Source organism: Lissotriton helveticus, chromosome 7 (assembly GCF_964261635.1).
Source record: "Lissotriton helveticus chromosome 7, aLisHel1.1, whole genome shotgun sequence".
Taxonomy (NCBI): domain Eukaryota; kingdom Metazoa; phylum Chordata; class Amphibia; order Caudata; family Salamandridae; genus Lissotriton; species Lissotriton helveticus.
Window position 1 is genome coordinate 1863356270 of NC_136068.1, and position 243793 is coordinate 1863600062.

Below are 243793 nucleotides of genomic sequence, written 5' to 3' on the forward strand. Positions count from 1 at the left end.
AAATATGATTTTGATTCACCTAATTACTGCTATTGGTTCCTTTGGTTGGTCTCTTTCACCTTATGTTTGATTAAGGTGGCATTTGTGTCCTTCAAGTGTTTTATCAATCCACATAAATAAGACCTTCATTGCAGCCATGCTGTTCATGATTGGTGCATGATCTGTATGAGTGTACACACTTGACCAGCTGCTGGAGTACTGCACTGGGTTGATATGTTGTTGCTCGAATTGGAGTGGCATGCCTTAATAACCAAATTTCCACCATTCTAGACATTCCCACTCTGGCATAATGCCATTCCCAAGATGTTACTAAGTAGTGTTTTGGGGCCTGGCACCTTTCCTGAATTACACCAGAGCATAGCAACATGGGCTAAGTCATGGCTTTATATAATATTTATTGGGTTTCGAAGAAACAGTACCCAGGTGTTTATTGGGTGGAACATTGTCTGGCAGAACCAATGATTTTCATGGGTGCTGTGACACATTCCTATTCTTGGTGGCTTTTTGTATCTTAGTGTGATAGTATTAACACTGGTTTATTACTAGATCAGCTTTGTAGAGCACACCACTGCTGCAGAACTGGTTCAGAGCAGACCCTAACTCAACCTTCTACTTTTTTCACAATGGCATGCCTCAGTAGCCTCTATCATTGTAGCCCCTAGGACCTCTCTGGCCTCTTACCTCCCTCAATTGTACCACTGATGCTTTTACACTTCATCACATCATCTTTACCATCTGTGGCACATGATCATTACTCTTTCTTTTCAACATTTCTAAAGGCACAGTCCTTCCCTAATCTGTCTGTTTCACAAAAAGCATATTTGATTGGACACCAGTTTTCCCAATGAGGTGAGTTAGCATCTTGTATTTCTGGTACACTTGATGGATGAGCAGAAACACATTACCTCATTCCACCTCTAGGTGGTGCTTCGCATCTTGCCACCATTGCTGAACTGACAGGGTTTATTTCAGGAGATGTCTATTAGATTGCAGTCAGGTATTTTGCTTGATCACAAAGATCCAGTACCACAGCCCTTTCTAGGTGATGGTCTACTTAGCACTATTGCTGAAATTCAAGGGTGCAGTACTCACTGTTGTTACTAGGTGACTTTTTGCAGTCAGGGATCATTGTTGCATTCCAGTGATGGTAGTACAACAGGCTCATTGTGAGTTGGCATTCCACTGCCATGCACCAGATAAGGGTCACTATACAAAGCAATAATGCTTTATTGCGTAGCTAAACATGCAAGTATTGCCAAAGCTTGGTTGTTTACTGTATATTTCTTTAATATTTGCAAATGACTTTCTCTACATTGCCAGCTAAAGAAGAAATGGAACTCATTCATTATTAATAATAGTATTTAATTAGCGCTTACTACCCCTGATGAGACTTTGAAGCACTTGTCAGTGAGTAGCAAGTTACACTGGAATCAAAAGTATGCCTGGGAGCAAAATTCTGCTCCACTTGCTGAGATTGTCCTACTCAACGGACAGCATAGATTGGGTAATCCTGAAAAACTCTGTGTAGCAGAGTTTGTTTTTTTCCCCGTGGCTCTCCATCGTTAATTTGGCAAGCATGAGCAAGGTAACATTTACTCCAGAACACCTCTGGTGAGATTTCTCAACGTGGGCGGTCGTGTCTGGAAACTACTTTTCGCTTTGAGAAACCTTCTGCTCATGTTTAGGAAGATGCTGCTTGAGTAGAACGTCTACTGAAGTGTCAGAAAAAGAAGCACATCGTGCGCTGCGTGTGGTCCAGTTTGCACTAATTTTACAGCGCGGTACAAACATCCAGCACTCAAAATCAGTGCAAGCAGATCAACGTAACACAGTCTGCTGTTGGCTTAACTCCCCGTTGCGTGACAGAGGTTTTTTTGGTCACTCACCACAAACACCACCCTGGGTTATCAAAAGGTAGAGAAGTCATAGTTTAGTAGTGGGAAAATAAGTTGATAGTGGGAGTGGTGGACTGGAAATCTGGTAGTTGGATGAATAGGTTAAAGATGGGTAGAGGAGGGAAGAGTTTAGAAAGGGTTATTTGGGAGTTCATAGTAGTAATAGAGGTTTGGGATGAGTCAGAGAGCCTGCTAGTTCAATGAATAGGATAAAGGATGGATAGAGGAGAGAAGCCTTCGGAAAGGGTTGCTTTGGAGTTCATAGTAGTTAAGAGGTTTTGGATTGGTCAGAGAGCAAAGGTAGGGAATATTTTGAAAGAGGAATAGGATGTGTCATAGAGTAATGGAAATAGTCCACTTCGTAGATCAGTTTACAAACATATTTGATCACACACAGAGATCAAAATACCCATGTGGGTTGATTTAACATAAAGGAAGGAAAGACATAAAGGGGCCCCTTTAATCAAGGGATTTTACACTGCGATTCGCAAAAATAGGCCATTTGCGATCGCAAAATGGCCTTTTGCGATGCATGGAAGTTTTTGGAATGTCTAATTTCGGTAATCGCAATTTTTGCCGATTTCTCAAATTGCAATTGCATTTAAGGAATCGCAAAAACAGAAGACCCATTGGACAAGGGATGCTGATTGTCCAAAAGCCAAGGAAACTACTACTACCACCACTGCCTCTAAGGCAACTAGACCCCTTAGCTTCACTACAAGTGGTACTACAGCAACCAAGGGATTAGTAGGGTTAACCTTGGGTTTTGAGGTGGACTCTGACTAAGTCAGAACTCCTGTTCATGTTGTTTTAGTCCATGAGGGTGCCATACATCGTGCTACCTTACTTGTTAGTCCCAGTAACCTGGGCAACTCCAGGCAACAGCCTTTAATCAATGGACTAGAGGCCATTCCATACAGGGACACAGGGGCCAGTACCACAATGGAGACAGAGAAACTTGTGGATCCTGACCAGATCATGCTTGGACAAATGTACCAAGTGACCAATGCTAGCACTGGGGGTTCGTACCAAATAACAAAAATCACGTTTTTGGAAATAGACAGGTGGAGCAACGCCCCGAAAGGAGGGGGGGGAAAAAAGTGCGTGGTGATGTGAGGTATCGTGATAAGGAAGGGTTAAGGTGACAGAATAATCAATATTTTGATCCACAATAGTTATAATGGTTACATATAATGTACATAAGAGAACAAAAGAGCTTTGGATTTCGAATCACACTGTGTCATACTCCACATAGAACAACATATGAACGGTTAGGACGTGGAGTTGACATATGAAAAACCAAGTAGTTGTCGACGTTTCGACCCTCTTAAAATTGCAGGTCTTATTGTGTCCTTGCAGCGGGGCCTTCTTCAGGACAGGGGAGTAGGGGCAGACCACCTTGGAGGAAACGACTAGGAATTTGAAGGAATTGAGGAGGACATCCTGATCGATGTTCCCCGTCTGTTTGAGGAGATAATGTGTTCGGAGTCTTTATTCGATCATCAAGAATATCTGGGGCCGAATGAATCTGGCAAGGACACAATAAGACCTGCAATTTTAAGAGGGTCGAAACGTCCACGCACTTTTTCCCCCCCCTCCTTTCGGGGCGTTGCTCCACCTGTCTATTTCCAAAAACGTGATTTTTGTTATTTGGTACGAACCCCCAGTGTGATTAAAACATGGTGGCTTGATTCAATGTCTATGAGATTGTTTTCTGTAATGAGTTATATATGTGTTTTTCATCCTTATGGGACCCCTTCCTCTTAATACGTAACTAACCCAGGTCCCAGGGACTTTATTTGGGTAAAACCCCCCTATTATACCCCAATGCTAGCACTGTCAGGACTTATCATTCATTGGCAGTTGTTAATTTCAGCTGGGGAGGGGTAGCTGGACCTAAAAAGGTTGTGGTATCTTCAGACCTCCCTGTGGATTGTTTGTTGGGCAATGATTTGGAAACTTCTGCCTGGTCTGAAGTGGAGCTAAGGACTCGTGCAGACATGTTGAGCATCTCTGCAAGTGTGTTTGCTGTGACCAGGTCACAAGCAAAGCAGCTTTCCACTCAACAGGCCCTGGATCCAGGAACAATGGAGCAGGTGCCTTCCAAGAAGAGGAGCAGAAGGGACAAGGCTGGGCCGACCCGCAGGCTCAGAGTGAGGATCTTGAGGGAGATGATCTTTGGAACTGTGAAGGAACTGCCCCAATTTAACTTGAACCTGATCAGGTTGAGTTCTTGGGTGTAGGGGGCCCTTCCAGAGCAGACTTGAGTTTGGAACAGCAGTCCTGCCCCTCTATTGAACCCCTCAGACAGCAAGCTGAAGCTGAGGCTGCTGGGAATATTAGTGGATCCCATAGGATCTACTGGAATGAAAGACTTTTATACTCAGAGGATAGAGATACCAAACCTGGTGCCACCTGGAGGTTGTTTATACCCCAGAAGTTTAGATGCTTCCTACGCACCCTGGCACATGACATTCCCCTGGCAGGACACTTAGTGCAAAGTAAGACTTGGTACAGGCTTGTCCCTCACTTTCGCTGTCTGTCTGAGGACACTAAGGAGTGTTGCCGCTCCTGTACCACCTGCCAAGCCAGTGGCAAGTCAGGTGGCACCACAAAGGCCCCCTTGATTCCACTTCCAGTGGTTGGGGTTCCCTTTGAGAGAGATGAGATTGATATCATTGGTCCCATGAACCCTCCAACTGCATATAGGCACAGTTACATTCTAGTGGTGGTAGACCATGCCACTAGGTACCCAGAAGCCATACCCCTTTGGACCACTACAGCTTCTGTGGTGGCAAGGGCCCTCTTAGGAATTTTTTCCAGAGTGGAAGAAGGTCTCACCTGACAGAGGTACAAACTTCATGTCAAGTTATATTACTGCAATTTGGAAAGAGTGTGCAGTGAATTACAAAATCACCACACCCTGCCATCCTCAATGCAATGGGTTGGTTGAAAGATTCAACAAAACCCTAAAGGGCATGATCACGGGCCTCCCATAAAAGCTGAGGCGAAAATGGGACGTCCTTCTTCCTTGCCTTCTCTTTGCCTACTTAGAGGTCCCTCAGAAGGGGTTGACTACCGCCCTTTTGAATTTATATTTGGGCACCTAGCTAGGGGTCACTTGTGTATGGTGAAGGAGGGATGGGAGTTACCTCTCAAACCTCCAAAGCAGGACATAGTGGACTCTGTACTTGGTCTGTGCTCCCGTGTGGCTGAGCATATGAAGAAGGCCAGCAAAAACCTTGAGGCAAGCCAAGAACTCCATAAAGCTTGGCATGACCAAAATGCTGTTTATCATCCAGGCCAGAAGGTATAGGTGTTGGAGCCTATGGCCTCAGCAGCTCTCCAGGACAAGTAGAGTGGACCCACACCATACTTGAACAAAAGGGTGAGGTCACCTATTTGGTAGACCTTGGCACTCCCCAAAGTTCCCATAGGGTACTTTATGTGAACAGGCTAAAACCTTTTGTTGACAGGGCTGACATGGCCTTGCTCTTAACAACTGATGAGGGACAGGAGGAAGAGAGTAAACTTCTACCGATCTCCTCTCATAAAACCCTGATGATGGGTCAGTTGATGGTGTAGCCTTGGCAGGCAGCCTCACTGATCAATAGCAGATTGATTACAGAAAGGTCCTCCATAAATTTAGGCATATTTTCTCTCTGACTCCAAGTCAAACCACCTAGTGTACCCATGATGTGGACACAAGTGAGAGTCTACCTGTCAAGAATACAATTTACAGGCAGTTTAACCATGTTAGAGATTGCATCAGGACAGAGGTCCAAAATATGCAGGAGTTGGGAGTGATTGAGCCCTCGGATAGCCCTTGGGCTAGCCCAGTAGTCCTTGTACCTAAACTTTACACTAAGGGTGTACAAAGAGAGATTAGGTTTTGTGAGGACTACAGGGGACTCAATGCAGTCACTAGGACTGATGGTCATCCAATTCCTAGGGCAGATGAACTTACTCACACTTTGGCCTCAGCCAAGTTCTTAAGTACGTTTGTCGTAACTGCTGTCTATTGGCAAAACAGACTAGCTGAGGATGCCAAAGAAAAAGAAAACAGCATTTTCAACCCCTAGAGGGTATTATCAATTCATTGTGATGCCCTTTGGTTTGAAGAATGCACCTGCCACATTCCAAAGGTTGGTGAATATAGTTTGCACTATAGCCTAGAGTGCAGCATATCTAGATGATATAGCTGTCTTTAGCTCCACCTGGAAGGATTACCTGGTCCACCTGAAGAATGTTTGGAGGCTCCGAAGAAAGTAGGACTCACTATCAAGGCTACTAAGTGCCTAATAGGGCAGAGTAAGGTTCAGAGCAAAATCCAGACCATAATAGAATGGGTTGCTCCAACTACCCATACACAGGTCAGAGCTTTCTTGGGCCTGACTGGGTATTACAGAAGATTTGTCAAAGGATATGGGTCCATAGTGACTTCCCAGAACTATCTTACATCCAAGAAAATGCCCAAGAAAGTTCAGTGGACATCTAGCTGTCACAAGGCATTTGATGACCTCAAGCAGGGCATGTGCAATGCTCCCATTGTGCGGAGTCCTGACTACTCTACAATATTCATTGTCCAAACAGATGCATCTGATTTGGTGGTAGGGGCTATGTTGTAACAAGTTAATGCAGAAGGCCATGACCAACCAGTAGCTTTTATCAGCAGAAGGTTGACCCCCAGAGAGAAACGTTGGTCAGGTATAGAGAGTGAGGCCTTTGCTGTGGTACGGGCACTAAAGAAGTTGAGGCCATTCTTGTTTGGCACTCACTTCATTGTTTAGACAGACATATGCCCCTCTTATGCTTAAACAAATGAAGGGTGAAACCCCCAAACTCGTGAGGTAGTCCATTTCCCTACAGGGGATGGACTATACAATGGAACATAGACCTGGGAGTAACCATGCCAATGCAGATGGACTTTCCAGGTATTTCAACTTAGAAATAAAGCCTCAACTGGGCAAAGTTAGTGTCATCTCCTTATGTTTGGGGGGTATTTGTGAAAGTAGGATCTACTTCTTTGGTAACCCCCACTTTCTGCCTGGTGCTAAGCTGTATTTGACTACTCTGACTGGGATTCTGCTAATCAGAACCCCAGTCTCTCTGCTTTCTCCCTAAAGTGTTGCTTTCAGTACTTAGGTACACCCCAGATTGGATACTGGAGTACCTTTATAAGTCCCTACTATATGGTGCCAATGTACCCAGGGCATAGGTAACCCAGAGATCTCCCATGGGTTGAAGCATGTATTATGCCACCCATGAGAGACCATTCAAAATGGAACTACCGGTCTGCAATTGCAGCTTGTGTAAGTTGGTGTTAGCATCACTTTTTAAAGATATAGGTTTTCTATATCTATGGTCACTGCACTTAAAATCTATAAGTCACCCCTATAGCAGGCATTTGCAATCCTGAAGGTAGGGTGCTTGGTTCGAAGTGAGAGGTTGCCCCTGCATGAACAGGACACCCCTGCAGCCTACAGAGTCCATTCTCCCGGGTTGTCAGTGAAGCAGCCACATACTACGTAGAGGGGCACCATGTAATTACACGATGACCATCTCTAAAATGGCTGCAACAAATGCTATCATGTTTGAAATCATACCCTGGGCATATGATTCCAAGCTCTGGAGGAGCCCTCCGTTATGCTCTCAGTATTCCCGGTACCAGCCTTCTTGACCCGGACAGAACAACATGGTTGCTGCCAACCAAAGTCACAATTCTGCCCTCCTGCTGCTAATCCAAGCTTGAGAAGAGGAAGGTAGGACAATAGGCATCCTTATCACAGGGAGGTGTGACTACCTCCCAGGCAGGATTTAGTGTAATGGGTTTGGGTGGGTGTGCTAGTCTGGTGCCACTCAGTCTGCATGAGGGGCACATTTGGCGTCCCTGTGCATAGTCCCATTCAAACCAGTTCTGGAAGCCGCTGGCTCCCGCACTGTTGTGAAACTGGACAAAGGACATGGGAGTAACTTCCTCCCTGTCCAGACGCTCCCCTGAGAGGGTCCCCTAAATCTTCCCAACCCTTTCCCTAGGGTACTTAAGGGCTTGACCTGGGTGTAGGTCCCTAGATTCGTCATGGGATAAGATTCTGATCACACGCCACTGCACTTCAACCGTATGGGCACTTTGGACTTCAGTGGACTTCGTTTGGGCCTGACTTCCTCTCTTTTCCAGTATTGTTAGACGGGGACCTGGAGGGTCGGCCGAGCACTGTGATCGCACAGACAGGTAACTTCCCCCCCCACAGATGGACACCACACAAAGATCAGGGTAACACCTTTTATAGGCAATTCTTGTAGGAGAGTGGTACGATACAAGGCGATCAGGACACGATGGTCCTCTCAATTCTAGTCTCTAGCAGGGGAAGGGGGTAGCGGGACAGTCTTGGTACCCACGGTTACGGAGGTGTAACGGTGATGGCTCACAATCCTCGAGCTCGGTGTTCGGAGGGGTCAGACCGCGGCAGCGCCGGCAGGTCCTGACGACGTCGTAGATGGCAACGGGCCGCGGCAGCGCCAGCAGGTCCCACGAGAATGCAGGTTGCAACGGGCCGCGGCAGCGCCAGCAGGTCCCCACGAGGATGAAGGTTACAACGGGCCGCGGCAGCGCCAGCAGGTCCCACGAGGATGAAGGTTACAACGGGCCGCGGCAGCGCCAGCAGGTCCCACGAGGATGAAGGTTACAACGGGCCGCGGCAGCGCCAGCAGGTCCCACGAGGATGACGGTTACAACGGGCCGCGGCAGCGCCAGCAGGTCCCACGAGGATGAAGGTTGCAGAGGGCCGCGGCAGCGCCAGCAGGCAGGACAATAGTTCACAGGGCAGGGCTGTGGCAGCGCCAGCAGTCCGTCAAGGATGAGTTCGTCGCGGTGTCTCTCGACTCCAGGATACAACTGCCTTCCTGTCCTGGGGCTGCCTCAGTTATAGGTCTGGCGCCCTTTGATGTCCGGACCCTCGCTCTTGGAGGTCGGGAGGTCTGGGATGAGGGAGTCCAGACACCCAGCAGGGGGGTGGAGCCAGCGCCCGAGGAGGCTGGGGGTGCTCGGCACCTGGCGGGGGAGAGCCGTCGACACTTCTTACTCCCATTGACCTGCCAAGTGGTCCGTTCACCTCCTGGGTGGAGGGTGGTGCCGGGATGTCGGGGCCTGGCCAGGCCCAGGGTTGGGGTCGGCCTGAGGCCGCGCGGCCGCGTGGTGCCGTGTCCAAGATGGCGGCTGGGCCGGGCAATGGTGCTGACGGTGGCCCGGGCCCTGTCCTGCGGGGAGGGAGCGAGCCCTTCAGGTGGCCTGTCCAACATGCGTTCCCCCAGCTGAAGGCGGGGAGAGTCACCCATCTTCTTGGGGACTTTCCTCGTCAAGGCGGAAAAAGCGGGACAGGCCATCCGCGTTGGCGTGGTCTTGGCCAGGGCGATGCTCCACAGTGAAGTCCATCCCCTGCAGGGAGATGGACCATCGCAACAGTTTGGGTTTCTCCCCCCGCATCTGCATGAGCCATTGCAGGGGCCGATGATCTGTTTGTACCCGGAAATGGGTTCCGAAGAGGTACGGCCGGAGCTTCTTGAGGGCCCATACCACTGCGAAGGCCTCTCGCTCAATGGTGCTCCAGCGCTGTTCTCGGGGCAGTAGGCGTCTGCTGATGAAGGCCACAGGTTGGTCCACTCCTTCGGGGTTCAGTTGGGAGAGAACGGCCCCAATACCATGGTCGGAGGCATCGGTCTGCACGATGAACTCGCGGCTGTAGTCGGGGGCCTGGAGCACAGGAGCGGTGCACATGGCGGCCTTCAGCGTCTCGAAGGCTGCTTGACAGTCGGGCGTCCAGTTGACTCTCTTTGGGCTGTTCTTGGACGTGAGTTCCGTGAGGGGCCCCACAATGCTGCCATAGTCCCTCACAAACCGCCGGTAGTATCCGGTGAGCCCCAGGAAGGCTCGGACCTCTGTCTGTGTCTCGGGGGGTTGCCAGGACCGGATGGCAGCTACCTTGAGTTGGAGGGGGGCCACCAGACCGCTCCCCACTTGGTGTCCGAGGTAGGTCACGGACCCCTGGCCGATTTGGCACTTGCTGGCCTTTATGGTGAGGCCGGCCTGTTGGAGGGCCTGCAGGACCGCTCGGAGGTGGTGGAGGTGGTCTGCCCAGTGGCGGCTGTATACCGCGATGTCGTCTAGGTAGGCGGCGCTGAATTCTTCGAGGCCCGCCAATACCTGGTTCACCAGTCTTTGAAAGGTGGCTGGAGCGTTCTTCATGCCGAAGGGCATCACTCTGAAGTGGTAGTGTCCGTCCGGGGTGGAGAAAGCGGAACGTTCTTGGGCCCTGGGGGTGAGGCCGATCTGCCAGTAGCCCGCTGTCAGGTCAAAGATGCTTAGGTAGCGGGCTGCCCCCATGCGGTCGACTAGTTCATCTGCGCGGGGGATAGGGTGAGCGTCGGTTCGGGTGACCGCGTTCAGCCCCCGATAGTCGATGCAGAATCGGAGCTCAGGTGTGGTGCCCGGTGCCGCGGCCTTGGGGACCAGGACGACCGGGCTGGCCCAGGGACTGTCCTAAGGCTCGATGACCCCGAGGTGAGGCATCTTGGAGACTTCTTCTTGGATGCATGTACGTACCCGATCCGGTACTCGGTACGCCCGGTGTCGGACAGGAGGACTGTCCCCCGTGTCCACGTCGTGCAGGCACCAGGAGGTGACTCCGGGTGCGAGGGAGAACAGGTTTGCGAACGGCAGCAGGAGGGCCCGGCAATCTTGACGCTGCTCTGGGGTCAGGGCCTCGGAGAGTCGGACCCCGTCCACCGAGCCATCCCTTTCCCGAGTCCTCAGTAGGTCAGGGAGGGGCTCGGAGTCTCCTTCCGTACCACTGTCGGTAGCCATCAGCAGGCTGAGTTCTGAGCGCATGAAGTGGGGTTTGAGCCTGTTGGCGTGGAGGACCCGGAGGGGGTTCCGGGGGGACTCCAGGTCGATGAGATAGGTGACGGGGCTCCTGCGCTCGATCACCTTGAAGGGCCCCGTCCATTTGTCTTGCAAGGCACACGGTTCGATGGGGGACATCACCCATACCTGCTGACCCGGTTCAAACTCGATGGAGGAGGCATGTTGGTCGTACCACTTCTTCATGTCCTCTTGACTGGCCTCCAGATTGGCTTTAGCGATCTCCCTGAATTTCCGGGTCTGATTGCGGAGGGTCAGGAGGTATTTGTAGACGTCCGGAGGGGTCTTTAGGGGGGCCATCTCCCATTCCTCCTTCACTAGGCTGAGAGGCCCGCGAACGGGGTGTCCGTACAGGAGTTCGAAGGGGCTGAAGCCGAGGGACTTCTGGGGGACTTCTCGGTAGGCGAAGAGGAGGCACGGTAGTAGCACGTCCCACTGGCGGCGTAGGGGTTCTTCCAGCCCCATGATCATCCCCTTGAGGGTGCGGTTGAACCGCTCGACTAGTCCGTTCCCCTGGGGGTGATAGGGGGTGGTGAAGCGGTAAGTGACTCCGCACTGCTGCCAGAGGGATTTCATATACTTTGAAATAAAGTTCGTACCCCTGTCGCTGACGACTTCCCGGGGGAAGCCCACTCGAGAGAAGATCCCCATCAAGGCTCGACCCACTACTGGGGCTGTTATAGTACGAAGGGGAACTGCCTCAGGATAGCGGGTAGCGTGGTCCACCAGGACCAGGATGAAGCGATGCCCCTGTGCTGTTCGGGGGTCCAGGGGCCCCACAATGTCTATTCCCACCCTTTCGAACGGGGTGGTCACCACGGGGAATGGTTGTAGGGGTGCCTTGAGTTTGCGGCCGCTCTTCCCGCTGGCCTGGCAGGTCGGGCAGGACCGGCAATGGTTGGAGACGTCATTTCTCATTTTGGGCCAAAAAAAGTGAGTCACCAGGCGGTGGTAGGTCTTGTCTTGGCCCAGGTGCCCGGCCAGGGGGACATCATGGGCTAGGTTCAACAGGAGGTCTCTGAAGTGGAGGGGCACCACCAGCACTCGCCCGGCCCCCAGTTCTGCGATTTTCTGTTCGCTGTACAAGAGATCATTGTCCCAATAAACCAAGTGGGCCCCGGTGGTGTCTCCTTGGCTCTGGGCGAGCGCTTGCTGTCGCAATCCCTCGAGGGAGGGGCAGGTCTTTTGCTCCTGCCAGAATTGTTCCTGGGTGGTCCCCCCTTCTTGACGCCACTGAGCCAGGTCGGGAAGCTCGGGGGGCTGTGTGGACCCCTCTGTGGTGGGGTCCGGGTGGTCGGTCTGGAGGAAGTCTTCTTCTGGAGTGATCGAGGGCGGAGGTGCTGCCCATTCTGGTTCTTCTGGTCTGGGGACGGTGCGGGTGGCCATGGACCGGGTGGTTACGCACGCCCAGTCCGGGAGACCCAACATCCCCAGATGCTCTCTTCTTTCCACAGCGGCCCACGGGGAGCTCTCGAGATCGTTCCCCAGGAGGCAGTCTACGGGGGCATCGTCACGGACAGTTACTTTCAGCATGCCGGACACTCCTCCCCATTCGAAGGGGACGCAGGCCATCCGACACAGGCTCTCCGAGTTATCTGCCGATCGGACGGGGCAAAGTACGTTTGGTAGGATTTGTTCTGGGGTCACCAGGTGACAGCGGACGGCCGTCACACTGGCCCCAGTGTCACGCAGGGCCTCGGCCTTGCGCCCATTGATGCTCACCCATTGGCTGTACTTCCGAGTGTTGGCGGGCAGGGGAGTCCGCGGGACCATGTCTCTTCCTCCTAGGCATGCCAGGGTCATGGCGGCGGGTTCCCACTCGAACTGCTCCGACTCATAGGTCTCCGTGTCTTCGGAGACTTGTTCTTCTCCCAGGGCGGCGGCTGCCATCTGGCGGGCCCGGGGACCTGGTTCTTCGGGCAGGTCGGGTCACTGGCATAGTGGCCGACTCGCTGGCATCGATGACACGTCACGTTAGCTCGGAACCCCGGGCGCATCGGGGGGTTTCCCCGGCCTGCTGGGGCCGGGGTGGCGTTAGTGGGTGCGGCCGGGACGGCGTCTCTGCCCCGGCCCGGGCCTCCTCCTCCTCCTCGGGGACGATGATGACCTTGGTTGGTTCTGTTCAGCTCATTCGGCCCACTCCGGGCCACTCGGGTGCTCTCCCACTGGTCAGCCTCGGTGGCGAGCTGCCGGGGTTCAGTCAATTTACTGTCGAGGAGGTGCTGCCTTAGCTCGACGAAGCAGTTGTTGGAGAGGTGCTCCCACACAATGAGATTGAAGAGTTGTTCGTAAGTGGTTACGTTGTTACCCTTGATCCACCCCTCGAAGGCTCGGCTGAAATAGTTCACGTATTCCAACCACGTTGTACCTGGGATCCGGGTGCAGTTGCGGAACCTCTGGCGGTACATTTCGGGTGTAAGCCCATAACGACTGAGGAGGGCGAACTTCATGTGGTCATAGGACGTCATTTGATGGTCCGGAAGCTGCAGCAGGGCGTCACGACCCTCGTTGACGAATCTCCCCCATAGACCGGCTCCCCAGTCACTTCGAGCGACCCGGTGGGCGGTCATGGCAATCTCATAGGCCTTGAACCACTGCTGTATGTCGTCGTTCCGGTGATATTCTCGGACCACATCCTTGGGGATGTGGACCTTCTGCTCGGTAGGACCCGGGGAGTGCGGTTGCTCGGGCACCCCTAGGTTTTTGTTCAGTTTGCGTATTTCTATCTCCGCTAGTTTGCACTCGTGCTCGTATGCCAGTCTTTTTTCTTCGAGGTCTCTCTGTCTCTGTTTTTCCTCTCGCTCTTCTCTGAGCCGTAAGTGTTCCAAGTTTATTTTTTGTTCCGCCAGTTTCAATTCTCCGTCTAATCTGAGTCGTGCCAAGTCTAGCTCGTGTAATCTATTTTTTTCCCGCTCTTGGATCTCTTCACGGGAAGGGCCTGTTCTCCGTTCTTCCGTCCGGGTGGTGTTGACTTCCGGGGCTGCGGGGTCCCGGGGGGTTGCGGTATTTGTCTCTGTCCAGGCCTCTAGGGCGTTTTTGAAGTCTTCTTTTGTGCTTAGCCCGGTGGTAGCAATGCCTAAGTCCATGCAAAATTGTTTGAGCTCTCGGTGGTTGTATTCTTCCAACCTTTCCATCTGGAACTTCCCCGCCGATCCGCTCTCTTTGGTCGTCATTGTGGTTTTAGTCGTAGGGTGAGTTACTGTCTGTACGGTACGCGTCGGTTCGGATCCCGCCGCTGCCACCAATGTTAGACGGGGACCTGGAGGGTCGGCCGAGCACAGTGATCGCACAGACAGGTAACTTCCCCCCCACAGATGGACACCACACAAAGATCAGGGTAACACCTTTTATAGGCAATTCTTGTAGGAGAGTGGTACGATACAAGGCGATCAGGACACGATGGTCCTCTCAATTCTAGTCTCTAGCAGGGGAAGGGGGTAGCGGGACAGTCTTGGTACCCACGGTTACGGAGGTGTAACGGTGATGGCTCACAATCCTCGAGCTCGGTGTTCGGAGGGGTCAGACCGCGGCAGCGCCGGCAGGTCCTGACGACGTCGTAGATGGCAACGGGCCGCGGCAGCGCCAGCAGGTCCCATGAGAATGCAGGTTGCAACGGGCCGCTGCAGCGCCAGCAGGTCCCCACGAGGATGAAGGTTACAACGGGCCGCGGCAGCGCCAGCAGGTCCCACGAGGATGAAGGTTACAACGGGCCGCGGCAGCGCCAGCAGGTCCCACGAGGATGAAGGTTGCAGAGGGCCGTGGCAGCGCCAGCAGGCAGGACAATAGTTCACAGGGCAGTGCTGTGGCAGCGCCAGCAGTCCGTCAAGGATGAGTTCGTCGCGGTGTCTCTCGACTCCAGGATACAACTGCCTTCCTGTCCTGGGGCTGTCTCAGTTATAGGTCTGGCGCCCTTTGATGTCCGGACCCTCGCTCTTGGAGGTCGGGAGGTCTGGGATGAGGGAGTCCAGACACCCAGCAGGGGGGTGGAGCCAGCGCCCGAGGAGGCTGGGGGTGCTCGGCACCTGGCGGGGGAGACCCGTCGACACTTCTTACTCCCATTGACCTGCCAAGTGGTCCGTTCACCTCCTGGATGGAGGGTGGTGCCGGGATGTCGGGGCCTGGCCAGGCCCAGGGTTGGGGTCGGCCTGAGGCCGCGCGGCCGCGTGGTGCCGTGTCCAAGATGGCGGCTGGGCAATGGTGCTGACGGTGGCCCGGGCCCTGTCCTGCGGGGAGGGAGCGAGCCCTTCAGGTGGCCTGTCCAACAAGTATGCTGCATCAACTGTGCCTGTTTATCATAAAAGAATCTTCCAAGGCTTGTGAAGCATCAAATACACCTGAAGAAAGGAGTCACTTCCCTTCATTCGCAGGCTAAACAATTAAGTCGACCAGTCTTCATATCCTGAAATCCTCTGGGCTCTGATACACATGTGGTGGTTTTCCACAGATGTCAAGGCCTGCCATGCCCTCTCACCAAGTTTGAGGCCAGTATCCCTCGTGGGTGTTGCACTAACTGAACCCCTGTGCACCGCGTCCAACTTACAGTTGAAAAGGCTTGTTGGCTGCTTTGCAAGAATATTTTCGGGCTCCAAGTAGCCCCAACCTCGACAACCTCCAGTGACCAGAATCTTCAGACACACCACATTGTGGGCATCATGACTTGCATCTTTTGGTGAGCTGCTTGAGGTACTCTCGCGACTCCAGTGCCTCCAGCCTGTTGGTCCACTTGAAGGTCATACTTCTTATGTTTTGGATCCCCTGATTGCTCGGGCATGCCCTGACTCTCCTTTGGTGAGTCCCCTGGACCTTGCTGTTCCCAACATTGCTCATTCTTTGATTCCTGCATGGCTTGCCGTTGCCAAGGCTTGTTGGAGCTTCTGCCAGAAACCGACTCCATAGCACTCAATATCCTTCACGGGACAGCTCTTGCATGGTTCGTGGTCCTCCTCGGCATCACCTGGTCCTCACAGGTGCAGAGCCAATGTCATCGTCATCCATCCTGAAACAACCGACATCGGAGGGCATTCGTCTTCCAAGTCTCCTGATCACCCCTGAGTGACATAGACTCCTTCCCCTCTGCTTGCAGGTGCCTCTCATCAAGAATACATCCTTGGGTTCCACCAGACACTTCCTCCTACTTCGCCAGCAGCACTTTCCTAAAGTCCTCCATTGGGGTCAACAGCGGTTTCCTACACCACTTCGCACGTATGCACCTGACTTCCCTGGTGTGGGTAACATGGGCACTAGGGTATACACGGGTGGGGTGGCTCTCCAACCTTTTTTCTTCCACAGGGTTTCTTCAGGGTCAACTGGGAAGGGTCCTTAATTGTTAAAAATCCAACCACGACTTGAAAATAGAGTTGCACGGAGCACGCAGTAGTGCTTCCACACTGCATACGGTCGCTGTGGGGTCCCTATCTACTCAACTTGATGGTTCCTCGGGTCCCAGCACTCCTATATCCCATCAACACTGTCTTGACTCAAGTTGTGGTTCTCATACCACTTTCTTGGTATATTGTTTAGTCCCCCCTGGAGCCACTGTGTATTTTGTGCTATTTACTTGTTTATTTGCTAACGTATTGTGTGCATTGTGTTTATCTCCGTGTTAGAGATACTGGAACATACTAGAGAGTATTATATAATAAATACATATTTTCACTTAATCAATACTATATGATTGCATTCTGGTGAAACAAGCTACTCTACACTCCTTCTGGAATAAGCCTGAAGGCTGCTATCCACAGCTTACACTAATAGAGCTTTCTAAGGTTGTCTAAGACCTCTCAAATCACCATAAGGGTTGTCTGGATGGGTGCAAGGTGCAAACTTACATTAGTGGACATCATGTACCAGGCCAGCTTCTCATAGATTCTTTAAAGGTGTTTGAGTTTACTTTCTGCATATACTACTATAGCAAGTATTTTATCGATTTTCATGGCATTCACAGTCAAGTGGGATGCATTAATCACCGGGTAAAAAAATGTGCACACTTGTTTTACTTGATTGCATTCAATTTGAGCAGTACTCCAAGGTTGTAAACCTCTGGTATTTTACCACATTTAAGTTGAGCACTAACCTGGGACCGCAAAGCTGTGGTGCGCTTCTGTGGAGTAGTTATTTTTTGGTTTTAATGTTGCACATGTAATTAAATTAGAACTGCTCTCGGCAGTTGACACGTGAGCACACACCCAGGCGGGCTATAAATAGCTCTGAGCTCTTCCGCTCTTTGCTTGGCTTTTTGTTCCGGTACTGAAAGGGGATTTCCCAGCTTTTCCTCATCTGAAAAGGATTTCCCCTGCAGAGCTTTGCCAGCTGATCACCTCTCTGTCTTCGAGCCGGCTCAGACTGACTTCAAAGGACTTTCCAGGAAGTTGGGGGACTGCCTGCAGTCAAGCTAAGTGATTCGAATCACCTTAATCCACTTAGCTCTTTCCGCTTGGGTGAACATTGTTCTGAAAATCTTTTAACTTGCTTTAGAAGGCTTATGAAAAGCATTTGGACTGCACTTGGACTTAAATTGTTTGAACATTGTACTAAAAAACTTTAACTTGATTTTGGAGGCTTATGGAAAGCATTTGGGCTCTAATTACTTGTTGATTTTGACATTGCCTAATTGTGCTCCAACACTTTGGGTTCATGTTCAGTGCTGGTAATTCTTGTTACAATAGGGCAAATAATTCTTCCTGTCATTAGAGAAGCTTGTGGCATGCATTTTAGCAGCATGTATGCAATTAGGTCTGGCATTTTGTGTATTGTTTAATGCTAGATTCATGTATATTTTTTGAGTGATCACGAACACATTTGATGATTTATAACAGGCGCTTGAGGCTATTTTAGAATCGCTTCATTTTGAGTTTGAAGGACAACAAGAAAAGACTGGTTCATATTAAGGTGAGATTATTGCAAATTACAATACATTAACATTGCTAAGTGAATTTTCATCATCTAGAAAAGCTTAGTCTTATGTAAATTCTGCTTTATGTTTATAGAAATAAACCCTATTTTTTATTCGCATATTTTTATGAGACAACTTGTTTTGAAGCGTCAGAATACCAAGAAAGGTAATTTTGTGTGTTAGAATTTTAATGTGCAGTATTGCAGTTACCTTTAGGGATTTAGGGCATCCTGCACTTACATGTTTTTTTGTGTATTTTAGGAACGCATGAGTGTTTGGCCGTGTTAACTTTACAGAACCTGGCAGGTCCAGACGGCATCCTAATTTCTTGGTGAACACGCAAGGCGTAGCAGTCTCCCTTTCTTCTTGTCTGTCCCATATTCCCCTTCCCTCTTTGGACATCTGCCAAGGCTTCTGTTTTAGTCAGCAGCACTGAGAGGTGTTCAAGGGGTGTTGAGGAACAAGTATCCTTCCTGCAGACAGACTGATTTTCAGGTGAGTGGCCGGACTCACATCTTACACTAATGCAGTGCAACACATCAGGCATTTCAAAATATTCAGCATGGTTTAGTTCCTTAAAATACCTTTTAACAAATTTGAGCCAGGTAGTACATCGGAGCAGGTTAAGTTAAGGAAATCATTTAAGATCAGATGATTAAAACCAGTGTATTCACAAGCCCATATTTATACCTGACTGACTGAAATATTTATAAAGAGCCCGAATGCCGCGGCGTCTTGGCGCTATAGTGACAGAGAGAGCGGTGAACGCAGGTCTTAATGCAGAGAGAAAAGCCAAGTTTTCAATGCCTTTCTAAAGCATATTTTAGATTTTTGTGAGCGCAGTGCAGGGGGCAGAGAATTCCATAGTCTAGAAGCTTGGTACGAAAAAGATTTGCCGCCCCATCGTATTCTTCTTATTCTAGGCTGACATATTAAATCATGATTGGCTGATCTCAAGGTACGCGATGGCACATATCGGGGAAGGAGTTTGGTAAATTCGTCTGGTCTCCTACCATACAATCCACTCGGGACATTACCAGGGCACCCATCACAGTTTTTTTTAACGTTGGCGGGATGTATGGTAGAACTCTTCCAAGAACCTTGATGGTATAGAAGCAGGTGGCAGTTACCTGGTTAATTTGCGCCTTTGCAGGAGAGATCTTTATCCACCAGGAAGCCAAGATTCCTAACCTTGTCTGCAGGACTGGGACAGGAGTACGCCTCAGGAGGCCACCAGAGGTTGCTCCAGACGGACGGTTTCTGGCCGAACTCAATTATCTCGGTCTTATCCGCATTTAGTTTTAGAAAATTACAGCTCATCCAATTTTTTACACCGAGAAGGCATTTCTTAAAACGCTCTGCTGTGGCTTCGATAGACTGGGATACTGACACTACATTTTGAGTGTCGTCGGTGTACGACACTAATTGTAGGCCGTGAGATTGAATTAGGGCAGCTAAAGGAGTGACATATAGGTTAAACAAAGTGGGCGATAGCGCCGAGCCCTGAGTGACCCCACCTGGGAGGGAGAATTTGTCAGATTGAAAGCCTTCCCAGTGCACTTGTTGAATTCGGGAGTCCAAAAAAGATGTTAAAAGGGTTAGAGCGGTACCGGCAAAGCCTAGAGTTCTTAATCTGTTTAACAGGATCGAATGGTTCACGGTGTTGAACGCCGCTGTAAGATCTAATAAAATCAGGGCCGTTCTACCACCATTGTCCTTCGTATGTTTTCAGTTGCCATGATCAAGGCAGACTCTGTTGAGTGGGAGGGACAAAATCCATGTTGTGAGGGGTCTAAGAGCTTATTATGATCAACATACCTCATAATTTCTTGGTTTATGGCTTTCTCCAGAATTTTGGCTGGTAGGGGCAGGCAGGATATTGGCCGGTAGTGCTCAAGTTCAGTAGGATCCAATGTGTCCTTCTTAAGGATGGGCCGAATGCAGGCTTTCTTCCAGCTACTGGGGAAATCACCTGAGATGATAATGATGTTTAATAGGGGGGTCAGGACAGCTGCCACCGTCTGTGGAATCATGTGCAATGCACGCGGCGGGCAGGGATCTAACGGGGACCCTGACTTCATCTGTGTGAATAGATCCATCACCTGTGTCTCCTCTAATAGAGGGAAACAGGAGTAGCTGGAACCAGTCAGGGTGACAGTCTCATTATTTTCAATAAGTGAGTCTAGTGCAGAAGAGCTAAGATCATCTTAAACTGCCTGAACCTTCTGTTGAAAGAAGGTAGCAATATTTGTCACAAAGTTCTGGTCGGGGCTAAAGACAGTATCACGGGGGCTCTTTGTCAAATGAGTGACAGTTTTAAATAATTCTCTGGCAGTGTTGGAAGCTGCTTGAATATTATTTGTAAAATAGGCTGATTTAGCCTGAACTATTGCTGTCTTGTATTCATGCAGGGCTTTGGTGTATACTAATTTATTTTGAGAACTGTAATCCGAACGCCACAACCGCTCAAGTCGTCGGCATTTCAGTTTTATAAGTTTCACCTTTGCGGAATACCACTGCGCAGTCGCAGACCGCCTTCTAGGTTTTTTTTATTTCTACTGGAGCCAGCTGATCAACTGAGCTGAGCTTCATCCATTCCGCGACGTCTTTTATTACTTCCTGGAGGCTGGCTCTGGCGTTGGCGGGGATGTTGGAGAGGGAGAGGATCAGCTGGGTGTCGTCGGCGTAGGAGATGATGTTTAGATTGTGTTGGCGTGCGATGGCTGCAAGGGGGCTCATGTAGACGTTGAAGAGGGCGGGGCTGAGCGAGGATCCTTGCGGAACGCCGAAGATGACTTCGGTGGCCGCGGATCGGAACGGGGGGAGGTGGACTCTCTGGGTTCTTCCGGCGAGGAACGAGATGATCACTCCAAGGCCGTTCCTTGGATTCCGGTGTTGTTGAGGCGTTGTATCAGGGTGCGGTGACATACGGTGTCGAAGGCTGCTGAGAGGTCCAGAAGGATGAGTGCAGCTGTTTCCCCGTTGTCGAGCAGGGACCTGATGTCCTCGGTAGCTGCGATCAGAGCGGTCTCGTTGCTGTGGTTTGCTCGGAAACTGGACTGCGAGGGATCGAGGGATCCGTTTGTCTCGAGGAAGGCGGAGAGTTGTTTGTTGACGATCTTCTCGATGACTTTGGCAGGAAAGGGGAGGAGCGAGATGGGGCGGAAGTTCTTGAGGTCCGTGGGGTCTGCGGTGGGTTTCTTCAGGAGGGCGCTGAGCTCGGCATGTTTCCAGCTCTCTGAAAAGTTGGCATAGAGGTAAAAAACTGGATGAGTCTAAATCATCTCCAGCTGAATGCCACCAAATCTGAAATTATGACATTTGGGCAAGCAAGCGAACATTGGACCCATGACTGGTGGCCCCCGGAAATGGGGGAGTGCCCCGTCCCAAAAGAATCAGTTCGCAACCTAGGATTCCGGATGGATAACAAATTATCCATGAAGGACCATGTAAATCATTCCGTAGGCACCTGTTTCGGAATCATGCGGAGTCTACGTAAGGTCTTCAAATGGATACCAACAGAAGCACGTAGAACCTTGGTTCAGGGCCTTATAGTAAATAGGCTAGACTATGGTAACTCTCCCCTCCTTGCCATAAATGAATGCCATATTAGGAAACTGCAAGTTGTACAAAATACAGCTGCTCGTCTGATTCTGGGTTTACCCAGACGATCCCCTTCTTTGCCATGCCTAAAAAGCCTACACTGGCTTCCTGTTAAAAAAAGAGCCATTTTTAAAACCATGTGTTTGGTTCATAAACACATGTACGGCCCAGGACCAAAATATTGGAATCAAAAACTGACATGGTACCAGCCTGGTCGACAACTGAGATCAAGTTCCAAGTCACAGCTTACGCCGCTCAGAGTTCTAACTGCTAGAAACGGCGGACGTGCCTTTTCCTTTATGGCACCATCTCTATGGAATAAACTCCCCCTAAACATACGTACAACTACTGAACTCATGAGTTTTCGCAAAAAATTGAAAACATGGCTCTTCAGTTAAAATTTCCACTTTTAGGCTCATCCACTTTTTTCTAGGACTGTCCGCATGCGCCATGAGACACACTTGGGATGAAATATGTTACGCAATACAAATATCCAGACTAGACTAGACTAGACTAGATGTCATCAGTGATGTCACTGACCATGTCATGAATGATCTAATATGTGACATCATCAGCAGTGAATTGCGGGTGCGCGAAATATAGTTAGTACAACTAACTATATAGGAGCAATTTCAATGGTTTTGTATGAGTAAAATGTCCTGCTAACTATAACACCACTAAAACATAGTTTTTTGAGTGAATTTCAAAGGTTTTTTAAAAGCTAATTCCTAACTATATAACTCCTGAAACCTATGGTTTTTTCAGTGAATATATATATATATATTACCTACTGGCGATAGCCAGTAGGTATATATAGTTAGGATTGTTTTCCATAGGGAAATCCCAACATTCTATTGGGAATAACTTTGGCGCCGGTTGAGGAATCTTCCTGAAATTTTCCTTAACTTTGCCTCGCGGTGCTCCGGTCCTTCCCTGAAAGTTTGGGGGGGGATTCGTCAAGCGGGGGCCGAGATAAAAGGGGGTCCCAAAACGTGTTTTCCCCATGTTAATTTCTATAGGGCGGTTGGACTCACTTTTAGCCCGAACGGCTGAATGGTTTTCCACCAAACTTGGCAAAATTGTAGGGACTGGTAGCCCGATGTGCCTTTGCTATGTCTCAAGATATGTGCTCCAGTGTTTTTTACGAAAATTAACTTTGCAAAAATATATATTGGCCTACTTTGGGCTATATATATGTTAGAGCCCAAATGTAGCCCAATGTAGCCGAAAGATGGGCACCAGAGACAAAAAAAAACAAATGTAGCCCAAATATCAGCCAGATGTAGCCTAACTATAGCCCAATGACAGAATGTCCCAGAGTGTTCTAAAGAACAACTAGAGCGCTAACAGTCTTACTTATGACAAAAGTATGGCACACCTGAAGTCATCTTGATTGGAATAAAGTGTTAACACTTAAAACATTTAATTTGCAAAGGAACAAAATGAGGGGGTTCATTTTGCCATAGAAATTATGATTAGTGCTGAAGAAAGAAAAATTAGGGCACATTTTGAGTGACTTCTCAAATCCTCTTCTATTTCATTAAAAAAATTCTGATATGCAGTCTCCCAAGATGGCCACCAGAGACAAAAGAGCCTGTGCTTAAAAACTCTGTTAGCAAAGCAGGCATTTGAGATTTAAAAAACGTTTTAATATATAAAAACGTTATCCGCTAATAGAATTAGCATTTAAAAAACCTTGCAAATTCAATGAAAAAACCATAGGTTTCAGGCCTTATATAGTTAGGAATTAGCATTTAAAAAACCTTTTCGAATTCACTGAAAAAACCATAGGTTTCATGCCTTATATAGTTAGGAATTAGCATTTAAAAACCCTTTGAAATTCACTGAAAAAACCATAGGTTTCAGGCCTTATAAAGTTAGGAATTAGCATTTAAAAAATCCTTGCAAATTCACTGAAAAAACCATAGGTTTCAGGCCTTATATAGTTAGGAATTAGCATTTAAAAAACCTTTGAAATTCACTGAAAAAAACATAGGTTTCAGGCCTTATATAGTTAGGAATTCGCATTTAAAAAACCTTGCAAATTCACTGAAAAAAACATAGGTTTCAGGAGTTATATAGGTAGGAATTAGCTTTTAAAAAACCTTTGAAATTTACAAAAAAAACTATAAGTTTTAGTGGTGTTATAGTTAGCTGGACATTTTACTCATACAAAACCATTGAAATTGCTCCTATATAGTTAGTTGTACTAACTATATTTCGCGCACCCGCAATCCACTGCTGATGATGTCACATATTAGATAATTCATGACATGGTCAGTGACATCGCTGATGACATCTCAAATGACATCACTGATGACATCACTGATGACATCATCCACGTGACAATCACATACACCTTTTCATACACTATTACACTTTTTCATCACTCTTTGTAAAATACAGAGTATCATATTTAAATCCATTGTCACACCAATACAAGTATCTAAAAATCCACTCAGTGATTCATAGATGTATACACACATCTAATCACTTACCTATGGATTCACTCATACATGCTGTCAATGAACAATAGAACACTATCAAAAATACTTATACATCTATATCGACATTAAACAACAGCACGCATCCTATTCACATATGAAGTCATCCTACTCACTAATGCAAACAATGGATCATACTTATATATTTACTTAGCAAAACACTTATACAAACACCACTTCTTCTATTCATTTAGATAGTAAGTCATACTTAATGAATTATAAAATCATTATTACAAGTATACAGTTATCCATACAGTCACTCACACAATCATTGTGTCTTATGTATACTTATTTATATACAACAACTGACACATACACTGCCTTTTATTTTTCTAGTTTGTTGGACCTGTGCCATTGAGAAATATATTTGCTCATCACCACGCCCATAAAGATATTCACTCACCCAAACAACTGTTAGAACATGTAGTTGTAACTTCATATATCTACTGAATCTACTATTCACACTTCTTTGGACAGTCACACACCCCCCACCGAACCACACACACTTTCACACTCCCATACAAATACTCAGTTAACTAATCAATAACTAATATAGACTTTCACATAGCTAGTAACCAACTGTAGAATCAGTTTACACAACAACTGACAAAGTGATACAGATATTCACACAGTTTAGTCACTATCCACTATATTTAGTGAGACATTATAAATTGGTGAAGTAAACAGTCAATTACACTGCTACTAAATCCTCCATCCAAATATTTATTTATATATATCCACTTATTCTTCAATGCAAATTGCTATATATATAATGCATATTTAAATAACAAAGCAAACCACATTCACTGGATGATGTCATCAGTGATGTCATTTGAGATGTCATCAGTGATGTCACTGACCATGTCATGAATGATCTAATATGTGACATCATCAGCAGTGGATTGCGGGTGCGCAAAATATAGTTAGTACATATAACTATATAGGAGCAATTTCAATGGTTTTGTATGAGTAAAATGTCCAGCTAACTATAACACCACTAAAACTTATAGTTTTTGGAGTGAATTTCAAAGGTTTCTTAAAAGCTAATTCCTAACTATATAACTCCTGAAACCTATTGATGAAAAAGGGTTCAGGCAGAGCAGGTCGTTTTACCCCTTTTCTAGGTTTGCCCGGCGTTAGCCGCTTCTCACCCAACTCACGATTACCAAATAAAGAGGCAGGCGCTGGAGACTGGAAGGCAGGAAACATGAGTTTATTTCCGACGGAACAGAACACGTCAAATCAGACAACAGGGTATATTCTCGAGGTGCTCTAACAAGTTTCTCTACGGCTCTGTCTTTTATACACAGGTTTATGATGTACAAACATTCCTTATTGTAATAAAGACACTTTGAAGTATGAAAAGGCATGTTTGGAATCCCAGCTTCAGGCCTATTCCCATACTGGTCGCTCTGATGTTGTTTCCCCCTCCCAAATGTAACATGTGACCGTAATCTGCAGCCGGACATTCCAACCGGACAAGAGGGCAAGAGGGGTGGTCGGATCTAAGGTTGGGCAGGCGATAAGATCACGTTTCGCTATGCGGGGCCGGGGGGTACATCCCCGAGACCGAGGTTTATGACATGGGACTGGGTCGAGAGGCCAGGTGTAGCCGGGGGGGGGGGGGGGGGGAGTCATCGGAAGAGAGGAAGGGTGTTCCTGGGAGGAATGCAGGGGTGTCGGTCAGATCTAGGGGTGTGAAGGCCTTGATTAATCACCGTTCCTCTGATGTGAGGCGAGGTCCTACTGTAGGGGCAATAAACTGCATCTGTTGGACTAGGTGATGGCCTGGGATCAGGCCGGGCAATCGGGCAGGGAGGAAGAGGTTACCAAAAAGGGCCTGTTCTGTGGGTAGGATGAAAGAGCGAGGGGACAGGGGTTCAGCACGGAGACAGGGTCGTGTTTAGAGGTGCGTTTATGGCCCGAGCAGGAGAGACCGGGGGCTGTCGGGGCGTGGGGGAATACTCGCAAGGCTGGGGAGTGGGGGAGAGAGAGAGAGAGAGACGTAGGTTATTGGCAGTGGGCAGAGAGGTCATAACGCACAAAATGGCTACTATCTATGTTCGTGATGGGGCCTAAAAGGGGACAAGATGGCAGGGCCACTGTTACGTGACTTTCGCTTTACCTTCAACAGTGGCGAGGGTGAACACAAATGAACGCCGCTTATGTACATATACATTGTCATTTTCCACAGTCGCCGCTTTTTAACATAAGTTAGGTCATTTGCGTGTTTATCATAGCTGACGGGGTGTACATATAGTCGTGTGTTGTCAATGGAATAGCGTTTGTCAACACTGGTGGATTTGCATATAATCGTGCGCAGTTGATGCGACATACGAGGTGGAATACATATAAATTTACATTTGTCGTATTTAAAAAGTGACCGATGAAACATTTTACAGGCAAAAAGTGGTTGAGGGAGGAATTTAGTCCAATACAAGCAATTAGTCAAGGGGGGGTGTAGAAAGTTCCGAACCAAAGGGGAGTCTTTGTCACAGTGTCTTTTTTTTTGTTTGTTTGGTAGTGAGTCATCACTGGTAGGCTCTGGTAGTTCGTTTTCTTTCGTTGGCGCTGTTGAGCACCGGCGGTGGAGCTATAGGTCCAGCTCGGATCCTCCTTTACACGTCGTAGGGTGTGATCTGTCCTCTGCTGTTAGACCACAGTCCTGTTTCCTAACTAATCTTTTTAAGGGTGCCTCATGCTGGGCACCTGCATTTCTTTCTCCTTTCGCGGCAAACCCTATTCTACCTAAATGCTGTTCTTTTTCTCTGAGTCAAAAATCCACGTGAAAAAGGAAAAGAGAGAGGTTTTGTCGGATAATCGGGGGAAGAGAGGGCGGAGTGGGGCCATATCTTTGGGACAAACCAAGGGAGCAAAGGGTGATGCGCAGGCAGGTCCATCAATCGGGCTCAAAGGGGCGGGGACTTCTGGCACGCGTGGGTCAACAAGTAGAGGGTTTCAAAGCAGCTCTCCGTTCCTTCATTTTCTGCGTTTGAGAGTGGTGCATCGTCCCGCGTCCCGTTGCTCTGCGGCTCCATCTTAGGTCGAGGTCACACGAGCCTCATGATCTGTGGCCAGGCTGTGCGTCACGTCCAGCCCCTCTCCTCCGGTGACTGTGTATCCTTGAAAGGGTACAAAACAGGTTTTAGCGAACTGGCAAGAGAAGGCATTTATACATTTCAATTCCGTCCCAGATCTAGGTAGTTGGGGGTACGTTTCATCGGTCACGGTCAGGAGTTATCACTGTGGAGCATGTATACAGGCATGTCTACTGAGTTTGTACTAAGTCTATTTGGCGTTCATTCATGACGTATGTGGCTCTCTGACCCTAGGCCTGGCAGTCTTCTATCAACATGAGAGAGGGGGATAGTGGCTAAACATTCTTTTCTCGGGGGCGGGGCAACAGTTAATCGGGGTCATCCGTTATACTTCGTGTTATGGAGCTGGGGCCATTCGGGAGAAAACGGGGACGTTTGGACATCCGTACTTGGGTGCAGCGGGGTGGGGCAATCTGGGCATTGTTTCTAACGAGCTGAGAACAGAAAGCCACTGACATATAGTCCTCCTGTAAGGAGGCCAGATTAGGGGACTTCAGTCGTCTAACCTGTCCTTTCCTTCATAGCCAATTCAAGTTCCATCATTTTACAGAAAGGAGAGGTAGTAATATGGCAAATTACAATTGGTTTGGTTTCTGTCAATTTGCCGAACACCTTTGTGTTCGAAAACCAATTAGGCTCGTGCCGGCGGGGCACAACGTTACCACACAAAGGAAGAGGGAACAGGGGGGACCCTTGGAGGGAGAGTCGTCCGCATTTTAAATGAACTATTCGGTACACGTACAACATGAAGAGAGAGAAAAAGAGAGAGAGTGGGAGAGAAACGTGTACAATAATAGGCCATTTAATGCGCACACAACACAAAACAATAGGGTCACGTTATATAGAAACACAGACTGAGGGACAACGTAAATCCATATACTACGTACACATGAATTCAGGCGGGGCTACATTGATTATATGCAGAACTCAAGACAAAACATAGAACAGTACTTGGCCAAATATTTTCCTCCTGCATGCTGCGCATCCTTAGTATCCTATTTAATTCGTTTGGCTGTCTTTGCTGTTGGCCTCTGTTGCAAATACTTACACTTTCGTCAATTGTTCGGGAACTAACCTGGTCGAGCTAGTACTTACGGTGGGATCTTAGGATCGTTTTTAGCAAATGGGCATCCAGGCTGAGGCAACGGGGGGTGTCAGTCGGGGGAACAATGGGCAGTTTCGAGTTTCACGTCTATGAGGGTGCAAGTGGGAGGTGGTAAATCTTAGACATTTGATAATTTTCTTAGTCTTCCAGGAGGAGGGTACTTGGGTAAACCTCACCCTGAAATAGTCCTGAACCTTCCCCTATTTAGTTACCGTATGAACCTACTCGTAGGTGCACGTCATTCTTGGTTGCATTGTTCGTCGTGTATAGGTGCCATGCTCAGACCCCTTTTTCCCCATTCCAACGGTCGCTCGTTCATCACTCAAGTCGTACGAAAACATCTCTCTTATCGAGTCAACGCGTGCAACGTATATCCAGTCGAGTTATACACATCCGGTCATACACGCGTCCATTCATATCACCCAAAGTCGTCATGTCCTTAGGGGCAGTCCCCATGGATAATGTATCATTTGTCCCCGCGGAACCATGGCGTGTTGCTTGGGTCTTCTCCATTCTTTAGTCGATGTTCCGATGTGACCTGCAGAAAGAAGGGGAAAAAGAAGGGGTGGGGGCAGCGTTTTAAGGCACATCCGCGCGCATAAACCCAAAAGGCTTTTACTTACCACGTATTCGACCTATCTCCGCCGGGTGCAGTCCCTTCCATCTCGGCGTTTTAAGCCCAGAGGGACTGGTAGTGCGGGAGGCATAATCATTGATGGACTTCACATTGCATAGATTGCCCACGTGTGGTATTGCGGATCTTGTGTAGGGGGGGTGTCGAAACAAAAGGGTAGTCAGTGTAAAGTGGGGGTGAACTCGTGTTCTCCTTCGAGGAGGCGGGGTGGTCTACAGTGGTACCGGGTCTGGTTTAGGGGCATCTGAAACAATTTCCCTGAGATATGTGGCATACAAAGTAAAACAGAACATCGGGACCTTTATCGATTGCCTTACGTTGCACAAAAGTAAAAAAAAAACACACGCAACAAACTTGGACCATTCACATTTTCAATATTTCTGGGTACTTTGCTTTTTAACCTTTCAGTAATCGACTTGCTTTATTACGCCTGTATTTTACGTAGCTCGGAAACAATGGCTATGTATTCGAACTTACCAATCCAAGAGCTACGACTATTTTAGTTTTTCCCAAAATCTTTATTTAAAAAATGTTTACGTACAAATGCAGGCCTACAACCACGTGGGCCAGCCACGGAGCAGACTGGCACTTTACATGAGGGCATATTGATCTGAGGAAAACATAACTGAGTCGGTGGTCGTTTTATTTCATCAAGGTACGATAAGTGCAATAAAATCATATCGAGAATTCATTGTGGGCAAGTACCATCAGTGTCAAAAAAATTTGAACTTTCAATAATACTGTAATCAATGATGCGTCAGAACTTAATATCAATTCATTGTCCGAATGTTCAAGCAATACTCATCCCCTCCCGCCATGTGCTTCAAAAACTGCATACATATCTCATGATATCAAGTCTGAGCATCCGGAACACAACGGGGAGTTGCGAGTTTCGTTTGTACCGGTGCCATTTTGGGTGGGGTCAGGCGGGTCCAAGTATAGTCAAAATGTCTCCACCAACTCGGGGTTGGACCAGAATCTCTTTCGGCAGTCCAGAAGTTCCGTTAAGGGGCAACAGAAGGGACCGGTGACATGAACCATCAATCAAAGAAAAGGGAGGGGGCAACAATTTTTCCTACCGGTCATACTGGTGTTCCACCGGAACTGATCAAATCAGTAGTCTGCAGGATTTTTGGTCATTCAAACTGAGGCTGGCGTCAGCATGAGAGCGCCAATGTTTCGTGGCTACGTCTTGGTCGTTCTGCGGGCAATCATGGCAGCCATTTCCCATCGGGGGGCGGTCGGGGGCCCGCGGAGGTCGAGGGCCCTCCGCAGTTCTCGTAGAATCTTCAAAGCTGAGGAGAACGCATCTGGACGGGGGTCCATTTTCTGGTTGACAGGCGACCAGGCCAACTTTTCACGCCAGGCCTATACCTGCAAAGCCGACCGCCATTTTTAGGAGCTCTGCAGCTACCGGCAGTCACTGGGTCAAATGAGCAGACGGACTCCAGCCTGCCGGGCGAGGCGTCGTTGCACCGCCACAGTGGACGAGACCCTGCTGGGTGAGTGGAGCGTCGCTGTACCGCAAGAGTGGACGAACCCTTTGCCGGGTGCGTGGAGTGTCGCTGCACCGCAAGAGTGGACAAACCCTTTGCCGGGTGCGTGGAGCGTTGGGGGTGCAGCTGAGGGGCCTCCACCTGGGGAGGCGGGAGAGGCTCGTCCGTGCCGCCTCTCCCTCCCAGTGCACCCCACGGCGTCTCGCTGACATTTGTTATGGCCGGACCAGGCGATGAAGAAGGGGGGGGTCGGAGGCATAAGCAAGACATCCCCCCCCCGTGGCCTGCAAGGCGCCGGAAGAAGAAGAGAATGGGAAGACCAGTACATTCCGGGCTGGGCCATTCACCCCACGGCTTCTCCGGCTGATGGCCAGCTGAGTAATGGTCTTCCCCCCCCAGGCCGCCGCCGACGGCTTTTGTAGATTTTCTGACGCCCAAAAACCTACTAGAAAGTAGCCCAAAGTAGCCCAACATTGCTACTTTGGGGAAGGAGGGACAGGAACGGCGTCAAGCAGACGGTGAAATGCATTGTGGGTTTGTTGTTGCAGCCGTTTGCCATGTAAATAGTTGTTTAATATATTTTTGTTCAAATAAAAACGTTTTAACCTGTTACTTTGCTATAGTGTTGTATATTTCTAATATTTGCCTAGGGTTTGTCGTTAATTGGGCAGGGTGGGTGGTGGAGCCGAGATTTCTTGAAGTCATAGCGTCGAGTTCGGCTCTTCTCACTAGTTTCATATTTCCTGAGGGGTTGTTCCTAATGCTTCCATTTCAGTGAGGTCGAAAAGAGATCTCATCAGTGGCCTACTGATTTTACTCAATTCTTTTTGTTTTTCCTAACGATTTTTATGTTCTTTTATTTGCTAGCACGATACAGCGGCTAATCCGCATTTTTCTTTATACATGTCCTTTTTATTAGGGGTGTCCTCCGGTGGAGCTAGATGGTCTACCTCTAATAAATGGTCCGGGCTGAACCAACTACTGAGCAATGGGGAGGAGATAGGCATGACGGGTTACAATGGGGACAAAAGTCAGCACTACCTATCCTTCACTACTTTGCGGAGACTAGATAGAATATTTCTATTCTACAGTATTCGCAAATAGGGAATACCCAAAGAGAGAACCAATTCCAAACAGTCAAGTTCGGACAAACAATCAATCAATCAAATGAGCAATAAAATAGGCGCGACGGGTTACAACGGGGGCAAAAGCCTGCGCTACCTACCCTTCACTATCTGCAAAGAGAGAGATCTTCCTGTTCCTCTCTGTTTGTAGGCAGAGAAGATCCTTTCCGAGAACCAATTCCGAACGATCAATGTTCGGTCAAACAATCAATCAGTGGGGGATAAAAATAGGCACAACGGATTACAACGGGGGCAAAGGCCTGCGTTACCTATCCTTCACTATCTGCAAAGACTAAACAGAGTATGGCGACTCTGTGCTTGTTTGCAAATAGAGAATGATCCAAAGAGAACCAATTCCAAAACAATAAATGCTTGGATAACAATCAATCAAATGGAGAGGGAAATAGGTGCGACGGGTTACAACGGGGGCAAAAGCCTGCGCTTCCCACCCTTCACTATCTGCAAAGGGAGAATACTCCTATCCTTCCCCGTTTGTAGACAGAGAATCTCTCAGGACAAAACAATCAAAATGCGTAATACTAGTATTTTCCAATGACAATCAAACAATCAATTCGCAATTTGTCGTGTTTACACGACCTTACCCGGACCGTATGGACAGTTTCTCGTCTTCCGTTTCCAGCGCCCGATCGTCCTCTATTCTCCGTAATTGCTGTGGCACTCCTGATGGTTCCCAGTCAGGACCGTAGATCACTCGAGAGAGGTCTGTTCGGAACCAGTGAAGTTCGGATGATCGGCTGCCAGACAAGGGTCTATCGGGCAGGAGCTCTTCCCGATCGTTGCAGTCGTTCACTCTGTCGTTGGGACCTCTCTCACTGGATCCACGTGTCGCTGATGGGCCCCACGTTTGGGACGCCAATTGATGAAAAAGGGTTCAGGCAGATCAGGTCGTTTTACCCCTTTTCTAGGTTTGCCCGGCGTTAGCCGCTTCTCACCCAACTCACGATTACCAAATAAAGAGGCAGGCGCTGGAGACTGGAAGGCAGGAAACAGGAGTTTATTTCCGACGGAACAGAACACGTCAAATCAGACAACAGGGTATCTTCTCGAGGTGCTCTAACAAGTTTCTCTACGGCTCTGTCTTTTATACACAGGTTTATGATGTACAAACATTCCTTATTGTAATAAAGACACTTTGAAGTACGAAAAGGCCAACGGAACGGGTGCTTCTGTGAGCTGTTGAAACTGTATTTACTGGGGCCTGTGCACTTCGTTTTTTGGCCAGCAGGGGGAGTAAAGCTTTATTCAATCAGTATTGTTAGATTTCGAGTTAGTGAAGCCTTTACCTGCTGAAGTCCAAAGTTGTGGATTGAGCCTGTCTGTCTCCTAGGAGATTCTGAACAGGAGCAAGCAGCTGCCCAAACCCCGCCCCCAGGCCAGCAGACCATTGGCTATTCAGCTACCAGGCAAGTCTGAGCCCTCCCCTCACACCAGCCCAGGCCCCTAAGGCCTTGCTGGGTGCACCCCAAATCATTCTCCTCCATCTTGTGAGTTGCAGCCTACATGTGGCCCAGATTGCAGTGAGCAGAGTCCAGGACGTGGTAAGGAGACAGACTAGTGCTGTCTCTTCCCAAGACAAAAAAGCGGTTTAAAAAACGATTTTCACTTTCTGTGCTTACTGTCTATGCCTGTGGTTGTTACAGTTTAAAAATTGTAGTTTTAGCCTGCCTGTAATTGCATATTTTATCACCTGTGTTGTGTTTTAAATGTGTGGTTTTCCCTGCCCATGATTGCCTTCATTTAGTGTGTTGAATTGTGGGATTTGCAGTCCAACCTCTGTAGTTTGCCCCTCTAATTCCTTGGTGATAAATCAGTTTTCCCTCCAAATTTCACCTTTGCTCTGTGCTTAGGCCTGTGCGCTCAAACAGTGCACCCCCAGCCTCCATTTTGTGTTCACAAGCCAGTGAGGCCAGCCCCCCTGCCTCCGCCCTGCCCCCCTCCCAGCAACAGGGATTTTCTACATCAGAGGGTGCTTCTGTGAGCTGTTGAAACTGTATTTACTGGGGCCTGTGCACTTCGTTTTTTGGCCAGCAGGGGGAGTAAAGCTTTATTCAATCAGTATTGTTAGATTTCGAGTTAGTGAAGCCTTTACCTGCTGAAGTCCAAAGTTGTGGATTGAGCCTGTCTGTCTCCTAGGAGATTCTGAACAGGAGCAAGCAGCTGCCCAAACCCCGCCCCCAGGCCAGCAGACCATTGGCTATTCAGCTACCAGGCAAGTCTGAGCCCTCCCCTCACACCAGCCCAGGCCCCTAAGGCCTTGCTGGGTGCACCCCAAATCATTCTCCTCCATCTTGTGAGTTGCAGCCTACATGTGGCCCAGATTGCATCCAGGAAGTGGTAAGGAGACAGACTAGTGCTGTCTCTTCCCAAGACAAAAAAGCTGTTTAAAAAACGATTTTCACTTTCTGTGCTTACTGTCTATGCCTGTGGTTGTTACAGTTTAAAAATTGTAGTTTTAGCCTGCCTGTAATTGCATATTTTATCACCTGTGTTGTGTTTTAAATGTGTGGTTTTCCCTGCCCATGATTGCCTTCATTTAGTGTGTTGAATTGTGGGATTTGCAGTCCAACCTCTGTAGTTTGCCCCTCTAATTCCTTGGTGACAAATCAGTTTTCCCTCCAAATTTCTCCTTTGCTCTGTGCTTAGGCCTGTGTGCTCAAACAGTGCACCCCCAGCCTCCATTTTGTGTTCACAAGCCAGTGAGGCCAGCCCCCCTGCCTCCCCACTCCCCCCCTCCCAGCAACAGGGATTTTCTACATCAGAGGGTGCTTCTGTGAGCTGTTGAAACTGTATTTACTGGGGCCTGTGCACTTCGTTTTTTGGCCAGCAGGGGGAGTAAAGCTTTATTCAATCAGTATTGTTAGATTTCGAGTTAGTGAAGCCTTTACCTGCTGAAGTCCAAAGTTGTGGATTGAGCCTGTCTGTCTCCTAGGAGATTCTGATTGGATGCCTAGTACCCACACAAGCACCCTTGCCCCATGATGCAAAGGTGTCTGCATTGTAGGAATGATTGTTTTTGTGCAGTAAGGACACCTTCCTGCGCAAAAACAATCAATGGAAGTGTTTTCCTAATTCTATGTGAGCTACAGAATGCAGCACACTTTGAGAAAAAAACTAGGAGAAATAAAAGTATTTCCCCTTGTTGTGCCTACCTGGGGATACATAGGCTTTTAGCACATTACCAGTTTACAAGACCTTGTTTATCTAGGGAGGCGTCAACATCCATTGGTTTTGAGTTGGAACACATACCGCAATGCCAATGGAATGCTTCTTTGATGTAGAATAAGGCAACACAGCTACTTGTGCTGCTTTGCCTTACTCCATATATACGAGGCCATGAAAAACCATGTAAAGTGGTTTTGCGTGGCCTTGTTAATATGGCTCTGGGTTTTACACTGCCGTGGTCTTGTAAATATGGGTCTGCACTTTACGCCCCTGCTGAGTGAAACAAGTGGTGCAGCGGTGGCACAGGCTCGTTGTAAATATTCCCCCTATTGCTTCTAAGTGCAATTCTATAGTTTATTCTACAAAAATTCATAACTCAAGTGCTACTTATTGGATTTGGATATTTGTTGTTTTGGTCTTGTTTTATTTATTAAATTAAAAGCAATTTTTCTTAACTTGGTGTGGAATCTTTTTGTGTGATATTTCCACTGTTTTACTCTTTGAAGTGTTGCACAAATACTTTACATTTAGCATCTTAAGTTAAATCCAACTGCTCTGTGCCAAGCTACCATATGGTGAGCACACCATAATTAATTAATTTATTTTTGTTTAGTTTTATATGGCGCAAACTTGACCCGAAGATATCAGATATCAGAACGCTTTATATGAGCACCAGTTGCGTTACAGACGGACACATTTATTTTTGTTAGGCGTGCATTTTAGGGTGTGTTTGTGACTTAATCCCTGACTAGGATTGTGATTACTGTTTGACCAGGGATTCCACCCAAGTCAACTAGGAACCCACATTTTTAACAGTAACATACAGAGGGAAAGGGACCTGGAAACGTTTTTGGTAAACAGCCCTAATACGCTCAAGAATCTGGTGCTTCTTTACCAAAATAACAGTTTCCTCTTTGAGAAAACGGGGGAGAGTAGGCAGTAAACCCCTGAACGACTGCCTACTTCTCCTGAGGCTGCTAACATGATTCCCAATGAGGAAGGAGTTCCATTGACATCTCCTGTGAGGAGGTGACATCTGGTCAATGTTTTGTACCTTGAAATTGTTTGTACAAAAAATTGACACATGTCATACTGAATAGCAATTTAGAAGAAAACCTCCTTTCCTCTACATACCAAACTGTGTTTCAGTATGGATTGCAAAACTCATTTTACAAGTTGGAATAACATTTTCAGACTGGGTTTTGTACATTGAAAATAGAAATTTTGATTTTCAAACCCTGTGATTTTGCAATTGCAAAATTGCTGAATACATGTTGACCAACATTACACAGGCCATGAGCAGAAAATCAAACAAGAGGTTTTAATCAACAGGTCTTAACAACATTTTAGATAAAGATATTTTTTTCTTATATGTACATTGGTTATCAGAAATAAATCAGTAAAGTGAGGTTCACGGTGTGTAGCCATGCCTCAACAATGTGACAGATATTAAACACAGTTCACTCTTTAGCCTATACTGGGTACAAAAAAAAAAATATGATTAATCAAAATATATTGATTGTGAATACAAAACTGAAAACTTGCATAAGTTGGTGTCCCAAATTATTGATATTAATGATGAACCATGCAACATTCTCATGAGTGAGTCTCATTAATAGTCTTCAAATGTTTTGACCATAAAAAATTAAACACAGACTTTCAGGTCCCACAGTTCATGCCTTAGGTTTCCTAAGGGCTTTTTTAAACTCTGTGTTTTTCAGACTATATATAATAGGGTTACATAGTGGAGCAATAGCAATGTACACCAAAGACATGAGTTTGTCATCGTACTTTGAATATTTTGATGTTGGTCGCATGTATGTAAAACAGAGGGATCCATAGTATAAAATGACCACAGTGAGATGAGAGGCACAGGTTGAGAAAGTCTTTTGCCTTCCCTGTTTGGATTGTATTTTCAAGATGGAAGAGATGATGTTGAGGTAAGATGCAGCAATGAACATAAAAGGCACCAATGCTACTATAGCTCCAAGGGCGTAGGTAAGCATCTCAATATTTTGAGTATTTGTACACGAAAGTTTCAATAAAGCTGACAAATCACAGAAGAAGTGGTTGATTGCATGAGAACCACAGTAGTTAAGCCTAGACATGAGTATGGTGTGAGGTATTGCATTCAGAAGTCCAAATAACCATGTTCCTGCAGCCAGCAACATGCACAAAGTCCTGTTTATGATGGTTGAGTAACGTAGCGGATTGCAAATTGCCATGTAACGATCAAAAGCCATGACTGCGAGGAGGATAAGTTCTGTAGATACCAGATCAAAGAAGCCATACATTTGCAATAGACATTCTGAGTAAGAAATGTGTATGCCAACCAGAAAGACGTTGGCTAGCATTTTAGGAAAAATTATTGATGTGTAAATAATGTCTAGGCAAGACAAATTTGTGAGGAAGAAATACATTGGTGTGTGCAAGTGTATGTTAGAATGGACTATTGCTATGATTAGAAAGTTACCAACCAGAGTCACTATATAAATCAGCAACAAGCAAACAAATAGAGGAATTTGCAATTGCTGGAGATCCCTAAATCCCAGAATTAAGAACTCATTTTTCAAGGTCAGATTTTCTTCTTCCATTTCTCCGTGTTGGAGTTTGGTATCCAAGTGCAAACTGCAGACAAAGAGCCGAGTCGTGTCAGTATACACACTCTACTGTTGTGGGAGAAAATGAAGCCTGGGTGGATAAGAGGCATTAATTACAACTTTTAACTGAGGCAGCTTGTTGAATTGTGAATGGAAAATCTACAGAGAACCCCCACATGGTCATTGATAGACATTAATTGGAAAAAACAAAACACACATTAATCTAATGTGTTGGAGTATTTATCTCATTTCACATTTCATGAGCTCATTTTTACTTTCAATTTTAGGATAATCTAATCCATTTGGTGGAGACAAAACAGATATGTACAACAAATAAAAATAGGTTGAATATTACATGAAACGATTTGAAAAAGTTCTTTAAAGATCCAGTATTTACTTGACTCAGTAAGGTATTGATAATAAGTCCAAATTATTATTATTTTTTTTTAAATGGCCGGGTCCAGAGGGAGAGGGTCCCTGGGGCCAAAGGAGGGGTGCCCCCTCCTGTAATTAAATAAAAATGATCATGTGTTCTAGAGCTCAGCCTTTCATCCTTTAGGAGCAGGCAACCATGCTTCTACATCAGTTTAGCAATTTTAGACGTTATACTACTGCTTAATTTGCGCAGGGGTCTACACACAGATCGGTGAGTGTAATGATGCTATGGAGCAAGCCCACATTAACGGACAGCTCAGTATGAAGAGAGCCTGCTGCAGAGACCACGTGTTCTAGCGCTCAGCCATTCATCTTTTAGGAGCAGGCAACCATGCTGCTACATCAGTTTGGCAATTTTAGACTTTGAACTACTGCTTACTTTGCGCCAGGGTCTACCAGTGGGCACTTGGGCCTTAATCATTAGCACTTGCTCTTTGGGCGTGCTGTGTAACAGACTTCTTAGGGAATATGCTGTTTCTCTTTTATAACACACAACACACTAAACCGGCAAGTGTAATGATGCTAAGGCAGAAACCCAAATGGACGGGCAGCTCAGTATGAAGAGAGCCTGCTGCAAATACCACGTGTTCTAGCACTCAGCCTTTCATCTTTTAGGAGCAGGCAACCATGATGCTACATCAGTTTGGCTATTTTAGACTTTAAACTACTGCTTAATTTGCACCGGTTTCTTTCAGTACACACATGGGCACTTAATCATTAACACTTGCTTTTTGGGTGTGCTGTGTAACCGAGTTGTTAAGGAATAGGCTGTTTATCTTTTATAACACACAACTCACAAACCAGCAAGTGTAATGATGCTAAGGCACAAGTCGGCACGGACAGACACCTCAGTGTGAAGAGAGCCTGTTGCAGAGACCAGATGTTCTAGCACTCAGCCTTTCATGTTTTAGGAGCAGGCAACCATGCTGCTACATCAGTTTGGCAATTTTAGACTTTGAACTACTGCTTAATTTGCATCTGGGTCTACCAGTGCACACATGGGCACTCAATCACTAGCACTTGCTCTTTGGGTGTGCTGTGTAACAGACTTGTTAGGGAATATGCTGTTTCTCTTTTATAACACACAACACACAAACCAGTGAGTGTAATCATGCTAAGGTAGAAGTCCACATGGACGGACAGCTCAGTGTGAAGAGAGCCTTCTGCAGACACCACATGTTCTAGTGCTCAGCCTTTCATCTTTTAGGAGCAGGCAACCATGCTGCAACATCAGTTTGGCAATTTGAGACTTTAAACTTCTGCTTAATTTGCACCTGGGTCTACCAGTGAACACATGGCCAATTAATCATTAGCACTTGCTCTTTGAGCTTGCTGTGTAACAGACTCATTAGATAGCATGCTTTTTCTGTTTTATAACACACAACATACAAAGTGGTGAGTGTGATGATACTAAGGCTCAAGCCCACATGGACGAACAGTTCACTGTGAAGAGAGCCTGCTGCAGAGACGACGTGTTCTAGTGCTCAGCCTTTCATCTTTTAGCAGCAGGCAACCAAGCTGCTACATCAGTTTGGCAATTTTAGACTTTAAACTACTGCTTAATTTGCACCAGGGCCTATCAGTGCGCAATGGGCATTTAATCATTAGCACATGTTCTTTGGGTGTGCTGTGTAACAGACTCATTAGGGAATATGCTGTTTTTGTTTCATAACACACAACAGACAAACCGGCCAGTGTAATGATGCTAAGGTACAAGCCCACATGGACGGACAGCTCACTGTGAAGAGAGCTGTTGCAGAGACCAAGTGTTCTAGCGCTCTTACTTTCACTTTTAGGAGCAGGCAACCAAGCTGCTACATCAGTTTGGCAATTTTAGACTTTAAACTACTGCTTAATTTGCACCAGGGCCTACCAGTGCGCAATGGGCATTTAATCATCAGCACTTGTTCTTTGGGTGTGCTGTGTAACAGACTCATTAGAGAATATGCTGTTTTTGTTTTATAACACACAACAGACAAACCGGCCAGTGTAATGATGCTAAGACACAAGCCCACATGGACGAACAGCTCACTGTGAAGAGAGCATGTTGCAGAGACCACGTGTTCTAGTGCTCAGCCTTTCATGTTTTAGGAGCCGGCAACCATGCTGCTACATCAGTTTGGCAATTTTAGACTTTAAACTACTGCTTAATTTGCACCGGGATCTACCAGTGCGCACATGTGCACTGATCATTAGCAATTGCTCTTTGGGCGTGCTGTGTAAAAGACTCATTAGGGAATATGATGTATATGTTTTATAGCTCACAACACCCAAACCGGCGAGGGTAATGATGCTAAGGCACAAGCCCACATGCACCGACAGCTCAGTGTGAAGAGAGCCTGCTGCAGAGAACACATGTTCTAGTGCTCAGCCTTTCAACTTTTAGGAGCAGGCAACCATGCTGCTACATCAGTTTGGCAATTTTAGACTTTAAAGTACTGCTTAATGTGTGCTGACTGTCTCCTAGTGCACACATGGCACTTCATAATTAGCACTTGCTCTTTGGGCGTGCTCTGTAACAGACTTGTTAGGAAATATGTTGTTTTTCTTTGATAATACAAAACACACAAACCGGCGAGTGTAATGATGCTATGGCACAAGCCCACATGTACGGACAGCTCAGGTTGAAGAGAGCCTGCTACAGAGACCACATGTTCTAGCGCTCAGCCTTTCATCTTTTAGGAGCAGGACGCCATGTTGCCACATCATTTATACAATTTTAGACTTTAAGCTACTGCTTAATTTGCGCCGGCGTCTTCCAGTACGCACATGGGCACTTAATCATTAACACTTCCTCTTTGGGCATGCTTTGTAACAGACTCGTTAGGGAATATGCTGTTTCTGTTTTCTAACACAAAACACACAAACCAACGAATCTAATTTTGCTAAGGCACAAGACCACATGGATGGACAGCTGAGTGTGAAGAGAGGCTTCTGCAGAGACCATGGGTTCTAGCGCTCAGCCTTTCATCTTTTAGGAGCAGGGAACCATACTGCTACATCAGTTTGGAAATTTTAGACTTTAAACTACTGCTACAGCTCAGTGTGAAAAGAGCATGCTGCAGAGACCACATGTTCTAGCTCTCAGCCTTTTATCTTTTTGGAGCAGTAACCATGCTGCTACATCAGTTTGGCAAGAGTAGACTTTAAACTACTGCTTAATTTGCGCAGGTGTCTACCAGTGCACATGGACACTTAATCATTAGCACTTTCTCTTTAGGTGTGCTGTGTAACAGACTCATTAGGGAATATGCTGTTTCTCTTTTATAACACACCACACACAAACCGGCGAGTCTAACCTTGCTTAGGTACAAGCCCACATGGATGGACAGCTGAGTGCGAAGAGAGGCTTCTGCAGAGACCACGGGTTCTAACGCTCAGCCTTTCAGCTTTTAGGAGAAGGGAACCATACTGCTACATCAGTTTGGCAATTTTAGACTTTAAACTACTGCTTAATTTGCGGCGGGGTCTATCAGTGCGCACACGGGCACTTAATCATTAGCACTTGTTCTTTGGGGTGCTGTGTAACAGACTTGTTAGGGAATATGCTGTTTTTGTTTTATAACACATGCACTCCTCCAATCACTCAGGCACTACTCCTCCACTCATGCAATGAGTTAGGCACTACTCATGCACTGCCCCAATCAACCACGGACTACCCATATAATCTTCTAATCACCTATACACTACTTATTCACTCCTTCAATTAACCATCCAGTAGACATGCACTCCTCAAATCACCCTGGCACTAGTCATGCACTTATGCAATTACCCAGGCATTACCTATGCACTCATGCATCACTCAGGCACTACCCATGCACTCATGCAATCACCCAGTCACTATCTATACACTCATGCAATTATTCAGGTATTACCCATAAACCTGTACAATCACCCTGGCATTACCCATGCACTTATAAAATCACTCAAGCAATACCCATGCACTTACAAAAACACTCCTCCAATCAGCCAGGCACTATTTGTGCACTGATGTAAGATCGCAGGGACTACCCATATAGTGGGTCAATACTGGATAGTGGATATACTTATCAACCAGTATTAATTGAAATGGAAACAGAATACCACTTATGCTAAGCATATTATTTAATAGGCGGCTCAAATAAAACCTGCAAACAAGATCAATTAAAAGAATACGTAATAAAATAAAAAATGGGTTGATATTTAAAGTGTGGTACCTAATGTTAAAAGCGCTGCAGTTGTCTTAAGCCAATTCTATTTCTGATAATTTGGGATTTTCTAAGCCCCACAAATAAAACTAGTGATATCAGAGCAACACAATTGCGATTCTAATCATAATCAATCAATCAATCAGTCAGTCAATCAATCAGGGGACATAAGCGCGTACTCACCCGTGAGGGTCTCAAGGCACTAGGGGAGGGGGGTCCGCCGGTCCGTTTAGCCAAAGAGCCAGGTCTTGAGGGTCTTCCTGAAGGTGTTCAGGGATAGAGCGGGTCTGATGTCTGTCGGTAGCTCGTTACAGGTTTTGGCTGCCAAGTGAGAGAATGATAATCCGCCTTCTCTGGCTCTGTGGATGCGCGGGGTTTCTGCCAGTGCGAGGTTGGGAGATCGGAGGTTTCTTTTCGGTACGTGAAAGTTCATTCTGTCGTTGAGATATTTGGGTCCGTTGTTGTGTAGGCATTTGTGTACGTGGTAGAGGATTTTGAAGGTGACTTTTCTCCATGGGGAGCCAGTGGAGCTTTAACGTGTGTTGGCTGATGTGTTCATACTGGGGGATGACAAGGACGAGTCTGGCGGTGTTGTTCTGTAGAGTCTGGAGTTTGTGGAGTAGGGATTTGTTAATGCCGGCGTAGAGGGTGTTTCCATAGTCTAGTCTGCTGGTGATGAGTGCGTGGGTGACTGTATTCCTTGACTCGGGGGATCCATTTGAAGGTCTTGCGGAGTATGCAGAGGGTGTTGAAGCAGCTGGATGTGACGGCGTTGACTTGTCAGTTCATGGTGAGTGATGAGTCGAGTGTGATGCCGAGGTTCTTGGCATGGTCTGAGGGAATTGGCGGGATTCCGAGGGCAGTTGGCCACCAGGTGTTGGCCCATGTTGATGGGGTAGTTTCAAGGAAGGGGATTTTTGTCTTCTCGGCATTGAGTTTAAGGCAGCTGTTGTTCATCCAGACTGCTACATTTTGCATTCCTTTCTGGAAATTTAGTTTGGCGGTGCGGAAGTCTCGGGTGAGAGAGAGGATGAGCTGGGTGTCGTCGGCGTAGTATATGATGTTGAGGTTGTGTTGTCGGATGATGGCTGTGAGGTGGGCCATGTAGATGTTGAAGAGGGTCGGGCTCAATGATGACTCCTGTGGGACTCTGCAGGTGTTTTCCTTCGGCTGACCCAGGACCATCTCGCCTTCAGGAAACAACTCAAGACCTGGCTGTTCGAGCAGTAGCATACCCCTCCCCCAAGCGCCTTGAGACCCTCCCGGGTGAGTAGTGCGCTATACAAATGGCATGATTGATTGTCTGTTGACTGCAGAGACGCCAAGAAGACTGCAAGTAAGAGAATGCATCTTTTGAATTTTCCATGAGAATAGGCGCAGGCTCCAACATCCTGTGTTTAATGTACTAAAATTTACAACTTGAGTGAAATGCAGAATATTTCTTCTTTTTACTTATGGTCGCAAAAGAAAAATCAGCTATTTCCTGGTTCTTCTGTACCATGAACCGGCCTTTCTTTATGGTGACTAAAATATCTTGTCTTGCTTGGAGGTGACTCAAAAAGAGGGCATCAATTATCCTCCACAGAGTGGGACCTGGTTCTGTGTGTTCATTGAAAATCAAGTGATTGGGAGAAATAGTTAGTAAGGAAGGACATCACATTTTCTTTCTGAATTTTCATGCACCTCATAAAAGACCAAATGGGTTGCATCTTCAGCGGGCTTCAAGTTATAGGATTTTCTTATGAAGTAACTTAAGTCCGGACAACAATCAAAGGTGTTGATTAGGTGGTTCTCAATCTGTTGTAGCTTTTTCTTTGATAAAGAAGACAATGCCAAGTCACACTGTTTTACCTTCTTTTGATAATCCACAAATCTTTCAACTCGCAGAGTTGACCAAAAGTTGAACAGCTGTGATTTTCTTCATTATTCCTTCCAGTGTCACCGCTGGAATTTTCCAGTTGTAAGGTGTTGCTGCATCTTAAACGTAGAGTACCTCTGAACAGGACAATTATCTGGAAGACCTCTATAAAGGTATTCATTGAGATAGTCATATCAGCACTTTCCTATAAGTCATTAAGAGGTCATCAATAGTGAAGTTCAATGAGGGGGCACCAAATGTATGAACTAGATCTGTTAGAAATGAGAAATGGGAGAGGGAGGGTCAGCAGGGCATCACCAAAATCGAGGCTTGAGAATAGCATGCTGGCGCACAAGGCACAAAGTTATGCCTCAAGGCCTCAATACCGTCAAAAAAACTTGATTAAATTAAATTTTGCAATGGATGGTGAAGAGATGGTTCACAGTTTATTTGCTCCAATCCAGGTCAAAAGACTGGCTAGTCTTGCAGGCGGTCTAAGCAATAGTCTAAGTAGTTTTTGTTCCCAGTCCTATAGCATACCAATGCAGAACTGTAAAGAGAGTGAATGTAGAAGATACATTGTACAGCCTATAGAATTTATGGGTGGTTAGTTTACATTTCCCAGCAGTGTAAGTTGTTGGAATCCACATTTTTTCTGGTACCGTGGTATGGAATCAAAATTGCTGCTTTTTATGATTGGTGCTGACTCCTCAGGACCCAAAAAGTCACATAAGTACAGGCCAAAGGTTGTAAACCAGATGGAAAGACACGTTAGCTAAGCAAGACAGTGTAGACTGGGAAGCTGCCAATGGATAAAAGGATATGAATACTGTGCATTTACCATGGGTCCAGACATTTGAATGGAAGGGTAAGGCCATTAAAGCTCAATAGCAGGGGCACCGCCGAGTGAGTGGATCTGGAAGATGGTTGGTAAGTGCAAGAAAGGATGCTCCGGACTGCAAATGTAGTCTTTCCCCAGGCTGCACCTTTTTCCAGTTTTAGTAAGGCAGTCGTCTTGTGAGGCGGTACTGGAGTGGTTAGAGTTGTACAGCACGGGAGTTATCTTAATAATCGGTGTCTCGTGCAAGACAACGAATCATAGAAGTCTGCTCTGATGATGTTGTGTGGCAGGGCTGCAAAGTTGACTCTGGGGCCCTGATTTACAAAGCCCTCTTGTAGCCATTGCATCATACAAGCTGGTGCAAGGAATCAAAGAGCTTCAGTAAGATTTACAAAGCCAAGCAGAGCCAGCTTCTGAAACTCTGCATGGCTTAGTAAATCTGGAGTAATGCAAGGCAGTGCAAGCGTCTGCCTTTTTGTTATTCTGTCCTGGGGAGAGGTTCCTTGGGTGGAGCGTGGGTGTTCTCACTCATCTACCCATGGACTGTGGCACATTCCCAGATTTACAAAGAGGATTCAATCTGGGAATGAGCCAAAATGTTACGCCTTCCCAGGTGAGGCATGATGAGAAGAGATATGTTTCTTTCTCCTCATGTGTTCCTCTTTTTAAGTGTGCTGGAGGCTGCACTCAGTGTGACAACGCAGATAGAGGGTTGGAATGTGCCCTATCTTAACCAATATGATGCATTCCTGCCCTCTCCCTGGCAAGCAAAACAGTGCAGCAAGTTCCTTTGCTGTGTTGCCTGACTTGTTAGCAAATCTGCCCCAACTGTCCTCAAAACTCTAAATATTGCCATGCTCTGGAGAGCTTCACAGGGACACTGCCTTCTTTCAAGCAGCCAACCCTGCACCCAGAGCCTCTTTTGCTTTCTATTCTGTTGCTTGTGGAATGTCAGGATATAAGACTTTTCCTTGGCTGGGATGTCCAATTTCTGGCATGTTCCCCTGAGGTGCATTGCATGATACAAAGAGGAGAACTGCTATTCACCCTGATAGAAATTATTGACCTTCAAGCATAGGAAAATGCTCTACCAACAGTTCACTATGAAGGGCCAATACGTTATGTAGGATATTTACACACAGTCACTAATACCTTGTAAGTCACAGGCTAACTTTATATTGGGGGGTTTCTACTTGTTCCCAAAATAAAACAACTCCTTGCTTTGGTAATTGTGCAAAGCAGATATATAAGATAATAGATTGATATTTGATTTGAATGAATGAATCCATTTCTCCAATAAGCTAAAGTATAATGATGAATTGAGGCATGTTAGATTTGGCATCCTTAGAGTGGTCTTACCCCAGACACATTTTTCCTGCTTACCTCCTCTATTTACTGACTCTTTTTGTTAGCCTTATGACACTTATCACTCTAACACTGCTAACCTGTAATAAAGTGGTTGTGCTTCTTCCCATAACCATAGTTTATTTGATGTATCCACAACTGGCTCTTTCAATTTACCTATCAGTCCCTACAATAGTGCACTACATGTGCACACGGCCTGAAAATTAAATACTACTGGTGGACCTGCAGCACTGATTGTGCCAAATACACAAATAGCCCGTTAGACATGTGCAGGTTATGCTGCCACTTCGACTTGGCATTTAAAACCCCTTTCCAAGCCTTACACTACCCATTTATTACACATAGGTCACCCCCAGGTAGCCCTGTGTAGACCATAGGTCCGGGTGCTATGTAACTAAATGGAATGACATGTACTTTTATGGTTTGCATGTCGTGGTACTGAAAAACTCCCAAACTTGTTTTTCGCTATTGAGAGGTCAACCCATCTCATGGGTTAACATTAGGAATGTATTATTACATGAAATAAACAGTAATTCATAATTGAGAGAAGGTAAGGATGTCAGGTTTAGTACAGATGGAAAGGTATCCAAAAATCCTCTCTAATTGTGAAAGGGAATTTGTAGTTACCATTCTGAAAATGCCCCTTTTATAAAGCTGGATAATTTCCTGCTCTTATCTCATTGGTGCCTGCTGCCTGTCTCAGATCACTGGCTATGCTGGATGACACTCAGTTCACTCTGTGTATTCTCACTTGATAGTTCCATACAAAGGAAGGGCTGGGTATGACTTCATGCATCGTCCTGCGAGGAAGGAGGTGAGGGGCTCGCACCTGAATAGGTTGTGCTCTGACCACACACATAAGTCTGCAAAAACCCTTGTAGTGAGTCTGGAGCAAGGGCAGGATGAAGGTACCTGTGTGCACTTCAAAGACTCTCTTTGAAGTCACCCCTACATCAAAGGCACAACTGAGTAGGAGTAGTGAACCTCTGACCCTACCAACTCAGAAGATTTCTGTACTTGAAACCTCTCGTTGACAAGAAGAAGGGCTTCTATGCTGAAGATTGCTGTGGGCTGGACTGCTGCTCTGGAAGACTGCTGCCTAGTTATGTTCGCTGCTGCTTGCTTGCTCCCTCTGACTGCCCCAGAAAGTCTCTAGCTTACGGCCTCACTTTCTTTAAATACTCAGAGAACACCAGAGTCTTTTAACCCTGCTGCTGTGCATGGGTCATTGGAAGTGATTCCAGGCACTTGCTCTAGCAAAATTACTTCATTATCTGCTGTGGCTAGCAGAATTGACACATTGCTGGTGAAGTGGTAGCAGAATAGGCACATTGCACTTGGGGACCAGTACCACTGCATTGACAGCCTCAGTGCTGCCACCACAGAAGGAGAATAGCCACATCCCTTCAACAGGACTAGAAAAACCTGACACATTGGCTACAGACGCAGCGAAGAGACAACTGCATCAATGATACCACTGAGGACGATCAACACAATCCCTTCAACAAGTAGAGAGAAACCTGGAGTATTACCTTCGGAATCCACTCATTGTGGCTCCGAAGCTCGTCTTCAGAAAATGGTGCATCGCCATCAACACATGAAGAAAATTAACGCATCTCTTCAATTGCAGGGGTGATATCGACACATCCTGGATTTCATGATTGCGACACCAACTAATGTACTTTTGTTCAGTGGGCCCTTCGTGGGTCCTGTACCCTGCCTGTGAAGCTGGCCTGAAATATTGACTTTTTCCTGGCCCTGCGTAACTAGATGACCCCTTAAAGGGCTATTTGCTTCTAAGTGCTAGAACTCCATTTGATCTATAAAACTTTATATCTCATTTTCCACCTATTAGATTTTTGTCACTTTTGTCTTGTTTTATTCATAAAATCATATTGTATTTTCCTTAACTAGTGTGGATTATTTTTGTGGTGTTTTTCCAGTTTTACTGTTGTTATATTGCACAAATACATCACGCAGTGTTTCTTAAGTTAAGCCAGCCCGCTCTGTGCCAATCTACAAGAGGGTGAGCACAGGTTAATTTTAAGTGTGTATCATTTACACTTACTACGACTGTGGTTCCTGATTGTACAGCATGCATACCCTGCAACCAGAAACTCAATTTCTAACAAGAAAGTTTCCATAAAGCAGAACACAAAAATGTTAAAATTGTTTGTCCATAAATATATGTACATGATTTATATAAAATATTGCATTTAAAGACATTTTTCAGAAAACTTGCTTTTAGTTACAAAGTGCCCAATGTATGAAAAGAGTGGACAATAACAGTAGACCAAATTGCTAACTAACAAAATCAGACCAGGCCAGTGGCAGGACTACATCTCCCAGGCTCCCTTGCAGCTCTGTACTGACCACTTTTGCTGGGAGGCGGCTACTTAAACCCTAAACCACAATTAAGGTGCTACAAGTCCCCGCAACCCTGGACATAAAATTGGGCCTAGGGCAGGACTTCATCTCCCAGGCTTCCCTGGTGCTTTGTGCTGACCACTTCTGGTGGGAACCGGGTACTGAACCCCGAGGAGAATTAAAGCTGTCAAAAGCCCTGTTGCTGGGATTCTGCTTGGAGCAGAACTGTGCCTTGGGAGAACAGGACATGAGAATGTAGGGGCTAAGTCTCTCTATCACGAGTACATGTAGGCCCAAATCTCAGTAGGTCACATTGCCTCACCTGAGCTCCTAACCATTCCAGAGTAGCAGGTGATTTTGGTGAACCTAGAACATGAACCTCTAGTCCCCAAGGGAACCGAGGAACCAGATGATCACCTTTTATTTCTTACTCATGCATGTTCATAGTAAACAAAAGAAAGACACAAAGGAAGTTTACAATATATTTATTGTAAGTATTGTAGTATATTTTGAAGCCAGGTTGCTGCGATAAGTAGAGAAATACAGCAGAGAAATGTAATCAACATTCCGAGAAGGCTGTGAACAATGAACAACCCAACCATGGCAACAACCATATATATCTAGGTCTACCCTCCCTTTATAAGAACAAGGACATATTAGTGATCTCTGGGATTAGCGGCAGACCCCATGCCTGGTCTGTGTAGTTAGGTGGTCCGCATTATAGGTGTAAACTCAGTTTACTCAAGTCTGCTGCCTCCCTTTTAGGACTGGTCTCTCTACTGTAATTATCTGGAGGGGGCAAACATGGTTTATGTGATAAAAACTACGGTGTTAGAAACCTGTAGCTGTGCTACCATATTTATTTTAAAATGTTAGGAGATTTGCTGACTTGGCACAAGAAAACAATACACCGATTCCCAGGAGTCACTGAATAACAAATATTATGTGCAGAGCATTTTTAAAATAATAAATAAACACAGAAAAGTCTCCACCCCAATTAAATCAAAACGGTGCTAATAAAGTCACCAGAGATACATTAATCGATCTTCATATATACAATACAGTTAACACCAAAAAAAGACATAAAAGCAAAAACAAATTTCCCCACAAAGTTAATTCAACTTCACACCCAGGCATACAGCATATATTCCACATTCACACAATAACATTTGTCCTTATCCTAAAGGACCCAGTCATTCAAACAGAGATAGAAAGATTGGTAAAGGCGGCAAACCACATAATTCATAAAAACCAAAAAGTATCCTTACTGGGCAAAATTTGTGTTTGCCCATTCGGAATCTGACCTCCTTGCAAGTTTCTCCAACATATGCCAGGCCGCATGGGCAGCAGACGCATAGATGGCATTAGCAATTGGTCATTTGTTTGAGTACTACCAATAGTTGTTAATTGAGACCTGGTCGGTGACCATGGCATTAGGGCATGCCTGGCAGGATTCACACCTGTGGTTACCAGTGATAGGGTTGGTGCCCGTGATAGATCTTTGGGTAAGGTGATTTTCCCTCATGTTCTTACCTCGAACTAAATAGTTTTTGAGGTTTTTATTCCTTTTGAAGGCAAAGATGGGTTTGCCTATGTTCTCTGTCTGGGTTCCAAGATTCAACAAATGCCATCCTCCGCGGACGCTGCCGCCGGTTGAAATCCTCCATCATCGGTAAATTCGTCCGACAGTTCTTTGATCCCGTCTTGACTTTGTTCCTTGCCCCCTTTAACGACATAGTGTGTTTTTGACTCTGTGCGTATTATTACTTTTATATAGATACTGCACTGTTGAGTGAGTCGATACGAAGGACCCGCCCGGAGTTCCTGACTGTTACTCCCTCTCATGTCCGTTTGAATTTCTCTTTGGAGAGGGACGCACATTTTTAATCCCGGGTAATTATGACTTTAATCTGGCCCGTTTTCTCTACCTAACGGAACCATTCCTTCTTTTAGTAGCCTTACCCTTTTGGCCTTGTGTTTCGATTAGCGATTCATCCCTTTCCCTCGTAAGGAGCCTCCCGAGACCCGTTCTGGCTTGTGGATCGTTTATGTCCTTCCGGATCACCACACGCTGTCCGGTTACCGTTTGAATTGTCCTATGCAACGCTAGCTGAGACGCCTTTTTCTATTGAGGTGAGCCCAATGTCCGCCTTCTGGGGCACCCTTGATTACTGGTTCCCCCTCTTTTTACTAATTTGACGCCTCGCTTATTTTGTTTAGACATCCCTGCTCCATTAGACCACGTCTCTAGACTTACTGAATCCGAAATGTTATCCAGCTTATGCACCCCTAGGTAATGTCTGCTTGACTCTATTTTTGACAATAATTATCTTTTCTTTAAAGAAACTTGTTAGTGTCTATTCAGGCTGAGCTCTGACCTCCTCGACATCTCCTCTTATCTAGTCTGTGATTCTCTTTTACTTATCTCGGTCTGACCTTGGGTTTACGGTACTCATCACTTTTTTGGAATATTTTCCATGCTCTCCACGTCTCTTTGTTGTCTATTACTTGTCTATTTCGGCTATTGAGCGATTCCATTTCTCTTTTTTCTCTTTTATCACATTGGTCCTATTATTCATCCTTGTTGAACTATTACATTGGTTTATGCTTTCGTCCTCCCTCCCTAAACCTTTGGTACATTGATGGCAATGTGCCTTACCTGACTTGATGTATCTGATCATAAAAAAGATACATGTGTTTTTTAATCTATTTGTATTAATATGTATGAAATTTTCAGATCTTCCCCACCTTGTTCTCCATGAAGATTTATGCCCTGAGGAAGGTGAGACCCGTAATAGGTCTGACACCGAAATGTACGTTGGCACTGACACTACAATTGAAAGAACTCGGCGGAGTTTACCACACATTTATGCTCTTCATTATTGATTTTGTCTTGACTTATTGATGTTTCTATCTTGTTGTTTTTTGGATTTCTGTTGATAATTTGGACATTATCTAACAATTTTCTCAATTATCCTGTTTGATATGAGCTTTGGAAATTATTAATTTTTCCCAGTAAGGATACTTTGTTTTTTTATGATTTATGTGGTTTGCCGCCTTTACCAATATTTCTATCTCTGTTTGAATGACTGGATCCTTTAGGATCAGGATGAATGTTATTGGGTGAATGTGGAATATATGCTGTATGCCTGGGTGTGAAGTTGAATGAACTTTGTGGGGAAATGTATTTTTGCTATTATGTCTTTTTTTGGTGTTAACTGTATTGTATATATGAAGATCGATTAAAAAACCTATTTATTGATTTAGTCCTTATAAACATGGTCTTTTGATTGTTTTCCCTAGGGAGGGAGATTGTATCTCTGGTGAATTTATTAGCACCGTTTTGATTTAATTGGGGTGGAGACTTTTCTGTGTTTCTTTATTGTTTCATTCCCCTGCATCTCCACCTTTATCCGTTTTCAGGGGCCCCCTTGTTGTATTGGAAAACATTTCTAAAATAATATCATGTCATAAAAGCAAATGCATTATGTGTGTTTGTGCAAAACAGAGACACCCAAAGACAGCAAATCCATGCAACTAAGGTAGAACAAAATTGGGCCCAAAAGATAAATCACCACAGACCCGCAGCACATAGGGACTCGAAGGAACAGAAGGCCACCATCCCTGTGTTTTGCATTCTCACATGGGAAATGTTTTTTTTAAATCAGTCTCTGTTTAATAAAGGAACCAGTGGTGTGTTACACAAAAGATTAAATCACGTTTGAGAACACATAAGGGGGAGAAGATAATTGTTCCCTAGACAACCATCAACTTCTTCCAAGATCCCCTGATTTGATTTTCAAAGGGGGTGCTATCCAATGTTAAAAGCTTCCCATTTCTGAAACCATTCCTTCCTTGAGGAGTCGGTGAAGTTGCAATTGTTGTGACCACAATTTGACTAGCAAACCTTTGCTAAATACTATTCTGTATAAAAAAAAGAGTAGGGAACCATCTTGGTTCCAAAGGAACCAAAACATGCTGCGTACTAATTGTGATTTGGAATGGATTGGTAGCCCTTGAGAGTTGGAAATGCTGATCCTACTTCCATAATGGGCACATAGTGAAAAGCCAATTTGCAATTGCAACTCCTGTGGGTATGAGACCACAAAATGGCTTTGTACATCTGGTCCATGGAGTCTCACACCATAGCAAGGTGTGAATTCATTTCCACATTTGAAATCAGTTCAGTTCTTGTTGGAAGACAGAAAGCCTAATGTTACCTGTTTATAAACCCTGTGCCTATCACTTTAATTTGAACTATTGCTGTATTTTTACAAAGCAGGATACAAACACATAGTGTATGCTTTTGTTTAAAAGGTTTATCTGTATTTGGGGCAGTAAAGTGTGTTGAAAACAGCTCATCTTCAAGGGTGTTTCTGTGGTGGTGTATTTTGTTGAGATTCATAAGATTCTCATATTGACATTTTGAGTCAAATTGTTGCCATTAAACTAAGCTTTTTTTCTCATGTTTCAAGGAAGTAAAATTGTAATCTTTTCTTTAGCCAAATAGCAGGGCCAGGATGAGAACCCAAAGCAGCCCTGGCAATTTTGTAGGACCAGCACTCCCCTGCATCCACCCAAGGGGAGGGGAAGCAGGGGATGCAAGTTTAAAGCACTGCTGCTTTTGTTACTGGAGGACGATATAGCAGCAGCGAAACTGGCCCCCCGCCCTTCCTGACTCTCAGAAAAACGCCTGATGCCCGCTATGGCCAGGCGGCCCTGCTAAACAGCAATCTGTGCTTTCATAAGAAAAAATTGTGTTTTACATGTCACAGTATAGAGAAATATGATAATATACGTATTATTTAAACTTTGGGGCCCGATTTAGAATTTGTAGGATGGACACTGTCAAAATGTGAAGGATATCATATTCACCTTATTGTAAATGCATTAGGATCTGTGGTGGGGGTGCTGCCATCAACGCTACATCAGTGAACTTTAGGGGATGCTGAAAAATCCAAGCACCATATATAGAAAAAGTGTCCCAAATGAGCCATGCCCATTCAGCAAAAAGAGTTCTAGGAGCGCAATATGTATCTGGTGTTGCATTTGGTAGCACAAACTCACACAGATTACTAAGGCATGGAGTAGAATTGTACTGCCATTTACAAACAGCACATTTCTCAATAAAATGAGCACTAACTTTGCACAGTCATGCCATTTTACTGATATAATTGTATATAGCTTAGACGCAATAATGTGTCAAAATTTGATTTCAGCAAGTAGTCTCCTATTTTGATCCTAAAAAAAGTTCATCACACTTCAGAATTAAAAAAAAAGACGTCATTTACTTGTGCTTTCCTAACTGCTTACTTATCCATAAGGATTTGTACAGCTCATTTAAAGGTTTTTAAATTGTGCTGTGTGCTAGAAAAAACATTACCCTACAGCCTTTACTTTGACACCAGCATTCGCACAGTTTGTTTTTCCAAATTCTTACATTTTGCAGTGAGAGAAAATTAATGATCAGTCTCCATGTTAAAGAAATATGCAGCAATTTGTCAGAAGACTAGCCTCACAGTTGACCTCTGATTTTGATTGCACAGAAAAGAAATCAAAGGAAATAAAAACAACTAATCTTTAAGGCCCATTCACCTTCATAAATCCAGAATGGTTGCTGCTGCACACCCCTTGTTCCAGCACCTATGTTTAGGAGGTGATACACTTAAAATAAGATGGACAAAATATCTGTCACGTTTGTAACGGAGCACCTATCCATCAAACTATAAATAAGGGCCTTAGTTTTAACTAATATATATGCGTGATATCAGAACGTTATTAGTTCTCCAATAAAACTAAGTGTATTTGCAGTGATTTTTATAATTTTTTTTGAGGATAGGCAGAATTTACAATGTTTTTCTGCTTGGTTATTCTGATTTGAATTCATTAACACACATACATTAGGCGAAGGCTCAAATCTCCCAATTTCAGTATCCGGTAGGTTGATTCTCAGTGCCTGATGTTGCCGGTGCTGGGATTATCAGGTATAGGAATACAGGCATAGTCTTATTGGGGACAACTCAACAACAAGAATTACCTTGACACTAAAAACACTATCCATATTGATCTTGACACTTTGTACAAACCTAGAACCTCCTGGTCTTGAATATATGTGTGTCCTAGTTTATTACTATTATTATTAAGCTTGTAAAGCAATTGGTTACTCCAAAGGAGTGTCCCAGCGCTAGAACATCAGCAACCCCCAGTGACTGTCCTGAGTTACCACCCATCCTGCGCATAGGCTAACAGACCAAATAGGTCAAGGAGTATTAGTACCGGCTGCCAAAAGGGTGTCGGAAGAACCAGGTTTTTAAATTTTTACGGAACAAGGACTCCGACAAGCAGATCCTAAGATCAGCAGGCAGTTCGTTCCATGCCTTAGCTGCCAGGAAGCCGAAGAATCTCCCTACAGCTCGAGCCTTACGCACCCTGGGCACAATCACCTTGGCTGAGCCCAACGACCTCAAATCCCGTGTTGGTTGGTAAGCCGTAAGAAGGGGTAGCAGAAATCATGGCCCCATCTGGTTAAGGATCCTGTGACCAAAACACAGGGCTTTAAAAGGTAACTCTGGCCTGAATAGCGAGCCAGTTAAGTTTCTTCAGAGCGTCCCCCACCGAGACCCGCCTAAGGAGATTCAGGATCAGGCAGGCTGCAGCATTTTGAACCTTCTGCAAGAGGTTTAATTTTTGGCGGTCATCCCTAGGTACAGTATGTTGCAATAATCAAGGCGTGAAGTAACAAGAGCCTGAACAATAGTTCTTTAGGCGTCAAGGGGAGTAGGGCCATAATTTTACGGATCATTTTAAGAATGCCAAAGCAGGCTCCGGCCACAGCCGTTATGTGTGACGAAAGAGAAAGACAGAGTTACATCGAACCAAAAGCCCAGATTCTTCACCTTTGCTTTTGGTGCAGGCATAGGTCCCAATACCTCAGGCACCATCACTGTGACCAAAGGGAGGGTTGTTTACCAACAACCATCACCTCTGTCTTCCCTCCGTTAAGCTGTATGCAACTGTATTTCATCTAGTCTGCAAGCTCTCCCAGGCAAATTTTAAAATCAGATGCCATGCAGGACTCCTTTTGCTCCAGCATAACAATCAGCTGGGTGTCATCGGCATATGACACCAGCCTTACGTCATGCCTTCATACAATATCTGCTAGATGGCGCATATAAATATTAAACATGGTTAGGCTGAGAGCTGTACCCTGTGGCACCCCCTGTGACAGCGGACAGACTCTAGAAGTAAATGGAGGCTGCAGAACCTGAAAGGATCCGTTTTGCAAAACGTTTTTCATCCACTCCCAAGTGCCACCATCGACCAGGGCCTCCCAGCAGCCTCTGCAGCATAAAGCTGTATGAGACCATGTCGAACACAGCACTTAAGTCAAGAAGGAGCATATCAGTTGTCCTTCCATCATCGGCGGCAATTGTCAATGCTTCTGTTGCTAGGAGAAGGGCTGACTCCGTATCAGTTCCATAAGGATGCAATAGAATTGCATAAATTATATTACATGACACTACGACAATCCAGTGATTTTCTCATCAGTCATAATGCGCTTCACTGCCCAAGATCCATGATCGATCATATGTGAAGACTATCATTTAAGAAAACATGCAACATTAGATAGCACTAAAAGTAGAGATCGATGGTATGCTAGTGTGAAGAGTAATTGCTGTATGTAATTAGACACCATGAGTGATAGCTATTTGGAGATGTAGGCACAATGGTTCTGCATCCACGTTGGACTTCTGGATGGCTGTGAGGGCATTATTGGGATTCTGGTTGGCAGAGGTGTGTACCCTGTCTAAGCAGGCATCACAATCCTAGTCAGGGTAAGTCACATACACACCCTAAATTAACCTGTGCTCACCCTCTGGTAGCTTGGCACTGAGGAGTCAGGATAAACTTAAGAGAAAATGATTAAAGAAAATGTGCAATGCATCAAACAGTTAAATAGTAAAACCAGCACACAAAAAGACTCCACAACAAGTTAGAACAATAGCTGATAATGTAATAAATAAACAAGAACAAACTTACAAAAATCCAGAAGATAGAATTCACAATGTGAATTTTTACAGAATAAAGCGAAAATAGTGCTTAGAAGCAATGAGCGCCTATTTGGTAATCTGGTTGCACTGGACTTGAGCAAAGTCAAAGCCACAATGGAGAGTGGGCCACACACAGGACTCATGCATGGCCTCCTGAACAAAAGTACCCTGATTTTGGTTGGAATAGCAAGATGGGGGTTGCAGCCGAGCAATGCACCGGTGTTGATCCCACAGTTGAGGGAATGCATCAACGTTTCTCCACACAACGGTGGTGAGGTGCCAGTTTGGAAGACAAAGCATCAGTTTCTAGATACGCAGATGAGGGGATGTGTCGATCATCTGTCTGCAGAGGCAGCGATGCAGATTTGTTAGACTGATGCACCCGTTCTGTTCCCGCAACAGCGTCAATGCTTCAACTCTACTTTCCCAGGAGGGGATGCGTTGGTTCTGCTGGAGTAAGCACCTGGATCCACTTCCAATAAGTCAGCCACAGGAGTAGGGTGAAACAATGTGATGTCCCAGAGTCTTAAAATAGGAGACTAATCAGCTAGGCCTTGGAGTCACTCTGAGTTTGATGGTGGAGGTCCAGGCTTTACTCAGGTAGTTAGAGTGGCATGCAGAAGTCTTCAAGATCAGCAGTCCAGCAAAGTGGCAGTCCTTAAGCACAGTAGTTCTGCTTCCTGTAAGAGTGGTGTTACGGCCAGAAGTGTAATGCATTTGTAGGGTCAGAGGTGGGAGTGACTTCAAAGAAAGGTCTCTGTAGTGAACAGAGGTCCTTTCCTCCTGCTCTGACTCTAGACTTACTATAGGGGGTATGCAACCCTTTGTGTGTGGACAGGGCACAGCCTATCCAGATGGAAGTGTGAGGCTGTGCTTAGCTTCTCCATCCCATCCTTCCAGTAAAATGCATGAAGTTACCCCAGGCTTTTTTGTAGGTGGCTGTCTGGAAAGAATAAACAAAATCCATCTGTCCCTGAGCCCAGCCAGTTATCAGAGGCTGGTATCAGACACCAACAGGCTAAAAGCAGGTAAATGCCTAACTTTCTAAAGTGGCATTTTCAGCATAGAAACCACAAATCCAGAAGCAATAGGAGCTTTTGAGATTATCTGGTGATGCTGGACTCAGACAAAGACAAGAGTTCAGGCCAACCACGATAGAGTGCAGGCCAGATAATGAGACCACAAAAGGTCTGCTGAGCCAAAGTACTTTAATCCTGTTTGCAAAGGTAAGATGCGGGGAGCAGCCAAGGGATGCTTCAGTCTCAATCCACAGTCAAGGGGATGCATTGATTTACTCCTCACAATGATGGGGATGCACCGGTTCTGAAGACAGATTGCCGTTTCCGAGACGTGATAGTGCTGAACCCCATGCGCCAGGTTCCTCCACGCAGGTGAGGGGATGGGTCGATTGTCTCTATACAGTGACAGCGATCTTGTGATTTTGATGGTGATGTGCTAGTTCCAAGTGGCATTGCAGTGACTCTGCTCTCACAGCAGAGTATACACCCCTTACCCTGAGGGAAGCACCTGGGTTCACTTCCAATAGGCCAGGCAAAGGAACTGGGTAGTAGACTTTGATGTCCCTGAGTTTTAAAACAGCAGGCTAGTCAGCTAGCCCTTCAAGACACTCTGGATTTAGTGATGGAGGTCAAATCTTCACCCAGGTAGAAAGAGCAGCAGGCCACCGGGCAACACAGCAAGGCAGCAGTTTTCCAGATCAGCAGTCCTGCAAAGTGGCAGTCCTTAAGCACAGCAGTTCCTTTTCCTGGATGAGTGGTTTCAGATCCAGAAGTGTACTATGTCGGTAGGCCCTTTCTTCCTGCCCTGGCTCTGGACTTACAACCAAGAGCCCATCTCCTCCTTCCCATCCTCCCAAGAAGATGTACAAAGTCAAGCCCAGGCTTCGTTTGTGTCTGGCTGTTTGCAGTCCAGCTGTCCCCCAGCCCAGCCAGTGACCAGAAGCAGGCATCAGACACCAAATGGCTAAGAGCAGGAAAATGCCTAACTTTCTAAAAGTGGCATTTGCGGCATAGTAACCACAAATCCAACTTAACAGTTAAAGAGGATTTATCATTACTATTCAATAGGTTCTAAACACTGCAACTGTACCTTCTCTCATTTTCGAATGTGAGCTAATTAAATGTTATAAGGAAACCTCAATGTTAACTTATGAGCAAGGTAGACCTCTCAATAGTGATTAACGAGTTTGTGAGTTTTTCACTTTCAGGACACGTAAAACTTTATATCACATGTCCTACCTTTTAGATAAATAACACCCTTCCCTACAGGCTACCTAGGGCCTTCCTTAGGGGTATTTTAAATGGAATATAAATATACGTTTAAGACTTGGAAATGGGTTTTCCATTCCATTTCAACATGGCACTTTAAACTGCTTACACAGGCTCGATGGTGGCAGGCGAGGGACATGTTTAACCCCTTCAGTGCTAATGACAAGGTCAACTCGTCATGGGTTTTACCTGCCCTGTGCTTATGACGAGTTGACCTTGTCATGAACAATGGGAAAACGGAGGATTCAGCGCCCAGCGGGAAAACCCCCTAGCAGCCAAGGTGTTAAGGGCTACTTAAGTGGGTGGCACAAGCAGTGCTACAGTCCCACCAGCAACATTTCATTTACAGGCCCTGTGCAGGTGTAGTGCACTTAACTAGGCACTTGGAGGTAAATTAAATATGCCAACTGTGGATACATCAATCAGACAATATTTAGGGGAGAGAGTACATGCACATTAGCACTGGATAGCAGTAGTAAAGTATTCAGAGTCCTAAAATCAGTAAAAAGAATATGAGTCAAGCAGCTAAAATGTTTGGGGAAGACGACCCTAAGCTTGCCAGGTGGGGCACAAATTATGACACACAGATCTTGCACTTACTCAGGATATTCCCAATGATATCAATTGCCCTTCCTGACTCTATACAGATGAATGGACTGTGGAGATTTCAATCCACCATGATGCTGGATAGGGAATTAGGAGAAGAGATTAAACATGCAGTTGTAATATACTTTGATACAAATGTCGGATCAGTAAACACCTTTGCAATGCTTGGGAAGTGTTTAAAGTTGTAGTTAGGTGTTAATGTTTATCAAAGGGAAACAGTACACAACAGGTTGTGTACTGTAATCCAAAAAATGGAGAGTGGGCACATAATCCAGAGATGCTTCTAAAAATACTGGACAAAATCTTTAGGTTTTCATAGGTGGCAGACAGAGATGTGATGTTTATGGGGAAATATGTGGAGGCAAGAATTCATAGTGAGGAGGAACATCCCAGATGCACCCAAGCTGGGCTACGAGATCAGAATAGCAGTCAAGGATATTAATCAAACTGAAAAGGATGGAACTCTTCTAAACCACCCAAAAGATACATACATGGAATGCTCTATACACTACTTAGAATTGTACATCAGGGCCGTATTACATAAGGTGCCATGGGGGCCCAATGATGTTTGTGCCGGCTTTGCACGCCACGGGGCACTTTGGTATTATCGAAGTGGATGCAAACGCATTTGCATCTCCTTGTATAATACCGATAGTGCTGGAGCACTTAAAGCACCAGCGCTATCAACAGAGGGCGTACCCTCATTTCCATATGGGAGTGCCCTATGAGTCAAATGAGGTTATTCCTTTGACTCCGCACCCGTGCCATATTAGAGACACGGGCCCAGAGTCGTAGAAGCCCTCAGAAGGCGTACTGACAGTGTGCCAAAAGGTGGCGAACTATCAGTGTCAGTCCTCTCTAGAGGATAAAGGTGGTCCCATGGACCCCCCAGACGTCCCCTTGCAGTTGGTCCAGTAACTGATTGCACCTGTCTGCAAAGGGATCTTCATCTCCTCTGAAAGTGCAGGCAGGTGCTGCCTGCACTGTGAAAACACAGAGCAGCTGATCCATGTGTTTACATGAATGAGCTAACACCAGGGCAGCACTAGTTTGCAGCTGCTCCTAGGGCAGCGCATTCACAATAATAGGGGGCATTGGCATTGTTTGCACCAGCACACCTTTCTGAAGGTACGCTTGGCGCACACAATGCCAATACATAATATGGCCCCAGAACTACTACTGTTGGTCCATATGAAATAAATATGTACATTTTGAGCTGGGGCTACACTGGTCTGTGTAGATACAATGCTAAGAATAGTAGTATGTGCGCCCACAACCATGAAAGAGAACAAAACTGCTTCACAACATTTGAAGAATGAGAAAGCCCCCAGTAGTAATTTTACAAAGAGACCATTGTTAGATCTGTCAGCCCTAAGGTGGTCTTTCCACATAACTTTTGCCTTCAACCCAGCTATTTTTCTGAATTTGTATTTTGGGCCTTAGGACTATGTACACTTTAGTACTGCTAACCAGTGCTAAAGTGCTTGTGCTCACTCACTGAAACTTGGCATATTTGGCTTACACCCATTTGAGAAACGTAATTTCCCTCGTCAAGTGTTGCTTCCTGTACCCACGGTCTGTAAATTAAAGGCTACTAGTGGGCATGAAGCACTGGTTTTAAGACACCCACTTAAGTAGCCTTAAAACATGTCACAGGCAGTCTGTGTGGCCAGTTTTGAACTGCCATCTGACCTCACAATATAAACCTTTTACTACTCCTATACCTCCATTTTTAATACATATAATTCACCGTCAAGGTCGGCCGTACAGAGCCCATGGGGCAAGGAGCAGAGTATTTAAAAAGTTGGACATGCACTTTCAGCTTTATATGCCCTGGTTGAAAAAAACTCCTCAATTTGTTTTTCTCTAGTGTGAGGCCTACCTTTCTCATGGGATTGCATTGAGTTGCCTTATTACATTGAATAAGTGATAGGTTTTGATTTGTGTGCAAGTAGGAAATTCATGTTTGACATCAAAACTTGCAATTTAAACCCCTCTGTAATGGAAAATTCAGTCAGATTTAAAGTCAGAATTCTGAAAATGACACTTTTAGAAAGTTGACATTTTCTTGTCCTAACTATTCAATGCGTGCAGCCAGTTCCTGGGTCACATGACTAGTTGGTGATGGCAGTTGCCCTTTGTGTATTCCTTGCAGACAGTCATACAATAGAGGAACTAGGTGTGCCTGGATGGGATTGTTAAAAGTTAGGCTGCAAACGTCAACATTATCGGCGCCATCTTGCTCTTCTTGAACCCATTCGTGCACGTAAGCGGCAGCCATTTTGAGCACCATGGCCTCCCTGCCCCTCGCTGATAGCCAGCGCGTCTCTCTCTCTCTCTCTCAACCCCGCACGCTGACGACCCCCCCCCCCGCTCTCACATGCCTTGGGTCGTAAACCCCTCTTCGGCGCAGCTCTGCCCCGGAATCCCATCCTGTTCCCAGCGCGACACCTCCCTTCATTCCTTTCATGGCCCCAGGCCCTTCGATACAAACCCCCTTTTCCTGTGTGTCCGTTTGTCTTCCTCGTTCCCAGGCCGCCACCTGGCCCTGCGGATACTGTTTATTGCCCCCCCCCGTACAGTAGGAAGCTTCCCCCATTAAAGGACCCTCGAATTGATCAAAGCCCCTCCCTATGAGATCCGATCAACCCCGCACATCCCGTGAATCGGCGGAATGTCCAGCTGCGCGATAATCATCACCTGTTGTGACAGGGGTGGGGGCTTCAACTGTAAATGTGTGTGGGAACGGGCCTGAAGGAGAGATTCCGAGGATGTCCTTTCATACTTCAAAGCATTGCAAGAATGTGTTACCTGCAATAAAGATCATAAACCTGTGTATAAGAGGCCAGGCCTCAGAGATGCGGTTAGAGCACCTCGTGACGATACTTGCTGTCCGAACTGATGTGTTCTCCTCCGGAGAGAATAAACCCTTGTTTCCTGCCTTCCAGTCTCCAGCGCCTGCCTCTTCATTGATTAATGTTTTGTGGGTTCAAGAGGCGACACCGCCGGGCAATACTTAAGGATCTTTGTTTATTGGTTGTCCCTGACCTTTTTTTACAATTGGCGTCCCATACGTGGGGCCCATCAGTGACTCGTGGATCCAGTGGGAGAGGTCCTGACGACAGAGTGAACGACTGCAACGATCGGGAAGTGCACCTGTCCGATAGACCCTCGTCTGACAGCCGATCATCCGAACTTCACTGGTTCCGAACAGACCTCTCTCGAGTGATCTACGGTCCTGACTGGGAACCATCAGGAGTGCCGCGAGGATTACGAAGAAAAGAGGACGATCGGGCGCTGGATTCGGAAGACAAGAAACTGTCCATGCGGTCCGGGTAAGGTCGTGTAAACACGACGAATTGCGAAATGATTGTTTGATTGTTTGGAAAATACTAGTATTACTCTTTGTCGATTTGTTTGGAGATTCGCTGTCTGCAAACGGAGAAACAACAGGCTCTCTCTTTGCAAGCAGTGAAGGATAGGTAACGCAGCCGTCGTGCCTATCTTTCTCCCCCACTGATTAATTATTTGAACCTGGACTACTGTTCACGGATTGTTTTCTGGAGATTCTCTGTCTGCAAACAGGAAGGCACCCCCCCCCCCTTTACAGATAGTGAAAGGGTAGGTAACGCAGACCTTTGCGGGCCTACTTATTCTCCCCACTGAATTGTTTGATTGACCGAACATTGACTATTCGATATTGGTTCATGAGGTATTCACTGCCTGCAAACAACGTAGAATAGAAATATTCTGTCTAGTCTTTGCACGCAGTGATAAGATAGGCAGTGCTGACTTTTGTCCCCGTTGTGATCCGTCATGCCTGTCTTCTCCCCACTGATTGGTAGCCTGTTTAGCCCGGACCGCTTATTAAAGATGAACCATCCGGCTCCACTGGAAGGCACCCCTAATAAGGACATGTTCATGAAGCATGGATTGATCGCTAGAGCCTATAACAAGCTGTGGCATAAATACACGAAAAAGGATCGAGAAAGTCAGTGGCCACTGATAGGATCCTTCGATGATGACAAAATAAACGCGCTAGAAACAGCCCTTGGTAAAAACAAGACAACGCCCACTATGCTTGATAGTTTCGGCATATGGCGCAAAGAAACTGAACAACGTAAAAAGAAAACTGAGAGTAGGTTGGGAAAAGAGCTGCGAAAAGCAGCCCACCTAGCTGCTCAGAAACTAGAAGAAGAGATAAAGGAAAGAGAGAAAGCCAAACAGAAACTAGAAATGGAAACATCAAGCCAGTGTCCGGTTAGAACGTCCTCCACGCTCTACCCTGATTTACCCTCGAAACAACGAGCCAACGATGATCTGCTGTTAGGTCCTCCGATCATCTACATGCCCCCTCCATATGCCCCTTCCCAACCCTTACAGAAAAGGGGGTGGTGATGAACAGAGTGTCTGAATTAAGCAGACCACTCTTACCCAGTCCAAAGATCAGGGCTTGATCCATCACCGTTATTTATCTCACTGCCCCATCCCAGCTCAGAACCTGGCTATATGCAAATTAGTCTGTCCCTGGCCCAGTGCATCATGGGAACAGGGCAGACCAAACTACCAAGCCAATTCTTCACCAGAAAGGAGACAAGCTACCGGGGACCGGTTTCTGGCATTTCAGCCTCTTCGGCCCGGCTTGCTTGAATCCTGATGGAGCAGTGAGAAAGGGACTCATGTCTGAGTATACCCTGCCACACCTATAGTGGCCAAAAACGATACAGAAAAGGGGGTGGTGATGAACAGAGTGTCTGAATTAAGCAGACCACTCTTACCCAGTCCAAAGATCAGGGCTTGATCCATCACCGTTATTTATCTCACTGCCCCATCCCAGCTCAGAACCTGGCTATATGCAAATTAGTCTGTCCCTGGCCCAGTGCATCATGGGAACAGGGCAGACCAAACTACCAAGCCAATTCTTCACCAGAAAGGAGACAAGCTACCGGGGACCGGTTTCTGGCATTTCAGCCTCTTCGGCCCGGCTTGCTAGAATCCTGATGGAGCAGTGAGAAAGGGACTCATGTCTGAGTATACCCTGCCACACCTATAGTGGCCAAAAACGATACAGAAAAGGGGGTGGTGATGAACAGAGTGTCTGAATTAAGCAGACCACTCTTACCCAGTCCAAAGATCAGGGCTTGATCCATCACCGTTATTTATCTCACTGCCCCATCCCAGCTCAGAACCTGGCTATATGCAAATTAGTCTGTCCCTGGCCCAGTGCATCATGGGAACAGGGCAGACCAAACTACCAAGCCAATTCTTCACCAGAAAGGAGACAAGCTACCGGGGACCGGTTTCTGGCATTTCAGCCTCTTCGGCCCGGCTTGCTTGAATTCTGATGGAGCAGTGAGAAAGGGACTCATGTCTGAGTATACCCTGCCACACCTATAGTGGCCAAAAGCGATACAGAAAAGGGGGTGGTGATGAACAGAGTGTCTGAATTAAGCAGACCACTCTTACCCAGTCCAAAGATCAGGGCTTGATCCATCACCGTTATTTATCTCACTGCCCCATCCCAGCTCAAAGGATCGAGAAAGTCAGTGGCCACTGATAGGATCCTTCGATGATGACAAAATAAACGCGCTAGAAACAGCCCTTGGTAAAAACAAGACAACGCCCACTATGCTTGATAGTTTCGGCATGTGGCGCAAAGAAACTGAACAACGTAAAAAGAAAACTGAGAGTAGGTTGGGAAAAGAGCTGCGAAAAGCAGCCCACCTAGCTGCTCAGAAACTAGAAGAAGAGATAAAGGAAAGAGAGAAAGCCAAACAGAAACTAGAAATGGAAACATCAAGCCAGTGTCCGGTTAGAACGTCCTCCACGCTCTACCCTGATTTACCCTCGAAACAACGAGCCAACGATGATCTGCTGTTAGGTCCTCCGATCATCTACATGCCCCCTCCATATGCCCCTTCCCAACCCTTAGCACAGCACCCACCACCCCCAGGTACAAACGAGGGTAGCGCCACAGCTTCGGCCCCCATGGCCTCTGTGCCGGCAGACCTCCTTGTATTAAATACTACGCAAACGACAACGTTAGGCGATCCTGAGACCCGAAGGGTTGGTTCTGCAAGAACAAGCAGACTAAGCAAAGATGAGCGAGCAGGGATCGACAAGATAGCAAGGACACTGGTAGAAAGGAAGGAAGATGAAGAGTACATCACGGATATGTTTAACTCGTATACAGGGAGTCACAGGCGACATTTTACCGTACGACTGTGTTACCATGTCTTGAACGCATACGAGGATCGATATCGAGACAAAGGTCCCGAGAGCCTAACGACTCTGTACCGGAAGGTCGATATCGGGGATGAGGGTGAGTGTGATGTGACGGACCTCCTTACGCGTACGCTTGAGGTTTTCCGCCACCTCACGGAACGAGAATCAGGAGCTAAACCCACGACATCCGTAGCGGCCGAACCACAAACTGAGCAATCTAACACCATGATGCCGATACGAGAGGCTGCCCCTTACTGGGTTCCTCCACAAGGTGAAGGGACTAACGATGATGCAAACCACAAAGATGCAAAAGGAAGGGTGGTGTACAACTGGGTCTACCAGCCATGGGACCGGCAAGAGATTCTGACATTCCGGAAATCTCTGCCTGACCTACGTAAAAACCCCACTGCCTTCTATACTGAATTGGGTACAGCCCTAGGTTCAACGATTATGACCCTGGCTGACATCGACTTGTTTTTCGGGTTATGTCTACCAGCTGATGTGTGGAAGCAAATCCGGAAAGTCGACCACCTTGAGCTGTTTGGATATACCTGGTCACAACTCGATGGCATTGATAAACAACGAGGACCTGGACAAAAGCCTTTGAAACCCATTCTAGACCTTCCAGATAAAATCGTACAGAAATTAAAAACCCTGATTCCAGAAAAGAAAGTGGACTGGTCGATAGTAACGGCCTGTCGCCAGAAACCCCAGGAGGATGTATCGGACTACTTCTCCCGGTTTGAAACGGTGTTCTCCGATTACAGCGACCAGGACATGACCACTGCAACCGGACACCATCTGTTTGTCCAGAATTATGTTAAGGGTCTGTCACCAGAGGTCTCCCAGAAACTGCAGGCTAGCGAGAGTAGTTGGGCAGCCTCCAAACCTACGGCTATCCTCCAGATGGCCCAATATTATGAACATCAGAAAAATGAAAACGATAGAGCAACAGAGAAAAAGAAGAAGGACTTGAAAGAGAGGGTGATGATTGCCCAACTGCAAGGGGTGACTATAGGACGAGACCAATACCGGGGAAACTATCAGACGAACGTCCCTAAGACTGCACTTCCCAAGGACCGCACTTTGACTCCCCACGTTGGACGTACAGACATTAGAGAGGACCAATGTGCTTTCTGTAAAGGAACTGGCCATTGGAAATCCCAATGCCCAGTTCTTCTGGAAATAATCAGAAGAAAAGACCCCAAGGACATAGCAAGTGGACCGAGAAATAAGGGACAACAGCGAGGGCCCCCAAATGACGCGACTAACGACAGATCAGGCAGACCAAATACATTTGATCGACTCAGACAGAACCAATGCCAGCAATCTGACTACGATGACGCCCACAACTTTGCATAGGACCACCAAGGGCAAGGGAGGGATCCAGTCGAGCTCTATGTTGACCAGCAAGGCCCTTACGTCACTGCTAAGGTCTTGAGTACAAAGTCTCCATTTCTGGTAGACACTGGCGCAACACGTAGTGCGTTATCTAAACGACTGATTCCAAGGGCACCCTTGTCTGGCTCACTTATAACATCGACAGGTTTCGATGGAACGCCCTCCACTAACCCTTTGTCCGCCCCGATCCTCTTCGACTTAGAAAACAACACCACTGACACCACGTTTTTGCTTTCCTCCAATAGCCCTGACGCCATTATGGGACTTGACTTATTGAAACACTTCCGAGCGACAATCAGATGTTCTCAAGACGGAGTCCGAGTTTTCCTTTACGACAACCCCGTTCTGCTTAGACATTGCCCTCCCCGACGCATGTTTTCCATCACCGACGCTGACACATCTCTGCTTGACGCTCTGCCTCCGTATCTGTGGGCCAAGATGGATTCGGACGTAGGGCGCATGTTGATTGACCCAGTGCACATTACTGTCCGACCAGACGCAACACTCCCAAAACTTCCACAATATCGGATATCGCCCGAGGGCGAGAAGGCATTGGTAAAGATTATTCAGTCGCTGATAGACGCAGGAGTGGTAGAGGAAGTGGTTAGCAACGTTTGCAACAGCCCTATCTTGCCCATCATCAAGAAACAGGAAGAGGGAGATGAGAAAGCATACCGTTTTATCATTGACCTTCGAGAGATCAACAAAGTGGTGGTACCCCAGTACCCCGTGGTCTCAGACATCACCACCATCCTGACTTTGATTCCTTCTACTGCCACCACCTTCACTGTCATTGACCTCAAAAACGCATTCTTTTCCATCCCCATCCACCCAGACAGCCGATATCTCTTCGGCTTCACCCTAAAAGCCCGCTCATATAGGTTCTGCCGAGCACCCCAGGGCTACACAGAAAGCCCTAGCATCTACAGCCAGGCCCTCAAGAGACAACTGGATCAAGTCCAGTTACCCGATGGAGTGGTGTTAGTGCAATATGTCGATGACATCCTTTTGGCAGCCGACACCACTCCATTAGCAGTTACAGCCACCATTCAACTCCTGCCCTTCCTTTGCGGAAAATGGCCACAAGGTCTCCAAGAAGAAGTTGCAATTCTGCCAACCCCAGGTCACTTACCTAGGCCACCTTTTGTCCAAAGAAGGAAGGAAACTCACTCCCGACCGGATCCAAACCATTCTCGAAACTCCTGTCCCTAAGACCCAGAAACAGGTTCGCTCCCTACTAGGCCTCACCTCCTTCTGCCGACAGTGGTTGCCAAACTTTAGCCTCGTTGTGAAACCGCTGCTTTCTCTGCTAGCTAAAGACGTCCCCTTCCCACTCCCTTGGACCCCTGAGTGTCAAACCTCCTTCACGGAACTACGAAATGCCCTTTGTTCGGCCCCTGTCCTAGGTACCCCCGATTACACAAAGCCCTTCTCCCTTTACACTCACGAAAGGGAGGGGTGCGCTTTATCTGTCCTGACCCAGTCCATTGGCCCAAAGCAACGACCGTGCGCTTACTTCTCTGCCACTCTTGACCCTGTAGCCAGAGCCTTGCCTGCCTGCCTTCGAGCTGTAGCTGCTGCTGCAATCTCTATCCGACAGAGTGAGGGGATCGTGCTCTCGAATTCCCTCACGGTACTGGTACCCCATGCAGTTGACACCCTCCTGAACCAAACCAAGACGCAACACCTGACGAGTGCACGACTGACTGGATATGAACTGACTTTGCTTGCACCCCATATCACCCTGAAAAGATGCACCACACTGAACCCGGCAACTCTGTTACCCTTACCAGAGAACGATACCAATGTGCACCCTGTACATGACTGCGTGACTCTTACGGACGAACAGACTAGAAGTAGGGTTGACCTCAGAGACACGGCTTTTCCTGACCCTGACGGAGAGCTGTGGGTGGACGGTTCATGCATCAAACTCCCCGATGGCACCACTTCCGCTGCCTATGCAGTCACCACGGCTCGAACTGTAGTCGAGACAGCCCGCATCACGCAACGATCTGCCCAGGCAGCGGAACTGATTGCCCTGACACGAGCCTGCATTCTGGCAGCAGGAACCACAGCGAACATTTACACCGACAGCCAGTATGCCTTCGGGGTGGTTCACCATTTTGGGCTCCTTTGGAGGGAAAGGGGATTCCTGACCTCACACGGCACCCCCATTTTGCACGGGGATCTAGTCTCCGCCTTGATCGAAGCTGTCCTTCTCCCCACAAAGGTTGCAGTCGTCAAATGCCAGGCACACAAAAAGGTGACAGACATTATTGGGCAGGGAAATGCACTAGCCGACATCACTGCCCGAACGACAGCTGAAAATAGGACGATAACACATATGTACGTGACCAGGTCACAAGCAGAAAAATGGACTGACGCTAGGGACACTATTAGAGACATTCAAATGGCTAGCACACAGCACGAACTGACTGAATGGACACGGGTGGGATTAAAAGATGACGAAGGCTGCTGGCGGACAAGAGACACAAACAAATGGTTGCTACCTGACTCGTACCTGATTCCCATACTGACTATGGCACACTCCCCTGCCCACATAGGATCAGCCCCCATGATTGAACTTGTCTCCAGAGTTTGGCACAATGATAAAATCACAGACTCCGCCAAACGTCTGGTCCAACAATGCTTGATATGCCTGCAACACAACCCCGGGAAAGGAACTGTAGTACCCCGGGGAGGATTTGGGGTCCCAAATCACCCGTTCGAAGTCCTGCAGATGGACTACATCCAGCTAGACAATGCCAAGGCCTGAAATATGTACTTGTTGTGGTATGCGCATTTAGCAAATGGGTGGCGGCATACTCAACCCGTGACAACACTGCTATGGTCACTGCAAAAGTACTGTTAAAGGAGTTTTTCCCCCGTTACGGCCTTTGTCGTATTTTATGGAGCGATAATGGCCCCCACTTCATAGCCGAAGTCATCCAGCTCATCTTAAAGGGGTTGGGCATCAAGCAGAAGTTCCACGCAGTCTTCCACCCCCAGTCTGCTGGACTTGTTGAGCGACACAATGCCACACTAAAGCTGAAACTGGCCAAGATAGTGGCTACCACGGGTCTGAAATGGCCAGACGCCCTCCCACTGGCATTGCTATCGATGCGTTCCACCCCCACCAAACATCACTTAACACCTTATGAAGTCGTTTTCGGCCGACCCATGAGTGTCTGGTCTGCACCGAAACCAACTTCCATTCATGACGTCCCGGACGTCCTAATGTCTGATTATCTGTATAAATTGACTGAAACTCTGTCTGTCATTCATCAGCAGGTGCAGCAGGCCATCCCCGATGCTTCCAGGGGTCCGGGTCATGCCATCCAACCTGGAGATTTCGTGCTGATCCGAAACTTTCAGCGGTCGAAGAGTTTGGAACCCCGGTGGACGGGCCCCTGGCAAGTGTTAATCACCACCCGGACGGCTCTTCGTGTGGAGGGGTAACGGCACTGGCTGCACGCACACCACTGTAAGAAGGTCTCCTCGACCCTGGCCACGACAGAAAACATCGACAACCAAGAAGAGCTCCTGAACAAGGACCGACCGTCACTAACCTGCTATCCTGATACCGAAGCGCTTGAACTTTCAAAATTCTCTGATCCCACTGTGCCATCCAGAGAAGGGTATTTCCTGCGTCGAAAGGAGGGAGCTTCGGCTAAGTAGACCACGGACTAAGTTAAAATCTCAGAACGGTGACCTAAACACCACCAAGGGTCACCCGGAGAGAAGCTAAACGAAGTCTGTGGCTCTGCCCGCTACCGAGCACCTTGAAGATGATGGAAGCGCCAGATAAGAAGATGATGGAAGCGCCAAATAAGAAGATGATGGAAGCAGCAGGAAATACCCACTACAGAAACCCAAGGACAGACAGACTCCACAGCTCAAAGACAATTGCACTCTTCATCACAATCCTTTTCTGCTTTCTCCTCATGACCACACTCTGGATTATGGAAGAAAATGCACCTGCTCACGAAACATTCCTGACCACTGCTCAGCCTACCACCATGAAGGAACATTATCTGATCTCGCTCTCTCCTCAACTAAGAGAGAGACGAAAGGAGTTTTGGAATAACTCTTTCGTACAGCTACTTCACCAGCACAATCTCGCCACCAATGCCACCAACTGTTGGATCTGTGGGTTGCTACCCCACGCCACTGGACACTCGATACCATTCATCCCTTCACCCTTCTCAGTTCATGGCTCCTGCCTTGCTTGGCTGATCCTCCTGCAAGAAAGCTATAAGGACAATGCCACCTCCAGCAAAACCGTAACGCATTTCTTCCACGGGGTCTGGCGAAACAAAACAAAGACACACTTCTGCCCGCAGACCTCCAACGACTCAATCCACATGGACATCCCTGCTAAAGAGCGAATTGAAATGCAGGTGTTCAACAATCCAACCAGACCCACCTTCTCCTACCTGCGGAAACGAACGGCTGCCACCCTGACTGTAGCCCTGTCAGTCATCAACGTCACAGGCCACATGTGCATAGAAGGACTTGGGACACAGCTGGTGGGCCGCAGTGCTTGCCGTTTTACCAGAACTCTGGACTCCACGGATCCACCTTCCTTTGTGTCGTCCCCAAACATGTATTTCGTCTGTGGCACAAAGGCCTACACCTGGCTCCCCAAAGGCTGGGGGGGCACTTGTTTCATCTCCTTCATCCTTCCTCCGACTTATGTGGCCCCAGCGAATCATCATAGACAAAAACGAGCCAAGGACATTGAACAAGCCGACTCAACAGGAGCGCAGTTCCTGGATGCTATGAAGGGACTTGTTCCCCTCTGGGGCCCGATGGCAAACAGCCGTGCCATCCGACATCTGACTCAGGCAGTTGAGACAACAATGAACATCACAGCTGGTATCTTTGCTAACAACACCGCCGAACTTCAAGCGGTCCGCTTGGTGGCCCTCCAGAACCGCCTTGTCCTAGATGTGGTTCTTGCGGACCGTGGTGGAGCATGCCGCATTATTGGGTCCAGCTGCTGTACATACATACCGGACAACTCACCCTCAGTGTACAAAGCCATCGAACACCTTCACAGACTCTCTTCAGAAGTCCACCAGGATAAGGAAGAATGGTCGCTTGGTGGTTGGTTCTGGAACACCGTTAAGAACTGGGGCTGGAGACTGTTCACCATTATCCTGATTCCTGTAGTTGTGATATGCGGTCTATGCTTAGGAATTCAATGTCTGCCACCTCTGTGTTCATTATGTACAAATTGTATTTGCCCTAAGACTATGGACTTTGGGAACGAACGCATGGGAGCATTATATGATGCCGAGGTTAGGAATTTGATGAAGATTGACATTAATTAGGCAAGTTGGCTAGATATGTTGAAGAGGGAGGACTGTTAAAAGTTAGGCTGCAAACGTCAACATTATCGGCGCCATCTTGCTCTTCTTGAACCCATTCGTGCACGTAAGCGGCAGCCATTTTGAGCACCATGGCCTCCCTGCCCCTCGCTGATAGCCAGCGCGTCTCTCTCTCTCTCTCTCTCAACCCCGCACGCTGACGACCCCCCCCCCCCGCTCTCACATGCCTTGGGTCGTAAACCCCTCTTCGGCGCAGCTCTGCCCCGGAATCCCATCCTGTTCCCAGCGCGACACCTCCCTTCATTCCTTTCATGGCCCCAGGCCCTTCGATACAAACCCCCTTTTCCTGTGTGTCCGTTTGTCTTCCTCGTTCCCAGGCCGCCACCTGGCCCTGCGGATACTGTTTATTGCCCCCCCCCCCGTACAGTAGGAAGCTTCCCCCATTAAAGGACCCTCGAATTGATCAAAGCCCCTCCCTATGAGATCCGATCAACCCCACACATCCCGTGAATCGGCGGAATGTCCAGCTGCGCGATAATCATCACCTGTTGTGACCGGGGTGGGGGCTTCAACTGTAAATGTGTGTGGGAACGGGCCTGAAGGAGAGATTCCGAGGATGTCCTTTCATACTTCAAAGCATTGCAAGAATGTGTTACCTGCAATAAAGATCATAAACCTGTGTATAAGAGGCCAGGCCTCAAAGATGCGGTTAGAGCACCTCGTGACGATACTTGCTGTCCGAACTGATGTGTTCTCCTCCGGAGAGAATAAACCCTTGTTTCCTGCCTTCCAGTCTCCAGCGCCTGCCTCTTCATTGATTAATGTTTTGTGGGTTCAAGAGGCGACACCGCCGGGCAATACTTAAGGATCTTTGTTTATTGGTTGTCCCTGACCTTTTTTTACAGGATATCCCAGGCAGAATAGGGGGGACGCGTGAAGCAGTCCACAGCCCCACTAACATATCACTATGCTTGGCCCTGCTCACATACACAAATAACTTTACACTAGTCTTTTGTGTCTGTAGCCAGTCTGGAGCCAGAAGTGGGAGGCAGAACATTCCACACTCTTCTGTAAGAGGAAGCCTCCAGAGTTTTCTCAACCTTCAAACAATTCACCAGGTATAAGAACAGGACCTTGAGAGTGTGAAGTATCCTCAACGCTAGCCCACATCGCAGCCTATGCTGCTCATTGGAACTGCTGCTGCACAATGCATTTTCAATGGAGACCTCACATTGCTTCCTGGGATGCCCAGTGTGTCATGCAAGGCTCCACATCCAGGATTTAAGGTACATTTTTCAGCAGGCCTACCTTGGTCCCCTTGGCTGGCCCATACTCCACTGTGCAGAAAAGGGGGTGGTGATGAACAGAGTGTCTGAATTAAGCAGACCACTCTTACCCAGTCCAAAGATCAGGGCTTGATCCATCACCGTTATTTATCTCACTGCCCCATCCCAGCTCAGAACCTGGCTATATGCAAATTAGTCTGTCCCTGGCCCAGTGCATCATGGGAACAGGGCAGACCAAACTACCAAGCCAATTCTTCACCAGAAAGGAGACAAGCTACCGGGGACCGGTTTCTGGCATTTCAGCCTCTTCGGCCCGGCTTGCTTGAATCCTGATGGAGCAGTGAGAAAGGGACTCATGTCTGAGTATACCCTGCCACACCTATAGTGGCCAAAAACGATACAGAAAAGGGGGTGGTGATGAACAGAGTGTCTGAATTAAGCAGACCACTCTTACCCAGTCCAAAGATCAGGGCTTGATCCATCACTGTTATTTATCTCACTGCCCCATCCCAGCTCAGAACCTGGCTATATGCAAATTAGTCTGTCCCTGGCCCAGTGCATCATGGGAACAGGGCAGACCAAACTACCAAGCCAATTCTTCACCAGAAAGGAGACAAGCTACCGGGGACCGGTTTCTGGCATTTCAGCCTCTTCGGCCCGGCTTGCTTGAATCCTGATGGAGCAGTGAGAAAGGGACTCATGTCTGAGTATACCCTGCCACACCTATAGTGGCCAAAAACGATACAGAAAAGGGGGTGGTGATGAACAGAGTGTCTGAATTAAGCAGACCACTCTTACCCAGTCCAAAGATCAGGGCTTGATCCATCACCGTTATTTATCTCACTGCCCCATCCCAGCTCAGAACCTGGCTATATGCAAATTAGTCTGTCCCTGGCCCAGTGCATCATGGGAACAGGGCAGACCAAACTACCAAGCCAATTCTTCACCAGAAAGGAGACAAGCTACCGGGGACCGGTTTCTGGCATTTCAGCCTCTTCGGCCCGGCTTGCTTGAATCCTGATGGAGCAGTGAGAAAGGGACTCATGTCTGAGTATACCCTGCCACACCTATAGTGGCCAAAAACGATACAGAAAAGGGGGTGGTGATGAACAGAGTGTCTGAATTAAGCAGACCACTCTTACCCAGTCCAAAGATCAGGGCTTGATCCATCACCGTTATTTATCTCACTGCCCCATCCCAGCTCAGAACCTGGCTATATGCAAATTAGTCTGTCCCTGGCCCAGTGCATCATGGGAACAGGGCAGACCAAACTACCAAGCCAATTCTTCACCAGAAAGGAGACAAGCTACCGGGGACCGGTTTCTGGCATTTCAGCCTCTTCGGCCCGGCTTGCTTGAATCCTGATGGAGCAGTGAGAAAGGGACTCATGTCTGAGTATACCCTGCCACACCTATAGTGGCCAAAAACGATACAGAAAAGGGGGTGGTGATGAACAGAGTGTCTGAATTAAGCAGACCACTCTTACCCAGTCCAAAGATCAGGGCTTGATCCATCACCGTTATTTATCTCACTGCCCCATCCCAGCTCAGAACCTGGATATATGCAAATTAGTCTGTCCCTGGCCCAGTGCATCATGGGAACAGGGCAGACCAAACTACCAAGCCAATTCTTCACCAGAAAGGAGACAAGCTACCGGGGACCGGTTTCTGGCATTTCAGCCTCTTCGGCCCGGCTTGCTTGAATCCTGATGGAGCAGTGAGAAAGGGACTCATGTCTGAGTATACCCTGCCACACCTATAGTGGCCAAAAACGATACAGAAAAGGGGGTGGTGATGAACAGAGTGTCTGAATTAAGCAGACCACTCTTACCCAGTCCAAAGATCAGGGCTTGATCCATCACCGTTATTTATCTCACTGCCCCATCCCAGTTAAGAACCTGGCTATATGCAAATTAGTCTGTCCCTGGCCCAGTGCATCATGGGAACAGGGCAGACCAAACTACCAAGCCAATTCTTCACCAGAAAGGAGACAAGCTACCGGGGACCGGTTTCTGGCATTTCAGCCTCTTCGGCCCGGCTTGCTTGAATCCTGATGGAGCAGTGAGAAAGGGACTCATGTCTGAGTATACCCTGCCACACCTATAGTGGCCAAAAACGATACAGAAAAGGGGGTGGTGATGAACAGAGTGTCTGAATTAAGCAGACCACTCTTACCCAGTCCAAAGATCAGGGCTTGATCCATCACCGTTATTTATCTCACTGCCCCATCCCAGCTCAGAACCTGGCTATATGCAAATTAGTCTGTCCCTGGCCCAGTGCATCATGGGAACAGGGCAGACCAAACTACCAAGCCAATTCTTCACCAGAAAGGAGACAAGCTACCGGGGACCGGTTTCTGGCATTTCAGCCTCTTCGGCCCGGCTTGCTTGAATCCTGATGGAGCAGTGAGAAAGGGACTCATGTCTGAGTATACCCTGCCACACCTATAGTGGCCAAAAACGATACAGAAAAGGGGGTGGTGATGAACAGAGTGTCTGAATTAAGCAGACCACTCTTACCCAGTCCAAAGATCAGGGCTTGATCCATCACCGTTATTTATCTCACTGCCCCATCCCAGCTCAGAACCTGGCTATATGCAAATTAGTCTGTCCCTGGCCCAGTGCATCATGGGAACAGGGCAGACCAAACTACCAAGCCAATTCTTCACCAGAAAGGAGACAAGCTACCGGGGACCGGTTTCTGGCATTTCAGCCTCTTCGGCTATTTTATTGGGTAAGAGTGGTCTGCTTAATTCAGGCACTCTGTTCATCACCACCCCCTTTTCTGAATCATTTTGTCCACCATAAGCGTGGAAGGGTATACTCAGATGTGAGTCCCTTGCTCATTGCACCATCAGGATTCAAGCAAGCCGGGCCGACGACGCCTGAAATGGCAGAAACCGGTCCCCGGAAGCTTGTTTCCTTCCCAGTACAAGAATTGGCTTGGTAGTTTGGTTTGCCCTGTTCCCATCATGCACTGGGACAGGAACAGACTAATTTGCATATAGCCAAGTTCTGAGCTGGGATGGTGCAGTGAGCTAAAAAACGGTGATGGATCAAGCCCTGATCTTTGGATTGGGTAAGAGTGGTCTGCTTAATTCAGGCACTCTGTTCATCACCACCCCCTTTTCTGAATCATTTTGTCCACCATAAGCGTGGAAGGGTATACTCAGATGTGAGTCCCTTGCTCATTGCACCATCAGGATTCAAGCAAGCCGGGCAGACGACGCCTGAAATGGCAGAAACCGGTCCCCGGAAGCTTGTTTCCTTCCCAGTACAAGAATTGGCTTGGTAGTTTGGTTTGCCCTGTTCCCATCATGCACTGGGACAGGAACAGACTAATTTGCATATAGCCAAGTTCTGAGCTGGGATGGTGCAGTGAGCTAAAAAACGGTGATGGATCAAGCCCTGATCTTTGGATTGGGTAAGAGTGGTCTGCTTAATTCAGGCACTCTGTTCATCACCACCCCCTTTTCTGAATCATACTCCACTGTGAGCAGCCTCAACCTGTGACCTTGTCCCTGTCCAGAATGTCCAGATAATCACAGTTGGCGCTTTATGCTTTTACACACTATTTTTTTAATCGTTAAAACTGTACATCTCTAGTTCTACTAATTGGATTTTTTATCATTTTGGTATCATATAATTTAATAAATTCAACTCTACTTTTCCAACAGGGTGTGGGATTTTTCATGTTTTGTATTTTTACTTTATTGGTGTTTGTGTGCTACACAAATACTTTACCTATTGCCTTTAGGTTAAGCCTGGCTGCTTTTGTGCCTCGATGTGGGGGTTTGCTTGTATTTCACCCTTCCAGGGATTCAGGTTGTTGCTTGAGCAGGGTTTCACCCCACTCAAACATCAACACAATTTCCTACATGTATGGATAATATTTACCCCCTTCATGTAGCACATATATAAAGAAGCATTAATAAATGGAGAGCTGCCTTGTTTGTGTTCCATCACCACTCAAGAGCGCACCCAACTCTGCAGGAGTGAACTAGGTCCCATTCACTACCCGTGTCTTAACCACTACCGCTCATGTATATGTATAAGAGCAGCAGGGAGAGAAGGCACCGATAGAAGGTGGGAGAAAACTAACAAGAGATGGGAAGAAACAGGATGTGGACCCTCAGTGAAATGCTCTACTTCTCCACTGACTGATGTATCACTGATTAGGGACAGCAGCTCTGAGAAGCTGTGGACAAGAGAGTAAGAGAGAAATCAGGTACTGAGGAGAACAACAGTCAAACTCCATTAAGCAGCGGTTATGGCAGTGTTATTTTACTTCTTACCAGGTCTTGAAAACACCCCTTCCAAAAATGGGGTTCCCTAATTTCAGAACATAGAGTATCTTTCACAGGTCCAAAGAAGTTTATAACCACACCTTCTCAGTTGCGCGATAAAAAGCCATTCCAGCAAAAACCTGCTAAGTACAGGGGCAAAAAATAAGGGATCCCTTCTTTTCCCGGTGCGGTCCCTGTACGCTTCGTAAAAGCAACCAAGAAACCCACAACAATTGGGACTAGTTACAAAAAATCACCTAAGTTGCAGTACAAAAAGAATTAAAAAAGAGGGAAAACAAACAAACAGTCCAGTACTTCACCTGCGAGGTCCAAAAGGAGAATAGCACATCCCGAGCGCAAAGACAAGTGTCAATCCAGTACTCCAGGGAATACGTAACATGTACTACAACGCCAAGCAAGAAAGAAAGTAAACAAGGTAAGCCCCTACGCACCCTACCTATACACGGGACTGAACAGTTTGTCTGTGAGACTAATGTTTCAAAACCAGGTAATCCCATCACATTTATGTGACTCATAGGCTGTTATCACTAATGAATATTGGTAATATAATCATGGCAACCAGACTAAAACCCAACTACATAGGCTGTTATTGCTTGACCATTCTGGCTTCGTGCAATTTGAGAATACTGTTTACAGTATCATTCCAAATACATCATGATATTTAAGTGGCAGCTGTTTTCCTTGATGCAACTAAAAAGATTGCAAAGTGATGCAATGGCATCATGATTCTTAAGTCAGATTTATCAAGCCATTCAAGGCCAAAGTAGCACAAGTGTTCCTTCCTGGACAAAAACAACCCTTGCACCATGGCATAAGACTGCCTGCATTGGCCCTAGGCATGACATGTAAGAAAGTGTATCTTTCATACATGATCACACCCACGTTTCTCCCACTGGTCCTGATGCTTTTGATTGGAAGTGCACTGGGTCCCTGATAACTAGGCTCCGGTGCCTGTGCTCATTCCCCAAAAACTACACAAGTGTTCATTCTAACTCAAATGACGAGGACTTCAGCACCCTTGTAAGACCATGGCTAACAGTACCCCTGAGAACCATGGGTCCCTAAGGGCTGCAGCATTTATTATGCCACCCAAAGGGACCCACACTCAAATGTAGGCAGACTGCCATTACAGGATGAGTGAAAAAGTGCAAACCAGTATTGCCCACTCCCTTTGTGCAATACCCACAGCCCACATACATACAGGTATGATATGTAAGTCACCCCTACAGCAGGCCTTTAGAGATGTAAAGCAGAGTGCATTATATTACTTGTAAAGTGCATATCTGCATGAGCAGATATGCCCCTGTGATGATGCCAAGTTCCTTTGCTAGTCATTGCAATGTGTTCACAAAGCCATTTTGATTCATGTACTGGGCAATGGTGATTTCAAGTTACCCCGCTACCTGATGGCTTCACTGAAAGTAGTGGTGTTTGGTATCAAACAACTTGTCTTATTAAACTGTACTGATACCAGTATCAGATGTATTGAGACATGCACCCACAGGGCACCTTAGAGGTGCCCCTTCTAGCCCTACATGTCTCTTAGTGTGTTGGCATATGGTATCTTGAATCCTGTCACCACAAAAGGGTTCCTGGCTCCCTGCAAGGGAGAGCCCATGTTCTCAGAGGCTAGGAACAATGCCCTCTCGGCAGAATGTGTTCTCACCTTGTCCAGCAGGATGGCTAGCAATTTAGAATAACAAGGCAAGAGGATTCAAAGACTTTGCTGCTTTTCACGTGCAGCCGGTGTTTCCTCCCAAACCTTGGGAACCCCACCCCCTGCTCTGGAACACATGTGGCACCAGAGCAGACAGGCAATTAGTTATTCAGGAGCCGTGTCTCACCCACAGGCTACCCACACCTCTAAGATGAGCTACCTGAAGTGAACAGCCAGAGAAGGATTTCGTCATGTTCTTTTTGGTGGAATAAGTGTTTGTGGGTCAGGGTTATGCCTAATTCCCACACAAAGTGGTTATATAGGGACACAGTCACCCTAGAGGTAGGTTGCCCATTGACTACAACCATATACTTCCCTAAGCACCCCTACATTGAGTGTTTGGTATTTCCCCAACACCAGACCTGCAGATTTTACTTCCTGTGAACTGAAGTAGTACTAAGAAAAGACAGCACAGAGAGAATCAAGGACCTGCACAGAACCTTGCACCAAACCCTGCTTTGCTGTTAGCTCCATAACAATTGCAAATATCCAACCCGTCTTGCAGCTGTGCATCATCTCTAACACTTGGAGGACTATACAGCACTTTGACAACCAGCTATAATATCCCTTGGGCTGGAGAAGCCACCCTCTGCATCTGCAGGCACAGACCCAATATGTTTGGTTCACCTTGTTGTTGGCCATTAGGCCCACTGAGGGAGCACCACTTCCGGAGGAGGACTTTGTGGCTCTAGGAGGTCAGCCCCATTTGTCTGCTAAGTTTCAAGAGGTTACACCCTCCAGAAACCCTTCTGCACCCATACCCTTAGTACTGGAGCACCTGCACCAGCTATGGCTTGTTTTACATGCAACCTGCAACCTACCACCTGGAAGCCTTCTGGCAATTCGAGGGGCATCAGGACAGGTGAGATCCACAACCAGAGTGGCACTGCTGTTTTGTTTTCTCCCCATTGCAGGTACACAGGCAAACTGTGAGAGCGTCGAACTCAAGTGGCCAGCCAGCCAATACCCTCTGCACCCGAGCCCCCCAGTCCCCCAGCCTGGGTCCACAACTTCTGACTGTGTCCCTTTGGCCTAGAGGTCCCCACTATCTGAGCCCCTATCTGGGTACATCTAGACTTGCCCCAAGTCCCCCATTGCAACCTTTGTTTCAAGACGCGTTGACTGTAATGGTGTAGCTCTCGAGGCTACCATCCCAAAACAGCACCCCTGCACCCGGACACTCCCGGGCAGGTATAGTGAAACTGCTGGTAGTACTTTGGACCTCGGCCCTCTAGCACCCTAAGTCCCAAAGTGAACCTCTGATCTGCGTTTGCAAGTACCTGTTTGCTATGTGTATTTTTCTCCATATGATAACATCGAAGCCATCAAGGCTTACTGTAAAAAAAAATTATTTGAGGTATTTTTCTGTTTTCTTTTTAGAATTAACATCTATGTTTGCACTAAAGTAATTCTAAAGTTCTTGGTGTCTAAATTCTTGTAAAAATTTACTTTATTTGTTATAAATTGGTCTTGGATTTATTTTTAAGTGTGTGAACCATTTATTGACTGTGTGTGTGCAACAAATAGTTAACACTTCCCTCTGATAAGCCTAACCTGCTCGACCACACTAACAAAAAAGAGCACTTGGGAATATGAAAGTAAGTCAGTAAATCAATAAGGGTTGTGCAGACATTTTGCATGGTGTGCCCTTATATTGGCGTCACCACATAAAAAGTCAGCATCATTCACACCAGTGCAAGGAGAGAGCTAGAATGTGCCATATCTTGAGTGATCTGATGAGCCAATCACTTAAGGGAATGAACAGGTGTCTGCTTATCTGAACCAATTTTACACATGTTGCTAGGGGCAGAAATACAAGACTGCCAGGGAAGAGGTGATATGGCTCACCTGTGCTCCGGTGATGGTGACTGGCAAAGAGGCTGCAGGGCATGCAACCACATGTGTGGTGTCACACATGAGGTGTTGCAAAGTGTTTTTTTTAACAGTATTTGTCAATATTTGTTTTTGTGATTAAACACAACAGTGGAGAGGCAAAGCGTATTAGTACTTATTTATGGCTTTAAATGCCATATATATAAATCAACATAGATGACAGGAGTAATGGTTTTCCAAACGATGACGTGATTTTCAAGTGCTTTTATTGTGTCATAAAATCCACAGCCAACGCGTTTCGCCCAACACGGGCTTCTTCAGGGCTTGGTATCGTATTTCGCTGCTACAATGGCTTAAAAGCTGGATTTGTTTAATTTATGTGGTTCCAAAAAAATGGCGAATGTGTCCCACTTGCTTTTATTAAGAGGTCAGGTATTATCTCGTGATCCTTTGTATGCTTGTAAACTCCTTATTTCATAGGATGTAAGAAAGACTTCAAATTTAGCCGTGTCGCTATACCGTGCCGATTAAGGCATAGTGTACTATCTCCTGTATCGGAGCCCTTCTCCTTCGATATTCATTCCGGAAGTGTAGTTGTTTTTGTGCACATTTTTCTGTATTTATATCTTGTTATTTTGTTGTCGGTGTATAAATAAAGCTACAATGAGGATATGTCCACATGTATTCAACTGCCCAACATGTTTTAGTTATACACAGTAAAATGTTGTCATCTGGAAACATTTGTATTATAGAATAAAAGGGAATGTATATATGTTCTTGTTTATGTTAATTAGGTTTTTATCTTTTAATAACTCACTCCCCGTCAATATGCACCCCCACTGACATAGCACTTGTGCTTTATTTTATTGAGAATAGCCCAACGTAGGCCTATTTTTTGCCTTGAAAAATAGATACAGACAAGTAATTGAAAAGTGTCCCGTATGCATTTATCTGCAAAAATATAAACTTGGGAGCCCTATTGATAAAGCTCGTTAATTCATTCATTCATCAAATTTCATTTTGCTGGCACATGATTCTAATGAAAAATTGATTTTGGGCTGGTCTTAGCTGGATAGCACCCAATCAATTTGTGTATGGTAAGCGGAGACAGTCACTGGGCAGGGAAGGGAACAGGTGTTTCACACCTTTATTACCCACATCCTATGGAACACCTGGAGGTCGGTGATAAACATGCCCTTCTCTGCAACTTGGACAATACTTAAGGTCTTCCTAAACGTGAATAGGCGCACCTTAAATGTAACTGATTTATACATGGCACATATGTCGTGTCTCACCCCTGTAAATACCATGCGCTAATATTGCTGTAGTTATTAGTTTTCCATGACGGCTTTAGAAGTATGTCATACTGAGCTGCATTGCTCAGTATTCAACCCTGGGGTCCGTAGATCACTGCTGATGCCTGCGGTGAGCGTTTAACTCACTGAGTCATTTCACCTGATCATGACCTTGAGGTCAAAAGATCCAATACAGAGTCAGTCCCAGAATGATGGAGCCGGTATTGATAATGCTCTGCCTCCAAGCGTGAAACACCCACCAGCATCCTACTTTTAAAAGATCAACTTCCCCGTTTAATTACATTTGATTCTCTAGGGTGGGGAGATACAATTCACATTCCTCTGCTGGTAGAAGCCGTGCATGTATCTTGAAAGCTGCTAACTAGGGGCTTAAAGCCGGCCAGCTGCCCTCTGAGAGGAGCAGGGGACACCAGTCCTGCTGCACAAATGCCACTTAGTGGTTGGAGGCAAGTTACAGTGACTCAAAATATCACATGCCTCAAACTTGTGAGCGGAATATTTGAAAAACTGGACAACAATATAAAAATAGCAAAAACGTAACCCTGGTAATTAAACTAGCTCTTACCTCTTGGTGTACCTGAAGTCAGACAGAAACCTGGGGTTAGTAACCGGAGACAAGCAGGTGGAACCAGGACATGACCTGTAGTAACCAGAGACAAGCAGGTGGAACCAGGGCATGACCTGTAGTAACCAGAGACAAGCAGGTGGAACCAGGGCATGACCTGTAGTAACCAGAGACAAGCAGGTGGAACCAGGACTTAAGCTGTAGGAACTGGAGGGAAGCAGGAAGCACCAGGACAGGCAGGTGAGGCAGAGCAGCACAGGAGGCCTCCAGCCCCTCCAAGATGTCTCCAGCCAGCCCTGCTCTCGCCTGCTCTGCCTTTTTTATGGCTGAAGGTGCTCTCCATGTGTCCCGTGTTATCTCCGGGGGAAGGACTCTCAAGGTGTGTTATGGGCAGCCACAACTGTATAGAAAAGTCATTAAATCTTGCCTGCTCATTAATTGTCAACAAAATGTGATGCAATAAAAAACACAAGCTTTCGAGTCTTCTGGGACAGGCTGCATCAGGTGAACTGTGGAGGTGTGTGAAATGGAAAAGTTTCTTTACTTTTAACTTTTCTTGCAAGTACCGTGATTACTACATGTAGTTTGCAAAGTTTGCTGCATGTGCATGGTTGCAATGATATTGGGACGTTTGTGCTCTTTTTAAAATGTTTCGATTGTAAAAAGAGAGCCAACTTCCTGCCTGGTCTTGGGTCAGAATATGAACAACATGGAAACATATATGGTATGGAAAAATATTAACCACCAGATGTTCCCTTCACACTGCCTAACAGACTCGTGAAATCCAGGCTGCATAAAGCAGAAGCATGGACAGTGAGGAGAACAGGCCTGTGGCAGCTGGCAAGGCACAGATAATAGGGTGGGACTTCCGGGTCAGATCTTTTACTCTTCTGGGGCACAACAAGCAGAGTCAGTAATGAAAGGGCATCTCCTGAATATACTTTTTTTTTTTTTTTTTTGGCAGAGTTTTATATAGCGCGAACTAGACCCGAACCGAATCGGGTATCAGAGCGCTTTACATAGCACCAGTTATGTTACATTAGGACACACATTCATTTTTGTTAGGCACGGGGAGATTAAGTGATTTGCCCAGAATCACAGGAAGTTTGGCATCGTTACCGAGACTCGAACCCAGTTCCTCCAGGTCCGAGGTCGAGCGCCTTAGCCGTTAGGCCAACTCCTCTCCTTAGCCTGGCAACACTTAGTAAGCAGTTTATGGCTTCTCTATCCCATTGAGAATGTCTCCAATCTTGTTTCTCACCCTTATTGTTTGTTTTTCTTAGTCTTGTGTTGAAGTTCTTTGCTCCTTATATTATTTGCTTGCAGTTGTTCCTTCATCTTGTTCTTTCTGCTTAACCCGTAGAACCTGGGGGCCTGATTTACAGAAGAATTGGCGTTGGGAAGTGCTGCAAATCATCTAGCTGTGCTGCTCTGCCCTACACTAATTCGATAGGGCAGGAATGCACTGTATTTACCAGATAAGGTACATTCCTGTCCTTTCAGTCCGCACTGGTGCACCATTTGTAGCAGAGTGCCAAACCACGCACTTTTGTACAAATGTCTCTGTGTTGTTGGCATGATTGGTTATATGCAGAAAGGGGCACCTTCCTTCACAAAAACAATCATGAGAGGCATTTTCCTTGAATTAGGTGTGCTATAGAATATAGCACATGCAAAAACTGTAAAAACCAAGGAGAAATGTTTACATTAGGCCTGATTTTGGAAGGTGTATGTTTTGGCACTGCCCCCGATTTACCGTGTGTTATAAATCTGAGGCAGTTTCGAAATCCATGGGCATGTGCAGAGCAGTGTCTCGGTCTTGGCATGCCCTTACACATATGGTCTGGATATTTCTAGACAGTCTCTGAGAACACAAGTATGCCATATAAATATGTTACCAAATGTGTCAACCAGATGTTGGAATATATAGTTCACAAACTGCTGGAAGGTACCTGGGGCAGTACAGAGACTGAAGGAATAACAAGATACTTACAATGTCCATACCCGGTGTTAAGGGCTCACTTCCATTCATCACCCCTCACGAATACTTACACAGTTGTAAGCGCCTCTTAGATGGATTTTGGAGAAGATCTGTGCTGCTTTCATGTGACTGTATGAAGGGTTAAAGGATGCGGATATTGATGGAGCTACGTTTGTGCCTTCAATATATGATATTTATGGTTATATATGTTTTTTTATGAATGTCAATAGTGGGCGCCCCAGAAGGTGATGTAAAATGCCGGAGCCTCACTCATGCTTCTCTTCAAGATATTGAAGCGGGGCCCCCCCTTACTTTGTTTTTTGAGGTTAGATTTGTCAATGAGAAGTAGCTGCACTTGGAAGTACATCAAGCACAGCCACATTTACATCCTTGAAGTCTCTGAATAGGTATAGAATCTTTCTCTAATTTGTCTTTGCCGGCTGCTGTTCTTTGGGAACATTTCTGAGTACAATTGCAGAAAATGCTTCTGTTGAGAATGTGTCAATGGGACCTTGACATGAGGCTCTTGCAAATGGATGAAGGTATCATGCAATCAGGCAGCACCACTAGTACTTTACACCAAAAATAACACAAAGTTTCACTATTCCTGAAAAAAGAGCAGAGCACATCAGTGCTAGCAGGTAAGTATAATGGAGTGAATCACTCATACCCGGATGATGGTGAGGTCTAAATAGCTCCATGCTAAGACTATGTCAGATAAAGCAGGAAGTTCCTAAAACTGGAGACCTTGGCCCTCGTTTATAAGAGTCCTGCACTGTCGGGGCATCACTTTTTATGATGATCAGGTGGCGACGGCCTCGCAATTATATCTATGGCTTTGCATGGTCTCATTGATATGGAGTAAGGCAAGGAAGCCGTCAAGGAGGCATTCCATGGGAGTTGCTGCGGGTGTTCCCACTCAAAGCCCGCTCTTCACCTACTAAGTATAGTCACATCGTCGAATATGGATTGATGGTGCGGTCCTTAATACATCTAAACAGCATTTTTTGCCGTACACTGCAGATCTAAGCTCATCTCTCAAATTTAATGGTGTCTCACCATATATAGACTGCAGTTTGTTTCCCAAACTTGGCGTACTAATAAGACATCTCCATACCATATTTATGCCTTGATGAAGTCTCTGTGTGAGACGAAACGCGTGTTGGCGATTTACGTGCTGGGAGAACCTATTTTATAAAATTTGAATAAAGAAAATATTGAAGAAAGTTAACTTGGACTCTATTTGAATTCATCTTGGAACATCTGGACCCCCTTTTACCTATTGGGACGTGTGTTCTATCTGTCAGTCTATTTCAGACAATAGCTTCAATTTCTCTTGTGCTGAGGGCTTTACATGATAGCCTAAATTGATACATGTATACTTATTAGGAGTGCTGTAATTAGAATTTCAACTTTCAATTGTCGATGTGGCATGCACATCCCGTGTCTGCCTATAGTACCTTGGGGTAGTAGGTGCCTTGAATTTCTTTAGCACCCAAGTAATATTAACTGTTTTGACTGTTCCTATATATATTGTGTACTATGTGCATATACATGAATATTGTACTTTAAAGAATTGTGCGGACGTTTCCTTTGGGAACACTACTACCTAAAACTTTTGTAGAAAAGGAGATGTTGGCGGCGGTGTGGGCGATGGAGCGGTTCAGGCAATTTCTGTGAGGCGCTAAGTTTCTTCTGCGAACCGACCACAAATCCCTAGTGAAGGTCCTCACCTCGAGCGGTCATGCCCACGCGACCCCCCGCATAGCCAAAATGACATTGAGACTTCTAGACTTTGTATACGAAGTGGAGTATTTGCCAGGCCAGAAGAACAAGGTGGCCGACTACCTAAGTGGAGCTGCAAGCCAAGGAAAAGGCGGAAGACCAAAGACCCAACGAATGGGAAGAATACGCCATTGCTCTCATGGAAGACCAGGAGTCTGCCATCAGTGCCCAAGAATGGGAGACTGGGTATGCAGCGGACGACACGATCCAAGCAGTAAAAGGATACGTGATGAGTGGGGCCTTACAAGAGACTGCTGGACAGCAAGTTGAGAAGCTATTGGGAAGTAAGGGAGGAACTTTCCATAGGGGAGAACCCAAGCTTTCTACTCAGAGGGGCACGGGTAGTACCCCCCCAGGCCTTGCTGGAGCGAGTCCTAGCAATCGTACACGATAGGCATCTGGGAATTGTTAAGACCAAATGGAGGACAAAGGAAGCCTATTGGTGGCCAGGCATGGACAACCATATTGAAAGGCACGTGAGGGAGTGTGATCAATGTAGTAATGCGGATAAAATGCAGGTGTTACTCCCCCCTCCTCTGGGAAAATATGACTGTCCTGCAGTCCCGTGGGAAGAAGTGTCCATCGATATCCTGGGACCCATCCTGGATGCCCAAGGGGTGTCAAAATATGTTACGGTGTCCATAGACAGGTACTCCAAGTGGCCAGAGGTAGATGTCAACGAAACGGTGGATACGGAGACGGTACTATCATTCCTAACAGAACTGTTCTTAAGGGAAGGCATCCCCAAAGGCATCACGTGCGACAACGGACCACAATTCAAGTTGGATAAGTGGGCAGCATTTATGGAAAGAAATGGCATCATAGTGGGACATATGTTATGTTATTTGTTTTTATATAGCGCACAAATCACCTGGGGGCATCTCGGCGCTTCAACTCTAACACACCACCAAGGAGGGCAGCAGAAGGACAGAATTAAACAAAGTTTAATAGAGGGTTCAGTACAAGAATGCTTTGAAATGTTTTCTGAAAGCGAGGTAAGAGGGATTTTCTCGTAGAGAAAGTGGGAGACTGTTCCAGTTTTTGGGGGCAATATAAAAGAAAGCCAGGCCCCCAGACCGCTGGCGTCTGATACGGGGCACCAGAAGCAGTTGCTTTGTGCAGGATCTTAGGAGGCGAGTAGGGGCATATCTCTCTAATTTGTTCTGGAGGTATACTGGCCCCTGACCCTGAAGTGCACGGAAGGTGAGGCAGCAGATTTTAAAGAAGGCTCTGTGAGGGGGTGCCAGCAGGCCTATTCAGAACCAGCCTAGCTGCCGTGTTCTGAATCACCTGTAATTTTTTCAGAGCCGTGGTTCCCACCTCAGCTAACAGGACATTTCGGTAGTCCATGCGGCTCATGACTAGGGCCTGTGTTATGGTTTTACAATGTTCCGAGGGGATGAACGGCAGGATCTTCCGTAGAAGTCTTAATCTATAGTAACATGCCCCAGATGTTGCGGCTATCTGATCTTGCATAGACAGGGACTGATTTAATTTAATGCCCAAATTGTTGACACAAGGCTTCGGAATTGGAGGCAGGCCAAGATGTGATGGCCACCAATCATTTGACCAGACTGCTTCGGCCTTCCCTGGAAGCAGGACTTCTGTCTTGCTTGGATTTAACTGTAGACAGTTGTTGGTCATCCACTTGGAAATTTCAGAGATTCCCCTAGCAAAGCGGAGTCTGTCAGCTTCAGGGTTATGGCTGATGTTAAATAGCAGCTGGGTATCATCGGCGTACGATATTATTTCAAACCCCAGGGCTTCCACCACCTTAGCCAACGGATTCATATAGATATTAAAAAGTGTAGGGCTAAGGCAGAAGCCCTGGGGGACGCCCTTGTCTAGTGAAGTTCTATCGGATTGGTGGTGGCCCAGTATGATCGTTTGGGAACGATCTGCCAAGAGATTTCAAAGCCATTTAAGAGCCAGTCCCTGAATGCCGCAGGCGCTTAGCCTCTCCGCGAGCCTAGAATGGGAGATGGTATCAAAGGCCGCGGAGAGGTCCAGCAAGATCAGAACTGCTGAGCCGCCCTTATCCATTGTTATTCTCAAGGAATTCGTCACAAATAAAAGGGCCGTTTCTGTGCTGAATCCTCGGCGGAAACCGGACTGCGATGCATCAAGGATTCCATTTGATTCCAAATAGCTGTTCAATTGCCTATTAATCAGGTTTTCCAATTTTTTTCTAAGAGGGAGCAAGGAGATGGGACGGTAGTTGCCCAACTCGGACGGGTCAGCCGTGTTTTTTTTTTTAAATGGGGCGCACAAAGGCTTCCTTCCAGGGTGCTGGAATGACACCTTCCCTAATAGAGAGATTGAACATCTTTTGTACTGAGGGGGCCAGAATGTGCAATAAGAGCGACATTATTTTAGGTGGACAGAGGTCCGTTGGTGACCCTGATTTGGCGGATGTAAGTGCCATTTGGGTCTCAAGTAACGTGATAGGGTCAAAGTGTTCAAGAGAGTAGATGGTCCCTGTGATAGTCCCGTTAGAAATAGCCGTGTCTGAAAGACTAGCAAGATTGTCTGTGGGGAAATTCGCATAAATTTTTTCGATTTGTTCGTAGAAAGACCAGTGAGTCACAGAGATCCTTTGTCTCAATGGCAGGCTGTTTACACACCATGGGTTCCACAAAGTCTTTAACTACATCGAAAATGGCCTTAGCAGAGTTTTTGGAGTGCTCGATTTGATTGGCGATGAACACACACCGTGCAGCCTTAAGGTTTCGGTGGTAAGTTGCCAAGGCAGCTTTATTTAGTTGTTTAGATTGTGCAGATTTGTTGCGTCTCCATTGTCTTTCTAATTTATTACATGCAGAATTTTCCTGGCTCAATTCTGGAGTAAACGATTTTGCTGAATTACGACTGGGAGTAAGTCTGGGTTTCTGTTTCATAGGGAGAGTCGCATCCAACACTTTTTTTAGCCCCTCATTGAATTCTGTCAGCCTATTGTCAACATCCTGGTCTTCTGACGGAGTAATAGTCCAGAAGACTTCCTCGAAAACTTGGGGGGTGAGTTTGTCCCACTGCCCATATACAATGGGGCACGTGCCAACAGGCAAGCTGCCGGGGAGCTGGACCAGAGAGGGGCAGCAAACTTAATCATCCGATGGTCAGTCCAGACAAGGGGCTGTGGAAGGCAGAATTTCAGATCCTCTAAATTAGTAAAAACGAGATCAAGAGTGTGACCGCCATCGTGAGAGGGACCTTGTATTCTTTGGTGGAGGCCCAATTGTGCCATGTCTATGAGTAATGTGTTGACCTCTGGTGAGGAGCTGAGTTCCCCATGATAATTGAAGTCACCAAGTACTAATTTAGTTGCTGCCAGGGCATGCGTGGCTAACAGATCAATGAGTGTGTCTGTAAAATCATTTTTCGGTCCAGGGGGGCGATAAACTAATGCTCCCGACCAGCTCTCTGAAGCTGAGAACATTGCTTTGAAAATGCCTATTTCCAGCTCCTCGTCCATCTGAGAGAAAGACCAAGAGATGTTAATATACTGCTTACACGCAATAGCTATACCCCCCCCCCCCGCCTTTCCCGTTCTATCAAGATGTACAGATGTATAGTTTTCCGGGATGGCGATATTAATAGTCGGGTGGTTGGTAGAGTTCAGCCATGTTTCAGTCATGAAGCAAATATCCGGGGAGTGGGAGTTTAGCACATCCCATATTTCAAACATACACCCGTGTATCACCCGGCTGGTAATGGCCTCGTCAAACATTTCAACAGGGTCATCATGGGGTCAATCCAGGCTGCAATAAGCGCGGGGAAAGATTGGGAGAAAGAGCTAAAGCGCTTAGTGTGGGCGTACCGAATCACCCCGGCGAGTACAGGGTACAGCCCGTTCAGGATTCTACGAGGTCGGGAACCCTTCACAAAGGATAACCTGGCGTGGAAACAACTCACCGTGAAGAGCCAATGGTCCCCGGAGGTGGTACGAAAGAACCTAGACAAAGCCCAAGCCATATACACAGACCAATATAACAAGAGCCGAAATGTCACGGAGACCACCCTGGAGAGGGGGGAATGGGTGAGAGTCAAACAACCCATACTGAAGAGGAAAGGAGACAGCAAATATAGCCCTCCATTGCAAGTGATGGAGTCTTACACGCGCTCAGCATTGCTCAGTGATGGGAAGATTTGATCACAGGACAGAATGGCGAATTGCAATCGAGTAGTGAATTGGGACAGTTCCTGCAGACCAAATAGTCAAGCTCATAACGAGGAATCCACCCAGAGAGAGAGAGTATCAGAGGATCAAGAGGCACCGGGAGTGAGAAGCTTGAGCCAAGAGGAAGAAGTGTCGGAGAGAAGGCGTCAAGAACCCAATACATGGAGTTGTGATGGAAACGGAGGAAGTTAGGAGAGGGCGCCAGAAACCACCCAGGCTCAGAGACAGTTGTCGTATTCCCCTCAAAGCGACGCGGACCCCAAAGTCTCCAGAACACGCCGAGGCCGAGAAGTCAAGCTCCCCAAGAGGTTTGAAGATTTCGAAATGAAACACAAGTAAGACTGTTGCCATTCTATATTGTTCGGGTTCATGTGAAAGGGGGGAGATGTGGTGTCGCACTCTAGATGTTTGCTGGCTCCGTCCACCCGCTACGGAAGTGACTTAAAGGGATGGCGTCCGCCGGCAATGGTGTTGAGCGCGACAGTTTAAGAGCGTAGCTCCGCGCTCTGCAGAGAGAGTGAAAAATATAATAAAAATATAAGTTTACGACCCCAGATCGGCTTTGAGTGATTTCTACACTACGGGGGCCTTTCCACAAAAAATACTTAATTTTTCTCTCCAAAATGAATACTGCACACTCTAAATAAAAACTCCTTATTCCATGAAAACATCCATGTAAAGTGCCACAATCCAGTGTTTACAAGGATCACGTGAGTTTGTTCCTGTGTTCGCTCCGTGAAACCAAAAAAATGAAACATAAATAAAAGTGAGTTTGCATGCTGTGTCTGAATTTTTCTAAAAAAACGTCGGGCCACCGCAACTGTGCTGTTTAAAACATGCGGGTACTCACTGAAATCCTATTCTCAATGCTCGTGTTGCCCTTCAAGAAAACTACAAACAATCAGCCTCTTCAAACGCTAAACTCCTGATGACATCAAAAACTCCTCCTGAGGCATGAAGCCTCGTCGCTTACCTCAATTCCCAAATCGATGTCACCCTTGTCAAAAGATTCCTGAATTCAACTCCGTCTCCCGTTCCTTCAAAAACAATGAGTTCGAAATGAAACACCAACTTCCCTCTTCACTAGAGTCGATAACACCATTCTCATGCTCATGCCGCCGTACCTGAACTTGAAAACGCTGAACTCCCTCCTCAAAAAACACGACGTTTTAGGTGTACACCGCCTTCCCGGTCATGCTTGATGCTTGATCAAACAGGGAAAAAGGACTACGCATGGTACATCAACTGCCGCCATCTGGTATAGTAGTACCAAATGCATTGCATACTGTGCAGCTTCGATTACTTCACATTTACTACAATGGCAGGGCCAAAACGCAGATTAGACGCGTCATTGGTTCAGTCTAGTTTCGAATTCCACTGCAAAGTGCTTGCAACCACAACGGGGGCGTGACTGGCGCACCTTCCTGTGCCCCACCCTGAAGACCATGATGCATGTGCTCACTGTCACCACGCAGTGGCAGTGCGATGGCAGTGCAGTGGAGCACAACGCTGTGCGCGTGCCTTGCACAAATGTGGGCGTGCGGCACTGCGTGGCCAAGCAACCCGAAATTTCGCCTCCAGGCAGGCCCAGGTCCAGGATTTTACAGCCAAAAACGGGGACATTTCACAAAAATAGAAGAAGGACTACAATTTTACTTCAAGCGATGAGAGCGCTCCTCAGCAGAGAATTACAGAACAAGTAGCAAGAACCTAATTAAAACGCTATGTTTAAACCCAGTAGCTTGCCTGTTAATTACATTGCTTTCTTGAAACAACTGCTAACTATCCCTGCTTTGTAAAATATAGAAAACACCTCCCACCGTTTTTAGTCGACCCTCTCTAAAAACCGGGACATGAGCTAAATTTCTTGAAATCTGCTTGGACAGCTGGTTAAAAACGGGGACCGTCCTGGGAAAACGGGGACGCCTGGTCACCCTAGCCCAGGAGCATGCATATTCAACTAATAATGGCCACTGGCCCAGGCCCATGGCAATAATACAGCATGTGTGGTGCATGGCATGATGGGAGGCAATTAAAATGCGGCATGGAGACTGAGCTTCAGCCATTTCCCATGTCACCAAGTGGCACTGCTGCTGCCAATTAAAATAATTGCCCCGCCCCATCGGCCACGGTCAGCGTCGCCCCCCAACCCAGTCCTGCTCTCAGCTCAGTCTCAGAGCCAATTTGCATTTTTTGGTGAGGAGGACCCCCTCACCACGGGGGCCATTGTTAGACCATTGTGAAGATTGTTAAAGGTCATTATGGTATATACAATGTGTGGCAGGGAGTGTATTGGTATGTCTGTTCTTCGCCCTGTTTTCATTTACAAGATTTCCTGAAAGTGGCATTTATTTTGAACCTCGATTGCTTAAGAGAATAAACATAGAAAAGGAAACATCATGTGGTGGAAGCTGCTGGCAATGTGTGACCTTGGTGGCTGTAGGTAGATTGTGCTTAGGGAGGGAGCTGTATTGAAAGGATGCCTTTGTAAAAGTGATGAATCTCAACATTTAAACTTGACATGCTTTCCAGATGGTAAATATCAGAGAGAAGCCTTGAGATGTGAGAGGTGAAACAAAACATGTATTTTATATCATTCCCAGTGATAAATGTCTCTAAAGGGTGTATTTTGCAGAACCAGTTTAGATTGGCTCTCCTTTCAAATGTCTTTTCTGGGATGCCCTCCAGACACAGGCTTTCTTTAATGATGCCCACCATAGACGGGTAGTCTCTAGCCTGGAGCACAACCAACAGAGGCACAACGAGGTGTGACATGCCAATGCTTGTGGGTCATCAGCCATACTGAAAGTGTGATCAACAAAGCCTGGCCTCACCTAAATGTCCCCTTCCCCTTGCACAACAGAATCTGCAGTTCCCTCTTCCCACCTACTCTCTGGAAGTATAACTAGCAGACCCTTGCTAACAAAGTTTTCACTCCATTGAGCACTCTCACCCCAATGCCCGGGTCTCCGCCCACATGAATGCCGACAACACACTTCTTGCCTGAAGAAGCTGCACTCGTCCTCTATTTCCTAAAAGATCAAACCAGAGGAATCCTAAATGGATCACACTGTGCATTATAATTAATACTGTGAGCCACACTTGAGGGTGAACCTCAGTAGCATTTCATCAGTAGCATTTCTTCTAACACTTGCAGAATCCCCTTGCAATGTTTACCTATAGCCATTGTTCTACACTCCTGCCCCTGAGCTGAGCAGCTCTCCTTGCTGAACGTGTGGTCTAGTGGTAATCTAGCAGTGGACAAACTGTTTGCATTACTCTGGCACCTATCAAAGTAATTGATACAACACTACCTTCCTAAGAAAATAATGTTGATTCTTTAAACAGCCCTGCATCCTTCAATCGCATGCTATCTCAAAAATGTTAGTCTATGAGCCAGATGTAGAAAGCTTTTCTGCATTCTCAAAAAATCCGGTTCACAAAATAAGGTATCTTCAGACTTCAAAAATTACTGTTTTTGTCTGTAGGAAACATAATTTGCAATTTGTTAACATGTTACCATATCACAGTCAGTGTTTGTGACTACATAATAAGTCTGCATTTAGAAGGGGTTGTGTGAAGAGCATACCTTGGAAATACCACTTGAAAATGGAATTTATTAACGTTTTGCGACCTAAATCTGGTCACAAAACATTAATGCTTTACTGACTACACAAACAGAGTGGTAAGCCACTCGCAAACAAAGAGTCCCCATGGGACCCCTTTGCCTTTGAGAATATTGAAAAAATATTTGTATTAGTGGGAATGGGTCCCAAGAGCTATTGCCTACTCTTGCAAAATGTTAGAAACAATTTTGATTTTTTTTATTAAAACACATCCTGTATTCTTTTAAAGAAAACATGTATTTTTTTTAATATCCTTCATTTAAAAGCAGTCACAGACAGGGTGGCCTGCTGTGGTCTTCATGTGATAGCTGCCATACATAGTGGGTTGCAGTTTGCGACCTACCTTATTAACATTCATGAGTTGGGTCATTTGTGACCCACTATAAATTGGGTTTTTGTGACCCAACGTAGAGAGGTCGATTCACAAAAACAGAATTGATTCAGTAAGTCAGAGCACAGTTTGCAACCATGTTTATTGAATCTATTCTTAGTTCATCTGACCCTAAAAAAGAATTGGGCCTCAGGACATTTCAAGTCCCAACACTGTTCTTTAGCTTACTTCTAAGCATGAGTCATCTGAGAGTGGGAGTTGTATTGCGGCAGAGCTGTGCAGCACTTGATTTAGAGATTATTGCTGTTAGGTGAACATGTGTGAACTAGCAAGTTTTACTTTTGTTTGTTTCATTTACGTGTTTTGTTGAAACAATTCCAATTCACTTCAACTTGTAAATATGTAGTTTCCATGTGTTGTTATTTTATTTCATGGATAAGCCACGTGGTATTCTGTGGTTATTGAATTACTCCTGCATTTGTTCAGTGGGGTTTGACTTGCACTGGGTGGTAAAGAGTGTTGCTCCTTGGTTCGAAATGGAATGTGCTTGCTCAGTTCCAATAAACTGAACTTCTTCTACTCCAACTCCATTCTTCCTTCTTCTGATGCATGTTGGTGTTGTTTTTTGACTTTGTGTTGCATCGCCCACTTTTGTTAAAATTGCATGGGCTCACAAATTTGTGCCTGAGTTTTCAGTGGTGGTCCCCAGCCCCCATACCTTAGCAGAAGAGGCTGCTGTTTGCACCAGCCTGGCTGTAAGACGCCTATGACCCTAACTGATGATGTTTACAGCTACATCCTGTTTGAACCAAGGTGACCAAGTGTTCATGGAAGTCAAATATTCCACTCTGCTTGATACAGGTCCATAACGAGCTTAAATTCACTTTTTTTTTAGTTATTTTGAGAAAGAGCTGGCCTTTCCTCTTACAAAATGATGTAAAATGCAATCATTAAAATAATAATCTTATTACACCTTCACTATCTTCTGTCACACTACAAATTATTTAAATACTTATTTTTGAGTAACATACTCTAGCAAACTATCATATGGCAATTGTTTTATAAATGAAAATCTGCCCTTCAAAACATGAACTTGTGAGTGAGTATATGAAATACAATTGGAGGGTACATATTCAGAAAAACACCGGTTTTCCGTCAAGCCTGTGCCCTTTGACAAGGACAGTGTTTTCCAATGCTTCTGCAAATCTCCTTTACAAAAACATTAAACAACAGGTGTCTCTGCATGCATACCCGTGGGTTCAAAAAGACTGTCATATTTTAATGTTTTTTCAATAAAGCTTTACAACACACATACACACAAGTTGTCATTTTTGAAAGTATTTGTAAATATAGTTTAACAAAAACATTATAACATGGCCACTGATGTGTACACAAGGACAGACATTTGCAGTCCATTCCAAGACAGGCACCTATGTGTGTGCACACGCATGGGCATTCTCACACAAGGGAAGACATTTTAGAAAGGAGTAACAGGTCAGTTCACTATCAAGCATCTTTATTCGGTTTATAAAAACGAAACCATACTTTTACAATCAGAAAGCACAACATTTCATATAAGCAATACAATCAAAAACCTTTCCATAAATGCACTGCATCAGATAAAAAAGTTTGTCACATCAGATAATAACATTAGATAAAGAACGCCAGACGACCCTGAGTAAAATAAGTTGCAGCAAACAGTACGAGTTTGAAAGATATTTGCAGTTTTTTATGGAAAAGAACAGAACATTATAAAATTGCAACGTGTCCTGAGGTGAGACGCCATCACATCTACAGGGGATAAAAACAGACTAAAACATACTACCGCAAGGAATATTTAAGAAATGGCGGCTAAGATCCGGTCTGAAACGAGTCAATAATAACCAGTGGTGATTCGACATGTCTAAAGAAAGATAGAGCTCGATAAAGACAATGGTTTGCAACAGGATATCTACATTCACAGAAGCTCTTACAGTGCCACGCTTTCGCTCTCTCTTTTGTCCTTGAAGGCTTTTTTGGTCCAAACAATATCAGGTTTGGCAATTAAGTCTGGGTTGCTATATATTTCAGGCCACCCAAGTTTAGCTAGTTATAATGTAACTCAACCATGGGATGGAGGCCACTCGATCCAGACTCAGACAATCTCTTATGACAAGACAGTTAACACTTTTCTCCGGCTGAAGCCAAACAGATAACCAAATGAGAAATGGCTGTAACGGTAAAATATCCTCTAAGAACCCAAAACCAAGGGCCAGATGTAAAACCTGCAAAATAGCATCTCACAAATTACGACTCATTTGTGGCCCATTCCCAATGGGGTCGCAAATTACGAGGCTCATGAATATTAATGAGCCTCTCGCAATTTAAGAGCCGATTGGGAATGACAGGCCCTCCCAGGGATTGTGGCCTGCTGGGCTCAGCAGACCACCATGTCTGGGACTGCTTTTAAATAAAACTTTTAATGGAGCCTGTTTCCTTTAAAGAAAAGGGGATGCATAAAAAAAATGTTTTCATTTCATTTTTTGGGGGCCGGTAGTGGTCCCTGGGACCACTGCCTGCCTCAAAAATATTTTTAGAGACAGCCACAAAGTGGAAGTGGTCCCCTGGGTACCCCTTCCAAGTTGCAACTGCATTTCCACCCTCTTGAAGAGGGTGGTAATTTGCGAGTTTCTCATGACCACAATTGCAGTCACAAAACATTCATACATTGCTTTGCGGATGCTATTAGAAAGGGAAATCCTCTTCCTAATAGCAAATGGCAATTCCTAAATAGTGAGTCGCAAACAAAAATGGGAATCAGTGTTTAGGCATTGTACATAACGCTGGGCCATTTTGCTGGCACAAACGGGTTGCAAATCCATTTGTGCATGCAATTTAGGGCCGTACATCTGGCCCCAAGTTCCTTCATGAGTAATAAAACAGAAGTACTCTGGGGGCTGCATTAAAGTCTTCTATAAAATGTATTCTCAATTACTGATAAAGCAGACGTATCTGCATAGCCCCATATTTCTTTCCCAAGGGCAGCCACTGGGGCACCATAAATATCAAGCAATATCTTGATCAATTTGTGCCCCAGCCTATTTGCAAAATTAAGAACAGAAGCAATATTCCCAGTAAAAGTGATGCTTCTAGCAGACACCAGTGAGGACATTGACAAAGAAGAGTAGAATTGGACATCCACATAAGGAAAGGATGGAACACAATTAATAATATTTTCATGTATCTTACAAAGTCTTGACTTAGTGGACCAGGGCCTACCGCCATAACAAGGGTTCTAGAGAAGTTGATCTTTAAATCAAGTGTGTCCAGCAAAAGAATTAAGCAGACGATCCAGGCCCAGAGCAGTTCTAGCAATAAGGATGGCATCGTCCGCATAGAGCAACACCAGAATGGAACGGTTGCCAATCGTCAAAATGGCAGTACCACCCTCGATTAATGCCTCCTCTAGATTATTAATATAGAGGGTGAAAAGAAACAGGGCCAATATTCATAGTTGTTGACATCCCGCTCCAAATTAAAGTGATCAGAGCATTCCCCCTGTATCCCAAAGTGAACAGCAGCAGACATACTAAGATAAAGATCTCATAAAAGAGAGACCAAATTAAATTCCATCCCATGGCGCAACATAATGTCTCATAGTTTATGTCTGTTGACACTCTCGAAAGTGGTGCTCAGGTCCATGAAGCCCAGATGTAATGGGCCTTGTTGAGGCACAGTATATTTGGGAATAATCAGATACAAATTGAGAAATTGATCATCAATCTCTAAGCCTGACCAAACCCCATATTGAATGTCTGATTAAATGGAACCTTCTGTAGCCCAATTCATAAATCTGTTCAAACCTATTTAGCCAAAGATCTTAACAACAGAAGAAATCCAAGAAATTAAGTGATTCCATTCAGGGTCAGCCTGGCTACCCTTTTTAAAAACAGGGACTATTTGGCAACTGCATTAAAATAGAGAGTGATCAAGGGTGACCAAAGAGCTAAGATTGATTTAAAAACATCTAGAGGGACTCCATTCGGGCCCGGCGCCTAATTAGAATGATGCAACTCACACCTCACATGCAAGAATGCAACTGGGGCACTAGGAACAGGTGATGGAGGGAGATTACAAGATATCAATGTGGAATTTGGCCCAGCATAATAATGCTCCAAATGTTTGACCCAAAACCCAGGTACGAAAGTGCAAAATAGAGCCGGGTCAGCTGCAGGCTTAAAAATAGGTGGATTAATAATTTCTCAAAATACACATCCTACTCACAAGAAACAGTTCCTCGCATGCCTCATTCTGCAAGACTGTTTATGCTCCTTTAATACTGTTCAATATGAATGACAGGAAGCAACCCCCACGCGATCCGTGGCCAATTTAAAACACTGTGACTGCAAGCAGTGTGCCAGGAAAGCAAAACACTATACGTTGCTCAAACTCAGGGCTACTCATCACCTCTGTGGCTACACTACTCTAAACCAGCGCATCGCTTCTTGATGCCAAAACTGGCTAGCTTGACACAGCACAACGCATCTCAATGCTAGTCTTTGCAAACCCCAATGACTTCTCCAGCACTGGCTTAGCGTGGCGCATCTCAACCTTAGAGCCAATGCAGTGCAATACAAATATTCGAAAGCCCCAGAAGCTTCCACGACAATGATGCAGGACCTTGTATTGAAACTCTGATCAATTACCTCGAATTTTGCTGTACGATACACCTCGATGCAGGACCTTGCATTGCAACCTCCCATCGCGAGGTCCGAGATGCCGGCCAATGCAACTGCACATCTTGGCAGCCAGGCACAAGGTACTATTAGGAGACTGAACTCGGTCTTGTTTCCGACCCATGCTCTATTGTGGTCAGCCTGAACTTGTGACTTGGACCTGGTCTTTGTCGCTTCATTTAATCATAACCTTTAAAATTGTATATCTCTAGTTCTAATAATTGGATTTATTGGACGATGATCTACTATTCATACTACCGGTAAACAACGTGGCCTACTCTTTTCCTCTACATCCTTAACCTGCTGCAGGCGGACACTGTTCCTGTTCCAAGCAGCTGGCTTCTCTGGCATGGACTATGCTGATACAATCATTCATCCACATTCTGCTGGAACTGTTGGCAAGCTCTAATGACACAGAACTGTGCACTTAGGAGCACCAAGGGCTTCAGCGTGTTGGGGATGGCATGTAGCGACCCCTTCCTAAATCTGCTGATTCACACCACTGGTTATCTGCCCAGCAGGCATGCCTGGTGCACTGAGATGTGTGTGACTGTGTTTCTGGCTGTCTGTGTAAAAATTATACACCCTTGCTGTGATGTGTATCAAGGTAAAGCAGGAGAGCAATGTGTGCTACATTACATTACTCAAGGTGGCCCTGCATGGCTTCATAAATCTCACTTAAGGTTTTCATCATTCCAGCACCACATGGCATGATGCAAAAGTGATGCCCACAAACCCATAAATATGGCCCGAATGTGCAAATGGATGGTATGTCAAAACCCTTAATATACACTCTAGATTAACGTTTACATATGTGTGAATTCTCACCCACATTACCATTGAACTATTTCTATTTGTGCTTTTTCATGTATATGTTTAACCTCTAAGCATCTAGTAATGGAGCTGTCACAGAGAACACTGACAGGATACATAGAGTGAGAAGAAGGTGCCCTGTGGGTGAGCTGTGTCCGGAGTCAGTTGGAGATGTGGAGTTCGTCCCATTGGGCGTGGATGGGATATTCAACACCGTTGAGGGAGCTGGATCATGACTGGTTGACTCTGAGTCGTTGCAGGGAGTTGTGGGAGGGTCAGTGATGTTGTGAATTAAGCCATAGCTCCATAGGTAGGATTCCTGAAAGCAGAGATCAGAGTGGAGAGAATTAATCATCACAAAGCACATGCATCAGTCACCTGGCATTCTCAGAAATAAATATTGTTTGATGAGTTTCATAAATTTTGTACAGAGAGAGAGACACATATAAATGTGCATACCAGAACACAGGCATACAGTAAAGTTTGCTGTTTACAGTGGGCCTTTCTAATAAATAAATAGGAGGAGATGTATCATCACCATCATTTCCGATTCTCAATTAGCGATTTTTTTAGAAATCGATATTTGAGAATTGCAATTCGGGATGTATGTAGAAAATCGCTATTTTTTAGCGATTTCTTAAAATTCCTTGATTGCGATTAGCAAATTGCTAATCGCAATTAAGGAATAATTTGCCATTCATTTCTATGGACCAGGAGGCCCATAGGAAGGAATGGGAAGTTATTCTCAATTTGCGATTCGCAATTTGCTAATCGTAAATTGAGAATAATTTCAAGGGTGTCTTAAGGACACCCTGCTGCACCCCTGAAATTTACATGTGTGCACATATGGCGCACATACATGCCCAAAGGGCATGTATGAGCGCCACATGGCACCTTTACAAATGTAAAAATATACATTTGTAAAAGAATTCGCAAATTACCACCAACTACAAGTTGGTGGTAATTTGCGATTTCTTAGTGTGAAATCGCAAAACTTTATTGTTTCTTACATAGCATTTAAGGAATCGCTTTTTACGATTCCTTAAATGCTAGCACAAAATTAAGGATTCGCAATTTGCTAATCGTAAATTGAGAATAATTTCAAGGGTGTCTTAAGGACACCCTGCTGCACCCCTGAAATTTACATGTGTGCACATATGGCGCACATACATGCCCAAAGGGCATGTATGAGCGCCACATGGCACCTTTACAAATGTAAAAATATACATTTGTAAAAGAATTCGCAAATTACCACCAACTACAAGTTGGTGGTAATTTGCGATTTCTTAGTGTGAAATCGCAAAACTTTATTGTTTCTTACATAGCATTTAAGGAATCGCTTTTTACGATTCCTTAAATGCTAGCACAAAATTAAGGAATCACACATTTTGCGATTCCTTAATTTTGCAATGGGATTTTCTTCATACATCGCATTTGGCAATTTTTGGGTCACAAACGCTGCTTTTTTAGGAATCGCAGCGTTTGCGAGAAAAAAAACGGATGATACATCTGCCCCTAAATCCAGTACTTGTATAGCGCACAAATCACCCCCGAAGGGGTATCTCAGTGCTGGGGGCCTTAGGGAAGATTAAGCGAGCTATTACCCAGAGTCACATGGTGCTGGGCAGACTCCTGCCACCGGAGCCAGGGATCGAACCGAGATCCCCAGCCTCAGCCGCCCTGGCCACGGCGCCACACCTCTACCCTTCTTAGGTGAGTAGAGTTAGTTGCTGCCCTCTTTTGATGCCCCAAAGGGGCATCTGGTGAAAAATATCACAGCCAGTCTAAACCCAAGCAGACAGCATCAAACACAGGACCATTCTATAATGTCTGCTCTTGCTGATGCTGGACCAAGTGAGGAGAACTGTTTTTCTTTCTCTGCACTGGACCCCATCCTAAAATTCTCTTCACTTTTCCCAATACATTAGCATTAAGCCATGGATCCAAAGACAAGAAATGCCATGTTATTCATGGAGTACTGTCATGTTCAGTCTCTCTTCCTTTCAGACTCCTTCTATCATTCCAGGAGCATCCCATCTGACAGGCATTCTCCCAATTCTAGAGCATTGAAAGCAGCAGATCATTAAATACCAGGAATTAAACCTGTTATAAAACAAATGCACATGTAACTGGCTCAAATCAGTAGTTCTACATCAACAGTTTAATATACCATTACACAAATGCCTTTTTTTAAATTCTTTAAATTTCTTTAAATTCTTCACGTGGAAATAGAAAACAGCTTACATTCGAATGAAACACTACATTCAACTGAAGTGTTTCCTTTGTTGCCTGTTGCACCAATGCAATATTATCAGGGGTCCAGGACACGTTGTTCAAGGCACTAGGGTTTCTGCAAAAGAAAAGACAGATTGATTAAAAAGGCCTTTTAGTTTCCTATATCACTTTTTTTAAGAATACCGAAATGATGCTGAAATAAACGATCAAGAACTTTCAAACAAAGTCCCCAAGAGGGGTTCTCAGTGCCCTGAAGTCCTACAGCACTTGGTGATGTCTCCTTTCCCTGAGGCTAACAGCGCACATCAAAGGTGGACAACCCCCTCTAAAATAATGTTGAGGTGACTGAGAGGTGGGCAGAGGCGGCGCCCCTACCTCTGACGTGCTCTTTGTTACCTCAGAGGCTGCCCCCAGGGACCCCAGTCTAAAGGGTCACAGAGACAGAGGCAGGACTCGACCATGTGCTACCCCTGATGAGGTTGATGAGAAGCTACAGGAAGCAAGAGGCTGTATCGTCACTGGCGCTCAATGATGTCACTTCCGCTAACTCTGCTGATTTATAATGTGCCAAACAGCCCGGAAGTGCTGTTCTGCCATTCATGGCCTTTGGACCTGTCACACTACGTCAACCATGTTCGTTACTCACTTTATACTCTCACACGAGGTTCATTTATCTATTCACTGCCTCACCTGCTCATTTCTTTGAGTAAATCTAGTCTTGTTATGTTAATAATTCAACAATAATTTAATACTGTCATGTCAGCAAAAACGGGTGGGTCCACAAATTGCTTCAAATACTTCTTTAAGACCTTTAGATACTAACAGCAGCACAAACAATCTGGCTTCATCATACCCGTCATTAAAACCAGACAAGTGGGATATGTCACTGGAGGACACTACAGGCATCATTTACAGTCTGGTAGATTGAGCGCGTCACGACAAACCAGTTCTCTGTCCGCCAGCCTGATGGTCCACCCGCTCTAGTTAGAGTTAGACGGATCTGCAGAATTCTGCCTTTGTCTCCTCTGGTTTATACCTGACACTGATGGCCTGTCTCAGCCTGTCCACCCTATTATAGAGCAGACTCAACTTTTCTTTCTGTACCACCAGGAAAACCCTGGCAGTACCAAACAGAAAAATAGAAAAATAACATCCACATATTTAGAGAAGGCATCCAGGTTGTGAGGGTCATCATGGTTTTGTTTTTCAAAAACAAGTCCTGCTTTTGGAGTTTGATTTTGAAAGTTGGCGGAGTGGCAGAAGAAACATGGCATCCACTCAGCAAACCGTCAGCGCCTTCATAGGAGCCGCCGCGTATCGGCTCCTTGAACGGAACATGGAGCTCCACCAGGCCTGTAGAGATTTCCAAATATGGGGGGTCATTATGATGGCGGATTTTCCGCATACTCCGGGCCGGCGGAAGCCACCGCCGGCCTGGAGTATGCGGGAAATCCGCCGAGGAGGCCTGAAAGACCCACTGCCAAATCAGGATGGCTGGTGGGTCTCACAATCTGTCAGCCGCTTTTCCGCCGCGGTCGGAAGGCGACCACGGCGGAAAAGCACTAACATGGCAGGCGGTGTCTATCAGACACCGCCAGCCATATTAGGATGTAGGGAAAGTAATGCTTTTCCGCGGCGGCTTTTCCGCCGTGGAAAAGCATACGGACAATCACTTTGGGGGCCCGTTGCGGGCCCCCTGGGTGAAGGTTGCATGGGGGGTGCACATGGGGGGTACCTATGGTACCCCCCTGCCTTTGCGTGCACGAAGCGGCAGGCACCGCGCGGTGCCTGCCGCTTTGTGCATGCAAATGCACAGCATTCGTTTTTTACATTGCGGCGGGTGCTGCTTCAAGCAGCACCCGCAGCAATGTAAAACATACAGGATGTGACCGCCAGGGTGGCGGTCACATCCTAATTGCCATGGAGGGACCGCCGCTGCCCATGCGGACGGTCCCTCCTACTCAGGGGTGGCGGACGGACGCAGGTCCGTCCGCCATCCTAATCGGCCCCATGGTGTGCAGGGCCTATACTATGTCTATTGAAAAATATAAAAAAAAGACTGATTATAAAATTTACTCCAGGCAACAAGTAAGGCAATTTCTGTTGATGTGTTTGTAGTGATAGATAGATGAGACTGAAGAACAATATTTTTACCTTCATCGCCACCTGGTGGATACTCAACCTAACCAGAGATTGCTTAGCTTGCAAGTTCTCCGCAAGCACCACACTGCATCCGAAACATTTTCAGCAATTACTCCCACACGCAGGTAGAAGGTATTATCAGACTGCACAGCGGCTTTGCACTGCCTTCAGAAGCGATGGCAAGGACCCATATATTTTTTTTCTTAGAGTGTTATAAAGAGCAAACTAGATCCAAGGTATCGGGTATCAGAGTGCTTTACATGAAAACAAGTTTTGTTACAGAAGGACACATTCATTTTTTGTTAGGCACAGGCAGATTAAGTGATTTGCCCAGAATCACAGGATGTGGAGCGCCGTTGCAGAGACTGGAACCAGGATCCATAGCTTCGAGGTCAACCACTGTAGTCGTGAGGCTACAGGTGTCAACCCTACGCACTGAAATCAATTTTCTTTTGATACTCTTGTGAGCATTTGGGTGTGGATCAATTATAACAGATCACCAACATGACAGAGTGGAGGACCTAACTTAGGGCCTTTATGGGAACATAAAAGCCCTCTCCACAGAACGTACAGCTGGGAGGAAGGTGAGCAATCTGTAGTAGGAGAGAGTATCCACTAGAAAGAGCATTAGTGAAGGTAAGTCATTTTTTCTTTTGATGGATACTTCTACCTGCAGATTCCTCACTCTGTGAATAGATATGAAATCAGTACCTTACAGATGGTGAAGGATCTGAGGGATGGGCCTTTAACCAGTTCTGCAGGACTGAAGGGAAAAATACCCCTGCTCACAGACTTGAGAGTCGAGACAGGGATGGGTGAATGTGTTGATGGATGCATATGGAGAAGTCTGGCATATGTCCTCCACCGGAACACCGCTCACCGGTTCTGTAGAGGTAGACTTGGTTATTGAGGAATGGGCCAAAATACCCTCAAGAACTTAATTCTTTGCCAGAACACAACACATTTTTAGGCGCAAGTTGATTCATTTGCTGAAGGTTTGTTTCCTTTCCTAGTAGCATCAAACCCAGCGAAAGCTAATCTTGAGAAACACAATGCCCACTTTGAATCCAACTGATGAAGCCTTCAAACCTCTTTAGCAGGATGTGGAAGAGAAAAGAAGCTAGAAAGTGTGATAGACTCCCACGCGTGGAAGGGCCACACTACCGTTGGCAGAAAAGCAGCTATGCTACAAGTTGTCAGGGAAGAATGTGATATATATGGTGAGTGTACTGACAGCACCTATAGCTCACTGACATGGAACACATATGGCTTTGGGATAAGGAACACATTCATAACAGCTGTTCATAGGCTCAAAAAAAGTGCATATCAAGAAAGTGGAAACCATGTTAAGATCCTACTGTGGCATGGTTGAAGGTGCAGGAGTAAACATATAAGTGGGCCCCTTCAGGAATCATATCAGAATAGGTGACCTAAACAACAAAGCATGCCAGAGAAATGAAAAAAAACACCTAAGTGGCTTGCTATTAACATTTAGCTATGCCCACATCAAAGCCTTGTTGGGCTTTCAACAAAACAAACAACAATACATAGGAAAACGTAGCCTGAAGTGGGTCAGTTTGAAGGTCCTCTCAAGAGGCCAGACTTGTGCCAAGAGCCAAAAATAAATTGATATAGTACATGGGTTCCAAGCCACCAAATTTGTGTATACTACTTCTGAGGGCAGACCAAACTACTGCATTACTTCCATATAAGCAAGTGTAGGTTGTGGAGGTCTGAGTGTACATCACTGATTTACTGCTGAGCCACAACACCCTCTTGAAGAGGTAGATGGAGCAGAGGTTAAAGTCTGAGGCTCATCAGGTTGCAGCATCACTTTCTTGGCTAAGTACAGGGCATCCAGAATGAGGTAAGCTCTGTCCATCCTGACCTTCAGAACTTGGGAAAGAAGCAGCAGCAGTGAATGCCATTTAGGAGAAGGGAGTCCCAGAGCAGATGGAATGTGCATCCTATTGCTAGCGAGCTGTGAGGCAGAATTGCCAGTGTGTAGTAAGCAAGACACTGTGTTCTCTGCAGTAGCAAAAGGATCTATGCAAGGCATGCCCCACTGAGCAAACAAGTGCTTTGAACCACTTTTTGGGTGCAAATGTCATTAGCTCCCCACCATATAGAATCTGCTTAGCTTGTCCACCCTGACATTTAAACCAAATGATTTGTGGCCAGAGAGGTCCCTTGGCAGTCGAGCCACTGCCAGAGACTGAGCGCTTCCTGGCACAGTGCTGTAGACCCAATACCACCCTACTTGTTGCAGTACCAGTAGTGATTGTGCTGTCTGTCAGGAACAACCACTGTTTATCTTGGATAAATGGGACAAAAGTCTTCAGGGCTGAATAAATAGCTCTCAAACTGAATATTGTTTGACTCAAGTACAAACTGAAGGAAATGTCTGTGAGCTGCAGGGCGGGCACATGAAAAGATGAGTCTTGCAGTCCCCTGGATGCAGGGCAAAGAGGACTTCAGCCATCAGGGCCAAATTATTTAACATTTCATTCCAAAGGAAGGTGATCAACAACCAAAGCTCTAGAATCAGAAAGAGCCTGAGATCCTTCTCAGGCATTCTGAAGTAGTCGGAGTAATCTCCTGTGTCCTTCTCTACCTCGGGGCACAATTTGTGGCTGACTTGTCCAACATTGAACTTCTTCTGAGAGAATGCAAGTATGATCTGCAAAAATAATAAGAAGAGGAGGGGGAGAGACATGAACTGAAGGGGTGCAGCTATGCTGAACTACCAAATACACATATGCCGAGGCACAGAAAATCAGTCCATCTTGTATGAAAGGCAGTAACCTACACAGTCATCAAAGGAAGTCTGTTTAGAGTATTCCTTTCACTTTATTTTCTTATTCCTTTCTTCTCAATCTCATGTACAAAACACTAACAGCTGAGGTATAAGAAAAACGACCAGCATCTCTGAACACAATACACGGGTATATCTTCAGAATCATGTGCTAGGTCACAATATGTTGTGAATAGTAATGAGATCCCAAAAGCCGGTGGCCTGCAGTTCAAACAATGGCTAACTGCACCTGTAGGTAGTCATAGTGCACCGTAGAAATCTATCCCGATATCAACAGGGGTGAGCACTGAGTCTTCGTGCCACCCGGTAGAAAATCATATAAAACAAGGCCCTACTGTTATTTATGATACAAGCGTAATGGCAATGGACGTCTTGGAAAGAGCAAAAGTAATGCTGGCAACCAACCGTTTAATAACCTTAATAAGACTGCAGATAATGTGGACCGCAGCATGTTTAGGAGCCTGCTCGAGGTTGACATAAGTCCGAATAGTTCCTAGAATCCCACGTCCGTTTACGGACATCCAGAATCTTCCTTTGCACATTATTTACCTGTGTATTATGTTCAGAGGTGCCGGTCGTTTTTCTAATACCTCCTTGGCCTTGAAAAAGTCCATAGGACGTGTTTTGTACATTGGGAAGAAAGGAATAAGAAAATAAAGAGAAAGAGAATACTCTAAACAAACTCCTTCTGATTACAGTGTTGGTTACTGCCGTTGATACAAGATGGACTGATTTTGTGTGCCTAGGCATATGTGTATATATTTGTAACTCTACAGAGAAGTGTCACTCTGTGTGTCTCATTCTGGTTGGAAGGAGATTCGTTGCTTGGAGAGCATCACACTGCACTATACAGATGTCCATAGGACGCGCAGTTAATAGATGTGCATTAGCAAGTGGGCATTTCCACCTCTATGCGCTTGTGTGAATCATGCTGAACTACCTGCAGAACTCACTGGTCTGAAGTAATCGCAATCCAGTCGAGCAGAACAAGCATATGCTGCAGTTATTGCAGGGGTGGAGTAGGAGGAAGAATGGTGTCCCTGCTGAAGGCTAGGGCCTCTGCCACCACCATCGAGTAGAGGCGCGAAAGGGCTGTGTCGATTGTTGCTCCGGCTGCAAAGACTGCATTTGCCAATAAGCAATGTCTCCTCTGAAGTTCCAGGATTGTTTGTGGAACTGACAGTCTGGAGACAACAAGCCCAATAAATGGCATTTAATGTAAAGCTATTTTACAGGCAGGTTATAATGAAGGGTGGTCTAGTATGAGAAAATGACAAAGACCCGAAGAATGTAGGATGCCCTGCCTATGTGGCACACAATGTAGGCAGCCTGCAATGAGGAGACCACTTAGGTCCTTCTACAATAGTGCTTTAGGGGTACGAAGGCTTTTAGGACTTGAATACAAAATGATAAATTTGGACTGTTTTGTGAATGAAAATGCTCTGCATAGGTTTAGTTGCCAGAGTGGTGTTGGAAAAATCATAGCCTTGATTACAGCATTCCACAGTGGTGCTGGCAGTGCATCTTTGGGCCTATTTTTCTAAATTGGTTTGGGGTTTTTAATTTCTTTGGCTATGATATGCCAGCGTGGTGCAGGTTTGTAGCCATTCTATTTACAGGGGCTGACAACAGCTGGTGTTTTCTGGAATACTTGTCCCCTGGGACTGTCTCTAAACTAATAGAGAGGTACGGGTCCTGATTCATACATGGGTGAGCTTCCACCTTTTTACATTCATATTGGTTACCAGATTGTTTAGTATTGGCTTCAGCTGATGTGGTGAGTTCAGAGCATCAGTGCCTTAATAACATCCCCTCCAGGTCAGCTTGATTGAAGATTCACTTTTCTGTGCAGACTCAGAAGTGCTACACATAGTTGGACCCTCTAGAAGGAAGCTCATTGAGGCCCAGAAAATTTCAGGAGTGTTGACCTACTTCTGATTTCAAGTGTACATTAATGGTCTTGGCGTTTTACACCTCAATTGCTGGTTGGATGTACTTTGTGTTAATCAGATAAGTTGAGTGTGAGGATACATTCAGGGGCATATTCATAAAAAATCACGCAGCCCGGCAAGTCACTGTGCTGCGCTGCACAGTATGATAGGAAAAGGACAGGAATGCGCCTTACTTAACATTGTACGGTGCATTCCTGTCTTTTCCCTGAGCTGGCACACAATCTGGGTCTAGTGCCAACGCAGGAACCCTTGCACCATAGAGGGTAGTTATTTTGGAGGAAGGGGCACCGTCCTGCATAAAAAGAATCCTGAGAGGCATTTTCCTCTTTCTATGTGTGCTGCAGAATACAGCACATATAGAAAGAGGAAATACAGATATTTCTCCTCATTATGCCTCACATTGGAAGGCTTGGCATCTTGACGCAATCCCAGGTCTATCTGTAACGGTAAATCTGGGGAATGCAACAAACATCATGGGTGGGTGCAAGGGAACACCCACGCTCCACCCATGGAACGCCTTCCCAGGGCAGAGTAATGCAGTGCATTGTTTTTAAATACATTAATTACTCTAGATTTATCAATCCAGGCAGGGCCAGGAAAGATGACCTTGTTTGGCTTAATTACTCTAACGTAAGAATTGTTGATTGATTGATTGATAGGCTTTATTTTGAAAATATCATAAAAGCTTGTACAGCAAGTATAAAAAACAGCAATTATAACAATCACATTCTATTTACACAAAAGATTTAAGACAGAGGGAAGATATCTAAAACAGTTAAAACAGAATTAAATTGACAAAGAAAGCCTTCTTGTACGAATGAACTATGACCACTTTAAAAATTTTGACACAGCACAGACAATCAAGGTGGATGTGTCAGACATTAAAATAGGCAGTGCCCCTTTGTATTGGCGGGTGCCTAGAAGTCTGCATAAGGGTTTTAGCCAACGGCTCCTGGGTGCACGGTAATCCGGACATTCAAAAAGAATGTGGGCTACCGACTCTACTCGGGTGGGGCAACACGCGCAGAACGGGGAATTACTCTAACTTAAGAATTGTGTCACTCTAGTGCACCATTGCACGGTGCAAGAGCAACATACCTCTTTAATAAACATGCCCCTCAGTACTGGAATGTCACTTTTCCCAGATGTATGGTCAAGGGGCAAAGCTTATGGGTGGAGCCTCATGAAGGGAGGCATGCAAGGAAGATCTTATGACATCAACACCATTGCTTACTGGTAATACTCATTACTCAAAGTACATTTCTAGTTCCAATGTTGCTACTTTCCTCCCTTCTTGTTCCCTTAGGGGTGTGCTGTCCATGTTTGGTGTTAGCGGGAGTACGATGACCTTCCTAAAGGCCAGACGGATGGGTAGAGTTAAAAAAGAAAGCAATGAAAAAAATAGCTTTTCCCTAGAATTCAAAGTGAAGACTTAACTTTTTTGATTGGGGGCTAAAGCATAACCTGTCACTGAGATGGGGATACACCTAAATGAGCAACTAGCTTGACAGGAAGATTTGGACTTGACAAAAAGAGAATTAACAGTATCTCATTTATGTATGTACAGGTACAAGATGATAACATACACATACCTGGTGATATTGAACCCAAGGAATGATGAAGCAAGACTGTAATCTTGGATGCTCTCGCACAGACCAATGCTGTTCCTGGGATAGTAGTAAAGGAAAGCCATGCACATCTCTGCAGTGGTGCTAATACCACCCTAGTGGGAGACACAACAAGACAAGACTAGTTAGTCTGCTCCAACTATTACAATACATTGCCAAGTGGGTGATGTGACTGCTATCTGTGAAAGACAAGGGTAACACACAGGCTAGAAAGTGGCCACATACATCAGCGCTGCTTGTAACATGTGTCTTCTCAAAATGGGGTACCCATTGGCTCATCACTAGACCTCTCTGAGGGGAATCCAGGCTTTTCTCACCCTATACTCACAGTTCACACAATGGAAGTGGAAATTACCATTTTACAGTGTGATGGTCCCTTACTATAATCAGTTTAAAACAGTCCAAGGTATTTACAAAGCCATTTTGTTTGTGTACATGCTCTACCCAAGAGCATCTGCTGCTGCCACAAGTGCAGAGAAGCGAGCATCTTTAGGATGAGGGCGGTGGGGGCACTCAATATTGCATGATAGTGGGTAGTAAATCTGGGAGTGCATCAAAATGGTACACCTTCCCAAAAGAGGCATAGCAGGGAGAAATATAATTATTTCATTCTGCAGTGCACACAGAAAGAGGAAAAAGTCTCAAAGGATTGTTTTTGTGGAGGAAGGTATCTCTTACTGTGGATAAAAAGAATCCTGCCAGTAATGTAGGAACCCTAGTACCATGTGGCAAGGGTGCCTGCATTGGTGCTAGGCTGCACTCAGTGTGCCAGTGCATGGAGAGATACGGTACATTCCTGTTCTCTTCTCGTCATGCAATACAATGCAGCAAGTCTAGCTGCATTGCATTGCATCAAATCCTTGTTAATTTGGTCCGTTTTAATCACTCAAGACATGGGGAAACAGGTAAGTCAGTGAGGAATCATCAGGTAGATAGAGCATCCACCAGAAAGATTGCTACAGAAGGTAAGCAATTTTTTCATCTGATGAATACTTCCACACATTCCTCACTTTTTGAACAGATTACATTAGCCAATCAATACTCAATTAGGATGTGGATGCATGGCTGGCTACACTAAAAATCATGAAGGACTGAGCGTGCAAAGTGACCTTCCCTCTGCGAGTCTAACAATCAAGATTTGCGAAGGTTTTGGGGGGGGGGGGGCAAATTGCTGTTTTGAAAGTTGTGCCACTGGTATTCATCTATCTTGATCAGGGATAGGAGAGTTGGCTCTAGTGGAATGAGAACTTATGCACTCTAATGATTCCTCGTGGGTCAGGATATAGCACATCTTGATGCACAAGATCATCCAACCAAACAATATCCTCTTGTGTGTTGTCTTTCTTTTTCTATTGGTCATCCAGTTTGAACTTCATTGTTCTACCTACATAGAGGCCGATGGCTCTCTTGAGGTCTAGACTGTAACTCTTCTTTCTTCTTGGGATGTAGAGGAGGAACGAAGGCCGGCACTATGATGACTTGGCCCACTTTAGGCAGGAAAGCAGCCGTGGTTCTGAGAACCACATTATAAGGGAAGAAATAAGAGAAGAGAAGCTTTACACGCAATGCTTGCAATTTCCTCACACATCTTGCTGATTGAGAAATGAGAAACGCTGTTTTAAAAGTAAGAAGCTGCAAAGAGCAACTGTGCAATGGTTAAAATGGAGACCGCATCTAAACATGAGAACAGGCTTACGGTCACATTGCAACCTTATAAATAGTCATGGAATAAATTTGTTTGTGAGACCTTTCAAAAACCTCATATCAATGTGTGATTTGAAGAGGGCGGCTGATCAGGAAGACAAGGAAAGGCTGATAACGCTAATGAGTAACCAGTAACTGTGCCCAATTCACACCGTTGCTTAGGTAGTGATAGGGCAAAATGAAGGATATCAGATAGACTGTCCTGAAGAGGGCCTATTGAGTTGGCCACACACCACTTTTAAAAATGACTCCATCTACATGAAAATACAATTTGGTGGAGTAACTGAGAGCACATAAGATGACATCCACTATCTCAGGAGATATGGAAAAGAAATGCTCCACTCAAGCTCCAAATGCAAAACAACAGTTGATGGACAGAATGCAGAACAATGTCATCCAGTGCAGAGATCTGGGCCTAGCTCCAGGCATACATTTTGAGGCTTTGGAGGATGAGGCATCTTGCACAAATCCTGCAGTTTTCAGCTATGCATTGCTACATAGAGGAATCGATATTTCCATAGCTCTGGCAAAAGAGTTTGCAGTGTCCAGACCATACTGAATCACCTGTTTAGCCAGATCTTACCCATGCCCTAATAATTATGAAATTTGGGGCAGCAGATGATCTGGTAAATTGGCGAGAACTGTCTATTCCATGTCCCAGACAGCATGTACATAGCGTCTGTGGAGACAAGTGAGATTATCTACCCACTGGGAAGGTTTTCTCATCACATTTCTCCATCTTCTTGTTATCTCTATCTGATAGGGTGGTAGGTGCCTGAAGAAAGAAATGTTGAGTTGCAAGATGCTAGGACCACAAGGCTTTACTTTGACGAATGAGGCTATAGGAAAGCTAAGTCCCCAGGGACTGGTTTAAGGTGTCTTGAAAAAACGATGTGAAGTGAGGGGAGACGGTGGGTTTCTCACAAACCACAAGGAGGGGCTCTGTGTGGGCCTCATTAAAGGGTATGTGTTGTAAAATGCAGAACCCCTCTGAGAAAGTTGACTTTAATCTTTGAAGAATGAATGTGGAGTGCCAGAATTTCTACAGTTGTCTTTATCAGAGAGTGTTAAGTGGTGACCTCAAGTGGAAACAGCCCAGTTGGGGAATATGGTTCCCATTCAGGCAAGGTATCCACACTGGTATCTTTTAACCCCTCCAAAGTCTGTGTTCAAAATCATGGAGTCACAGTGTTTCCATCCCCAACATTCTATTCTGGCTGGTGTCTACATGAGGATCAGAGTCTCCCCAAAACATCTCCCCTCTTCCATGTGGCACTGAGTCTCCCAGCATCAACGTTGTCAAGGAAACTCTGACAGGGCTTATGTGTCTGGTCAAGCTGGGTGCAGCACCAGTGGCATGGGTGGTGGAGCTGGAGATAAGGGTTACATCACCAGTGGCATCAATTGTGGTGCTAGTAGAGTTGTTTGCAGTACCATAGAGTTAATAGGATCTGCTACTAAAGGAGAAGTGGGTAGTACCCTGGTCACCTTTGACAAGAGGAGGAAAGGGGGCAGGATGGTACAGCGGATGGTACTGCATATCTCTTGAAGCAAATCTCATTCGATCCATGGGGCTAGCTGATGCACAAGAGGGGACTATTTTACTTCAGAAGATATCAGAAATGGCACCCAAAAATGTTGCTGAATCAATCCAGGAGTGGGGTACTCCGGATAAGGCAGAGCAGACTGGGGCATTGGGATTAGTGTCAGAGGCTGTAATGTATTCTGGACTGACGCCCGGTCTGAGGGAAATGCAGGTGTCAGTTCCTTGTTGGTGTCCTTCATTAGATCTGACTCAGATGTGGATTTTTGGGAGGGGACCCAAAACTTACTCTTGGAGTTGCATGGTTCACAATTTGAATGCCTTATCTTGTTGTGCTTTTTCAACACCTTGCGAGGATTAGAGCAACTCAGTTGTTTTCAAACTTGCCCTAGATATGAGTCTTGCTTAAAGTTCATGCAGTGCTTGGGAAATAAAGTCTTGACCTCTCCTATCATTTATGTCTTTGGGATGAGCCGCACACCTTCACATCATGGTCTGACCCAAGTACCATAAGTATCTTTTCAAGGAGGTCTTCACAGTTCCTGCATGGTTTAAAACATGAATGTTTGAAGATATTAGAAGAACTACACCTGAATATCCTTTCAAGGGAAAAGAAACAACGTTGATTTTGCATCAATGGCACAGGAAAAAGGGAACTGGCATCAATACCCAAGTGGGTTAACTTTATGGCTCCAGTGACATTGTGAGGAAACCTCTTCCAGCACAGAAGTGGAGCCATTGCCCCCTACTGCTGTTAAAAGCTATTGAAAGGCTTATGGGTTCAATATAATGTCTGCAATAGTCAACATGTTAGGAATCTTTAGGTAGAAGTATCTATTAGAATCCTCCTTAGGCACACTGGATAACATTCTCAAAAAGAAGATGAGGCATTCAACTCTGTCACCAATATGGGAATGAACTACACATAAAATCACAGCGGAAAACGATATACTGATAAAATTGGTCTGTAAAGGTCAATATACTTAAAGTCCTTGGATCCAAAGAACAGCATATTCCTTTCTTAGCCTTTCAAACAAAAATCAACCTTGGCATGATAGATTACTATAAATTTCTAAATTAAAAAGTTCATTCTCTCAAAACTAGAATGTCTCACAAGACAAACTTGCTAAGTCTGGCAGTGTCATGCTGTAGCAGCATTTGTTCACCCTTCAGCCATGTAATGATTCCTCCCAGACAAGAGCGAATGGAATACGAAGAAGTGCAGTAGCTTGGTGATGGCAGGAGTAGGCAGGTCAGCATTGGATAGCTGCAGCATGGTAGAATGGTATGTGACTGCCAGCCCTCTGGTGTTGTCTTCCTTTCCTGATTTTGTTCCGATTGGAACCTTCTTGCTCTAAAACAGCACACACTGCACAGTGTCTTTGGCCTACAGCTGGTTAATGGGAGTTCCCCTAAGTAGGAGTTGTTAGACCTGTCTGCTTTTGGGTAGCCCCTCCTATTAATTATTTATTTTGTCCCCTTTTTGCCCCTCAAAACCTTTTTATTTTTTTATGTCCACTGGATTTTTGAGAAGTTGACCTGGGGAATAGATGCTCTTTGTCACATAGTCCTTCATCATGAGGCCTAGGTGCTTTTTCTGACTAAAAACCATCTAGACTCACAAAATGGTGGACAGTAACTGCCACCTTAGGAGAAAGACCCATAGGGTAGAATAGGGACATTCCAGAACCTTCTGGACCCTGCTGGACTCCTTGTGGACAGCCTATATAAGGCGGAATACAAGGCAGCCATTTTGAAGGTGACTAGTGAGTTCACAGAGTGGAACTGGTGAGGAGGGAGGCGACTCTGAGGAGGAGGATAGTGCTTACTAGGAGTAGGATTGACCTGTGGGCCAGCTGATCTCCTGTACTGACCCGTCCCCCCTTGGTGTTGACCAAACCCCGCCGTGGTGGTCCACGTCTAAAGTTCTTGAACAACCCTCGGGTATTCCAAAGGCTCTGGCGACTGTGTGTGTGGAGTCGCTATTGGAAGGGTGAGGAACCCTAACTCTGCCCAGATCATACCCAGAAACTGCGGAGCTGAACTCACCCCCACCGTGCTGTGAGGAGCTAACCGATCCCTTCTTCAAGGTCTCACTGCGCATGGAACCGGTGAGGTCGTAGGCGCCTTGGTCGGCGCTGATACCCTCTGTGTGTTGACAGGGGGCGGAGCAGCGTCAGAGGAGGCCGGACGAAGGAGGCGGAACCGCCGGCGTGTGGAGACAGCGAGGAAGAAGCCGCCTGCGTGAGAGCGCCGGGAGCAGTGCCTCCACGTCGAGTATTGCGCAGGTCCAGTGGTGCAGATCTTCGAGGAGTGCACCGGGCGGCAGTGACGGCTTCCAACTCGGAAGGAGAAAGTGCGGGGAGATTCCGGCTTCGTCAACCATTCCGTGTTGCCGGCGCCAGGTCAGAGGGCTCCTCAGTACAACAGCGCTGGGGTGAGTGGCGAAAGCGGAGCTGTGGGACCTGGGACGAGGCGAAACCCCTGGTAAGATTGCCGGGAGGTAGCGTGGCCGAGCCTGAGCGGGTGCTGCTAGTGCCTGATAGCGCTTCGTGAGGGAGAGCCTGAGTCAGCATCGGCTACCAGCGTGGAACCGAGTAAAGAGTAGAGCGCTGAGGTTGACTGTGAACAAGTCTGGGGTAAACTTTAGACAGTGATTTTAATGAAAGAGAGGAAGTGAAGTAGGGGTAAAAGTATTGCTAAATCCCTATCAGAAAAAGTGAACAACTTCAAGACAGTACCTGGGCATTTTTCTGAATCTAACTGGGTGTGCCATAAGTGGAACTGAGCAAGTATCGTACTGAGGCTATTTACATGTGAAAACTGAACTACCTCATGCTGGGTTGCTACTAAGAGAATTAATTGAATAGCCCAATCTGGATGAAGAGATATTTATGCTTGCTAGCTTCTCGAATTTATGATGCATGTTTTATCTGTTTAGGGTGCAGGAGGTGATGGAGAATTCTCTTTTCAGGGAGAAGGAATCCCAGAAAATGCCAGTAATGATTTTTCTTTTATAAAAAAAAACTGTCTAGTTGCCAATTTCTTTTATGCAAAGCTAATTTATGTGCTGTAACTAAAGACTGCTAAGTAACCACAGAGAAACAGAGAAATCTTTTCATAAAGTAAACCGTATTTTTCTAACATTGGTGTAGCGTCCTTATTTTTGAGTGGATGGACGTTATGTTACTGAAGGGTGTGACGCAAACTTAGCACATATACTTTGGGGATAGGCCTGCCCACTTAGTGCCAAGCTACCTTATGTGACTTGGAGGTCCCAGGTCCAACAGGAATCATGCCAAGATGTTGAATAGACCGTCAATACTGATGCCAGATTTCCTATGCCAATATGGTGAAACAGGAATTGTAGGATAATTTCCTGTCCAACTGTTATCAAAGGAGCAGTTTTCAGATTCATCCCGGCATTGCAAAACATTTGAAAAGCTATTTTTCATTGTTTTCCTAGACCTCGACTTCATCTGTGCTCCAGTTTCTCTTCGGACATTTTTCCTTTCCTTATTTGAGCCTCTCTTAAAGACCCATTTTCTTCAGCATTCATCTGTTCCTGTGATCCAGCAGTTGTCTTCATCACCAGCTTCTAGGTAGTTTTCATGTCCATTGTCTTTTTAGGTGAAGCCTAGACAGCGTTTGCTCTGTCTGGAAGATCTGTTGTATGTACTTTGTGGGATCTGGAGATCAGTCCTAGCACTTGTCTGCCTACCGCCTTTGCTTAGGGTCTTTTTTCTGTTCAACTGCCTCTTTTAAACTGTCTTGCTAGAAAGCGACCAGTGGAGGTCAGTAACATACCAGAATTCCTTTCTGCTTGGTCAACTGCCTCAAATTAACTGTCTTGATAGAAAACAACCAGTAGAGTTCAGGAAAATACCAGAATTGCTTTCTACTAAGGGACTTTCTTATTTATTTTTCTTGCAACTGCCTCTATTTAACTTTCTTGATAGAAAACGAAAAGCAGAGGTCATTAAAATACCGCCTTCACTTTAGCATTTCCTTGATTCCAGGCTATAGAAACTTGTATTCAATGAACACCTGTAGACAATAAAAAGAAAATTCTGATCTTTTATTTTCACTGATATGACCACTGAAGGGGCTGACTTTATGTTAGAAAGAGAGCTTTGAACAAAACAATTTCGCGCTGATAGGCAGTATTTCTCTCCATGTTTTTTCCATGCCCGGCATGTTCCGCAGTTTGGTGCTAACTTTCCCTCCATGTTAAAAAACAGAAGTTGTTTCAGCATCCAGGCTAATGTGTTGCATTGCTAAATACATTTAAGGTCCCAACTGCGCGAACAATTGCATTGCAATGGCTTGTTTCTCCCTGGGGTCATTTCTGGAGGCACCAACTGATAAGCATTCACCTTTTCAGCAGCACTGTGGCTTCTGTAAATGGATCGTCCTTACTTCTGAATGACCAGGTGACATACAACAGACCATCCAAGCATCAGAGCACATTGCTAACTTACTGATGGGTTTATAGTGCCACTATATGTACTTGGATTATCTTAGAGCAACGGTCCCAGAGACCGGTGCGACCGTGCCCAGCAGACGCCTCGGATGTTCCACTGAGAACAGTAAGGTCCGGCCTTATTACAGGCTTACCACAGGCCATTACCGCTAACTTCCCCCCGGAATCGGACCGCTTAACCCCAACACTAGGTTCCACTGAGAACACTAAGGTCCGGCCTTATTACAGGCTTACCACAGGCCATTACCGCTAACTTCCCCCCGGAATCGGACCGCTTAACCCCAGCACTAGGTTCCGACCTTCCGTGGGCCACCACCGCTCCTTACATCCTCAGTTGTCTGGGCCAAGTACATTGTAATTACGTGGTTACTACAACCTTGATCCTCACCCCAGCTGCGGTCTTCATTGCGGCCAACTGCTCTGCTAGTTCCTTCTAGGTAAGCAATCTCGCCTGCCCACCTTCATGGTTAACCCCTGGTAGCCATGCTGGCTGCTCCTTGAGCACCATCTTCCTCTCACCCCCCATAGCCCATTGATTCATGCCGCGCCGCCCACCAGGCTCTTGGTAACCCGAGGAATAAGTTCCTCGCTCCGACTCCTGCTCTCTGCATCCAGGCTTGCACTTTCAGGCATTACATTGGTTGTCCTGATGATGATCCTTCATTCTTACAGGATCGAAACGCCGTCGACAGTAGATGTAGTTTAAACACCAGTTCCCCATTGTGTGACATAATTATGTTTTTACTACATGAGAAAAGCTAGGATATTAGGTTCTATGTGTACTAGCTTCTCACAAAAGAAAAATTGCCTGATGAACCTCTTACCCCTTTTGTTTGTCTAGCCCTGTTGTATGCTGTGGATACAGGATTGTGTCCCACTTTATAATTGTTGCGTTTGATATTGCTTTGCATTGTTTTCATTGATTACATTTTAGGGTCCGGCTGGACACCTTACTAATTATAGTGCATATTGTAGCCTATAATTATTCATTAGCTTGCACATTCTCTCTTGTCAAGGACCGTTGTTCTAAGATAATACTAGTACCCTTGGTCCTTGCCTACCGAGTGGGTTCCCTTGTTTCTCAAAATAATACCATATGTACTTGGATCCTATTCACCAGAGGCACAGACAACATAGTAAACATGTACCTAAATAGAATTCACAAACAAACTTGATGCCTACTTACAACTTGTCCAACTACTTTAGTACACTTTCAATGAGTTGTTCATCAATTCTTAATGAAAATGCCCTGAAATAGAAAATAGCTTTGCCTCGTTGCTATCCTGACTGCAGCACTAAGATTTCATTTTAAAATAATAATGACATGTCTATCCCAACCATTTACATTAAATACATCTTGAATTCGCCACAATGGAAAGCATATTAACCCTTGTTTCAGATGTAACAAAGACTAAAACTGTATTTCATTGCATGGTGTACAGTAGTTTTGCTTTTGTTAGAGGCTATTTTTGTTTAACACTACTTCTCTGTAACCTGGTTTAGAGAATTTTCAAACAATTTGGTTTTCACTGCATTTAATCTCATTCATTATCAACCTTATTTCTTATATTTGTTGTACAGGCACCAGTCAACCACCTTCTTCAGGTTTCTACTCTAGAATATTGAAGACGAAAACATTAATCAGCCAAAAGTACTTATATCAATCAATATAAAATGTATTCGGCCATTTTCTGGCCATAAAAATACATATCCCATAATAGAACACATACATTTTAAATTTAAAAACTACACCATGGATATAATTAAAAGTACAATTAAAATATGTTAGTATTAAAATAAGCATATTCAGATAGGTCCATGTTATTACTGTTATCAAACCAGATTTTTCCTCTTACGAATTGCCCCTAATAAGAAACTTGCAACCCCATAACAAATGAATGGAAAAGAAAGCATTTGTAATTATATCAGTGCTGGTTTACTTGTGCAAAATAGCAATCTCTAAAAAGTGGTAGAATATATTTAGCTCACAACTCAGTATAAAAAACACAAAAAAACTTAAAGTGCAGCAGGTCTTGGTCAGAAACATTATCACAGGCCCACAGTTGCAGGGTACCTAACTTTGCAAAACCTTTAGGTACAGTTAGGGACCAGTAGATTCAATTAAATCTGAATCTAGATAAAAGAAAGCGATGATGCGATGATGCAACAAAAGACCAAAAGGGTTGATTTAAAATTCCAGGACTTATAATCATAAAATGTCTACATGTAGGTTTTTAAAATTCATTTACTCCCCTATCCAGTTGTCTCCTTGTTAAAACTTGTGTTTTTGTAGCTTCCACGTCTTCAGGGTGCAGCTTTCTTGGATGATTGAATAGCTCTAGTTGCCCGAGGGCTCAAAGCAGCTGGGAGACATATTTTAGCCAGGGAATGTCTGAAACTCTGTCTAACATGCAGTCCTCTAGAATAATTTGGTTTAGGTTTGGCTTATCTCTAGACCAAATTTCTAGCCACCATATCAGGGGGCAGCAGCAATATTGTCTGTAATGTAACCCTGCCTTAATTCCTCATGTACCTTGAACGCTGGAATGCTAGAAATAGCAGCTTGGAGTTTACGTAGGTGTTTTTTTCAACTCATTGAACTTCATTACATTCTTTGTGGCCCCAAACCACACTACCATACACGGTCATAGCGACACATTTCTCATTATAGATCTTTAGCAGTGGTGGTATGGGTTTTCTCCCTAATCGTCTAGCAAAATGCAGTGAGGCTCTAGTTGCTCTTGCCAGAATGGTTTTCTTTAGAGCACACTGTGCCATGGAGGAGCCATTTTCTATAAGTACATATTCTGAAGGTATGTACTTATAGATACTTTTTGATTTACTATTCTTAACTTCACATCTATGTACCTTAAATGTATCATTAAGGCACATGTGTAATTAATAATTATAAATATATTCCATCACAATTTCGTGGTTGTCCATGCGTTTTTGGTCGTGATATTTTGGTAGGCAAATCACAAAATACAGCTGTTTAGGTAGAAACCCTCTCTGCTGCAGAGTTCATACAGTCATGAACTCCTTTATTGCATTTTTGGGATAGCAGCTATTCTGGGAACTCTCCATCAACAAGGTAAGAACTTATATGTGCATATTCATTGCATAGTGATATTTAAAATGCAGAATTTTCAGTGACGTCACATGCATATTGCTTACTGTGTAATACTAGCCATACAATGATTGCCTCAAGGTATTTGGGTCCAGAAGTTACCAGATTTTACCACTTGGCGGTGCAGCGTCACCTTGCTGTACTTCCTGCCCTGCATCCAAGTGAAAGGGCAGGAATGCGCCGTATCTATAGCATGGGGTACATTCCTGTCCTTTCCCTCTGTGTTGGTGCACAACGGGCTGCCCAGCACCAATGCAGGCACCCTTACACCATTGTGCAAGAGTGCATTGTATGCAAGACTTTTTTGTGCAGGAAGGTACACCTTCCTGCAAAAAAAAAATCCTGGAAGGCATTTTGCTGTTTGGTGCAGAACAGCACACATGGAAAGAGAAAAAGACAAGATTGAAAAAAGGGCCAGTATCTGAACGTGGAAGAGATTTCAGATAAGTAGATGCAGTGAATTAAGTAGGACGAAGGCAAAAATCAGAGATCATCATAAAACTTTAAGCTGTTGAGTGCGGGGATCAAGAAAGGGTCCAGCAGAAGAGAGACCAAACAATACATAGGGTAGTTAATGGGTTTAGGATTCATGACTCTCTAAGACAGAAAAATACAGTTAGCATGAAAACAGAATGCCATCATTTCAATTCTTGCAGGAAAAGTGAAACTGGCCGGCAATCAAACACATTTTATTTCATGAGTGGTGCTACTTTGGCTTTATAGTCCCCATTATTTATTTCATCCTCACTCACAAATGAGAACCTTCCTCTTTTCATGGTTCATGCTCCTGTGCTCTAAAGCTGAGAATCATCTCATAGCAAACCTTTTGAAAGACTAGGTGATCACAATGACTCCTGCAACAACTTCTGAAGCGTTAGTATTGATCAAATTCAGCATTGTTTCAGCTGCCTATTACCGTAAGGGTTCATAGATGCTAGGAATGTTGAAGCCCGGAGTAAAATTACATTTTGCTTTTTAGGTCACTTATAATCTGGCATCTTCTTATGGCCATGTATATTGATGCCATAAAGCCCAGATTCTAGAGATTTATTTATTAGTGTATATGGTTAGGGAATATGTGTGGGTCTCAAGTGTTCAGCGGAACCTGAAGGACACTGTGTTTTCCTGTTGCTCAATGACAGTATCCAAAGTAATTGAGGCTCTTTTCATTTGTTCGGGTTTTTGGTTTTAAGTGAATGAATGATAACTGGGGGCATAGGGCCATGTGTACTAAAACTAGGGGTGGGCGATTTATTAACCTCCACCGACGGAACTGGTAGAATTGTGGCCACTATTCATTATGCTCGTGTTAGAAATTGTGGACTTATTTACAAACTTCTTGCACCAATGGTACATCACTTTTTCACATAATAAAATTGACACAGCAATGGTGCGAGGGTCTTGTAAATAAGCCCCTGAGATTCTGGTTCACAGAGGTATGCACCCTGTCCTAGCAGGAGCAACTATCCTCGCCAGGGTAAGTCACAACACATCCTAAATTATCCTCTTCTCCTCATTTTGTAGCTTTGAATAGAGTATGTCAGGCTTAACCATTGAGGAAATGTGCAAAGTATTTGTACAGCCCTTTAAACTTTAAAACTGTGAAAACGCCACACAAAAGATACCACACATGTGTAAAACAATAGAACCTAAGCTAATAAATAAAAGAAGACAAAAACTCCAAAAGTCCAAAAGTAGGTCGTGAGATATGCAAGTTTAAAGATTTAGGTGAAATTAGCACATAAATTTGCAAAGCGTCAACTGTGCTTATATGGTGGAGCTGGACTCGGACTCTGGGAATCCGATTAGGCTAACAGCCATGTAGCAAGGCTTTGTTGGGCTTTGCATTGTTTCCAAGTGGTTCACATTACAACCACAGAATGCAGAGCACCTTAAGCCCTCTGCCAAGGGTTCAGGACAGAGGTAGCACTAATGGGCGGTGTAGCAGGTGAGTTAGAAGTCTTTTGTGTCCCTGAGACTTAAAAAAAACAAGAGGCATGCCAACCAATGCTTGGAGTCACTTTGGCTCTGGTTTGGTGAGATTAAGCTCCAGTCCTTCTTATTACCAGGCAAGGAGGGCAGCAGGTCAGCACAGCAGAGCAGGAATCCAGCAGAGTGACAGTCCTTTTAGCAGTACAGCAATCCTTCTTCCTGGCACAGTACCCAAAGACTCAGAAGTGTACTGATTTGGTGGTCCAGTTCTCATACTCACTTGTGCCAGATTCACTACAGAGGGTATGCACCACTTTCTTTGTGTGCAGGCAAAACCCATTTAGGTGCAGGTGTCAGCTCCTCCCTCCCAATATGCCCTGGATGACCCCTCAGGATGTTAATTGCCCTTTAGGATGTGGATGGCCCATCAAGCATACTTAAGCTCTCTATGTGCATGGCTGTCCGGAGGGAATGCATAAAGCCCAGCTATCACACACCCAGACGGTGGTTCAGAGACAGGCAGAAGGTACAGAATGGTTAAAGTAAGAAAATGGCAACTTTCTAAAAGTGGAATATTTATAATTACTATTTAAAATCCAACTTCACCATCAATTAGGATTTTAAATTGTGACTCTAGAGACGCCAAACTTGAGGGTCCCATCTCTTTCCCCTTGGAAATTACACTTCTATAAGGTAATAAGGTAATTCCAGTGTTAACCTACTGAACTGATAGGCCTTGCAGCAGTGAAAAACGCATGTAAGGGTTTTTTGCTAGCTGAGCATGTAAAACCTAAAAGTACATGTAAATTGTTAAAATCCACAGCACCCTGCCCTTGAGGCTGCCTAGCGCTTACCTTAAGACTAACTTACATTATTAAAAAGGAAGGTGTTTTCAAGCAAAATGGTTAACTTACCAGGTCAACATGGTGGTTTAAAAAGACACACCCAGGCTCAACAAAAGCAGGCCAGAGATATGTTTAAAGGTCTACTGAAGTGGGTGGTATGATCAGTGCTGCAGGCCCACTAGATGCATTTAATTTACAGGCCCTGGGCACATGTTGTGCCCTTTACTAGGGACATATAAGTAATTTAAATATGACAAGTGTAGACGAGCTGATGTTACTAGCAGAGAGCACATGAACTTTAGCACTGGCCATAAAATAAAGGGGAACCACACCAAGGATGCCTGGTTTGACAGCTTATCATACTGATTTCTGACCAGATTCTGCCAACTGCTGCTTGGCAAAATTGTTTCTTAAGCATGGCTTCAAAACAGTAAGTTGGCAAGTGTGACTGGGATTTGGCATTTGCCTAATATGATTTTAAGTCTCTAGGAAGGCACACGGTGAGATTTCTCCAACACGGGCAGTTGCAGATGGTCGAGACCATTTGCGGTCATAAAGCTGCCGCTCATGTTGAAAATCTAGTTGAGCGGCAGCAACATTAACTTGACAAGCTGCACTCTCTGGTGCAAGACTTGATGCCATTTGCTCTGACTTTTCAACACAGAATGATCTCCCAATGCTAATTCACATGTTTATTTCTGCCCATTCGAGGAACTTTTTGGAACTTTGCAGTTTTTTGTAACTTACAGAAATACCCAAAGTAAAATTCCATGAGTTCCAATCAGGCTTAGGTAAAACACTAGTTGCAGAATGAGAAAATAAATTGCGCACTGACATTTGTGATCGGCCTTTAATTATGAGAGACAACCTACATACTAGCAGGTTGCATCGAAATAAAGGTGGGAGTGGTGGTTCTTGCTAGCCCCCTCACTCACTCAACCCCTGCTCCCAGGGCCGGTGGAGCAGCAATCTGCCAGGGCTGGGTACGGTTGCCAGTCCAGCCCTGACTACAAATATAAGGATGGTGACCCACAAGAAACAAAAGAATAGCAAGCCTCTGTTTGCATTCCAAAATTAAAGTGTTCTTTAACTTCTTTAAAAAAATCTCCGATTTGCGAAACATGCAGGGGTGTAGGCCATGGTCTCCTGGACCATTGCTTATCCCTGTGAGTCTGCTGACACCTATCTCATAGAGGAAGGGAGTCATAAGAGGTCCCTTCTATCCTTGCGAATCAGTTACCATCTTCTTCGCCCGTAACTGATCAACAGTTTCAATCACATTTGTGATTGCAAAATATTGATACATACCAATCCGAATTGCATTTAGGAGGTAATGTCCCTTTCATACCACATGCTAATTGTAATTTGTTATAGGTCGTTAAATCCATTTTAAAAGTTGTACATTATTTTTTGAGTCGTAAATGGGTTTATTACATATCAAAAATCATTGTCATTCTGCAGACACAAATTATGTGAATTTGCAAATCAGAGTATTTGCAAGTTCAAACTAGATTTTGACATTCAATCCAAAGTTGATTGTTGAAGCAAAAGCACAGCTGGTAATTTTCCTTACATGTAGCTTAATAATGATGAAAGAAAGTATGATTTTTAAAAATGAACTTACAAATGTTACATTGTGACGTCCTAATGTGTTGTATGTGCACACCGTCTGCAACTCATCTCCCTGGAATTGGAAAAAATATATTGCTTATTACAAGATCTAGGCCTACATTTTGAAGCATTTATTATGTACTAAATATTTTGCACTTGATCCTAGTTTTACAGTAGAAAAGCAGCATATTGAGCAAAAATATGGGATGAAGGGAGTTATTTAAAGTTTGGTGGATAACTGACCGTACTGACAGGGCAAAGGGGGTTATAACTTCAGCCACCCTTGCATACATCAATTCTCAATATTTAAACATCTCCACCTTCCTGGTGGGGAACTCAGTGGCTTCACGGCAGCTCCTTTGAACACAGTGTAATTTTAAGGAGTAGCTGCATGTTTCAAGCACCTGCTCAGCAAACCTTTTGTCTTTTCAAAAACTTTTCAACAAACATTTTGGTTTTTCCATACCAAATTCTCAAAGCAGGACATAAAAAGGTCATGTGGTCTGACGTACTTAGGCCGATGGCCAATGTCTGTGAGGCCTCTGGTCTAAATTTTCCACAGGCAGAGCCATCTAGGATACCATAAGCAGAAACATTATGGGCCTGATTATGATGTTGGGTGGACATAACCGTTGCAGTTTGGAACCGCCCGGCCTTAGGTCAGCAGCTCCGACCACATAATTACGATGAGACCTCCCATTGGGCAGTCGCAAACATCCATTTTCCAATGAAAGCGTGTGCAGTGCGCGGAAAAGGCCGCAGCATACATTTCTGTTGAAAAATAGATATTTTTGAACATCCCTGCACTGTGTTGCAGGCACCTTTCAGTACAGGGATGTTTAGGGGGGCACTATAGGTAATAATGTAATTTTGTAGTGTAATACCAAATTAAACTCCTGAAGGAGTGCGTCTATTGAAGTAGTTCAGTGATAACAACAGTTCATTCAGACTCAGGTATTCCACTTACCATTTTGATGGGCATGATCTTAGGCATGTATCTTGTCTCTTGTAGGCTGAAGTCGTAGGACATATCTCGGGCCAAAAATCCAATCTGTGTTCCATTCCTTGTAGATATGAAAAGCTGTTGAGAACTTTCTCATTTGTACAACATCTTCAAAACATTTTTTGCCTGGATTTATTGGAGTTTTTCTCCTATATTTTGAAAACCCTATGGCTCCCGAAACCATGTTTTATTAATAGGGCCTTTAAAAGTGAGAGCACAGATTTCCTATCCAAGGTGTTTTTACTCGGAAATTGTCTTACCCCAGCACTTTAAGAGAGTACACCCGCAAATTCGGATCCAAATAAGAAAGACCCAGAAAACATTCAGCTACATGCAACCCTAAAAGAGACACTAACTTACATAACATAACAAAACCTCTCAGGCACTACAATTTGGAATCAGAACTTTCAGGCCCAGTTATGCTTGCCCCTTAATTGATGATAACCTACTCTTATATGTATGTACCAAGCAGACACACACTTGCTTATTCCAACAACAAATCTAATTCCTAGGAAATCAAATCATGGAAAAGTCATCAGCTCTTGTCCGCTCTCCTATTTATGTGTCGTTGGCCATTACCCCAATACCCTATGTCTTGATATATAGGAAACCTTCAAGAAACATTAAATATTGTAGGTTCATCCTGGAATGAAGAATTCCCTTAACTGATTTGTCTAACCAATTCAGAAAATGTTTGCTTTTCGGTGTTTTGATGTGTTAACAGTGCCCTTAGAACAGATTAACCTTTTTGTAATATTAATTGACTCCTGATAAATTACACTGATACAACTTAGTGGTCTCGCCAGTATAATCGCATTAAACACAAAGACAATTACCTGTAACATCTTTTAGATATTATTGTCACGTATGCTTGAATTTTGGAAGAGTGTTTGGGAAATGAATGTACACATTTTAAATATTGGAGACGACACTGATATTTATAATTTCATTTTTTTCTCCTCAATAATCACAAGTTAAGCAACACTGTTTTTTTCTCCATTTTGCAGGTATTACATCCATTACCACCAATTAAAAATGTTTTTAATTGCTTTCAGTCCATACATGATAGACTTGGGTTATATATACTACAAAATGCACAAATATCTACATACCTGAAGATCATAAAATGACTCCTGCTCATCACATTTTTTGAAAGCCTTTTAATGCTAATGTAACAAATGTATCTTCGAGTAGTGACTAATATTACATTTTTAGTATGGTGGCTGTGTTGGATAAATAACTGTCTACACATTTAATTATTACATAATATTAGATTTTGTAAATAGCTCATATTTGTCTTATTTGTTGCTGATATTTAACTTGGCACCTAAAATGCATTTACTTCACAAATACATTTGGATTTGTCTTAGAAAGATTTATATATATTTTTATTTTTTTCTAGTTACATAGAATTTCATACAATTAATGCAATACATTAATCTGAACACAAAAAACATATTTAAAGAAACCAATCAGCAGTTTTGTTACATTAATCATGCGCCTCCATTACAAGGGCTCGAGTCAGTTTAAATATGTGTGATAAGTACTTTTATTGCAAGTATCTAAATTATACATTGTACCGATTTTATTCCACCCAGTAACAGGATGTGATAACCTCTTCATCCTCCAGAGGAATTTCAGCAGCTCAGGCCTGACTATGTTTCCTGTGTCAAGAATTCCTGGTAAATACCAGGACGAGAAGATTTTGGTCCTGTAATTACCCAAATCTGCATGGTATGCTCGTTGCTTGAGTGTACAGCTTGGAATAGACCATACTTATTGCACTTGATACATCTCTAGCAGCGGTGTAGGATTGTATCCGGTGCCATCATCATCACATCTGGCACCGGGTCACTGGTAAAGTATGCCTTCCTCTTGGCCTGGACTCCAGCATCATTCGCCAAAAGCAGGTCAAATACACCTGCTATTAATATCTTTGCATGTTCCCAGACTGCCTCGCCTTTATGCATATGAGGGTGATCCTATGTGGAGCAAATAATAATCGTTCTGTGTTTTTCCCTCCTATGAACTATTCAAAAGTTGCTAAGTTACCTTAATGATGTAACCTGGAAATTTCAATAATGAAAACCGTGTTGATTTGGACTACTAAAATGAAGTCTGGTAACAGAAACACAAGAAACAGGTAAATCCTTTTGAAGTCTGCATTGTGAGAATCAATTATAAATGCAAAATCTCTCTTTACAGATGCTAATTATAATAAAACAATATATACTTGGGCATATTTAACAAAGCGTGGCATCGCCCATGCTCCACGCAATAGGGCACAAGGGGCGACGCAACTCTTGCTTGGCTTGATAAATCTAGAGGAGCGCAACACAGTGCAAATCAGTGTTTTGAGTTACTCTGCGCTGGTGAGGTGTTCCCTCAGTAAAGCGTGGGTGTTACCACATATCCACCCATGCATTTAGGTGCATTCCCAGATTTACCAATACTGCTATATCCGAGAATGTGTCAAAATGCTACGCCTCCAGAGGTGAGGTGTAATGAGAAGAAATAACTTTATTTCTCCTTGTTGCTTCCTCTTTCTACGAGGTAATGTCTCTTACGATTGTTATTGTGCAAGAAGGTGTTCTTTCCTGCACAAAAACAACTCTGGTTAAAACGTAGGCACCCTTTCAGCATGGTGCAAGGTCGCCTGCATTGGGGCTAGGTAAAAGACAGGAATGCTGTTCAATGTTAAGTATGGCTCTTTCCTGCCCTTTCCCTAACACGGAATGCAGCAAGGTGACGCAGTGTGCTGCGTAATCTATTAATAAATATGCACTGTAGTTTCCTATTGATGTGTCACCATTTTCCTGCTAACCAGAAGCCTTACTAATCACCATGTCACTGCACCACGGCTCTGCTTACCTGTACTGAACCACCTGTACCGCTCTTCCCACCAGGTGAGTGTGGAGGAGGTAAGCAAACACCTGCATATCTGGATTCACCTCGCCAGTCACCTAGAACAAGAAAGGACACATCCCTTAAGGGAACAGTGCTGCACATCAAGCATTCCTGCTTCAAGCCGCTCCCAAAGCCTACTGCTGTTAGACTTGCTTGTGCTAAAACAAGAAACATCTCAGAAAGTGGTTAGGATGGATGAAAACGTTTAGGTCAAAGAGAGAAAGGCACATTTGACCATGTTCCCCTCTGTAGTGTGAGCATGATTTTTATCATTAGATTAACTGCCACCAAGGGAGGGGGGGCTTCCAATTTAGGTCGATCAAAAAGCTAGAAAAACATTGCACCCAATTCAGAGAGGTAATTTAATGTATGGAGTTTGTCATGTACATAGATCAGTGGTGGCTCCTCAGCCAAGGTGGAGCAGCATCATCCCACTGCATCAAAGCAGCAAAATAAAGAAAAAAATAAAATGCTATATCTAATGTTATTATCATTTTAGTTTGTCATCCTGCTGCGGCAGCTTGCGTGAGGGGGCGGGGCAGGGCTGAAGAGCAGGAGAAGAGTACTACAACCTGCCTAAGTGCACAAAAACTATTTGGTTGGACCTCTGGGCCACCCAAAACAGTCATGCACACTTTACCTGTTCTCTACACAGGCTACATTACAGCCTGCATGGAGAAGGCCCACCCCTACAGCCCCTGGCTGAGTGCCGCGTCATGGTGCTCAGACCAATCACAATGCTGCATTGCTGCATTGTGATTGACTGTGGGGAGAGTGGGAGCTCTGGTGCTTTCTGCTTCCTGTTTCTCACAAGAAGCCAGGGAGAGGATGCTGGAGAGGTGGAAGTGACCAGCCAGCTGGCTGGCCGAGAGGTAAGTGCCAGCCCGCCCCAATGCTGCGCCCTGGTAGCAGGCGCGACTGACATAGATTTACACATGCCTGAGCTTCCATTTTCTACCTAAATGAAATTCAGGACACTGCAGGGTGAGACTTACATCAGTAGGAGGGGTTTGTGCTTTCGTGCTCTGAGGAAATGAGGACACAAACGACTAAGAATATGGTAATGCATTTCGACTTGCAAAATTTCAGGCATATTTTAGGCATACATCTTGCCAAAAAAGCTCTACATTGCAAAAGTGCAGATCTCTGTGTATGTTATTCATAGTGGCAGCCTGTGATTTTAGCAGGGAAGGTGGCAGTCAGAGCACAAACACACACATAAAAACTCACTCATACTCATGCATTCACACACGCACACACACACATCCAGTCTCAACATTAGCTCCCAAATGTTTATGCACACATGCACGCATGCCCCAAGCATTACAAATAAAACCATACATACCTGCATGCTTAGCACTCTGCCTCAGAGATTGCAGGAGGGCTAGGACTGTTGCCTTTCCTTATTGGCTGACCTAAGTGCAGCATACTCTCACTCTCTGTACAAAGCAATAGTATTGTGTGCCTCCAATGATGATGAAGTGCAATTCCTTTGGACCCAAAAATGAATACGCAAAATTGGAACCTATTATCATTATTATTATTATAAGAGTGGATGTGTAAGTAACATTTATGATTTTCAACTGATTTATCAATTTGTAAGTGCCCTTTTGCGAATTAATTCCCCCTTTCCTGCCAATCTGCCTATTTCTTCCACTTTTATAACGGGACGGGGCTGGTGGCAGATATACATCTGTACCTATGTGAATTACATTTCTGAGAATGTGAAGTAGTTTTACAGGATCACTGTAGCACATGCTCATAAATGTATTTGCAGAGTGCCTCCTCTAGTTTTTTTTTTCTGTTTCAATAGCTATTTGGAAGGTTGCTTATTATCAAAAAAATATTTTAGAGTCATACAATGCACATACAGGGGTTATTGCTCAATAAAATATACTGCATGAATTGACATTTTTACAAAGTTTGAATCTGGGGAAGCATGTTATAATTTAAAAATACATTCAGGGCTCAATTACAAGTTGGAAGGTGAAACGGCGGGACCACCCCGACGCGCCACCAAACCAGTGTGAGAACCGCCTGCCATATTAAGACTTTTTTAGTCACTGGCAGGTGGTTCCTTTCCCGTTCCCATGGCAGTTCCTTTAAAATAGGTACCACAATGGGAATGTCAAAGGAAGTTCGAGCACGGCATGGAGGAAAGTTGTAATATGCTTGGTGGGACTGCAGTCCCGTCACGCATACAGATGCCTCTTGACCACTGCACTCCCGCTAGGGAGTTGTCCCAGGGCGGCACGACCGGCAAGGTCATAATGTGGCAGCCGGACGACCGCCAACCCAGTCCCACTATTAATCAGGAGGTCTGAGGATGGCCAGACTCTTAGTTAGCCCCCCAGAGTCAAATCAGAGTCGCCTTGGTGGCAGGAGAGTAATAAATAATGATGCCATTGAGATTTTGGTGTAATGTTCAAAGTACAGGTTTAAAATGAACTTGTAATATTGTGCACTTGTCAAACAGCTGAGGGGATATCCTCAAAACTATAAATCAGGCCCTTTGGTTTCCTTGAATGGGTATAGTAGCACGCTCTTTAACCTGTTAAATGCAGGTTGCATGAAAATTCTACTATTTATTTCTCTAGTATTTGCTATCTTTGGCCTTATTTAGATTTTGGTGGGTGGGATAGTCCACCGGGAAACATGACAGGTATACCTTCAGCCTTATTACAAATGCATTATGTTCTAGGGCACTGTTAATGTTGGGGACGGGATATTCATCACATTTGTGAATGAGTATCTCCTTCATCAAACTCTATAATTAAGGATGGTGATAGGATCTTACTTTACATTAAAAAAGAAGTTTACTGGAAAAACCAAAGGTTTAATAAAATATATAGGCCGGTTTTGTAATAATAGTGACAGCATCAAAAAATAATGTTTAAAAAAATAAAAACACAAGTTCACAAGTTCTCGTTTACTGAGCTAACTATAACATATGCCACTGCTGTGCATTGCATATTAACTAACTTCAACTATATCTTTGTTTTTTTTCAGTGTGTGTATACATACTCATAATTATCCCATAATGTTTCACCATATATGTGTGTGTATATATATATATATACATATATATATATATCTCAGGAAACAGTCGCCTCCATCCTCCAGCAGAGATCCGGTATCCCGTGGCAGTCATGCAACCATCAGGAGCAGGAATATGTTGCTGGTGCCTTTGCAGCATTGCAGAGCATATCCTCAGTTCCCTGTCCACCGCCCTTTTCATGCGGTGAGCCCGCCATGAAAAGGGTGGTGGAGAGGCAACTAAGGAGGCCCTAACAGTGTCCCCTGCTGATCCTGGGAATGCACCCAGGAGGATTTGCACCCTTGTTTCGGCACAGCGTGGCATGCAGTGACACACGTGCAGGAACTTGTTGCAGACGATCTCACGTTGGCAGTCTGTATGTTAGGTTCTCCTGTGAACCTAACAGACTGCAAACGTGAGAACGCCTCAGCATGGCCCACCTGAACAGGATTATACTCATAATCCGGCAGGCGGGCGGGAGCATCACAGCTTGGGTGGTCCTCCAGTGGATGGCGTTGTGCCGGCGCCACAGGAGGGCCCCCAAAGTCGTAATCAGGCCCTTAGTTCTAATTAGGAAAACGTATTTTTCCTAGAAAAATCAAGTTTAAGCTTCACAAAAGTTAAATATTCTTAAGTTATAGGTATAACTTTCATTTACAATTTATCCACCATCTTAAAATTAGTAGTGGACCTTGAAACACAGTCTTTTTTGATCGCTAAAACAGGCAACACTAACCTCTCTACCATGTACTGTGTTATGACAAATAATATCATTTTAGAAGTTAAAAGTGTTGAAATGAATGATATGGTTTCACATGCTATGAGTGACAACCTATTTTAGGGTATGAACGGTGTATAGAAAAAGCCATGAGTTATTGTTAATGTATTGTGGAAAAGTGAGGTGACAAGACTATGTCCGTAGTGCATAACATTGTAATTTGATTTGAAGTGGAAATTATAAGTTGAAAATATAATTGCAACTTTACAATTTTTTATGTGTGTGCGTTTTAAGTTAGGTTTGTATAGAAAGAATAAATACATAAGGTATGTCTAACTATAAATCATCTATAAATCATCTTTTAGCTTTATTGTTTTCAGAGTACATTGATGTTTTATGTTTTTTTGCCCTAAGGTAACAATGACTCACACTCTTACCATGCACAGCTAATTTCCTCATATATTAAAACACTCATAACATCTTATATGACATCATTGATACCTTTTCGGCAATATTTTCTGTAAAATTATGGATGAGAAAACTGTGTATGGGAGGGGCACGCTTGATAGTTACCTTAGGGTATGAGTTATAGTTACTTGATATAACTCTAACTATAACAGCTGAATTTCTATGGTTTTGCAGGTTCAAATTCTGAACCTAGCTATACCGTTGCTGTAGCAAGATGTTCCTTTAGCCACTGAAGAACAGTCACAGACACACTTTGAAGATATGCAAATATTATGCACCGACTCAAGACTCTATTCCTGCATTCTTCTGCGCTAATGATTTCCTAACACAAATAAATATGGTGCAGGTTGCACAGCATGACAAATATTCTTTTTTCTGTTGTAGAGTGCGGCTAAAGTGCCCTCCCACCTCTTGGACCCCTGGGGAATTTAAACTATATGAAACCAATGTATGTCCAGGTTTTAGTTTTGTTTTTGTTTTGTCTGTATCTATTACTTCACATTGCTTCACATATGCTTCACATATGTTGGTTTGCACCAGTAATGAGCCCATCTTATCACTAATGCAGTGTGTGTTGGCTTTCGATTGTATTGTAAGATTATATGGAAATTGTTTGAGAACCTAAATCACAATTTATGTGTGGAGTGCTCTACTAATTACAATTTTACTTGCAAAAACGGGCTATGAAAAATAACCAATGTCTCTCTACCATTTCTCACAGATATAAAGATGAGGGAAGTTCCTCATATAAATGGCTGGTATAAGCTTGTGCAGTGTATCATGGATGCACAGTTGATGGAGCCACACACATAGTGTACAGCCTTGAAAATAAGTCACTAGAAATTTTGGTTGATGGTCCTGAAGAAAGCCAGAAAACCTATTTGTATTTGATTGTTATTGCTTGAAACAAGTCAACCCTAGATATCTTTGTACATTGTATACTCTTAGGACATCCTCACTTGGTGTTAACCTTATTAATAAACCCTCAGTAAGGAAGTACACAATCAGTATAGGGATGAACTATATGCATTTCGTATTATGTATGATAACATAGCACCCTCCAATAAATAGAGCTCCCCTTACCAAAATCGTTTAGACCACCCAAATACACTAGGGCCACTAGGTGAGAAACTGAGGATGAAGAGAACCAGCAGTGGTAGTGGTGGGTAAGAGTACTTTATTAAAATCAATTGGTTCTCCCTTTCCCCTCTGTTGAAGAGAGGGTTCAAAGAGGCACATTAACAAGAGTTCCTCCCTCATTATCATGTTACTTGTTAATGTTGGAAGCTGAGGCAACACTTTATCTTTGCTTCTGGCATATTTCTGATATGAGACTAAATACTTGTGCTTTGAATGATCATGGACACCCTGGAAAACTGCCTATGTCATGTCAACTCTTGGCTAGTCCTCCTCACATTGTTCAATGGTCAAGTCCTATGGAGAAGTGATGATGATGAATTTATTTGGGAGTATGGTGATTTCAAAAAGGACTTAACATTTAAAATTAGTGTGCAAAAGTCTAAGCAGCAGGCTTAGGATGTGGACATAGAAGGAAAATTGTTCGAAATGCAAATGAATAAGTAATTAATTAGGGCCTCCTCTTGAGAACTGAAGGACTCCATAGTGAAAAACATTTATATCTATATTATGATTCGAATTGCCAGTTAAGTGCTATGTATGATTAGTTCTTGGTCCCAAATGCCAGAATGTTTTATTCTGAGATGAAGTGGGCTATGACTTACTTTTGGTGAAAGAAGCCCTTACAGGTGTTTACTTATTAGACTAACAGAGCAAAGTTTCATCTCCTACCTACTTAAAAAATATGTACCTAGAAATTAAACACAGGGGATTGGGAGTTTGAACTACAAAGACTAGAGATTTACTTTGCCATATCCCACCCATGCACCTTCATTATTCAACTAATATGTTTTTAAATATATCATTGCTGCATATATATTGCAGAAACATAGAAAGCAGTTTGTTGTATGTTTAAATTATTAGTTAATGTCAGGAAGAGTTGTTGTCAAAGTATTTTTGTAAACTAGTTGCAATTTTCCAGCTTGTTTCCAATCATCTTTATGGAAATGCCACTATGAGCTGCTAAACCAAAATCACTACAACAAATCATTAATGTTTTGGAAGGATGCTTTGTAAACTCAAAGGAGAGGACTTCTACCTCGTAAAAGCACTTGATGATACATAATGCTGTGTGAGAGCATTACCTATTCACATTAAGATTTTTTAAACTGGCCTGAAATCAAAAGCCATCCAACTGACCCACAAAGACAAATAACCTGTACAAAGTATAATGTCAAATTTCACTTCCTGTATGACGGCCATACAATTGAATCGGTGGGCCAGCAAGATACCGCTTCACACAACCACTTATATGGACAACTGCAGGAAAACAATAACAATAATAAAAAGAAACATATGGTCGCTATGGTAACATCTATACTGGCCATGACAACACCTCACTCATTCTTGGTTTCTATGAATCACTGGTCTTCAAACCAATGGCCTCTGCCACCTGTAAGAAAATGCCTTCATTAAGACTAATTGTTATCGTTGCTCACATATACACGGCAAACAAATGAAAGCAGAGTGTAGTGGGAAGCTAATTGAATGTCCCACTTAAAATATGGGTGTAGGCTTGTGCCTCTTACACATTGTTTTAAAGTCAAAATTGACATTGTGGTGGTACTTGCTTCAGTGATTCCAAAGTGCAATGGGGGCTTCAGCATTCCAGTTCACATGTACATTATCCTATATATTCAGGCTAAACAACAGACTGTCTAAATAAATACATAACAATTATTCACCTTATTGAAAAGATCAGTTTTGCAGAGTGAGTAAAGGTTGAATGATTCTGCACCTGGAGGGATAAAGCTAAAAGCTCTTCCAATAAGCCCCGTTGACAGTACACCAATATCATGCTCCCTTAGTACTGGGGTGTAATACAGCCGGATGCCAGAGCTGTCTTTCCGCCCTTGAGGAAAAGAGACACACAATACTTGTGTTAATAAAACAGTTTTAATACAGTAATAGCATTTCTTTCAGAGTTCAGGTGGACACTCAATGCCCTTAACAGGCTGTATGTCTGTTATGACCACCACAATGTTTGGCTACCATTATTTGGGATTTCCTTTATTTAGACCTGGTAAGGATTTGTGCATTTATTTTCAATATTGCACTTCATTTTTTAAATGGCAATATGTTGTACTCTTTTAAATTGTATTTATATTTAATAAATGTATTTTCAATGTTTATATATGTGAATGCACACACATACACATCCACTTATAAAGAGAAAGAGGGGCAGAGACTGAAAGAGAGAAAAAGACGGAGAGGGTTAAAGTGATGTGATAGTTAGGTATGGAAAGAAAATTTTAGCTAGGTTAAAATAACTGAATTTCACAGACAAAAACAAAGCTGTATCCACCCAGCCCCCTTATGGCCATTTTCAAACAGTTTTTTGGCATTCTCGGAATATGTTCCAAAGTTCTATAATAACGGATGCAACATTTTGTTCAGAGTTGCAGCCAGCCAATCAGATCATGTAAAAACCCTGTAGCTGCCACACTTCTGTTAGGGTTGAGCTAAAAAGCATCAGTACTTTCTCTATTCTACATTTTATGTATCATCTTTTACTGAAGTTCATGAAATCACTCTGAAACAGTTCCAGTGGGGCTCATCTATCCCTATTTGCAATTTATTGCCTACTGTTCCTATAATTCATTTGCATCCTATCTCACATTGAATGTTTCCCCGGTGTGCAGGCGTGCTGTAACATGTCACGATATAATGCACTTATCATTCTGTCACATTGAAAAAGAATGGAGGTGTGAGGTAACCAGTGATAAGAACCGCCTTGCCATTCAGGTGTCAGATTGTAGGAGCAGTGGTCTCTACTGGAGCTTCATTTCTGCTCAGTGCAGAAAGTAATGAAAAAACACACCTTACTCCGCAAAGTGGGAACAAGAAGTGGTTTTTATCCCAGATCATTATGGTAGTTGACTTCTCCAACACTTTGCATTGAGAGAGGATTTAACCTGAAAGGTCACTGTGCTTCAAAGATTAGACTATCCAAATGGGTTATACTATGCTAATTCAGAAAATCCTTTTGTAATATGAAGTGTCTAAAAAAGTTGTTACGTGCATCCAATGCCACTGTCAATTCCTTTTGTATTGCACATTTTAGGATCCTGGTGCCTGACCACACAATATGTCTTTTGTGGGCCTCCTAGGGTTATTAGCCTAACCTTCTCTCACAACACAGAAGCTTACTCACAGGCTGGCAACAAAGTAAATACAATTCTTTACCCTTCTTTGGTTAGCTGTGATTGGAATGGTAGAAGGGGAGCCAATACCAACTGGATATAACACCTCAACACAACCAGAGGATCAAGAAGTAGCATGCCTTTAGATTAATCCCCACTTATAGCTCATGTCTGTCAAGTGACCTGAAGATAGTGCCCTCTGTTACATGAAATATTCTTTAAAAGACTAATTGTACAAAGGAAATGATGCTCTTGCTACCAGTTAGAACTAATACTCCAGTAGGGCATTGCATCTAGTTATCATCGATGCACCCACCAATAAAACTTCTGCAACATCTAGAAGGAAAGTCCAATGTTCATACCAACCCTCTCAAAAGTTGTCTCTACCCCTGCCAGCGATAACTAGTTTTTTAAATCTGGTCTCCTAATGTACTATTCAAGGGACATGCCAGTCTAAACATGCAGCAGATGTGCATATGAGGGAGCATTTTATATTTTACATCTGGAAGAAACACTCCAAATGGACCTATTGTGTTATTATGCAGCAGAAACCTTTAAGGAACCTCAAATTTCTTAAAATAATTTTTTAAGAGTCCATTTTCCTAGGATTGTTCTAACAACATCCTTGTTTATTTGAACTATTGTCAAAGTAAATGTACATTTTAAAATACTATAACTCTAATATTACTTTCTGATGACTGCCAAAGCAAGCCCTCCTTGTGTTTTTACGTTAGGACACTTAGAAAATTACCTAGGGTGTATGCTTAAGCACTTTCTAAAACTCAGGCCCTCTCTCTTTCTGGCATGGGCACATATGTAGGCACTTTCCCTATTGCAACACATTTCCTTCAGTACCTCTGTCATTGCATTAGCTCCATGGAACCCAAAACAAAGGGGCCCTCCTCATGCAGATTATTGTTCAGCTGGCTATGCTGAGTATGTCTGAGCTCTTTTATTTCTCTACAACATCATGCAGGTACTGCTTTGGTTATAAAATACCTGGACCGATTTTAAGGTCTGATTCTCTCTTTTCATACTGAGGCATCTGCTATCTAAAATGTCAGACTAATTAGATGACTACATATTTGAAGTTTCCATATTAAGTCATGTATACACAATGCCTTTAACCCTTTGTTGGTTGGAAAAGTGGGGTACATCTTTACAGACCATTTGCCCTTGGGCCTTTAGAGTATTCCCTGTCATTATCCCACTGCTGCTAATGGGCAGGTTTGCAACATATAAACTACAATATAAATACTGAGCAGAACACCCAGTACAGATGGGTGTTTATGATTATAATTTATATTTGTAATGCAAGAGCCCACTCATTGCCAGAGTGTTGTTTATTGATATGTGAGTATTTAGCTTTTCAAGAGTTGAGGCCCATGTTTGACCTTCATTAGATTTCTGTTACATGTTGTACATATAGACATAAATAAGAAGGTTATTTTTCCGATTAATGTTTCTGTACAGTGACATCTCAATAGCAGCATTGATGTTATGTTATGTTAAAAGCACTTATAGAGCACACGTTCACCAGACGGTTTCATGGCGCTAAGGAGAAGAGAACCGCAGGAGGGAACTAGATTAGATCACCATATGCTTGAATACATTACCGTGTCTTAAGCAGTTTTCTAACCTGGGCATAGTAAGTCACTGATCGTAACTCCACAGGGAGGGGTTTCCATAAGTGAGGGCCAAGATGGCTAATCTAGAGCCACCGTGCTTCTTGCGTTAAGAGGGCCTTGCCAGCAGGTTCAAGTGGGAAGATCGCAAATCTCCAGAGGGGATGTAGCGTTGGATCTTGGAAGAACTGAGGGTTGCACTATTGCTGTGAAGGGCTTTAACCCCTTAATTGCTGCCGTCGGCCAACGGTCGTCACGGCCACTACCTCCCCAGTGCTGCGCACGACCGTTGGACGTCCATTCAGCACTAGTTCCAATGGACAGCGCAGCACTGGGGAGGTCTATTTACAACGCTTTAAAGGGGTTAAAGATAGTGCATTCTGGCTTAAAAGCACACCTCTTGGCCACAGGTAGCCAATGTATATTCTTCATTAGAGGTTTGACATTCTGGCACTTAGGTAGATGAAAAATAAGTCTAGCGGCTTGATTTTAAACCAACTGCAGGCATCTCAGTTGATAACCTGGGATGCCAACATACAATGAATTAGCATAGTCCAATCAGGAAATAACCAAAGCTAAGATTACCAGGGTCAACGTTTCCCTGGACAAGAATCTGCTGAACTTTCTTATTCTCTGCAGTTGGAAGAAGCTAGCAGTAACCACTGAGCCGATCTGGGTGTTCATGGACAAGTGTTTGTAAATCACTATTCCCAAACTTTTGGAAGAACTAACTGGCACAAGGGAGTTACCAAAAAAGGTTGGCCAAACTTTGGAGTGCCACGAATTGGAAGCCCAGACGTGAGAATCAGCTCAGTTTTATCTGGGTTCAACTTAAGTTGGTTGTTATTCATTCAGTCACTTATAAGATCATGGTGGCTTGAAAGTTGGATACTGACGATGCTGAGGAGTTGATGCCAAACACCAATTGAAGATCATCAGCATAGTTGTACGTTCCTATCTTGCTTTCTCTCAGGGACCAAATTAGGGGACAGAGATACAAATTAAAAAGGAGGGGGAGAGAGAGGAGTCCTGGGGAACCCCACATGTCAATTCCCTCTTTTTGGAAGAAAAGTTACCAAGCCGCACTGGTTGAAACCAATTGCTTAGGACAAAAGAGTGCCATTTCAATGCCAGACCCTGGATCTTAGCATTACTGACACGGTCGATCAGAATAGTATGATTGATCGTGTCGAATGCAGCTGAGAGGTCCAAAAGGACCAGGGCCTGGGGAGCGCCATTGTTGGCCTTATTCCTAAGTTCATCCAAGACTGTAAGAATGACAGATTCCGTAGAATGGGCAGGTCTAATTCCTACCTGGTGGGAATCTAATATTTGAGAATGTTCAACAAATGAACTCAAACAGTTTGCCACATAGGTCTTGAGGACTTTGCTCAAGTAGGGGACTACTGAGATGGGGCGATAATTACTAAGGAGTGACGTATCCGTGCTTGGTTTCTTCAAGATAGGAAGAAATTTTGCACTCTTAAATATATCGGGAACAATGCCAAGGGTGAGTGAGTTGTTAAGAAATGAGAGAGGGGGATCAGAACGGATAGAAAAAGCTTCTTGAAGTACATGAGGGGGACATCAATAAGTGGGAGAGCTGGAGCCAACCTTTTTTGGTAGATCGAAGTAGGTCTCCTTTGAGATCGGGGGGAATTGATTCATCTGGACTAGGTTCTGGCAAGTGTTTGAAACGGATGTGGGAGGAATAGAAGAAGGGATGCTGGCTTTGATGGCAGCAATTTTCTCAGTGAAATATAAATTAAGAGAGTCACATAGGGACTGTGACAGGGCCAACTTCGGCGTGACCCTATCTGGGTTAGAGAGCTTATTAACTATGGAAAAGATCTCTCTAGATTTATCGGTTCAATTAAGAATTTTGTGAGAGAAATATTCTTCCTTAGTGTGGAGGAACTCTTTTTTATATTCTTTCAGGAGGGTTGAATAAATGGCTCTTGTCACTAAGATAGCGACGCCTCCAGCTGCGTTCAGCCTGTCTTAGAGCAAGTTTCTTAATTTTTAAGTTGTCAGAAAACCAACTTTGCGACTCATGGGGTCTCAAGATCTTTATTTTCTTGAGCGGAGCGACACATTCACTTGCCCTCTCAAGCCACCGTTTGATGCTCTTTCCTTGGGACTGAAATGACTCCTGAGCGGAGGGGGACGTGTCAGTTAAAAACAAGCCAAAGAGATCCATATTCGTGTATCTCCAATTTCATGACGTTAGATTTGTTTTATGTTGAGGTTTGGATGGGGGAGCAACAGAGAGGAAACAAGTTATGATATGATGATCCGACCAAATACATGGGGAGATTGCGGGAAGGAAGATCTCCAGGTTAGCTGTCCAAATTTGGTCTAGAATATGCCCTTTTATGTATGTGGCACCCCTTACGTGTTGGGTGCAATTTATCCCAACTAAGCGGTCTGTCAGTTCCACTGAACTGGAACTCTCCCTTGCATCGTTGGGCCAATAGTTGAAATCACCAATAATCAGCATTCTGGCATGATTGATAACAAGATGAGATATCATTTCACCCTATGCCTGGGGAAGCAAAGGCATGTGCTGGGGGGTCTATAAAAGAGGACACAAATAAAAAATGATGATGGGGATTTAAATTTCAGGACTAGGCTGTCGACTAAGGGTGAGCTAGTAACCTTTAGAGAAGTGAACTGATGACCCCTATGGATATTAGCTGCAACCCCACCACCCACCACATTTTGCAGTCCAATCCCTGAGGGGCGATTGGCCTGCAAAATGTAAAAATTATCTGGTAATGCTGCTAGTATATCTGGGACACATTCCTTCGTAAGCCACGTTTTGGTAAGGAGGAGAATGTCAGGCTTTGATTTATGATTGTTTTTAAGCTTCTGGTTGTGTCTATTAGTACTGTCAGTGAAAAATAATGAAAATGCTTCTTTCAGGAGCTCCTGAGACCTGACCCAGTAGGAAAACTTTCAGCAACATGGCCTTTTCACTTAACTGAGATTTTTGTTAGTGCCGGAATGCCATTGAGTGATTGCTGGATAAGTAGGGCAAAACATCTTTGCTTTTCGTATGTTCAGGTGGTATCCTCTCTCAAGTTGTGATATTCTTCTTGAACTTGCTTTTGTATGCTAACTCAAGTTAGCATACAAACGTTAATTCTTATTCTGCTTTGCAAGGTACAAGGGCAAGGTGACTCAATTAAATCATCTTAGTATCCATGATCCTGAGATGACTGGAGTCCATGCCAGGGTCATGAACTAGAGTTGTCTAACAACAAGAGCTATCAGTGCCACCTGGTTTATCTGTCTAATTTGCACTCAACAGGCCTGCCTTTATAAAAGTTGCTTTAATAAACAATTGAATTAAAACAAATGTGGGCAGGACAAAGCCACCAAGGCACCACTTCCTTGTACAGTATGATTTCTATTAGGTGACCTTCAACAGCAAGATGAAGAGTTAATCAATTTTCTCCAAATAGGAGTAAGAAAGCCTATTATAATCTCATATGAATAGAAAAACCACCAAGTGATGGGCGCAGTTCAAGAATTGGTTAATAACATGGCCATGGACTCTGATTGTAATCACGTGGCCAAGGTCAATACTTATTATCTTCGAGACCTCCCTTGTGTAAGTAATTCTAGGTTCTCAATATGATGGTAAGCTCCTACTAAGATAAAGCAGAGGAAGATGAGGAACCTTTCACATGTCTTTAAAAAATAGTATATTGTTGAATCTGTTAAATCTGGATGAGTGTTCACTTTTGTGGTAGGCCTCAACATGCTGAAACTATGGCACCTTCACTCAATTAAGAGATATCTGCAGCAGGTTCTAGAATTAAAGATTTGGCACAAATGTTCTTTGGTCTGCTCACACTAAAGACTGTGGGCAATGGCTCTTTTCAGAAGTAGATCAAAGCTAGTAATGCAAACTATGAAAAGCATGTTATAGGCTCATGCAGCAAATTTTACAAAAGGGTCTAAAGTCAGTATTGGTCATTCTCAAATACCAACATTATGGTAGATATTAGAAAAGCTAGAGGATAAACAACAAGAAGCGAAGGCTGGTTCAATTGCCTACTTGAGCATGAATATTTCTGATTTGCAGACCACGCCAAGAGATTAGAACTTAAGAGGGGTGGATAACTAGACAAGTTGAAGGGTACTAATATGCCCAAATTTATACCACATTTTAGGTGATGTCTTTCCTACATTTCAGATCAAACAAATACCAAATAGACCTAAGCAAAAAGCAACAGGTTCCAGGTGAACCTGTATTTATATAGTGAATTTCTTTTTGTTTGTCATCCATAGATCTACTGATACAGGTGGCAGAATTTATAATATGATACCCTTATATAGCTATATATTTAACTGGTTCATCTTGTACATTAAAGGTTACTGACTTAATCGTTGTCAACTCTCAGTAAATGGCACCAGGATAACCATATTTCACAATGCAGAACACATTCACAGGGTCAATGTAAAGGCCCTCCTGTGCACCATATCTGCCCTCCATCATGCCGCTTCTGGCATTAAATTATGTCCTTTGAAGCATTCCTTCTCCTTGGATATATGTATGCTAATATAATGAAAGCACTGTCTAGATTTCAGAAATGGACAGTTGTATTGTGGGAATGACGACAACTCTGTAAGAGAGAAATATGTCTTCTTTGACCAATTTATCTGAAAGCCAGAAGAGGGTCCTTTCACCTTAAATATTTCAAGATGTTTTTTAATGAAGGACTTTGGTACTGCAAAATATAAAAGAAAAGGAAATAGTTACGGAAACTGTGAAATATATCTCCAATATATGAGGCACCATAATGACATACATAATTAAAATAATTTCAAATATCAAACAGAAAGTTTGCCTCAAATTAATATTACAATTGATGTACTGCTTCGAGTTGGTGAGAGTCATTTGAATGTATTGTGTATCTGCTTAGTTATGTATTTGTTTTCGCCTTTTTTCCTAATTGGACACATTATCATTTTTCAGTTTGGTGCAAGAAAATGCATTAGATTACCATGTACATGAGTACTGTTACAATCATGGAGTGTTGGATTCAATAATCGGGAATTAAGAAGCCTATGAAAGGGGCAACATCTGTGATCCCAAGGAATATACTTGATAAAATAGTGCATGCACACTTGAAGTGAAAGAGAGTGACGGTACCCACACCCGAGAACCTACCGCTTTGCAACTTTACGTTGTTATAGTGGATTTCTAGTCGGACATAGTTTGGAGCGACACCATTACCTAGCGGGATGCCAGCATTGTTGGGGAATGTGAATGCCTGGCAAGGAAGAAAAGAATATCATTATAACAACATAGAGACAGGGAATAAGCAGGCCATGTTACTGATGTTCAAAGGATTGTTTTATACACTGATGCATCATTTGTAAAACAGTAAATGTGACACACACGGCATTTTGAATTAAAATACATTTACACCAAAATGTGACAATGTGAATTATGTAGTGCAAATATAGCTACCAAGCAATGGAAGCAGAAGAGGATGGTGTTTTTACAGTGTGTAGTAAAGTTTCGGAAACATGGACTGCAGACTAGCCCTTGAAGTTGTAGTGTAGTTCCTATTATCCCAATAGGCTCTGCGCATTGGAATAATACCTTCAATAGTATAGGCCTAGACCAGACGTTAACTAGGTCTACTACTGTCGATATTAGACTTAAAGTTTTGGGTTTGCCAGCTAGCTCAGAGTTCACTAGAAACTTTCTCGAATAGGCAAGGAGGAGTTGAACCTCCCTGGATAGACAAGAAGGGATTTAGTTTCTGACAACCATAGAACATGACAACTTTGCTCTCCCCTAATCAAGAGTGTATCTCTAGAGTCGTGTGAAAACAAAAGACGACTTATTTTACTCAGTCAGTACGTGCATTCTTAGTCTCACCAGATTGTAGAGAAAAGGAAGAGACGGGCGTGTTCAATAAAAGATGTTATTTATTGATCAGTCTCTTTTCTCATACAAGAGAAATGGATCGATATTATTGCAATACTTATGGTTAAGTAAAGTGCATACATTAAAAGCAGAAGTATAAAATAATACTGTAAAAACATTGATATGGTTTCTAAGCCATATGATGGTTTAAAATGGATAAAATGAATACATACACATATACATTTGACTAATCGTACTCAACTGGTGTTTCTAACTACGCCTACCCCGTGTACCTGACCTAAGCCTAATACGTGGGCGGGAATAGAAAGTTACAGTTTAAGTTAAGTTTGTTTTGCCAAGTGACTGACTAGAGAATTCTCTGCGAGGGGTTATTCAGTTCTGTACCTGGAATCTAGGATGAATGAGGGATGGTATCTCTCGTCTCTGGTCTCGATATTCCAGGCTGCCTGCGAGGGCTACCCGGAAGCGCCGGAGCTGGATTTCTCGGCAGGAGAAAAGGCAGCTTCTCGTTCTCAGCGCGTCAGGAAGGCGGGGCTGCGCCAGCGGGGTCTGCTCTGCTCTGGGCTTCGGCAAGTCTGGCTGCTCCGATCTCGTCACCACCGCGTGTGTTTGCATAGGGCAATATCGGTAATATTTATACCTTTAAGGTGCCGAGATTGACGTAAGGATGGACATAGATACGTCAATAAGGATGTCATACGACCTGGTCGTTAGCACATTCTTTTGCTGAAGTTCTCGATGAAATCAAAACAATGGCCGCAGGGTTTTTCCCAGGTCTGTCATAGGTTTGATTTGTTTTGAGAACTCCGTATGCCTTATCAGGGGCTGGAGGAATATCGCTTGTCTAATTAGATGGCAAGCGTTATGACCTAATCAGATAACACGTTCCTGTGTCGTAGTGTGGCTTTATCAGATAACGGTTCCTGCATCATGGGGGTTTTCTGCCTCATGGGATGGCTGCTAGTTAACTTGTTAACCAGAATAGGGTCAGGAATAGGGGGATCGATACAGAACCTATAGGAATACATCACACCCACTCCACGCTAACTATGGACATATTTACGAATCTATGCATAGTAAAACATACCGTAGGGTATCGTGTATACCTTACCACCCCAAAATACATAAATGCATCTTGAAATTATCAAATATATGGAAAAAACAGTCACATGTAACATATACACTCAAGCTGTAGAATAACGCTAAAGTAAGCACGCATATCTATACATTATCCCTAATTTGTATTTGAGAATTTACACATGAAATGGCTCTTAATACAGAAAAAAGGTTCGAGACCATTCCATCACAAAATAAAATAATTATGAACATACCAGCGGGCAGCTAATGTCTATAAACTATCTAAAATTAGAAATTTTAGTTCTCTAAGAATAGTCCTTACTTTAAGCAGAAGATAAGTGTCCCGAAAAATATGTAGAAGTATTTTGGGGCTGCTGAAAAAAGGTAGCCGTCCGTGAACTGGAGGGAAAATTGTTCATGGTATTTTGCTATTCTAGTTGAAGGCCAAATTCAGGGAACGCCGTGTGCGAGCTCGCTCAAAAGTCTCTATTTCTGTTCTGGTGAGAACATCATATCATTTAGACTCTCGAAAAAGTTGTCAACAGCTTCCTGGGAGAGTTCCACTAACTCGGAAAAAGGTGTAACCATGCATTTGTGCGCATGATTGTCTCCATTGACGTTTTGATTTGTATTGCTGACAGAAGGTCGTACCTTATCAATGCTGCTTTCATCTTGAACTTCACTACCCCTTAATCGTAGTGGTGAAGCCTCCACGAATGTCGTCATCAGGATTGGTAGCCGTTGAGGGCAGCACAAAGCATGAGCCTTTATTGGACTCAACAATGTTTCTGCATCCATTGGCGCATCTGATTGTAGAGTCAGACAGGTGTCTAACACGCTTTCTTCTCCGCATAGCAAGCACCTTAATACAGGTAAAACACATCGATGCCACATAGGTCGAAATGAAAGAAACCAAGTCATGTTCAGGTCTCTAAGCCGGGATAGTCCCAGGATTTTTGATATCCGGTCCCGGTATCCAATGGCTAGGATTGTTTCTTCCCTTGTCGCAGGAGTTTTGTCTGTGACAAGGTTTGCCATAACGAAATATAAGGACCAAGAATAGGATTCCTGCAATTAGTCCCAAAATGAGGGGAAGTCCGCCAAAAATCGAATGGACGAAATCTGGAAAAATACCCAGTATGGCTTTGAATGGTGTTAATGCCATCGAAAATACTGTCTTAAATACTTTTGGGACTCCACTGGTATCAGAAATATTTAAGATTTCATTCAGGATTTCTGCGAAATGTATGGGGGAATTAGTTGATAATAAGGAGTGAATCTCTGCAGTCGTCCTTGCGACTAGGAGATCATACGTTTCTTTTGATGACGTGAGCCTGGTCGGCGTCTGAAGAAGCACTGTTTTCATTCTTCTTAAAGTATCTATTCGAATAGAAGTAATTTTCAAGTTGGGCCATGCCCTTGCCTCCCTGTCTGGAAGGGAGCTGGGGAACAATAAGCGTCCACAGCACTTGACCTTCGCAGTCGTAGTTACGAGATAAGGAGTCCCGGGCATAAGACTACAGCATCTGCGATCTACAATTAGAATGTAACTCCCATTGTAGAGTCTTTGAAAGAATGGTTCTATCTCTGTTGCAGGTGCGCCTAGCTGGTGACATGAAAGGTTATTTGAGTTCCCTTCACAGGCTCCATGCAAACTAATTCCATTACACAGAAGTGTACCGCTTAGTGACATTGCACAATTATTGCCACTAAGAAACACTTTCTGTCCTTTATTACTGACACATGCATGTGAATAGGGCAGGTTCCATGTTGTTTTAATGTACCCTTTTCCCAATTTTTCGTACATGCCAGCCTGTATATATTTTTGGCAGTATTGAAACCTGAAGGTTGATATTGGAATATTAATTATCCCATGTATTATCCATTCACTGACAGGTCGTTCTGACATTGTCACTGGTAATCTCTCGAGTTTCTCAATGCTCAGGATTGTATAATCAGCACCCTTTTGTGCCATACTGATTTGTTTATCAGTAAGGTTAAAGATATTGAATAGTGACGTTGTGTTGATTAAACGCCAAGGCACATAGCCTGAACGCAGATTTTGTAACGTCCAGCCAAGCTGTACAATAGAACGCAATTGAGACTGGCCGTGTTGTAACAACAGTAAGTCTTGCGATAATATGTCGATTGCTGAAGACACAATGCTGTCCAGAGAAAAAATTCTGGAGGACAGAGTCATTAACCCATTGTCCACTACAGAAAGTGATTTTTCCAAATTAATACGGTCAATTTCCCGTATACTTTCTGCTGTCTCAATTTGAGTAACCTTCCAGGCCTCGTTGTATGCTGCATATACAGAGGCTGCTATGAAACGTTTCTGACGCTGTTTGCGCGGTCCCATAATGAAATCACGCAAGTCAGCACCAATAGTAAGTAAAGTTAGGTGTTGCTTAATTTCTGCCAGTGTGGAAGTTTGTAGCCACTGAAGGCATAATTTGCCCACACTGTAGGTGGTTATTATTCCTGGGTGTTGTCTTTGGGAATATCTAGGGTCTGGCCTGGTCATTTTGAACCCCTGTGTTTTGTTCAGGAATCTATCTTGACAGTTATTAGTATCTGTGGGCCAGATCAACCACTGTTTCCAATCAGGATGAGATCTGTTTTGGTTTAATACATAATTTACGCCTATCTCCTCATCTGTTGAGCTATTGCTGTTCATTGTTGGTTTTGGAATAGACGGTTTATTTAAGTCTTTGATTTTGGCTAAGCCAAGACAGGTAGTATGTTGAACAGTGTCATTTAAAAATATAATTTGTTCTGGGATCATGCAGGCTCTAAACAAAGATTCTATACCCTGTACTTGCCATTCTTTTGTACCCCAAACACTTTTTACTTCAACATTTTTGTCCCAATAATCAAAACCAAAGGTATTCATTTGTTCAAAGAATGAGTCTGAATATATCAATTTCGTGTTTGTTATCATGGTCTTTGTCCCTGTCTTATTTGACAATTTGAAATAAAATGTTTCAGCATTACTTGTGTTAAAACCTGAAAAGTATGAATATTTGTCATAAACGGTTCTTGAGCTTCCTTTTGGAGGGGTTGCACAATGTTCCCATTGATTATAATTTAAAACATTTCTAGGTTGTGCAGATCTATGTAGAAAATGGTTACCATAGTGGTTATAACAGTACATACTATCATAATTTGTCGAACCCTGCAAATAATCATGTTTGGTAAATTTAGCAGACATTACTAAGTCAGACATCATGTTATTTATACTTTCAAAGTCCCAATCATCATCAAATGAGCTTGGTTTTACAAAGTCACTCAACGAGATCTTAATTTGGTGTGGATATTTCAGGATTTCGACCGGACCATAAATTTCGTAGTCAGTTTTGTCCCATGCTACCCCACCCGGTATAGGATTGGCTGTGAAGTTGACTGAAGAAAGTTCTCTTTTCTCGACGTGTGAAGATGTGTGTGGTTTGAGGATCAAGTTGATTTTCTGACTTGCTGTGTCCATTTTAGCATATTTTCCCTCAATGAAGCGTCCCAAAGTTAGTATCATGATGAGCCAAAGTATGAGGATAAATGCACCAAAACCCACCCAAAATTCAATCCATGGAGAAATCAGATATGTTTCTTTTAGTTGTTTCAAAAGTACTTTAACTTTATCTTTAAAGGTTTTTGTTGATGGCTGTGTTTTTGATTCAGTGAAGCCTTCAGAGGAATCATCGAAGTTTATGAAGTAGCCGGATGCAGTTCTGTCAATTGTTCCAATTGCTTCAGGATTACTGTTTCTTGCATAGTCGTTTGTTACTTCATTATAGATTGGTGTGTCTCTGCTAAATGTTTTTATTTGGGTTTTCAGAGGTCTAAGTTCCATTGCATTGTTGCATAGTCCTTGTTGTGGTTCTGTAGGCGTTTCGAATGTGATTAGCCTCTTAGATTGAACCTCTGTGTTAGTAGCAAATCTTGGTGTTCTACTACTTCTCGGGAGTCCACTTGGCCTACTATTTGTTATCGGCCACATGTTGTGGTTTTACCAGGTCGATGGATACAACTCGGTTCTCCTTTTTACCAGCAAGCGGCGGTAGTACAACTGATCTTGTCCCGTTGACAGACAAGACAGGAACTGCTTTTCTGTAAGAAGGCCCAAATTCCTTCTTTACCGCGATCTTTTCTCTGACTAGATCCCCGACTTTTGGAATCCAGACAGGTCTTGCTGGGACAGGTGGTGGTTCTTCAGTGGTTGTTGGCTGCTGTTTCAACTTTATGTTGCTCAGGTCTTTTCTTGTTTCGTTTAAGTCCTGCAAAATAGCCAAATGATCTTTGATATCAAAGCTTTTTTCCTTTACCACTGAAGTCTGACTGTCGAGGTCTAAGACTAACATCCTAGTTCCAAACAATAATTCGTACGGACTGAATCCCTTCAGAGAATTTCTTGGCAAGTTATTTAGACTACGTTGGACACTTATTAGATGTTTGACCCACCCAGCTCCCGAACCTAATATCCTTTCTGTTATAGATTGCTTTATGCCTTGGTTTTTTCTTTACACCATCCCGTATCCCTCAGGAAGGAAGTGAGAAGATTCCCGCTGTGCTCTGCTCATTTGGCCATGTTTCCACTCAGGCTGGAGGGCTAGAGTGAGAACAATGGTCAAACGTAGCATGCTCTTAGCGTATATGCCATTTAGACTCGCAAATCTTTGTATAACAGTCCAGACGTCAGCCGAGTGCTGGTGATCTACATTATAAGTGGAAACTAGCCTGTATATGTTAATCGGACGCTTTGTTTTTTCCTGTTGATTCTTTCTGGATTTACACGACACGGTATTACGCCGTTTCTCTCGCCACTGAGATTTCTGTTACAGTTTGGGCAGTTCTTTACAAACATGGTATGATGCAGGCTCATGCCTGGCCACCAGTACCTTGATTGTAATTCTTCCAGAGAATCTTTTAGTTTGAGGTGTCTGAGACCCTCGCCCATATGTGCGTCTGCTATTAACAAGTTTCTCCTGTCCATGTTTGGAATTACTCTATCCCCCACTCCAGGGATTCGAGCAAAAGGGACGGAGTTTGCATCGATTATGTATGTGTAATTGAGTGGATAGTTGATCGGTAACGCTGAGCAGTCGCCTTTTGATGACGTTCTCACCGCCAGCACTGTTTCACCGTCAATATACTTCACTGTACGCTTTTTTCGAGCTACGGAAGCCGATTTAGTTGCTACCGCTGTGGCTGTCTCAGCCAATGAATTCCCTGCAACGTGAACGCCATCACGCTGATGACTCAGTGAGTGTGTCACGTGAGTCTTTGGTAGTTCTTTTTGTAAAAGAGCTATTTGTTCCCAAAGCAGTTTCTGATTTATTGTTGCATCTGTGTCATCTTTGTAACCGTTTTGAATCCATGTCTGCAAATCCTTGTTGTATGATTTAACGCAGTAATTTGAATCGGACACTATAAGTGTCGGGAATTCGCGATCCGCATTATCTAGCGCCATTTTCAAAGCTATTATTTCAGTCTGTTGTTCTGAATTAGTTTCTACTGAGTGTGTTTTTGTTAATAGAGGTCTTAGTTTACCTCCGCGCCACACTTCTTTTGTAATCTCACATGTGGGGTTGTATGCTTGTTCTCCCCAAACGGAGGGTTGAGCATGTCCGTCTGTATAGATTACGCAAGCGTATTGTCGTAAGGGCAGAATGTCGATTGGCAGAGGGAATGTTCTTTCATATTCTAGATTTTTCAGTTCCTCTAGTTCTGGATCAAAGTAGTAGTATACTTTGTCCGTTGTGATTGAATTCACCCATTGTATCCATTCCTGATTCAATGATGTTGTTGGTAAATTACACGGTGTTGTTAATGCCTCAAAGGCTGATTCTGCTGTTCTGACTGTGATACGTCTACCGTCAGCTTGATCTTTTTCTCTAGCTATTGCGGTTTGAACTGCATGAACAATTTTTCTTTTATTGCTGAATTTCTTCTCAGCTTCTGTGTACAAGTGTGATTTGAATGCAATTGGTACCTTTTCTCCCTCATTAGAGGTCAGGTATGTGAATCCGCATCTTCCTGGGATGACTCAAATCACAAGATTGCGTGTGTTATCACGTGTTTCTAATTTTGTTTTAATTAACATGTCTGTTTGTAAGGATCTCAGAATTTCTGTGTGTATTTGAGTCCAATTGGTTCTTTTAAAATCTGGTTTTATTAGATCATAAAGGGGTTTGACCCTTTCTGCGTAATTTGCAATGTATGTTCTTCCGAAGTTTAGGAAGCCTAGAATTGACTGTAGGTTTTTTAGTGTTCTAGGTGCTTGGAGTACGGCACATTTCTCTAGGAAATTGTCAGCCAGGCTTTTGCCTTCACTTGATAATTCATATCCTAAGAACAGGACTGTTAGATGGGCAATTCTGGATTTTTTAAAGTTGAATTTGTAACCCTCTGCTGCGAACCCAAGTATTATGGTGTTCACTCTCTTCAAGTGAGTATCCAAGTCATCATCTGTTAAGTATATGTCGTCGACATAAGATAATGCTTCGTCATCATATGTTTGTAGTAACTCTGTTACTCTCGCTGAGAATACCCCAGGGCTATTCTTGTACCCCTGGGCTAACCGACAGAATTGTTTTTGAGTGCCATTTATTGAGAACGCAGACAAATATCTGCTGTCTGGTGCTATGTTTTGACAAAAGAATCCATTAGAGATGTCTAATGTTGTTTTGTATTTTTTGCGCACTATGTTATTCATTAGTGCAGCACTATGCGAGTTTTGCACTGCAAAAGTTTTGCAACATGAGTTAAGGTGTCTGTAATCCAAAACTAGACGATATGAATTGTCTGGTTTGGAGACAGGAAACAAAGGGTTGTTCATTTGTGAGGTGCAAGTTTCAATCACCCCCTGGTATTCTAATTGATCTAGGATCTCTTTTACCTGTTTTTTAGCTTCTTGCTTAATTGGGTACTGTCTTTGTGCAGTAGGTTGTGATTTTAACTGGATTTTGTGAGGAGGAGAGTCCTCATCCCATCCTACATGATTTTTATATAAAGCAGGAGCTTGAGCTACTGCCCACTTTCTGGCAAGTGTATATTTTTTATGAATTGGGATATGATTTGAGAAGGCAGGCATAATTATTTCTTCGCCATGAGGGCACTCCCTGACAAACTCTGGTGGCCAGTCTTTTTCAGCTAGAAGGATGTCATAGCCCTTGGAGAGATTATCCCAAAATAGTCCCCTTATTTTTCTAGTCTTATCCCCTTCTATACGTAAAGTTATTTCATATATTTTGTGAGGTTTGCTAACTCTGGTGTCTGCAGTTTCCACTTGAAGATATTCATTCGTGTCCACTGTCTCCAGAAGATTCATAAGGACTTTGCGAGCTATGCTCACTTCTGCTGCGCTGTCTAGCATTGTCTGAGCCCATTCTCCGTTTTTCAGTTGTGTCCTCAGTATTCTCGGCATTGTTAACTACCTTGATACTGGCTACCTTCTTTTTTGGAAATTGTATTTTCTTTTTTAGATGAGCAGGTTCCTTGTCTTTGGACTTGGCGTGCTCTCTTCTCTTTGTTCTGATCGTCCTCTTCTTTCCGATTTCTGCGAGGAAGTCTGAAAAGATTGAGAGGGACGTGTATCAATGTCTTGATATCTATCAGGCTTCTTTATATTATCCCTATTTCTAAGGTTATATCTTTTCCCAGAGGGGTCACTTTGGGGTGACCTGTGTCTTTGGTTCGGAGATTTTTCTCTTCGCCGAGGAGACCTTCCTCTGGACTGGAATTTCTTTTCTTTAGGATTGGATTGTTTGTTTCCATCCCAGCTCTTTTTTTGTGATGTTGAATTATTATTAAAAAATATTTTTTCAGGACTTTCAATCAGTTGTGGTTTTACTGGTATTCCACCTAGACTATCTCTACCTAGTTCCTCATAGGATTTTTCTATAATTCTGGCAATTTCAGCTGGTTGGTCTGCTATATCTGTCTCCTTTAACCTCTGGCGGATCGCCACGTTTGCTGCTTCTCCCTTTATGTTGGCTAATAATATAGCCGAGACCTGCTTGAAGTCTTTTAGTAATTTCATACCAAGAGTTAAGGCAGGTTCTGGACCGTATTCGTCTTGAATTTGTTTTAGCACATCTGGTATTACCGAAATGGATGGAACACCGTGCGTTTTTGTGTAGATGGAAGCAAAGACTGTACCCCAAGTGTAACAGTCCTCCACGTGTGGTGCGATTCCCATTGGAAGACAGATAGTCAGAATCCTGTGTCTTTCTAACGGGGTGGTGTCTGGAAACACCGCCTCTATTTGGGTGATTTTTTGTGCTAGCCAGAATGGTATTTGTTCCCGTTTAGCCGGTACTTTACCTAGGCAGGACTGTATGTTCTGTGGTGTAATTTTATTTGTGTTCCCCTGGTGAGGGGTCAGCTGTGGAATTTTAATTGCTGGTTGAATTGTTGAAGTCCGCATCACATATTGGACTAATTGTCTATGTAATTTTATTAATTGTTTTAGCTGTGTTAAAAGCTCTGCTGCAGACATCCCATCGATGTCTGGATGTGGTGTGTATCCGGCTAGAACCGGCCACGTTGCTCCTGGTCTACCTAATGGACCGAGCCTGGTGATGTGATTATTATGTTTTAGGGCGCCATTAAATAAGAGCAGATGCTCTTGAAATTTAAGTGGTACTTCCACCTCCTCGAAAGGAGTGTACTCATTTGGAGGATCCTCTGTTTTGTAATAGTGGAAGTACTTTGTTACAGCATTTGCTGCTGGAAAATGTATCCATGAATAGTATACCTCTGTCTGCCGATATTCGTGTGCCTCAATTACGAATATGACTGTGCCACCTCTAGGTGTCAGTCCATTTTCTATAAGTTTTAAGGTTATAGATTTTCTTTTGATGACCGGGATGAGTATTATATCCTGGTCAGCGTCTTGCAGTGCATTATCAGCTGCTGCGAGTTCAGTTGCTATCCTAACTGCCTCTCTTTCATCATCACTGTCTACCATTTTACCGACAGGAAGGTTATTTCTCTTGTTTGCAGATCAGGTTTCTTATGGAAACAAAGATTAGATGCACAATATTTTGGAACAGTGTATCCTTCAACGTTGACTAAACCAAGAACCATACATAGGAGTTTCCTCCTGCGAGGTCTGGCGGATATTACCTTCCACCCACTCCAGACGTCTTTGGAGTATTATGGGAAAAAGGGGTCTGAGTGAAAAAGCACGACTGACTTACTCTAAATGTCTTACGTTAGTTTTATCGCCCTTCCAAACGCGTTGGGCGCCATGTAGTGTAGTTCCTATTATCCCAATAGGCTCTGCGCATTGGAATAATACCTTCAATAGTATAGGCCTAGACCAGACGTTAACTAGGTCTACTACTGTCGATATTAGACTTAAAGTTTTGGGTTTGCCAGCTAGCTCAGAGTTCACTAGAAACTTTCTCGAATAGGCAAGGAGGAGTTGAACCTCCCTGGATAGACAAGAAGGGATTTAGTTTCTGACAACCATAGAACATGACAACTTTGCTCTCCCCTAATCAAGAGTGTATCTCTAGAGTCGTGTGAAAACAAAAGACGACTTATTTTACTCAGTCAGTACATGCATTCTTAGTCTCACCAGATTGTAGAGAAAAGGAAGAGACGGGCGTGTTCAATAAAAGATGTTATTTATTGATCAGTCTCTTTTCTCATACAAGAGAAATGGATCGATATTATTGCAATACGTATGGTTAAGTAAAGTACATACATTAAAAGCAGAAGTATAAAATAATACTGTAAAAACATTGATATGGTTTCTAAGCCATATGATGGTTTAAAATGGATAAAATGAATACATACACATATACATTTGACTAATCGTACTCAACTGGTGTTTCTAACTACGCCTACCCCGTGTACCTGACCTAAGCCTAATACGTGGGCGGGAATAGAAAGTTACAGTTTAAGTTAAGTTTGTTTTGCCAAGTGACTGACTAGAGAATTCTCTGCGAGGGGTTATTCAGTTCTGTACCTGGAATCTAGGATGAATGAGGGATGGTATCTCTCGTCTCTGGTCTCGATATTCCAGGCTGCCTGCGAGGGCTACCCGGAAGCGCCGGAGCTGGATTTCTCGGCAGGAGAAAAGGCAGCTTCTCGTTCTCAGCGCGTCAGGAAGGCGGGGCTGCGCCAGCGGGGTCTGCTCTGCTCTGGGCTTCGGCAAGTCTGGCTGCTCCGATCTCGTCACCACCGCGTGTGTTTGCATAGGGCAATATTGGTAATATTTATACCTTTAAGGTGCCGAGATTGACGTAAGGATGGACATAGATACGTCAATAAGGATGTCATATGACCTGGTCGTTAGCACATTCTTTTGCTGAAGTTCTCGATGAAATCAAAACAATGGCCGCAGGGTTTTTCCCAGGTCTGTCATAGGTTTGATTTGTTTTGAGAACTCCGTATGCCTTATCAGGGGCTGGAGGAATATCGCTTGTCTAATTAGATGGCAAGCGTTATGACCTAATCAGATAACACGATCCTGTGTCGTAGTGTGGCTTTATCAGATAACGGTTCCTGCATCATGGGGGTTTTCTGCCTCATGGGATGGCTGCTAGTTAACTTGTTAACCAGAATAGGGTCAGGAATAGGGGGATCGATACAGAACCTATAGGAATACATCACAAAGTCATTCTGACATCCTGGGTTCGAGGGTGAAGTTGCGTGTTCAGTTTTTTCTCACCCAGGCAAGAGGGCAGCAGGTCAGCACAGCAAGGCAGCAATTTCTTCAGAGCAGGAGTGCAGCAAAGAGGCATGCCTTTTAGCAGCACAGACATCCTTCTTCCTGGCAGAATATCCACAGGTCTAGAAGTATACTCAAGAGTTGGTGTCTAAGGTCCTACTTTATACCCTGGTGCCCTGGTTCGGAAAGGTGAGAGAAGCTTCTAGACAATGGCTTTGATGTGCCTATAAGTTCCTGCCTCCCAGGCCCTAGCTCTCTCCTAGCTTGGTGCAGTAACAATGTGGGGTCATGAGGCCTTATGTATGATCACAGGCTATCTGGATGTAAGTGGGGCTGTGCTCAGTTTCATCGACCATCCTGTCAGAGGATGGCTCATCCAGGAACACCTAATCCCTCCATTGTGTGACTGTCTGTGAAGAATAAACAAAGTCTAACTGTCAGTTACATCAAACATGTGACCCAGGGCAGGCTATGTGCACAATAGGGCTAAGGACAGAAAAATGACAACTTTCTAAAATTGGAATTTGTATAATTGTGATTTAACACCTGACTTTACCAATAAATAAGGCTCTTTACCACAATTCCCAAGTCGCCAAACATAACATAGCTGCCAACTGAATTGGAGAGTACAGCTTACCAAATATATTAAGGAATCCCCAATGTTATACTATGGAAGTGGGGCCTCACCGTAGTGAAAAACAAATGTAGGAGTTTTTCACTACCAGGACATGTAAAACGTAGCTTTACATGCCCAACCTTTTAGCCACGTGGCATCCTGCCCTAAGGGCTACCTAAAGTCTATCTTAGGGATGACTTTTATATAATAAATGGGGAGTTAAGTACTTTGCAGTTGGATTTAAAGGCCAAGTGAACATGGTAGCCTAAAACTGCATTCAAGCTGCAGTGCCAGGCCTGGGACATATTTTGAGGTACTACTTAAGTTGGTGGCACAATGATTGATGCATACCCACATTTAGAAATTCATTAAAATCTCCGGCTACAAAATTAATTCAGATAAGACTGAAAGCCTTCCTCTTACTAAATTCTGTCTCGCTCACTTTTTCTCCTCCACTGGCTTTGCTTGGAATAGTACGAAAATTAAATATCTAGGCATTTGGTTCTCTAACACCATTGCCTCCTCAATTAATTTGAATATGTCTGCAGTCTTATCTCGTATTGAAAAATCATTCTCCTCTTGGAATCCTCTTTGTCTCTCTTGGTGGGGCAGTTGAATTCAATTAAAATGATGATAGCTCCTATTCTAATCTACATTCTCTCTATGCTTCCTGTCCATATTCCTGCTATTCACTTTAAAAGTATTGATTCGAGCCTTTCACAATTTCTCTGGAAAAACAAAAAAGCTAGAATTGCTTTATCCTCTCTTCGAAAGGGTAAGCCTAATGGTGGAGTCAATTTCCCAGATTTTCATCTTTACCACAAATCTTTCTCATTACGTCAGGCTTCAAGATGGCTTGCATCAGAATCCTCTCTCTTTACTCCCCTCTGGCTTTCCTTCAAACAAATCTTGTTGTTACCCTTTTCCTTTAACAAAGTTATACGTTTCTCCGCTAAAACCCCCTCTACTTCACTTCCCTTAATTAGACATACCTCTTTCCTCCTATCACCCTTTTTCACCCTCCTGCTATTACCCATGAGTCTTTGTTAGATGATCCTATTTGGTATAATTTGCTTTTTCTTATGCACAATAGGCCCATTTTTGGGAGAAGTTGGCGATTAAGAGGTGTTATGTGGATAATCAACTCTTTGATGGAACATCACCCTGTTCCTTCCCTCAATTTCAACTTCTGTTTCATTGTCCATGTTCTTTTCTACATAAATGCACCACTCTTAGGGCCGTAATCCTTGATATATACTATTCTCTTCCTTCCTCGTCTTCCTCTAATGCCCAAAACCCTCTTCTTAAAGTACTTCTTACTCTTTCCAAAGGTTCTCTCATCTATAAATTATTTTTAGCTCCCATTCCAGATCGTGTTAAGTCTCAACTTGAACTCTCCTGGGAGGCGGGTTTAGGATGTGCTTGGTCTGTTGCTCTTTGGGATAAACTCTGATCCAAGTCTCTAAAAGTTTCTCGTTCTGCTTCTCTTTCCCAATTTTTATTCTTTCTCTATCACAGACTTTATCTTACACCATCTTCTCTCTCCAGATTTTCCACTTCTTCTGATTCTAATTGCTAGACTTGTGGCTCTCCTAACGCTCATTGTCTTCATCTTTTCTTTCTCTGTCCTACTGTTTCCAAATTCTGCGATACGATCTGGTTGTAGCTTTCTCGTATATTTTAAATCTCTATTCCTTACTCGATACGACTTCTTTTTCTGAGTCTTTCTGATTCTTTAGACCTTCCCCCACATTCCCATGGTTTATTTGATCTCACGCTGGCCCTTGCATTACAACACATTTCATTTAATTGGAAGTCTCTCACTAATATATCCTAACAATATTGGTGGAATACTCTCTGTCATTACCACATACTCGATGTAGCCTTTGCTTCTTCATGTAAACCAACTCATAACAGAGATCTTTTTTGGCTCCCACTTACCACATTTTTGGACCGTATGGCCCTTGAAAAAATCCCACATATCAATTAAGAAAATTGTAAACCCCCTTTGAAGGTTATTGTCCTTCTTTTGATTTCTTTTTACATGCTTTTAATGTTATATTATTTTCTATGCTGTACAATATTTATTGCTTTATTTACAATGTTGTATCTGTATGCCATATTCTGCACTTGGTGAACTTACAGTGTTCATATTCCCCTTCCTGCCTCTTTATTTAGCTTGTTTTCTCTTTACCTCGTCCCTTCCCCCTCCGTTATAAAATCTCGAAAAATGCTTTTTCTTTCCATTTTGAATATCAGTCTAGTTACTGTATAACAACCTTTTTTGAATTTTTCTTCTGCATTGCGGATTTCTTTATGTACTAAACTCTCTTTGCTCAAGTAAAGCTTTCAAACATAAAAAAAAAAAAAACATTAATTAAAATGCCCTGGGCATACGGTATGCCAATCTACAAGGAACTTATATGTTAATTCAATATACCAATTGGGTATAAGCCAAATGTTTGAGTGGAGGAAACACAAGAACTTTAGCATGGGCTAGCAATTGCAAAATGCACTGAGTCCTATGGCCAGTACAAACAAGTCCAGCAAAAATGGAGTAAGTGAGGGAAAAAGTTTGGGGGAAGACTATCCTAAGGCTGACAGGTCTAACAGTGGAATACCAATGTTTTCATATACAAATTGAACAATATACCAATTAAATGTATAGTAGAGGCAGGAAAGTTTATTTGAAAACATGCCTCCGATGTGAGTTGACTGCGTAACTGAGAAAACTCTGGTAATACAAATGTTCTCAGTCCAGACAGGCAAGGAGTATGCCAAGTTTATATAATTGAGCTGATTGATCATATGTGTGTCCATTTATGCACACCTAAGTGTGTGCTCTGTATATTTACACAGTTTCCACAATCTCCTCCTAAAAACAATACACTAGTATCATTTTAATAACTGAACATTGATCGCACTATGTAATAGACTAGGACATATCCATATATAACAAGGGGAAACAGCACCCCAATTGTGTCTTAAAGCATTTATTTAATGTTGCATATGGTAAAACAACCTGTAAGCCAACATGATTTGACTAAACAGACTTTGTCATGGATGGTAGTCCCTTATCACTTTTTGATATTTATACCCACCACTACCAGTTAATTACATTGCATTCTGATATTTGTAGATCATGATCACCATATGTTTATGTAAAATCAACGTTTTAACTTAATTCATAAACCATACCAATGTTACACTTCCCACATTTACAATGACCACATTCACTCTCCTAGTGAGGTGATCACCACTTAATGGATTGTTAAATGATGACGATGTTGACGCTCATTCATTGTTGCTGTTAAATACTGGTGGTTTGTATGCATTGGTTCAACAACAAAAAACACAGAACATTCAAATTAAGTGAATTCATACCGTGTTACGCTCCAGCATCAGTGATGTTACAATATCAACTATTAACCTCTGAGTGAGGATACAATATTAGACTCACACAATGATATTGACTATCCAGTTTATTCAGATGTGGCAATTCATTGAAGAAAAAGGAGGTCATTGGGAGTTGGGGGTGGGGGAGCAGAAAATATTGTTGCAATGTGTGCCACAACCATGGAGGCTGGCCTTGCATTTATGCATGAGTATCAATTTATAGGTGCGTCTTTATACATGCTTTTTTAAAACTCACTTTCCCTTCAAACTCTACCCATTCCTTCTCTCTTTGACTCCTCCGAAATATATTTACATAATAAGCGCTCAAGTATCCTTTTCAAATCATTCCTCTTTTCTAATCAATTAATCTAATAGACACACACATCCGCTACTCCCATTAACAGTTCACAGCTTTCAATATCTAATCCATCTCTATTATTAATCTCTACTCAAAACCATTTTAAATGCATGAAACCTCAAGAGTCCAAACTTAACAGACTTACCAGGATTAATTAATATGGAAATCAAGTTCTACTCAAAATGAAAATTGTCTCTCAATGTCTTATAGTGGTCTTCATGCGGCCCAATCAGTCTGTGTAAGGATAAACAGTAGACTGTCAGAACCCTTCTTGAATAAACAAGGTCCTTAATATGGATCCCTGTTTTTTTTTTATTGTGTTGGTAATTGAACCACTAGCCAAAGGGATCAGGTGCGATGAACTTGCACAGTATGCATACAACATGCTGCTTTTTCTCCACTACCCCATGTGGAGCAGTCAGTAGTTAATACATTTTTCTGACTTTACAAAGGGTAGTCTGACATTGTGGGCAACTGGGATAAACATATTATGATCTTGGTGCAGATTGGGCCCCAGGCAATGGAGTGGCAGTTCCAGTGGTGAGTCAAGTAAGGTAACTTTAAATACCCGGGTGTGCAAGTCTTGCGGAGCTCGCATTTGTGCTGGACCTTCAATATACACTCCCGCTGCTTAAACTGTGCAACAACTTGTGCAACTGAGACACTCTCCCTCTCCCTATGCTGGATTAAACTATGTTATTTAAAATGATTGCACTGCCAAGGATGCATTATGTACTCCAAAACTATACAATGTGCCAGCCAGCTTCTTCAAAATGTTTTGTGCTGGTTAGAAAGTGCTGTGAGTAGTAAAACAACCAAGGGTAGACTTTGAGAAGTGCTTACAAGTGGTCTACAATAGTGGACTGGGTATATCTACCATGCAGATTTATTATTGTATGGCCCAGCTTGACTCCAATAACAGATGAATTGTTGCTATGGGCAATGACCCAGTCCACAGGTCACAACTGGTCAGTTTGAATGGTCGTTGCACGTAACATACTCAGAGCTGGAGTACTAAACTCGCTACCTTCTGTCATGAAGACTAACCTGCAAGTGGGGCATATGGACCATAAGTGGATATTGTGGGGAGGCCGGTTGCCACATGAAACCCTTCTTTGGCAGGGCTCTAACTTTCCCAATTCAAACTATAGATGGAGTAAAACACTGGGACTATACTAGGATCTACCGACTGGGTGAGGTCTGGGGTAGAAACAATATGAAATCTGAAGGACTCGGTGGGATCACATCTGCAAAATCACTTCCTATATATTTGTTCCCCCTCTCCTTCCATCTTTAAACACAGCAGGAGACATGCTGGCTCAGAGGCCTTGGCTATAGCGGCAATGGCATTGTCACAATCAATCCAGAATATTTTTCTCTACACTATGGTACTGATTTGTTGGTTCTTGATGGGGTGCTCCAACATATTTACTGTAAGTGGATATGTGAATATGGGAATATAATGCTGATCTTTCAAGACCTACAATGATGTTCAACTGTTTCTCGTCTTACTATGTTCCTATTATATGATACATGCCTTGTATACACTGTCTGCTTTATCCACTGAAAGTGTCAACAGATTTTTGAAAATAATGAGTGGCCTAAACTCTAGGGTGAATGTGATCCAATCAGATTTACTGAAGCCTTCTGTATAGTTTTACTCTGTGAAGAGGGAGGATGTTTCAGGTATTCTAATTGGTAAGCAGCTCTGAGCCAATCAGACTGGATCCTGCAGACTGGCAAAATGACTTGGTCACAGTGTGGGGTAAATATATTGACTGAAACACAGAGGGGCATCCTCATACCAGCTGTGTAGTCCAGGAAAGTCCCTAGCATCCTAAGAAAAGTATGGATTGTTGCAGCTCCTCTCAAATTCTGGTGATGAAGGGAACCCACATTGAGTGATTGTACTGTGCTTCCTTCGTAAGTAAATACTGCCTGGGGTCTTTATCTCTCTGAGCTTGCCTTACTTTATGGTTATGATGCATTGGGTAAGTATATCTGACTAATAGTTGAACGGAAGGTAAAGTGAATAGTGAGCAACATGGGTATTGATGTTGGAGCAAATCAGATACAGGCAAGAGATGTGCATCCCAACAGGACATGGGTTAGTATAATGTTAAAGAAAACTAAGTTTGTCTCCTGAGAATCATTGTCAACTCAAGTCAATCCTGTGGTTGTGACATCCCAAGACTCACTAGTCTCACTAGTTTTCTTTGAAATAGATTCCTGTGCTAAAACATTAGCACTGTGCACTCAAGGTCGAGCTTTTATTAAAGTAGGATTAGAAACAAAGGATTATATGTTGAGGTAATACTTATACTTTATTTATGTTGTTTTGATTATTTGAAAAAAATCTCAACTGAAAATATATATGTGACCCTTCTTGCTCTACTTACAGTTTTCTGTATTATAATGATACTTGGTGTAAACTTTATTGATCATCTTCATTTTTCTTCTTTATTCTTTTATTTTGACGGTTTTGTATTGCGTGAACAAGACCCTTGCGCGTATCAGAGCGCTTAACAGGGCAAATATAGGATGACAAATACATACAAAACACAGAATTATGAGAGTACAGTCTGATAACTATTAAAAATTAGCATATATCTACAAGAATGTAAAAGTAACATTTCAAGTGTATTTAAACATGAGTATAGTCTTGTTTCTGGGGGTAAAGCATTCCAGATCCTGGGAGCCATTTCTGAGAAGGTGCGATTATATGTTTTCTTTTTGGAAAAAACGCTGTGGTTTAAGTAGAAGTTTATCCGAACTCCTGGTAGATCTGTTACCACCCGATAGTACTAGTTTGTCCGCTAGGTACCTCAGGGATTTGTGATGCCATGCCACATGAGTCATACAGGTGATTCTTAGGTGGATGCTGGCCTTAAAAGGCAACCAATTGAGTGTCTACAGGTCAGGTGAGATGTGGCAACTTATTTTTCTGCCAGTGACCAGTCTAGCAGCTGTATTGACTGCGGCTCTTAGCGGAGCGGTTGTTGATTTAGGAAGACCGCAGAGAGCGAAACTCCCATAATCAATTGTGGGAATTACTAGAGTTTGGACTGCCTGTTTAAAGTCATTAGCAAGTATGAAGGGTTTCACTTTTCTCACGGTATTTATCTGAAAATGTGCTCCTGTAGTTGCAGCAGTGATATGCTTCTGCATATTTTGTTTATTGTCCAGGGTTTCTCCTAGGGATTTGGCGGAATCGATGTTGAGAGGTTGACCGTCAAGTACAGTTAGGTGCTTTATCCAATCGCTTATGATGATTGTGTGGTTGGGGGGAGCGATTAAGAAGAATTCTGTCTTTAGTGAGTTTTAAATGGTTCCTAGCTAGCCAGGTTTGTGTCTTTTGGAGCGTAGAGTTGAGGGACTTGATGTCTTCGAGAGAATGGTCCTTAATGTAGAGCTGTGTTTCATCAGCATACATGTGGTAAATTATATTTACGGAGTTGAGAAGCTCAGTGAGTGGTTCAATGAATAAATTGAAGAGTGTTGGGGAGAGGGAAGAACCATGGGGTACTCCCAAAGTGACTGGGGTGGGGTTCGATAGGGATTGGTTAATCTTGAATCTTTGTGTCTATTTTGGAGGATGGAGGTAAACCAGTTTAACACTGGTCGAGATAGTCCTATTCTTTGCTTCAAGAGATCCAGTAGGTTGTTGTGTTTGACTGTATTGAAGACTAAGGATAAGTCCAGTAAGATTAGCAAGCAGGCTTTGTTTTGATCCAGCATTTGTTATGCATCATCTGTTATGTTGGTCATGGCTGATTCGTTACTGTGCCCAGCACGAAAGCCTGATTGGAATTGATCAAGAAGGTTGAAATGGTCTATGTGGTTGCTAAGCTGCATGTGCACACATTTTTCAAGCCATGTGGCCAGGGTTGAGATGTTAGATATTGGGCGATAGTTGTTCAAGTATAAGGGGTCTGCTGTTAATTTCTTTAGGACGGGGAAACCTGACCGGCTTTGAGGATGTCTGGGATTGTTCCTTGCAGAAGGGAGGTATTTATAATCCTAGTCCATAGGGGAGCTAGCAGTGGAATGAAGGTCCTTAAGTGGGATGCTGGGTGATGGTCAGTGAAATGATTGGAGGGATTCAAGGTAGTGAGCGTGTTTAGGATAGTTTCTTCGCAATAGTAGTTTAAGTTGGTCCAGAAGGCGTTGTTCTTGAGGTCGAGCTTTGTAGAGCAGTTAAGTGGTGTCCCTGGTGTGGACAGCGGGGAGATTGAGTGTGGGTTATTCAGGGATAATAGGTTGTTCAGAAGGTCAGTCTTTAGGTTTTCAGTTTTTGTTGAAAAAAAGGAGGCAAGTTCTTTGCAATTGAGGAGTATATCCGGATTGGCTTGTTTTTTTTGCTTGTTCTAATGGTTTGCATATGAAATCAGCTTTTGCGCGTCACATCCTTCTGTAGTGGGCATTTCTGGTGCTTCTTAGTATTTTGAGGTGGGTGGCAGAACGTCTGTCCTCATTTAGTCTGCCATCATACCAGGGATTTGAGATTTTGCTGGTGATTCTTTTTAGTTGCATGCGAGCTAAGGTGCCAAGTATCTTGTTCATAGAGTTAACGTAGTGAGTGGTTATGTCCTGTACATTCTTTAATCCATCGGGTGGGGGTGAGAGGATGTGACTAGCAGATGCGAGATCGGCAGGATGGATGTTTTCTAGGTTCCTCTTCCAGATTTTTGTCCTTGATGGTTGTACAGAGAGTAGTTTAACTACTTCCCTGATATGGAAAGTGATTATGTGATGATCTGACCAATCGCAAGGAAGAATTGATTCCAGCTGGACAGAGTCTCCTTTAGAAATTACTAGATCAAGGATTGATAGTTTAGGGCTATTACAGATTTGGGACAAGTTGAGGTCGGACAAGAACATTTTAAGGCTATTGACCTCTGGGTCGTCAGGATCGTTCCAATGGAGGTTGAAATCTCCCAGGAAGTTCTGTGTATTCTGTTGTCCTGCGTTTGTGGCTAGGATATCCATCATGTGTGCGATGAAGGTAAGGTTGTTATCGGGAGGATGGTAGAAAGAGTGTAGTGAGCATATTGGCTTATCATTGCTGGTGATGTGTAGGCAAAGGTAGTCACAGGAGGAGTGCACTGTGGTGTTGGAGCGGTTTACAGAAAGGTTGTTTCTATGGATGCAGGCAATACCACCTCCAATCATATCTGGTCTATCCAGTCTGGTGATGTGATAGTTTGGAGGAATTAGTATGTCAAAGATGGGTGTGGATGATTCAGTTAGCCATGTTTCCATTAAGATTATAAGGTCGGGATCATTGGTTATAATGAGGTCCCCTTTATCAGTGGTATGACATGCTGCCGATCTACAATTTAGAAGGATACATTTTATCTGGGTCTTTGTTGGGGTGGTGTTCTGGTCGTGGGAGATGGGAACTCTTTTGAGGTTGTTTTCGACAATACCTTTGGGGGTGTGTCTTGTAATTCTGGGTGCAATGGAATGGCTGAGTTGGATTGAGGACAGAATCTGCTTATTTTCCGTACACGCAAGTCTAGATGGTAGGAAAGGGGGTTCGTAGGAATGAAGTAGGGAAGTAAGGTCATTCGGTGATAGGGTTTGCTTTTCCCTTACTGGAGGGGTTAAAGCATTGGGGTAAGGTACTGTATTTCATCTGGGGAGCAATTTAGACAAGGGGCTAGTGCATGACTGCTGAATGGGTTTCACTTGTGGTGTGGGTTGTTGCCGGATCAGGACATGAAGAGCTTGGATGTCCTCTTTAATTTTTTGTAAGGATAGTAATATCTCATCTAATCTGGGGTCATGTGTAGACGTTATAAAATTAGTAGCCTGACCTGTGGTTAATTGAGTGGTTGTGACTTGTGTTGTGCCCCGGGGAGTGAGGAGAGCTGGTTTGAGGAGTGGTGGAATTTCAGTGTGGTAGTCCGTGGGGACAAGAGGGGTGGATGGGGGACGAGAAGGGGTATTTATGTGTGCTGTTGGGGTGTTTGATTTGTTATGCTGCATTGATATAGAGCAGTAGTCACTGGGAGGGGGGAGTAGAGAGGGGATGTGAGGAGGTGTGGGTGTGGGTTGTGTGAGGGAGACAGTGAGAATCATAGCATAGGGAGGGGGAGAATATCGGCCTGCAGACTTATCGGGTGTAGTTATGTAAGGGGAAATTGGAGTGTCACCTGAAATTAGATTAATGGGGAGGTGGGGAGGGATGAACTGTCTGAAAAGGAGCCGATGACTTGGTTATGGAGATGGGGAGTGGAAGTGGGGGGTGAGGGGACGTGTGGGTAGACTACGTGTGAGGTGATGCAAGTATGATGCGAGGTGGACATCGTAGAACTTGTAGACATAGTGGTGGTGCTGGGGGTAGTAGGGATAATGGATATGTAAGTCATTTAGTGGTGTGTTGGTTAGGCCTGGGGTGGGTGTAGTTGAGCTATGGGATACCATTGGAGACTGTGTGGATGGGGAGTCAGGTAAGGAGTCAGTCAGAGGGTTAGGAGAGCGGTCTGTTAGAGGGGTGAGAGAGGCTCTTGCGTCCTTTGCTTTAATGATCAGAAAGATGTGGTCCAGTATATTCAGGTTGTGGTCTGATGTCTGCATGAGGATGATCCTATTATGATAAATGGAAATAGTGGCAGTCGCTTTGTGGAACGGGGAGGAAATAATAGATAGTGTAAGACCATGTGCAGTTTTTTTACTGGTTGCAATTGCGAATAGGGTGAGGAAGGCTTTCCACCATTGTGCTCTCCTTCTAGTGTGGAAGATAATGTTGTTTGATATGTGGCCTGTCTCATTTGAGAAGTAAGGGTCAGAGATTGGGGTTTCTGGGTGTGATTTAAGTAATCTATGTTTGAAGCCTTTGGCTGCCTTTTTTGAGAGGCTAGGGGGTATTTGATGGAGTAGGTGTTTAGGCCCATGGGCTCCACGGTGTGTGAATGGTTTGTTAGGGGGTGGGGTGAGAAGGTCAACATTCTGGGAGAGGTAGAGTTGAATGAGATCTATTTGGAGAGTTTAAGTAGTGATAGGTCACAGATGCTGGTGCCTTGGGATAAGTCCTCTTACTCTTTGGAGATAATCCTGGTGGTAGGAGGTTCTTGTTATTCTTTAACACCTGTGGTGCCGGGGCACTGTACTTCTAGGGTCAGATGAGATTGGACACAGTCTGCTATTTAGTTGCCAGCATAGGAGTCATTCCAATATGGCTGCATCATTATCAGGAGATCTGGGTTGTAGTCCTATGTTGTTTTCCATGCAGTGAGCCTTACCTGGGATTAGTCCTCTCTCCCTTTCCATGAGGCCAATTTGCAGTAGTTGGTCCTTTGTTTCTTTTTACTGATAAGTAAGGAGTATGTAGGGATCTTGTTCCTATGTTTATTTCGGTGAAGTGGTAAGGAGTAGGCCTTTATCATTATAGCGGCCATTTTAGAGGATAGGACTGCTGATGTATTTAGTGAGGGCACAAAATGGGGCCTTGCATTGCCCACCGAGTCCTCGAATGTGCCAGTTGAACAAGGTGGCATATTTTCAATCTAGATTCTTCTTCAGTCCCCTTTTTTCCCTTATCTCCATTTGCTTTCTTTCTTCTATCATTCTTTTACTTCATGTGCCCACTTTTGTTCTCTTATCCTTTATATTTTACACATCCCTACTTGTCTTTTCTTTCCCCCGTCCCTCTTCAACCCTTCCATGCCCGGACTTTAGCCCATTCAAAGAGTTCTCAGTCTCATTAAAAATTCTTCTCCTGGGAAGCTCTTCAGAGGGTGGAACAAAACAGGACTTGGGAGATGAGTAGGGGGCATTTTACTGTTGTGAACAGAGGGTACAAGAGTGGAGGTGTTCTTTGAGTAACAAGGGAAATGATTGTGATGCAAAAGACACAAGATTTTTGATCAAAATGGAAGTGATGGTTGAGCCACATGGAAAACTACCCTGTAGCTCCAATAATGCAGAGAGATCCTGAGATATAGATGGAGTTGAATCACCCTCCTCCATTAAAAAATACCCCTAGTAGTTGATGGTGCATGTAACAATGACCAAAAACCTTGGAAAAGCCCAGTTGTTCATTCACTGACTTACCTTGCCACCAACAGCCCATCCAACAATAACCTCCGAACAGGAATAAAAGTCTGGATTGTCATTACATATCCCCGGAGCAATGGTGACGTTAGTGGAGTTTGAACAGGCATAGACCAGGATGTGATGAACCAGATCTTCATTGCCATCTTGTATGATCGAATCAAACTGTGAGGGGGTCAAAGAGTAGAAAATTAGTTACAGAAAGTACATTTTGTTTCTTGTGCTAAATATGAGGGAAATGTTGCAGGAGCATATATATTGTATTCAATAGAATGATAAGCAGAGGAAAGATTTAGGTCAAATCCCTCTATTTAACATGGGAGTAGATTTTATTTAAATCCCTCTGATTTAGGACCCTCTTGATTTTAATCCACAAGGGACTTTTAAATAATAGTCTATGTATTTGTACACTAGGAGGTATCCTATTGTGGATAGTGCCTACCAGAGGGAAATGTATACTGGTGCAAGAAAGCACATTTCCAATCAAAATATTTGTATCAAGTGTATGTGCTTCCTAGGTACTAGGATGGTTTTGAAAATGCACAATGACAAGTGAAACACATATTGGTGTTAAAAAATAAATATATAAACGTTGTCAGTGAGAGGATAATGAACTATGTATTTATCAAACCTATCAGGTAAGGAAATTCAAGCAAAAACATAGACTATGGCTAGAAAAAAATTACATTAAGTTGCACCTACCATTTATCAGATTAGAACACTTGCCTATCTAATACCTCATTTACTTGGGGTCCACAACAGCAAGAATATTGTCACAATTTCAGAATATTCACATTTTCATAATTTCACATGCATGTAATCTAGATGACAATCATCTGCACAATCCGTTGTTGTCCTCAAAATCTAGGACAAATACAACACCAACAAATTAAGGCAGGACAGTCCCCAATATGTATGTATCCATGTTAATTTGGTATTAACTATAGTGTGGTTCAGCTTTCACCTTAACCTACTTTCATTGAGTACTTCAAAACAGAGCCAGGGACAATTCCTTGCTTGCTCAATGGACCACCATGATTTCTGTGTGAGAGAAATCCATTAGTGAGATGGTTTTAGGCTGCTTAAAGCCTGATCTAGTAGTATCAGGCATTGACCTATCTGCCAATGCCATACTTTAAAATCACAATTCATATTTGTTCAGAGTTACGTTCTTTAGATCTATATTTGTAGCAACATCTATTTTCTGTAGGGTGTGTAGACACTTTATTTAATTATATCCTCATTTTGGCTCAGTTTTTGTAGCTTTGTTCTTATACTTGCTAAGTGCGCCTTTATTGGGCACATGCTTTTATTCTTATTTCTGATCCATTAACTACCTTTTGAAAGTAATCATTGGATCAGAATATTATTCTAGATCATAATTTCTAAACATGTTAATGGACCACAAAAGATCTTAAAGCCTGGCTATTCCTTAGGTCATAAAACAGTACAAGTCCAGCCTGGCAGCAATAAATATGCATGAGTCTTATGTACACACAAATATGATCAGAGGAGATTATTTATATATTTGTTGGCTATGCTGAACACCCAACATTTTTACAATGTGTTTTTTTTAAGAGCCCATCCCTAGTATCTCTTGATAACTAAAGTGATACTAGCTCAAATGTTGTGTGTTTTAAGTAACAGTAAATGTGGCTCTTGGATTATTCTCTCAGATGTATTAGTATATACACCAAAGTACTAGTGGCGTGGACCTTTTCACTGGTTTTGGAATCTATGTGCCCCTTTGGGTTTTTAGCCTTCCATATTCCATCTTTCATCATCTTTGAACTACTAACCATCACACTCCTACCAATGTGGCAATTCTAAATCTTCCTGGCTACCCAATGATATAACAACAGGTTAGGCATCAATATTAGTCATTTTTCATTTATTAGAATAATAAACCCCTATTGTTGCGCTCACGTCTAAACTAGAAAAACAGCACCACTATTTGGCAGACTCATAGGTGCCGGTGATGACATTTAGGTGCTGGTCTGAGCACTGGAAACCACTAGCTCAAATTCAGCACTGCTACAATTCTCCCTGATCTGCTATCCCCGTTCTTTTCTATCTCCAGGCCATAAATCATCCATTACTGTTCTACAAGGCCTTGAACACCTAGCCTTTTCTGGGTAACTGGTCTGTTGATTGTCTAAAATCTAGCGCCAGGACATCGTAGAGTTAATCATATGCTCTATTAATACCATAACATAACATAACATAACATAGCAAGTCTCTGTGGTTCCAATGTGCTTCAAATGCTTCTGCCAGTTTATTGATTCCTCTTCCTGTACAGACTAAAAAGACTGTGTCACCACATGATAGGGTGATTTGGATTTATTTATCTTTATAATTGGGACCTATGCTGGCCCTGTTAAGGTGACACCTCATTGTCACAGGTTTATTAGTTAAACACGGTAGGACAGAATACATACCATTGCAAAATTCCTTTGTGCCTGGGGGAGTGGACAATTTACTCACATTGTATTGGTGGCTTACTACTGACAGGCTTCTGGCATAAAAAATCTAAATGGGCTCAACATAGTTAGACTAGGGCTAGTCTTGCTAGAGTTGATCTTAGTTCTTTCTGAAAAATCATTAAATGCTTGTTAGTATTTTCCCATCCGGTCTTTAGGTTGCACTATCAAAAGCTCTCCGGGGTCCTGCCTTTATCCCCTAACATAATGGTATACACTTGAATACATTTAATTCCCATATAACTTCATATTCCAGTCCAGGCTTGTGCACAACCTTCTTAATGCATCATGGTGTTCTGTCACCATATCCTGCCTGGATAACTTCCTAGTGGCTGTACTCAATTCTCTATCCTGATTCCTGATTCCCCCAACCTCTCTGACCTCTTAACAGCTGGAATCTGGACTTTTTTCTCTTTGGCACTGACCCATACTGTGTTCTGAGTCCTCCTGTGCCCAATCTTCTGCCTACTTTTTTCCCCTGGTCTTACAGTTTCCAAGTCCCAGTACTGCCTCACCTTCACGGGTGGTTCCCTGATTCCTTGAACCTGGCTCTCTCCCTGCACCTGTGCTCTTTCCCGGAGTTCCCAGCTATTTCTGCCTAGCAAGCCCAGAATGCAGCTGCTTGCAACTGACTTTCTGCTGAATCTCCTAGCACTTTGTTTGATTCTGCTACAATAATCCAGGCTCATCTTTTGATGAATAGCTTCATAGTTGTTGATTCTATGTTCCTGTTCTGATTACTTGTTTGTGTCTGTTGTCTGGTTCTTATTTATCTCTCTTCTTGGTTCCATCATTTGCCTTGTTCCTAGTTCTGACTGCACACATCTAGACCTGTCTTGCATATATAGATTTCTAGTATTGTATTTCGTGTGATTTTCTGACTACATATTTCTGTCCTGTCCTAGGTAGTGTGTAGATTTGCAGATCTGTGAATTTCAGTTCAGACATTGACCCAGTTTCTGATCCAGCTTTTTCCTGAGCTTATTTTCTGTGTACCTTCCACTGTTCCTCTTGTCGTCTTCTGTGTTACAGTATTATCCTGATTTTCATAGCTTTCAAAGGGCGCCAGGTAAACTCTCAGGCCTTGGCACAGAGAACCACCAAGTGCTTCTCCTCCATAGGAGTGTCTCTCTTAAATATGTAATGAGTAAGATATTCAGTGGAGGGTGCACTGCTGGTATTTCTTTATGAAGGTTCCGTAGAAACGGTGGTTTAGAACGAGTTTTAAAAGATTGGGTGCTCTTACAGGTAGCGCCTCCGTCCGGTGGGCGCGTTTAGAATACTATAGGAAAAGTGCACGCATGGATTGCAAGTGCATTCCTGTATGAAAGGCACACCTTTGGGTTCAAAAAATGAATTCCAGGGTCTGTTTTAGATTTCTTTATAATGATTTCTTAAATTTTTCTTTCAAAAGATCATACATTTTTGTCCATTAATTCATTTTGTCCAACAAAGTGAGGCTCCAATGCATCTCTTAAATATGTGAAATAAATCTGCTCCTTTTTTGTTGTAAGATCTTTTCACTTTCAAGGAGCAGACAAACTATTATTAATGACAGTTTGTCTACTATTTCATTGCGTTCACCTTCATGTTATTTGTACTTGTGTTATTGTAATAGTGTCCAATGTAGACTATCCAGTTCCCTCTTTACCACCTATTTAAACTTTCTTCATTCCTCATCATCAGTTTTGCTTTCCTTCTAGCCTTCAGGTATGTTCCTATTTATATTTTACCCCTTTTCAGGAAGAAATAGATCAACTATCCCCTTTACCTTTTCTTGTTCTGAATTCTGGTATGTTCCTGAGAGACTGTCCTGGACTTCACTAGATCCCCTGACAATGCTATATTTAGGTTGACTAATATAATGGGCTTTGTTCAGAATTCCGAATTTAGCCTTGATCAAATACATTTTAGAAGTTTTCTCTCTGGAGGATGAACAAATGTAGAAATGTTCATGTGCAGAACAAGAGATCTACAGGCATATGTGATGTAAGTAGTGATGTTAGTGTGTAAATACACTCTTTATAAGGTAGTGGTTTGCACTCAAATAAATTCACAACATCCTTGGAGTAATAATGCAGGAATGTCCTTTCCTGATGATAGAATAGGACATGTTACAACTCAAACTTTTACAACGCATGCCTTTACAATGCGGCTTTCACATCGCAACGTTTTCAATAGTGTAGGGGTACAAATTCCTATTCCCACTCCAGTGAGTGCAACAGTAGGGTACGTTTTGGATAGTGTAGGGGTAAAAATGACTATTCGCACTCCAGTGAGTGCAACAGCAGGGTAAGTGCTCGATAGTGTAAGGGTTAAACATTACTACTTCCCATTACTTACCTTTTAATGCTTTGTAATGGCATACATTGAAGTGGCATGCATTGTAATGGCATGCTTCGGGATAGCAGAGTTGTAATGGCATGCGATGTTAAGGGTGTTACATTGTAATGACTGCGTTGTAAAGGTAGTGCAATGTAATGACTGGGGGCATTCTACTGACCTTCGGGGGCACTTTGGAGCAAACTGGTAGTGTGTCTGGTTCCCCGCCGCCGCAGGCAAAACGCGGCCGCCGGGTTGAACTACACTACCCAGGATCCCCTGGGACGCCGACCTCCGTGGTCCCCGGACTTCCGCGCCTGGAGGCGCTTAAATTCCAGCTGTCCCTCCGGTGGAGCGGGGCATTCTACTGACCTTCGGGGGCACTTTGGAGCAAACTGGTAGTGTGTCTGGTTCCCCGCCGCCGCAGGCAAAACGCGGCCGCCGGGTTGAACTACACTACCCAGGATCCCCTGGGACGCCGACCTCCGTGGTCCCCGGACTTCCGCGCCTGGAGGCGCTTAAATTCCAGCTGTCCCTCCGGTGGAGCGGGGCATTCTACTGACCTTCGGGGGCACTTTGGAGCAAACTGGTAGTGTGTCTGGTTCCCCGCCGCCGCAGGCAAAACGCGGCCGCCGGGTTGAACTACACTACCCAGGATCCCCTGGGACGCCGACCTCCGTGGTCCCCGGACTTCCGCGCCTGGAGGCGCTTACATTCCAGCTGTCCCTCCGGTGGAGCGGGGCATTCTACTGACCTTCGGGGGCACTTTGGAGCAAACTGGTAGTGTGTCTGGTTCCCCGCCGCCGCAGGCAAAACGCGGCCGCCGGGTTGAACTACACTACCCAGGATCCCCTGGGACGCCGACCTCCGTGGTCCCCGGACTTCCGCGCCTGGAGGCGCTTAAATTCCAGCTGTCCCTCCGGTGGAGCGGGGCATTCTACTGACCTTCGGGGGCACTTTGGAGCAAACTGGTAGTGTGTCTGGTTCCCCGCCGCCGCAGGCAAAACGCGGCCGCCGGGTTGAACTACACTACCCAGGATCCCCTGGGACGCCGACCTCCGTGGTCCCCGGACTTCCGCGCCTGGAGGCGCTTAAATTCCAGCTGTCCCTCCCGCGTCGCGGGAGCGCGCGGGGTCGCGCCGGGCTAAGCCCGGGCAAAGGGCGGGCCCTCTGTGGCCCTCAGAGGCCTGAGGAGGACGGGACGGGGCCACTCCCTTTATATTTACCCGTTCATTACGACTTGAAGGTACTGTTCTTTGGTCCACCGGCCATTTCTCATTTGGGAACTGTGGGTACTGCTATCTTTTCCGGGACTATTTGCTATTATTATTTGTTTAACTATTGTGTTTGTTATGTGTCATTGACACCTGCATCTGCAGCCCTGCGCAACTACCCAAACCGTAGAACAGGGGTTAGTATTTGCCAGTATGTCCCCAAGAGGCACCCGCAGCAAAACTGCTGCCGCTGTGACTGGCCCCATTGACCTTTTTATATTTAAGGCCAATGATGCCATTAATCAGGGCATTAACCTATTAGAACGCAGGGTATCACAAGACCTGGCGCATGCCAGACGTTCCTCGCTTGGCCTCATTGCTACCGCCACTACACCTGCACAAACTATGCCTAACAACATCAGACCCCTACTTGATGTTTGTGCTGACATACATACAATTCCCAGTGAGGTTAACCTCTCAGCCTCCATTCCTCTGTTAGACACAGACACCGACACCAGCACAGACCTGGAAAAAACGCCTGATTTACTAATTAACCCCTCTCCCAAAGCAAAACCTGCTGATAACACCAGGCATGTTAGAGGTAGGCGTGAGGGGGCAGTTCAAAAACTGAAGTTACACGCACCCAAGCCCCGGGTCACCACGACCAGGAAATATGGCCGGGCACAAAGGAAACCTGGGAAAAATACCAACTTTGTCCCTGACAACAATCATAATGCGACTAAGGTTATGGTAATTCCCCAGAGGGATGATAGTGAAACTGTACAGCAGGGTAGAACAACAAACACTAATGGAAACATAGACAAATCATATGACCCCCTGTTGGAAAGACTGGGGGATTTATTAAGTATTTACTTATCCCCAATCGAAAACAGGCTTGCTCGATTAGAAAAACAGCTAGACGAATTGAGCAACCCTCTTAAGACTTTCCTAAAGGGAGGCCCTGCAGCTAGCACAAAAAATAGTAACCCTACCAATATAGCAGGTCCCAAAACAACTTTATTACAAGTACCCCCAGCTGCCCCAAATAATGTAGATAAAGTCGCACCTGCTCCGGCCAACGGCCCAATTACTAAACAAAAAACACCAATACCCCATACTTATAGCAAATCTACAGACAAAAGGAAGGATCCTGGCACCAAAACCACCACGAATATTACACTCCCAATTGCGAGCACCACAGGTCACCCTTCAGTTTCAACAAGCAATCCTATCCTGACCCAACCCACCCCAAAAACATCCAGACAAGTTCCTGCCCGCATTAATCTCCCCCCGGAATGCGGTGCATACGTACTAGTGTTAGTAAACGTTACCAAACTAAGAGAGGATCAGGATGAAAATCCCACATCACTCAAAAATAAAACCCTGCACTGGCTAATTACCAACTGCAATTACCCGATTGATGGTGCAAGGGAGATTATTAACACACAGAGGGTGGGTTGGATTGGACCACTCAGGAAAAAATGTGAGGGTGACTGTGTCACTATTAGTTTTAGAAAACCATACTGGGCAGAGAAGACATTAGCTAACGCCCCTTCACCATCGCTACGGGAATTTAACACCACGCTCCTTCCCTTGGGATATTTTTACCGACACCTGATACCCCCAGAACAAGCTACGGTTAACTTTCCCAACAACTTCCCCACTAACTTACACCCAGAGATGAATTTTGGTGTAAGGGTCAAATCACCCCTTTTTGCCCAAAACCAGAACTTAAATGTCGCCTTTCCCAACAACCTCAATTGGCACCCACAACCCCCAATGCCAATCCTTACCCCCAACCATCCGCAGTACTTTCAAGCCCCAACTATGCACTTGAGCAATCATAGGGATAGGTCCTACTTAACCCCCAACCCATTCCAGTTTGCACAGATGACACAAGCTAGGCCAATGTATAATATCCCAACTTTCAATCGGTTCGACTATCTACCATCATTAGACGAACAGGATTGACTGACTACACCCCTAAATAAAGAATTAAGCAACAATGTAAAAGCATGTAACCAAGAGGATGCCACAATTATAATTTCACCAGCATTGCTCCATGTTAAAACGGCAGTTCCAGAAATTATATTGTTGGATAGCATTCCAGCCATTTTAAACGAACCAACTATTCATGATAATGGCAATACTAGACGCACAATTATTAATCAGGGGTTCAAACACGGCCTATCAATATTAAGCTGGAATGTCGCAGGTCTAGAATCTAAGCTCTCTGACCCTGCATGGACCGAACTAATTAATGACATAGACATACTTATGTTCCAAGAGACTTGGGCTGTTGATAACCTGCATATTGAAGGCTACCACTGCTTCAGCCTGACATCTCCAAAACCTAGTTTTGGCCGAGCGGTGGGTGGACTCTTCACGGGGATTAGAATTTTGGCAGGCGGTATAATTAATGTTTTGAAGTTGGATAATTTTGCAAATTCCAACATTCAAATTCTGGAATATAAACTGAAATCAAAGACCACAATTTATTTAATTAATTTTTACAACAATGATTTTAATGGTGTACCGAACAAAAATTTTGTTGCTTTATCTAAGGTTTTAAACATGATTGATTGTTCTCTGTCAGTAGACACTAAGACTAGTATCCTGATCGGGGGAGATTTTAATGTGAAACTTATAGATAACTATGGATCTACTAATTTTGATCACTGTAATGACCGCAGGGGTTTGGAACTGATTAGCATACTCTCTGATTTTAATCTTGCTGATGTAATGAGTGTAGGGTATGATATGAATTTTCCCTATGCCCCTACGTTTAAGGGCAGGGATAACGGTTCAATTATCGACTACATTTTTACATCGCCTGTGCTAATGGACTGTTTAATCAAATCCACTGTGGTGCAAACGTCTTTCAGCGATCATAATCCTCTGTTTGCTATTTTTAACCTCGCACCCAGTCCGATTCTTATGAACTTAAATGGAGCAAGGGATATTACACCCTCAATTGACGGCCTTCGCCTTAAATGGAGAGGAATTGATTGTGGGGCCATCATAGATACGATTCGGGAGGCACATCCGGATTTATTGAAACGCCTCTCCTCCCCAAGTACAAATAATGAAGAACTGATTATTGATTTTGAAGCTTTATGCACCAATATAAAAAATCTCTTGTCAGTCCCACTCTCTGCTGTCCACAAAGAGCCACGGTGGTTTGACACATCCTGCTCCGTGGCCAATAGAGAGCTAAGAAAGGCTCTCTCTGCCAATCCCAGGTGTAAGGATGTTGTTCGAGCCGCCAGGAAAAATTATAAAGATAAAACATCGAAAAGGAAGGCAGATTTGCTCTGTGATCACTGGGATAAGCTGGTTATCAGCGCCAATCTGGGTGGCAGCGGCCCTTTTTGGACGGCAGTTAGGAGAACGAGGGAAATGGGCAAAGAGCTTACAAAAATTAGCTGCAATATAAGTAGCTCAGCCTGGGAGACCCATTTTTCTAATATTTATGCCGCCCCCTTTGATGAGCAACCTCTACCTAATCTGAACCAAATAGAAGGCTTAGAGATCTCGGACTTAGAAGTCAGGAAAGCTATCAAAGAAAGCCTAGGTAATAAGGCTCCTGGGCCGGACGGCCTCCCTATTGATATTATCAAATTTAATGTTGATCTTTGGACACCAATATTTTTAAACATTTTTAACAGTCTACCACATGTAGCCATGCCCGCCACCTGGACTACAAGTATTATTGTCCCCATCTACAAAAAGGGAGACAGATCTGACCCAGTAAACTATCGTCCTATCTCCCTCCTGGATAATACTCTAAAAATACTAGGACGAATAATCTATAACAGGGTACTGGAATGGGCGTCTGATTCTGATCTTTTAGACCCCTGCCAGATGGGGTTCAGGAGTGGGGTAGGAACTGTCGAGCAATGCCTAAACTTAAAATTGATAATAGATAAATACTGCATTGCTCGCTCATCCCCCGTTTACCTAGCTTTTATGGATCTTTCATCCGCATTCGATCTTGTGAACAGATCCAAGCTATGGTTAACCCTCCTGTCAAACGGTCTCGATGCCGCTCTTGTTTACTTCTTAGCCTATCTCCACACTGACTCGAAAGCTCGGGTACGTGTTGGGATGGGCGGAGAGGTGTCGGGAGCCATCAAGATAGGGAGGGGGGTGAGACAGGGGTGCGTTTTAGCACCCCTGCTGTTTATTATCTATATTAATGGCTTGTCCAACTGTCTAAAGAAAGCTACCCCTGATGTCCCAACTATTTTAGGAAATCCCTTGCCCGCACTTTTATATGCAGACGACGCTGTCCTTATGGCACGTACACCTAATGCTCTACGTCTGCTTGTACATAGTTTTGTAAATTTTATGGAGGGACTGGATTTGAAAGTTAATTTTAAAAAGTCTTTTATCATGTCCTGTGGGCCGGGCAAAAGGAAACTCGGTACTATCCAAATTGGAACAGATAAACTGGAATCTGTCCATAAGTTCCCTTATCTGGGGTTGGTTTTCGCTGCGAACGGCTCTTGGAGTGGGCATGTGGCCCACGCCACGAGCAAGTTCTCGAAAGCCAACAACTCTGTCCTGAGTCTCCCCCGCCCAAAGAAAATCGGTGCCACTAAAGCTATTGTTAAAATTTTTAAACTACAGTGTTCCCCTGTTGCTACGTATGGAGCCGAAGTGTGGGGATTGGCCAGCAGCATTGGTATTCAAAGAGAGGAAAACCGTTTCTGCAGGAAATTGTTGGGAGCACCAATTTCCTCTTCCAATTTTATCTGTCATAACGAACTTAACCTCCCTTTTATAAACGACTTTATTAAAGCAAGACCAGCACTCTTCTGGATCAGAATCTGGAGGAATGAGGCTGCTGCCCTTACGCAAAACATCATTAGGGATTGCCTTAATAGTGAAAATGGCATGCAGATCCCCTGGTTTAAAGAAGTTTTTAAAATATTTAATGAAATTGGTAGAGGTATTCTGTTTACTGAGCCAACGGTTATTGAATCAAAGGACAAATATGAGGTCCAAAAGGCACTGTATGCACTTTACCGTAATGAACGGCTTGGAATTGAATTACAGAAATCAGGGGTTAAAAAATACATCGGTAATGGTCTTTGTATGCAAATCATGCCACCCTATTTATCATTGCCTATGTCAAATTGGGAACGATCTCTATTATTTCGTCTAAGGGCAGGAACTGTGAAATTTTTGCTTTCTTTTCCTCTGGGGTATCAACACCATACTGATTTTACCCCCTGCCCTTGTGACGGTACAAGTACTCAAGACGATTTGCACTTTTTGTTTTTTTGCAAATTTTATTTGAGATATACCAAATGGCTTTTAACCCCATATTTTAGAAAACTTAGACCTCTCACACTTCAGGATTCCTATTTGCTGCTGCTCACCCTGGACAATGATGAAGTGACATTTCGCACTAGCACTTTTCTAAGACTAGCCATACGTGCACGCAAGACTATGGAAAGTCCTTGAAATCAGATTTAGTCAAAAATACTACTGCTAAAACCTTTTAACTTAATGAAATTTATTGTCTAATTGCTGTATGATTTGCTTTGTTATTATGAAATGTAAATTATTTAACTGTTTTGTATTATGTGAATGTATATGTTCTTTGATGTGTTCGGTACTTTTATGAATTTTAACAAATTCGAATAAAGGTCTTTTGAAACTTTGACTGTGTTGTAAAGGTTGTTCACCCTGAAGATAATATAATCAGAGGTGTAAAGGGGACTGCATAGGATTTTGGTCTGTTGGTCAATGGTTTGTATATAGAAGTATAAAAAAATGACCTTATAGATATGATTTTTCTCAGGCAGTTGTGGCAGCGGAAGGTATGCACAGCCGTAGGTAGTTTCATCAGATGGTAAAGAAAACTAAATATTGGAGAGAAAAGAGAATGTTGTTAGAATTTCACCAACCTTGGCTGGCTATAATGAAGATAATTCAAAGTGACTGTTATTAAAGAGCAAAGAGGAAATAACGTCAAGACAGAAATTCTATATGGCTTTGAACTGTGTACCCATATGGGAAAATCACATAGTGCAACCGTGTTTGGAAAATGTATGAAAACTCTTCCCCACCACCATTGTTTATGTACCTTTAAAATACCGGTGGAGGAGTTTTCCACCTTGATTAGGTTGAAAACCCAATTTGTCAGACAGTGAAGAAGACAGCAAGTGCCCAATGTACTATGGGTCGGCTATTAAAGCAGTCAGTGAGTAGTACACCTGCTGCTTTGCCACTAAACCTACATTTTGTAAAGGAACATATTCTGGAACACATATACAGATCCATCACTGTGCAATATGACCATTCAGTAGGATTTGATGTTTCCAACCTTATGCATTATATTGAGACTAGCTTCTGTTTTGGAATTCTTACCGAAAGTCTGCGAATGTAGAGATGGAGCCCTACAAAAGACACTGCAGACCTTCAACTATGCGTAAAAATCTCAAATCCCTACTTTTTCTTAAGGAACAGGTTCTGCATTCATAGTAAAATGAGCATGCTGCAAGTGGAAATCATGGGGGCCATGCAGTGGTCCCCTTTCTCCCGGTTCTCTCTCTCCAGTGCCTGCAGCCGGCATTCACATAGTCCAAGCTGACTACCATGAATGGATTTTACTTTGTGAATGACTGTGAGCAATGTGCTGTATTATATGGTGTGATTGTGTGACTTCACCATGTAATGCACTGACCAATTCATCTTGGTTCCAGGCATGCTTGTTTGAGAAAACCTAAGCTCAACCCTGAGTAGCTGTGGTTTTGAGCAGTCAATCTGTGTCTAAAGAACTAATGCAAATCATTTAGAAGTACCAACACATCTGAACAAGAAAGAAATACAACAAAAAACTTCAACACAAATCCATAAAATTATCTCATTTATAATGACGTTATAGACACCAAAAGAGGGTCCGAAGATATAAATATTCAAGCAATTCATAATTCGCAGCTTTGTACTTGAAAGTGAACAAGTACTGGCCACTACCTGAGCCATAAATGTAAACGTTTTTGGGAACTTTTAAAGAAGTTGCGTTCGGATTCTCTGGCTCACTTTGATTGATCATCTCTGCCAGGGAGCACATCAAGGGAACCAGTAAGGTTTATGTGAACAGTTACCATGATGCCAAAGTAGTCTCCAGTCCAGGTCTAGTCCTTAGACACAAACCACAATAAACCTCAATGGAGTGTTCCTGATTCAAGGGATACAGGATGCTGAAAATGCTAAAGCACGTTGAGGATGCTGCACTGATGAAGAGGGTAGTACTGGGCCTACTCCTCGGTCCACAATCATGGTGGGGTGAGTTTGGCCACACGGGTTGTTGTCCCTCAAAGTAAGGGAGAAATCAAGCCAAAAACAGCTGCTACTTGTCTACTGGTCTCCGGCAACAGCAAAACCAGCATTTCCCTTTGGTTGAGGCTAATTTCCTTCTTGGGCCACATAAACTGCACTACAGCAACTCTTCTCGATCCAGCAGAATTGGGTGCATATTTTTTGCTTCGGACTGCACTTTGCTGGACAGCAACAGTCAAGCAATTTCAGCTACAACATGCCAAGGCAGGCTTCTTCAACTTTTATATCCCTGGACCTGAAGTAGGAAGTCATCCAACTGACTCTTGGAGTCACTTAGTCTGTTTGTGGCTCATGGCAACTTTTTCTCAAGCAGGGCACCACAGGCAACATCCTCTTCTTTACTGGATCTAGGAAACTGCATGCCAGTCCTTCGTCAGTCCTCTATCTGGTTCAGATGTGATCATAAGGTCTGGGTGACAGAGGTCCCATATTTCAGTCAAATTCTACCCACTAAGGATGAGGTGGCTCCTAGCCAATGGGCTTCAAGTTCGCTACCCTCCTGATGACATCTTCCTGCTATGTGAGGCCTCTAACAATCCTAGAATGTTACTATATATGCCACTCTCAAGATGGCAGAAACCTTCTCTCAGTGTGTAGAGCTTGGTAGCCCACCCTAGAGGTTGTCTACAATCCTAATCTGTCTACCAGAACAAAAGAGAAGCCCCTCTTGTCTTTGTCTACCATTAGTCCTTCAAAGGTGGCGTCCTCTTTGAAGCTTGATTTTTGGACTCACACCAAGTTTGGTCTTTTCTTCCTGGAAGAGGTAACAAGTCTTAAAACAGCAGGCCCTCATTATTCCTTCCTGGGGTTGATCACACCTCTTCCCAGGAGGACAGAAGTCTGCCTTATGGCCAGCAACTATAAATAGCCTCTGGAAACTTCTGCAACTGAGTGGCAACTTTACAAATGATATGAATGTACAAAGAATAATCCAATTTCCCAATACTAGATGATATTTTTGTTGTGTAGCCTTGGTACGTACTCAGGCCAAAACACAAGGGTAACACTAAAAGACTAAAGGTGACGGCTGGCTATTCAACCCATCCCAGAATGCACAACCTTCAGGCCCACAGTCAACCAAATTAAACAAAATCAGCATGATTAATACAAGCAAAACAGTGGTGTCAAAAGCATCTAGTATTGCAATCTTGATTGAGCCAGTTTCAACGTTCATACAAATAGCTGTACAAGACTTATATCTGCATTATATGATGATTCATAATTCACAATAAGTGACAATTTCATCGGAGACCCAATGCATTTCGGGATAACCCTTGTTTAGGGGTATGTATTTTGTATGTATGTATTTTGGATTTAAAGAGCGCGCAAATCACCCTGGGGCATCATGGCGCTTGCTAGAGACTGGACTAACTGCTGTCGGAAGATTATTAAAACAGGATTTTTTAAAACAGGGATTTCATCAGGTGTTTCTTGAAGGGGCCATAATGCGGGATGGAATGGAGTGCCAGGGGTAGCCCGTTCCAATATCTGGGAGTCAGATAGGAGAAGGCTCTCCCTCCAGTCCGAGTCCTCTGGATTCGGGGAACTTGTAACAAGTTCTGAGAAGTCGATCTAAGTGTCCTACTGAGACTATATTTAACCAGTTTATGTTGTAGATAGCGAGGACCTTTGTTATTGAGGGCATTATGGGTTAGGCAACAGACCTTAAAGAAAGATCTCTTTTTAATACTAAGCCAGTGCAGCTATCTGAGCAGCGGAACTGATGGCGAGCCAGTCGGGCGATTTAAAATCATTTGGGCGGCTGTATTCTAGACAACTTGCAGTTTCGCCAGCAGAGTCTCCCCCGCTTCTGCCAGCAGGGCGTTTCCGTAGTCCAGACGGCTAGTTATCATAGCCAGTACTAGCGTCTTGCGATGGGAGATGGGTATAAACGGAAGGATTTTTCGAAGAAGGCGGAGACCATAATAGCATGTGCTGGTCATTGCCGCGATGTGATCTTTCATTGACAAGAAGTGGTCAATTTTAATCCCTAAATTCTTTATGGAGAGTTTAGGGGATGGGGCAGAGCCCAGTTGGTTGGGCCACCAGTCATCCGACCAGATGTCTGGGGCTTGCCCCATCAGCATAATTTCAGTCTTCCCAGGGTTCAGTTGAAGATGAATCATCGTGATCCAGTCTGAGATCAGCCTGATGCCTTTGGAAAAGCGTAGTTTTTCTTGCTCAGGGCATTGCCCGATAGTGAACAACAGCTGAGTGTCGTCGGCGTATGACACGATTTCTAAACCCAGCTGTTCCACAACCTGGGCCAGAGGGGCCATATATATGTTGAAAAGGGTGGGGCTCAGACAAGAACCCTGAGGAACCCCCCTTTCTAACGCCATTTTTTTCGAAGAGTATGGTCCTAACAAAACCATTTGTGTTCTTCCTGACAGGAAGTGTAGCAACCATTTTAATGCAGTCCCTGATTTTCCGCAATTTGCTAGTGTCTCCGCTAGCTTAATGTGGGAGATCGTATCGAAAGCTGCAGAGAGATCTAAGAGAATCAATATAGCGGAACTTCCCGAATCTATGGTTAGTCGTAGTGAGTCGGTGACTGTCAGAACAGCAGTCTCCATACTAAACCCAGGGCGAAAGCTCGATTGAGAGGCGTCAAGGATTTCATTTTCTTCTAGATAAGCACTCAGTTGTTGATTTATGATTCTTTCCAGCAGCTTCCCCAGCAGGGGTAGAATGGAGATAGGCCGGTAGTTACTGAGTATAGCAGGATCTGCAGTAGGTTTTTTGAGAATAGGACATACCACTGCTTCCTTCCAAGAGGGGGAAATTGTGCCTGTGGAGATGGAACAAGTAAAAATATCACAGACAGCTGGTGTACAGCTTTCCGCTAAGAGAGCCATAATTTTAGGAGGGCATGGATCATAGGGAGATCCTGATTTAGCCAAGGCTCAGCCTTTTTTTACCTCCTTGATGGTGACTAGCTTAAAAGCCGAAATTTTTTTACAAACCTCTGGGTCAGAGAAGTTCTCACCCAGTAGGAGAAACTTACTGGTAGCAAGGGCATGTAATGCAGTTTGTTCCACAAGAAGGTCGGAAAAGTTCAGTTTTGACCCCAGAGGGCGATAAACTAAAGTACTGTACCAGCATTCCGTAGGGGATAAAATAGCCTTAAAGATACCCATTTCTAAACAGTCCCTGCTGATAGTTGATAACCAGTTTACAGTTATGTGATCCTGAAAAGCATTGACTATACCGCCACCCATATTCCCCTCTCTGTCAGTATGCAATGTTTTGCTTTGTCACACTCGTGGGGGCAAAATAGGTGGTGCATTCCATGGGGGGGGACCAATGTACAAGCCATGGGTACTCCTGGTACCATACACGAGGGACTTATAAATCAATTAACATGCCAATGTAGGTAAACCAACCAGCCATACATGTTTTAAGGGTCAGAGCACTAGTACTGAGGCTTGTTTGGCAGGGATCAGAATACTCTGGGTCACAAAAGCAGCAGCATCAGTCTACAACTTGGGGGTGATCATGCAAAAAGAGGTATTTCCTTGCAATAACTACAGCATATTTTGTCTGGTGGTATTCTATGAATAAATTAGACCACAGCTGTGGCTGTAAATGGTTGATACATTCCACTGCAGGACGAGAGGACATTGATGAAGGGAGAAATGAGGGAGGAAAAATAACCTATAAGAGTGAGATAAAGAGGCTGGAAAGGTCTAGTGGTAGATTAAAGAGGCATGAGGTGTAACCAAGACCACACTTCCTTGATAATTGGCACCTCGTCCTGCGATAGCTCTGTCTGTGGCTTCTGACCAAAATATCTGTCCCCCGCACTTTTTGTTCCACAAAAATGAGCACTGACTACAAAGTATCAGAAACTGGTCAGTTTTTGATTCAATCTTTCAGAATGACTGACATGAAGCCAATCACAGGACATTCTTCTCTCACGTGAGGCAAATTCCCTATCTGCTTGAAAGTTCAGCATGTCAAACGTTTTCTAGAAAAACCCACAGCATACCTTGATGACCCCAACAGGCCTCCATTTAGGACCTCTTTTCAAGTGACCAGACAATTCTGCTGGGCAGATAAATGTAAATGTAATGTAAATGTGCTGGATTTGTAAAGCGCACGGCTGCCCGTGAGCGTCCCGGCGCTTGCTTAGGGAACCCATCCTGGTATTCCCCTGTGAGAAACCCCGGCAGGGTGTCCACAAGGTGAAAGCCAGGCATCCCGCCGCGAGGGGCCATAGTGGAGATTAAGCAAGCTATTGCCCAGAGTCGCAGAGTGTGACCCCGTGAGTTGAGTAGGCACAAGAGCAAGAATTGTCGAGTCCGTGGAATTTTTTGAGCCCGAGACCCGTCGAGGCGGGGAATCGAACCCTGGTCCACGGTCAATCTCAGCTTCCGGGTCTGCCGCCTCTAACCACTGAGCCACGCTTCTCCACAGGTGTTAGCAGCCCTCTCGGAATTACAAGTATTCAGGAGCAGGTGCACTGCAGCTCCATGGTTTTTGACTGGAGATTTCACCGGCTGCAACCAGCTCTTTGGTGATTCATCCAGAGATTTCACCTCCTGCAAGCAGAAAAAGTTTCCAACTGAAATAGTGTGGAAATTGACACAGTAAGTCAATGTTCATCTGTTGCTGCCCAAATACTCATATTTCCATTATTTCCTATAATTCTTGATGTGGAAATAATGAAGATCATTATGCCCATTTGCAATATAACAATGTAGGAAACCAACTTAAAAGTACTGTGCCAACAACAATCTAAACAATAAACATCAATACTGATTTTGACTTGGTTGCATTTAAACTCACATACTGTTAATTACACATAATATATTCTGCCCACTTTACAAAGGAGTTTTCTGCCTGCGAAGCCTCCTTGATTCCCTAGACAATTTTCACCATTTGGTATAACACAGAATACTGCCTTAAGTGTCCCTGTGGGAAACTGGTTTTAGTAGAAAAGGTCTCAATGAGGGACATTTTCTTATTGAACAAGACATGCATTGCTTCCAGTAGCATTTGAGTCTTTTGAATACAAAGTAAACCCTCATGTGCACTTTTCACATTGTGTGTTCACCTATGGTGTTCATCAAAATACTTACTATTTCACAAAGTTTTTAGGAAAATAACACATCGTACTCAAAATAAAAATTTGTGAATTTTGCACTCCTTGCATTTAACATGGTAGAGCACTCTAAGCAGATCCATTTTGGCACTGGCTATGAAGAACCTTACCCCCTGTTGTCAATATTGGCATAGAATTCAAAAGCTTTCTTGAACTTATGTAGTGGGCTCATGGAAGTACCCCTGTGGCTTAAACAAAAAACAAAAGTACCCCTTGTGGGTCTGATGGTAAAGATAACACTTTCTTAGAGATATCTAACCTTACTTATATGATCCTTCTCTTTTCGCACATAAGCAACATCTGTGACCCTTTGCATCAGTGGGAAACTGATCCTATGGCCACAAGGGGCTACTCAGGGCAAAGGTGGAACTGGTGGCAAGAAGCAATGGGCCCCATATCTCTGTTGGGAGCCACAAACTAGTCCAGAACAAAGAGATTTATTTGGATGTCAGTGGTCAGGAGATCGCCCGACAAGCAGTTGGTAGTCCAACCATTGAATGTGGGTGGGAATGCCATGCTGGCAGTAAGAAATGGCTATGTTTATATGGTAACTAATGCTGCATCCCAGGAAAAGGGCTACAGCACAAATCACAGTGTAAACATAGCACTTTGTGGACACCCATGTACAAGTGTACAGATGTGTGGCCCATAAAGGCTGGGGGGCCCTGTTTGGGGCCCACAATATCCATTTTTAACTGCCTTTTCATGGCGCTTGGACTGCCATGAAAGGGCTGTCAGAAATGGGTCTCAAAATACCCACAGCAGTGGTCTTCCTTCCAAGAGCTTATGGTCCAACTACAGGTATTGTAATCTGGCGGTCGGACCTAAGGGCTATCTGTCGGTGGCACCACCACCGAAGGCTTTCAGTGGTATCTCATCAAAATAAGCCCCAAAGTTATTACTAGTACTACATCAACTTTGAAGTCTCCAATGCAGCTTGCCCAGGAGCCCATATGGTAGCACAATATCTCAGCCTGAATATCAATTGAAAAAGATATTGGGCCCTAAATATTGTTTACAAAACATTGCCCCCATTGGGGTTACTAGTAAAAAAAATTACACTCAATTAATATCAATTGCAATTATTGTTGGAGAAACAATATTAACAGCAGAGCACATCATGAGATATAATGCTGGAAAAAATATGGACTCCCACTGTAAAAAGAAATACAGCCGAAAAAAGAAAGGAACTAGAATCGCAGAAGAAGAGAGAAATGCTGGGCTCAAAACTTTCCGTTGTCAGGAAAATACAAATACTTAAGGGTACCACTGGAGCTGAAAATTTGTCTTTTAATGAGAGGATGGTTGGGGAATGTTTCAGCATCAATATTATACTTTCCCTGGGGCACCAAACATACTTGATTTATATTTTGCAGCGGGTACCCAAAAAACTCGCTCTGCTCCTATTACTGTTAGATAGCCCAATGAGTAACACTAACCACCATTTTCTTACCAATTTGAGACAGCAAACAGGTATTTCAAACTATAAGTCATTTCCTATTGCTGTGTTTTAGGAGCAGTGCCAAGTTAGGAGGGTCTTCAGATACCTTTTTAAAACAGTGTTTAATGTACCGAGCCCATGTGATCCCTCTGCCAGGCATAGGGCACACAGTTTTATATGAATACTTGGAAACAGGTTAACAAACTTTACATATAATGCTCACATTGGACATTTTTATGTCATAGGTGAAGGATGGCTCTGGATCTGGTCCTGATACTGGTGCTTCTGACAGCAACTGGACAGATGCCGTGAAACGTTGACTGGATCCATGATAGCGAATGATGTCAGAAGTCCCATACGCGGCAATGATGCGCTGGGTGTCCGCCTACAGAGGGGAAAGGTAGGCAATGTTACTGTTTAATACTTCAATCTTTAACAAACCTTTCTAGACGTTTGGTTTGGGGCGGGATGGAGCAAATAAATGAACTATCGCACATGCTTCTTCTTTGCAGGAGCAAATTTTCACCCATCATTGCTCCAGGTTCTCAATTACATCCTTTATAATGGTTACCTCTATTGCAGTCAGATAACAAGTAACCACTAGACAACAGCAGCACTAAATGAGCATAACACCAGGATGCTGCATCTCACCCAATGTTCATCACACATAACCACTATGCTAGGGAACAGTGATTGAGAGATGAGGCTGATCAAGCAAGACACAGGGTAAACTTAGACCTGATTTATAAGATTACATCAGAAAGGTGCAATTAAAAAAGTCCTAACCTTATACTTCAGGTCCAAACTTAGATTTCAGGTCTATTTTTATCTTTGTGAATTTGACCCACAATTTGGATTCTTCATTACATCACATGCACTGATTATTATCGATTGTCACGAGCAACCATCCCACACTCATGTGATAACCACTTACTGTGACATCAACATCGAAGGGGTCACATGTTCTGAACTTGCGGCTGAACCTCATGGTTGTAAGTCCTTCTTTTTCAGACAGGAGCTCAAGTTTGTAATTTTGAACAGTATCCTGCACCGGAGTAACTTCTCCAATACCATGGTAGTCCTGAAATGAAGTACAATTTAAAAAGTTAGCCTGCGGTACAGAGATCCTACGTCATGGTTCAATGCCAATACAACTCATGCGTCTTGCACTCAGCCTTTTATAATGTAAATACCTTTACCTTGCATTCCTTTAGCCTCATGGTGAGTATTATAAGTAGGGGTGGGCTGAATTTGCGTAATCGCGTTACGCAAATCTCCGCGAAACGGTAAAAAAATCGCTGCTTGAGTGCTCGGGGGGACATATCTTGCAAACACGCATTTGAGAACGCGAACAAGCAAAACTTTCGTGAAGTCACGGAATGCAGAATTCTGGCGCTTTTTGCGTTCTCCGCGGAACGCAAAATTACCCAAATTCCGCGAGCGGAATGGAATTTACCGCCCAGGCCTAATTATAAGGTTTATAATTGATAAAGTTGACAGTGTGGAATTAATGACGACTGCTCCATTTCCTGTTTGTAGCCACTCTGCAGGGTCTATGGTTCCAAAGTAATGGCGGATTGCGTTGTTTCTGATGGATATAGTCAGGAAGCACGATCTGCTCACCTCTGCTTCACATAAGGATTTCCCAGTAATTACGTACGAATCACAGGAGGTGTGAAAAAGTAATTGGAGAAGTCTGGGTGCCTCTCTATTTCTGACTTTCGACTCTTCTGTTGCCAAAGGTTATTTTTTGGCATGGCACGCGCCAAGATACTTATGTATTTATAATATCGTATATGCACGAGTCACTTTCAAATACCGGCAATGCGGCTATGCAACTTTTCAAGCCACAGCAAGAGCATGATGGTATTTTACTGGCCTTTGCCTGTGGACAGTGGAGAAGTGTGGCTCACTGGTTAGAGGAGGCAGACCCTGATGCAGAGGTCAGACCCGGGACCAGGGTTCAATTCCCGACGCGGCAGGGTCTTGAGCCCAAATGTCCACGGACTCGATAATTCTCACCTCGGTGCCTACTCGAATCATGGGTTCACACTCTGCAGCTCTGGGCAATAGCTTGCTTAATCTCCACTATGGCCCCCCCGTGGCGGGATGCCTGGTCCTCACCTTGGGGATGCCCAGTAGGGGTAATCTCGCAGGGAAAGCCAGGACGGGTTCCCAAAGCAAGCACTAAGAGACCTGTCGGTGATTTGGCGCTATATAAATCGAAATTAACATAACATAACAGCTGATGTTTATAGCATTTTTAAAGCATGCTGGTTGTTGCAGTTTACTATGACTACACAAATACAGCATGACAGCATTTAAATTGATTGGTTGCGTTTAATACTGATCATTAGTACCTCTTAACAAGGCCCTACAGCGGGCTGAAACGCGTCAGGACAGACTGCTCCAATGATAGCACACTGCCGCCTTTATCAAATTTGCAAGAAACAGAATGGGCTCGATTCACAGAACTAACTTAAGACAAAATCCTAAACGTACTACTTTTGGTATTCACAGAAGTTAGGATTTTTTTTTTTTAATTGGGCTGGGTCGCGCCAGGAGCGCAAATCCGTCTGAAATTTATAAAAAAAAAAAAGAAGATCAGTGGAAGGGGGGGACCTCACACTGCCAAGTTTACTGTATAACTTGCAACATACCGGGTAGTGAGCAGGTGGCAAGCATGCATATCATTCATTTTTTTTTGTTTCAATTTCTGTATTGGTTTTCAAGCATGAAGCGTCATACAGATACATGAGCTCAGCTTAGTTACCATGGCACACACATCACACGTTACAACAGGTCGGGCAACCGTTCAATGTCTGGTCTCTAGTGCATCTCGCAGCAAGTGCGTTAAGAACCTATTAGCATCTGGTTGGTTGTTGTGGCTGGATGCAGTGGTATGCAGGGGTGAGTATGAAACTAGTGGGCGGGTAGGTGGGGAACAAGGGGTTAAGGAGAAAATAACGTGAACTTCTGCTCAGCTTAGGTCTCTTCCTCTCCTCATCGTAACTACATTCGTCATTTATTTCAAGATAACAAGGAAGGGGCAGATTTACAAGCCCCTTGCGCCACTTTTGCGTCACTTTTCCCATGTAAAAAGTGACGCAAAAGTGGCGCAAGGGGCTTGTAAAGACAGAGCAAAATAACGTCTGACGGAGACAGAGCAAATTAATATCTGACAACATGCACTGATATATTCATAGTTTTGGCGTTGGTATATATGGAGAGCATTTCATTGTAGCCGTGGTGTTGCAGTTGCAGTATTGTAGATTTGCTATGGTGTTGTTAGAGGGTCTGTCCTGATGTTGCATCAGTTATAGATAGAGTTTCGCAGTTGTAGCTGAAGTGTATATTGGAAGTGTGAAAACAGCAGTAATTTAGTTAAAGTGATCTGGCTGTAGTGTTTTGCGCCTAGTGCTTTGGCATTGCAGGCATAGGGGGCTATGGTTTTAATGCTTGTAGTTGGTGTAGTGCTGTAGCTGGTGTTGTGTTGAATTAACAGAGTTACTGTTATCGTTATCTTGACATTTTCAGTAGTGTGCTTCATTTGTAGACCGGTAATAGAGTTGCAGTGTTCCAACTGTGATGTTGTAGGTGAGATGTAATTTGTATTTTCACAGGAGTGATGTGGTTTCAGTGAAACTGACGTGGTAGTTTTGAAGTTATAGTTGAGGATTTGTTGCTAGTTTTTACACTGTGTGTGAGGCGGCACAAGCAGTGAGTCACAGGAGTGTAGAGCAGAAGAGGGCTTGAAACACAGGCTCCCACTGCAGTCAGATCGTTGGATCGCTTCTCTTTTCTCCCTATTTTTGTGGTGTTGTTGTGAAGCTGATAGATGGCTGGATGACTAAGGGATCTCCATTCTCACTTCTCTTCATACTTTTATTGTATCGCTTGCCATCTTCTTTTGTCCGGGCCGGCTTTAGGGCAGTGCGACCTGCGCAGCTGCACTGGGCGCTGACCTGGAAGGAGTAGGGGGGAATTGACCTCAGGGGGAACTGTGTTTGGCAATAACATGCTATTTAAAAACATCTGCTGCAGTATTCCTTGTGCGTCCAACTTTTAGCAATCAATAAAAATGTCACAATAACTCCTTTGATGAATGTTTCTGATAGAGAGAGATCAGAGTTTTGTCTAGTGGCAGTGTTGACTCATCATACAATAGTGCAAAGGGTTAATATGCCTACTGCAAAGCACCGATCTGTATTTTAAGTGGATAACTGTGTGGGATAGTAAAGTCAGCCTTTACCAGCGCCTTAAAACAAATTAAATGTATTTGAGAGAGGAGCTATTGAGAGATGAGGGGCACTTTTGTCTGGGTGGTAGTGAGGGAATCCAAGGAGGGGTTCATATGGGAAGAGGGAGCAAAAAAGATTGTTGCACCAGTTACTGCCGCCGCTAATGCCAGCCCTGGGTATTGTTGCAAATGTTGTTGTAGTTGTAGTTTTATAATTGACGGCCCCATTCCCAGTGTGAAAGTGGAAACAGTTGGCTTAATTATACTCTGACTTCCTTCCCTTTGATCAGTGCAAAAAAGGTACCAATGGAAAGGGGACAGTGACCCCTTTTCATCATGACCCTTTTGTGAATCCCTGCTTGAGGATCACCACCAGAAGGCCACCCCCAAGCAGGGATCTACCCATTAACCACACACAATAGCGTATGGGAGGTTGAGGGGGGCTGGCAGCAAAGAGTGACCAGATTCACAAAACAAAAAACCGGGACAGGTCATAAACATAGAACTAGGACTACAATTTACACTGGTGGCTGGCTGGATCTTGGTGCAGGCAGTGACCTCTGACTCCAGCGAGCAGGGTCAGGCTGGCGGTTCAGACATGCTGTTGCCCTGATGTGCACATCTTTTTAACACCTGTACATACTCAGCCACTACTAAAAAAACGGGACATTTCTGTGCTTATCCCAGCCACTATCCAACAACGGGGACATTTATTCAGTTTGGAGGAAAGTGGCGTGACACAGGGCCAATTCACAAAACGGGACAGTCTGGGGAAATCCCGGACGTCTGGCCATCCTATGGCAGCACCACCTGAGTACAGGTAAGTGCACCCTAAAAATAAAAATAGTCTCTCTGCCCCTCTGGTTTTGTGATTGTAGGTTTACCCCTCTCTCTGTCCTCATGCATGGGAAGACAACCCACTGGTCATCAGAAATATATGTGTCTATATATATATGTATATATATTACCTACTGGCGATAGCCAGTAGGTATATATAGTTAGGACCTAGCTCCCATGGGAAATCCGCAACATTTTATTGGGAATAACTTTGGCGCCGGTTGAGGAATTTGCGTGTAATTTTCCAAAATTTTGGCCAGCTCCGCTGCGCTCCTTCCCTGAAAGTTTCGGGGGGGATTCATGAAGTGGGGGCTGAGAAAAAAGGGGGGTCCCAAAACGTGTTTTCCCCATGTTAATTTCCATAGGACGTTCTGACAAGGCTACAGCCCGAACCGCTCAACGGAATTACACCAAACTTAGCAAAATTGTAGGGACTGGTACGCAGAAGTGCCTTTGCTATATTTGGTGAAAATTGCTCCAGTGGTTTTTATGAAAATTAACTTCAAACACACATATATATCTGGGCGGAGCCTAACCACACATCTCATCGTGAGATCTGACCCTGGGGTAGAGCCCTCACAGACCTTTTGTAACGATTTATCCACCTTCTTCACCACCAAGGTGGCAGATATATATGCTTCATTTGAAGGGGATACCAAAACTGAACACAGAGGTGGTAGGGTGAAAGAGGTATTTTCTCATCATAATGATGACTCTTTTTTATGTTTTTCACCTGCCTCTCTTGATGACGTCATCACTCTCATCTCATCTACTAAATCTGGTTCCCCTCTGGACCCTTGCCCCCCTTCTGTGATGCAAAAACTCACTGAGGTGATCTCACGCCCCCTCATGCAAATTTGCAACACTGCATTTCAGACAGGCAAATTTCCAAGCATATGGAAGAAGGCTGTTATAAAACCTCTTCTGAAGAAACCCTCCCTAGACCCCACAGCCGCCGTCAGCTATAGACCCATTGCCTGTCTACCCTTCGCCGCCAAAGTATGCGAATCCGTTATGAACAGACAGCTTTCAGAGTTCGTTGAGACCCACCAACTTCTCGACGAAACGCAGTTTGGCTTCAGGAAAGGGCATGGGACAGAGACCGCCCTGATTAAGGCCTCTGACGAGATCAGGGCAATCATGGATCAGGGGGGGGCGGCTGTCCTCATCCTTTTGGATTTGTCAGCGGCCTTTGACACGGTCGACCATGCCACCTTAGTCGACCGTGTCACAGCTCTGGGCATAAACGGTCCGGCCAAGGATCTCATTTCATCTTTCCTGGCAGACCGTACCCAGACTGTAAGGCTGGGAGATTTCTATTCACCCATCTCTGCACTTCCTTGTGGAGTCCCACAAGGTTCCTCGCTAAGTCCCATGTTATTTAACATCTATGTAGCGGACTTAGCGAGGGTAATAAAGGAATATGGAATACGGTTAACATCTTATGCAGATGATACCCAGCTGGTCCTGGGCATTCACAAGGACGGCTGCACAGTGGCAGCCAACTTTCAGAAAGCTATGCTTGAGGTCAGTACCTGGATGGCCTCTAACTGTCTTAGACTCAACTCGGGCAAGACCGAGGTTATGACCTTTGGAAAACTCTCTCCAGAATGGTCGACTAACTGGTGGCCGGAAAAGCTCGGCCACCCACCTGTCCCAGTGGAAAAAGCCAGAAACCTGGGAGTCATTTTTGACAGCAAGATGGTCTTCGACCTGCATACAAACAAGGTTGTGTCGTCTTCATTCTTTATCCTGAAAAAGATAAAGAAGCTGCTGCCTTATCTCCCTCCCTCAGCTGGGAAGACTTTGGTTTCTACCTTAGTCTTCTCCAAAATGGATTACGGAAACGCTCTCCTTCTCCACACCCAGAAGCGAGTCATAACAAAGCTGCAATCCATTCAGAATGCGGCAGCCAGGATTCTCCTAAGCATTCCTCGCCGCAATTCTACCACTCTTGGCATTCGTCAACTCCACTGGCTGAGAGTTGAGAGCCGCATCAAATTCAAGGCACTCTGTATTGCATATAAGGCAGTACACAACATAGGACCCAGGTTCCTGACGGAAGCCTTTCAGCCATATATTCCTAGACGGCAATTAAGATCGGCCAATACCAACCTTCTCACTGTGCCACGTACAAGAACCGCCACCTGGGGAGATAGACGTTTCTTGGTGGCCACCCCAAAGCTCTGGAATCTTTTGCCACAGTCCATCAAATCTGCCCCTAACCTGATGAGCTTCCGCAGGCTCCTAAAAACGTGGTTATTTAACCAGTAATAGGATCACTGACCCCAGTAGCTCCACAGCGCCGAGACACCCCAGGGTATTTGTTGCGCTATAAAAATTACGAAAATAAATAAATAAATAAATTGGCTGTCAGCACTTCATCCAAGAAGTGTTGGCAGCCATCTTGGGACCAATATACATGGTAGCACCTCATTAAAAAGCATTGTAGTTAATAGAGGGTTTTAGGACTTTAGTTACATTATAAATCATTTGTTGATGGTACCATACTCATTTTAGGAATTGCGGTGTGTTCTAAGGTGATTTTACCATGTGAAAAAGCCTTCTGCTGGGATATCATGAATCATGTTTGAAAGAAAACTATTATTTCATGCTTTTCCCACAGTGGTTTGGAAGGGGATCTATAAGCTAAGCTGAAAGCATATTTTCTGTAAATTCACATTATCTTTCTCAGTCATGTGAGAATGAAGTCTGACATTCTCAGTAAAACATGTACATCCAACAAGGACAGAGACTGTCAGTTGATTCCTTTGTATTCTACTGCAGCCTCCTAGAGTGTTCTAAAGAACAACTAGAGCGCTAACAGTCGTACTTATTACAAAGGTATGGCACACCTGAAGCCATCTTGATTGGAATAAAGTGGTAACTCTTAAAACATTTAATTTAAAAAAGGAACAACATGAGGGGGTATATTTTGCCATAGAAAGTATGATTAGAGCTGCAGAAAGAAAAATTAGGGCACATTTTGAGTGACTTCCCAAATCCTCTTCTATTTCATTAAAAAATTCTTACATGCAGTCTCCCAAGATGGCCACCAGAGACAAAAGAGCCCAAATGTGGCCCAAATATCACCCAGATGTAGCCCAAGTAAAGCCCAATGACAGAATGTCCCAGAGTGTTCTAAAGAACAACTAGAGCGCTAACAGTCTTACTTATGACAAAAGTATGGCACACCAGAAGCGATCTTGATTGGAATGAAGTGGTAAGTCTGAAAACATTTAATTTAAAAAGGAACAAAATGAGGGGGTTCATTTTGCCATAGAAAGTATGATTAGCAGCAGACTTCCCAGGTGAGCAGTAGCTTTACTACAGTGATCTAATGAGCAACTAGAGTGCTAACATTCAAAATGTATGGCAAATGTGTGACACATCTGAATGCCTTCTTGATGGAACCAATGTAAACAAGCATTGAAAATGTAATAGATCTCGCCCTCGTTTAATTAAAGCCATTCTGTTTGTAATGAGGTGGCTTTTTAGCTTTGCTTTTATTAGTGTTTTTAAATCTTTCATGTAAATAACATGCATATGAATGCATATATCTATATGCATGCATGCATTTATATTTGTATTTTTATAGATATGCAGATTATATATGTTTATATATGTATATATATATATATACACATACATACATGCATATGCATATATATATATGTGGATATGTGTGGTGTAGAGAGAGGTAGAGAGGTAGAGGTGTAGAGGTAGAGAGGTAGAGGTAGAGAGGTAGAGGTAGGGAGTTAGAGACTAGTAGAGAGAGAAGTAGAGAGAGGTAGAGAGGTAGAGAGAAGAGAGTGAGTAAAAGAGAGTAGAGCGTGAGTAGTAGAGAGTAGTAGAGAGCAGTAGAGAGAGTAGCAGAGAGTGAGTAGTAGAGAGTAGTAGAGTGAGTAGTAGAGTGAGTAGTAGAGATTAGTAGAGCGTGAGTAGTAGAGAGTGAGTAGTAGAGAGTAGTAGAGAGTAAGTAGTAGAGTGAGTAGTAGAGAGCAGTAGAGAGTGAATAGTAGAGAGTAGTAAAGAGTGAGTAGTAGAGAGTAGTAGAGAGTGAGTAGCAGAGAGAGAGAATAGTAGAGAGTAGTAGAGAGTGAGTAGTAGAGTGAGTAGTAGAGAGTAGTAGAGAGAGAGTAGTAGAGAGTGAGTAGTAAAAAATAGTAGAGAGTGAGTAGTAGAGAGTAGTAGAGAGAGAGTAGTAGAGAGTGAGTAGTAGAGAGTGAGAAGTAGAGAGTGAGTAGTAGAGAGTAGTAGATAGTGAGTAGTAGGGAGTGAGTAGTAGAGAGAGAGTAGTAGAGAGTAGTAGAGTAGTAGAGTAGTAGAGAATGAGTAGTAGAGAGTGAGTATTAGAGAGTAGTGGAGTAGTAGAGAGTAAGTAGTAGAGAGTAGTGGAGACTATTCCAAAGTTTGGCACAGCACCACTTGCACAGTAAGTCCAATCAAATCATATCACTTAGCGTCCTTATTGAAGCGCTGAATCTTGGTGTATATTCAAATGCTTTTATTTTCCTTAAGTTTATGTACCACAGCCAGCTGAAGCGTTTCGTTCTGTACAACAGAACGTCTTCAGGGCGTTCTTATTTCCTTCAAGTTATGTCGGTATCCTGTTGTCATATAACTAGATATTTCTTCCAAATGTTAGACGAGACGTAAGTACATTCTTATTCGAAGTGACTAGGCATCAATTTTACTCACACAATTCGGGCAGACCTGAGTAATTTATAGCATCCTCAAAGTCAGTCTTTCAAAAATTCCAAAGTATAGGACATGATAATCCAAATCCAAATTTTTCTCAAGAAAAGTCATTTTCAATCGAATTTCGGCGTTTGGGCAGATATGACCCAGGGACCCCCAGTATGCAAGGGGAATTAGTCCCCCCTCTGCAAACGCGCCAGTGGCCTGCGTTGCAGAGAGGTGTAAAAAGAGGCATAGCCTCATTACACCTCTGTGCAATGCAGCCCCCTGGCGCATACTGGAGGTTCCAGGTGGGCTAGTTGGCCTCCAAGGACCCCCAGTATGCAAGGGGAATTAGTTCCCCCTCTTCAAACATGCACGGGGGCTGCGTTCCAGAGAGGTGTAAAAAAGGGTGTGGCCTCATTACACCTCTCTGCAAAGCAGCCCCCTGGCGCATACTGGAGGCTCCTGGTGGGCTAGTTGGCTCCCAGGGACCCCCAGTATGGAAGGGGAATTAGTTTCCCCTCTGCAAACGCGCCAGGGGGCTGCGTTGCAGAGAGGTGTAACAAGGGGCATAGCCTCATTACACCTCTGCAATGCAGCCCCCTGGCGCATACTGGAGGTTCAAGGTGGGCTAGTTGACCCCCAGGAGCCCTCAGTATGCAAGGGGAATTAGTTCCCCCTCTTCAAACATGCACGGGGGCTCCGTTGCAGAGAGGTGTAAAAAGGGGCGTGGCATCATTACACCTCTCTGCAATGCAGTTCCCTGGCGCATACTGGAGATTCCTGGTGGGCTTTCAGGTCTTATATAGTTAGGAATTAGCATTAAAAAAACCTTTGAAATTCACTGAAAAAAACATAGGTTTCAGGCCGTATATAGTTAGGAATCAGCATTTAAAAAACCTTGCAAATTTACTGAAAAAAAAATAGGTTTCAGGCCTTATATAGTTAGGAATTAGCATTTAAAAAACCTTAGAAATTCACTGAAAAAACCATAGGTTTCAGGCCTTATATAGTTAGGAATTAGCATTTAAAAAACCTTTAAAATTCACTCAAATATATATTCCACCAGACCAGAGCCACATCGGATTTTGACACACGTAGTACCTTTAATTTTCATTCAGCGGCAATGAGCAGCTTGACACTTTTCAGCGTTGTGTGCTTTCATCAGATGCCTTCTTTAGATCTTATGCTCAGAGTTCACTGATTAGTACAGCGCGCCTCAGTAACGATTGGTAGAGGCACACTGTCCGGCGTGGAAAGGAGGTTTTTCTGGAACTCGTTGTTCTGAGCTCCCGCTGCAGGCACAATCCCGTAAGTACAGACCCAAGTGGGCTGGGTCTGCAGCTTCACTCCATCCAACTGGAGCCTTGATGAAAAATCCAGGGTGCGCATTGTCTAATCCATCGTCCCGCCGCTTTCTGCCACCACAATCAGGATAACAACAAGTAAGTAGATGTCGCTATCGATGTGAAGTCACATCCCAGGAATGAAACTGGTTTCGTTCTTATTGCGGCGGCATGTGGCGGTTTGGCGTACTCCCAAATGGTGAGACAGTCCAACTGACTTTGCCACTGCTATGCCGAACACTTGAGGCACGGGGGCCCCGGGGTACTCGTGACCGTACCCTCACACCTTCCACCAAAATCTTTTCAATATATATATATATTACCTACTGGCCGTTGCCTAAGGCCAGAAGTCGCGTTTGCAGGTACCTGGTGGGCTAGTTGGCCACCAGAGACCCTCAAGATTCAAGGGGACTTAATCCCCCAAGTTACAACCCGCCAGGGGGCGCGTTTTCACAGTGATGCAGGGAGGGGGCGGCCCTGATATGACAAGTGTGCAAACCCGCCCCCAGGCGCTTTGTAAATTGGGGGATTAAGTACCCTTCAATCCTGAGGTTCCCTGGGGGCCAACTAGCCCACCTATTACCGCCAGTATGCCCCACAGAGCTGTGTTGCAGAGAGGTGGTCCAAGGCCATCCCCCTTTTTAGACCACTCTGCAAATGCGCCTATTGGCACAGTGGTGGTGGGGCGATGAGGTCCTCTTGTGTCCTGAGGACCTCAGTACACAAGTGGACTTCATCCTCCGAGCAGCAGCGCGCCAAGAGGCGCGTTTGGAGAGTGGTGTAAAAAGGGGGTGTGGCCTCGGACAACCTCTCTGCAATCCAGCTCTGTGTTGCATATTAGAGGTGCCTGGTGGGCTAGTTGGCCCCAGGGTCCCTCGGGATTCAAGTGGAATTAATTTCCCAACTAACAATGCGCCAGAGGGGGCGTTTGCGGAATGATGGAGAAAGGGGCATGGCCTTTATTCACCTCTGAGCAATCCCACTGTGTGGGGCTTACTGGAGGTAAGAGGTAAGCTAGTTGGCCCCTAAAATACCTCCAGCACCGAAGGGGAGAATATCCCCATCCAAGAGCGTGCCAGGGGGTGGTGGGCAAAGGGGGCATGCCCTGCTCTTTGTGGCCTGCTCTGCTCAGCAATGCTGCTGTGTGGGACTTACTTGAGTTAATAGGAGGGGTAGTTGGCCCCCAAGTCAAGTCAAGTCAAGTCAGAGAATTTATATAGCACACTACATACCCAGAGGGTCTCAAGGCGCTTGGGGAAGGGTGGGGGAATTATTTGTCGAAAATCCAAGTTTTAAGCTGTTTTCTGAAGGATATGGGGGATGAAGTCCAATTTACTCCTGAGGGACTTTGGGGCTCAAGAAGCCCTACTGGTACCTCCTGTAAGCCCTATGCACCGGAATTCCTGAGCACGGGTCGGAGGCCCAGCACCCTTTCTCCACCACTCTGCAAACACAACTACCGGGTAAAGAAGTGTTTGCAATGTAATAAGTTTCACATTTGCGAGAATTAGAGCTATTGGCATTGTAAATGCAAACGTTTTTTACTAATGCTTTTTTGAGTGGAGTGGATGTACGTTGTGTGTAGTGCAACTATGTGGTATGTTGCGCAGTGAAATTATGTGGTTAGAAAGTATGTTGTATTTAGTGTATAGGAATTATGTAGAGTGGGATTGTGTGTTATGGAGAGTAATTATATGGTATGGCAGTCTGTATTGTAGAGTGGTAAACTCGGGTTTAGTCTTCCTCTTTTCCATAGAAGCTCAACTATGAACTCAGTGAGACAAAAAAAGATAGAATCACTGAGGAGCACTTGTGGACCCAGTCAGAGGTATGAGCAGGGCCACTGGACTTATGTGACTGTTTGGCTGCACCGACTTTCGCACAATTATACGTTTTCTACATTTGCCACATAATTCATCATCCTCACCCTAACCTGCAGATTTGCACAAAAAAAGCTTTGTTTCTAGCTAAAACGGGTCAAACGTTTACCAAAAATGCAGCAACAAGTGTTACAGCATGGTGGAAGGCCCTTTGCAAACCTAGCATGGTCATGTGTTACCTATTGATAAATGTGGGTGTTAAATTGGATCTAATGGTGTGCAAGCCACTCTTGCTTCCCTATGCACATCTCTTGCCTCTTTCTGCATTTCTGTTGCTTCTTTCTGCAAATTTCTTTCTTTTTCTTCACTTCTCTTGACCTCATTCCGCAAATCTCATGTACTTTTTGACCTCTCTTCCCTCTTTCTGCATGACTGTTGCCTCTTTCTGCATCTCATTTGCTTCTTTCTGCACCCCTGTTGTCTCTTTCTGCACTCGTCTTCCCTATTTCTGTACCTTTCCTGCCTGTTTTTGCATCTCACTAGCCTCTTTCTGCACTTTTCTTGCTTTCTTTCCACACCTCTGTTGCTTCTTTCAGCAATTCTCTTGCCTCTTTGTGCACTTCTTGTGCCTGTTTCTGCACACCTCTTGCCTCTTTTTACACCTCTGTTTGCTCTTTCTGCACCTCACTTGCTCCTGTCCACACTTCTCTTGCGTCTTTCTGCACCCCTGTTGCTTCATTTGGCACATTCCATGTTTCTTTCTCCACCTGTCTTGCTTCTTTCTTCACCCCTGTTGTCTCTTTCTGCACCCGTCTTCCCTCTTTCTGTACCTTTCCTGCCTGGTTTTTCATCTCACTTACCTCTTTTTGCGCTTTTCATGCTTGTTTCTACACCTCTGTTGCTTCTTTCAGCAAATCTCTTGCCTCTTTCTGCACTTCGCTTGCCTGTTTCTGCACTTCTCTTGCCTCTTTCTGCACCCCATGTTACTTCATTCTGTACTTTGTGGATATAAACTGCTTGTCTTTTACAAACTTACCGGATTGCTGCTTCTTGGTCCCCCTGCTCCCCGGTCCACCGCGGCTTGTCTGTGCCGATTGTGTGGAGGGACAGGTCGGGCGCCATCTTGGTAGTCCCGGACCCCTACTGGAACGGAGTTAGCGCTCCAGCTCGGGGAGGGGCTTGTGTGTCAAATAGAGATGCCTCCTAGGACGCGCAGCGGTCGCGCGCAGCGGGCGCGCCGTCTGCGCGCCGAAGGAGCGCCAAAGGAGGGCCCGTCTGTGCCCGTCCGTGCCTCGGACGGGCCTAGGGCCTGCCACTTTGCTCGGCGACCCCCGGGGATGGCCATTTCGGAGACACGAAAGTACTCGCGCCACGATCTCTGGAAATTGGCCCCCCCCCTCATGGGTTTGCCGTGTACACGTGCGGGTCCAGACTGTGCTCTGGCCATTTGCCCTATCTGTGGTTTTATTCCCCAACCCTCCCTCCCCCCACGATCAGACCATAACGCCACTGTTACTAACATTAGGGCGGCCCTGATCAATGCTAGGTCTGCGGTGAGGCATGCCGCCGAGATCTTTGACCTTCTGGTGGACGGTCAGTTGGAGGTGTTATTCCTCACAGAGACATGGATGACTAGTACTTCCGCTCCCAGTGTGGAACTGGCTGTCCCCAGGGGGTTTAAGATCGTTAGGGTAGATCGACCCTCAGGTAGAGGGGGTGGACTAGCAGTTGTTTTCAGAGAGGGGAGGAGCTTTGCTTCTGAGCCTCCGACTGTGGGTGTAGGGGGTGAGGTTCTTCACTTCTCTATCATAACTTCCCCCCATTTTACCTTGGGTGGATCTCTGATCTACAGGCCCCCGGGCCAGGCCACTCACTTTCTGGACTCCCTAGAAGAATATATAGTGCCGCGGGCCTTAGGGTTTCCTAAGTTTCTTTTGGTCGGCGACCTAAATATTCATATGGATGTTCCTGACTCGCCTGATGCCCGCAAGCTTGGTGAAATTCTCGAGCTCGCTCAGCTTAAACAATGGGTGACCGCTCCGACGCATACGGGTGGTCATCTGCTCGACCTGGTGTGCTCCAATTTCCCCATTCAGTCCGTGGTTATTGAAAAAACAACATGGTCCGACCATGATCTGGTCAGGTTTATGTGGGAGATGGAAGAGCCTAGTCCTCCACCTTCTATATGTCATTCCCCAAAAAATTAACCTGCCTGTGTTTAGACAGGCTCTGTCTAAAACTCGCCCAAAATCTAAGACGATTTTGGACGATGCGGTCGGTGAGTTTAACGAGTGGGTACGGCAGGCGGCTGCTGTCTCCACTAAGCAAACCACGCTGACCAGAGCCAGACGCTCTCCTTCCCAACCCTGGTTCTCCCCTGAATTGAGGGAAATGAAACTGGGGTGCAAAAAACTTGAACGAGCGTGGAGACGTGCATATAGCTCTGAGGCTAAATCCGCCCTACGGCTTGCTCAAAAAGATTATTATGCAGCCATCAAGGTAGCTAAGGGGAACTACTATGCAGGGCGAATTGCCAAGGCAGATAACAACAGCAGGGAGATCTTTGCTATTGTTAAAAGCTTTGTGTCGCCTGTCGCGGAGGCTGTTTCCCTTCTGCCCTCGGCGCAATGGTGCGAAGAGCTGTCCACCTTTTTTTCTACTAAAATAGCAAGGATTCAGCAGGGCCTTCTAGCGGCTCTCCCCAACGACAGCTCTGCAGCTGGCCTTTGTCCCTCTTTCTGCCCATGCACTGGACAGCAACTTACAAACTTTGCGCTGATAGCGGAGGGTGCTGTTCTTCTCCAGTCCCTAAAATCCGGCTCTCCAGCCGATCCGTGTCCGGCCCGGGTGCTTTCGGAAGTGGCGGATATAGTCTGCGTTGAGATCACGCAGATAGTGAACCTCTCCCTGGTTACGGGCGAGGTTCCTTCTGTCTGGAAACAGGCCAAACTTCTGCCACTCTTGAAGAAACCAGGACTAGATGCGGCGGCGCCTGGGAATTATCGTCCGATTTCCCTTCTACCGGCACTTACGAAAATTTGTGAGAAGGTAGTATTTCAACAATTGGAGAGTTTTGTTGAAACCTCCAACACCCTCCAACCCGCCCAATCGGGCTTCAGGGCTGCTTACAGCACCGAGACAGCCCTGTTGGACATGACCGAGGCAATTCGGGAATGTTTAGACGGAGGTGGCAGAGCGGTCCTAATTTTATTGGACCTCTCTGCCGCGTTCGATACCGTCCCACATGAGCTCCTTCTCGGCCGGCTGTCTGCCTTAGGCATTGGGGGGGTTGTTCTAGACTGGCTGTCCTCTTTTCTATCTGATAGGACCCAGCAGGTCTGGATGCCTCCCCACGCCTCTGCGCCCAAACCGCTGCTCACAGGGGTCCCGCAGGGGTCAACTCTTAGCCCCTTACTGTTCAACGTTTACATCACCCCCCTGGTTTATCTGGCGGAACAGTTTGGGGCTAAGATCATAGGGTATGCAGACGATACCCAACTGCTGTTCACTTGGCCGGATGCCGATTTGGATATATCTACAGTCCACCTGTGTTTGTCCTCTGTATTTCGCTGGTTAACGCAGGCCCAGCTGAAATGCAACGAGGACAAATCGGAGGTGCTTTTTTATGGCTCTTTTCCCCCCTCGTTTAGGAGCTCATTGTGGCCTTCTAACATTCCTGGCCCGAAAGAGATGGGGAGACCTGCCAAAAATCTTGGCATCTGGTTCTCAGAGGACCTTAGGTTCGAGTACCATATTAAAAAGCTTACAGGCACCTGCTTTGCCACTTTGAAAATGCTCCGCAAATTCTTCCCCTTGCTCCCTAGGGATGCTAGGGAGTCGGTGGCTCGGGCGCTCATATTGGCTAGGTTGGATTATGCGAATGCACTGTTTAGTGGCATTCCGGCTTATCTGGTGCGGCGCCTGCAAATCATTCAGAATGCGGCTGTCCGTCTATTATTTAACATCCCTAGATGGAAGAGCATTCGCGCGGAGATGCGTACGCTCCATTGGCTTCCTGTGGTACAGCGTATTCTGTTTAAATCTCTGGTGCTTGCGTTTCGTGCAACTCATGATCAAGGCCCCCTGTATCTGAGAAAGAGATTTACTAGTTATGTCCCTGCACGTACCCTGAGATCCTCCACTCTGTTTAAATTGTCCCTTCCACGCTTCAAACGTGCTAGACTTGGTGGCCAGTCGATTTCTGTGATTGTGGCCCGGGCCTGGAACGCTCTCCCTCTCCATCTGCGTTCCATGCCTACAGTGGCTGCATTCAAAAAACACCTGAAAACTCACCTTTTCAAGAGTACAATCTAATGTGTTTTTTTTTTCTCTGTGTTCTGCTGTCTGCTTTTCCCTCTTCCGCGCCAGGATACTCCCCAGTAACGGAGCGCGCTATAAAATGGTTTAATACTAATACTAATACTAATACTAATACTAATACTTTCCATGCTTCTTTCTGCACGCCTGTTGTCTCTTTATGTACCTCTTTTGCCTCTTTATGCACTTTTCCTGCTTTTTTCTGCACCTCTCTTCCCTCTTTCTGCATGTCTGTAGCCTCTTTCTGCACCTCATTTGCTTCTTTCTGCACTCCTGTTGTCTCTTTATGCACCTCTGTTGGCTCTTTCTTCACCTCACTTGCTCCTTTCTACACTTCTCTTGCTTCTTTCAGCAATTCTCGTGCCTCTTTGTGCACTTCTCTTGCCTGTTTCTGCACTTCTCTTGCCTCTTTCTGCACCCCTGTTGCTTTATTCTGCACTTTCCATGCTTCTTTCCACACCTGTCTTGCTTCTTTTTGCACCCCTGTTGTCTCTTTATGTACATCTTTTGTCTCTTTCTGCACTTTCCTCGACTTTTTCTGCGCCTTTCTTCCCTCTTTCTTCACATCTGTTGCCTCTTTCTGCACCTCATTTGGTTCTTTCTGCACCCTTGTTGTCTCTTTCTTCACTTGTCTTCCCTCTTTCTGTACCTTTCCTGCCTGTTTTTGAATCTCACTTGCCTCCTTCTGCACTTTTCTTGCATCTTTCTACACCTCTGTTGCTTCCTTCAGCAATTCTCTTCAGTCTTTGTGCACTTCTGTTGGCTCTTTCTGCACCTCACTTGCTCCTTTCTACACTTCTCTTCCCTCTTTCTGCACCCCTATTGCTTCATTCTGCACTTTCTATGCTTCTTTCTGCACCTGTCTTGATTCTTTTTGCTCCTGGGTTGTCTCTTTATGTGCCTCTCTTGCCTCTTTCTGCACTTTTCTTGCCTTTTACTGCAGTTCTCTTTCCTCTTTCTAGATGTCTGTTGCCTCTTTCTACACCTCATTTGCTTCTTTCTGCATCCCTGTTGTCTCTTTATGCACTCGTCTTCCCTCTTTCTGTACGTTTCCTGCCTGTTTTTGCATCTCACTTGCCTCTTTGTACACTTTTCTTGCCTGTTTCTGCATTTCTATTGCCTCTTTCTGCACCCCTGTTGCTTCATTCTACACGTTCCATGCTACTTTCTGCATCTGTCTTGCTTCTTTCTGCACCCCTGTTGTCTCTCTATGTACCTCTTTTGACTTTTTCTGCATTTGTCTTGCATTTTTAGGCACCCCTCTTCCCTCTTTCTGCACATCTGTTGCCTCTTTCTGCACCTCATTTGCTTCTTTCTGCACCCATGTTGTCTCTTTCTGAAATCATCTTCCCTCTTTCTGTACCTTTCCTGCCTGTCTTTGCATCTCCCTTGCCTATTTCTACACTTTTTTTGCTTCTTTCTACACCTCTTTTGTTTTTTTCAGTAATTCTCTTGCCTCTTTGTGCATTTCTCTTGCCTGTTTCTGTACTTCTCTTGACTCTTTCTGCACCTCTGTTGCTTCATTCTACACTTTCCGTGCTTCTTTCTGCACCTGTCTTGCTTCTTTCTGCACCCCTGTTGTCTCTTTATGTATCTCTTTTGCCTCTTTCTGTACTTTGCTTTATCTGCACTTTTCCTGGCTTTTTTTGCACATCTCTTCCCTCTTTCTGTACGTCTGTTGCCTCTTTCCACACCCCTGTTGTCTCTTTCGGCACCCGTCTTCCTTCTTTCTGTACCTTTCCTGCCTTTTTTGTATCTCACTTGCCTCTTTCTGCACTTTATTTGCTTCTTTCTACACCTTTGTTGCTTCTTTCAGCAATTCTCTTGCCTCTTTGTACACTTTTCTTACCTGTTTCTGCATTTCTATTGCCTCTTTCTACACCCCTATTGCTTCATTCTACACATTCCATACTTCTTTCTGCATCTGTCATTCTTCTTTCTGCACCCGTGTTGTCTCTCTATGTACCTCTTTTGCCTTTTTCTGTAATTTTCTTGTATTTTTATGCACCTCTCTTCCCTCTTTCTGCACATCTGTTGCCTCTTTCTTTACCTCATTTGCTTCTTTCTGCACCCCTGTTGTCTCTTTCTAAAATCATCTTTCCTCTTTCTGTACTCTTCCTGCCTGTCTTTGCATCTCACTTGCCTCTTTCTACACTTTTTTGCCTCTTTCTACAACTCTTTTGTTTCTTTCAGTAATTCTCTTGCCTCTTTGTGCACTTCTCTTGCCTGTTTCTGCACTTCTCTTGCCTCTTTCTGCACCTCTGTTGCTACATTCTACACTGTCCATGCTTCTTTCTGCACCTGTCTTGCTTCTTTCTGCACCTCTGTTGCTTCATTCTGCACTTTCCATGCTTCTTTCTGCACGCCTGTTGTCTCTTTATGTACCTCTTTTGCCTCTTTATGCACTTTTCCTGCTTTTTTCTGCACCTCTCTTCCCTCTTTCTGCATGTCTGTAGCCTCTTTCTGCACCTCATTTGCTTCTTTCTGCACTCCTGTTGTCTCTTTATGCACCTCTGTTGGCTCTTTCTTCACCTCACTTGCTCCTTTCTACACTTCTCTTGCTTCTTTCAGCAATTCTCGTGCCTCTTTGTGCACTTCTCTTGCCTGTTTCTGCACTTCTCTTGCCTCTTTCTGCACCCCTGTTGCTTCATTCTGCACTTTCCATGCTTCTTTCCACACCTGTCTTGCTTCTTTCTGCACCCCTGTTGTCTCTTTATGTACATCTTTTGTCTCTTTCTGCACTTTCCTCGACTTTTTCTGCGCCTTTCTTCCCTCTTTCTTCACATCTGTTGCCTCTTTCTGCTCATCATTTGGTTCTTTCTGCACCCTTGTTGTCTCTTTCTTCAATTGTCTCCCCTCTTTCTGCACCTTTCCTGCCTGTTTTTGAATCTCACTTGCCTCCTTCTGCACTTTTCTTGCATCTTTCTACACCTCTGTTGCTTCCTTCAGCAATTCTCTTCAGTCTTTGTGCACTTCTGTTGGCTCTTTCTGCACCTTACTTGCTCCTTTCTACACTTCTCTTCCCTCTTTCTGCACCCCTATTGCTTCATTCTGCACTTTCTATGCTTCTTTCTGCACCTGTCTTGATTCTTTTTGCACCTGCGTTGTCTCTTTATGTGCCTCTCTTGCCTGTTTCTGCACTTTTCTTGCCTTTTTCTGCAGTTCTCTTCCCTCTTTCTAGATGTCTGTTGCCTCTTTCTACACCTCATTTGCTTCTTTCTGCATCCCTGTTGTCTCTTTATGCACTCGTCTTCCCTCTTTCTGTACATTTCCTGCCTGTTTTTACATCTCACTTGCCTCTTTGTACACTTTTCTTGCCTGTTTCTGCATTTCTATTGCCTCTTTCTGCACCACTGTTGCTTCATTCTACACGTTCCATGCTACTTTCTGCATCTGTCTTGCTTCTTTCTGCACCCCTGTTGTCTCTCTATGTACCTCTTTTGCCTTTTTCTGCATTTGTCTTGCATTTTTAGGCACCCCTCTTCCCTCTTTCTGCACATCTGTTGCCTCTTTCTGCACCTCATTTGCTTCTTTCTGCACCCATGTTGTCTCTTTCTGAAATCATTTGTTCTCTTTCTGTACCTTTCCTGCCTGTCTTTGCATCTCACTTGCCTATTTCTACACTTTTTTTGCTTCTTTCTACACCTCTTTTGTTTTTTTCAGTAATTCTCTTGCCTCTTTGTGCATTTCTCTTGCCTGTTTCTGTACTTCTCTTGACTCTTTCTGCACCTCTGTTGCTTCATTCTACACTTTCCATGCTTCTTTCTGCATCTGTCTTGCTTCTTTCTGCACCCCTGTTGTCTCTTTATGTATCTCTTTTGCCTCTTTCTGTACTTTGCTTTATCTGCACTTTCCCTGGCTTTTTCTGCACATCTCTTCCTCTTTCTGTACGTCTGTTGCCTCTTTCCACACCCCTGTTGTCTCTTTCGGCACCCGTCTTCCTTCTTTCTGTACCTTTCCTGCCTTTTTTTGTATCTCACTTGCCTCTTTCTGCACTTTATTTGCTTCTTTCTACACCTTTGTTGCTTCTTTCAGCAATTCTCTTGCCTCTGTACACTTTTCTTACCTGTTTCTGCATTTCTATTGCCTCTTTCTACACCCCTATTGCTTCATTCTACACGTTCCATACTTCTTTCTGCATCTGTCATTCTTCTTTCTGCACCCGTTGTCTCTCTATGTACCTCTTTTGCCTTTTTCTGCAATTTTCTTGTATTTTTCATGCACCTCTCTTCCCTCTTTCTGCACATCTGTTGCCTCTTTCTGCACCTCATTTGCTTCTTTCTGCACCCCTGTTGTCTCTTTCTGAAATCATCTTCCCTCTTTCTGTACCCTTCCTGCCTGTCTTTGCATCTCACTTGCCTCTTTCTACACTGTTTTGCCTCTTTCTACAACTCTTTTGTTTCTTTGAGTAATTCTCTTGCCTCTTTGTGCACTTCTCTTGCCTGTTTCTGCACTTCTCTTGCCTCTTTCTGCACCTCTGTTGCTTCATTCTACACTTTCCATGCTTCATTCTGCACCTGTCTTGCTTCTTTCTGCATCCCTGTTTGCCTCTTTCTGTACTTTTCTTGGCTTTTTCTGCACTTGTCTTGGATTTTTTGGCACATCTCTTACCTCTTTCTTCACGTCTGTTGCCTCTTTCGACACCCCTGTTGTCTCTTTCGGCACCCGTCTTCCTTCATTCTGTACCTTTCCTGCCTTTTTTCGTATCTCACTTGCCTCTTTCTGCACTTTTTTTGCCTCTTTCTACACCTCTGTTGCAACCGAAGAGATCTGCAGAATAGAGGAAGGGGAGGGGGGGGCAGAGCGGTCCTCGTACTCCTAGATCTTTCGGTTGCATTTGACACCGTGAATCACAAGGTTTTAGTGCAGCGGCTGAAGGATGTGGGGGTCAACAACACTGCCCTGGCCTTCCTCTCCTCCTTGTTGGAGGCAAGGGAGCAGAGGCTGCATTGGGATGGTCTGCAATCTGATAGTTTCCATCTACCATGAGGTGTCCCACAGGGATCGGCCCTATCCCCGACAATGTTTAACATCTATGTCACTCCGTTGGCCAGACTTATCAGGAGCAATGAATTTGCATTGGTCTCATATCCTGATGACTCCCACACAGGCAGGGTGTCTGCAAACTCACTCATGAGGGGGTCAACTCTTTTTTGGCTGGCCCGGTCAGGGTGGTTCTCGTGCCCTCACATCTAAGGTGCTAGGGCCTGGGTAAACCCAAAGGCCAGCCTACTGTTGCAGACCGGTGTGAGCACTGGCATCTATCATGATTAAACTCATGAGTAGCCTGACATTTTACCTATGTTGCTCGTAATTGCATGTACCTGAGCACTGACACCCGTATTAGTTAAACCTGTGTCCAGTCTGCTGGTGCAGACATGGACAGGCACACATGTAACCCGGGTCCTGGGGACTATATGTCCAACCTGCCACTGCAGGTCTGTGGGCGCACTAGCACACATGCACCCAGGTAGTAAGGAATACCTGTGTGTGTTTGCACTACCTATGAGGCTTGCTCTATCCATAGATAAACAGGGGGAAGTGGTTGACTTTACTTCAGGCTGCAATAGTGGATAGCAGTCTCAGGATGTTTCCTATTAATGGATTTTCCAAAACATTTCCATTGGTAAAGGGGCTTTTGGCATAACTCTCTTAGAAATGCCACTTATAGAATATGTCTTATGCGCTGTGGTGCCTGGCTCTGGTGGACATGATGGGTCAGGGGAGCACAGGGATCGGCCCTATCCCCGACAATGTTTAACATCTATGTCACTCCGTTGGCCAGACTTATCAGGAGCAATGAATTTGCATTGGTCTCATATCCTGATGACTCCCACACAGGCAGGGTGTCTGCAAACTCAATCATGAGGGGGTCAACCCTTTTTTGGCTGGCCCGGTCAGGGTGGTTCTCGTGCCCTCACATCTAAGGTGCTAGGGCCTGGGTAAACCCAAAGGCCAGCCTACTGTTGCAGACCGGTGTGAGCACTGGCATCTATCATGATTAAACTCATGAGCAGCCTGCCATTTCACCTATGTTGCTCGTAATTGCATGTACCTGAGCACTGACACCCGTATTAGTTAAACCTGTGTCCAGTCTGCTGGTGCAGACATTGGCAGGCACACATGTAACCCGGGTCCTGGGGACTATATGTCCAACCTGCCACTGCAGGTCTGTGGGCGCACTAGCACACATGCACCCAGGTAGCAAGGAATACCTGTGTGTGTTTGCACTACCTATGAGGCTTGCTCTATCCATAGATAAACAGGGGGAAGTGGTTGACTTTACTTCAGGCTGCAATAGTGGATAGCAGTCTCAGGATGTTTCCTATTAATGGATTTTCCAAAACATTTCCATTGGTAAAGGGGCTTTTGGCATAACTCTCTTAGAAATGCCACTTATAGAATACGTCTTATGCGCTGTGGTGCCTGGCTCTGGTGGACATGATGGGTCAGGGGAGCACATACACAGGCCTAGCACAACAGACCCCTCCATTTGATCGGCAATAGGATAGTTTGGAGGGAGAGGTATTCACACTTGGCCTCTGTGGGCTGGATCATGGCTCTACTAAAGATTAAGATCTACATTCTATGGCCCCAAGGCAGACAGGCTTATAATTTAGGAAGAAATCCACAGCTCAGAGGTAAACCTCTTAAACAACCCCTAATCTTCGAAGACACATGACAGTATCACCACGTGTGCCATCCTTCAGAAAAGGGTGAGATAGACTTGTGGGGATGCATGCCCAGAAAACAAGTAGTGCATTGTGCACTCTGCCAGAGGACTCTGTTGTGCACTCAGAGGATTACTGCCATTGAAGTGTAATACCTGCCCTTTCTAGATAGTGGCTGGCCTGGGCTGAAGACCTGCTGAAGTGTGGTGGCTTGAAGTGTGCTCTACAAGGGCCCATTGGTGGGCCTCCTGTTCTCTTGGAGATCTCATGGACATCAAAGATCTCCCGCAAGGGACCTACACCATTTACCTGTTACATCTTGAAAGGAGTGTCCTCTCATGCCCCTACATCTGCTACTGAATCCCAACGGGTAGCGTGGTGTGAGCATGGAACTTAGACTCGTGCCTGGAGATCCGATTGTTTTTTGCAGGGCCCCATAAATCTTGCCCATTTGATTTCTGTAATGCAAGGACTTTGATACCCATAAGCATCTTTTTGAAGGGTGAACAGATTCATCAGTTTGGCTGCTTCTTTGATAGTGCCACATCTCTCTTGTGTTTCACTCCTACTACATGCTAATTTTGTGTGGTATCTGATTCATAGGGTGCAACCTTTAGAGGTGGGTGTAGCCATAGTAGTACCTCATTCTACCTCTTGGTGTTCTGCGGAACTTGCACCTGTGCTTGTGACCGGCCTAGTCTGGTATAACCTTTATCATCATGCACTGGATGATATGCTTCATTTTCATCGCAGTAGGGAATTAGCAACTCTTCACTGTGTGTGACCGAATTGCCTGGTGCAGCCCATATCAACGTGCACCCGTCATTGTGCCTCATTTCCTGGGAGGTATGTCATTTTCAACTCTTCATGTTTAAGACCTGAAGTATCTAGTGGGAAACAATACCAACATGCACCAGACACTGCCGGCAGCACCCATACAGACACTCTGACAGTCACTCAGTTACACCACTACATGCACTATCACAGCCAGTTACGTATACAGACCCTGTCTACCCACTCATAGACCCATACCCAGATTCAACTCACAATCATAGATGCAATCTAAACCCTCTACAAGAAAATTTAAAATGTGCTGTTTTGCATTGAATTGTGCTTTTGGTATGTCCTTTGGATCTGCAGAGTTAAGAATTTTTTTTAGGAAAAGTATATACCCAAAAAAAGAATAAGTGTTTGGGGAAAACAATGGCTCTGATAAGAGCCTTTGTGTTTATTGTGTGCATGTCGTCACTGCTCATAAAATAGGATGCAGTCTTTCAAATTGTTCAGGAACATCCTGTTGCTGTTCTCTTTGAAATGCAATCCATTAGGTCTGTAACTCCCATCCATGTTAAAGCGCAAAGCACAACTTAATAGGATTACAAAGATGCTAACCCAATACAGGAATCAATCTATGTCAGCCATGTAGGATAACCCTGCAGCAGGAAATCCCTCGTAATGTAGTACCAATGACTCCAATTACCCTCAGACTGATACCACTATGGAAGCTCCACATGTTTTTTTTGGTTTGTTTGTATTTGGAAGATAGATATACCTAAAGTCCTGATGTACTACGTTGGCTTTAAAAAAACGTGGTTGCAAATTGCAAACCAATTTTTTGGGAATCCAAAGAGATTTTGCCAACCAACCAATGCAATATGAACTCTTGGAGAGGGCTGCAGTTTGACCCACAGCATCAGTTTTTATGAGGTAGGGCACAAATTGCAACCCACTATGACTGGGTGCCATCATAGAGATAGTTGCCTGTTAGGGTCAAAAGACCACCAAGTCAGTTGTAATATAATAAATGTTTTTTAAATGCAGCCCATTTTTCTTAAAGGACACACTTATGTATTTAAGAAAAAAATGCTGTTTAAAAAAAAGTGTTTGACAATGGTTCCCTATATCACTGCCAAACAAACGTTCTTCATGAGCACAAACCACTGATACATTTCAAGCCCCCCTTTGCAATTTAGTAACCTGTTACAGAATTGCAAAGTTGCTTTAGGCCATTTTGGAGTGGTAAACCTCTGCCTTGCCACTGCAAAATGGGCTTTTATCAGGCCCTGTGTTTGTTCTTACTGATCCCAGAAGTAGGTCATCTGATATATTTAAATATACCTGCCCTTGGTGATGTTACAAGCAATAATGGGTGTCGCTTTAAGAATCTGTGCCAGTAATAATCACTACAATTGTTGATGTTCAGCTTAGTGTTTTAGGATGATGACTACTTTGTTATGTAATATATAATAATGTAGATGAACACAGAACTCCTGTGTTGGGACTCTCTTTCTTTTCCAGATTCTACAATCAGGTGTCTTAAAGATTTTGTTCAGGCCTCAGGTGTTTAGCTCCATTATGTAAAGTTAGAGGCGTAAGGTTTTTTCGTTTCACCTTTAGTTTATTCTTTTTCTCTCCATCTACTTATCTGAATCCTCTGACACTACTCTGGTCCTTTCTCAAGAGCCTAAGTATACACAGATATCCACCATTTGCTCATACACACAGCTGGTTATATCTGCACAAAGTATTTCACAGCTCAATAACTTTCTGTCCCCCATCAACGTCTGAATCTCCATTGGGCCAGATGTATCGAGTTTGTTGAACCCAGAGTACAAGAGGATGACATTACCTTTTTGACAAATGAGGGCACCTTGGAATTTAAGATTAGCACAACTTTTAATGGAATTTAAAGCTTGTTTGGCGTGTGAAATTTCATAAGAGGAACTAACAGATGCAGTTGATTGAATTGTAATGTGCAAGTTATTGGGACAAGATGGTTTTGTCAGCACATTTTTTAAGACAGGGAAACTATTACTGATTCTGTGAGGTCTTTAAGGAGGTGAAGTCAGGTACCTTGAAACCCATAAAAAGCCAAGCGATTATTAACCTTTTAGTGAAGGGGGGAAAACCCTTTGATTTGTCTTAATTGTGGACTGATAACCCTTATTGATGTTCGTATTAAGCTATTGGGCACAATACTGGTGAAAAGACTACATAGGGAAATCTTCTTCTTGGTTGGCCCAGCTCAGGCATGCTTTGTGTCAGGATACAACTAGAAACCACTAGGCGAATTTATCAATCTTTCAAGTAGCACAAAGGAGCAAGGCAACTTGCTGCTCTGTCTGACAGGGAAAGGGCAGGAATGCACTGTATTCAATATTATATGGTGCATATATGTCCGTTATTAGTGCTGCCACACATTTGGCTTTCTAGCATCAACACAGACTCGCTTGCATCATATTGCAAGGGTACCTGTGTTGTACACAAGATTATTTTATGCAGGAAGTGACACATAAAGGACAGATTACCCTTTACTGATATTCTGGAGCCAGGGCTAGGAAGAAAGGACCTCTGTGCACTTTAAAGACCCTTCTTTGAAAGCACCCCAACTTCAAAGGCACAACTGGGTATAAGTACTGGATCCCTGACTCCACCAAATCAGACACTTCTGGACCGACAACTGGACTCTGTCAGAATAATTGCGGTGCTGCATCAAGGACTGTTATTCAGCTGGACAAATGACTTAGCAGCACTGCTTTTCTCTTGTGCTGTCCTGCTGCCCCCTGCTCTCTGACCTTGCTGAGGGAGAGCTGAACTTGCCTTGCAACCCAAACTGATCTCCCAGGGCTTGTTGGCTTGCCTCCTATTTTTAGAGACTTAGGGATATTAAAGTCTCTACATCTGCTCCTGTGCCTGGTTCGCTTGAAGTGGACTCAGATACCTACATCAGTGATATTGATGTATCTCCTGTCTGCTGGAAGTGGCAACCAATGCATCGACTATTTTGCGACAGTAAAATCAGTGCATCACATTAAGGGCCCGATCAGCCTCTCCAGAACTGCAACATCAACCAATGCATACCCTGCCTGCTGGAACTAGCCCCCAGCACATCGGCACTGGTGCAGTACTGAAATCATTGCATTGCTGCCCTTGCTGAAGGGGGATTGATGCATCTCATCAATAGCGCACGACAACTAGGTGCATTGGCTTTAGAATCATTGCATCATGGATTCAATGTTCATCTTTCCAAACCAGCGCATCGTCATCAGCGCATGGGAAAAATCAATGCACCCCTCGACATTGGAGTGTCATAGAAGCATCAACTGATGCATCGACCCCGCATCTCGTGCTTGTAACCAGGATCAAGGTACACTGTCCCCCGGGCCTGCATTGCTCCTGTACCCGGCCCATTCTCCATTGTGGTCTACTTGAACTATTGACCCTGCCCCTGTCCAGCGCAATCTCAAGTAACCACTAAACGCTTCTAAGTGTTATTTTTACACTTATTCTTCCAAACATCATATTTCAAATTCTATTTAGGGTTTCTTTCTCATGTTGGTCTTGAATTATTTACAAAGTTGTTGTCTATTTAGTGTGGTGTGGAGCCTTTTTATGGTGTTTTCATTGTGTTACTGTGTTTTTAGCACAAATACTTTAAAAATTGCCTCTTTAAGTAGGCCTAATTGCTCTGTGCCAAGCTACCAGAGGGTGAGCACTAAACATCGTTTAGTGTGTATATGACTTACCCTGACTAGAGTGGTGGTCCCTATTTAGACTGGCTGCATACCCATGCCAACTAGAGACCCCCGTTTCTAACAGTTGTGTATATATATCTTGAGTCCCCTACAATGGAGCAGAAGTCCTTCAAGTCTTTCATTAGACCAGGTCTTGGCTGTTAGGATCTTAAAGGCAGTCAGGTAAATCAGTAAATGATTGGCTTGTAGAAGATTCAAGAACTCATTGCCTGTTTACTGCATTACTGTGTGCATATGACCAATTTTTAACTGTGGGCAACGAACTCCGCTCCACTAGTGGAGGTAGCGGAGATTTATTAACTAGGCATTACATTGAAAACATGGAATTCATGCAACTATACAGATTCCAACAGGTAATGGAGTCAGCTACTGCACCCACAACCCTTTGATAAAACAACTTCACGTTTACATGCTAAAAAGCATATAACCAATTCATGAAAGTGAACTTTGAAAAATATCAGGCAATGAGAGAGGTGATGATTTTGGGGTCACTCCTAAACTAGGGCGAGGACCAAGCAGATGCCTTGAACACAAAACGCATATCATGCTGAACAATTCGGTGGTGGTCCCATCCTCATGGGACCACCCCAAGCAAAGTTATTTGGCAAAAATACAATGTCAACCCATGGTCCAGCAAAGCATTATGGGGCGAGATTCCAGAGTGCAATGAATATTATAGTATTATCTCTCAGCTGAGCTGGGAGAGTCACCCCCTTGAGCAATGTTTTGATATTGGATACTATAATATTCACTGCACTCTAGAATATCATCCCATAATCATTTGCAGGGCCTTTGGCGGGGATTGTATTTTTGCTCATAACTGTGTTTGGGGTAATCCTAGAAGGATGGGACCCCCACTGATTCGTTCAGAATGATGTGCTCTTTGTGTTCAAGGCATCTGCTTGGTTCTCTCCCAAGATTAGAGAAGACCCCAAATACATCACCTCTCTTACTGCTTGCTATATTTTCATTTTCACTTTTGTGAGATGACTGCATGCATTTTAGCATGTAAAGATAGAGGGCCCGATTCACAGAACTAACTTAAGACAAAATCCTAAACTTACTATCATTTTGGTATTAACAGAAGGCACTTACTCATGTTGGTATTCACTGAAGGCACTTACTTATTTCGGTATTCACAGAAGTTAGGAGTCCTAACTTTAGGACTCCTAAATGCCTTCTGTGAATACCGAAAGTCTAAAAGTTAGGATTTTTCTCAATTTAGTAGTAGTAAAATTAGGACTCCTAACTTTAGGACTCCTAAATGCCTAAATGTGAGATGACTATATGCGTTTTAGCGTGTAGAGATAATATTTTGTTGTTTTTCTAAAGGTATGTGAAATTTCTGTTGTATTAATTGAGGGTAGTATCATGAAGCGGAAGACATGGAATGCATGCAAAAACTCTAGAGTAAGCTATTGCACCCACAACCCTTTGATAAAACAACTTTACCTTTACATGCTAAAAAGCATATAACCAATTCACAAAAGTGAGCTTTGAAACATATCAGGCAGTGAGAGAGGTGATGATTTGGGGTCCCCCTTAACCTAGGGTGGAGTACCAAGCAGAGACCTGGAACACAAAGAGCATATCATGCTCAACGATTGTGGTAGTCCCACACTCCTAGGACCACCCCAAGCAAAGTTATGGGCAAAAATATAATGCCAACCAGGGAAGAGCTGATATGAGTGAGGCTTGGGACATCGTTTTAACCCACTGGGTTAAAAAGTGACAGGAAATGTAGATATGTGTTTGTGTAGAAGGATTCAATGGCAAACAGTTCTAGCCCCCATATTGTTTTTAGATGTGCACTCCTTAATGATCATAGGTGTAGATTGCATTTGCATGACAGACAAAGATCTGGATAAGTCAGGATCCCCACATGCAGACTCACCAGGTGTTTTGACCGCCTTATACTTTAGAGACTGGCTGAAGTACTAGGGGATGGGTGACTGTTGGAGGCTAAGGAAAGAATGAATTATGCTCTCCAGGGAAAGACCAACACATTACGTGCATGTAATATTTGGGCATTATAATCTTTGACCATAACCCACTACTCATGAGGACCTGTTGGGGCAGACAGGTGCCCCCTATCCCTACTTGAAGCCTCCACATGCCTCACCAATATAAACCCATGTTTTTGGGCTCACTAGATGATTTTATCGGGGAGTTTTTTCAATACAATTGGCACTCAGGTACACAAATGAACATTGAGTGGAATGCCTTCAAGGCATTATTTGGGGGACACTCTATTGGACAATAGGTAGGTGTACCAAAAATTGCTAGAGGGAGACTTTTCCCATCTGGAGGACAGTGTTCAGTGATTAAAATGCGTAGATGCAGTGGACCCAATGACTCAACATAGATTGTTGAAGGAGTAGGAAAAATATGCTGCCATGGTGGAAAGTCTGAGGACCCTTGAGAGACTTGAGTGCCTACCTTCAGCTCACACAATGGCAGATAGGTTAGATAGACAACTCTCCAGACTAGTACAACCAGCCGAGAGTGGCCAGCCTATCACCCACATGGCAGGGCCAACAGTTATTCCTGTGTATATCCAACAGGAGAAACATGGGGTATTCTCTCAATACTACCAGAAGCTAATGTGTGCACCATGTCTGACTATGGTGGGCAAGACTTTTCTAGACCGGTCAACTCTTCTACCGCTATCTGAGGCTGATGAAGAGGAGCTTGGGGAGCCTGAAATGGAATTCAAAATAAAAGCGACTGTAAAGGAGCCTGTGTGGGGTAAACCATTCGACCCAGGTGACTACCAGACCTATCTGTACCTACTGACTCTGAGGCTGGTAGATCTGTATGAGGGGACACTGGGTGGTAGTTTTCTCCCTGATTCTGTTAGAGAGGCTCTTATAGTGTCAGTGCCTAAATTGTCTTGAGACGCTCTTGAAGCAGCATCACAAGGACTGCTTTCTATGCAGAATCTTAATCGCTAGGGCCACATTTATGGCCACAGTTGTGTCAGTCTTACACCATGCAATGTGGTGCAACACAACTCGAAAGGCAGGTTAAAGGTGGCCTTGCGTGGCTTCATTATTCTGCAGCAATGCAAAGCAGCACACATTTCTGTGTTGCTTTACTCTTCATTGGGAGCTCTCTCCATTGGAGTTGCATTGGTGATTTTGACACATTCACTGATTTACCAGTACTGGTAAATCGGGAATGTGCCAAAATGCAATGCCTTCCCGAGGGAGCTGTAAGTAGGAGAAATATTGTTATTCTGCAGTACACATAGAAAGAGGACTATGCCTCATTGGATTGTTTTTGAGCAGGCCTGAAATTCCTAGTTTTTTTCAGATTGCAACTTTTGTTCTCATGACTACAAAGGAAAATATGCCTAGTACCTTGGATTGATGTCCCATCCCGTGGACAGCATGTATGTCTAGCTGATCAATTATCAACTTTAAGAAATAAGATGTGGAAGTGGATAAGGTTCAATTGGAAGTCGGTCAAAAGTGAACTCTGGTAGCTGTTATTCACCCACATTAAACAAGGCTGAAGCCGAGTATATCACAAATGTCCCAGGTAAAAGATAATTATTTGATTTTCCTCTTCTTTCATTAGCTTCTCTTCTTCAAAATTGAGTGTACAAAGGTTGTTCTTCCTTTCTGACCTCTTTTAGTTTCACAGGATACGCAAATAGGTTGGGTCTTCCCAGACTATTACACATTTGTTTAACTTTTTTCAACTAAGTGTCTTATTGGCTCAATAAAGCACTGAACAGTCTTATATAATTACTCTGTTAAATACTGCTTCATTGCATTTGCAGATCATATGCCATAATAAAAGGGGTCACAGGTGAACAATGTCCTTGAGAAAGCTGAACCCTACTTTTGTATGGATAACATAGAATGCTTGTAGGATTGACAGTAGCCATCTCAAAAGCCTAGTTTCTGTGATTTCTAAAGAACTAATTATTTTATGACCCGACTCACCAGCCCAATGGGTGACCATGCTCACGCACCTAACCTTATAGATTTGTTGCACTTCTTTTAAGTGTTTTGCCCAGTTTTCTTACATACCTAAATACTGCAGAAAGATATTTCTCAAACTGGAATTGTCTAGCCCTGAGAAAGTTCTACCAGGTACGTTTAGAGTCAAATTTCACACCCAAGTACACAAATAAGTGGCCAACATTTATTTATTGGTTGTTGAAGAGCATAGGTTAGTGCTGCTCTTCACTGGAGTTCTAAACTTGATAGGGACTCGGAAAAGTTTAACTTTATAGCTAGTCTTGGCATTAAACTAGAAAAGAAATTCAGGACTTGCTGTAGGACATTGGGATTACGGGCCAGTTGCACCGTATAATCTGCAATCAGGAGCACCAGGACAGGGCTGTGATCGATCTGTGAAAGATAACTGCCCAAACCCAGCAGCTCTCCTTCTTGCCCGCTGCTATATTAATTGAAAAGTTACCAGAATGGAGCCCTGTCTCACCCCCACCTACACAAAAGGACTAGGTGCACTCACTATTATACCCATATCTCACCCTGGCACTTACACCTGAGTATATCTCTCTTAGAAAGTTCAGTATGCAAAATCAACACCCAGTTCCCCTGTCATAGCCCATGATAGATCCATGAAACCCATAGTGGGCGCTCCGTTTCATTGTATGTTTATCTATTTGAAAGCTAAGATTTAAGCATTGTTCAACTGTTCCAATACCACTTCTAACACCTTGTTGTATCCCTGAAAGGATCGAGCAGCTCTTCTGCTCAGGATTCTAATCTTCTTAGCGGGATCCTACTCGTGACTTTGAGTAGAGAGTCTAATAAAGATATTAGACAGTAGCACTAGGACTCCTCCTGTTTCACTTGTTGAAGATGGGGACAGTAAGTGATAGTGAGCATGAATCATGCTTCCATGCCCTATATATGGATTGCAGGACTTTTTTCGAAAGGGGTGCCCACAGCTCAACATTGTACTTAAACACATCTACTGGGATCCCTTTAGGAAATTTGTTTATAATAATTGTGATTAGCTTGTGTAATGAGACTTTCAGTTTGTAAACAACATACGTATGAACGATACTGGAAAATATGGATGTCTCACAGCTCTGATATTTTGGAGTAGTGTGAATTATGAGTGAATGATATAAGAATTTGGTGTATATTTTTGTATATATAAATGTATGTTCTAGAATTGTGTTAATTGAGCCTTAATATACCATGATATATATTGTATTCAGAATTATAAGGATGGTTGCCTGGGAATTTCCAATATTATTAGTCTTTTTCCCTGTCTCAGGAACTGATATTTGAGAGCAGAGGATCCAGTCTTATTATCGCCTGTGTGCGAGGGCCTACATATTATGTCTAGTTAGATCATTTATTGTTGTATGCAAGCAACACCTTAAATTTTGGGGTGTTTCATTCATTTTTTCGCTTTTTCCTTGATCTTTTCCTTTCCAGGTAACCTTCTTCTGTTCAATACAGCTTGGGTGTGGGTTGTATTTGTATGGTATGAATAGTGACTAGGTTACTAAGTATGGATCTGTTATAGACTTTCTGATTTTCCGTTAAGCAATATGTCACCTTAGTGGGCAAGACGATATCAAATGAGTAGCAATCCAGTTATTAACAATGATATCCAGAAGTTATTGCTATTGAAAAAGACGATTAAAAGAATTGAAATGCATGGGCACTTTAGGTTAGAATTCTTCCGGGCTGGGGTCATACCCAAGGGACTCGTTCCGGACCAGTTTTTGTAGGTGACCGGGGTGAGCGCGAGAGCAGTGGCGGCAAAGCAGGAGGTCAGGAATAACGCTATCCGCAACCCGCACACCATCCCATACCGCCGACCAGGGGGTGAGCGCGGGAGCAAAGGCAGCGGAGGTGAGAAGCGGAGCAGAGGCCAGCAGGAGGGCGGGAGAACCACGATCCGCGATCCGCCACCCGCAATCCATATTCTATACCGCTGACCACCAGGAAAAAACAGACGCGGTGACGCTGAGAACGCGAGCTGCAAGCAGCCGCTGGCCAGTGGAAAGACGCCAGCGGAAAGACATTCAGGGTTGGCAACTCTACCTGCTTTGCCTGCTTGTCTGTGGGAGCGCATTGGTGTGCTGAAGCCGCAAACCACAGCGCTTCGCACAGAGGTGGTCCGTAGCCGGTTTCGGTGGTTGCAAGGGCCTCAAGGACTGTGGGACTGCTCTGGAACTCCGGGACTGCTGACCCTGGGGGCAAGGTGAGGTTTTTTTCGTGGAAGCCTTCCACTACCACACAGAAAATTATTCTAAAAGCATCCTGCTGAGAGTTTGAGAGCTCTTTTTCATAAACCCTACTTGCTGCCATCTTTTGGATTCCCTTCTGTTGCCGCTCAAAAAGTGACTGTTCTGGTTAAGGGGGAACTCTGTGACGAATGTGGCCGCATCCTGATCTACCCCCCTCCCCCCGCTGAGGGACTATATTACCCAGAACTTTCGTGGGCGCAGGATCAGCGCGTCACCGGGAGCGCTGTGAGGTGCTCAAAAACACACGGCGTATCGTACCAAGAACTGACAGTAAGGATTAACTGCTTTCACCCTCATTCAATCGACTAAATCACCACGTTGCTCAAGTCTGATCAAGTCTGATCCTATTACTGTGTTTAATTTATCTGTGTAGCTTATTTCTCCTCATTACCCCTTAACTAAGTTCTCCCAAAGTATTTAACAGAACTGTGTGGATTTGTTTAGGGAGCGATATCGGAGGGTTACGGGAAACATAAAACCAACATAAATCCAATTTATACTTATTAGACCCCGGAGATTGACTTGATTTTTCAATAGAGCAATGGGTAAGAGAAAAATGCCTAGCCCCAAGGTGGGGGGTCTAGTGCGAACAACGGGTGATACGCAGCAAAGGTTACAAAGTTATCTCACAGGGGCCATGGGCGCGTTAGATAAACAAATATCTTCAGTGGTTAAATCGCTGGAAGCAGGCTCTGCCCTGGCCCTAGACCAACTTAAAGATCAATCCAAGGTACCCGAAACTTGGGAAGGTACCTTAAAAACAAAAACAGTCACAAATGGTTGTGCCTGGATCACTCTGATGAGATCGTAGTGAGTGACCCGGACTCCCTGAAGCAGCCCCCCCAGAAGAAACAGAGGAACCCGGCTTAGAAAAATCGGGTGCCCAGGGCCAGGGAGAAGGCCCCATCCACCCCCAAAAAACACAGAAGCCGACCGACGTTGGCTATAAAACAGGGTCAGCAAGGGAAAATGGGAACAAGAAAAGGCTCCTATAGGGGGAAGGGTGACAGTAATAGAAAGAGTGAAAATAACTCAAATGAAATAAGAAATCTAACGACTCTGGTGGAAAGATTGGACCTCTATTTAAGAGTTAGATTAGACCAACTGGGGGATAGATTGGACCGAATCAAGCAAAGCATCACAAGAAACACTGACCATGTGAACCCTAGAAACCTGGTAAACCCTGACGTACCCCCTGTGAACTCAGATAACAATACACAAATTAGTCAGCCTTATCCTACACACCCTGACAATAAAGCAACAAACCCACTGAATCATTCGAACCCACCAAATAGTATCAATCAGTTAGCAAATTACTTACTTACACAGAAGAACACTTCAAATTTGCTCCCAAAAATAGGAATAAGAAGTGAGCACAGGGCCAACACAATAGCAGGAACTACCACTAGATGTAATTTTCCCCACCAACAACCAAAGGCTAATCCCGGTTTTATCCCCCACAGAGAACACCTAGACAAGTTCTCACAAGACCAGCATTTACACCTTGCACAAGAGGCCACTCCATATATAGTACTTCTAACAAACGTTCCAAAATTAGCTCCTTCGCAAAAAGAAAACTGGGACTCACTGAAGAACAAATCACTGTATTGGTTGGGGGAGAGGACGGGACGAACGCATCAACTGTTTAGTGAGATCAAGATGGCTAGAAGGGTACAATGGGTTGGGTCCTGCGACAAGACTCTCTAGGGTGACTGTATAGTCCTTACATTCCAAACCCCAAGACTAGTGAAGACCATACTACGGGCAGAACGTAGTAACCAACTAGCATCGGGCGAAAACAGATTCAGTCCCCTATCAGGCTTGGAGGATTCCGATTGACTTAATATAATGAAATTCGGCCACAAAGGAAAAACTAAGGGACGGGACGAACTATGCCTCCTAGCCATGACACCATCCTCCTATAACTTACAACCTCTCACAACAACAGAGAGTCCTAGTTCCCAAGATAACCACCCTCCTGACTTGGTAAATAGTCTAGCCCCTGAGCAATGCAAGATCGACCTACAGGAACAGATGGGCCAGGGGGACGTGGTACAACAGGTTAGCATTGCACACCCTAAGAGCACTGATAACGTGGGGTCACAAGAGAGGGGACATTGCAATAGGCCAGGGATTGACATAATATACTGGTATGTAGCGGGACTTCGAACCAAAATCGACAATGATGCATGGTTTTAATTCATCAGTACATTTTCGGTGCTTTGTCTGCAGGAAACTTGGACCACCTCTCCCATGCATCTGGAGGGATATAAAACGTATTTCTCTCCCGCCATTTCCACTACATCTGGAAGAGCTAAAGGCGGTCTGATAATCATTATATCAAACCTTCTATGTTTCAAATACATAGTCCCCCTCAAATTAGAGCCAAATTTCCAAATATTCTCCCTGGGAACCAGCAAATTTGAGCATTATTTCCTGGTCACTTTTTACAACAATATCTATAATGCACAGCTGATTCCCGTTTTAAAAGAGATTAGGTCCACTTTGTTGGATTGTAAATAGAAGAGTGCCAAAAACTTGTCCATAATCTGGGGTGGTGACTTCAATTTATCCCTGTGTAGCGAAAATAATGGTGTAGCCTGTGGCCTGACTGACGAGGTTGGGAACAACTTAACTCACTTCCCTCACACTATAATCGGAAATTGCCTAAATGAAACCTTCTTCTTATTAGACCTCACAATAGCTAATGATTTGGTAGTATCCCCGGTCCCACCGACCCAGACGTTTAATGGGAGAGGATCAAACACTATAATTGGTTTTATATTTGTGTCCAGAAATGCTGCACCCCATATTTTAAATTTTAAAACCCATACTAATTCAATGAGCGACCATTTCCCGATTAGTGTAAAATTACATAATCCAAACGTATGCAAACAGAAGCTTAAGTCTCGAGTATTAACACAAGATAATTTGACGTTAGCTAGGCTAAATGGTTATTCCCTTAAATGGGAAAAAATTAATCCAACACATATAACTGAGACAGTGGTAAACCACTCCCTTGTTTCCATAGAGGTCTGTCTGAGCGATTTTTGTTCTCCTATGGAGATTTTAACTAGTTTTGAAGTTATAGTTAGTACAATAAAAGAAGCCCTCTCTGCACAACACAAACTAACAAGAACCTCTAAGGGATGGCTCAACAGCACTTGCACAAAGGCATATTCTGCCTTAAAACACTCCCTACATAAACCAAACAGGGACAAAAATTAAATAGTATCTCTGAGGAGAGCATAAAATAAGGCCATAAAAGCTAGGAAACTTGAAATAAAAAGGGAGGCTTGGGATCAACTTTACAAGACCTGTTCCAAAAAGGACAGCACGTCCTTCTGGAAAATTGTCAATATGGTTTTTTAAACGAAGATAGGGAAAACCCAAAGATATAAATAGCCATAGACGAGTCAACATGGATTGACCACTTCTCCCAGATATTTAGAATAACGACTGAGGAAGACATCCCACAACCCGAAACTGACGGGGTAGCTCAGTTGCCCTTCCATACATCCTTCCCAATTCCCCTTGAAGTCACCATGCAAGAAGTTGAAATCGCATTAAAAGCCAGCAAGGGGGGAATGGCGCCAGGGCCCGATGGGGTCCCTGTGGACCTATACAAGTATAATATAGACCTTTGGACCCCACTACTTACAAGGGTCCTCTTAGCCACATGTGAGGTCGGCCTCATCGAGTCCTGGACCAAATCCATATTGGTCCCAATAATCAAAAGGGCGATCAACAGAGCCCGACCTGCTATTGGCCATATCCCTCTTAGACTCCTTGGGAAAGATAGTGGGACGAATCATTCTCGACCGCCTAACCCAATGGTCAGAGGATCATAACATACTCTCTGATCTTCAGTTTGGGTTCAGGGAAGGTATGGGCACTCAAGAACAAGCCCCCAACCTGGCCCTATTGATGGCCAAATATACTAACGTGAAGGGGGCGGTTTTTATATGGCTTACGTAGACCTATCGGCAGCCTTTGACTGCTTAAGCCACTCCAAACGTTGGAAGCTTTTAAGTAAAATGGGAGTAGAGTTCTTCCAAAATTTTCTGAGAGAACTATATTCAAACGCAACGGCCAGAGTTAGGTATGGAACAGGGGGAGATCTTACGGAGCCATTCAAAGTGGAAAGAGGGGTTAGGCAGGGCTGCGTCCTGGCACCCTTCCTATTTTTGCTGTATACCAATGGGATGGAAAAGGCGATGCTGGAGGGGTCTCAGGACCTACCCTGCGTGAGAAAAAGACCAATACTCGCTCTACTCTACGCGGACGACGCCGTAATCATAGCTCAAACCCCCCTAGAACTTCAACATGCGGTATTACACCTACATGGCCGAATTAGATTTAAAGGTCAATATCAAAAAAAACTTTTGTCATGACTGCAGGGGTTCGGAAGATGAAAATACGTAGTATTTATTTAGAACAAGTTAAATTGGAATTCATTACTGCGTATCCCTACCTCAGTATCTTAATAGATAACAAGTCCTCCTGGAAGCAGGCAGTAGAGGCAAGGAAATTGTCGTTTATTAGAACTACTACGGCCCTAGTTAATTTCGCCCATAGGCTTGGGAAGAGATCTCCTGTTGAATTGTTACAGATTTACCAGGCTAAATATCTCAGTGTGGCGACTTATGGTGCTGGAGTTTGGGGCCATGGAAGAGTGGAGGCCCTCCAAAAGGTGGAGAACAGCTTCTTAAGGTTCCTCCTAGCGGTTCCGCGCAGCACCTCTACCTTTAGCTGCCATACTGAACTAGGCCTGCTATATGTTATAGACTTAGTTGAACTTCAACCGCTCCTCCTGTGGCACCAAATATGGTCCTCCCCAAAACTGGCATTTAATAGGGAACTTCTAAGCGACTGCCTTGGTCTTGATAACGCACACGAAATAGCTTGGCTGGCATACATTAGGACCTTGGTTTAACACGGTATTATCACAATCCGCTACAGATTACTGAGATCTCCATAATTTTTTGTAGGAACCTATGCCTGACAAATATGGCAGAACTGCGACTGGCCAAAGAATCCGCTAAAAGTTCAGCTCAACACATCCTGTCGGTTCAAATTACTCTGGGTATCCAGCCCTATCTGACTTTTAAACTGAACGGATTTAATAGGTTTGTCCTTACCCATTTCAGAATGAATACTTTTCATAGATTGCTTACATTCCCCAAGGTTAATGACTGGTCAAACTCATTGCCCCCATGCCCCTGTAATGGCGTTTTCCCCCAGTCCACATTTCATGTGGTTATGTTTTGTAAATTTTACCGGGAAGCCAGGACACAGTGGGTCCTACCAATATTAAAAATTCTAGGGCTACGACAATGTCGCCCAGCTTTCCTGGCAATCCAGTACCTGTAAACGGAGTGTTTTGCAAAGACTGTGGCTAGATTTTTAAAACTTTGTATTAAACACAGACCAAACCTAGAATCGATGATTTGAAGTAATTGTACCCTAAAGGATACCTAACGCCTAACTTATGTGACTAATTCATCATCTTTGATTTAAGCCTGATACCTGTACTTATGCACGTTTGTGATATGAAATGCTGTTTTTAGTAATTGATACATTTTCAATATGTTTTATTCTTTTTAAACGTACCCATTGTACCATAGATGCAAAATGGTTTTCAATTTTTATATTATTGTTTTTATATTCCTGTACTTATATGGTTTTTCTATATTTTAAAAACCGACTAAAGAAAACTTGATTGATTGATTGATTGAGTCCAAAATATAACATGGCTAGTCATACAACTAAAAATATTTTTAAAATGATGGTCCATGATAGCAAAGAGATGCTCAAGAGATTTTACGATGATAATAGTAGAAATGGCAAAATACGTACATCAAGCACTATTAGAAGAATTGAGAGAGATAGAGGACAACAATTTGGAAATCGATTGCTTTTGATGAAGCTAAGCAGAAAGTAGAATAAGTAGAGAAAGAAATGTCATCCTATTCAGAATATATATATTTTTTTAAACCTGGTAAATTGAAAAATGAGGATCTCTCGCCAAATTTTTTTGCTGCTACTGCTGAAACCTACCTTGCCTTGCCAGAACTAGTCCGAGGGGACTGCAATGCTGCCCTTGCTGCCATGCAACTCTCGCAACCAAGCTGGTGCCCGGGACTACAATTCCCAGCGTCCCCTGTGGCGCCCATCATCCGTGTCTCAGCAAAGCGGCAGGAGGTGCTTTAAAAACGCTCAAGGGCGCCCCCAGCACAGGTCTCTCGACAAAATATTTTGCTGCTACTGCTGGAACCTACCTTGCCTTGCCAGAACCAGTCCAAGGGGACTGCAACGCTGCCTTTGCCGCCACCCAGCTCCCGCAACCAAGCTAGTGCCAGGGACTAAAATTCCCAGTGTCCCCTGTGGCACCCATCATCTGGGTAACAGCGAAGCACCAGGAGGCGCTTTAGAAATGCTCAAGGGCTCCCGCAGCCCGGCTCTCTCACCAAATTCTTTTGCTGCTACTGCGGGAACCTACCTTGCCTTGCCAGAACCAGTCAGAGGGGACTGCATTGCTGCCCTTGCTGCCACGCAGGTCCCTTAACCAAGCTAGTGCCGGGGACTACAATTCCCAGCATCCTCTGTGGCGCCCATCATCCGCGTCACAGCGAAGCGCCAGGAGGTGCTTTAAAAACGCTCAAGGGCTCTCGCAGCACGGGTCTCTTGCCAAATTCTTTTGCTGCTACTGCTGGAACCTCCCTTGCCTTGCCAGTACCAGTTCGAGGGGACTGCAACACTGCCCTTGCTGCCACGCAGCACCCGCAACCAAGCTAGTGCTGGAGATTATAATTCCCAATTCTGTGGTGCCCATAATCCGCGTCACAGCGAAGCGCCAGGAGGCGCTTTAAAATGCTCAAAGGCTCTCGCAGCCCGGGACGCGCATGGGTGGACCCGTCCGCAGCCGTCAGCATCCGGAAGAGGCTGGGCTAGGCCACCCCTCCAACAACAACATCCAAACTTTATGTAAGCTTGTGCTACTGGACTTGGGTTGAAGGGGGGTGCTTATTTCAGTTCAAGGGATTGTGTTGATTATTAAGCTGAATACTTTCATTCCCAATTGTTTAGAGTCTATTCCTCCTGGGTATGAGTAGGACCACGCGTAAAGGGGGGAGCGGGAGTGGTAGAGACCTTAGATGCCTTCCTTACTCGGGCTGAATCTGTTTAAATACACGATATACAGTTAACCGAACGGAGGCTTTCATTAGATCCATTATGTTCATCCACAGCCAGTTTCCCGTACTAGAGCCAACTCCTACTTCAACTCTGGGTCCCCAACCATCACCAGTGTCAGCAGGTAGCCCACTGCCAGGTTCTTCTAATTCATGCCTTGTGGATAGCTTATCCTCTTCACCTTCAGCTACCCCTACCAATATGCTTACCAGGCAGCAGAAGTTAACACTAACCCCACGAGGAAACGCACAAGTAAAGAAAAGGAAAATGCGCAGTGCCCCCAAAGCCAGCCTTCAGGTTTCATACTGGCTAAGAATAAGAGTGGCGCATTAGAGAGGGGAGGGATCCCAGCTCCACCCGCCGATTTTGACAACACCAAGGCAAGCACACCCAGCGTAGATCCTACCCCACTGGGGCCTCGACAATTAAACTCCTTAGAGGTTTAAGATGTCTTTTTAAATCGGATGGAAGCCAAGCTGCTAGCCCTGATTGATCCCCTCCTGTCCAAATTAGCTGCAATAGACCAGAGATTAACTATAATTGAGCAGCATATAACTAAAGTTCCACTTCCTCACTCTGAGAGCAGCCAGCCTGAAGTTATAGGTGCCACTCGGGCGGAAAATACATCTGGGTCACTTTGACACGTCGCTGCTTGTCCCCTCCCTTCCCTAGTGATCCCACCAAAACCCTCTAGATCACTTTTACCACTGCACAATGGTCCATTGACACGCAAGGAAGGGCCAAAGGGCCTAGTGGGGAGACTACAGGGTCAGGATGGGGATATGTCAATGAATGTTTTTCTCCATCTTCCACCCGAGGCAACACCCTATACTATAGTATTCTTCAACTCTGAGAAGAGGAACAATGGTCCTCACTTAAGAATAAGGCCCTTCACTTCTTGAATTCTAGGACTGGGCTTGGGAACCATATTTTTTCTGAGTTCAGGATGGTTAGAAGGGTCGCATGGGTTGGTCAATCTGAAAAAGGCCTGGATGGGGACTGTGTAGTCTTAAGCTTCAGGCCTCCGAATATGGTCTTGTGTATCCTAGAACGGGCAGCCTCCTTAAAGGTATGTCAAGAGGCTATTAATGTCCTCCCGCTGGGTCACTTTTATCAATCGAGCACAAACTTCAGAGGGGTCACACAGAGGTTACCAGCGCATCCCCTAGGCCCCTATAATCGTGCGGTCCCAACCTCCAATATACACGAGGCACTTAGTTTGCTGGTGGAAAATGATTGACTGGGTCCCAAATTTGACTCCCTAACTCCTGTGGATTTTGCCACTAAGGACTGTGCTTAACTTGAATATCTGGAGCCAAGGGGGTCCTCCTTCAGCAATAATTAATGTCTCAGGGGGTGTAAAAAATTGGGAGGACAGACTTGGGGAAGATGATAACTCGACTGAGACAACTCCTAATGAAGTGAGCCTACTGGCGGGTGTAACTGATCCCTGTGTAGTGTTTGGTGACAACTGGTTACACCCACGCACTAAACCTAGCATTGATTTTTTTAATTTTGCTCTTGTCTCCTGGAACATTGCCGGGCTAAAGAACAAAGTGCTATCATCAGACTGGCTATCCTTTATCGAATACAATGAAATTCTGGTATTTCAAGAAACCTGGTCAGTGGATCCCGAGTTTAGACAAGGCTACCTACATTTTTTAAACCTGCTACTGCTGGCCAAAGGGGGAGACCAATGGGGGGACTAACTATCTGGGTGAGACAGAATGATAGGTATAAAGTCCGGCAGCTGGATGCCGATAGTAATAATATTCTATTAATTAAAATTCCTGATGCCGAGGACCTCTTAATCTTTAATGTTTATGCTAGAGGGATGCCTGGATGGAAAGCCTCTGGGACTGTTGCCCTTCTTGTTTCCTATCTCGATCAGTACAAAGGAGGGGGAAACATATTAGTTGCTGGTGAGTTTAACTGCTCCTTCGAACCATTAGACACCAACGATGTAGACCTTGGTCTTGAGAAGGACCTTCAATGGGATATTCCGCAACTAGCACTAACCCCCCTTAAAAAATGGGCGGAAGCTGCTTTACATCTAAAAGTGTTATGTCTGGAGCATGGGTTAAGGGCTGCAAACGGAAGGGCGAAATCTGATAAGCAGGGCTCTCCTACTTATAGCAACGGGTTGCGAAGTAGTGATATAGACTATATACTCCTCAACAAAAAGACATGGTTGTTGTGGAAAGGGTGGAAAGTGACCATAATCCCTTGGTCCTGTCATTTTACCTGGAAGAAAGTTACGTCGAAGAAGGCCATCCTGCGGGTATAGAAGTGCAGCTCAGTAATGATACCAGGAGAGTAAAATGTTCGAACTGTTTAAACAGAGAGGATCAATTAGAGGTTACGAGCCAGCCGGCTGCCAAGGCAACAACAGACCTCCAAAACTGTGTCAAACAGCAGGAAATTGAGTTTAAAGCTATTTCCATCCATACCAAACTTTTTAATAAGCTCAAGGGTTTTTTTATAACTAGTGTACAAAAACCTAAGAATTATGTTAAACCCACGGTCGATACATGGTATGGGAAATCATGTAGGGAAGCCTACAAAGCATTAGCAAGGGCGATAAGATCTAAGAACAGGGATAGAATTAAAAATGCGAGGGTGGAGTACAAGCTAGTGCAACCTAAGGCCAAAAGGGAATGGGAAGAGCAGTATTGGAATGAGCTGTACCACGCCAGTAAAGATAGAAACATGGTTGCATTCTAGCATTTGGTTAAATGGGGCAAGGGAAAGCCCAGTCAACCACCTACCAACCACGTAGCACCCGAACACTGGGTCTTACATTTTAAGACACAGTTTGCCACTTATGCTCAAGAACTCGAGCTATCCCATGGTCCTCCCCTCATCCCTGTAGGCTATCCCCCCTTGCATTTTACTAAGCAGGAGGTTGATACAGCACTTAACATGGTCCTGAGAGGTAGAGCACCCGGGCTAGACTGTGTATCTGCTGACCTGTTCTTGTATAATAAGGCTCTGTGGGTAACTTACATTCAGTCCCTAGTGAACGCCATTGCAAGCGGCTCTCCCATACCTGATTCATGGAGGGGCGCTGAGATCATCCCGATTTTTAAAAAGGGGGATCGTTCAGATTCTGGTAACTCCAGGCCCATAATTTTTATCGAATGTATTCAGAAGGGGACTGCTAGGCTTGTGTTGAGTAGAATCCAATGTTGGATTGTCGAGTTTGATATCCTTTCCCCTCTACAGGCCGGGTTCCGCTCACACACGAGCACTATCCACCAGGTTTTTAGATTTGTTTTAATTTATTGGTGTGTGGTGATCCTTAAAGGTGGTACAATATAATCTGCATTCGTAGATCTCAAGTCGGCATTCAACCTAGTTCTGCGTGCCAAGATGTGGAGTGGTTTTGTGGAACAGGGCATGCCCTTGGATCTGCTGGCCTTTCTAATTAAATTTCATGATGCGAATTTTGCACAAGTTCGATGGGGTCAGCAAGGGAGAGTGACAGATAGATTTCCGATTGCCAGAGGGGTTCGTCAGGGGTGTGTACTGGCACTAACGCTCTTTTTCTTGTATATCAACCGAGTGATCCAGTACTTTACAAACCACCCCACTGATGCCCCTACCCTTGATGGCAGGAAGATCCCTCTGCTAATGTTTTCGGATGATACCTTGTTAATCTCTAAAACGCAAAAAGATCTACAGACAGCGATTGCGAAATTTGAGGTGTTCTGTCGGGACCATGGTCTTATAATTAATGTGGATAAGACAAAGTTCATGGTGCTACATAAACAAAAGATTGTAAGAGGGACGGTAGCCATGAATGAAGTCACACTAGAGCAGGCCCAAGTTTTCACTTACTTGGGTATTACCCTAGGATGCAAACTAAATTGGAAACCGCATATAGACCAGTTGGTCCTTAAACATGCACAACTATCTGGTGCCTTAATAAAGGAACAGCGCCTTTCTCACACAAAGCCGATTGGCCCAGTGCTAAAAATCTATAACTCATAAATTACCGCCTCGGTCCTGTATGGGGCAGAACTATGGGGCTTTAGTAACTTGGCTGCATTGACGAACTCCCAAAACAAATTTATGAGGGGCATAACCGGTCTCCCACAATCCACCCCATTATTGCCCCTCTATTACGATTTGGGATTTCAGTTCCTAGAGGATGTGGCATGCTATAGACCTGTGGCCTACTGGAGGAGGCTCTGGGTTACCCCGAGCTCTCCCAGTACGCTCAGGCTCTACTTGTACTCAGGGATGCCGGTAGTTCATGTAAAATCTCATGGCTGAGGCAGGTAAAGGCCACCTACAACGACATTGGCCTTAACTCCTTGTGGCAAAATCCTGTAGATAATGTTTTTCCATCTAGAAAGGATTTTAAGGAGCTATATTGGAATATGGTCACCATGAAACGCTTTATGTCATTAACTAGGCCTTCTTCATCAAGAGACTTTTTGGAGATTAAACAGATCATCGTCTATGAAGGGTACTGGGATTTTATCACGGTTCCAAGTGACAAGAAACAGTATCACCAATATAGGGTGGGTACCCTCCCAGTTAACTCATTCACTGGTAAATGGCGCTCTAAAACTAGCATGAAATGCCCATTTTGCCTGACTCAGACTGAAACTATAGCTCATATTCCATTTATTTGTCCAGTGTACAAAATTCCGAGGTATACATGGTTGAAGCCCATTTGTCTGATGAAGGGCATCAATACTGACACAGAAGCACAAAGGATTCCGAAAACGGACAGTACTGAACCAATTGTAATTGCCGTTGATAAATGTTTACACTGGATGAGGGCAATTGGTGCTCACAAGTTGAGCCTGATTTAAACTGTTTTATACTGTCATACCTGGTCTCTTAAAAAATTCCTTTTAACTTAGTCACAACTATTCTGTGGTTTCTACTGTATTTTTGCTTGGGATTTTTTTGACAGTTTTTATCATGTTTTTAGATGAAGTAACTTGTGGATTCACTGTTCTATTATGTCATTTTCCTACTACTACGAGAATGGAATGTTTAATATTTTAAAAGTAAACGTCTTTTATGATTATGTGTATCGAAATAAAAACTTATCGAATTGAATCGAAAAATGATGTGAGATTAACAACAAAAGAAAACACACATCCCTATCTGAATGGACATTTCTGCAGTCATAATGACTATTAGGAGGAGAATGGTAATGAACAATATAAACAGAAAAGGAGAGTATTGACATTCTTAGATACATCTGATTCAGTTAATGAGGGGTTCTTACCTGTTTGATAATGTAGGCAGGAGAAAAACCTATGGAACAGATCAAACTACAGGTCAGTCTTTTTTATCCAGACGTGGGACCAGAAGGGGTACCTGGAGATCTAGATACCAAGCCAAATACAGGGGGTAATTCTATCAGAATGACAATCAATATCTCGTGACCAGGAATGGCCAATACTGGAGAACATAGCTGAAAGTCTCATATTTAATCCATCAGGTACCACATTAGATCCTGCTATAAATACTCTGTAATCTTAACAGTTGTCCCTAATGCTATGCCAGTCTTGTTTGAACTTTTTCAGGACATGTTTTCATTTTTTAGAAAAATCTGTCTTAAGAAGTTATTTTTGAACCATGAGACTTCAGATATTAGTAATACAACTGCAAACAGGTCTGGATTATACCCTCATTTGACACTTACTCCATCACTACAACAGATGGGCCCTGAGGTTGCAGTTTTTGAGAAGATATTCTACAGTAAACTAAACAAAGCTACATGCTATACATCTCACACCCCACATAATTTAGATAGTGGAGAGGGCAAAAGTTTTGAAAGAATTGAGTCACAATAAACAAGTCACAATTAAAAATTGCGAAAAAGGAGAAATAGTACTTCTTGACACTAGTCCAATAGAGAAATTAGACAGTAGCACTTGGACTCCTCCTGGTTTCCCTTGTTGAAGATAAGGGCAATAAGTGATAGTGAGCATGAATCAAGCTTCCCTGTCCTACATATGGCATACAGGACTTTTTTGTAAAGGGGTGCATATAGAACAACATTGTTTTTAAACAACAGCTACTGGGATCCCTTCAGGTAAACTTACTCAAGTAATGTGTAACCTACCTTTGTTAATCAGGTCCATTGTTGGGGACTTTTGTTCTCACAGCTGTTAACCAAGACTATGAACTGGAATGTAGATGAAATGAAAGGGAAACATGTTCTAAGGAAGGAGCAGTCAAATTCTCATATTACTTCCTTTTCATCTTCATTACTCCAAATCTGCTTCCCTGCCTCATTGCTCACACCTCCAACTGGGGACTTCCCAGACAGTAGGCATTGGGATGAAGAGCCTATTCTAGGGAGAATGGGAACAATGAAGGCAGACCTCCAGAATGCCTGCTCCAAAACATTAGCTGGGTGCTCTGACTCAAAGGCTAACAGGCATTTACATTTGTATAATGGTGAAATAGCTGCCTTGGAAAGGATCCACCTCTTCAGCCATGGCAATGGCTTAATAATAGATAACTCCAGGTGTTACAAGAACTGGTTTCACATTTTTATATAAGATGTGGAAGTTTCTACAGGTGTTTTCCTATCTATTTAAAATCCATAGCAAATTAATAACATAGTACAACAAGGAAACACACAGAAATATGTTCACATGTTACAATCCACTAGATAATTTTGTGACAATGAGTACAGAACCAACATTTTCAACAAGATTTGAAGCATTATTATGTAACTATTCACCTTAAATTGAGCACACAAATAAGATAACAATCCCTTAATATATATGGCCACATTACAGAAACTGTATTTTGTTCCAAAAACACGTGAGCCTTGAGGAAGTGTACATTTCTGCCAGATATTCATGTTTATAATTTTTTAAATAGAGATTTCTATTAAAAGCATGAGTGGTTGTATGGAAATGCCTATGCTTTACCATAGATAGGCCTCCTGGACGAAAAATAGCACAATATAGTACCTAGCACTAATTTGAGCTAGTTTATGCAACTTTACAAAACAAGCCATGGATTGAATTGGAAAGTAAATCAGCCATAAACCTAACTCTGGATTTGCTTCACCTTTGTGAATGAAACCCACTGCAATGTGCTAATAGGCCATTATTTACAAGCTCGTTTTTATGTTTAATGGAGTTTTTAAACGGAAATTCTAACCCATGAAAATAAATGTTCTATATAAATAGACCTTGATGGTGAATATTTTTTCTACCTATGAATTGAAAATGGAATAAGCTTATATTTGCCTTGAATGTAATTTTATCTAAAAAGCAAGGCAAAAGTGATGTGAGCTCAGTTTTTGTTATGTGTGAACAGGGACATGGCCACTTGCTCTCCTTGGAAACCTCATATTTTGAACATGGTTCTTAATTAGGCGGATGGAAAATGAGTTTTCCCCATCTGTTAACAACTTTTTTAAGCAGGTCAACAAGAATTTGGATAGGCAATAGCTCCAGCACCACTGTTTGCCCACCATGGCCTCATAGCTGCTTAATTCCTCTCCTGGCCCCCTGCTCCTCTCCTGCATTCTCTGAACTGTCTGTTAAGGACAGACAGTTCTGCCCAGGAGTACACATTTTGTAAGCGGATGGTCCACTGCAGCTTAATATGAACATTTGGCGCCACTAAACCTCACTTCAAATCTCCCAGATCTCCCCAGGGAATCTTTAGAGCACTTACTGCAAAATACGTTGTTTGATTTGATGCCGCTGACACTCCACCAATCACGATGTCTGCCCCCGTCATGCCCCCGCCAGGGCTCAGGCCGAATCCGATCCACCCAGTGGTCTCCACTTGAAGTTCAAAGGTGATCTCCTCGGTGGTCTTGTTGAAGTCCCACCGCAGGACAACTCTCCCCTCGGGGTCAAGGGTCAGAGAAAACCTCAGGTCAGGCAGCTGGCCCAGGACCAGGGGCACCAGGGAGAGGAGTAAAAGTGCTCGGGGGCTCATGGTCTCTGGTGGCCGCTCCAGTATCAACCAACAGGCACCAATCCTCACCGCTGCTCTGAGGAGCGTGACAGGTGCGCCTGGTATTTATCACCCACTCATGGATGACAAACAAGGTAAACAAAAAAAATCCCACAGTGATGCGTACTGGAAATGCTTTGACTAATATTCATCCTGGGAAGACACCTAAATGAAATTTAGGAGTTTCTTGGCTCTCCTGAATAAACATGCCTGTGGCGTTTGATGTTTCTCAATAATCGCCCTCCATATCCTGTCTGACAGGTTGTTTGGCACAGTAATGAAAGAGTGAATATGGGTCACAGCACTTTGTATCGTTTCTCAGCTGCATCAACTGTGTACATCTGTCAGCTGTAAATTGCCTAGTCCATGAAGGTGTGTGTGCACATGGATATTTATTTACGTCCATACAGCAAGATTCATCAAGCCGAAAATGGTTCGCAAAGGGCCAGATTCAGAGAATCTGGCCCTTGCGAGTTCAATTTTTGCATTTGGGATTCATCATCCCAAATGCAAAAATCGCTAATTGCGAAATCGCATATTTGCGAGGAATTGCATTTAAGGAATCTCTATTTGAAATTCCTTAAATGCAATTCATCAACCATTTTCAATTTGCGAATTCGCAATTTCTGGCCGCTATTTACCACGAAGTCAGACTTCGTGGTAAATAGCGAAAACTCAGAAAAATGCACTTTAGTGCATTTTTCTGAGTGGTATGTTACACACACACATGTCCTTTGGAAATGTGTGTGCGCAGCATCTGGCTACATTTGCTTTTCAGGGGTGCTACAGGGTGTCCTTTGGACACCCCTGGCACCCTTGAAATCGCATCCTTATTTGCGATTAGCAAATTGCTAATCGCAAATAAGGAATAACTCCCCATTCATTCCTATGGGCCTTTGGGCCAAATAAGGAAGATGTACGAATCGCAATATTTTTTGCAATTCCTACATGAATCCCGGATTGCAAGTCCTTAATAGCGATTCCTTATGAATCGCTATTAAGGACTCGCAAAACTGGATATTAATGAATCTAGCTGATAACTACTACTGCATCTAGATGTAACTCTACACTGTTTGCTGCTTACCATTTCTGAGTGGATTTACACCTCTGTATAAATGTATAAATGTCCACCCCTCCAATGAGGGCTGGACCCTTGTACTACAGAATCTCCTTGTAACTTTATCACTGTATTTCACATGCTGTCTTGTTGGAGGATATGGCCCTCCCTTGGGCTGGCAGAATCCCTTTCAGAGGGCGATGGGAAGTCACGTGTGACTGGGCTCAACTGTGGAGGTTGTGGCCCTTTACTCCTGCTGTTCCAGGGCCTGACCTACTATTGTTCCTGACTAGCTGTATTAGGTACTACCCCTTCAGTGCTTGACACTAATTAGTAGTGCAATTTGATCAGGCCAAGGTATCTCTGGAAGATGCAAAACATACGTAGGGTCAAGGCACAAAGTACTGACCGCCTCCCAGTAACTGATTTAAAATCAAATACTCACTTTCTGATAAAGTAGTATTTAATAGGATACAAAGTATGTACAGAGTACACTAAATATTATCCACATGTTCTTACGGTTGGCATGGAAGTGTCTTCCTGGATAGAGTCCCCGAGTTTCACCTTCTGTTCTAAATGAGTAATTGGGTTTGTTACTCCCCATTTGATAATGGAGGCAAGTTCATCAGTGGCCTGTACTAGTCAATATGCAACAAAGTCTAGTTCTAGAGTCAATAAAGCAGTGCTCAGGGTTAAAATCATGCAAGTCCCAGCCAGGAATAGTGACCTAGAAGGATTGTATCACCGAATACTAAGATCAACAATATGGAGATAGAAGAATATTATAGACAGAATTACGAGGATAAACAATTGACTGGTAATTGCATTACAAATATACATTTGCTATTCCTAACACCAGATCTAGGTACCCAGAACATATATCTACCACGAAGGTACATGTATACATAGTTAGGTATAGAAAATATTGACTTACTTTTTAATACTTTAATTTTTTATATTTTGTCCTTGACATTCTGCCCCAATTATATTTTGGGTTCGATATTCAGGATAAACACCCAACCAAGGGCACAATGAGTTCAATGAGGACTCGTACACGTCTTCTTGTACTCGGTCTTTGATGCAGGGGGAAGAAAGCATCTAGCAGACTCTCCCATATGATGTTTTGCGGTGTCCAAATGACCCCAGTGGTGTCAGCTATTTCCTCTGCTGTTGTGTAGTTCCTAGGAATCCCCAGGACCTGTGGGTTTTGGATGACCTAAACTGAGGGCTTGAAGACACAACCGCTTCCAGACAAGCCCACGGGATATGTCAGCTGTTAGGCCTGCTAGCTCTACAGTGTTACTACCACAGCCGTGGATCTTCTAAGGGGGTAGGTAGTCTCTGGCAACCACTAAACATGACAACCCTGATTCCTTAGGGATCGTGGAAAACAGTACAGGACTTTTCGCTCAGTCTCTCAGGAAATAAACAGGATGGCGATTGGGACATTTCAATAAGCATTTATTGGTCCAGCGACAGCCTTGAGTAAAACACATGTGTTGCGACAATAAGGAGACAGAAGCATAGGAAAGAGATTGTTAGTACCAATATAGTAAGAAGTAGATACATTTCTACCACACTGCTAATAAGATGAACATAAGCAATTCAGATAAAAACAGTAGCACTTGCATATTCCTAAAATGCGTGTCCTAAGTAATTTGCCTAAATGTACCTAGCCTAACCTGGATGAGTAGGTGCATACGTGTATGTATATGGGTATAGCCAAGAAGCCCCTAGAGAAGCACCAACCCCCTTACCTGATGGTTGAGAATAAAGGACCCCATCTCTGCGTCGAACCCGCAAGGGATGTCAGACTGCTGCATGTCGAAGATTTAGCAAGCAGGACCCCGTGTCAGCTTGAAAGAAATCCTCTAATTTGTAGGGGGGAGCGAGGGTCTTTTATACTAAAGTGGTCACTTCAGGGTCTTTTCTAGAATCGTAAAGTTTTTGAAATGATCATGGATTTTGTTTAAAACAATCATAAATGTTATGAAAACAATCACTAATGCTTTTTCTAAACAAGTGTGATCATGCAAAGCTGGCTGCTGGCCAAGGATGAAAACAGTGGTGCGCTTATACAGAATAATTCTGTCATGCCTGGGGACATGTTTGTGTAGGTCAGGTACAGGGATTATGATAGAATAACTAGAGCCTGGTGTTAAAGAGACCTGAGCAAGCTACAAGGTAAAAGGTCACCTGTTTAGAATCGTTATTGTCGTGTGGATGGAACAAATGTAAGTAAAATGGGGTATACATATAGAGTATCCTAAAGGACATGGCACTGGGACTTCCTTGTCTTTTGGTAAGTGTTACCTCAAGCAGTTCTCTCTAGGGCACTACCTTTATTGTAGATCTTT

At 44.2% G+C, this 243793-nt stretch overlaps 2 protein-coding genes across 2 annotated transcripts; both read right to left on the reverse strand.

Moving 5' to 3' along the window:
* Positions 1-36124: 36124 nt before the first annotated feature.
* On the reverse strand, positions 36125-86757 carry LOC144769781 (olfactory receptor 5V1-like). Its single transcript, XM_078653966.1, has 3 exons — positions 86745-86757; positions 43525-43696; positions 36125-37079 (listed from the first exon to the last, which is right to left on the reverse strand). Exons 1-3 carry the CDS (start codon positions 86755-86757, stop codon positions 36125-36127), a joined length of 1140 nt encoding a protein of 379 aa, XP_078510092.1.
* A 9672-nt stretch (positions 86758-96429) lies between these two features.
* LOC144770846 (putative DBH-like monooxygenase protein 2) lies at positions 96430-240481 on the reverse strand. Its single transcript, XM_078655626.1, has 13 exons — positions 240092-240481; positions 191462-191608; positions 190751-190912; positions 182416-182499; positions 170611-170775; positions 145696-145798; positions 137431-137597; positions 130350-130441; positions 127443-127539; positions 126489-126548; positions 111195-111325; positions 102703-102808; positions 96430-100777 (listed from the first exon to the last, which is right to left on the reverse strand). The coding sequence occupies exons 1-13, from the start codon at positions 240359-240361 to the stop codon at positions 100529-100531; spliced, it is 1833 nt and encodes a 610-aa protein (XP_078511752.1). The 5' UTR covers positions 240362-240481; the 3' UTR covers positions 96430-100528.
* Positions 240482-243793: the final 3312 nt, after the last annotated feature.

Coding starts and splice junctions, on each gene's coding strand:
- LOC144770846 (XM_078655626.1), bottom strand. CDS start 240,361: ATGAGCCCCCGAGCACTTTTACTCCTCTCCCTGGTGCCCCTGGTCCTG. Junction 170,776..182,415: donor AGAAAAATCATATCTATAAG/GTCATTTTTTTA, acceptor ACCCCCTCACAG/TTTGATTCGATCATACAAGA. Junction 145,799..170,610: donor GATGGGCTGTTGGTGGCAAG/GTAAGTCAGTGA, acceptor CTTCCTTGCCAG/GCATTCACATTCCCCAACAA.
- LOC144769781 (XM_078653966.1), bottom strand. Junction 37,080..43,524: donor TTGTGGATTATCAAAAGAAG/GTAAAACAGTGT, acceptor CTTTGTCTGCAG/TTTGCACTTGGATACCAAAC.